This window comes from Pseudochaenichthys georgianus, chromosome 10, assembly GCF_902827115.2.
Source record: "Pseudochaenichthys georgianus chromosome 10, fPseGeo1.2, whole genome shotgun sequence".
NCBI lineage: Eukaryota > Metazoa > Chordata > Actinopteri > Perciformes > Channichthyidae > Pseudochaenichthys > Pseudochaenichthys georgianus.
This window is the reverse complement of record NC_047512.1, coordinates 12,629,189-12,845,683: the sequence shown is the minus strand read 5'-3', so window position 1 is coordinate 12,845,683 and position 216,495 is coordinate 12,629,189. Positions and strand designations below refer to the sequence as shown.

The 216,495-nt window shown below is 42.3% G+C and overlaps 6 protein-coding genes and 1 long non-coding RNA gene across 10 annotated transcripts; 3 read left to right on the top strand and 4 right to left on the bottom strand.

Moving 5' to 3' along the window:
- Positions 1-449: 449 nt before the first annotated feature.
- Positions 450-10,876, bottom strand: LOC117454117 (BEN domain-containing protein 4). The gene is made up of 6 exons (XM_034093216.2): positions 10,246-10,876; positions 6,722-7,285; positions 4,582-4,673; positions 4,385-4,411; positions 3,609-3,849; positions 450-2,087 (listed from the first exon to the last, which is right to left on the bottom strand). Exons 1-6 carry the CDS (start codon positions 10,706-10,708, stop codon positions 1,855-1,857), a joined length of 1,620 nt encoding a protein of 539 aa, XP_033949107.1. The 5' UTR covers positions 10,709-10,876; the 3' UTR covers positions 450-1,854.
- Positions 10,877-12,505: 1,629 nt separating this feature from the next.
- On the top strand, positions 12,506-16,487 carry shisa3 (shisa family member 3). Its single transcript, XM_034093325.1, has 2 exons — positions 12,506-13,100; positions 15,341-16,487. Exons 1-2 carry the CDS (start codon positions 12,830-12,832, stop codon positions 15,904-15,906), a joined length of 837 nt encoding a protein of 278 aa, XP_033949216.1. The 5' UTR covers positions 12,506-12,829; the 3' UTR covers positions 15,907-16,487.
- A 1,251-nt stretch (positions 16,488-17,738) lies between these two features.
- Positions 17,739-142,327, bottom strand: atp8a1 (ATPase phospholipid transporting 8A1). Of its 3 annotated transcripts, XM_034093571.2 has the most exons (37): positions 141,975-142,327; positions 121,763-121,877; positions 113,578-113,677; positions 111,790-111,888; positions 105,584-105,629; positions 105,347-105,387; positions 98,273-98,346; positions 96,932-97,001; positions 96,674-96,801; positions 95,752-95,863; positions 95,242-95,407; positions 92,169-92,296; positions 91,583-91,660; positions 91,377-91,465; positions 87,661-87,705; positions 83,133-83,205; positions 78,189-78,294; positions 76,239-76,321; positions 74,801-74,850; positions 74,471-74,540; positions 73,783-73,867; positions 72,907-73,046; positions 70,661-70,799; positions 67,914-67,978; positions 63,459-63,631; positions 55,834-56,017; positions 52,672-52,782; positions 44,843-44,917; positions 43,414-43,536; positions 38,483-38,561; positions 37,246-37,307; positions 36,925-36,981; positions 36,229-36,336; positions 24,524-24,612; positions 24,086-24,178; positions 22,360-22,451; positions 17,739-20,186 (listed from the first exon to the last, which is right to left on the bottom strand). In XM_034093571.2, the coding sequence occupies exons 1-37, from the start codon at positions 142,021-142,023 to the stop codon at positions 20,089-20,091; spliced, it is 3,495 nt and encodes a 1,164-aa protein (XP_033949462.1). In that variant the 5' UTR covers positions 142,024-142,327; the 3' UTR covers positions 17,739-20,088. The 3 variants fall into 3 exon arrangements, with proteins under 3 accessions (XP_033949462.1, XP_033949464.1, XP_071060706.1); XM_034093573.2 differs by lacking the exon at positions 87,661-87,705; XM_071204605.1 differs by lacking the exons at positions 17,739-20,186; positions 22,360-22,451; positions 24,086-24,178; ... (2 more) ...; positions 36,925-36,981; positions 37,246-37,307 and adding an exon at positions 37,832-38,119.
- Positions 142,328-149,441: 7,114 nt separating this feature from the next.
- On the top strand, positions 149,442-163,059 carry grxcr1a (glutaredoxin and cysteine rich domain containing 1 a). Its single transcript, XM_034093077.2, has 4 exons — positions 149,442-149,828; positions 151,254-151,493; positions 151,592-151,657; positions 162,880-163,059. The coding sequence occupies exons 1-4, from the start codon at positions 149,442-149,444 to the stop codon at positions 163,057-163,059; spliced, it is 873 nt and encodes a 290-aa protein (XP_033948968.1).
- Positions 163,060-165,798: 2,739 nt separating this feature from the next.
- On the bottom strand, positions 165,799-181,091 carry slc30a9 (solute carrier family 30 member 9). 2 transcript variants are annotated; one of them, XM_034093019.2, is made up of 18 exons: positions 180,986-181,091; positions 180,439-180,588; positions 179,071-179,262; positions 178,444-178,491; positions 178,168-178,267; positions 176,823-176,915; positions 176,625-176,707; positions 176,146-176,207; positions 175,499-175,566; positions 174,466-174,624; positions 174,092-174,227; positions 173,965-174,004; positions 173,803-173,874; positions 172,236-172,343; positions 168,547-168,712; positions 168,104-168,233; positions 167,495-167,608; positions 165,799-167,357 (listed from the first exon to the last, which is right to left on the bottom strand). In XM_034093019.2, the coding sequence occupies exons 2-18, from the start codon at positions 180,545-180,547 to the stop codon at positions 167,313-167,315; spliced, it is 1,725 nt and encodes a 574-aa protein (XP_033948910.1). In that variant the 5' UTR covers positions 180,548-180,588; positions 180,986-181,091; the 3' UTR covers positions 165,799-167,312. The 2 variants fall into 2 exon arrangements, with proteins under 2 accessions (XP_033948910.1, XP_033948911.1); XM_034093020.2 differs by having other exon boundaries at positions 176,146-176,204.
- A 1,286-nt stretch (positions 181,092-182,377) lies between these two features.
- Positions 182,378-192,338, bottom strand: gsr (glutathione reductase). The gene is made up of 13 exons (XM_034092118.2): positions 191,950-192,338; positions 191,438-191,606; positions 188,093-188,119; positions 187,890-187,978; positions 186,429-186,498; positions 186,126-186,273; positions 185,980-186,034; positions 185,797-185,896; positions 185,443-185,697; positions 184,138-184,249; positions 183,784-183,915; positions 183,481-183,614; positions 182,378-183,028 (listed from the first exon to the last, which is right to left on the bottom strand). Exons 1-13 carry the CDS (start codon positions 192,009-192,011, stop codon positions 182,879-182,881), a joined length of 1,503 nt encoding a protein of 500 aa, XP_033948009.1. The 5' UTR covers positions 192,012-192,338; the 3' UTR covers positions 182,378-182,878.
- A 973-nt stretch (positions 192,339-193,311) lies between these two features.
- On the top strand, positions 193,312-202,324 carry LOC117453305 (uncharacterized). Its single transcript, XR_011644010.1, has 2 exons — positions 193,312-193,742; positions 197,662-202,324. It is a non-coding gene; the product is annotated as an uncharacterized lncRNA (long non-coding RNA).
- Positions 202,325-216,495: the final 14,171 nt, after the last annotated feature.

Genomic DNA, 216,495 nt, shown 5'->3' with positions numbered 1-216,495 from the left:
ACACACGCACGCACACACACACACACACACACACACACACACACACACACACACACACACACACACACACACACACACACACACACACACACACTGTATTGTATGAGAGAGGTTCCAGGTTGAATTGAGGCAAATATTTGTAATGTTCAGAGTGTGTGTGTTTAATATTCATGAGAATATTTGTCATTGTTCAAATGATAATAAACAAACATATAAAGCATATTTGTCCACTCATATGTTAAGAGTATTAAAAACTTGAAAAATATCCCTCTATAGAACAGATAAAAAATATGCGATTAATTTGCGATTAACTATTTTAATCGACTGACAGCCCAAAAAAAATTCGAGAAAATGCTAGAACAGTAGGTAGACAGATCCCCATTAAAGCAAGTGTTCACCTTCAGTGCTTAGTTCATTTATTATAAATAAAAAACAACAGAAGCTTTTAGATTTGTAAAGATCATACAGATGTTTCACAGTGTTGATAACAGCCACTTTGAGGGAGTAAATACAAACAAACGCTCACATTCAGAACAGCAACACAACGACAGAATCCGACTGCTTCAGGTTTCTGTGGCACTTTTCTACTTGGCTTTTTAAGAGAGACACCTCACACAATACTGTACTTTATATTACACATTTACACAGCACTGTCAACGTGGCAAACTGACCTAATAAATCTGCTACATTCAAAACGTAGAAAACGGTGTCATGGAGTGATTGAGTACCAAATCAAATAAATACAAAGTCAAAGGATATAAATCATAAACTCTGTCCAAATACCACTCACACGTTTGCCACAACAAGACAAGTAAAAGTGCAAATAAGGAATAAGTGCTTTTTTTTTATCAACAGATCATTAAGAAGTGGATACTTTCCGTCATTATGAAGAAGACAGTTACAACTCACATTGTGATTACATGAACACATAAAACATACATATGTTATATATTGGAGGTCTTGAATCAAGTTTAAGGCATTATTAAATGGCAACATTTATTCATCCAATGGTGACAACTGAATGTAAAACAAAATAATGTTATATTTTTAAGACTTTTTCATCAGAATTAATAAAAAAATCTATGACAGAGCAAAGAACATTGGCATAACAAGGAAACAGTCGTATTGTTTTTCCCACTTTTTGCTTGTTTTGGAAATCTGCATTTTTACTGTCAAGGCCTCTTGTAACCTTTGCAGATTCAAGGAAGTATGCACTTAAATTACTAAGACACCTCACATTTTCTTTTGTTTTTTTGCATATCCTGAATCTGATGCAGGAAGTTCAAAACAGATCAGCTTTAACTAAAACTTCTTTCAACCCAAGGAAAGCTGCATTTAACACATAGGAAAGACTTGACAAATCAGAATTGATTCATTAGGAGAAAACCAAATGGGGATTTGAAGTGCTACAGGTAGCAGAACATGACTTTCTCAGAGGCACTCCTGTTGATTGGAGGACAAATATGAAATGGTACTTTCTGTGATGAAGGCGAAGAAGGGTGCAGACTAAGTGCTGAATATAATACGTCTCTAACTCGGGTGACACTAACAGAAATATGTTCCTGATGACCAACTGAACTGCTCAAAACATGAAACCATAGAAAAAGTAGCAAATGGAAGACTCAAATTTAAAAAGTTGAAAACACTTCAGAATTTAAATCTGGCTAAACAAAATAGTATAGTATATAAAAATGGCTACAAACTATTAAAACGGCTTCAGAGGTGGTTATAATCTGTTTGATAAACTGGAATGTTTTCTTGACTGTGTAAAGTGACAGGTTAAGGTCGGTGTTTTGGGATTTGTCGTTGTTCAGCTACATTTCCGGCATTTGTCCTTAAATCTCTCCTCTGACTTCAGTCCGATTGGCCGTTGTGGCAGCCTTTCAGATACAGTTCGTCCTGCGACAGATGTCCCTCGAAGGCGTCCATGTAGAGGCTGCTGGTGGAGCTGCCGCTGCTGCCCAGGAACGTCCCGACCGCCCGGCCCTGCCGCGCGTGGCCCACCGCGTCGCTGAACACTTTGTTGATCTGCTCCTCTGACGGCATCCACCAGTCTGGGTTTGAGGCACAGTGCATCCGGATGAACTCTGGTGAAGAGAGGATCAATAAAGACAGGATTCAAAATATGTTTTGGTTTATTGACAAATCAGAGAAAGCCATGACTTGTACTAGTAAGTGATTTAGGAAAGTTCTCCTATAAACTATTACTGATCCAATAAAAATCCAATGAAAAAGAGGTGTGTCTTTTTTGTCTGTTGTAGTAATACAATGCTGTGTTGATTTCGGGTCACATGACATGGAAGCTATTGAGAATCTTTTTTGGCTTAGGCTTAATATTAATTAAAACATTCATATAAAATAGAGGTTGAACTAAACTACAATACAATTAGATGTGTCCTACTTATCCAGTAAAGTAATAATATCTGGTATGGATGGGAGTCAATGGGTCACATGACATATGACAATTTAATTTAACAAAACTTCCATTGAGAAATTAATCGAAAATATTAGATTGACTAAATTCCAATACAAATATGCGTGTCCTTAAATAAGATAAGATAAGATGGACCTTTATTAATCCCCGTGGGGAAATTCAGTAGTTTAACAGCAACAGGGTAAGGATGAAAAACAGGACAGCACAGATTCACACAGATTAATACAATTAAAGAAAAAAAAACAGTGTTATTATACAATTCTGCATTGATTTGAAGTCATAAGATCACATGGGATGTGAGCTATTGAAAGAAAGTGAAATTATCTTCTATTAAAATATTTATGCAAAATCAATTTATGACAAATCGAAAAGATGGGCCATAAAGGTTGGACTGCATCTACAGTATACTGCGCTTTTCCAGTCTCTACGACGCTTCAAAGCACTTTAGATATACAAGTCAGCATTCACCCATTCACACACATTCATACAGAGGGCCGCCAGGCTGGAGGAAGCTAACATCACACAGGAGCAACCTGGGGTTAAGTATCTTGTCCAAGGATACATCGACAAGTTTACTGGGGCTGGGATTGACCCCACACCTTCCGATCGGTAGAAGACCACACTACCTCACAGCCACTGTCAAATGCATTATCATTTTTTGCATCATTTAGTATGGAGTTATTGAGGGCTCTGTAAATGAAACTCAGTAATTAAGAAGACCTGAGTGACTGTCTGTCAAATATCCAACCCAAAACTAACTTTCCTAACACAGATCCTAAACCAAAACCAAAAACCAAAACCAAATACAATTATAAGATAACCCCTATCTATATCCATGTAAAAAAAAAGACCATGTTTGGCCGACCTTATGCTTGTCATGTGAACAGTTATGAATTGTTACGATCCCTTGAATAATGGACTCACTCGATAGTTACGGCTGCTTTTCAAATGTGAAACATGGGCTGTTAGAGTGAAGTACTCTAACAAGCATGGCACTACATCATTTAAACCACACTCGCATTTTATACGCAGACATTTTCCAGAGCTCCTGGCAGAAGGACAGCTGTAGGAGGTCTACCAATTCCCACAGTTTCAGTCATAATGTATCACTTACATTGAGCAGACTGAAGCATAAAGCAAACACACTTCCACAGATATTGTCCAGGCCCTGTACCTCTGAGGCAGCTGACTTTGACGGGGTTGAGCGGTCGTCTCTCCAGGCCTGGATCTCCTGAGTGGACGGATCGTTTCCTCTTGCCCAAACCGCATGAGAACTTGAGCTCGTCGGTGGTGAAGACGAAGCGAATCAGGTAGCGCAGCAGCCGCCTGCCATCTTTCTTGGAGGAGTTGACAGCTTCGTCCCACTGCTTGTTGGAGATGTACAGAGGGTAGTTCTCCAGCAGCTGCTTACTGCCCTGCAGGGAAGAGGAGGAGGAGAACAGGAGATGAAATGGAGAGAGGGAGTTCAGGTATTTCAACATCTTTAATGCACCATGCTTTAAACCCTAAACTGCTCATAGATATTTACTTACTGTAAAGCTTTTGACTGCAACTTTAAATGGACTTGTAGGTGTTAGATGAAGTACTTCCTGTCGGGTTAACATGCAAAAATAACACAGAAGTACACTGAAATCATTTATGTTCTTAAAAAACTGTGTTTATTAAAAGGGCCCTATTCGATTTTTTTGGGGTTTTCCCTTTCCGGTTTTTGTGCATGTTTTTGGTGCCGGAAATGTCTCCCATGGACTCCTTTGTTTACTTCTGTAACATAGTGACATCACTATGTAACACTCACGCTACTATTGGCTAGCATTCCAACACATTGTAAGAGTGTGAGAAAAATAAAGAGCTTTTTGAACATTAAAGCATGGAGACATGTCACAGAAGAGGAGCAGATTACAAATATCAACCTGAAATTAGCATAATAAGGCTTAAAGAAAGAACACAGACCTCAAAGACTGTTTGCCGTTCTTCTTCCTGCAGAGAAAGAGTTTTCTTTAATTATCACACCACTTAATTGCAAAATGAACACAACAGAATTGTACCACAGATTGATGGATATGAGCTGATATATTTACACCTTAGCAAATGCTACTGATCACACATGCTTTTAATAGCTGTGAATAATGTGCCGTGTGTTTTCTCACCTCTGTGAGCTGCTCCTCTGTCATCGGCGGGACCAGCTGGTTGTGAAACTCAAGAACAGTCTTAAAGTAGTCCAGAGCGTTTTGACAGGGAACTGTGTGAGCAGAAAGGCAAAGGCATTGTTGAAAATCATTGAAGGCAAAGAGACAAACCATCCGATGTATAATTTAACAACAATACTCCGCCAATGTGAAGATAAATTGCGGTGTTTTATTGCAAATTAGGTTAACGTGGCACAAGGGAGCTCAGAATGCTTCAGGGTGAGTAGAATAGTTAATAAAAATAGATGCTATTAAGACTGTTGCCCCAAACTCTAAATGCATTTAGAGTGGGAGAACATGTCACGCTCTGAAACAAATGACACAATCTGTTTGGGTCTAATGATGACATACTGATAACAGGTTTGGTATTGATTAATGCATTAGACTGAATACAAGATTCTGAAATCAGCCAGAAAGAACATTTTTTACTATTTGTAATGAGATATACAGACAGGTGACAGATTAGAAAAAGGTTGAAAAATGAGTAGAGTTGAAAAGTATTAGTGAATTAATAAATCACCTAATCTCCTAAACTCTTTGCCTTAAATGATCAGGTTGATTTGTGTCTTCAGGCACTCAAGTAAGTCGAGTCACAGCAGAGTGCAAGTCAAGACCCTATCAAGTCCTATTTCTCGTGGCTCGAGTCTATGGTGCAGTATTTAGTTAAACAAGCTCCACCTTAAAAATACTTAAATTAAATATAAGTAGATGTTTTTGATAAAACTTCTGCACTTTTATTGAAATGCAAATGCAGTAACTGCAGCAATTGTACAATTTGACTGTAATTTACAGTGTTGTATTACAAGTTTTACTTTACTTAAATACTGTATTAATTCCTATTGTTGGGGAATAATTTGCTTAGGTATTCAACCTTTGACACAGTTCATAATTTTCCCCTCTCACTGTCTCCTTTCCCATGGCATAGTTATACGGCAGTGTTTCTAAAACTTTTTCATACCAAGGACCACTTAACCAATAAAAAAACACTCGCGGACCACCTAACTCCACAAATATCACATCGTTTTTCTAGAACAGATTACAAATCACCTGAAAATGGTACAAACAAGTGGCAACATGTGGGATGAAGGTGTTGCGCTGGGCTATATCCTGCAATCAAAAGAAACTTAACCTCACTCCATTGCGGAGATATTCCTGCGAGAGTGCGGAAAACTTAAATGTATTTATTTATTTCAAATGTTACCAATATACTCACGGACCACTAGGGGGCGTTCACGGACAACCAGTGGTCCGCGTTCCACACTTTGAAAAGCACTGTTCTACGGCCTTGGTTATTGCTGCTATCTATAAGGAAGAGCAGCTTGGCCGCATCGTTGTTGCCAGTCTATGACAGCACAAGCCGCCATGAGGTAGTTTACTGTTCAGGGACGTAGGTTCCCTGGCGCACATTCTTTCCTATGGACGAGAGCTCTAGTTAGATGCAGGGTCCATAATTGTTTAGTCTCACTTATGAAGAATGTTAATTATTACACTGCGAACTAGTTAAAACCTGGAGCTACAGAAAGAGTTCTTCAGAATTGGTTTGCCAACCACTGTGTCAACTCGTGACACACCACCTGTCTAGTCAATTCTCCGGCCGTCAGTGTTTGCCATCAAAGCTCCAGCTCTCCTCGTGTCTGTCTGAGTCCTGTTTCCAATTGCTTCAGATGTTTCCCCCACACATTTCATTTCATTTTTATTTGTCCCGCTCATGGTACGCAAAACCAAATGTACAACAATTGCCATAAAACATGACTCCACCATTGAGCGAAAAGGAGCAGGGAGAAGAATAACATCTGATGCGCCCCTATCACTGCGAGTCCCAACATTTTCAATAAGAGAAAGAGTGAAAATAAGGCACAACGGAGACCCCATGACTGAGTTGGCCTATGGCTTCCAAATCACACAATCTATCTCTGACACTAAGTGAATATCTTAAGGAACAAAGTGTTCATCCCTACGTATAGATTTAAGAAATGTCTGGAAGCTTGTGGTAGAAAAACACTGTAGTTCTATTATGTCACCAATCTCTATCACTGTAACTTTGACCCATCCCAAAGAAAAGACGCAAAACAAAGTAAAACCCTGCCTTTCACTACTGCACCTGGGATGTTATCCAGCTTGTTGCGGAGGTCCTCGTTCTCCTGCTGCAGAGACAGCACCTCCTGCTCCAGCTCCAGGCAGCGCGGACAGCAGTTCTCCTCCTCCTCGTCCTCCTCGGGCAGCGTGGACGAGGGGTGTCCGTACGACTCTGACGGAGTCGGCGAGCCCCAGCCTCCCGGGCCGTGTCCCGCTGACGGACACTGGTCCTCCTCCAGCCCGGCAGCCAGACGCTCCTGCTTCTGCTGCGGCCCTGAGAGCAGGTAGTTCTGGAGGGAGTCTGTGAAGATACGGAGAACCGCAGAGGTCTGTTGTTGGTTCAAATGGCTTTGGTGGCCCTCCTCTTCTGGGCCTGTGGTGGAGGAGCCCTCTTCGGGTTGGGTCTTCCCCAGGGAGGAGCTGTGGAGCCCCTGCACCTCCCCTGCCCCGTCTTCCAGCTTGATGTTGGAGGTGAAGGAAGAGGAGGAGGAGGAGGAGGAGGAGGAAGGCTCCAGGAGACGGCCGTTGTTGAGGAGGCTGAGGACTCGGCTGCACTGATGGGCGAAGGCATCCAAGATGAGACGATTCTCTACAAATGAGAGATACAAAATCCAGAGGTCAACAGTGGTATTTCATCCACGGGTATACTGTGTTCATACGCTGATACATTTCAAGTGTAAGGTTTATTTTAGGATTTGGAAAACAGCAAAATAATCAAAAAAAATTCAAAAACGCTCAGATTATTATAAGGTTTTTGACATCTACAACTGCCTGAAAATCACACAAACTCAATCTCACCATGAAAACCACGTCAAGCTGTCGAAAGCTCCAGAATAACTCATACATCTCTTTTTCTTCCTAAACTTTCCTAACCTTAAATAGAGATTATTCCTTGCACTTAAACAAATTGTGGAAGAAGGACTCAGATGCAAGTTAAAGTTCTGCTTCAGTAAAAGTACCAAAGTATTATCAGATAAATGTACTTAATTTAAAAGTGCTTGTTCTGCAGTAAAATGCCAACATGTGACTGTTGCAATATTTTCCTTCACATAATTCAATTGTTAATACCGAGGCCTCAATGTGTAACATAACCTTACTGTTGTAGCTGGGGATTAATGGCGCAGAAAAGAAGAAGGAAAAAAAGTACTGCTACCAAAATCTGTATTCATTTGGACTGTGATATACTATTTGCTTTTATTATGCAATACTGGATCATTGTATGCCTTTGGGCGCTGAAACTTGATATATTAAACCATCTGGAAGGTTTAAAGAGGTTTGTTTTCTTCAGAGGATCTGCTGACAAATATAAAACATGTGAAGGGGCCAAATTAGATGTTGCTTTATTTAAAGTGGCTGCAGGTTGAAAGGGTTTGGACCCACTGGTTTTATTTCATTTACTGTATTCTACTGTTTAAGCCTATTGTTAATGCAAAATCTAAAAATGAAAAAGTATGTTCTGTTGTCAAAAAACATATGGGGGTAAAGGTCATATTGTGTTCCTCTACAATGTAGTTAAGTAAAACCAGGAATTACGAGACAGAAGAAGTACCTTACAAGTACATTACTTAAAGTGATGTACTGCTGAAACATCTGGAAATCCCAAATAGAAAGCAGCAGATAGACTCAAGGGAACAAAATGAGCGAGTCTGTGTTCAATCCTTCCCTGGATTTTGTCGTTTCTGTCTCCCATGTTTTTCGTTTGCATCGTGTCTTTTTGGTGGCAAATCATCACTTCCACATACAGTAGGCTCCTCTGATCACAGAAATGTCAGCTTCATTATGCTGATTTATTCAGATGTCAATAAACCATAAAGTCACAGTAGCTGCTGTGACCAAAGGCAGCCGTGAAAAAGATAATCAGCGCGGAGCCATTGTCCAGAAAGGAGCCTCGGCGTACAGTTTCCCTGGTAGTCTGGGCACGTCTCAATGAGATGATCTCACACATACCTCCATGTAATGATTATGAGTCCTCTGTCCTCACACAAAAAACACACACACACACAAATATGCACACTAATAAATGAGTTCTGGGCGTCCACTGCTGCGTTTTCACTCGCTCAGACGTGTCTATCAGCCTGGCGCAGATGTGTTGCATCTATTAATATGCGTGCTGTCTCTGTTTACTCGGCGAGATGTATCTGATATCATTCCCCTTCACCCTGCACCCCCCCTCCCCTTTTTCTCTCACCAGTTCTGTGAGCTGAGAGCCTCATAAAATTTCATTAAAAACAACACGCTCGGCAGAGGCAAATTTATGAGCCCCATTTATTTTAATCACAACTCTATGGGAACGGCTTTTCAATGCAATTTGTGTTATTGTGTGCTGAACTGATTGCTGAGTCCAGGGGTCTCTGCTGCCTCTCTCCATGAGAAGGGCATCAAGTTGGTTCTTTTTCCAGCCATGAGAGGGACATTAAGTTTCTCCCATTGTGCAGATAAGAAGCTCTTTGACGTGTCATTATCAGTAAAGCATTAACAGCATGTTCAGATGTGATTGTGGAAAATTAGAGTGGAAAATATGGTTTTGTGTGATTATTTCGTAAGTAACACCAGGACCAAGTGTATAACTGAAAAGTGCAAACAATGGGTCATCATTACTGCGCTTCAGGAATCCAGCTGCACTTTCACATATTTAGCTTGGTGAAAGATATTTTTAGATCAAACCGCTGTTACTTAAAGTGTGCTTTTGGCAGTTCTCGTGCAGGTGAGTGAGTAGTGCAACCTGAGCTTTGAATGAACACTTGATTGTCTCTAAAGCAACAATAACCAGCAGCAAATTGAGCCTCTGCTTCTGGCTGCGATAAAGAGATTAATATCTGATTACAGGATGAGATGTAATGTTTAATTTCATAACTGCCAGGATTGGGTTCATTGCTTTCTTCTTAACGTGAGTTCCCATGGACCCGCCCTCCACACAGGGAACACATTTCTCCCTTTGCCTGCACAACCCTAATGAACCGCAGCTGAGGAGAAAAATTAGCTCAGAACAATGTGTTTCAACAGAGATTGTGAGGGCGTTCTTGCACACACACATACATGACACACACAAGTAAACACACACACACACACACACACACACACACACACACACACACACACACACACACACACACACACACACACACACACACACACACACACACACACACACACACACACACACACACACACACACACACACACACACACCCAATGTAATTTGTGGCACATGCACACTGGAGATTCAATCACGACTGCTCTCATTACAGCAGCAAATCAATCATTGCTGACAGGAAAAATGGGAACAAAAACATGAAGCTCATGTGAACAAAAGAGTTAATATCACATTTGTTTGTATTTCATTTAAGTTGATTGACTCTTGAGGCTTTATGCTCCAATGTTTGGGCAGCAAAACCCCCAAATATACACACAAAAACAGGACAACCTGATGACATGTAGCCTAGCTCAGGAAAAGTGTCAATCCAAATAAATAAAACTAGCTTTGGAGAAGGATCCACACATGAGAAGGAGTCACTCTCATCACTCACTCTGAACAACTTTGAAACCCACCTGAGCTGATACTGTAGGTGCAGTCCGGGGAGAGTCTGGGCTCTGCTCTGCCGCCGCTAGTGCGCCGCTGCTGGGGACCAGGAGAGGCTGCAGCCGCTGCCGAGGTGGATGTCGGGACCCTGCTGCTGGGCCTGTTCTCACAGGGGAAACGATTTGGCGCCTGGTGATGCTGCTGCTGGCTGCTGCTGATAGCCACACTGCTCTGGTGGATCTGCTGCTGACGCTGGTGGTGCTGGTGGTTGTGATGGTGCGGCTGGAAATGATGAGGCTGCTCGGGGTGGAAAGTGAAGTGATGCCCGTCGCCAAACAGAGGCACCTCCACCACAGCGGACCTGTCACCGCGCGACTTGCCCGCCGAGCGCTTACTCTGGAAGGGCTTCAGGCTGCTGTGCGGACCCTGCTGCTGGCGGCACATCTTCGGAGCGCAGGGCCCTTCATCTGCGGGCTGCATCTCTCCCTCCATCCCGGCCAGGTGTCACGGCAGATGGCTCGATGTTGTGGTGTGACGGGCTGGAGGATCAAATCCGTCGCTGTCTGGCTCGGTTTCCCTCATGCACACTGTGGAAGGGTGGGCTCATTTACTGACAAGCAGCCGCTCCAATCCCCAGTCGGGAGCGCAGACACTGAGACTCCTCCAGAGGGAAAGACAGGCGGGACTTGTGCATGCTGCCTCCTTTGTAGCCACCATACACACAGAGAACAACGGGGCGCTATAGCAGTTGTACAATCTGGAAATGAAAAAAAAAACGCAGAATGAAATCCGACAAAATGAAAAGGCAGAGGCCATTTTGCTACTGAGCTCAGAGCATCAATTGAGCAACATGAGAGCAAATGTAAGAAAAGGCCATCCACACACAGACATCATGCAAAAGAGAAAGTGGGCCTACTTAGCTTTATCTGTTTGTGCTTACTCTAGAAAAAAATAGAATAGCTTGTGTACTTCAATCAATAAAACGAAGTAAAACAAACAGTTGAAATAAGAGTTTATACATCCTGGTCCTGAACTCGACAACATGATTTATTATTCGAATAAATATAAATGTATATTTATATTTATTTATTTTTATTTGAATTTTTTAACTAATTTGCAGGACATATTTATTTAATTTTATACATACGTTTTGTTCTTCATGTTTCAAATGCTTTCAGTATAAAAGGCTTGCTGGGGAGCCTGTCAGGGCTAAAAGTTTGCATCACCACACGGGGGCGCCACATCAATAGGTAACAACACGAGGAGAGATTAATAGATGGAGGAATTTGGACCTACTGCTGATCAACACACGATTTCCCCCTCCTTTCAACAGCTCAGACAGGTCGGTAGTTTCTGGATATCAAAACACATGCAAATGCATACTGTGTCTCGACATCAAACTCAACATGAGCTTATAATGAAAGATGTATGCCTGTATGAAAAATGCTCCAAATAAAAATATTTAGGCCTATTGGCTAATAATCTTTAAATGTTGACTTTCATAGACGACCTATTAAACTCCTAATTAACAGTCCATAATGCCGTTGTTGGATGCAGAGTCAAACAACATCCTTTAACCTCTGCTTCCTCTCCTTCAATAAGCCATGCCTCTATTCACATGCATTAAAGTGACTATGTTACTCTTGCTAAACGATCTTAATTTGCCCACAAAAAGTTAGAAATATTAGGGAAAGATTAAGTTTGATTAGTTTGGTTTTATCTTTTTAACAAAATAACACAGAATCCTTAATTTTTACCTTTAGTGTCTGGACATATGTAAAAAGACACCCAACGAATACAACATAATATATGCTAAAAAAGTAGGTTTACAAACGTAGTCTAACAATAGTAGCCTACACAGAAAATACATAATGTCCACAAAGTCATAGCAAACTTTTAGCTAACAGACCAAGTAGCAACATGACTGTATTTAATTGAGCAAAGCGTGTTTTATTTCTTAGTTATACAACTTTCCACTTGTTTCATTAGGATGATGTTGACATGTTCTCCTTTACAATGGTGTAGTTTTTCTTCTAATAGTTGTCTTGCTTTATGTGTAAGTAGTAGTAATAAACTGCTGCACTGTGGGTCTCCTTACATGCAGAATAATGTTATTAAGACCATGCATTGTTATTATTATGTTATTTGGGCACCTTCATGGTAGGTTTAATCGACATAGCTGCGACCACCACCACCACCACCACCACCACGTGAATGCGCACGTCTGGTTAATGGGGGTTACGTGCGCGCCTACACAGCCGAGCAGAGTCACAAAAGCAGCAACTCTGCAGTGAGGTGGGCGCACAAATTCTATACCGACATCAACAAACACTCTCAGCAGCAGCTCGGTGTTGGGCACAGTGCAACTTGGAGCAGATGTTTGGATGAGAACACTTTTGAGTGATGAGATTTTTAAGAAGTGACTTAAACAGAAGACTCAATTAAGGATTTTCTCGCATTGCAATTTGGGAACTTTTGAAGGGCTTTTGTTAGCGGAAAGATGACGGATGTGTGGATCGCCGCGTTTCTCTTTCAGTGACTCCATCTCAATGAAGATTGTGTAACCCGGTGAGCCCAGAGGAGCAGGGACCGTGAACCCAGCGGCTCGCCGGGATGGTGTGCCTGCTGAACTGCCTGCTGCTGGGATATCTGACCTGGAATCTGCGGATATCGGACGCTCAGGGGGAGTACTGTCACGGCTGGCTGGACTCTAATGGGAATTATCATGATGGCTTCCAGTGTCCGGAGGACTTTGACACCATGGACGCCACCGTGTGCTGCGGCTCCTGCTCGCTGCGGTACTGCTGCGCGGCCGCGGACGCACGGGTGGAGCAGGGCGGCTGCACCAACGACCGGGAGGTGGACAACACCGAGTATGCAGCGCGTAAGTTTACTGCATTTAAAGGGAATTACTATAATAACAAGTCTTTCTCAGGTTATTTCAAAAGTGCAGCATTAGAGCAAAACTTCACACATTAAGTTATGAACTCAATTAGGACGGGTGCAAAAACCATAAATACAAATATTTAAGACTGAGGTTAAAATGTAAATACACTTAACCGATTAATGAACATGTTTAGTCTAATTTATGACTCATTTAGTCTGATTGATCTTTCGGAACGTTGGTTTCTACAGAGAGGTCAGAGGTCAGCTGAACTTTAATAAACACAGCATAAAGCAAGACTACAAGTCAGACTACCCTGCTGTCCGATTTAATTATAAGAAATTAAACAGTATGCTTAAGATTTGGTGCATTTACTCAAACCAGACACTCATACATGTGAGTTCTGTGGGAGAAAAAAGGCCAAAAGTTGGAGGCCAAAATACAATGTGAGCTAAATTGCTCCATCAGTTGGAGGAACAACTAAAGTCGATGTGTTTGAACTTATACTTTCCCTAGAATATTGTCCAATTATCAAAACGGGAAGTATTTCCTTATGCCATCTGAGTTCTTTATACGCAACTGGTGTTTTAAAGTTTTCATGTAGTTTTTATTCAAATACTGAGAAGTGTCCAGTTTCCAACACCTCGCTCTCTGAGCTCCTGTGGCTTCATTTGACCTGACCTCACTGCAGATTGCTATCAGAGTAAAAAGTAAACCTGGAGGAGTTTCTGGTGACCCAGCCTGTCAGTCACTCAACAAGTGTTCTTAAAACCAACTCCAGCCCAATCTGAAGCAGACATTTGCATAAAGGTTCATCAAGATTAGTTCAATCGCAATGCAGGAATGTATTGAAAACTTTTTCACACAAGCCGGCTTATTGTGTTGCCCAACACCAAACACACTCACTTTGATTTAGGGTTTTCAAACCAAAGTAATCCCAACGCAATGAGGGAGCCACTCATTCTCTTTGGCTTCTTTGACAGACTCAGTATTACATTAACCCACTGTGAGTTTGGAAATCTTAAATAATCGGTCCCTTTAACCCTCAATGTTTTCTTTACATTTCCCGAACTGATAAGCTGTTGGGCTTTAACTGAATGGACTGTGCTCACAATTTCCTAATTTTTCCTATGAAAATATCAACATTGACTAATTTCCTCCCAAAGTGCAAATGGGCTTCATTAAAAGTAACTTGAGCTGTTGGTGTATTCCAGCAGGAATACTTCGTTTTATAAATAATACTATGAAGGACTTGAAGAAATTAACTATTATAATTATGTTTAGCATTGAAGTTTTCTGTCACTAACAAGGAAAATACTTTAGATTTATATCAAATCAAATCAAGTTTTATTTATATAGCACATTTATAAACGATTTTTGGTCGAGCCAAAGTGCTGTACATATAATAAAAATAGCCTACAGTAGAGAGACTTTACAGCAAATACAACAGCACAGATTGTACAGAATATCAGTATGAGAAAAACGACACCCTCTGTCCTCAGACCCTCACATCGTACAAGGAAAAACTTCCGGAGAAAACCCACAGTTTAAAGGGAACATGGGAGAAACCTCAGGGAGAGCAACAGAGGAGGGATCCCTCTCCCAGGACGGACAGACGTGCAATAGATGCCGTGTGTAAATCCAAGAGATAATACATTTTACAGCATATAGACCGATTGTTAGGAAATGCATGTGTCTGTAAGAAGAAGATGAATCCACGAGGATGTCAGCTACAATCCTGAGGAAGCCATCAGGGAAGCAGCATGGCGAGACCCAAGGCAGGACCGCAGAGACAGGTTCAGCCACGACCCGATTATAAGCAGCACATAACCAGTTACTGTTTTATATTGCCTTATAATGCAGTTGTGCGCAGAGACAAGGGTTTATGTGTTTGTGAAAACTATAACTCCTCCTGTGGGCATCCATAAGTGGAGGCTAAACAGATGATGAACGACAATGAAGAGAAAACGTATGGTTTTTCATACAGCATTTCAGATTTATTTTCTAAGGCCTGTAAATGTTAAAGAGGGGTTTGAAGAAGAAAAAGCGTTAACAAATATGCTTTTTATCTGATTTATTCAGTTTCTTTGTTTGGTGTCTCTATAGCAATGTGAATAGAGAATGATAACAATAACTACATTTGGTGTCTTCTTACAGACACCTTTAATAACCCACAGCTTTCTGTCCCATGGAGGATTCCTCCGAACTGACCCTAACCTGCCTGTTTCCTCCGCCCTCAGAGCCCATCTACGTCCCCTTCCTGATGGTGGGCAGCATCTTCGTGGCCTTCGTGGTGGTGGGCTCTCTGGTGGCGGTCTACTGCTGCACCTGCCTGCGGCCCAAGCAGCCGACCCAGCAGCCAATCCGCTTCTCCCTGCGTAGCTTCCAGGGGGAAACCATCCCCATGATCCTCACCTCCGCCCCCCCCAGCCTCCGCGCCCCCTCCAGACAGTCCAGCACGGCCACCACCAGCTCCAGCTCGGCCGGGGGGGGAAGCTCCATGCGGAGGTATTCTATCGGGGGTCCGGGGCAGCAGCACGGCTGTTTGGTGTCTGCCACCATCTCCTCTAACCCCACTCAGACTCTGCCTCCACCTCCCCCTCCCCCCTACATGTCCCCACCCACATCAGGGGGCATGCAGCACCCACTCCCCTCCACCCTCACCCACACCCAGCTGCAGCTCCACCAGACCTCCATGTCCTCTCACTCGGCCCAGGCCTTCCTCCTGCCGCAGCAGTACTTCTTCCCCCTGCAGCCCGACCCCTTCTCCTCAGCGAAGGGCTTTGCAGACTTCGGACAGAGTTGACAGCTCCCGGCGGGGCAAACAGAGGGATTACAAGATTTCTAGAAGGTTGGATGTGAGCCGGCGAGGACAGACACACTGCAACACAGCTGGTGGTGTTTGGGTGGAAGGCCTGGGCCGGCTAAAAGGACACAGAGGGTCCGACAAGGGGGATGAAGTACGACAAAGCGGCGCGGCCTGAGGCGTTTCCCCCTTCTGCATCACAGGACACATCAGCAGACCGGTTAGAGGCTGGAGTCCCATCTTGTGCACTTTTATCTTATATTGTAAACAGACCTCACTGGCATTACCTTCTATTTTTATAAAGGGCTGGACAGCTTACAACACAGACTAACATCTTGCCAAGTTATCACAAACCTTCCTCATAAAACTGAAACACTTCACAGGCAAGCGGCGCTGAGACTCATTGCTACATGATTTAAAGTAGATGTTGGAAACCAGGGAAGTATTGCTTTTCTTTGACAATCGCTAGGACCTCGACCGGACACACAGAGGACTGTATATTTGGAGGAAAGTTGTACTTTTATACGATTTTGTACAAACATTGTTCCCAGAGCAAGGTTGTCATATTGATTCCCTACTTTACAGCCAATAAAACGTTGTATCTCAATACTTTCTGTGCACTGATACATGTTTGTTAAGTGAGATGTGGCTCTCTGAACGAAGCCTCATCATCGTCACTCAGACAGAAAGGAAACCGGAGCGGCCGGGCAGCTCACTACCTGTCGCTCACTCGTGCGCCAGACTTCACAGCAGGAATGCAGCGCTGAGATCAGTCATTGTCAGTGTTCAATGAGCATGGCATGGTCACAGTGTTAAAAACAACTCGCCCCAGAAATAGAGGTTTAGGTTGCACCAACAGGTATAGCAAAGCCTCCACAAAGAGGGGTCTGTTCTCCGGTTATCTGACTGTGAAATAGACCTGGCAATCAGTGTGCGGTGAAACCTGCACACTGTTCACTTTGAGGATGTTTGAAAGCTACATTCAAGTGCTGCTATCACGTTGCTTTTCTATCTCAAAATACAACTTACTTGAGTGATTCCAGTAATATCTGTTTTAGGTCTTGTTTATACTCGCAGCTGTCATATCGTCTTCATCTTTCACATACCGCTCTCTGCTTATGAAAGGAAGTAATACAAGTCGTGAATCAGTTTTATGACAGTTCCTAAATGTCTTCGCCCAGACTCAAAAAAGGTTCTGGTTATTTTTCCAAGTTAGAGTCCTGATATATTTCTTCAAAAAACAGACCATAACATTCCTCTCATAACTTAATCAATCATAAGTAATGATGGATTTAGATTTTCATGAAATCAAACCAATTTTGATATCATTTTCCCATCTTCTTTTTTAAACAATGGCCAACAAATGTATTTACTCCCTCACTCTATAATAGTTGTTGTTCTGTGGCGGTTTTCCCATTTGCCACGATGGATTAAAAAAAGATGCATTTAATCGAGGCTTAAGATACTGTATGTTGCAACGTGTTGAAACACGCTAAGATTGAACCTGCTGGGAATAACCCCAGGACAGGCAACACAGCCCTTGAATTCACATGCAATGTTTTATTGATTTATTTCAATTCATTCTTGGTGTTTTTATTGTTATTTGAGTCTCTTTGAATTATTCTGGATGCCCGATTCAAAAACAGATCACTTTGTGTTTCAGTGAAAGCTTGACCGACTCCACCAGCATAACAAATATGGACTCTATTGGTATAATGTGTGTCCCGCAGGCAGACTTGTTCTCCCTGCCTTTTCCTGTTTAGCTTTCTCACCGTCCTGTTTGTCGCCACACAAGACATCACAAAGAAGAAGAAGAAGAATATGCAACGATGTTCCTCCATGATTGTAAAGTTTATTTCAGTAGTCCTTCATGGCAGTAAAAGACAACACTTATAAGTTTGCAGTCCCAACATGCAGAACAATCATCGAACGAAATGACGGAAAAAAGAAACAAATATTTAAAAGTAAAGTTAAAAGGTGCATTTCTTTCTCTTTTGTAAAGTGATCAACACTTGAGGGAGAATTAAAGTAGAACAGTTAAACATATCAGAGAACAGTTTGTGTTTTCCATTCATGCAGCCCACGACTTTCACAGACAACAACGTGTGTTTTATGTTTTCTGGAAAAAGAAAGCAACAGTCCACATTCAGCGTTTTGGAAACTTTTGACGACCAATTAAGTTGTAACATTAAAGACCAGCCGATAAAAAATATCATTAACCCTCACTGAAGAGTTTTCCTGCAAAGCAGAGGTACACTGCATGAAGAAAACAAGTTACAAACATTTACACCCAAGAGAAATCATATACTGAAACCAGATACTACCAGATGTCCACTACTGGAAAGGTACATCGAGTGCATTGTGTAACATCTCCTGTCGAAGCGAGCTGAGTAACAGACACTCTCACAGTCCTGGTCGAGAGTTTGACCACACACACAGTCATACCGCACACTAACACACACACTTCCCCATACGGGCCATGCATCAGCACACAGTAGTACACCATAGCTATACCTGGAGTCGTGCAGACGGTCAACTGGAGCAAGCCACACACACACACATTCATTCTCTCACACACACGACAAGAGAAACATCAGTGGACGCCAGAAACTCCCGGTCTCACATAGAGGACACAGACATGCAATGCATACATAGAGGTTATCCACAGTAGAGGTGACACACACACGCATACACACACACACACACACACACTCACATACAGCACATGCACATGCAGGCAATACACTGACACACTCACACACACCATCAGATTTGATCTCCCATAGGGAGAAGAAAGCAATCACACAGACATTAAGTAGTCAATTATAAATAAATCGCGCTGTAACAATATTAATATTAATAATAACAAGACATTTAAGAAAGCTCAGTTTCCTCATTCGATCTTTTCTATCCTGCCAGTTTATCAGAGGATGAAAAACAACTAAAAGTTACAGACAGTTCATTACAAAGCCAGTCGATGCAAAATTCATACATCTCCAATATAAAAATACAAATCCACAAAATAACTATAGAGACAAAGTAGTTTTGATATTGTCGTGAGTTCCTGGCTAATATTTCTCTCTCCCTTAAGCTAATGGCACTTATGTTAGAAGGATAAAATCTCCATTTTAAGGGAAACACTATCACCAGCTCCAACAACACCATCAGAGAGCCTCCCGCTCGTTCACCTGCGCAGGAACAAATCTTAAAGTTTACACACGTGCCACAAGGCACAGTAGTTTTCACATTGTACAAGTGCAATACTGTGGTGGGGAGACAGTGTTTTTGTCTTCAGAAGGAGTGTGTGGAGCACTGGTCTAAGCTAGCTGGCTAAACTATTCTTGGCTATCTATTGGGGAAAGGTTCTACGTAGGCACCGTTGTGATTGTTGAGACAGGAGTGATGTGTGGAATGCAATTATTTGTCGAGAGCAATGCTTCTGCTGTTAAAACGGTGGAAACAGGACTACAGTGAGTTGCAGGAGGCAACTTCTTAACAAAGAAATTAAAAAAAAGGAACAAAATAAAATAAAACCAGGCACGATATCTACATACTTTTTAAAAATGAAACTAAAAAAGAAACAAATGTGTTTTTTTTATAGAAACAAGGATAAAGGCATGAGCAAATGTAAGGCTTTACACAATAGATGCTTCCTTAAGTGCAAAAAGAAAAGTTAAATATTACAATGTCTGCTCTGAAGTGGTCCGTTTAGTGCTGGAATACACTCAGGAGTGTGAGTACATTTGATTTAAAGTTGTCCGAATTCACTAGTACTTGGAAGATTGTATAAATGACTGCTCTTTGGCAATCCTTCACAAGTTTACATCCTCTAAAACCAATGATCGTCCAGTGTTGAGGTGTTTGATTTAATTACATGATTTTAGATGATTTTGAATAGAGAGGAGACGTTCACTCCAAGAAACTGAGCGAGAACAGTGAAGAACTTCAGACCACAGACTGCTAAGAAAGCACAGTGCTCATCATGTCTGCTGGACACACAACTACAGCTGATAGTGAACACAATTAGTCTTGTTCCTTATTTTTTTTTCCCTTATTCAAAGACGCTCTGTCCGTATATTCCTAAAATTCCCTTAGTGCTGGAGGCGACTCGTCTTCCCTCTGTAAATATCGCCATTATAACAGCTGCTGGGGCTCCGGAGAGGCCGAGCGGAGGCCGGCGGCTCACCACTCGTTGGTCCTCTCTTTGGTGGTGTCGTACGCTCTGATGACCTCAGACTGAGACACCACTCCGTTCTCGTCTTGAGAGAAGGCGTAGCCATCTGAAAATGGGACAAAGCAGTTAAAGCTATGGACATCACTGATTAATGTAAGAAAACAAATAAAAAAACACTTTAATAAACGTAAGCACAACAACAAAAAATAACAAACAGACAAAACTTAAAGGAATAGTCGAACATTTTGGGAAATATGTTTATTCGCCTGGTTAGTAAAAAGATTGATATTGCTCTCCTGCCTGGCCGCTCAATATAAAGCTACAGCCAAACGCTAGTTAGCTTAGCTTAATCTGGGGGAAATCAGCTAGTCTAGGCTGGCTATAGGTAATACGCCTACCAGGAAATATAAAGCACAATATTAACATGTTATGTTTCTTTTATTCTGCACAAAATAATGGAAAAACAACAATTTTGTTTCTACTGGGGCCTATGCTATGCTATGCTAAGCTAAGCTAAAGGACTGCATTTGCCGCTGAGTTCAATTGAAGTCACGTGGCTAAGGCTCCATTTTCTCTGATAGAAAATCACCTGGGGATCTTTTAAAAAGGGGATAAAGTATTTGAACACTTATAGTACCATTGTTCTGAAGCTATTATTCGTAAGCTTCAAAGACTGAAAAAAATAATGTTGTTCGATGCAAGATTTTTTTTAACCCGTTTCCAAAGTTGAGGCAGTTTTGAATCTGGTTTTGAGGGAAATAAGTCAACAGAGTTTTATGATACAACATATATCTTTTTTTGTCAGATAAATAGACAATTATGTAATTTAATGCTAAGACTAAACCATAAAAACAACCTTGAAGTGTCTGCGGAGACATGAGCGTTGAATTGATCTTCTTAATCTTAGCAAGACATCGAATAAACACTTTCCCAAAATGTCAAACTATTCCTTAAATGTAAATAATATGATGGAAAAAACATAATCTATAAAGGATTTTTAAAAGGTAATCACAGCTCCCCTAAAAGTTTCATCTGTAGTGTAACAGCAGCTCTGGGATCTACCAACTAAACCTTCCTACAGGCTTCCTTTCTGACCTCTGACCCCTGACTCACCTTCAGGTGTCAAATGACTCGGTCACTACCTGGAGGCCAGCGGGGAAGTTCAAAGGGCCCCGCTGAGACGAGTGCATTGTGGGGGAATAACAGCGCAACATTTGATCATTTCATCGAAATCTCACTCTACTGAACTCAACTCAGGGCACACGAGGCACACGAAGGGAAGGACAGGAAGTGGACAAACAGGAAAAAGGAAGGAGAGAGGTGACTATCAGGGAGCTAGAGGAGGCTCTAAATGGGGCGAGGTTTGAATAATGAAAATTAAAAAGGAATCACACAACAACGGTCTCAGCCCGACCTATGAGACAAAAAAACAAAAAACTGATCAGACAAAGGACAGAGAAAAACTGAAAAACAAACCCATGCTTAAAGAGTATCAATGGAAAGATTTGAATGTAACCTGAGTTTTGCTGCTTATACGAAAACCTGTGATACCTTACAATACAAAATAAGTTTTTCTTACTCTATGCCGAACCTTTAGTTTGCAGTTGTCTGTTAATAAATAATAATTAAACCCCAGCTGAATAATGGCCGGTAAATAATACCAACATTAAAAAAACAGCTGCTGTAATTTGCCTGCGGCTACAATGAGTTTTATTATGAGGAAGGAGTGAACATATCTTATTACCACCCTCCAACTGTTACATTAATCCTGCATGTCTGAATGTGGCTTTAAGATACATTAGTGTTACATGTTGCCTTATCCTAAACAACTATCAAGAAAGTATTGAGATCTTTGATATCCAGTACTTTCCAAACTGTTTGTTTTCATCTCTCAAACTCGCCATTAAAATAAATCAGCTAACAGTTTATTTAAGAAGTGTGTGTTCAAAGGGATCTGCCAGGAAACAGTTTGCACACACAGTCCTAACGTGTGTTGTTACCTGCATCTGGTTAACGCAGAGTATTCATATAGCGAGGAGGGATGAGCAGAGTCTTACTACCACCACAACACAAAGGCTTTAGAGATATAGTATCCATCAGAGGAAGAGTAATGAGGCTCCATCCGTTTCCCTGACGAGGGAACAGATGTTGAAGCAGATAACTAACGTGGATGAACTGTGTATTTTTGTTCTTTATGGTAAGAGTTAACTTCACCTCCATGCTCGTTTAGTAAGAAGAAAGAGACAAAGAAAAAGAAAGGTAAATGTTGTGTAACTCACGGAGCAGGTTCTGCTGCATGGAGTCGGACCGGTACAAACTGACGGTGCTCTTCTTGAAAACGTTCTTCAGGAGCTGGGCCCTCTCCGTCAAACTACACGCACACGCACGCACACACACACACACACACACACACACACACACACACACACACACACACACACACACACACACACACACACACCACACACACACACACACACACACACACACACACACACACACACACACACACACACACACACACACACACACACACACACACACACACAGAAATGGGCAGTGTTAGCAGCATGCTGAGCACCACAGGCAGATTTAATGAGCCATACATCGAGCCTGTCCAGCAACTCCAGAGTGGATGGACCTGCCAACCGCTCTACCTGCTGGTACACACACCATGTGAGGTCGAAACAACTCCTCAGAACAAAGCGTGTGTGTGTGTAGGTGATATATTTGAAACGGCACGTTGGCCAGAAGGCATTCAAGTAACACCAATAAATTGTGTATATGAGTCCTTCATGAGTTTGTGCAAAATATGCAAAATCATCCATGTTTCTGTGGGTTTGTAGCTCCACATGTTTGTTTCTGTAGGTGTGTGTGTGTTAGTGTGTGTGTGTGCCTGCTGGGTCTGGGACAGTGGCCAGACTCGGATCACTTTCAGCGAGCAGGGGATCTCACACTGAACTGCTCCATGCTGATTCCTGCTGCAGGCATCCGGCCCCAGAGAGCAGAGCAGACCCGGTTCAACTAATCGTTTTTAAAAAAGAAATATATGGCTTTAATATAAGAGCTCTAAAATGATACATTCACTATTTGGAAGAATAAACCCGGGGATATCTTCTCGTCTGTCATGATTACTGACATTACCGTCAAACTGCTGCAATTTAGCAGCAATTTGAAGATTTATCTTTTCACAGAGGGATATGGTTCTATGGTATGAGCTCTGAGTATTTTGCGTGATCAGGGAGGTTACGTACTATTCTTCCTCCAAGTTATTCTTGAGAATTTGCCAAAGATGCTTCATATTCTTTGGACTTAAATAATAACGGACAGGGCATCGACTCTGTAGCCGTGAGAGTGTTGGGCCGTATGATGATTTCCACAATGAGAGAGTTTACTTTGTAGCTCTCCCATTTCATGTCTCCACTATGAGGGCATTGTGGGAAATGTTGTTAATCTGTGTTTATGGCAATATATTTGCATCAATATTATACAGTATATTAATTTGTCATGTATTTATTGACATTACGTTTCTTTAGGTAATATCATCCAAAACAATATACATATTACAGTATATATATCAATAACAAAAAATATATTTGTGTTTATAACTCCTCGTTGTGTAGTATGTTGTTTCTGTTTTGCCTATTATGTTCTTGAGAATGTTCCTTGTTCTCATTTCTCTATTGGAAAATACATCTTCATATCAATGAGACTGTCTGATAAAATAAAGATAATTTTAAATACATTTACAAAAAAATATATTGTGAAAGTTCTACTTAAACGTATTTATTTCCAATATATATATTTAAAACAGGAAATAAGGATGACAAACTCATAATTCGGAGAATAAATTACTTAAATTCTACCTTCATGTTGTTGTAATTGTCTTCTACGCTTTATCAAACAGAAATCGTTTTTCGTCCGCATACAGACATAACATTATATCAATACATCTAAAATCTAAAACCCTGGAACAAAGTGTGGTATCGTGATGTGTAACTGTACCTCTTTCCATGCACCACAGCTCCAGGGTCTTTGGACAAAGCTTCAAGCTCCTGCACCTCGTCCACCAGGGTCTTGAAACACACCTTCTTTATCCTGTTTATTAAACAATAGTACAGTCAAATTAATTAATTTGACAGACGGTTCAACAGGATCAAACCTACATAGGCTGACGTACAAATACCCCACTGACTCAAAAAGCTTTCAGAGCATCAGGGAATACAACTTTTAGCTTTGAAAATGGATCCTGACATCTTAAATCTTCTGTGCGCTGATTTCATCCAGACACAGACATTTCCCATGGAGTATTTAGAGAAGCTAGACTTCCAACATTTTAAAGCGGGATTTTTTTTAAAGGGGAGATAGAAGAGATTCTGGAGGAATTCCCGGTAAAGGATGTGTATTGGAGTGATGAGCGAGGAGAGCGCGGAGAACACTCACACTTTGTAGGCCACGTCAAAGACCAGCGAGGTGATTGGGATGAAGACCAGGCCCGTCCAGAAGACCCCCGAACTGAACATCATCTCCGCCTGACACACACACACACACACACACACACACACACACACACACACACACACACACACACACACACACACACACACACACACACACACACACACACACACACACACACACACACACACACACACACACACACACACACACACACACACACACACACACACACACAAAATGCAGAGTTTAACACCTGATCAGATGAAATGAAGAGCTCTTTAGAAGAAGAAACACCTGATCGAGGACAGCTGTTTTTACCCTCTGTAGTGCCACATCATTTAAAACATACATGACAAAGGCAGTCCAAAACAAACAGTTGTGTTGTGGAAATAAGGAGGAGATGGGCCTAAATATCTTGCTCTAGTGGGTTAAGCCTCCTTGACTAAATGCTAGCATGTTTGTGTATGGATCCCCCCTCACTGCTCCAGGGCAGAGGAAGTACCTTCCATAGGAGTGTCTCGTTCACAGGAAAACAGATCAACTGTTTGTTGTGTTGAGAGCTGCTGTCGGTAACAACAGGGGGGTATACTGCGAAGCAGGATTTTCGCTTAGCCGGCTACATTCAGGGAAAACTCCGGCTTTCCGGTCATCCGAAGCTGGTTCTCTTTTTAGCAAGCTAGATCTCCATGGTAATATATGCTAAGCAGCTAACCTGGTCGGGACCAGGTTAGGTTGCAGGCTAAGAGATCAAGTCAGTGAAAGCACCGCCTGCTGACCAATCAGAGCTCAGTGTGCGGAGTTTAAAGCGATCAAGTCATATTACAGGAGAAAGGAAATACAGAAAAACTGCCGTCGCAGGAAAGACGGCCGGCAAAAATCACCGACTGTGTGAACGTGAACATTAATAGAATATCACCTCCATCTTCAGAGCAATCTGACTATTATAACATTAGCGTTAAGAAAGCTTACTTAAATATCGGCCACAACATAAGTAACCGGATCAGAGTACATTAAGTACAGTCCGCGGCATATCACTTCATAATGTATCATATCTCCTTATCTGAGTCAGCTGAGCCGTATCTGGCCGTGCAGCACTCACAGTGTCACATACTGTATGCAGAAGTATTATTTTAAGCAACACATAAGTTGACGAAACACTCGAGACAAATGTAATTGAAGTCAGATCGTGTTTTAGACGGGGCAGTGATATCATAAACCTGTTAATGTACGCATTCAAACACTTTTTCTTTTGCCAGCTGTATTCACCTTGCAGGTGCAGCTCTGTGGCTTTTATCCTGGATAAAGTGTTTAAGTCATGGATGTTTAAAGTTTAACTTCTTCATTTTTGACTAGTATTAAAGTTCACTTTTCATTCAGGAAGTATGACGCTGCGCTGTCAGTACGCTTCTCCATGTTTGTGATTGGTCGAATGCTCCAAATACCACCCCTTTCATGTGAACGCGCACCTAACTAGATAGGACACGGCTGGCTTGAGCGATCCACTTGATAACCAGCGTCGTAGGACAGTTTAGCGAGAGCGCGTATGTTTTGGATTAGGCCAACCGGCTAACTCAAACATATCCAGGTTAGGTTGAACCAGGTTCGTAGCATAGGCCCCAGGAGACTCAGGACTGGGATCTGAGCTGCTTTTAATGATACATGTAATACAAAAGCCATCCACTGTCTGTATGAACTGTAATGATATAAGTTTAAAGGTGCAGGTTATTTTATAATGTTTGTAGAGAATATCCACAGGAAGCCCAAAACGCATCATATCTGAAAAGCATTAGCTAGTTGGCAAAGTATTTTATGGTTGCTTTAAAATAAATACAAAAGCTCCATAGAGGAAAATCAAATGATAGGTAATTGCGATTGCGATGAAAATCAATTCTCAATGGTAGCTTTTCTAAAAAACTAAATGTATAACTAAATGACTCTTTAAATAAGGCTTGTTAAATTATGAACATTAACGTGTTTCTTTGTTGACTACAAACTAATTGTTTGTCACAGAAAAGTAACCTGCAACTATTTAAAAAACCAAGTAAGTAATTTTGTATAATTGCATTGTGTTAATTATCACATTTTAGCATTTTAACACATTCACCTAAGATGGGGAACACCGTAAACATAATGTGTTTAACATCAACATAATTAGCATAGTAGCATGCTAATGTTAGCATTTAGGATCATTATGCATGCGTCGGCTCGACAGTCTTGTTTACTTTATTTTTTACATTTTATAGACCAAACTAATATTTATTAGAATAACTAGCAGTTTAATCAATAATACAAAATATTGTTTGTTGCAGGCCTAAGCCCTTTTAAGTGGAAAATAGTAGATACAAATATGAAAGCTGGATTTTTGTAGATAAAAGTGTCAATAACATTCTTATTTTCTGGAGCAACATATCATTAGAGTCGGTAAAGTTGACCTAACGTTCACACAAAACTCCTCTGAGTAATAAACAATGAGCTTATATTTATATTTTTTAATCAGTATAGAAGAAATGTTCACATTAAGCTCGTGAGCAAAAATAAATCTGCTGTGATCCTCACTGAGACACATGTTTCTTGCTGGAAGGAAAACACATTCAGATGAGATTTATAACAAGTCTGGCATTTTAAGAAACTGCTTCTTCTTCGTACTCCTTCATTTGTAGGAGAAATATGCTTCATTAGTAGCAGCCAGTCGCCTGTGATGATTTAAATTAAAAATCACAAAGCCGTGTCTGTGTCAGGCGGTTGTTTTGGGTGCAGAGCGGAGGGGAGACAGCTGATCGTCTTGCTGGGGTGAAACGATGTTTGCTTTGGCTCGCTGCATTGAAACTATCTGTCATTACATGTCGGAGTGCAAAACTCGCAAACTCCTGCTCCTTGCATTGTAATATGCCACTTGTTTAAACTGCTGGGGCCCCTCGACAGTGTCCTTCCTGTAATGTGACACAGGCAGGGCCCTTAGGATGCACACACACATTCACACACCGATCAGTGTCAAAACTATCAAAGCCCCAGGTTTGCTCAAATTAGCTAATCTGTTGGCCATTACCTGCAAATTGACTTTGATGTCTGACAAAACACTGGGGGAAGAGGAAACCCCAAATGAAAGGTAATCAAAAAGTATTTTTCTCCCTACAGTTTGAGATGGGACTGATGAATAGAGCCTCTCTGTCTCGCCCCGGAGGCCGAAAATGAATGAGATGAGGGAAAATTGCATCGAAGCACGGGATATTTTCATGTCAATTTCCGAAATTACGCAGCCCTGGTGGAAACATTTACTGTTTTTTTTGTCGTGAGGCAGTTTAATTATTTTCGTTTTCATCCAATGTATCATGCATTTTAATGGGAGCGTTTAACTTGTCTTGAGAGTCTTTTGAAAATAAACCAGTGATGTATACTGAGCATATTAAATCAAAGTCAAGAGAGCTTGAAAAATAAACCATCTCAGTCTTTAACAAGTTAAATCTATAAACCATATTCCTATCCCTGTGCATACCTCTGGGCCCAAAACGACGTATATACAGGACTGATACTTTAAACCTCAAGTTTATCACAACATTACATTTGGTACAATAACTTATTATAACTTAACTGTGAAATAGAAATACATTAACATAAGTAACAGCTTTGAAAGAAAAAGTAGACCTAAAAAAGCTGCATAATTCATTGTTAGTACCTCTATTTGACGTCAATGTTTAAATATACAAACAAATCTATCCAATTACAATCAACACATGTTTGTCTCCAGGCATCTGGCCAGGCTCCAGGACTACGGGCCGGGCCAAAACTGTTGGTGGATGCGAGCAATGCTTCATACCAGGGGCCCCCTGGGAGCTGCACGGGGTGAGAGGGGTCCGAGGAGCGGGGCTGTATTTTTAGGACAAACTAATAAACTTGTCTGGCTGGACAGACAGTAGTGTCCGCTGGCATGGAGGGGTGTGTTTTCACAGGCCACTGACCCCCCCATGGCCACACACACACAGAGAGACAGACGGACTAGACACAACACTAGCGGACAGAAAGAATCATATGTGCTTATGTACACACACAAAATGACTTATAAACTGATGTTAGATGTTTGTTTGTTATGGCCGCACATTTCCACTGCAGCGCGGAGCTCGCTTTAAGCGTGTCGTGCCCGGCCTGTTTTTGGTTGCGTTTCCACTTGGCGTAGTACCGGCTAGCGGGTACTATTTCACAGTTTTTCTGGCCCCATAAAATCGAGGTTCTTTCCGGGCCAACAACCAGGTTGAGTCGGGCTGAGTATGCTAAACTAGAGAGAAAATCGCTGGCAAGGGGACTACAACTACAACAAGATGAACATATTTGACCGTGATGTAATTATAATACACGTTTCAAAATGATGCCGAAGTAACAACATACTGATACCAGTTAGTAAAAACCATGAATTAATGCTTTGACAAGTCTGCAGACAGACAGCAGGCGAAAAACCCTTTTAAAATGCGTGTTTTCTGAATAGAGATCGGCTAAGCTAACGTTGTATATGCTCCGACCGTCCACACTCACAACAACGGCCTACAGACATAAATAAACCAGCGACTGTATTCGCCATGACACAGGCAGTCTGTGGTTTGTACTTGTTTAACTTTTGTCTAGTTTCTGAACAGTGCTCCTACAGAACCAGAGTCACTGAAATGCTGGAGACACTGAAATGGTTAACTGTCAGACAGAGGTCAACTTGTATTTTATTAAATGTTGTCAGAAATATTACAGTGACTCACTCACCAGATATATTATCACAAAGGTTTATAGCGCAATATGCACAACATAACTATCAAACACGACATACAATAGAAGGAAGGTTTGTATTACCCAAATCTAAATCAAATATGGGACAGAGAACAGTCATGTACAGAGCCATGATCAGCACTTATTTTTGCACAGCGGAACGTTTCTTACTGGATGAGTTTCAGGCGTAGCGATTATACTGGAGCACCAACTAACGTTCATGACTTCAGCATGGGACTTCAAACAACAACAAACCACGGTGAACAATAGTCAAACATGAACGAACAAGCTGATGAGACCGCTTTGGTCGGCCCCGTGGATGGGAAATGTTGTTTTAAAAAACGGACGGATGGAAGCGTCGATAAGAGCACGGTTGTGTGCAAATTATGCAAAAAAGAATTTGCATATCACCGCAGCACATCAAGCCTAAAGTATCACCTAAATGCAAAGCATGTAGCAGCTAGCGTGGACATTAGCCCGACTCCGAGTGCAAGGAACCACACCCTGACCCAACCCACACTCAACCAGATGACTGGTTTCAGGGCCAGGATAAGTAAGTCCACGTCTGAGAAAATAACCAACTCCCTGGCTCACTGGATTGCACTCGACTGTAGACCACTTGGAGTAAAATCCATGTGAAAATTGCTTCTCACTGTTCTCAGGTCAAATATGTATATTTGATTAAAAATGCGATTAATTTCGATTAATTAATTACAAAGCCTCTAATTAATTAGATTAATTTTTTTAATCGAGTCCCGGCTCTTATTATGTACACTTATTTGTATTTACTTTTGTTTGGCCTTAGGATGGTGATAATTGGATGACCATTTTAGTTTCACTTCATTTCACTGTAAATTGCATGAAATTACGAGCTGTTTTGTTTTGTTTTAATTTTGTTGTATGTTTATGTATGTTTTGAGTGTGTGAGGACCCCAGGAAGAATAGCCAATGCTCATGCTAGTGCTAATGGGGATCCTAATAAAGACATAAAGACATATGAGGAGCTGTGAGCTCTGAGGGCTAACAGCTAACGGCTGATGTTTTTCTGTGGTTCTCATTGAAGATGACGTCACGGCTCCGCCTACACTGCGTTACTATAGTTACTGCCCCAGCTACTAAACTGTAATGGAAACGCAGCAGCATAAAGTGAGCCAGTCCTAACGAGGCCTAGCCATACCGAGCGAGGCCCTGTTGTGGAAATGCGCCATTAGTGTCTCTACTCCTTTCAAAATGGTGGACTTGGACGATGTGGTGGTCAAGAGGTTAGAGAGGTCAGATTATTGGTGGCCTATGGGTTAAAAAGGCATAGCATTCAAGTCTCTTTACCCATTATTCCTGTCTATTTCTACTACCCAACTACCACATTTAAAAAAGGCGAAGCAATGAAGATAATCCCTCTAAATCTGCGTCTCTAGAGACCCTGCCCTCTGCCTTTTTATATTTGACTGTGATTGGGAGGTTTCTGGTCGTCAGCCTCTATAAAGACGTTGTGACCAAGTTCCAGATCATAAAACCGCATCCAAAAAGGAAGCTACTAACTCGGCAGACACAAAGCATGTTCAGTGCTTTGTCTGCCAAAATAAAAAGGGCCAAGAATGCTGTAGCTTCCTCTAGGATGTGGTCTTATTAAAACAATCCACAACTAGCAAATGGTGCTCATGGTACCTTTTTAAAAAAAAAGAGAGAGAGAGAGGTGGATATCTAACCTTTCAACTCCTGGATAAATCTGGTGGGAAATTGGTCAAGCAACTTAATCCCTAACTGCTGAAGGGAAGCTGCCCAGTGGCCAACACACTTAACTGTAAGTATACTGTGGGAAGACCTAAGGTACGAAGGAAAAACATAGATTTAATTGATAGCATTTAATTGAATGATCCTCCTTTAGAAGTATGTGGAAGGATACGAAGACCATACCAAATGTTTATTGTTTTCCTTTTCCACTAACACATGATCAAGGGAAGCTGACACACGTGCTGATCATGTTTAAGAACGCCTGTAGACTCAGCAGTTTAAATGATGTTCCTGCCTGCCATTGTAAACGTAAAGGTAATTCACCCCATCTTTAGTATGCTCTGGTTTCAGCCAGTTAGACTTAAGAAAAAAGTACTTTATAACACTTACGCAGCTGTATTCCTTTGACGCTAATATTCAAACATTAGCTTCCTGAATGCACAGAGCTTCTTTGTACAAACTTTTTTATTAAGTCAACTGAGAGTCTCCGCTGAATCCTGTCTCAGACTTGACTTTGGTCGGCATCTAGTCATGTTGATTCTCCACTTGGCTGAATTCAGCTGGCTTAACCAGACAACACTGTTAACGCTGGCCTCAAGGAGAGGAAGGCCATTGGAGATGAAACCAAACATTTAGCTAAATAGGGCCGCAATTCTTAGACATTTCTGTGAATACTAAGCTTCTTTTTGATCAATAGCAAACACAGCACAGTCTAGCCAGACCAGATGACTGAGGTTGAAAGAAACAAGCATGCTCAGTAAAAGAAAAGAGCATTAAAAGCAGAAATGCGTAAGAAAGCAAATAAAAGGGCAAAAAAGCAGCTTTGCTTGGACAAGGCAAATCCACAAATTCCCCAAATGTCATCAGCAGAGACAAATCAGCCAATAACCACCCCTGAAGAGGTCAATGTGTAAAATAAGCACGGACTTTCTCAGCGGGGTCTTTCAACCACTCCATGCTCTCCGTGTGTCGCCTAACAAAGACAGCAAGACGTCCACTATGAAAACAGAGAAAAAAAGGTTTTACGTACATACCTCTAACTCGACAGCCACAACTACACACATGTGATTTACAGTATTTGTACAGCAGATTAAATCTCACTTATACTGTACACCATGTCCAGTTATTACACCCACCATGTGTTCTGTTGTTTATCAATCATTATCCAGGGGAGGCTGAACAAAAAAAATCCTCCCATAGGACACGCTCATGGGTCTGAAAGAAGAACCAAAAGGATTCCACAAGTACCACGGAGGGACTAAGTCAACAGCAGTGATGAACAGGGGTCAGTAAATCCATCACTGGGTCTTTCACAAGTTTACAAATCTGGAACTTTTTGTTCTCTCGAAGAGGAGTAGTTCTGCCTGCTGAAGGTCAACAATTTCAGAATTCATATCAATTTCTTTAGATCATTCATTTGAAAGACTACATGAAGAGAAAAGTATCCGTCACTAACAGGGTGTTTTAGGAAATATTGGCAGCACATGAATTCATAATTTGTTATCTAACCCAGCCCTTTAAGGTGCACGGCATTCAACTATAATAAAACCTGTTGACAACTAAAGATGTCTTTAGTGAAGCACTTTGATGGATTGCTTGTCTTTAGCTGAGTTTCCAGTTTCTCTTTAAGATGGTTCCAAGCCAGTAACTGCCTGGAGGGTAATAAAACACAAAAAAACAATGGACCAAAACTTGCAAAACACTGCCATGATACTTTATGGAGTGCAACCAGAGCGGTGAAATGATACGAGACATAAATCAGACTTAAATGTGTGGCTTCTTGACAAGAATTACAGAACCTGAGGACTTTATAATTTGGCAACTGACCCCCTACAAGCAGCACATCATGTTACGTGCTGCACATTATAGTAAAGTACGTCTGTGTTCACTATAATTTACTTAACAAATGGACCAAACCAAGCAATTGAAACCTAGATGGATGAAGCTCCAAAATGGTATCAAGTTTTCAATTATAATTCTCTCACCTCTATCATTCCTGACTCTAGGTAAAAGGATAAAAAGACACATCCAGCCAGAAAATAGACTTTCAACCCAGTGGCAGATGGATAAGTGAAGATACATGAGATTTTGATGGATTCCTGTGCTTGTTTATAAATAACTCACTAAGCTTTTTAAACTCAACTATAGCTAAACAAAATAAATCCGAGTATAAACCATTCTTTCAAAATGCCGGTAAACTAATAATGTGATCTGTTTCTCTAGAAATGTTTTCATTCCTGCTCTTAATTCCTCACAGGCTGACATAGATAGCCCCGAGTGTATTCCTGGCACGCTTCACATTAACAAACTTCTTGATAAAAGATTGTTTTATCGGAGAAAGCCTTTCTTATCACCGAGATGTAACTGTAGAAGAACGATGAACAAGAACTTGAGTTTGATTGAAAGCTGCTCCAAACTCACAGCAAAATGTGTGTGAGAAGCAAAGCGAGAGAGGGATAAACTGTACGGCAGGCAGCTGTGTTGATAGAAGAGGCAATTCAGCAGACAGCAGGTCAGTATGACAACGTCTACAAGAGACATCTCCTGAGGTGAAGCTAAGCCGCTTAGCGTGGCAGATTACACGGTTGGAGCAGAATAATCTCACATTTCTTTTGATAACTGTGTCAGACTTTTACGAGGTGCAAGCGGGATGAGCCAGTTCTGGGAGTACCTGTGAAAAGAACAGTGTGATTTTTTTTGTGGAGAGATCCTGCACCTGTCCTGTCAATCGTCAAAAGAATATTTAGCCTGACATTGATGAATGCATTCGCATAAAGCTCGGCACTGCTTAACGTCTCTTGTTAAAGGCGCTGATCTGGGTAGTGATTGAGAGCAGAAACAGGAGGAGAAAGGAGTTCTGGTGTCTGTTATGTTGTTGGCCCTCGGGCAGTTTTTCGATTGGCAGTGGGGGGGGGGAGAAGATGAGCATGAAGAGAACAAAGAGGAAAAAGCTGATACAAAAAATAGAGAGAAGGACTAAGAGCACACATATATTTGAAGATTCAAGAACACATCCAGGAGGCCGTAGTGAAGTATGCGAGGCTGCATCAGGGTTCAGAGTTATCCTGCTCTTCAGAGGCCACAGATGCCTTCTCAGGTTTCGGAGAGATGTGTCCCCGTTTGATGATGTACTGGCATCCCTGAGTTGGGGCAGGGGCGTAGGGTTACCAACTGCCCACAGGACACCATTACTGTCTTCAGTCAAGTGCTGCAGGACATGGATGAAAGCACCAGGCTTCACAAACAGGGGGTAGAGTGAAGCTAATGTACCCACCGCCCCTGTGTGTGTGTGTGTGTGTGTGTGTGTGTGTGTGTGTGTGTGTGTGTGTGTGTGTGTGTGTGTGTGTGTGTGTGTGTGTGTGTGTGTGTGTGTGTGTGTGTTTGCGTGTGTAGTAAGTTCTGTCATTTAAGTGGCCATCCGTCATTGACTTAACATGCTGGAAATTCATACAATCAGATATACAGCAACACCTGCATTGTAAACAAAGAATGTTGTATTCCGTTACCTCTTCTGTCCCAAATCGGCACTGACAGCCCTTTAAAAGGATTCAAACAGCAAGTTTGATAAGAAGTTTAAGACATTTACCTAAGTGTGGACTTCAAATGAATAGTTTGAAATCATAGGAAATACTAACTTGCATGAATAGTGGCTGAATAGTAAATATGAAGCAACAGTCAGCAGCTGGTTAGCTTATCTTAAAGCCTGGACACAGGCTGTGTCCAAAAGTAACAGACCTGCACATTTAAAGCTCATTAATAAACATAGTATACTGTGCCAGTGAGCAGATGGTGTTACCACAGCCTGTTTCCACTCTTTATTCAACGCTCAAGGAACCATCTACTAGCCGTCTACTTGTTTGAAGAGGCAGATAGAAGACTCATATTAACTTCTTAACTCTGTGGATGAACATATTTTCCAAGATGTTGAAGTTCTGAACTTAAATCTGAGTGTTTCTATAGCCAATAAAAATGTACCTGATCATCACATGTTCTTTTGTAAAATGCTGTCTGCATAAGGCTGTACATTGTTGTGGTTTATCATGTCTAATTTAGGTCTTTACATAAACACCTATTTGCATAGTGAATACTGCACTGTTACTTAGTTAGACCTTACTAATCCATGAGTCTTTCATGCAAGATATCCCAGAGACACATCTCTCTCGTGAGCTGCCGTTAGGCATATTCCCAACCATGTTTCAAATCCTTTTCCAATTATGTCTGACATGTGGAGTATCTCATCTAATAGGAGCCAGAAATGGTGAAACGTACTGAACCCCCGAAAGCCCTAACCCTGCAGTGAACTGTTACAATCTACACATTCACTGAATCCCCAAATGCCAGAAGCATTATCTCAAACAGGACACACACACAAACAGAATCCCTAATGGACGGATATTTTTCTTCCTCGGCATGCTGTGTGGTGCCAGCCTTTTTCTTTGAGCAGCCTCCTGCTGTGTTCTTGTTCCCTAATGAAAAGATGCCTCACTCTGCTCCCCAGAATGCACTGGGAAACGTCACCTGTGGTTAATAGGCTCTCATTAACCACCTGTGGAGACCCAGAGAGACGGTCGTCCCATTCACATGTAAATAACAACTCAAACAAGTAAACAGTGTAAAGAAGTAAAGGTGGCTTTTTTAGTTGATCTTTTATTAACATTTCATTAGTTTTTAAGTGCATCTTAAACTCAAATTCTGATCCTGGTGATTGCTGGGAAGATTTTTAAGACATCAGCGTGTGTGTATACCAAATCCTCTATTTGCTTAGCTTCCAGACTGCTTCACTGTTTCAATGTCACCTGCGGATACTCAGAGCCGAGGGAGGGCAGAGAAATGCAAACACTGGGCTAATTGGCCCAATTAAGTCATTATGCAACACAAGCCAGAGGTCTGACAGTTAACACCCATCTGGCTCTCCTTACAAAGACCTGTGTCAAGTTGAACTCAGAAATGTTCCCACCAGCATGTGTCTGCAGCAGAAAATGAAATATGAGGCGCTGCAGGTCAGTCAGTGATAGACGATTATATCAGCAGTTTCTTCAGCACCAGAGGAAGTTGTTGCTGTGTGTGTGTGTGTGTGTGTGTGTGTGTGTGTGTGTGTGTGTGTGTGTGTGTGTGTGTGTGTGTGTGTGTGTGTGTGTGTGTGTGTGTGTGTGTGTGTGTGTGTGTGTGTGTGTGTGTGTGTGTGTGTGTGTAAGCATGTGGGTGCTTACCTCTCCTGACATGTCGGGAGCCAGAGGGATGAGGGGCCACAGGGAGGAGTAGATAATGAAAAACACCACCCACAGGCCGATGCTTCCCCAGATGGCGATGTGACTGAACTGTGGGCGGAGAATCAGAGGACAGTAAGGAAACAGAAATTATTTAAACTGAGTTAATTTACAGATTTGAGCTGTATTAAATGTTTATTCAAAATGATATATGCTTTAAAATGAGTGGCTTTTAGCAACTTGGAACAGTTTTGGCCAGACTGCAATCTTTTTTTATTTCCTCAGTATCCCTTCACAATTTGCACATATTAAATTCACACTCTACTTTGTTACATTTCAATAAATACAAAATAACTACAACTACTTTGCACAATTGTATAATGACTAAAATATTATATATTGGTAGTATAAGTTTGGTCTTGTAAAGTGTATTCTAACTGAATTCTTTATATTATATATTGTGTATTCTATACATATATATATTTTTACTCTTGATAAGTATATATTACAGTGTATTATTGAGCCATGTAACTCATGTGCAGATCCGTCTATCTAAGCATGTTTCTCAGAGTTTACAGTTACAGGCTCAGTGGGAAATGCAAGGATGTAAAAACGTCACAAGTATCAGTGGTCATAAAGTGCAGGAGCTGGAAAGAGTGGGCAGAAGTTTAGAGAGAAAGGATAGAGCCATCAGCCTACCATGGTCCAGGACGAGGTCTCGAGGCCGGCTTTAAGACAAACTGTGATGACCACAAACTGAAAAGACACAAATCACACTGACATTACACCAAGTCCCTCTGCAATACTAAAACCAGTCATGGTAAGTGCATCACACATGCTAGAATGTACATTAAATACTATGTGTTGTACTGTGGAGTAAAAGATGTGGCCGACAAAGTAAAAGGCAGAAGAAAAGGCAGTTACATTGATGTTGATTCACACAAATGGGATGACACTTGACTCAGAGACTAAACCGTTTAACACAGAAACAGCGCCTGTCAAGAAGATTGGTGCACTTACTGTGTAAACCATGTTGCCTAAGAGGAGATAGTCTGGAGTTCTTCCGTTGCCAAACACAGTATCTGTGAAGAAAATCAACAACAGAAGCTTTTAGGGTCAACGCTGTCTCTTTTCAGCTCTTGGGTTTCATGCAGAGTTCCATTAGGTGATCCAAAGAGTAAACAGCCAGGCATGGAGGTTATTACTTTAGTACATCTCAGTGTGAACTCTGGTGTAAAACGCCCCATTAGAGACTTGGATTTAAGGTGGACTTGGGAGTGTGAAGTTAAAACCACAGGCAAATGCTGCTTCCATTACCGCCCTTTGAGAGAGGCTGGAATGTCAATGCTGTCTTTCCCACTAGAAGGAAGGAGTGTATCCGTGAAAATCCATCAGTAAGACTGAGAAGCTAAATTGGTGTGCATTAATCTTGGTCAGAAATAAATGTCTTGGCTAATACGTTGCTGAAATATAAAGAACATGACTGTGTTTCTGACCAAATTGATATTTATTCTGCAATTAAATCTGGTTCCAACCTAAACAGGAACAAATCCCTTAAACAGGGGTTAGAGGAATTTCCTAAATTAATAAAATGAAGATTACCTACACATTAAAATAGCTTCAAACTGTCCACGTGGGTTGAGGCTAAAACTAAAACATCAGCAGTGTACAACGGCCAGTAAAGAAAGAAAGAGAGGCTCCCGTTCCCTTTACTTCCGGCCCGTCACATGTCTTGTGTGCGCTGAGGCTTTGCTGACAGCCTGTCAGTCAGAGTGAAGGAGCTTGGCGCCTTTGTTTGGAGAGCAGGCACAGGCTTGTGTGGTCCTGCGGCCGGCCAAGACTTACCGGCTCAAAGATCCCTATTCTCTCTGCACTCGCACCCTGAAACCTGCATCTGTGCACAAACATGCACAATTGACCTTAAACAGATAAATAAAGTTATCAAGAATGAATTGTACTATCATTGTGCAAAACGACAGATAGCTATTTGGATAAAACACCTGACAATCGATTGACAGTTTGAAAAAATAAATAAGTGCAAATAAGTCCAAAAGCATTTCATCAGCTCATTTGTGTGTATGCGTGAATAAATGCCTGTTAGTGTGTGTAGCTCTTGCCGGAGCACACAGATGTTTGTAATTCATGAGCGGGCAGTTGAAGAGAGAACTAATTAAGACAAAGTATGTGTGTTTGACTATCCTCCCTCTCCATCCAGAGTCCACCGAGGGCCTTGGCGGAGTCTCTGGGAGCTACTTACCATGCTGGAAGGCTTTAAGGGGGATCCAGAAGAGGATGACGGAGTGGAAGAGGCCGTTCAGACAATGGGCCCAGAAGACCTGCAAAAAAAAGAGGGGAGATGGATGGAGGCGAAGGAGGCAGAGGGGAGGAAAGGAGGGGTGGGGGGTTGGAGGCGGCAGGAGTTTCAAAGAAGAGAGAGGGAGACAGAGAGAAAAAAGCATGAGAAAAGGGTGTGGGGAGCTCCAGCCTTCCAAGTGACCCCTGACCCGGGCCCTTTGTGGCAGCCCAGCGCTAGGCTAAGTGGCGGTTTTGTCGGGGCCTCCTCACTGAATGGCCACCCCGCTGACAGACACGTTGTATATCCGCTGTGTGTGTTATGGGGGAGAGAGAGGCTGCTGAGTGTGTGTACGAGCAATGAAAGGCAATAGGACAATGTCAGTGTGCAGGTTTTAACTTATTCTTTCCACAGAATCAAAGAAAAAACGCAGCGAGCATAAGAAACGGCAAAATACACGTCTTCACCTCGACGATAAGAACGTTATGCAACTTTGATATATGTGCTGCTAGTGTGAGGGTCTCCTCTCATTACATTTCATAAGGCTTTGGCTCTTTCATGTAAGGATTTTAACTGGTGTAGAAATAAATGACAGGAGTGTTTAAACAAGCAGAAATCAGTCTAGAAACACACACAGCGAGACTGACAGGCCGGACAGAGATTAAACTGTTTTCATGGTAATTATTAAGGGCCTGGAAAATCGTAGTGTGGACCGCAGTCTGCGTGTGTGTCTGTGTGTGCAAGCATGCAGACTTTGGATGAGTCAATACTCCCACTCCAAAACCACCTTGTTTCAAATGTACTTTATGCAACACCAGAGCCAAACAAAACACAAATGGGCGATGTAGCATGAAACAGCCGTGAAATCTATTCTGCCAAAAACGGCTCCACATGTGTGCCCCCTTTTCGTCCCTGTGCTGACCCAGACGACGCTGTTGCCCCGGAGAGCTGAGAGTTCATCAAACCCAGAGAGTAAACGGATAAAGGAGGATAAATAAAAACTGAAAAAACATTACATTTTAATCTCTGGCCTCTTTTTAATCATCGGTTCTTGGCAGACAAGTGAAAGGCTCACTTTCTTATAAACACTCTTTTCAACAACTTCAGCAAATCTGTCAGTAAAACATAAAACACAGCTTATTTGAGACACGTAAGACACACTGAAAGTCAACATTTCTTGGGATTTTTGCAGGTTTGGGTCATTTTAAAATAACTAATAGAACGGCTTTGGACTTTGGGGTGATTCCAAAATGGTGAAACAAGAGAAAAAAGGAAGGAGAAGGTACAGTGAAGGAGAAGTCTTCTTCCAAACTGTGAGTCTTTGTAATACACCTTGGCCTCTGTGGCTCGACCTACTCACCTTTGCTATCGACCAAACAAAGTCCCATAGCAGCCACCCCCCCCCCCCCCTTCCTCCTCCCAAATCCCCCCCAGGATTACCTCACCCTCCCACTATGTACACAAAACCCACTGAGTGAAGAGTGGCCTAAACCAACCCCCACCACTTTATCTTAATTGTGGATTAAATTATCACTAATGTTACAATCACGTTTATGCCCAATAGCCTACTGTTGACAGGCTCTGCTCTCTCTCTCGTCCTCCTCCTCAACTATCCCATTCCCAAACACTGCAGGGATGCAAACAAAGTAGTTTCCTTTCCTCAATAATGAATGCTAATGAAATCAATAAATGTTCATAATCATGTGTCACAGTGGGATCCTCCCTTTCACCCTGCTCTCTTTCTTTTTGTACATCCCAGAAAGTTACCAGGGGTCCCCTCCGAATGAATGCTCAGTCTGTCCTGTAGATATTCTGACCTTTGTCAGAATAATAATTATAATATAATTAAATAATAATAATAATTGCGGCAAAAAAGCTGGTAATTAATATCGAACCAAATATTTTCAGTGCTGCCCACACCTTGGTAGGCCAGGCTCACTTTATGCTGCATTTCCATTACAGTTTAGTAGCTGGGGCAGTATCTATAGTAACACAGTGTAGGCGGAGCCGTCACGTCATCTTCAATGCAAACCACAAAACCAACATCAGCCGTTAGCTGTTAGCCCTCAGAGCTCACAGCTCCTCATATCTGTTCAGAAACTAGACAAAAGTTAAACAAGTACAAACCACAGACTGTCTGTGTCATGGCGAATACAGTCGCTGGTTTATTTATGTCTGTAGGCCGTTGTTGTGAGTGTGGACGGTCGGAGCATATATAACGTTAGCTTAGCCTGATCGATCCGATCTCCATTCAGAAAACACGTATTTTAAAAGGTTTTTCGCCTGCCGTCTGTCTGCAGACTTGTCAAAGCATTAATTCATGGTTTTTAACTAACCGGTATCAGTATGTTGTTACTTCGACATCATTTTGAAACGTGTATTACAATTAAATCACGGTCAAATATGTTCATTTTGTTGTAGTTGTAGCCTCCTTGCCAGCGATTATCTCTGACCATTCAGCAGTCGAGAGTGTTTACGTCACTAGTTTAGCATATTCAGCCCGGTTGTTGGCCCGGTAAGAACCTCGATTTTGGAGGGCCAGAAAAAAGGTGAAAAAGTATTCCTGAGACGGAACTACCCCATGTGGCAAAGCAAAAAAAAAACGTGCGAGGCCCTGCAGTGGAAAAGCGCCATAAGAAGGGAGCTCAAAGGAAGAAATAAAAGTGTAAAACAAGAAGAAGAATGCAGTATAAGAGGTGATAGTTGCTAGTAAACTGCTGAAATGACTACAACCACTTCAAGAGGGGGTTCGGGTTTATTGGAGTGACTCAAGTGTCAGGTATATGTAATTAAAAGTGAATGGGTGGCATAGTTAAAGACACGCCTTGAGTTTTTAACACCCTCAGTCACTCCCTTCTCCCACCTCAACACAAGCAGCTTTAATTCACAAAGACAGTATCTGTTGTGTACAAAAGAGCCAGGCGTGCAGAAAGACAGGCTTCGAGGGGCCAAATTCCTGCTGGATTTTCTCGCCTCGCCTCGGGCCAGCTGCAAGGAAAATATCTCGGGAAAAGAGTGGACAAGCCAGCAAAAACAACCTGCTGACCTGGCCGAGTCATCATTTACGGGACTTGGAAAATGTGTCTCAAACTAAATTGAGGTTCATTTGCTTCTAACTATCAGACACATTTTTCAGACCCTTATTTGGCACTGAGAAGTAATGAAGTCTTCAACAATATTAATGAAGGGAAAATCAATCCTACTTTAGAATTTAACTAAAAAAGGGGTCGGTTTAATGAGCCGTTGTGAGGACAAATGTCTGTCTGTTTAACTTATACATGAAGATAATGTATCCACAGAAAGACCATAGCTCTTATTTTGTGTAAAGTGTGTCCTTTTTGACACCAAAGGACCTCCATTTTGTCATCTTTCTCTAATTATGAAACACAATCCGGGCCATAACTAAGAGTGGATTTGATTACATTTACTGAACTAATTACCTTGATTGTGTTCATTTGTCATAAGTGAGTTAAAATCTGAAATGTTTTTTTTTTGTAATTCGACTAATTTCCTACAGCCTGATAGCTCACCAGGTGCCCCTTGTTCAAAGGCTACTTACTGCAGGGACCTGAGCTCCAACCCAACCTGTGGGCCTTTCCTGCATTTTGTTGCCCCTCGCCTCCTTTTTTGTCTCTACGGCTGTTCTATAGTAAAAAAAAAGCCCAATAAAGACTTTCAGTCAAGGGTGGTGTGTTTAAATTGCTTCTGTGTTTATAAAAAAAAAATTACTGAAATGTTTTTGTTGTTAATAAACTAAGCTATTAATCAGCTTATCATTGCCGCCGTTTACATTGGGGTCAGGAAACATTCAAATGATTTCTTTTTTTGGATGAATATGAAGGATTTGGCTTTTTGGCAGGTTGAAATGGGCTAGCTGTCTCCTTTTTTAAACTGGTTTGATTAGAAAAACTGTCAGTTTTTAAGCAAGTAAGTTGTCACTGCTCATTAAACTGAAGACGGAAACACATTTCACACATTCAGTGTGGTCCGACATGGGTTAAACTCAATCTGACAGCCTTGCTCTGAGAGCAAAAAATGGCCTTACTTAAACAAATTGCATAATTTTCCACAACAAACGCTGTCACACAATGACAGCACACTCTCTATATTCCCTCCTTTCTTCGATTATTTCTGCTGCATCCCCCAACCCATCTGACCTTCCCTGCTCCTGAACGCCATGGCCAATCCGTATTTAATCCACCTCCATGCTGTGCTAACCAGGTCACCACGCCTGTGGGTCCAGGGCGAAAGAGGAGACATCTTTATTACCAGCGGGGAAAAAGCTAACGGACAGTCCCAGCTACCAGACAGAATAGGTCAAGCCAGGCCAAACCAGGGTCCAACTGGAGACCCACTGACTACAGCTGCCAGGTCACTGGGACCGGAGACACGTCCTCAAAACAACACGACAGGAACCTCTTGTGTCATTCATTTGATCTTAATTGGTCGTAAGAGCTCGCACATTTGACCTTCTCATTTGTGTGGCGGAGCACAAAATGAATTCTCAGATTTAGAATATTGTTACATGATATAGTATTATATTTAATATGAAAATGGAGTGTTTGGTTACACTAGATGAGCTGAATAGAATTACCAAAATGGCTGGTAATGTTGCTCGCAGACTAAAAGCACCAAAGCACGTTAGCAGAAATACAAAATATTAACTGAATACAAGTTCCTTACAAGTGAAGGAACACTGCCAATATTGCACCAGATTTGGAGAAATGTTAGAACTCCATATCAAGTAATGATATTACTTTATATAAATGGAGCAGGTATAAATATAACAAAATACTGCAACAAAAGGACAAAAGTTATAATAATAGTGATGTCATCAAATAATATTTAAAATCCGGTTGTGCACAAATAAAGTACATTTGATAAACAAGTGTTACCTTGGTATTAAAGCCCATTGCATTCTGGGAGGTTTTGTAGAGTTCTGGGTATTTCAGCATGTTTTCTTTCCTGCAGGAACGCTCAAATATTCCCAGAGTGAGAGGAGGCAAAGCAGTGAAGATCTGTCAAAGAAAAGCACACACATGAGAAAAAATTTGTGGTAAAAAGTACAAGGTATTAAAAGAAACATATCTATGTAACCAATAGCTTAAATCGCTTTGAAATTTCATAGCTGCCACCCTCTCCATATGTTACATTTATAGGAGAATTTGCTTCAATTTGTTCTCCACATTCCACATTCTTTATTTTAAATCATTGGAGACCATTGACCTTATAACCCTTAAGGGTTTCTTATTTCGGTTTGTCATGCTTCACGTCTTTTCATATGCAAAACCCAATGAACATCTGTGATACCCTTGACTTAGAAGCAGGTATTTAGGCCTGGCTAAAGTGTAATTTCTTAGTGGTGTTGTAATGTTGTTCTGTATAGCAGCTGCTGAGAGAGGAGTGATGGTATTGTGTAGCTGGGGGCTCAGTGGGTCAGTTGGTGTGAGTTCCCTGAAGCCCCATCTGGAGTGGGAGTCTACAGGCCTCAGTCTGCAGGACCAGCGGGCCACAGGACATGCTCCACTGGCCTCCTTTCTTATTCAGAGCCAGGCGCAGGAAGATCTCCATTGAGAGGTGGATTCAGCCCACTGCCTCCGACAGACTCCCACTGAGGCGGAGGAATTCCCTCAGTTTTGGATAAAGTAACCCTCTTCCCACCCCCCAAATATAGTACTGGATCTAAGCTGATGGTTTATTATGAAATGAATGTGAGAGTCAAAGCTGTGTAAATATTCTTCTCACTTGACAGTTTGTCCCTCCCATAAATTACTTCCATTTGAGACCAATCAGGAATGTGATGAAATTTCACTTCACACGTCTCAGATTTTTTGTTTGTTGATTGAATTGAGTTGATTTTAATAAACAGTTTAAAGTTACATATCAACTCCTTATGGACTTAACGGCATGGTATTACATTTTAGACTTGCAGATGCACATATTTGAGTTCTACTTAATTCATGTCAGATATGAAATATTAGTTCATTAGGAGTGGTCCTATTATAAAGCCCTGTGGGACGCCCTTCATCAGCAGCCCACTCTTTCCTATTCTTTTTATCATTCAAACGTAGCTGGCCTTACTAACGACACACTTTAGAGCAAGCAAATCTGTTGTTCTTTCGTATTCAGTACATAGTTCAGGGCACAGAGGGAATATGGTCTTGACAACTGGTCATAAATAATGGGAAACATATTAAAGATGTTGATGACAAAGTCACGTAATAAAGGGATCAGTTTAAGGCACACAACCACAAATCTGTGTTTTTCCAGAGGGCTTTGGGTTAAAAAAGGACTCATTAGAGAATTAATTTTATTAGCACTTACCACATTGTATAAGCCGATGCACCAGCGTTCAAATAGGATCTGGCCTGAGAAGCCATTGACGAATGCAAACCAGATCTAAGGGAGACAAAATCACATGAAGAAGCAATAAGAACAGATGAACCAATGGTGGAGAAACAGATTCATATAATGACAGCTCTAAAATAGAGTTTATATCAAACACTTCATCATTTTCATTAAAACACAAAGATAACTACGATTGTTTATCTCCCCTTCCCATTACTGTAATATTAATCGGTGAGGCACTTAGTCATGAATTCAATACTGCAGTCTCCACTAGATGCTGTAAACAACACATCTCTGTAGTATTTTGAATTTCAGTAGGCACTATGCTTTCCATTATTGATAGTGATGGTGAGACCAGCTCATTTTAGATACAGACAATCGGCTTTTTCGTTAGATTTCATGTCAATAAAAAAAAAACTGAAAAATGGAAATTATCCTAATTCAAATGCGGGATTGTTTGAAGTGCTGACCTGTGATCAACATGCCATTAGTTTAAGTTAGCCAGGTTTCAAATTCAGATAAAGCAGAGCGGGGCCAAAATAGAGCAAATAAGAAAAATAAGGAGAGTGGGAAAGCCGAGACCTCCAGATGCCACCTCCACGATACAAACTGCCTACTGGATTCATCACAGGATTAACTACAGACATATATCAAGCCCACAATTTTCCTCCTTGATCTACCTGAAGACAAGTGGGTGACAGACGAGGTTAGTTATAGGAGCAGAGTCTGGGCTGTAGGACTCTGAAGGATGGAGACTGTGATATATTGTGTCAGGAGAGTGAGACAGAAGTAATGTAAACCATATGTTGGGTGGAGACGAGTCTTATCACATTGCCTGATTAGTTATACTTATCTGAACAAAACAATGCCTCTGAGATCAGGACACAAGCCAGGTATTGTAAATAAACTATATTTAAAGCAAGTAGAAGTTGGGATACAGTATCTAGTCTATACAAATGGTAATTAGTTTTTAAATGCATTTGTCAGACACATTCTGCACTACTGGTATGCTGACAGTTAATCAAAGTTTGACACTTCGCAGTCCAGAACCAGCATATTACTCACGCCAGATCTGTCAAGGGAACATCAGGGGTGCTGTGTTTTTGCCATGGCCAAGCAAGCATTTCCTCGCTTCATTTAACTTCATTATGAAGGCATGAACTGCTACAAATTTTCAGATTGGGACAAAGCCTATGTGAGGGCCCCACCCGCCCGCTGCCACTCTCTACATGACCAATACCAATCTGCAACTGGCCTATCCTATTTAATCGAGTAAGCATATGCATGAAAACAAATGTCTGTCCCGCTCCCTCCCCCCCACCCTTCATTCCCTTGGTGAGGTTGGGGGGGGGGTGGGTGTCTATAGACGAGGCCTGTGTTTGCCCACAGACCCTGCCCTTCATCTCCCCTCTCTGCCACACCCACCCCTCACAGATCCAAGCCTGCTCTCCATCAGGTGCACTCTACCATGATGTTGTTTCTTTTATGTGAGAGGTCCTGTTTTTAAATTCACGTGGGATGTTCACCCAAAACTGGGACCATGTAGCTCTGTTAACATGAGAATCACGGGATGTACAGTACATCTGTTGGCAGTGCAAGAATAGTTTTAAGGTGTTTTGGGATCTTGGCTTGCAGAAAATACATTCGGATGCCGTTGCTATGGGTAATGTTAAGATGAAGCCTAAGCCATGAGGCAGGTTCAACCATTAGCGTGGCACAAGCAACGGTAACGAGAAGCTAGCGAGTAGGTCAAACTGCTGAATTAATTACAGCTCTGCCCAATGAGGAGCTCTGGGCTGATATATTGTTGTGCTAAGTTAAAAAAAGGCTCCTATTCATTGCATGTGGTAACTGCCTCTGTGTGAGTGTTTTGGCCTGGTCCTTGGGGTCCCAATAGCTTCTGTCTCTTTCTCCCTCTCCCATCTCTTGAGGGACAGATGCATTGATTTGCTCATTAGGGGAAGTACCAGGCAGGATTTTCTTCCCCTTTTCTTCTCCTCATTGAGTGCCACTCAGCAAAGGGGTGTGGCTGGCCTCTCTCCCCGACTGAACATCATGAAAACAGCAATGGAGGGAAGCGGGATTCAGAAAAGGGGGATTGGGCCGCGGCTTGCCGATAAGAAGACTTCGTGCATATTCATAAGCGAATCAAAAATCACTGATTCCATGAGCTGCTTCACAGCTCTGCGGGCTTGTCTGAAAGTGGCAATGGGTTGGAGGGTGGGGGGAGCATGACATTTGTCTTTAACAATGTGAGCCCAGATACTCTTAAGCTTAGTACAGAGAATTGCAAATGGAATTCATACACAAAGCAAGCAAAGAATGTCAAGGGATATAAAGAGGGAGCTGATAGATATGCTGGAAATATGTGGAGCTACAAACACAAGGTGTCTCACAATGCCAGACACGGCCTCTGTGGCTTTATTCAGCATGCAATGGTCGGCAAGCTCAGCAACTCTGAGCCGCACTGAATGAGCCTTCATGTAATTGCCACATAAATGCCACTTGTCCATCAGCCCCCTCTGTCGCACCCTGGCAATGTGTCAATCAGACATGAGTGGCCAGCTGGATCGGTCATTTGAATGAAGTTGCTATGGCATCTTCTGGAAAGGTCTCTTAGCTTAAATGTGACTGAAATTCATTATTTTTTAATTCTGTTTTCACGTTAATTGCGTAATATGTAAAAAAAAAAAAAAAAAGGGGTTATGAATTTGGCTTGAAGCTCTGGGATACATTGTTTAAAAAGAGTAAAGATAACCATGTTTTGCAATTAGGGAAATAAGTAAATCTTTCAAGCGTGATCATGGTTAAAGTATTCTCTAACTGATAAGGAAAAAGGAACACAAACCATAATCAACAGCATGGGGAAATCCAAAAGAAACACTGAGGCAGTTCAAGCTGTCAGCCACTCATCCACCGGAGGGACAACCTTACATTGGGACTCACTATTAAACCTCAGAGGCAGAATAGACCCTGAATGATCATACATTCAGGGTCTATGTCAGGGTCTATAAGTCTGAGACATATAAGAGTCTCAGACTTAGTTCCCGTCTTCAACAAAAGCCGTGGAATCTTTCACCCTCCTACTCCATGTCTCCTTAAAAGAACCAAAGACCCAGTGGAAGGAGAGGGAGACGAAAAGAGGCTTAAACAGACTATCCCAGTCCTGGTATTCAAATTATAACACACACTGTACCAGACAATGGTGCTGTGAACAAAAAAGTAAAAATTCCCGTCGACATCCTTCCTTTTCTACTTGCAGGGCAGCCTGGGAGTCGACGAGAAAAACATGGAAGCACAAAAGTAAACCTATTAGTGCTACAAATGCAGCTTTATACCCATACCCTGAGGTTGCTGGTGTGTTAGATGTCAGGGTCTTACAAAACAGGGACGTTTGAAATATTGAAGCAGCCTTAAAGTGGAGAAAAGTCCTATTATCTACTTCAATCCCCTGAAGGAGCGCAGAGCACGGGGGAAGGGGGGTTATGTTTTCAGAGAGAAACAAAAGGTGTGCTAGAAAGAAGCTCGCTTAACATCAAAACTTGATGTTAAGTTTAAATTGTAGGGAAACACCTGCTTTGAAAAGAGTATTTTGATGTTTTTCAAAGAGAAGCTGTATTTGGAAAAACAAAAAATCAAAGAATAAATATTGCAAAATATTTGAATGTTTTATAAAGGTTGTGGACATTTTGAATAGAACACTGGAAGGCAGTCTTGAATTTATTTAATATAAACATAAGATGTTGTGCCACCTTTTAACGTGGTTAAAAACAGGGCCGAACATCTATGAATTCGACATTCGTGCACAGATGAAATGTCTTACGTAATGTTTTTACTGACAGAAAATTAAATTGGCTGCAAATCAAATTTGATGTTGGATCTGCAAATGTAACCTTATCTGGAAAAGGGTAGCATGATCAAACAGTTGCAGTTCCCATAACTGGAGTTATAACCTGAAAGAGAGCGACTGCCCTGTTTTACTTCAGGTCACAATAAGCCAGACATGCTGGAATGTAAAGAGTAGTCTACTGATTCTCCATGGTATATGAGCTAGAGTGAGATCAGAGGTCAAATGTTACAGAGAGAGGATGAACAAAAGAGAATTTTAAAGTGCTCATATTTCCAAGACAGGTTATTTGGGGCTGATGTATTAAAGGTCCCATGACATGCTTTTCTGGTTATTACCCGTCCCCTTGTGTTTTATGTAGCTTTGTATGCATGTAAACGGGCTGCAGAGTCACAAACCCTCAAAGTACACCCTGTAGCGAGTAAAACTCTAATACAGAAAATACCTGTCTATGCTGCCCCAGAACGCCTCGTTGGGGATTTCTCTTTTTCCATCGTTTACTTCTTGGGTATAGTGACGTATTTCGGGTATAGTGACGTTACGTCCGCGGAGCCGTTACGTTTGGACCAATCCGCGGACTTCCTCACACACACACACACACACACACACACACACACACACACACACACACACACACACACACACACACACACACACACACACACACACACACACACACACACACACACACACACACACACACACACACACACACACACACACACACACACACACACACACACAGCGGGACGTTGCGAGATTCGCTGCTGCGAGGAGCGAGACACTGAGCTGGCTCACTGGTGTGGGGTCGACGAGACAGCGAGACACCGCGGAACTCAGCCTGGGCACACACACAAACTCCCAGCCAGGCCGTGGGTGTGTGTGTGTGTTTCGGGCTGTGTTTCGCTGTCTCGCAGACGGCCACTGGGCTCAGAGGGAGGGGGGGGGGGGGCAGGAGCTCCAACAAGCCGTTTAGGACAGAGAGTGAATACACATACAATACAGAGATGCTGTATGAGAAACCAATGTGAGATTGGAAAATTGCACAATATAAATGTATTTTAGTATACCTCAACAATGGAATTATGATCATTTAAGAACCTATTAATGTGTTATACCAGATAACGGGAAGAATCTCAGCTAACTGACGATAAAAAACATTTTTACCAAAACAAAACACAAGTCTCATAAGAAGCATCTCAATGACTCTTGAGCGAAAATGCGAACGCACTTTGGCACAGAACTCAAGATAAAAGATACCCTTATTACTTATCGTAGCTGCACATACAATATATCCGATTAAAGCTGAGGTTCCACAGATTATTTAGGTATATATATTATCACTGAGTGATCCGAACTCGCGACAGGGGAAGCAAACACATACATCACAACACGTACCTTTACGTAGCTTTTAAGGGAGATCCTCTCACCGTAGCTGTCAATCTGATCAAAAGACGTGTTCAATGGCATTACAACGAGAAAAAACGCGGCTGAATCGGTTAATCCATAGGTTGAAAATGTTTCTGAGTAATACTTTTTTTAAATTTATAATCCATAATTCCATTTTTATGTAAAGATCGGAGAGTAAAAGTTAGTTAGCTAATGGTAGCCACCAGAGTTATCGCAGCTTCCGGTCTTGGCTATGCGGCAGTCTCACACACACACATGACCAAATAAGGAGTATGTGGGAGTTCCCCTCGATTTCATTGGCTCTGACGATTAGAAAGAGATTAGAAAATTGAGCAAGGGGGGCCAGAGATAGGTCAAATCCACCCAAATGACCCTAGAAGGGTTTTTTTTGTGCTAAATCTCTCTAAAAAGGTCAAATTTCACTTGTTTTGCATCAATCTTGATACAGGGTACTTATTATATGTTGTAGTTTGGATTCCTAAAGCCTTTAGTCTACCATCCCATCATTCAAGGGTGGTTTTCACTATAAGTATTTTTTTCTTTTGGACGGACACAATCATTTACATTTTTTACTATGTTCAATCTGAATTTACTTTAAAATAAAAAACATCTATATTGATTCTGACACTTCTACATCCAACTCACAGGTGTAACCTTGCTTTGAGAAAAAAGATTATTAATTTAACCCTTTTAGAATGGAAGATATGGTCATTTGTTCTGGGAATGTCATTTTCGAGCCTGAGACCTGAAAAACAGGCTCGGGGCTTAACAGGTTAAAACCATAAGGGAAACGAAGGGTCAGGGAGCACTTATGAATTGTGCTCAGTTCAGTGAGTAAATCCTTTGCTTTATATGGCTACCGGGCCCCCCGAAGTACATAAGAAAATAGTGTGTGTGTGTGTGTGTGTGTGTGTGTGTGTGTGTGTGTGTGTGTGTGTGTGTGTGTGTGTGTGTGTGTGTGTGTGTGTGTGTGTGTGTGTGTGTGTGTGTGTGTGTGTGTGTGTGTGTGTGTGTGTGCGTATGTGGAGGGGGGGGTTATTTCTTAAAATTAGCAATTATTTTTCTTTTGCTCACTTATAATCTGTTCTTTATTTCTTACCCCATTTCTTTTTGTTTTGTATTGTGTGCAGTTTGGTAAAGCTAAACACAAATATCCCCATTGTGGACAATACACTTTCTATTTAATTAACATGTTATTCTTATAAGCATATGCTTCAAACTTTGCAAGGTGTGTAGATGACATACAGTATAACAGTGTACAGTATGTGAAACCCTGATATATATTGTTGTGGGACGTACACTCAGTAGGGATTTCTTAAGCAGATGCAAAGCCAAGCTGTATCCGTCAGTGAAGTGAACGGCCAGATGATCAAAACATCGGAGTACTCCCTATGATAAAGCTGCTGCTGATAGGAAGCACTTAACCTGTCTGCTCATTCTTGGTTATGGCTCTGAACCGGCAATCAGTGCTGGCTCTGGTATCTGTCAAAGGCCATCAAACCTCCCGCACAGCAACAGAACAATGTTGGGAGCACCATGTGTTTGAACCTCCATAACCATCGGCCATTGATGTACAATATACACAGTGGAGCTGGGTGCCATGAAGAGACATGTATTGCCTGCTCATAATTGTCCGTGTGAAGTATCATCCATGCAGTACGATGTTTCAATTCATTGTCTTAACTTCATGTTAATGACATTCCCTATAGAAATCCCATCGTTCAATGTGAAATCATTGTCTACCAAAACATTGGAAAACCATTCTATGTTAGTTGTAGGCTGGCCCATCATAGTGTTTACTGACTTAAATTCAGTATATTTATATTGTGCATTTGATAGAGACACTCTCTAGATATATATTGTGCACTGTTGATATGTATATATTTAGTGTTGATGTTTATTTTCTATCTTATTTCATTTTTAATTAATGTGCAATGCCTTGTGTACATGTTGCTATGACAAAAGAAACAATTTAATTGGGATTCATAAAGTATATCTAATATTTAATATTAATCAAATCTAAACCGTTTGCAATATTCTAGTAAATATTAACATGTATTTAAAGTGAAACAAACTGTGATTTCCATTTACCCATCTGCATTTTATTTGGTAGCATGTCCATTCAACACAGTACAAAATAATATCCTACTAATAATGTAATCCGAGGGCAGCAATGGACATGGGTAGCACTGCTAGCATGGCTTCATGATTATGAAGGTGAATTCGCTGGATTAATATTCCAAGGATCCAATAACTGGCAAGGTTTTGGGAAAGGCAGACTTCCAGTTACGTAGGTTTAGTTTTCCCCCTTCATTAGTGTGAGTGTGCGTCTTTGAGTGTGTTTGGATATATTCTGTCTTGTGAGTCAAAACTCAAACTATTGGCCCAGGATCTGCACCAACTGGCAGGTAGTGTGAAGGGCCAGTCAACAGAAATACAAACATGGAAACTCTAACAAGAAACCTTTGCCTTTACACCTAATCATGTCACGGGGAAACATCTCAATGCTTTGCATTCAGAGCCTTTGGAGCTGCTGTGCGAGACTTACCTCAATGATGTAGAGGACAATATTCTTGTAGAAGCAGTAGAGGATGCACTTGGCTACACGGTTGTAATTCCAGGCTCCATGGACGAGCAGCAGATTCTTCAAGTATTTGAACTGTGTGGGAGGAAAATGACAAGATAAATTAATAGCAAAAGTCTGAGTAGAGAACACTGTCTGATGGTTTCTCATAATCACAGATCAGTGCTGGAACAGTGAAGCAGAAAGCAGCAGTGTTATGTCCCCCAGCAGCAGAGAGGACTGATGAGGCAGTGCGGCCAAAGACTCTCACTAACACATTCCAGAAATGTCAAGTTAAAGATTGGAAGATCAAGCTTTGAGTTGCTGAAAATGGAGTTCATATGGGGGTATTAGTCTCCTGGGGATCAGCATAATAGTTAAATGGTTTAATAATTGTGGCAACATTTAGGGACTATGGTGAAATTACCATTTTACTGCCATTTCTGGCTGATAAGTGTGATTGCATTGGAGCAGAACCTCGAGGCAAGTGTCTCATCCGTGTTGCCAGCTAATGACTCAAAGGAGGCACGCGATCTACACTGCATCGTCTTTCCATCACACAACATGAGAGGTTCTGTCTCAGGAACCAGAGTAGGAGGTAAGATGAGTCAAATTAAATGTTTGGGAAAACACTATTTCGTTTATTTGAAAGTCTTCTTGTCTTTCAGCAACACCACAGTATCTTCCGGTTAAATGGCAGCACATTGACGACCCCCAGTTGGTCTGACCCCTCGAATGGTCGGTTCAAACATCAGTTACCACAAACCTGCGCTGCTGACGGATGGAGAGCAGAGGGGCTTCAGCCCAAAGCCTCTTCACTCTCCACTTGCTTTAACAGATAACTCCAAGCTTTCAAGTAAAACATCTTTAAAACAATCTGCCTAATAATCTACAGCAGCATAGAGCTCTCCTGAAACTCTCAAGAACATTCATATAAACCATGTATAGGAATAGAAAAACATGTTACACAACTTCAAAGAATTGATTTCAGTTTGAAGTCTGCAAATTAAAGTTATTGTATCGTTACACCAATATATTGAAAACACCATTGTATGTCTGAGGAGGTGTAATTTAATTACATGCTGGTAAACAAGCTAAATGGATTATAGGAGGCCACCTATCTTTGGAAGACATGCACTTTTACATGTCATGCCCATTGAAGAGGGCACTTAAGGCAAACCCGAGTCTCTCGAATGGTAATTGCGTGCTGAAGCACAGAGAGCGTTCTGTGTTTTAGTCAACATTTGGTATCCCATAGTCTCGTGCTATAATAGAAACATGATGTACCGAGTGGCGTGCGGTGGAGAAACCAGGCTCTTGTTGCCTACGGGTATCACATATCTTTGCAGAGTTTCAGACAAACTGGTTATGAGGATAAAAGCATGTATTTGAGCAACATTTTGCTGGGATCTGTTTCTGTGTGGTTGGGTTGGGAGTTGGGTGTCACCAGATGCTTGTTTTACAGGTGTTACTTCTTCACTGTATAAGCTAATGCCCTAGCAGACATTTGACCTATTGTTACCCAGAACAATGTGCCAAGCTATCAGTTACACGTGTTATACTTGAGAAGACAATGACAGACAGAATCTATTGGGAGTATTGGGAGATAGAAATTGGCACTGGTTTCAATTTACTGCTGCAAATTGAGGGCATGCCCCTGCAGCTTAAGTTTAAATTCATGTTTTAAAACTGCAAAAGTCTGAAATCTTATCTTTTGCTATTTTCTATATGATGTTTATACTTGCCTACATACTGAGCATACTTAGCTGCATACTAGGCATCATATAAAGTATTGTGAAGTCAACTTGAAAAATCCTCACAGGAGATCAAGGGGTTAAAAAGTCGGGCTGATTGACAGAGTGGCAGCTGTCTGAAATCAGTCTCTAATTGCTAATCAGCTTCGCTGCACCTTTAAAAGCACCGCACCTGAAAGAAGGGCAGTAATCCAAGCTGGAAAGGGACAAACTAAAGAGCGTGCGTCCGTCCAGCAGCAGCAGCAACGAACCAGCAGAATAAACGTCGAAGAAGCAGCACTGGTGCAGCCATAAAAAGCTGGAGAAGCGGCTGGTGAGAGACGAACTGTGTGTTTAGTTAAGAGTCATACCACTTGCCGTTCGTGGCGCACGTTAGAGCGTGCGTTCTAGTTCAGTGTCATTTGTTTGTTTGATGTCCTCAAGCTAAAGCAACATGAGTGTTGATTTAAAAACGAGTGTTTTGTTTATTGAGAGATGTAGATTGGTAAAAACGGTTTGCATGCTGCTAAGAATTCAGTCTATATTTGCATTTTTAATGAGACTGCATAAGTTAAAAAGTGTTTAAAACATAATTTATAAAAATACATTAAGAAAGTAAGAACAATATTCACAAGTGTTAAAAAGTATATGTAAAGCATGTATTTTTCCATTTATTATTTGATGTGTATTGTATTTACAGTAATTATTTTTTATTTTTCATTTAAGGCAACTTACAACATAAGCTGTACTGCAACGACAAATACCAAAGTAAAGAAAAACTCAAAAGAAACAAAGTTGTGGTCATTGTATGAGTGAAACCCAGTGAAAACCTCCTATGGACTGTACCATCCCTTTGAAGCGGGGAAAACTGCAAATATACCCAAGGGCTTGACAAGTATTGATATCAGACAATGATACTACAGATTATTCAAATATTTCGTTTTGTTATTTTATTCATTTGTATAGTACTGTATCATGTCTGTATCTTTTGTTTCATTTGTATTTTCTTTGGTTTTACACGCTCGAAAAAAATAAATAAACTAAACTAAGCATACTTGAAGCTTTGCTGGCACTGCTTAATTACTTACAAATAAAAGTTTCACAAGTGTATCCAGCACTGTTTAGCTATTTACATATTGAAAATTGTCTTCTGTTAATCTAGTCTGAATACATTTTTGCAGTAATCAAAGAAATGACGAGACATTGAGTGGCATGGTTATCTCTGACCCTCTCTGATCGCCTGAAGCCATCCTATTGGTAGTCAAAGTTACACAAAGCAGTCACATATTTTTTTCATTTTAAATATAAACAATAACTTGTTATGTTCCCATTTGAAATGCATATATCTTCCATCTCCCACTACAAATGAGGAAACAACATAGTTCATATTTGTGTGTTTTCTCACTAAACCCACCTGGGCAATAGAGTAGTCGGAGGAGTTTGCGGCTTGCAGACCCTCGTTGCCTGAGATTCCTACGCCTACATGAGCCGTCTGAATCATTCCAACGTCGTTAGCACCGTCACCGATGGCCAGCGTGATCACCTTCACCTGTTTTTTTACCATCTCCACCACCTCGGACTTCTGAAGAGGAGATACTCTGTAAAAAGAAGAACAGTATTCCACAAAGTTTTAAACAATGGGTATTTTGAATTTTTTTCAGATGGAGCTATTAATGTGGCATTCTTGAGATTGGGGTTTGAAAAAACGTTGTATAATTGTCGGCCGAGGTGTGCATACAGTCATGTCTAACTGTGTGAACACTTTAAGAATAAGCATTTTGTGCGTAATATTTATTTGATCATTACCAACGAGCAGATGCCTGGGTAGCGATGAGAAGCCTGTTTGAATCTGCTGTTCTCATTCATAACACTCCGTTCGATGTCTCACTATGGGATGCGCCTCATCGCGGAGCAAACAGAAGCATCAATCTCATTACGCCAATCCTGATTGGCTGGTGATCTTGACGTCAGCGTCAGGGAATTCACCCCCTATAAGTAGCTTGCGCCACAACGCATGCGTCATTCAAACACCTCTTCTCGCTTCAGAGCACATCTCTACAGTAGCCGGGCAAGCTTCACTGTCCACAGACTGAACCCAAATACCCATGTCGGTCGACGGGCGCTCGCCGGCTACTCCTTCTGCTTCGCAGGAAGACGGTAGTACTAACGCTGTTAGTATTTTAAAAATCGACCTCGTCCTTCTCTTCCCCGAGAAAGTAAGGTAGGTCCGATTTTTCAAGCTAGCAGCACACCTGTTGCTAGCTCGCTCCCTCTCTACCGACACCACGGTAGCGAGGAAGTTTTTCTTTTCTCTTCTCCATGGAGGAGGAAAGGATTAAAAGAGCATACTGTCACACCAGTCAGTATTCTCCGGGAATAAAAGACCAACACCGTCCTTTTTCTCCGGATTAAGGACAAGGTGGTAATACCCTTTTCTCCCGTCCCACCTGTCGAGAGCGGCCCCTCTCCACGCCACGAGGCGACCAAGATGGACGCCCCTCTCACCAGAGGAGTCAGGGACTCGGTGGCTCGACTCTGCGGCTGCGGGTTGAAGATATCGGACACAGACCAGGTCTGTTCGTCCTGCCTCGGGCTGGAACACGCCCGAGGCGCTATCGACAACCCCGGCTCATGCGGACATTGTGTCCGCTTCACCGTTAAGAGCCTCCGCCGACGGTTAGCAAGACAAGCTAGCCTGTCGGAACAGGACCCCCCCATGTCCATGGACCCGCCGGCTGGCAGTCAGGACACGGGGGCGTCCGCCACAGAGAGTGAACCCCTCTCCGTGTCGGTCTGGGGCTCATTATCCGCAATGGCCACAGAACCGGAATCCCGCGCCCTGGCAGGCCGGGAACCGGTGACGACAAGACACGCCGGAACAGATTTACCAAGCTTTACCAAGCTGGGGCTCCCGGTTAGACCTCACCATGGTCTCACCCGCGGAGGATGTCCTCGAGCTGGACTATGAGGAGGACGAAGAGGAGGACGCCCTGGCGTTCCTCCTGTCCGAGTCGGATGAACAAGAAGAGGACACCTTCATGCCATCGGCCCAGGCTGCAAAGCCTGGAGAGAGGGCTGCTCTCCCGGGCGATAGCACACCAGCTTCGCCCGGTCTGAGCATGGACCTGCAGGCCGTGTGCAAACGCGCTGCGGTCAGACTCAACGTCCCGTGGCCTGAAATGGCCAAGGAGACCTCCAGGTCCCGCTACGAGGGGAAACATCTTCCCCAAGCAGCGGGCAAAAAGAGGCAACTCCTTCCGGTCTTCCCTGAAATGTTGGATGAGGTGTCGGTCTCGTGGAGAGACCGGCCCTTCAGCAACAAGGTCCCAATCCAGGGTGCCTCCTCCCTAGACTGTGACAGAATGGAGAGGCTCGGCCTGCTCCGCATACCTCCCATGGAACCGCTGGTAGCGGCCCACCTTCTACCGAAGGTGGGCCCGTCACCGAGCAGGAACCCCACGCTGCCAGCAAAGTCGGACCGCTTTCAGTCCACAATGACTGAAAAGTCCTACAAAGCGGCAGCGCTGTCCGCCAGGGCCCTGAACGTGTCCAGCTCTGCGAGGACCTGTCGGGTAGCCCGGGAGCAGCCACTCTGGACGAGATGGCAGCGGTCACGGACATTTGTCTCCGTGTCCATCGCTGCGCCGTCCAGGCCACCGGCAAAGTAATGGGGATCATGGTGGTGCAGGAAAGAGCGAGATGGTTCAACCTCACCAACCTCCCTGACCGAGAAAAGGAAGATGTGCTGGATATGCCCATCGTTCCCGAGGGAATTTTCGGCTCCGCTCTCGCCTCCATGCAAAGGAGGTGTGAGACGACGAAGAAGAAGGAGGACGAGGCACTCCACCTCTGCCTCCCTCGAAGGGTCCAGCCGCTGCCTTCGCAGCAGCAGTCCTTCACCCAAGCGAACTCTGCTCGGTTTAAAGCACCGGACAAGCAGAGGTCGCAGCCCACCCCGAGTCCCCAGCCCAGGCTGGAGACAAGGGCAAGTTGGCCGAGAAAATCTCCGGTTCCGGCTGCAGCTCAGGCTCAGCCAACCCAGAATTTCGACCAGCAGTCGAGGAAGAAGAAGCGAGCGGCGTGACAGCCCCTCCTTCTCCCCTCCGTGAATGTGTTCCCGCCGCCTCGAGAGATGCCTAAACGCCATCCTCAAGTCCGCACAAACACATGTCACATGTTGATTGATTATTTTGTTATAAAACATTTGCCGCTGACGCATCCAGGCTTCAGGCCGAGGGCGCAGCTCAAAAAAAAATGAAAAGAAAATCAATAAAATCAATAAAACCAATAAACAGCCCGTCAATTGTTCCCCTTCTGAGAGCAGCTACGGCATCTCTCAAAAGGCGGATTACTGACGGGTCTGTGAAGGCACCACTGTCACGCGCACGCGCAGTGCCGGCTGGGGCTTTAAGGGCACCACCGTCACACGCATGCGCAGTGCCGGCTGGAGCCGTAAGCGTGACATCTCAGCTGGCTCTAAGGAGCATACAGCAGGGGATACTCACGACATCTGCCTGGGCTTCTCAAAACAGTTACACACTATCTGTTTTCACAAACCCAGAGAGAGTCAACCCATATTCTGGAGAGGAAAGGGTTTTATCTATAATGCCCGACGAGTAGAGTCAGATTACGCAGACAAATGTCCTCGTAAAGCACCCGCTCAACATGGGTCTCATAATAAAACTAAACCCCGCGCGCCACGGCGTGCGGAGAGTATTGGTTATTATGTAATGCGTAAATCAAATCAAATCAAGTTTATTTATAAAGCACATTTTAAAACAACTTTCGGTCGCGCCAAAGTGCTGTACATGAATAAAAAATATACGGAACATATTGCAATTTGTAGCATTTAAGTTAAAAACAACAAATATAAAGGCAGACACAGTTAAAATACAAAATGAAAAATGTCATGCTCTGCTCACTTTTAAAAGGCCAGAGAGAAAAAGTGTGTTTTTAGAGAGGATTTAAAAGCCCCTAGTGTCTGGGCCGACCTCACAGGTAAGGGCAGAGTGTTCCAGAGCCTGGGACCAGCTGCTGCGAAGGCTCGGTGCCCTCTAGTTTTTAGCCTGGTTTTCGGCACTACCAGCAGCATTTGGTCGGCAGACCTTAGAGCTCTGGCTGGGGTGTATCGCTGGATTAAGTCAGCTATATAAGCCGGAGCCAGCCCGTTTAGGGCCTTAAAAACAAATAAAAGGAGTTTAAAATCTATTCGGAACCGAACTGGAAGCCAGTGAAGTGAGGCCAGAATGGGGGTAATGTGGTCACGCCTTTTGTGGCCAGTCAGGAGACGTGCAGCTGCGTTCTGTACTAGCTGCAGGCGTTTTATGGATGCCTGATCCATGCCCACATACAAAGCGTTGCAGTAGTCCAGTCGCGATGTCACAAAAGCGTTAATTACCCTCTCTAAGTCTTTAAAGGATAAAAACGACTTGGTCTTAGCCAATAGTCGTAATTTAAAAAAGCGTAGTGGCACTACACCCGACTTTTCTAGTACGGGACGCCCCTACGGGTGCTGTTCTTTCACGGAAGGTGGTCACCACGGACGCATGTCAGACAGGCTGATAGGGTATTTACGAAGGTCGCCCGGTGAGAGGTCTCGAGAGCAGAGACGTACGTAAATCACCCGGAGCTTTTAGTGGTGTTCCCCACCCTAAAACGCTTCCTGCCTTCTCTCAGAGGACATCATGTCCTCGTGAGGACAGACAACACGACATCGTGTATGAACCGCCAAGGGAGGTTGCGTTGTCTCCAGTCACACACACTGGCACACAAACTGATCCCTTGGAGCGGCAGACGTCTCCTCTCTCTGAGAGCGACACAGGTACCGGGAGTGATGCACCTCGGGACAGAATTACTGTCCAGAGGTGCACCACTCTATGCAGACTGGACTCCTCATCCAAGGATCGTGAGTCCTCTGTGGGTGCGTTACGGCGGAGCCGCGTTAAATCTGTTCGCAAAAAGAAAAGATGCTCAATGACAGCTGTTCTCTTTAATGCACGATTTAAACGCACCGTTAGGCGGGGACACACTCGTACACGATTGACCTCCGGGTCCTCTGTACGCGTTCCCACCCCTGGCTCTGTTACCCCCAACTCTGGCCAGAGTGAAGGAGCAACGCCACACACTTACTCTGATGTTTCCGCCCTAGCCCGCAACGTACGGGCTGGCGGGGATATATCAGCTGTTGTGCGGGCAGTCATGGCAGCCCCCACCACGCAGGGACAGATTGTCTCAGGCGGGGAGGGCGATCCTTCACCCACGCCCAGAGCGCGGGGCACTATGGGCCTGACCCGTGAGTGGTACAATCTGAATACAGTGGGACTCCCTCAGAAGGTGATAAACACTATTCAGAGTGCGAGAGCTTCCTCCACCAGGTCTCTTTACGACTGTAAGTGGAGGGTGTTTGAGGAGTGGTGCCTTCAAAAAGGACACATCTCTTTTCAATGTCCTGTCGGGGTGATTTTATCATTCCTACAGGACTTGATCGATAAACACAGAGCTTTCTCCACGATCAAGGTGTACCTGGCTGCTGTTGCTGCATGCCATGTGGGCTTTGAGGGAAAGACGGCTAGCCAACATCCTTTGGTTTGCCGTTTTATGAAGGGAGCTCGCAGGCTCCTCCCTGTCTCCAGGTCGCTGGTGCCCTTATGGGACCTGGCAGTGGTTTTAAATGGGCTCAGAATGACCCCATTTGAACCCCTGGAAGGAGCTGACATGAAACATCTGTCACTCAAGACAGTGCTGTTACTGGCCCTGGCATCCGCTAAACGGGTCAGTGATATTCATGCACTCTCTGTACATCCTTCATGCACTCAGTTCGCCCCAGGGCAAACGAGAGTGTTGTTGAAACCCAACCCTGCCTTTACACCAAAGGTGGTTGGTTCGTGTACCCCAATTGACATTGAGGCATTTCCTCCGCCGCTGGTTTCCTCCGGGGAGCAGCAGCAGGATCTATTGTGTCCAGTCCGGGCTTTACACACATATATGGACAGATCAAAGGAGCTTCGTCTTAATGACCAACTCTTCGTGTCCTGGGCTAAACCTCACAAGGGTAAGCCTGTTACTAAGCAACGGCTCTCCCACTGGATCGTGGAGGCGATTGCTTTGGCCTATACGAGTCAGAATTTGCAAGCACCTTCGGGTCTGCGGGCTCACTCGACTCGGGGCCTGGCTACATCCTGGGCTTTGTTCAAGGGTGTTTCCATCCAAGACATCTGTGCAGCGGCGAGCTGGTCCTCACCGCTCACTTTTGTCCGCTTTTACAGGCTGGACGTCTCCGCTCCAAGCGTGGCCCGAGCAGTGCTGGGCACCTTGTTGAGTCGGGACTCTACCTGTTAAATTCTGGTTGATCGGTGATTTTCGAGATAAGCTCGTCTGGCAATACGGGAGCTACAATTTCCCATAGTGAGACATCGAACGGAGTGTTATGAATGAGAACTATAGGTTACTTACGTAACCCCAGTTGCATCGTGGCGCAGGCTACTTATAGGGGGTGATTTCCCTGACGCTGACGTCAAGATCACCAGCCAATCAGGATTGGCGTAATGAGATTGATGCTTCTGTTTGCTCCGCGATGAGGCGCATCCCATAGTGAGACATCTCACTTCATGTTACTCTGATACCTGGGGTTACGTAAGTAACCTATAGTTTTTCTATCCCTATTATCGCCAACATTAAAATAAATGAACTGTTTCTTGAGTTTAGCCCTGTACTTATTTCTTAACATATTACACTCAAGGATCAGTTAGTTCAAGTAATTATTTTTACTTTTTGGACAAAGTCCTCAGTGTAAAAAAAGACTACTTTGTAGTGTCATAGTACAATACAACAACTCCAAAGAAGATGAATACCTTTTCAGAGGTAATGTACAAAAAATAAAGGTGGCATAAAAAGGACAGTTTGGGGAACCGTGCATTACTATTTAAAATAATATGTCTTTATATTTTGGGGGGGATGCATTCCTCCCGTCTGCTGCTGTTTCTCCTTCCTCTAAGAGAGCCTGAAAGACCTTTCCTTCTGGGTCCATTAAGTAGAGCCAATTATAAGGTGATGGTTTGGAAATAATTTATAACTCTTCATTTATGAGGCTTCAACCTTGACTTCGAGTCCTCACTGACTGCAAAGTCTGTATTCTTCCATACAGCTTCCTCTCAGAGCACCAGAGGTTCAGGGGTATTCTCCAGAGATGATGTCGTAAACTGCATGTCTGTCTTAAGCTGTGAAATTGTTAATGTTTATCTTTTCCGTGGTTTAAGAGGCTTCATTCATCCCGTGGTGTCTCTCGGTGCCCACAGAGTGTGCACAAGGCAAAGGCAGGTAGGGGTAGGGGGGGAAGTCAATACAAATGTTGATGCAATGTACGGAGTCATAAGGTTTGCTGTTGTTCTGAAAACGCGGTGCTGATTTCTGGCCTCAGACGCCGTCACGGTTGCTTAAGTACTTAAGTACTTCCTATTATTTATGTGGCCTGGGCAGTTCAACAGTGTACCTGCATAAAGTTGAAAGTTGCCATTTAAATGTATAACCAATACACTTTTTAAACTGCTGCCATAAAATACTAACCGACCAATCGACCTTTGTGGCAAAGACATAATACTTTACAGATTAACCACAAAACTTTAATCTGAATTTAATTCATTTTAAGCAAAAAAGGTACAAAAAATAAAGACTTACTTTCTGCTTCTTATTTGTGAGCAGTTGTCTTCATTTAATACTATAATCAAATCTGTGGGTCTGGGGCTATCGGTCTGAACGTCTGAACATTTTATGACATCGTAAAGTGGAACATTTAAGAATGTTCAATCTCTACATACATGTTTTTTTATGTGCTGCTTGAAAGTGGACACTTGCCAATGACTTCTCCTTGTGAGTAGTGTACAGTACAGTGTGATACTTAAACCCACATTTTGTGTTAAGTTATTTAAGTTTAAGAAACAGATTGGGTACATAAAGTCTTTGTAGCAGGAACATCGTTTTTCATTTTGGTCAGAAGAGTTTATTGTCTCTGGTTCATTTTATTGTTTAAAGAATAAATCTTACCTGCAGCAAATGACAGCTTTACAGGACAGGGCGAGGTCCAGGAAGTACTGTCGCACTCCGAATGTGAGCGCGTATTTCAGAGTCGTCCCGTCAATAATGAGAGCAAAGTCGTTCTCCTTGTAGAGGGCATCTCCCAGGACGCCACAGTGGTGGCTCAGCGTTTCCCTCGTTCTCTGTGTGATGGAAAACAAGTCATAAATATAAGTTTAACTAGTGTAATAAGTCATCATAATTTAAAGCCTTCTGTGTTAGACTTGCAAGAAGAGAAGAGATATATTAAAATATTATACAATTGTTATAATATTGGTCTGGCATCAAGGCTGCATAACAGATTCATAATATTTGTTGAAATTGAGATGATTTCTGGAGTATAAAAACATGTCAAATAAACTTGCAAAACCATTGAATGTTTTTGTTAGTTGTTTTTTATTGACACATGATGACTGTTAATCCAAGATATGAGAAGCCTAGAGAATGAGAATGATTGATACTGAACCACAGTAAAATGCATTGCTGTTATATTGTAGAAGATTTGATCTGCTGTCGTGGGACATGCAACGAATGTATTCCTCTCTAAAGTTCCTCCAATGCTTGTTTCACCTCAGTTACTAGTGGCATTCATCATCAAATAGGAAATATTCACCTCGTTCTCTTTCACATTAGAGTTCAATATATTTCTTGCTAATCGCAAACTGCTGCGGGACAGCTGCTCTAGAAACGTTTGATATTTATTATGTTTCCCATGCTTATTACATCAGACCTTCTCAATGAGGTGATAACACAGACGAGTTCTGAGAATGGATCAGGTTTGCTTATTCAGTATAAACAGCTAAGATGATGAGTGATGGTGAAAAGCCGTAAATATGAGACTGACAAGAGGATTTACTGTCCTGTTGGATGGAGGCATGTGGAGTGGATGGATGCAAGGGTGAGATCATCATTCCATCATTTTCACCACAGATGGTGAAGCCATAACGAAAAAACGATTTCTGTGTGCAACCATTTCCTGAGGGACAAGTGTGTTTCGAATAACCTGAAGATTATTTTCCTGATTATTGCTTATTATTGATTATTGCGAACCGGGATGACTGGAAGCAACGATGGAGGGCTCGTCTGAGGACGACCTAGAGAGATTGCTTGGTCATTAAAATGTCAGAAGGTAAGGAAATATGAAATCTCAGCTCCAAGGTGATGAACATAAATGTCTTGTTTTGTCGGAGCAAAATATTACGATTTTCAGTTTGATAATAAATATAACTAAGAAAAACAGGAAATCTTCATATTTGAGCAGCTGGAGAAAATCCGTCCTTTAAATAAAAATGTACTTTAACAATTAAGAACAAATCCAAAATAGTTGGAGTTTATTTTTCTGTAGATTGACCTATCGGTTATTTGAATAATCGCTGCAGCTCTATGCATGAAATGTTTTTATTTAATATGTTTGAAAAAAGAAGTAACAAATATTTTCAGAAATAACCTGGCTTCATAAGTACAAACATATAACAGAGGCCCCTTCTTGCAATGGAATGCTATCTGTAATGGTTTACAGGTGTACACAGTTAAATGACTCACAATTGGCAGAAACAAACAATGGTACAATGCAGGATATCAAACCTAATATGACATGCAGATGCTCAAACAGCTGTAATCATTAAAGTCGGCCATTAGCATTACTGAAGGAAGAGGGGGGTCCAGCTTGGTGTTGAGGTCAGATATGTCAGAGCAGTCCGATTGTACCACAGGGACCAGGCAACATTGGCTTGGCATAACAAAACTCTGAAACCCCAGCTTAAAGGAAATATTTGGAGACAGGCTTTACGTTACACAAAGCGAGAGAAGCAGAGTGAGAGACACGCACAGAGAGAGATGATGGATTAACAGAGGAGAGAAACTGAGGATACAAGCAGAAAGCAGCTGCGAGGACTTAACCAACCCTGTTGGGGTCTGTAAAACAGCAAGGGACGGAGAGCAGTGTGTGTGTGTGTGTGTGTGTGTGTGTGTGTGTGTGTGTGTGTGTGTGTGTGTGTGTGTGTGTGTGTGTGTGTGTGTGTGTGTGTGTGTGTGTGTGTGTGTGTGTGTGTGTGTGTGTGTGTGTGTGTGTGTGTGTGTGTGTGTGTGTGTGTGTGCACAATTCAAACTCTGATATCTATATTCCATCGCAAAGCAAAAAATGTAAATATCTCCATCTTTACTTTTAAGAGACGTGTGTGTGTGTGTGTGTGTGTGTGTGTGTGTGTGTGTGTGTGTGTGTGTGTGTGTGTGTGTGTGTGTGTGTGTGTGTGTGTGAGCACAATTCAAGCTCTGATATCTATATACCATCGCAAAGCAAAACATGTAAATATCTCCATCTTTACTTTTAAGAGACATCTGTGTGTGTGTGTGTGTGTGTGTGTGTGTGTGTGTGTGTGTGTGTGTGTGTGTGTGTGTGTGTGTGTGTGTGTGTGTGTGTGTGTGTGTGTGTGTGTGTGTGTGTGTGTGTGTGTGGTTGTGTGGTTGTGTGTGTATACCATATGTAGGAAGAAGATCACACTTTGCTCAGAGCACATACTATTAATCACATGCGATAAGCAAAGTTTACCATTTCCTCAAGTAGGATGGCCATCTACTCCCTAAGGAATGTTAGCACTAATGCTACATGTCTCCTCCTAAAGCCTCTTTGTTATGGCTATAATGAGCAGTTTTGCCCATGTGACTAACTAGTGTTTGGCTTTAGATTGGGTTTGTGCTGTCCATTCAGAAATCCACAAGAGCTTCCCATTAAGACTGAGCTCTATTGTTGATATAGACACTTGTGATTTAGCCTACAGGACGTGACACTCATGCTGTGGAATCTGGGCATTTGTATGGATGTAATGTCCTCATTTGTATTAGACTTCTCGAGCCACCCACAAAAGAGACCTTCGACCTCAGTTACAAATGTGTTGACATGTACTTGTTTGTTACTTTGCTCAGCTCACCACAGTAAGTGAGTATTTAGGCTGTAAATCATCATTTTCCAAACCAAAATTCCCCAGCAGCCTGTTTTCATTATTTGTATACAATTAAACACGTACAAAAACATACGAAAATGTAAATAATATGTGACTGTGTTTCATAAAGATTAATAGATAAGCACTCAACAAGCGCCGTTAGCTCTCCACATTATTAAAGAGGCTGACAGGAAGACAGAGCTATTCGAAATGATACAACCGTACCTTTGAGACTAAGTTTCACTCCGGGAATTGCATTTTCGAGTGAGATTTATTACAGCACATGACTTAAACTTTGTGCAGCCTTTGATAAGCATGTATAAACACAACGAAGAGGGAAGACATGCTGCCATGACTCTCTTTCACAGCACAAGAGCACAGAGAATTACAGCCCTGCTTCCTGCTCCTCTGTGGCTCCTCAGTGCTGGAGGAGAGCTTTGGAACAAACTGCCTTGTGTAAGCATCTGTTCAACCACAGGAGAATGAGAGCCGACATTTCAAAGCGCCGGTCCGCATGCCTCGTGAATGCACCGAGCCCACATCTCTACCTAAACTTCATTTATCATGCTTAACGACCGGCTGACAGAGTGAAGGCCGTCCGTCATCGCCCCCCCTGCTGCTTCCCCCTCCTTCAGCCACTTCTTCTCAGCGTTCCCCCCTCTCTTTCTCGACAAACTAAACCCAGTCGAGTTTCTCGTCCATCTGCGGCTCCTCTGCTTCGCTTCCTCCCGCTCGAGGGGCAGAGACTTGCCCTTTTCAATCTCAGAAACAACAGACAAGGCTCTCCTGCCGGGGGGTCAACAGACTTCTCTGCTGGGGGTCTTAAATATGGTAAAAGCAGTTTTGGGATGTGTGTTGGCTGTGAGAGTGGAAGGTTCCCTGTGGTCTCGTCTTTGAGACAGCTTTTTCACAGGGAGTGGGCGATGAGATCAGGGGACTGTTATCCTGAAGCACATCCTTCTGACATAATCATTCAACGCTAAAGATCGCAACTTCCAAACTACTACAAATACAGTAGTCATATATTGTGCTACATTGTACATCAGTCATATCAAATATTCAAAAATACTGTTAGAATCTGATTAAATATGTCAAAATATGAATAACTCTTGAATGAAAGTTGTATTGATTTGAGTCGTGGCCTCTGAAGCACCTTTGTTGTTGAATTAGCAAACACAGATGTGAATTCAAAGAGTTAATAGATATTTCTGGGAATCATTTCTCGAGATGATGGTGTTTTTATTTATAGTCAGCTGTTCTGAAAATGCTGAAAGATGCAGGCATGAGGCAAATGACAATTAGGTTACATTGTTTTAGCATTGAAATGGATCGATTGCACGACTGCCCCCAGAGAAACGGTTTGTGATGAGTGCATAAGAAGAGGCAAAAGTCCTAGTAAAACATTTTGGAAAATAATTGTGAGCTTTGTTTCGCTTGGTTGGTGTGGTTTTTGGTTTTGTCAGCAATACATTGAATAAATACTCACATCAAGAGTGTCTTCGTTGACCACAAGCATGCCCATGTTCTTGGTCAGTAGTCTGCAGGAATGTCCTATAAAGAAAAACAGGAGAGAAGCCAGTTTAGAAAAGTTGAAAGGACCGGAAAGTAAGCACGCAAGTAGGCAGGAAATACTTTAAATGAATTCAATAACTACATCGAATTCTATTACCGGTACTCCTTTGAGGTTGCTAACTTTACTGATCGGGGCCAAAACCCCTTGCACACACACTGATTGAATACATAACAAGACAGACCAATGATCTAAATCAAAGAAATAAAGGACAAAACAGTACGTTGCAAAACGTTTTAAAGGACACCAATTAAAATGTTACAGCTCAAAGCCAGTGTCTCAGGACATGACTAATGAGTTTGGTTTACAAGAGTTTGTCAGTTTCCTGTTTTAATAGGCAGTTACAACTCGGAGTTACCCAGCATGCCTCCCTGGGGAGCGCTCCTTCAGCTCTTGCCCGGGACAGATGCTCTGGGTCAGCAGCAAGGTGGTAGACGGAGCCTCCGATCGGGGAAAACAGAAATGTTTCTCCGACCATGAGTGAAGCCTTCAGTTTAGACCCTTGGCTATGAAAAGGTTGCCATCTGTGGCATAACCACACACATATTTGTGGGCTTCAACACTTTGCTTCTGTCTGGAAGGGGATTTTCGTTTCTCTAAGGCAGTTACCACAAAGCCCATGTTTTAAAATACATGGGTGGCATTTTCTGTGAGTATAACTGAGATAAGATTATGCAGAAAACACAAAAACACACAGTATTCACAGAGGGGGCTTTGCATGAGGAAATGAGAGGGTTGCACGTCCAGAGTCAAAACCAAACAGGGTCAGGGTCTGGCAGATTGTTTTCTTAAGTGCAAACGGGCAAACGTCCAAACATGTGACAATGTGAGGGAAAATGTCTCCCCATCTCAACCCTGCCTCTACTCCCTTTCCCCTCGTCAGTTCCTGCCACAGCCCTTCCGCTTAATGTGTTTACCTTAAGCTCATTTGACTGCCCTTTTTAATTTCACCAGAGAAAGTTGAATTCCGAGCCTTTCTCCATCTCAGCGGAACTAAACACTGCTCCCACAGGACTTGAGGAATGTGTAACAGGGACACTCCGGTCACAGATAACTTCAAAGTTGCCACAGGGGCGACATTAAATTAAAGACAAAAGGTTTAGTAACAGAGGGAAATCTTCATTTTGAGAGGAAGAACCTCAAAGAAGGAATGGTGAAATAGGTGAGAAGGTATATTTGTGTAGGAAATAAGGGGTGTGTCTTTCTGCCAGGGATGATGCATCCTCTTGCCAAATGTAATGTCATTTAAGCATTTCTTTTTGTGCTTTTTCTTTGTGACACCTTCATAAAATTGTGTAGTGTTTCCCGACAAGCCGAGTATGGGCACTTTCCTTTCACCAAATTCTGGTTCTGACCTTTCCTAAGAATTAAGTACATTTAAATCCCACTAACAAGCAACTCGCAGCTTCAGAGCAAACATGGCTCTTTCCCCGGAGCCACTGAGCCGCAGTAGTTGTATATTATTTAATGACAGTTCAGGATTAGGGGCAAACTGAAGCATGAGTCTTTACAGCCTTAAAAACAGCCTTTATTAGTAAAAGTATTAAACTCAACTGCATGTGCGCCAAATATTCTGTGCCAAGAGTGACATTTGGGTGGTTCGGGCCACCTTGAAATGTAGAATAATCTAAATGTGATGGGCCAAATTCACCAGTTAAATGTGGCAAAACGTGCACCATTAACCCTGGCAATGGGGATCGTCTTTCAGTGCGGAAAATAGTAAAAACAAAGTCAATATTGAGCTGAGGTTTTACAGAGCAACTTAGTCAAATGGCGGTCCTGTAAAAATACTTCCAGGGAGCATGTGCTTCTGCATAGCTCCCGCACATCTGGGCACGGTGGGCACAAAGGGCCGATTCAGGCGGGCCACAGTGGTAGGTAGGTAGAGACACAACGGAGGTACTTTTCGTATCTATTTATCTGGACTCTGTGTTCAAATGTCTCAGAGCGGCAACACCATTAAGGAGACTAAACTGGAACTGGTGGACCAGAGTTCCCCTTTCCGATAACATCTGCAGGGCTAAAACCCTCTGGGGGAGCCAGATACACGAGAGCTGCCTCCCTGTGTACATATGCATGTTATTTATTTCATGTCGGTGCAGTAAGCTCATACATCATCTAGCATTCTGCGACAGATGCTTTTGCTAGATATGTGTGACAGAGAAGCATTCAGCTTGTCAGTAGTTTGTCTCGCTGGGTGAAGAATGACACAGGGGGCTGACTGGGCTACCTGTAAGAAGCTGGCATGCAATCTATCACAACACGGATCAGGTTCACCGGGGGGTTTTTCCATTTGGTTCGAGACCAAGTACACAAGCAGTGCATGTCATGATGCAGACTTATTAATGAAAGCAAGTGTGTGCAGACAGTGTTAAATGCACTATACCATTTAATACATGGAAGTCCGTTTATATTTGTCTTTTTCGTTTAGCTTTGAGATTTATTTTTTCTAACAGAAAACCTGCATTGCCAACTGCAGATGGGAGGTTTGAGAGAAGCGGGCATTTCGGAGCCAGGAGACAAATTATTAAACATTTTAGTTTTATTATAGGAAATGTAGCTTCTACTGTTCTTGGCTCTTGACCCGACCTGGTGTCTAAAAGTCCAGATATCATGTCATCTAGTGAGTCTCTCAACTTCACGGCAGTGCGTGTGACTCTCACCAATGTTAATAGCTGTTTCCTGTTTGTCCCCCGTCAGGATCCAGATCTTGATGTCCGCCTTCATCAGAGTCTCGATGGTTTCTGGCACTTTATCCTGGAGCTTGTCTTCGATGGCGGTGGCCCCGAGCAGCTGCAGGTTCTACACCAGAAATGAGCAGAGAAACAAAGTCGATAAAAAAAGCCAGCACATGGTGCAAACGGAGGAAAGGCCTTTAGATCGTCATGTGTCAGAGAAACATGTGCGCCCGGATTGCGTCACTCATTCAGGCATGTTTTCCCCTTCATCAGCTGCTCTCTTGTTTATCACCCAGGAAAACCACCACGGGCTTAAGGGGTGTTGGTTACTGTGCCTGTTTGCATCTGCAGACACGATTTCTCCCTCACAAAAAACACCCACAAAAAACTGTTGGTGTTTTTCCCAGGGACCTCGGTGGCTATGTGGGGCTGGTTGTGGGCTCATATGGGCCAAAGATTTGACGAGACCCAGGAGTGGAGGGGAGACAGGAGCCAGCGGCAGAGGAAAGGCAGGGGAAGCTCTTTAAGTTGTGACCTGAGCCGTGCTGCCTGTACATCTGTAGCTCTGTCCTCCATAATCATTTCTGAACCACTTAGCACGGAAAACATTGCCTGAGGAAGAACACGACTATAGCTGATGAGACCTCATGTGCGTGTTTGATGTGAGTTGTTCTCTTGTTCCTGTGGTTGTTTTTAAAAAGGCTCTCTTTGTGGCTTATGAAGAACTTGGATCAGGATTTCAACCCGAAAACCAGGGTGAGACCATAAGAATCAGTGAATAGCCAAAGGGCGGGAGATTCTCTCTGGCATTGTGTTTTTAGAAAATCAGTTTAACTTTGCTAACTGAGGCTGCAGTGTAGCAATTTGTATCAGATGGCCGCCTGATGGTCTTCCTGGAAAGAGTCTGTCCAGTTCCTGGAAGTTGGCTTAGCTATAGTGCAGAAATAATCTATTTAAGCTTGCTGGGGTGTACGGTTAAACCGTACACCCCAGCAAGTGCACTCCGCTCTGCATCAACTAAACGGCTCGCTGCACCCGCACTGCGAAGGGGACCCAAGTTCCCATTAGCAAAAACACGTGGGTTTGCTATCCTGGCTCCAAAATGGTGGATTGAGCTCCCCATTAAAATCAGGACAGCAGATAGCTTACACACCTTCCGGCGCAGACTGAAAACTCATCTCTTTCGACTCCACTTCGAGCGATAGAATTATTAACAAAGCACTTATATACTAATAAAGGGTTGGCTTATCTAAAGCCAGTTGAGTAGCACTTGAAATGTTTTTGCTCTTTGAAACCTGATGTACTTTATGATTCTGTTTTCTTCAAGTTTGTATTTTGTTGGTCGAACGCACTTATTGTACGTCGCTTTGGATAAAAGCGTCAGCCAAATGTAATGTAATGTAAAAGCTTGAAGAAATCAGAAAGGTTCATGAGAAACGTTTCCTTCAAAGCACATACTGTAATAATATGAGGGTAGGAAATAGTAAATATGATTATTATACCAATTTATATTAGTGACAACCATCAATAATAATAATTCATAATTATATTTAATTGAAGGATTAGGTAATAATAAAGCATAGTTCTCTCAGTGAAAAGTCATGTTTTCTATCACTAACTAGTTCCTATCCAGGCTGAACAAGATGCAGTTCATCACATCCTGACATGTTATTACTCTCATTGGAGCATTTTGTTTATGAGATGATGAAGGAGCGTTTTATCTTTTACATTTCACTGCAACTCCATTGTGCCCCCTTGTGGCGGTACTGTATTTCTAAATATGGAAGGCCATGAACCCTAAACCCTGGCAGCATCAGTGCCACATTAAGCAAATAATGCACATTACATTTTCCTCTCTGAAAGCCTCTATGTTTTCTTCACGATTGATTAGCTCCATTTGTTTCGGGCAGGCAGGAGCGGTCATGAGGAACGTGCCAAGTGGTTGATTAACGACTGTGGCTTCCTGTGTTGACCAGCGCTTCCACAAAGACCCACCTCACAGAAAACAAATTCCACCTGCTGGTGAACCCGATCTTTTAAAACGTTTTCTTCCACTAGTCCACGTGTGATTGCACTGACCCCAATAGCTAGTCGTATCTTTCTTAAGAAGAACTGAAGCCAATCAAAAATGTGTTTTGTATGCAAACCAGAACAAGAAAAAGCGGGATGCCGGGATTAGTTCAGTGAACATAGCAGGAAGCCATGGCATCGGGAACTGACGCCACACAAACCTTCTCGATCAGCTCGTAGCTCTCCTCCAGCTTCAGGGCTCTGTTCTGCAGGGAGGTGCCGGCTCGGTGTAAGATCTCCAGCCACTGCTGATAGGACGACTCACTGACGTCTGCCACCGCAAAGCACAGAGTGCGCAGTCCTGTGAGAGGAAAACAGACTCAATACACCTGGGTAAACGACTTCACATTATAAAACGGAGATTTCTTGACCAGATTGAACTCTACATTTATTTCAGATAGATCTGTGCATTTCAATTGTTGGTGATCTCTAATCTGTACTTTTTAAGCCCCTCTATACAATAAATACTACATTTAAAACTATTTTTAGCATGACCTAACTCAACAGCTAACACAATATATATAAAGAACCAGATTATATTCAGATAAATACATGAAATTCAAATATCTTTGTTCATATCTACATTCTATGCATAAAACAGATATGTGCTTATTCATGAGTCCTTGTTTTTGCCAGAGAGAAAGGAAGTCATATCTTATTCAAGCCTCTCAAAATAACAGTTACTGAAGATCTTCACACTCCGTCCTGAAGGCTATTTTTAGCCGACATCACATATTCCCAATGACATCATTTTGCTGGTGTCTCACAAGGGGGCAGTATGCACACAGAACAAAAAGGAGTGTCTGATGCAGTGTCTTTCAGCTCCACTGCGTACGTCTCACACAGCTTCAACATACTCATGTAGGATTTCAACAGTATGACATAGGAGGATAGGCTCTATGGAAACAACTTCTATTGCCGCAGCTGATGATCCAGTGGTGATAATAAGGGAGAAAAACAGAAGCGTATCCAGTAGATTTGAAGCATCCTATGGTGTTTAACTTTTGGCAGCCAGGGGGCGATGTGCGTCCACTCACCCTCAGTAGCAAACTGTTCCAGGTGCTTCAGTGTGATCTCTTTGTACCTCGAGCTGTCTGCCAGGCGGTCATAGATCACGGTGTCCTGAAGGGGAAACACACACTCATTGGTTATTGACACCCCGAGTGGAAGGAAAGGAACCTCCTGGACTAAAGCACACGTGTGTGCTTCAGCTAGAATCCAGCTCTCTCTGTTCTCAGTTGCCCTTTCATCTCCTCATCAGATTTGCTTGAAAAAGCTTTTAATACTGAAATAATCATGCGCTTAAAAAGCTGTGGGGGAACAGGGGGATGAATCAATACTCGACAAACGTATCTGGATCCTGAAATGGATCAACTATTCTGCTAGGAATGGTTTTTAATAACATTAAAAATCATTTACGAGACTAACTCATAACAGAATATCGAGCAACGTATTACCCTAAAATGTAAATTGCACCAAAAATGATGTTATACTGAATGTATTTGTACAAATGAGGGATAAGGCTGGTCGGGTAGCCGAGCACCTTCCTGTAAATGTTTGTATAATCTTTATTTGGCAGAGATACCCATGTGTGAAATACGATGATCTAGCTTTATGCTTCTGAGCCTTCGACACTAGGGTTGGTGTGAGAGTGTGTGAGTGTGTGTGTGCGCAGTAATGGTGATGGGCTGTCATGCGTTGCCATGGAGAGAGACAGACACTCACAGCTCCTTTGCAGTAGAGGCGGATCTTCCCAGATGGAGTGCGCATGATGACTGACATCCTCTTCCTCGTGCTGTGAGAGAAAAAGGCGAGAAAGGGAGAAGAAGGGTGGGTTCACGAGAGAAAGCAATGGCATCGCATTACAGGGTGTTACAGCCACTATCGCAAATGATCACGTACGGTTTGAGCGAGCAAATGTCTGCTGAATATAGAAATCACACTACGGTCACACTATTAATTAGTAGAAATCATTCGAGCAAAAGGAAGACGATCTTCTTCAAGGATCATACATTTACACCGTTGAAAATAATATAGCTGTTATCAGTGGTTTACCTTGTAAACTCCAGCACATGAAGGAGTTCGTACTTCTCCTCTGTCCCGGGCTGAATCCAAAGAGAAAGACGAGTTAACAAACTGAAAGATAGGCCACTTCTCATCCTCAATCTTCCTACGAGGCAACTCATCTGAAGTTGCGCAAGGCACTCTCCTCAAATCAGCCTTAATTATACCTTAAATGTGTTTTTATCAGCTGCATGCACTGGGCCGATGGAGGCAGAATAACAAGGTCAAAGTAAATTAACTTCCTCAGTGGTAGAGACCGCAAAGTACAAGACGGAGTGATTGAATAGATGCTGAGAGCTTAAGAAGGCCTAATAAAGGTTAAGTTGGACAAACATCTTAGAGACAAGATGTTCTCAGCAGAAGAACAAATCATTTGAAAATGGCCTTTCTGCCTCCGCCTCTTTGAGTGCAATCATCAGGGCAGCCAATTAAGGAAACGGCAGGATGAGTGGCCGGATCTCTGGAAAGGACGCACGCAGCAGCAGCTCAGGATGTAATCAAGTGTAATGTTCAGCATTTTCCATTTTCATTTTCTAAAGACTGTTTTTTTAAATGTATGAACAAAATAAAAACAAATTCCAAGAGAAATATAACTGTCCAGGGACACTACAACTTCATGTTCAATTAGTTTCATGTGCATTGTGGTTTATAAGCATGTATGTAAAACTGCTTCTATGTCACTAATGTTCTGGTTTGAATTCTTACGTGATGTGTTTAAAGACTCCATATTCATTATTTATTTAACTCTCTTTGTTATCTCTGCTATTACTGTGCTGCTGCTGCAACAACTGAATGTCCCTCTGAAAGATCAATACAGCTTTCTCTTATCAGATCTCATGTAGATGGAGCCGCAGACGGTTAGCTTAGCTTAGCATAAAGAGCTAGCCTAGATCTATCATAAGAAAAGGCTCTAAAATGAAAGTAATGTCTGGTTCGATGAACCCTTACAAAAGTGCAAGTGTAAAAACAATTGACTTTTTACTGGGGGTCATCTGTACTACAACTTGGTGAGGTGCAACTTCTACAAGTGTATACATTTATAATAGTCCTTTGATAAATAATCATAAGAAAATGTCAAAACTAAAGCTCTATTGTTAAGCAGGGCACATCCTAATGTTTGTCTCTCCTGTGTTTTATGTCTGAACATTATGCTTATTTCACAGCTTATGAACTGGTAATGACATGTGTGGAAAGGTTTCATCCATCAATGACAGAAAAAAGCTTGAAGTATAAAGCAAGTACATAAATGTCTTTTTACTTGCATTTAGCAAATACCCTTGTCATTAGTGTCACACAGTTATCAGAGTCATATAGTCTCTGTTTGAGGTCATACTACAGGGTCATGATACTCATATTAAAGATGAAGTGGAGCCATCCATCAGTATAATAGCTTGCATGCCTTTCCTTCAACTTGTAGTGCCCAACTTACCATTTGCACAATCACGCTGTCTGGGGTTCGACCAGAAAACACAAAGCCGAGGGTTTGTGCTGCTCTCACCAGTGCTCCTTCATCTTTAAAGCAAAACGAAACCCACAATGTTTCAGATAAACACACACACCTGTCTCAAGATAACCTGGAATTTGAACATTGGAAATAATAACCATGTATACATTTCACAAATATAACTAGAAGTCTCAAAACATGTCCCCAATGAGGGCAGTGACAGAGCTGTGGACCAGCTTGCATGAGGATGCTGCAGGGCGAGAAAAGAGCTTTCTGCTTGTTTTTTACGGTTCACTTAACCACCCTTGTCTTTGCAGCTATTCCCGCTCTACTCCAAACCCCACAGCTCCATAAGACCATGATTGTTTTAAGCAATCAGGCAACAAAAAGTCATCTCTCTTATCAAGAGCAAAATGTTAGATAAAGAGAATCAGCAGTGCTCTGTGTGGTTATTGCAATGCCCTTTTAATCAATCAATATTTGTGCCCACTAATGCACTGATGTAGCCAGAAACATTAGGCAAGGCAAGGCAAGTTTATTTATATAGCACTTTTCAACACAAGGCCATTCAAAGTGCTTTACAAAAAATGAAAGACATTAAGAAAATGGCATTTAAGATCAGTCATTAAAAAGAAAAGCTAATAAAAGAAACATTAAAAGACAAAATACATGGATAAAATTTACAGTGCAGTTTAAGATATGAATAGTTCAATTAAAAGCAGCGACAAAAAGAAAAGTCTTCAGCCTGGATTTAAAAGTAGTAAGAGTTGCAGCGGACCTGCAGATTTCTGGGAGTTTGTTCCAGATATTTGGAGCATAATAACTGAACGCTGCTTCTCCATGTTTAGTTCTGACTCTGGGGACAGAAAGCTGACCAGTCCCTGACGACCTGAGATATCTGGATGGTTCATCATTTAGCAGGAGGTCAGAAATGTATTTTTAGTAAACTTATTTTATTTAGTTGTGTTTGATAATATACTGAAAGGCGTGTCAATCAATGTGGCAATAACATAAGCTTCAGAGGCTGTCTTTTTGATTGTTTCCCATGAGAATACCTTCGTTGTTTACATTTGGATCAAATATCTGAGCCTTAAAGCATACTGACAATTTCAGACTTCATTGGGAAGGTACTAATTTTAAGGAAATGTTCAAAGTGCTGCTAGGGGCAACCACTGTGTCTAAGTGGTGAAGCCATTGTGCAAATGCTTTAACCGGCAGTCATTCTCGTAAAACACGAAAGCACCACTATGTGGAGATGCAGTTGTTATTTCACCTTCTCAAACACCAATGGTTTTGTGGAAAAGAAACACGTTAAAGTGGCAGATGTGTCGTCCCTGCATGTGAGAGAGACTGAGGGATCAAAGTGAGGCTCCAAGAATCAAAGTGACACGCCATGCTTTCTGTAAACAGGATATTTGATGTTCTAATGCAACCCCTGGCTCTCCTGCACTGATGGCTGGAAGACAGGCTTTATGAACTACAGCTACACATAGGCTGTAGTGATTGATCCATTTGCAAAGACAAAGAGGTCACGAGATGGACAATTCAACATATCACAGACACATGGCCATCGATGGAAAGCACCTTGAATCACAATTAGAGAGCGGCAAGCAATTTACACATTACAATGTATGGACATGTAGATTCCCTTTAACTTAGCCACCTCGCAGCAAGACAAGTTAATCATGACATGGAGAACAATCTGCAGTGCAAGTGGTGAGTCTTAGTTTTTTTAAATGCTTTATTAGCAATAGTTGTGCATGATTGTAACTAACAAGCTCTCAGCTTCAAATCTAAAAATGTAATTCTGATTAGCTGCTTCATATCAAAATACCCAGTTTTAGTCATGAACACTTGAAAAGTCTCTGCGAAGTGTGTGCAAATATGAATCGTCAAGCTGCATTCCACTAGCTGTGCTCTGGAGGTGTGATCTACCTGGAGATGCAGCCTGGTAGGTGATGTTTCCATCGATGCGCTCGGGGACTGCAGTGTGACAGATGGCCATCATGGTCATGAACTCCAGGATGACAGCAGCTGTAGGCTACAGAAAGAGAAAGGGCACTTTGACTTTTAATGTTCTTTAACTAAACAACTTAGAGAGATACTGTAGAAAGAGAGAGCACTGATAAACCTGCATAACCTATTGTGTGTGAATGGACTGTAGATGTGTGTAAAAGTCCTAGCATTTGTTGAAACCTTTTAGTGGCATGAGGTTTACTACATCAGGAGGGTTCAGTTCAACCTATGTAGTAGATCAAGTAATCCACAAATCAAACTGTTGAACTTACTTCCAGACTAACATCTCCATGTACTGCTGCAGAGAGCCAAACCACAAGTGCAGGAAATGTAAAGCGAGCTCTTGTTTCAGACCAGAACACAGGCAATGTCATCATTAGTGTTGCACATCAGGCTGGGAAGGCACACTGCGTATCTGTGTGTGGTTTGCAACCACTGACAACATTTAGAAAATATATAAACTAAAAAACTAAAGAGTACCACAAATCCCAAACAGTTTATATTAGCAAGGGAGGTAACAGCAAAACAAATGAGACAAGTGAATAACCTATGAACAACTGTTTGAATCAAACCAATTAGATCACTCCATGCCTATCATGCCAACAGCTCAACTGATCGACTTCAAACCTGTCTCTCTGGTACCAATTCAGTATTTTCATTCAGGAGTAAATAACCTTAAAAACTAAAGATCTGTCTTAATTTCCATTAACTCAAATTGTTCAAAGCCATCTTCCGGTTTGTCAGTTTTTGAAACACATGTGGCTCCACTGTTCACGCACAGACATCTGCTCATGCATGTGCATGCAATATAAACTTGCTTTGGTTAATGAAAAAAAGGCCTAACCTATACACTGAGGGCATTTCACATTAATGAGGGGGAACGTATGACTAACTAGCCCAGGGGAAGGCTCGGACAGGCATCAGCTGAGGCTCCTGTCTGAGGCTGGAGGACCACCAGCTTCTGGCCAGTGAGGCAGATACCAGCTAGCTTCAGGGCTACGCTGGACTTGAACCATACAGCAAACAGTAATCAGGCTGCTGAAGGTTGTTAAACATGTGTTCAATAGCAAGAGAAGCTCATGGTATTAGCTCTCCAACATTATAAACACCAGATGAACCAATGGTGACGTAAAGACTCTACAGCAGATGCAACAAAACAATGCCATGTTATGTATTGTTGACTGCTCATTACTCAAAAACATCTGCTGTTTTCCCCTCTTCTCAAAAAAGATCTGTGTACACACACGCACATGGTATGATTACATTTGCTCTTTCTGTTGGCCATGGCAACTCTGATGAGAGGTCTGTTAATGGGAACAAAGGAGACGATGAATGGAGGGGGAGGGCAAATCAAAGGGCCGGCTGTAAAGGAAAGCACACAGAGTCTATTACAGTCCAGGTGGCTGTGAGAGCCCCTCTGCTTTCTAGCAGCATGCTAATCTGGTCTGGGTTGACAGGTATCCTCTGAAGGACAGTGTGTGTGTGTGTGTGTGTGTGTGTGTGTGTGTGTGTGTGTGTGTGTGTGTGTGTGTGTGTGTGTGTGTGTGTGTGTGTGTGTGTGTGTGTGTGTGTGTGTGTGTGTGTGTGTGTGTGTGTGTGTGTGTGTGTGTGTGTGTGTGTGTGTGTGTGTGTGTGTGTGTGTGTGTGTGTGTGTGTGTGTGTGTGTGTGTGTGTGTGTGTGTGTGTGTGTGTGTGTGTGTGTGTGTGTGTGTGTGTGTGTGTGTGTGTGTGTGTGTGTGTGTGTGTGTGTGTGTGTGTGTGTGGGCTTTATATTTCTATCTTTGCGAGGAGCCATAAGACTGGATAAGATTTTTTTTTTAGTACCACATTTTGGCCAGTCATGACCTCTTCAAGGGACTGTCTGAAGTTTCAGGGGAAGGTTAGAAGTAAATTGTGATTAAAACTATATGTTAACGATTGGGTAGGGCATATAGTTACACATTTTTGGGACTCAACTAGGAGCTAACGGGTAAAACAAGACTCCAGGCAGTCATTGTGCAGAGCTTCGAAATAGTCCAGCCCATAAAACAAAACGTGTTGTGTTTTAGCCTTTGAGAGTGTCAGATTTGCTAATGCTAAGCTAACATAACTGTCTCCTGGCTCCAGCTTCATTAAACGGACACAGATAGGAGTGGAATTGATCAACTTGCAAAAAAATAGTTAACATATTTCCCAAAGGTTAGGATTATGGTGTGAGGAACGCATGAGGGTCCTCGAAAGTATGTAACAGTAACACACACATGATTGCTATCTAGATAACCTCAGCAGAGAGTGCAGAGAGTGCAGGGCACGTTGTGAGCGTTGCTCTTATGGCACAATTAGAAGTGACAGCTAATACGGTGCTGCCAGCCATCACCCCCACTGACTCTTGGGTAATCTGTGTCAGGGTAACAGTGGCAGACACTCATCACTTCAGACGTGGCCAGTGTGGAAAAAGTTGAAGGGTCAAGAGAAAATGAAGCACAGTGCCCGGGTCAGACGAACGAGCGAGTAAACAAACACCCACGGAGCTGCTGGAGCTCTGCGGGCGGAGAACATGTCCAGTGACTCAAGACAACATGAAAAGCACCAGGGGGATGTTTATTTTTGTCGCACTGTTAATTCCCCTCTCCTCTAGTCTTCCATCCCCCTCAACACTGTATCAACAAGACTCCTACGAATAGCCTGCGGTTAGGGCTGCTCAATTAATCGTATTTTAATCGCGATTACGATTATGGCTTGCAACGATTACGAAAACAACGTAATCGAAATATGTTTCGATTTTTCAGTTGAGTTATACTTAAAGTTCAGGGTAATCAACTGTTAAAAACATACTGTTCAAAAAAAAAATGTCTCCAATAAATGGATGTTTTCAAAGCCAATGAATAATCGCATTTAATAATCGCAATTACAATTATTGACCCAAATAATCGAGATTATGATTTTTGCCATAATCGAGCAGCCCTACCTGCGGCAACACAAAAGGGTTGATAATGATAAGGATTAGTAATGTTTAAGTAGGAGGTACGCTGAAGGCCATAAGGGCAAAGTGTGAGAAACTGTGAGAACGTAAGGTGTTAAATGAAATGCATCGGTTTGTGGAGCATCTATGTGGCACACAAGGGAGAGGGAAGCATCGATAGCTTGAAAGTTGTAGATGATGTCATAGTGTTATCGTTTTCAAGTAGAAAGAATAGTGCAACATTGACTTTCTGGAGTCCTGTCATCCCAGGAAAAGACTCTAGGAAGTTACTGCGGCAAACCAGGATGTAACCCGGAAATTATCGTTTTTCGCACTGCGCTCCCCTCCCTGCAGAGCCTACTGTAAACAACAGGAAGTGCATAAGTAGAGCGAGGAGGGTAATAAGGCCCCCCACCACCCTCATGTAGTATGGATGTGCTGTTACATTTCAAACACTGAGAGAATGAGGACGAGATTCTTCCCACAGGCTTTCAGAGCCTTAAACAATGCAATGCAAACTCTCTCGAAGGACAATTCACTCAAGGACCTTCATGTATATATTAGACTGTAGGCAACACGGAATACTTCCATTAATTTATACACTAAAGCCAATTTATCTGTGCTTTTCAGATTACCTTTAATTTAATCCATGACTTTTAACCATGTTTACTATTGTGAATATATTTTGCTCACTTTATTATATTCCCTCTAGTTTATTTTTTCTGTATTTTTGCACACTGTTTAGGAGTTCAATGCAACATTTCACTCTACGTTCTGTATATGTTACCAAAAGAATCTTTAGCCAGATTTCTATTTCCTCCTGTTTTCAGTTGTTATGCTAAGCTAAGCAGCTGCTGGCTGTAGCTTCATATTTATAGCAGCAACACAAGTGAAATGCATCTTATTCTCTGCAATAAAGCGTCCCTGAAAGTCTTATTATTTCTTCATTAGTGGGCCATTATTGAGTGACACATATTACATTTCATATTATATGACAGCATCGGGACAGAAGCCGTTATAGAAGGTGACTCGAAGAAGGAAAAAACGATGATTCACCAAAGTGCTACAATATTCAGACAACCACTATCATCAAATCTTCATCAGCACAATAAATAAATAATAGGAAGAAATGATTACGATGGATTTAGAGAGGCTGCTGTTGCCAAACAGTGGTTGGTTATGCAGTATAATTAGCCGTGTGCACGGGGCTATCAATATGAAACTAAAGCAGATCCCAGACAAACTCAATGTGTGGAGAGATGGCGCTGTCATAACAAAGCACACATCACAGTGGGATTACTCCTTTCCCTGGGCGGTGCTACTGTATGTAATTAGATGTGACATCTTGCCTCCCCCACGCTGTTCTGCAGCTGAGTGACTCAAGCAGCCAATCAATCACAGTGTTCACCCATTTCATTACCACAGGTGGCTTTTACTGCTAAAGCCCTGTGACGGGTTTCTAATGCATGTACCCAGTTCTAATCAAAAGACACAACTGCTATACATTTTATTTTCTCATGTTCTTTTTGAGCAGTCTTCATATTCATACATTCACACTAATGTAATCACTCTGCAGCAGTTCGGTTCCCCACAGTGGATAAGCAAATAAGCAACTCTTTATCCTGTCAGAATAATTAGATGTTTACCTGCCTGTGTTTACAATGCCCTTTAATTAAATAGTAATCTACCCCTCAGTTGGATTTTAATCGAACAGATATTAAAGAGTTAATTTATATGTCCAAACATGTCATTTTGATAGAAGTAAAATGACTTGAAAATTAAGCATGCCATAAAGACAAGTCCACTAAAGTCGACAAGATGTCCTTATACAACCGCACACCATTACAAAATCCTTCTTCGTTGTGTGTTAAACAGAAAGCAGCCATCACACGGGTGGGGGGGGGAACCTTGACATTACTTACGTGATTACTTTGGAGGTTTTCCAGTAAGCTCGGGTCATTAAATCCCTCCTCGTCCGATGAGTTGGTGCTGTGGCTGGAAAGAAGAGACGGGAAAGTCAAAAAGACAGAACACACTGGAATACTTAATAACTCTGACACCCAACTGGAACGTCTTGCTGTGATACAAGATTAGTAAAGCACATGTAATTCATTTGCACTGTTGTCAGGGCACATTCTGACATCAACAATGCTTATGACAACGGTCGTCTTTAAGAAAAGTCCAACTATTTCACGTCTCTTCCAAGTACAATAATAGGCATGACATTAGAGTTCCTTCTTTTGGAACCTCAATAGAATATGGTACTCTTTTCCAACACATTTTAAGCAAATGCTCTATAATGATGTTGTCCTCACTGTGCAGCCTGCCAAACAAGAGCACACAGTATTCTCGCCCACAACGTGAAGATAAAACTGCAACTAACATCTATCGTTATTGTCGATAAGTCTGCTAATTTCTATCTCCAGCTGTATGTGACATATCCAATTGTTAATTTCATCGGGCGAACATGAAACAAAACTATCTTATATGACAAGAAAAGCATCAGCAGCAGGGAATTCCTGAAAAAAATATGGAAGCTATTTACTGCTTAACGAAAATAGTTACTAAATAATATTTGTTAATCATCCCAATATTATCTCAGCTCAAGCTGAGACCACAGCACTGATCTCAAACTGGTGTTGACCAGTACTGTCTGCCAACATTATTGACATTTGATGAGGAAAGTATCAATGCAGACAGAATGCAAATGCAGGTCGCCCTGGGTTTTAGTCACATGATGTACAATGCAGGCAGATGCAGATCATCCTGAAATGGGACATTATTATTTCACGATGAAAAAAGAATCCAGTCATTTGTGTTCCTCTTTAAATATATCATTTGCTTTCCCTTCAGTCATTCCCATGAATAATAAATGGTGTTCCCCTCCTTTACAAATTAAATGCATTGTTTCATTTATAAAGTAGGGGAACAACACAGCAGGCTGAATTTCTGGCAGCTAATAAACACCATATTACTCATTCAGGAATCAAAACTAAATCCTAGTAAATCACTGGAAATAAAGTAGTCTCTCATATTTGTTCCAGAAATGTTATTGGCAAGATGCAAAATAGTTCAATATTTGTCAATCCATTAGGAATAAAGCAAAAGAAAATATGACACAATCTTTCACCAAAAACAGAGTCATGCTGAACTGGAACAAGATTTGGGGTTGCAGACATTTGTCATTGAAAAAATAAAAATATGTTGTTTTCTCCAGTAAATTGTAACGAGCAGCTGGATTAATGATTCTGTGATATAAAGAGTCCTATAGCTCAGGCAGACAGCAGATTTGTACGTGGCACTGGGGCTTGATGGAAATGTTACCGAGGCTGCCATTAGCGACCATAAATCTTTATAATCCCACAGGCAGTGATGTACCTGAACGCGTTCAATGAACGATCGTTCATGAACGCGTTCATATTTTGGGCGAACGTGAACTGAACGTACTGTATTTCCGCTAGATGAACGTAATTGAGAACGCGTTCATTCTCAGCGCTGTATAACGGCGTTCAAAAGTGCGTTCATTCTCAGCACTGTATTATAACGGCGTTCAAAAGTGTGCCAGATTTCATATGCCTTTCAGCCGAAAACCCAGTTAAAACACACCGTAAACAGGCTTCAAAATAATGCGGAAAACCACCCAATCTGGCAACAGCAAGCTGCCTGTGACGCGTACGCGCCTGTCACCCCTGGCTGTCGCACTAAAATATAAATATACTAAATATATCAGACTCCTCACAACAAACAATGTGGAACCGCGGAACCGGCGAGCATTGAATGAATGAATGAATTAGTATGGACGAAGCCGAGAGCAGCTGCAGCAGCACTCGCTCAGAGTGAGACTCTACGGCAGGGGTGGGGAACCTCCGGCCGTATACGGCCCGAGAGACAATGTGGTACGGCCCTCGAGGTAATTTATAAACACGTACGCAAAAAATAAAAAAATGAAAGAAATCTAGACCGCAAAAAAATTAAACAAGCGAGTGCCTGTTTTTCCTGGCCAAGGTCAGGGTCCTTGAACACAACACGAGCCTAACGTGTCATCACGTGGTATATGTCTCCACTGACAGGGTCCAGTTCTGACGGAGAGCACCAGAACGCCACTCCAGCACTTCAGAAATTGCAGTACCGATAAGTCCATACACATGCCGCAGTTTCTGCGTGTCTGTGTCTTTAGTTGAAAGCCCAGTGGCGATCTGCTCATCTGTCATACAGTCAATAACTTTGTTGTTATTAGCATCTGGTTAGCTAGCTATGCTAACGAATATAAGAAGCTTTTTCTCCAACCAGTGAGGTAAAGGCACATCTTTATATGATCATTATAGTTATAAAAAAATAAGAGAATAAAGTAAACAGGTATAAAATACTATATGACAGTTATTAATAAAGAAGAATACAGTTTGAAAGGGTAGTGATTTGTCAAATATCCATAAATTAAAAGAAAATCTGCTTACAGTTGTGTTTGGGTGTTGAGAGATGTGTCCATAGATCTCCTAATGTTGCTCTCAAAGTGCAACACATCTTCCCAGGGGAGCATGCCCCCCGGACCCCTCTAGAGGAGGTTAGGTCCCCCCCCCCACTTAAATCATGTTCACATGGATAGGAAACTAAATACATTTGCACACATCTTGTGTCCATAAATTATCTTTCTGTTTTGGTGGTCACGCCACACCCTGCACGTGCATGCATACGCGAGTCATGGTGAGATATCTGGATGAAGAGGTTGCTTTTTCTTTGCACAGACTGAAATGAATGAGCTGTGATTTTAGTTTTTTTAAGCAGAGGTCAATAACTTGTACGGGCCTCTGAGGATATTGTAAAAATTGAAATGGCCCATTAACATCGTACAGGAGACAAATAATAGTTCGCAGCAACGTATTGAAAAAATAACTATGAACTATAAATTAGTTCATTTTTGAAACCATGAACTTTAGTTCAACATTTTGAATTATGAACTATGAACTGAACTAGTTCATTTTAAAATGTGTGAACTGTGAACTGAACTAGTTCATGTAGAAAGTGAACTTTCCCAACACTGCCCACAGGATACACTGTTCGGATCCCTAAGAGCCAAACAGCCAGTAATACTTCCATCTACTGAACCGCCGAGAGGTTTGAGAGGAAAGAAATAAAGGGAAAACACAGCAACGCCATAAACAACAAGGCTGTAGTCGATTTTGCGTTACACCTTTATGGATCCACTAGAGAAGAGGGAAACGTATCACACTGTATTAATGCTTTATTAGAATATGTCAAGAAGAAATCAGCAATTAAAGTCTGCATTACTTTATGCTCCACGTGCGTATTGTACAAATATACTGAGGGAGGATGTTTTTTCTGTATCACAAACTGTGAAATATATTTTCTGAATAAAGCATGTTACATTCCTGAATGATTATTATCTATCTAAGTAAGATTAAAAGCCTTAAAGAGCCATATACCTTGATATGTGAATAAAGGTGAAAACAGACAGAAAATCTATGGAGTCATTATTATTGTGTCTAGCCTTGAACAGGGAAGGAGGCCCTAAGCTTTCTCCTTCTGCAGCAGGAGCGTCGCTCAGTAAGTCGATTGTCTTGATAACATTTCTTAGGCTAGGAGCTCGATGTGGAGAGCGGTCAGCTATTGGTTATCTGCCAGCACACATAGGTCCTGTCACTATGGGAACAAGGGTGCTGGCTGTTCACAGTAAACAGCCGGGGAATGGTTTCTGATCAAACCTGTTATGCTTTCCTGGAAGAAAGACATTTACAACTAACCTGTGTCGAGATGAAAGTGTTTGCTTGGAATGATTAACGACTGTTTTTTTTGTTTGTTTTGTAACTACCATCAAGCAACAAACCACTAATTCTCCTTTGTCCTATATCCCTAAAGTGTTTTGAGTACAAATAAAGCCTTTAACTCGGCAACCTTTAGTACCAAATAGGCCACAATCCCCCGTGCAGAATGGATGAGACACGCCCATGCTGTTACTGCAGATCTCCACACTGGAGCAGACGCATCTCAGAAAGGACTGTGTGAATGTGTGTGTTTGTACGAGCAAGTGGGAGAATATGTGGGAGTGTAGCTACCACCTCCAAAGTTAGTTTGATGTTAACTGAGAAGGAGAGTGTGCTGCACAGCCTCAGCCTCAACACAACAACCTGCAAAGACTTGTACCTGCTAAATGTGGTGCCGGTTAGGATGCCACAAAATGTAACCACTCAGAATTCAATACTTATGCTCATACCGACAGCATATATATATCTAAATATACTGGTATGGAACATTTGTTCTTTCACATCAACAGATATACACAGTGAATCAAGAGCACATACAACACGTCCAAAGTGTACTCAAAGCACAAAGAGGTACACACATTGAGGTATTGTGTTCCACAAGGCAAGGCAGCACGTATACATCACAGAGGCCAGGAGTGAATACAACTCATTATACACCCATTCATCTTACCAGTCGTCCTCAGCAAAACTACCATCCTCAGCCTCAGGGAAGTGGCTGTTGGAGAAAAGATTTTGCTTGTTGACAAAGACGATTGTTAACATGTGTGAATGAACACACGCCGGGATTGGGTTATGGGTGGTTTATGAGTTGGAGGTGTAATGATGTGGTCAGATGCCAGGACAGGCTGAGGTGTTGTAGTTAGTTTGATATCAATGATAATAGCAGACCCTCTAACCATTTATACATACTCTCATGTCTGTATGCTAGGAACTGGTTAGCTTAGCACAAAGACTAGAAACAGGTGGAAACAGGCTGAGTTTCAAATCGCACGCTTGCATATTATTGAGGCATGACTACTGTAGGTATGACGTATGTAGTGAATCCTGACTGCATAGTATGTGAATTTTATGTATGCAAGAATTTTTGAATGTATACAAGATTAGCAAGAACTTCTGAGTATGAGCTTTCTAAATGATCCAACAGTGGACTGGGAGGCAGACAGTTTTAATAGATTGAAAGAGATCGACTATTTACAAATGGTGACCAGTGACTTGATGATAGAGTTAAGAGGAAAAATGTAATAGAGAAAACATGATTATCATAGAAAATATTTAATGACTTAAGTTTGCCTCAAAATAATACTGGAAAGTATTTAATTGAGTGGAAGAGGTAACTGTGAATTACTAATAAGTTTGTATTCAACGGTAGCTGGAACTGGTAAGGTCTTGATCCATGCAGTCGTGATACAGATGCGCCATGTGGCTCGAGTTCACTTCATTGTGAATGGAGTCCTGGTTATGGCAGACTTGATTATTAATTTAGTAAGCAGTATGAAGTACAAACAGATTGAGTATGTAGTTTGCAGCATGGTTGTATGCAGTATTTTAAAATAAGATTTCAGAAAATAGCCTCACTCTATCCAAGTGTAAAATACTCCTGTAAAAAATGTCAAAACAACAGCCAGAATAAACTAGAGGGAATGAATGAATATTTATAGTAGAATAGTAATCTTCCCTCTTCCCTTCACAGCAGGAGCTGCAGCTGCATGAATGTGAGAATACTGTGTATAATGTCAAGGCCACCAATAACGCTGCTATAAAAAAGGCCATGTTTGAAAGTAAATGTGGTCAGAGTGCACACTGCTCTAAAATGAGGCAACACATTATTGTGACATCTCTGTTCTGGCAGACTAACTGCAGTGCAGCGTTTCGTTAACTGTAAGGAGTGGACGGAGCAGGCGATGTGCTCCGCTGAACATTACGGCTCTCCTTTCCATTCTAACTCGCTTTGATTCATGCTGTGAGCCTGTTCACTGCTGTACCTTCAGCAAGGCAACATTTGGCCTGCACAGTATTAAACATAAGAATCAACTGCATCCAATGAATCCATTTAAATTGGTTTATTTACCAAAACTAAACATATTTGTCTGAGGTTTGTCACTTGAGTACTTTTTTTAAATCAATACACTTTATTAACTAATAACCCTCTTCTGCGAGCCTCTCTAACCTCAACGGTATCTCTACTTGGATTTTAGTCTTCGAGCCAGTGGAATTAATTAAAGTTTACACCCTTGGGGTTTGCTTTCTTAATTACAGCAGCATTTCATTTGTGGTGAGGAACACATGCAGGGGGGGGTCGGGGGGGCTTTGTGCGTGTGTTGGCGTCATATTACAAGTCATGCCACAAAATAAGTGGCACGTGCTTTTGTTTTATATTCATTTTAACTCCAATGATCTTTTTTGGGCAAAACGATCCTACTTTCATTGAAGTAAAGTCATATCATTTGAAATCTGTCCTAAATAAATGTAGAAGCATTGCAGTGCATTCATCCTAGAGGTAGAGCTGTTACTGATGTGAGAATTAAGGGATGAACGAAGCAAGAACTCCCAACTTTCATAAGTGACGCTTTCTTTCCATATTTCACGATTAACCTCAGACAAGCAGACAAGTGCCTGTTGTCAAGTCGAACATCCAAGTGTGCAAACAGAATCAAGCACGCCAAGCTGTTAAATACAACACTCACTGTATGTGTATATCATTAAATATATGTCCGATAAACTGTAAAGCCAAGACCTAATTAAGAACTTACAGAAATAGCGTTGTTTTGGTAACAATGACCCCGCTCACTACAATTATAAATAAGATTATAAATATTATTTTTGGAATAGCACCGTTTCAATTGTAATGGTCTCTAATATACTGATTGGTAATAATATGTCCGGCAGTGGCTCAGTCAGTAGGGGCTTGGATTGGGAGCTGTAGGGTCACCGGTTCAAGTCCCCGACCAGACCTAAAATATGGAGTGTGGACTGCTACTCGGAGAGGTCCCAGTTCACCTCCTGCCCTGCCGTGGTGCCCTTGAGCAAGGCACTGGACAACCCCCTTCCCCCCTCACTCCCATTGCTCCCCGGGCGCTGTGCAATAGCTGCCCACTGCTCCTAGTACTTTTTGAAGACTAAAAATCATAATCAACATCCAACACAAACCTGCAAACATGAACATGCCAACAAACGAATGTGCATATATTCTACGAAGGAAGAGTTAATGAAAGCAACTGAATGTATTACATATAAACTGTGGACAGTTTTTGTATCTTACAGTTCCAACTCCAGTTTGTATTAAACCTAGAGAAGGAAGAGGAAGCCAAACTATAGCACCGTCAAAAGGCTCGCCTCATTAGAACCTGCCTTTTTCTCTGCTGCTATGAAACACTCATCCATATTTATCAGTTACATAAGAGGGAGTCCTCGTTTCAGAGAGTCAAAGGAACACATCTCTACTTGGGTGAAGGAGAGAGAGACTGCTGCCTAACTTCAATCTTTGCTGAAAAGGAGTGTCTGCAGTGCGTTGACCCAATACAATACCCATTAAAAAAGGCATACAAAAAGAAACGTGGAAAGGAAACTCGATACCAAAAATAAGAGCACAGGCTTGGTTCAACAAGAGATGTCGGCAATACGTTTTCACGAACATGATTCCTACTTAAAATGACTTGTATTTGATCCTTGGATTGACAATGAGAAGTTTAGAATAGCAATCGTACCATAATGAGAGCTTTGTCACAGAGAACTCCAGATAAGATTCCCCCATTTGTCCTTCAGCCTGCACTTCATCAATCAAGCTTTTAATTGAATCCTAATGGGATTAATCATGTACTGTCACGCCTGCACTTGCTTTGGTTCTGTGAGGATCTGCTCTCCCACTTGTTTTGCATCCACTGAGACTAATTATCCTAGCACTGAAATAAAATGAGAGCATTTCCATGGAGAAATAATACCTTAAGGTCTGATTTAGTGAAATGTTTAAAAGTAATAGAATATGGTTTTACGTCAGTGGAGCTGAGGGAAAAAATGAATTTGGTTGAATTCTTATTTTTAGGAGATACTGCAAGCGGCTGATCTTGTTTCTCACGTCCGTCAAGAGTTCCAGTTCAGTAGGGAAAATACTGAAACATACAGCCAGTGTTCACAACCACCTCCAACGTGACAAACAATGGACGAAACCCTACGTAGGAGAGAGTAAAGTGCCTTTGCTTCCAAATGTCTGTCCGCCTGTTATTTATAGTTTATGTTGAGAGGAGCACTGATGCAGCTGCTAATGAGAAGGAGAGGGAGGAGAGAGAGACGCCAGCTGCACAGCGATGCACACTTGGCGTTTAATGAAGGTGATGGGAGAGGCAAGGGGGGGGCAGGGAGTAATCAAAAAGCGAAGAAAGGGGAACGTACCCATAGGCCACACCGGCGACGGTGCATTTCTTGAACTGCATCACGTTGCAGGTCAGGGTCCCCGTCTTGTCAGTGAAAATGTATTTCACCTGTATGTGTAAAAAGAGAGAATACAACTTAGTTTATGGGTATTTATTTCCTTCTAAAAAGGTATTTATAGTGAGAATTGGCATAAAGTGAAGTATTATCGGAGCAGCATAGTGTACCTGGCCTAGTTCTTCATTCAGGTTGGAGGTGCGAGCCTGGGCCGGTGTGTTGGTGGGCTCATAAAGCATATCGGTGTCCTTAGAGCAAATCACAAAGACATTGAAATGCACAGTAGCAGGACAGTACATCAAAGCACACATTTTAAAAAACAACAACAGTGCCCACAATCTGTTTTCCCCTGCAGAAAACACTAATGCAAGAACTGCCAAGAAATTCCTTGCTAGGACTTTAATTTAACATTTAATGAATAAAGGAGACTCAGAATAACTTTGTGCAAAAAAAAACCTCAGCAGATACATTTGGTGGGCTGACCTAGTTGCGAAAGATATAAGACCAAAGATATTCTAGGTGCTCACTCAAATGTTTCACATCAGTCAGGTTTCAGAGTGTTCCTGCTTTTCTGCGCTCTTTATAGATTTTTAGACATTTTATGTTTTCATCCAAAAACAGTTGTGCAGGCTGCTTCCAAAAGCGACTGCATGCCTCTATGTTTACATGCATGTTAACATAGACATGCCTGTAAACATGTGAGTGCTTCTATATGAGTTTACTTAAGTTACAATACAGACTATAGCTTTAACTCACCCAGTTGATGAAAAAGGCTTGGACGAACTTGATAACCTCCAGTGTGACCAGGAGACTGATGGGAATCAGGTTGTTGAAGAGGATGATAAAGGTGAGGAAGTTAAGGCCAAAGTTAGCCGCTCCGCCATCTATCAAAGGACGAGTTTTGGACAAAGGGAAGTGATACACGGGAGACTCATCAGTGCTGGTCCATTCATATCAGTTAGTTCAATGAAAAGGCCCAAAGCTACTTCCAGCCAATGATCGACATTATCCCAATCCACAGAATGTTTCGGGCTAACGTCGTGCATTAGCTGGAATTAGCCATTTCTTCCACCCAACCTCATCTTCTTACGACTCGACCGATTAACAGTCCAATTTAATGTCCCGAAGATTCAAAGTAGCGTATAGGGATTGAAGTATTTCTAATGTCATTAGTGTCACAGCAGCAGCCTTGGCATCCAGCATGATCCAGGCAATGAATTCCACAAAGCACTATGCAAAATGACGCTGGTCCCCCCCAATGCCCCACACAATTGGCAATGATCAACATGTAACCCCACTGACATCAAACATGGAAACAGGAGGGATGTGATTTACCTTTCCTCAGCTTGCAGGAGGTGCAAATGTTACTTTCCTCAACCCAAGCCTTGATCTTAGCAATGTGGTTGAGAGGGACAGCCCTTCCCCATGACAGAACGATTGCAAAACAAAAAACTGGATGGCAGAATGGAAGCTACTGCTACTGGTACAACGACACACATAGGAGGGAGTACTTGTTCAGAAGTGGGGAGGAAGACAAACATATTGGATGCTCTCAAGACAAAGGAGGGAGATTCAGTCCATAGCACATTCTCAACCAACAAGGAGTGGAAAAGAGGGGGTGGATTATGCCAGCAAAAAAGTTTGGGTGTTAATGAAGATCACTACGTCACCTCCTGTCGCTAAATTCTAGTAGCCAGCTTGTTATTTGATGTTAGGCAAGATTTGTGAGGTCAGATGAGACAGGGATACTGCGTGGGATCAGTAGAGAGCCATTAAGATAAATAGAAATCAAAGCAAACCAGGACATGCACAAGTCACAAAAGTGCACCTGATGTCGTCTCTTAAATATATGTCACTGTAATGTAAGAGCAAAATGAATATATACGATTTTCTAACCAGCATTACAATACTTTTGTAACTAATTCACAGTAGTTGGACTGTAAATTGTTACGGTTTCATTAACCGGGAAGAATTTGTTGTTCTGTTTGGTGTGACACATGTACATTACAGTGAGAATACCACATCACCTCAACAAAAGAAACGTTACCATGCCGTCGGTTGAGACATCAGCAGTTTAAAACAGAGATAGTCAGCATAAAGTCAATGATATGGTGATAAATGCACAACTACCTAGAAGAAACTGTAGCAGGTGGCACGAATGCATAACAAATGAACATTCATCACTTTTGCCCCTCAATCTGCATAAAGTTTAGTTGTCACTATGTATAGGCTTAATGCCGGGGATGACCTGTGTCAGCACTCAGCAGCGGGTCAAAGTCAAATGAATTACTCACGGGCCGTGCATAATCGCAGGCCTGTGTGACATACTAGCTTGGTGACGCGCAGCGGGCTAACGTTGACTCTTCTGTTCCTGTCTGCTTCCAAATGTTGGTAAGTGAGTGAAATTAGAGCAATTTAGTGATTAAAGTAAATATGATGTTTAAGATTTGACAATCTCCCCACCTCCCTCTTTTGTCACTGGTTGGATAATGTGCACTGGACAGAGTGTCAACAACTCCTTATGGAAGTACAATCAGTCTCAAGATGGAGGCCTGCCTTATGACTTACACTCCCCTCATCAGAGTCTTAGAGGGAGTTTAAGATGTGGGTTTTAATGCCACTGAGGACAATGTTAAAACCCTTTACGAGACCAATAGAAGCCAATGCAACATTTCGTAAAAAGGGACAGTGTAAGTCGTAGTGCAAGCTGAAATTGACCAGGGCACAACCTCTCCTACACAGGCCTATCAGGGTACAGAGTAATGGCCGGAATGTCACGATAAGCACTTTGCACACCAGGTTCAGAGCTTCACCACAACAGACATACTGCAACAGAAACCGAGCAGCCCATGTATTTAGTTTTGTGTAAATAGTATCTTGAAATTGTCTGGAGAATACATGTTAAACTAAACAGGTTTTCACCTCTCCGCCTCACTGCCCCCTCTCCTCTCTGTCTGTCATTAGGAAACTCCACACAAGAAAAGGCAGCGACAGAGGCATTTAGAAAATGTCAGCTCTTGCCCCTTGGGTCGCACCACATGTTGTGTTCGAGCAATAAACACGTATACGCCTCCTGCTAGGAAAAGCTTCCCGAGTACCTCATCTCCCTGGTAGTAAAAGTAAATGTTGCTATTCATTTCTCGGAAGTTAAGGGGGAAAAAAATAAGATGAGGGTCTGAAGCTTGGAAACTGCAAAGTGTTTAACGTGGCACAAAATAATGGAGGAAAAGTGAGACACTGTTTGCATCAGGCACTGGAAATAACTAGACGAAGGTATAAGAGAGCTGGAGGGGAAAAACCTATTGTTGGATCCCTGGTATGTGCTTGTCCGTGGCATGGGCCCATACAAAGTAGGGCAACCATATAGGGGGCGAGGGTAGGGGGCTTCATTTGCTTAGCAAAGGCAGAGCTTCAGTAAGGGGTTAGTAAGGGAGGGTCATTCACGGATGGCCAAGGCTTTTAAATGGTTGTTACCTGGAGCTGTTAAAAAAACGACAACAAAGAAAACAACAAAATCAAACAGAACATTAGAAAGGAACAAAAAAGTACAGCAGCGCAGTGATATTCAACCATTTCTGTTTTCACTCATTCACAACACATCTATGCATGTCACAGCTGTCTTTTCTCAGTTAACAGGGAATTCACTTATTCCCACATTGCCACATATTTCACTTGTAATGCGAAACATAGTTTAACTGAGGCAACATAAAAACGACACAACACATACCAGCATTTAGGAACTTAAAATGACAAAGGAATAAGCTGATATGGACAAGTGAGACAAAATATGTGGAATAAGAGCAGCAGCGTGGGCTGTGGAGACTCTTACAGTTGAGATCCATGTACCAGGCATCGTTGCCGTACTGGTACTTCCAGATGGTCTGGCCGATGGAGCAGAGCAGAGAGATGGCCAGCAGGCAGCCGAACAGCACCAGGATCTGGAAGTTGGTGATACGCTCCACGTTGGACAGCTTCAGAGGAGGCCGAGTGGAATTCTGGGTAATACATGACAATTGAGTTATGTTAAAAGAATATCATAATAACTAAGAAGTAAAACCAATGGTGATGTTCTCATCGGCTTTCAAAACAACGCAAGATAAAGTGCGGTAAGGTGACCACTTTTAACACAGTGATTAGGAACATGACATTTTTGGTGGTGACGCACATGCACTGTAGCGTGTTTTTTAAGTATTTATTTGATTTATTTGCACAAAATAAGTAAGTCCGCACCAAAATGATAAACAATAAATAACATTAAGAATACAGCAGTTCACCAGACTGAGCTTTGTCAGGTTAATTCATCTTTAACCCTAATATGACCCACAATGCTTTACAGTACCTGCATGAGCTTGGTGTCATGTCCGGTGTAGACCACCACACCGTGCACCCACTGAGTGTTCCTCAGCTGGGCTCCTCTCAGTAGGATCTGGTCTGGACCCAGTGGGATTGTACTGCAGTAAAGAAACACAGCATTGTCATTAGTACACAGAGAAATAAGCTCATACAAGTTGGTCTGATGGTAAAGACATTAATAATGACAATTAATGATCTTATTTTGCAAGACAACAAACAACAAGCCTTCCAATGTGACCTTAAATCGATGCGTGCTGACCTTACATACGATCACTGCTTTTACATAAACCTTTCTGATTCCTTACTGATGAATATGCCATTTCTAAAATATTATAAAAATTGTATCACCAAAGAATCTATACTGACAGGGCTTTTACGACACAGATATTACACAACAACAACAACGTGTGTTGTGATGCAGTGAAAGACTTGTTATTGTCCATTATATTTATAGACACAGTCAGCATTAAAATGTGTCACCCAATTAAAATTAAAATGCATTTTGCCATTTTGAGTATAACTCTTAATTATACATTTGAATCTGTGTGTACATGTAATAATTGGAAAAAAGTATTTGAAAAAGATTTCCAATCAATATGAAAACACAGTTCATCAAACCATACACAAAGTGCTCCTGGTAACAATGCCCTTTCAGAAAAGTGTCCCAACTCCTTGAACGGAGCCATCGATAATAAAAGCAGGCATACAGCATATAACCCATTTTCTGTACAATGGAAAATACTCAAAAATAAATATCTCACTACATTTCACTGAGGAAGGTGCTTTTATTTGTTTAGTAGACTAAAGAATCCCTTAAAGCTCATAATGCGGGCTCTGCTCCTGGCTAATGGTTTAGAGTTGGTAAGAGGGGCAGAGAGCCAGGCATGGAGCTCTGCGCCTGGGCCCACCTGTGTCCTTCGAGGCGGAGGTTCCCAACAAACTCGTACAGATGGCGGTTCGGGCTCTCACACTCCATTTTCCCAGAGAGACGCATCAGGCTTTCAATGTCCCGTATGTCTGAGGTCACTCGGAGACCCTGTTGAAGTAATGAGAGCCGTGTTTTCATTTTTAATCAATGTGTGTATCGTTAACTTCTCAGGATATAACACTTCTTCCTCATTGTAGGGGCAGTCACTTGTATGAAAAATAAGAAAATAGACAATCACCTGTCGGATTTTAAGGTTTGTTTCTCCATCCAGGTTAGATGTTTCAATGTAGCACATTCCCTGTGGTTCACTGTAGTGGAGGGAGAGGATATAGACACTTGGAGTAGTAATACAAGATGAGTGCTGCTAGTTATTCAAATATTACAATATATATATCCTCAGCTGTTCAAAATGACAATTGTATATAATATTGTATCAATATAATAAACTCTGATTATTTAACAATCATAACTTCACACTTTCACTTTTAATTTCAGCTGAATTTCAACAGAATATTTATAGAAGACTAGATCACTGCAATCAAAGATGCTGCATGTCAGCCTGAAGGCCACTCAGGTACAAAAAGCGGAAGTTACTCACTTAATGTACACTAAATATAAGATTAAAAAAATGATTAGCTGCTACCCTAGAGGTGAACCGTCTTAAATGCACTGCTAAGGGACAGGAAGAGGAGACAGTGCCAGAGGAAGCATGCCGAGCACAACAAACGGCCTCTGACAGACTCTGGGCACGGGGACAGAGAGGGAGAGCATAACGGTGCTTAAGGTGAGCTGGGCCTCTGGTTAGCTGCTCTCTTTATAGAGTGATTTATTCATACTCAAGGCTGGTCCAAACACAAGCAGGGTGAAAAGGAAAACGAGATCTGGACACTGAAGCCCTACTGCAGTCAATAAGAGGTTTGGAATCAGGCCCTATTACCCATGAAATGAGAGCTTTGTTTCATGTAAATGAGAAGAAGTCTGAAGCCATGGCCAGGAAATGAATTATAAATCTACTTTGAATTGAACATTTGAATTCAAAGACTATTTTCAACTTCATATCTTGTAAAGTGACAACATGCATACTGTCACATGAGAACAACATTACTTTGTTGCATACAGGGTGCCATACAAGCCATGCAAAGGGAAAGAATGTGGAAAATCTGTTCACACTCAATACAAAGGATGTGAAAAAAGGATGTGAAAAAAGGGGCATGAACTCCTGTGTTGTAATACTAGATGTCTCCATTCACTCTGAGCAGCCACACATTAAAAAGGGTCTCCTGTGGTTGGGTCTTTTAAGAATACAACATAATAAAATGGCTGTATAAAGCAACACTATTATGGCTGCCAAACCACGATGTAGAGGAAAAGTAGAAAAAGGGAAGGAACACTCATTGACTGTGGCACTGTGACAATATCTGGTTGTTGCCAGAATGAGAACAGGTTCTTTCTCTCCTCTAGTCTGTCAAATAAACTGTATTCTATAGAGAGAAGCGCTAAGATGTCTGGTCACACTTGGTACACACACTCCCCATCTCTCCCATGACTGCTGTGTGGGGAGTGTTGCTGGTTTTCTGACCTGGACGACAGTAAGACGAGGTCAGCCGGCAGGTGATCCCCGTTTGAAGCTCTGAGTACTTCCCCAACGGCCACCTGATTTGACCAACCACGCACCAGCAGGGGGCGAGAGAGAGGAGGTGGGGCAGTTGTTCGCACAGGAGAGAAGAGGATGAGAAAGGGAAAGAGAGGGATGGAGAGGATGAGAAAGGAAAACACAGACAGAAAACACATAAATGGGAAGAGAGAAAAAGAAGAGCACAACGATCAGTCCTGTGTGATCAGAGGGTTGGTCATCTGTTCTCCTTTTCACAAAACCATTTAGAAAAACATGAAGCTGTTAAGTTATATACAAATATTATACAAATATTACATCATGACAAAAGTAATGATGTGGGAACTTGCAAGTAGGTTTTTGGCGTTGTCCATATTTTTTTAGATATCCTAAGAAATCTACATTTGACATTCTCTTAAAGAGGGATAAAGAATCGGTGTTAGTTTAATAGCAGGACCAAATGTTTTTTTGAAAAGGTGAAGGAGGTAGGCGTGTTGACATGACTGATCAATCCTAATTCAATATCACATTACCAGCCTCCCACCTAGAGAAATGATGGTTGTCACAACAAGATACGAAAGTACAATTAGTGGACTGGAAAGTTTGTGTATAACGACAGGTTCTGATTTTATTTCCAATGCAGGATTGTAGCCAGTTGGCTCGTTGTATGGTCCAACCATCACTTCTTTAGGGAGAGCCGAGAGAGCGAGGGCAAGAGAAGAAGGGGCGGAGTTTCCACAGTGTGGCATTAGAGAACCGCAGTGACGCGTCGTAAAACCCGGAAGTAAACTTATTCCGGTTCCTTCGTGAAAAACCAATGCAAATTCTCCATAGGATTTTGGAAAATAGCTCGAAATAAGGCAGGGTTGCCAACTTTGGGTACCTGGCTGGAGTGAGATTTTGATATCATGGGTTTAATTACACATATGCGCACTAAATGACTGCTATCGTGTCAGCAGCGGGACCTTAGCATATATATAGGATATAGGATATATATACAATATATACAAATACACAAAATTGGACACAGACTATAAAGGGCACAAAGTTTCATTCACTAATGAAAGTCAAACACATGTTTGTTTCCACTGTTTTATTGTGTGCCTGTCGCGATAAGCAATTAATTGACTTATCGTACGATAAATAAAAATGAACTCGATAAATTGCCATTTACATGAGGATGTGACTAGCAGTTCGAAAGGATGTACTTCAATTATTATTATATATTATCATTATGTCAGGGGTCTAAAATGGTCATACAACGGTGCCGACAATATTATTGTTTATCGCAATAATTTCCTGGAAAATGTATCCAACAAAATTAATTATCGTGAGAGGCCTATACATGAAACACACACACACACAAACAAATCTACAGACTTACTCCAAACTGCCAAACATATTAATTAACACACTCTATTTTACATAAGCAGCAGACTTTTACTTTTTTATCATTTCTACTGGATCTTAGATCTGCGCTTGCGCAATACAGGTCGGCAGTTGCCAGAGAGTATTTGTGTTGGGTAATCTGTGGTAGGGCTAACCCATACAGTGGTGGGGTGAAGTCAGTATTTGCAATGTAATTACATACACGCTCCCCCTTGACAATGAAACGCCACGCGTGAGGTTTAGATTATTTCCCTGTCTCAATCCAAATTGAACTGTATGAAATAAAAAGGCACATTTGTCTTGTAGTAAATAAAAAGGGCGACCTGGAGCCAATCCTGCAATTTACCCACAGGTGAAAGAGTTCACATACTGAAAGCCCAACCCCTGTAGGGGGGTCTGGGGGGATTCTCCCCCAGGAGATCTTTTGAAATACTAACATAAAATACACATTCTGGTACTCTCTTGAGAAGAAAGATAAATACATCTATTACTACACGACATATTTAAACAAATGAATGCCATTTTAGTTTGTTGTTACTTTGTTCTGAAAGCTGAACCTGCTGCTCCTCACAGAGAGAAGAGGGAAGAGGCTGTGTGAATTACTTTACATTGTGGATAAGGGTGGATAGCCCCCATTGTTCTGTGTGTCAACATGAAAGACAGCCCACACACCTATCAATCATCAAACCGTGGGGTCTTATTTCATTACGTGTTGATTTCTATCAACACGTAATGTTGTATCGATGTATAAAATGTACTACAGCAAAAGTATTCTCCGTCGGGACTTCCTGCAACAACACCACACCGTTATCTTGATTCTGATTGGCCAGAAGACATTATCAAAGATGTTCTATTGAGAAGATGATCACTACCTGACAAAAGTTTTCAAAACAGTTTCTAGTCTTCGGTATTCTTGTTTTTGGCGTGAGAATAGTTTGGGCAGAGTGAGAGCGTGAGATTGAGGGTGAAAGCGTGTGTCACACGCCAGATGCGTGAGAGTTGGCAACCCTAAAGTCTGTGGTTGACACACATTTAAGAGAGGGATCACGTTTTGTTCTGCCGGATAATCTGCACATGTCTACCCTACTTTTATAATTTTTGAATCATAAATCTAGTCGCCAAAAGCGAAATGCTAACGTTATGCTATAAACTAACTACAAGCCAGTACAGCAGCAGGGTCGCACGACTTCAACGTCACGCCAACTTAAGATCGTTTCAACTGACTTGCACTGAAACTGCACTTTGAACACTTTAAATATATTAACATTTTAAACTGTATACCCCGGTTATCTAGGCCCTTTTTGTTTTTGTTTAATGTATACCACGTGTATCTAGGCCCTTTTTGTTTTGTTTTATGTATACATGTCACACTGTGGGAAACGATATTTCTGGATGTATAACACCATTTTTGACAATAAAGCTGACTTTGACTTTCGCGTGCTTGCATATTTTAACAAAGCTTTTCATTTGAGCCACACTGAATTTAACTAGAAGTCATGGCTGTGTCAATTACCAGTCTGATATCGTTTTACAAAGATGACAAGAGTGTAGATAGAGGAGAGAACCACTACAAGTCAGGACACGTACAACAGTGCAGCCTAGATGAAGGTGTGCTTACCGGTGTTGTCAGGGCTAGCATGAGGGACAAGGTTTATAGTGTCGGTGAGAAGTGATAGCAAGAGTACCGCAAGAGTTAAAATAGTTAATTTATTCACGTTAATTCCCATCAACAAATCCATTTTATGTGTCACATGACATCTTTATTGGCTTTATTGGCAAGGCAAGTTTATTTATATAGCACTTTTCAACACAAGGCCATTCAAAGTGTTTTACAAAAAATGAAAGACATTAAGAAAATGGCATTTAAAATCTGTCATTAAAAAGAAAAGCTAATAAAATAAACATTAAAAGAAAAAATACATGGATAAAAGTTACAGTGCAGTCTAAGATATGAATAGTTCAATTAATTTTTTAGTGTCAGTGAGGACTCGAGCAGCTGCGTTCTGAATCAGCTGCAGCTTTCTAATATATTTTTTAGTGAGACCTGTGAAGACACCATTGCAGTAGTCCAGTCTACTGAAGATAAAAGCATGGACAAGTTTTTCCAAATCCTGCTGTGACATTAGTCTTTTAATCCTAGATATGTTCTTCAGGTGATAGTAGGCTGATTTAGTAACTGTTTTAATGTGACTGTTGAAACTCAGGTCAGAGTCCATGACTACACCTAGATTTCTGGCTTTATCTGTTGTTTTGAACGTTGCAGACTGAAGCTCAGCGCTAACTTTTAAACGTTCTACCTTGGCTCCAAAAACCATTACCTTAGTTTGTTTAATTGGAGAAAGTTCTGACTCATCCAGTCATTGATTTGTTCAATGCACTTACTCAGTGTTTTAACTGGAGAAAGTCTCCTGGTGAAATGGTTATGTAAATGTGTGTGTCATCAGCATAGCTACAGTATGGTAACTTATTTAGTTGTTCTTCATTATCTGAGCCAGTGGTAGCATGTTACACACCAGAAAACACAGAAATATCCATGAAATAAACATACAGTAGGCTATAAACAATTAAAGGGATAATTGGGAAGGCATTACAAATGTAAATATATTTTAAATAATAAAACAATCCCACCACCACAGGTATCACTATCTACAGGAGAATAGGGAATTCTCTCCACAAAATGTGAATGCCCACGTGGAGAATGGAAATGCAGTCATGCGGCTGCATTAGCCATCTTTGCCATCCACAATTTCAGCTGCACTGACACCCCCTGTCAGTGGAAGAAGCCAAAGGCAGCTAAACGTACGCATTCAGTGGAGGAGCTATTTCCTCCAACCAATAATCATTCAACCCGCTGACAAGAGAGCCCACCTCCGAAGATCGTGACTGGCTGAGGGACAGACTCGGGGGCAGGATCTCAGGAATGTCTTGGCTTCTCTCCCCCGAGCCAGAAGAGGAACACTACAGCTTGGAAACACTTGCTGTTCCTGAAATTCTCAAATCTGTTGGGCATCAGGGACCTGAGGCAATTGTGGCAAGCATGGCATTGTCTGAGGAGCAACAGAGGGCAATTCAGGTGGCTACCACTGGTCAGCGAACCAACCCAAACTGGCATTTGTTCAGGAAAGGAAGGTTGATGTATCTCGTGCCCTCATTGGGCGTGCATTGCAGCAGTACTTCAATGACTCGCCAGCAACAGGCGACCACTTTCACCAGTCTGCTGACGTTATGTGCGCGTTCATGTGTGTTGGAGGAGGTGCTCTGTAAGGAAGTCTGAAGGAAGGGGTGGATTCTTTTCGGCTGTGTACTTTCAAATTTTAGTGCACTCGAGCCGGTTTCTGAAACTTACCTACCCCACCTTTAAGCGTCTTTGAGTTGTGAAAAGCGCTATATAAATAAAATGTATTATTATTATTAAGAATTGTGCATGAAAAATCTCAGATGAATGGCAGCAGTGACATAAAAAGCAGCCTGAAATGCTGAATAATGACATAACTGAAGATCAAAGAGAAGAACATCATAATGTGTTTTGTCAAAAAGAAGTGAGTTTGAGTCGGAAGGACCTGTGTATAAAACTCGTCTGAGTTATCATGTCACTCAAATCAAATTTACAATGCAAGTTTATAACAGCAGGGAGTACAAACGTTATGAACAATAATTAAACATCTTGTTTTCTACAGTATAAAAATGTAATGCAGCTGAAAAATAGGGTAACATGAAATCATCATCATCATCATCATCTAATAATGAATGATGATGAAGGTGTTTGTTGAAGACTAAACAGAAGAGAGATCATGTTGGCATCATTCAAGCTGCCCTGAAAGGAACTTAGAGAAGTTTGGGAGAGAAGCTACTTTTACAATATGCATGATGAAGATGTAAAACACATTCATTATTTAAAGCTACCCTTTAGAGAGAAGTTCTGTATATATAAGACGAGGAACATTCACATTCCAGCAAGAAACTCCCTGATCTTCCCCTTGCCTGAACCAAGTCAATGCATCAATACTTTATTTTGGTCGTTACAGAAGCCGTGCGTCATTGCCTCTGGTGCTAAAAAGTTCCATTTAAAACAGTTAATATTCAATAACAATGAATACTCCCTAAACCTCATTCTATTGCATTTATCATGGACTGCAACCTATATCTCATTTGATTTTATTATAGCATGCTGAATGGTGTCTTAAATATGTGATGTAGTGCTCATGTTCTATTTTGTATTCATCTTGATGGATGACATATTTTTGCTTTTATAAAAAAGTGCGATTTCCAGTCAAGCATTGGAGCTCGCAACATGTTTACACCGACACTGCATCTCCTGCTGTTCAGTTAGTTGTCAAGAACAAATCAACAAATGCTTCATGTAATATATTTGTTTTCTTCTGCTGTCTCATATCCTCGACAGCAGAAAGGAAAATGAATCTTATATTTCACTGCTACATGCTGATTGCACCCTCTAATGCAGGGGTGTTCAAGGTGTGGGAAGGTGAGCCTCCCCTCAGAGAACATAAGAACAGCCGCGCCCCCCCTCCCAATTATTATTGCTATTATTATTATTATTATTATTATTGTTGTCGTTGCTATAATGCAGGGGTATTCAATTGCATTTCAAAGAGGTCCAGTAAGAGAACATTTCATTAAATGCTTTGTTTTCGCTGTCTACCTTTCTCTTTTTTCAGCACAAACATTAAACAATAACTTTTTTAAACCTTTTTATCTTCATGTTTTAATTTTTTTTTACATTTTCAACATCGTGGATAAATCCTTATATGCTCCCGGCAACACACTGAACGTCAACTTTGCCTCCCTATTACACTCACCCCTACTTTAGTGGGAACAATGAGTCTGCGTCTTTGATGCGCACAGGCGGATGATGCGGGGATGCAATGTAGACAGGAATAAACGCAGATCATCCTCTGGCTGCAGCCTTGACTGGTACTTGCTTTTGATCAAAGTGTGTGGGGGGGGGGGCCTCGCTGCATGAAAACGGCCCGCTGAACGGACCTCTGTCGCCTGTCATCGCATCTTAAATGATGCCGTTTAAAAACATAAAAAATAAAGGGCGGTGCCGGCCGTCAGCGAACCGAGCTGACGGCCGTTTAACCGGCCGTTCTGTGATTCTCCAGAACACACAGATGGCCAGTCCGCCCCTGGGTGGCGGTGAAGGGAATTAGCACTTTTACAGCCTTTTTGGCGAGGTGGGGGAACTCGGTCTCCACAGACAGCCAAAAGTGACACTTTACTCGTCTTTTTCTCGTTCTTTTTTTATCACCCTGCGCCTCCCCTGAAGCTCTCTGGCGCCCCCCCAGGGAGGCGCGCCTCACACTTTGAATACCGCTGCTCTAATGGGTGAAGCAATATTTCTGTAATGCCTGGTGTTTTTTTCCTTCTGAAATGGTTTCATTATGGGGAGAAAGAGGAAGCTTTTCTTTGTCCTCCAGCAACGCCTCCTAATCACCACGCCCACATGGGAATGAAGGGTTAATTAGCGGCTGTATACTAAAGGGGTCAGGGACGGGTGTTTGCACATGTGTGTGTACAGTATGTGTGAGATGTCTCTAATTGACGACAGCACACTAGATGGAAAATGTGCTCGAGATGAGAAACATGTGGGCTGGTGAAATTGACCATTAGTGACACATTGTGGGTAAATACCTTCTCCCAGTGCACGATCTCCCAGGCACCGTTCCTCAGAACTGTGGTGAGAAGAGAGAGAGAGAGAGAGAGAGAGAGAGAGAGAGAGAGAGAGAGTTACCGCAAGAGACAAAGAGGGCAAGGAAAATGAGAGGCACGGTACAGTGAGAGATCAGATTTATGAAGGATTGAAGGAGTAAACCAATAATACACAGGTTTTTATATTACATATATAAATATAGAAAATATTTTCAATACCTTGACATTCCTTTCTGTTGACAATACCATCAGCATTGTGTCGTTTCTGTAAGGAAAAAAAACACAATTTATCCTCTAATATACATGAAATAAAAAAGCAACAACAAACAAACAAACAAGCTGAAACAACAAGAAAATAATCATAAAAAGACCAATAGCCATGTTAATAAAAGCCTCAACGTATCCACCTTTTATAGAAGACAAGGCCTCTTTAAAGGCTGACACCATATAGCACCAAGTACTACGAAGTGGAAAGAGGAAGTCTAACGAAACGGAACACTTCTCACTGACCGCAGAGTGTATGTGAACACTCTTAGAAGGACTCTACAACCGTCCTTTTCCACAGACCCACATTATGCAGTAAAACATTTGAGTAATGCCGTTGTAATACTCCTACAGTACCATGATAGCATGTCGTGGCCCAGCTAGAACCCCAATCATCTTAAACATGTTCATGCCCTACTCTACCCTTTATAACAAAAAATTGTTTTCACTGTTGCTGTGCAATATTCGATTTATCAGATCTTTCACAGAAACATTCAATAATATGACATTATATACACAGTATATCTCAAAAGGCAACAACATGCTCAACAACAGGTCCCCAAACTGAAAGAGCATTTGCTGGAACCACATGCAAACATATGCGTGTGGGAAATGAAGTGGTCATTGATCATAGCTGTCAACAACAATTTAAATGCAAACATTATGATAAATATATTCAGGCCTTTCAGTCAGTTGCCTGGTGACCATTTTGAGATGTGTATATATAATGAGATGTTTATTAATGTTGTTTGTGATGCAAGAAGGATTGATCAAAACTCTGCACAGCAACAGTCAACAAGAGACACTTCAGCTTACTTCAGGCCAATACGGACAAACATCTTTCACCGCTGGAGATAAAGTTCAAATGGAACATCTACAATTCAACACAATGGAGCGAACTCCAATCCATGCTGATGAAGATCACGTGGTTCGATCAAAAGCCTCAGAATTGCTACTAAAATGGATCATGCGGTCTGATAATTGTTCCATTTAGCTTTACTGGACTACCAAATACATTAAGCTATTAAGTTACAGTTCATTTGAAAGATAATGATGTTGCGGATATGGAACTAATGCGAACAACTTTGGAAGGAGAATTAATGTGCGACTACATTTTAAAGACTGCTTATAATGTGTTTCTGCTGCAATATTTCTTAATGCTCTTAATGTCTCTCATTTCTGTAAAGCATATTGAATTGCCTTGTGTTGAAAGGTGCTACTTTATACAAATACACTAGCCTTGCCTTACATGTCCTTTCTACCACACACTGCATAGAATATGTTCTTGTCATCCATAATTGTCCATCAAGTGGTATATTTGACACTGAAGCAATGTCCACGTAAATACTAACATTACCCTATAGGTGCTGTTTGAGACTTCATCTTAAAACTAATCAGCATTATTTCCCTCGCGTCTCTCTCGTTTGTTGAACGGTCATGCAATCAACTGTGACTCAACAGCTGATTCCAAGGGACAGCTTGTCAACTAGCATCACGCTGAGTAATAATGTGTTGCTGAGTCCTTCTCAAATAAATAATCACTGTTTCACATGTGCTGCTGTACTTGATTAGTGAGGAGAGGACGTATCTACTCATGTCCGCGCTAATAATCTGTTTACTTTGAAGATCCATTCAAATGTAGTCTAATTGTAAGGCAATTTGAGGCTAATGTGGGGAATTTGGCACACTGTACTGTACTTTTCAAGAGGGGAAAAAGTGTTCTTGTTGACTACTACAAAACAGAGCAGCTGAAGTGGGATGCATCAATACAAAGCTGTTACGGCTGGACGGCGACGTATAATATAGCACCCAAATGCAGCAACCCGTTGGTTGAATCAAACTCCTTTATTTATGGAGGGGGGGAAACAGGAAAACAAAGACAGATCTAGACAGGACAAAATAAAACAGACCGATCGTGACACAAAGCTGCTAATGGAGCACTGTGTAATGGTCACACATGCAGAGCACACAGCACACACAGTGAAATGTGTTCTCTGCTTTTAACCCATCCTAGCACCAGGATTCTAGTACTAGGAGCAGTGGGCAGCTATTGCACACCGCCCGGAGAGCAATGGGAGTGCGTGGGGAAGGGGGATGTTCGGTGCCTTCCTCAAGGGCACCACGGCAGGGCAGGAGGTGAACTGGGACCTCTCCAAGTAGCAGTCCACACTCCATATTTTAGGTCTGGTCGGGGACTTGAACCGGCGACCCTACAGCTCCCAGTCCAAGCCCCTGCTGTCTTTAAACAGATTTCTCCAAGGAGCTGTGGACTGTCACAAAAACATCTAATGCTACGTGTGATACTGCTGCAGTAGTAATGAACCTATATAGTTTCCCCACAACTTTGTAATATGTTCAACATTTCAAAATGGCACACTGATTCAGTTTAGTGCAATAATCGGTGTTCTGATCATGAAACACAATATATATATAAACAGTGGCTTGTTCAATGGAGTCGCACACTGAATTAATCATCTAACAAGTGCATGTTTTTATTCCCAATTCACCTTCTCCTGTTCTGTAGCCGATTCATTTATTCATTTCTTTTGATAACTCCCTCTCTTTCTGGGAAGTTGACATCAGTCCTTTCCTTAGAAGTGTTTTTCTTTCCCTACACCAGTAGATGATGTTGTTTCTTTAACACTCCTCTGAACTCCCGCCTAGATTCCTGCATGCAGATGTCTTTGGCGATCCTCTTGTTTCATTACATCATCATATCTGGAATCCTTCCATTTTTACCCAAAAATATGATGCATTTTAAATAGACGTGTACTTTCCTGAACACACTGCTGTTAATGTTTCATTATTTGTGCTTCTCATGATGAATACAAACACAAGAAAACGTATCATTGACACAAGAAAATACATCACTATACTCTATATATAACTTATATATATAGAGTGTTGGGACTAACGCGTTACAAAGTAACGCGTTACTGTAACGCCGTTATTTTTGGCAGTAGCCTAACTAGTAGGCTACTCCAAGTCTAACGCATTACTTTTTAAATTCAGTAACTCAGTTACCGTTATGACATGGTGCGTTACTGCGTTAGTATTTTTATATAGTCAACAGCCAGGCGAACAGAGATGAGAACTGTACTTAAGTGCAGTACTTGAGTAAATGTACTTAAATACTTCCTGTGTCACATGCGGAGACGGGCTGTGGGCGTGTTTGTGTTGTTTACTAACAAGACTATCATGGCGGCGGCGGAGCTCAAGTCTAGTTTCTCCACCTGGAGATATTCTCACTATTTCACTTTTGTCGAGCACAAAGAAAAGAACGTTTTAGTTAAATGTAAGTTGTGTCCTGGCGGGTCAAAGAGCCTATCTACTGCCCAAACCAGTCATTCAAATCTCTTAAAACATCTGCAGAAACAACATGCTGGGACGAAGCTAGTAGCTAAGACCACAGAGACTCAGCCGACGCCACTCCACCTCCACCTGCACCTAAGCAACAGCGGCTGGATTTTAACCAAGGGACTGCCAGCCAGGGAAAAGTCGATAAAGCCATTGCACGGTATGTTGTAGAACCATAGACTGTATATATAAAGTGTAGAACACATGCAGGCTATTGCTACAGTGGAGTCACCCGCTTACAGGGAGCTAGTTAGCATGATAGCATGTCCGGGCGGCACACGGCATATGGGACGGAAAACTTTTTCCAACTACCTGGAGAAAGAATATACAAAAATGTAAAGCCAGCTAATATCGATGCTATCCAGATTGCATATAATGCATGTCAAGTTGATCAACAGATTGTATTATTCTCCAATGCAATAACAGTACTGAAATGAAGGCTATAAGGGCATTAATATAATGGGAGCCCTTTTTTTAAGTAACTAAAACGTTACTTTTCACAGTAACGCATTACTTTTTGGTGTAAGTAATCAGTAAAGTAACTGAGTTACTTTTGAAATGAAGTAACTAGTAATGGTAACTAGTTACTGGTTTTCAGTAACTAGCACAACACTGTGTATATATATATATATATATATATTATTAAATACTCTGAACCCTTAAGCTGCATCTGCTCTCTAGGATTTGTCCACTCTTAAGTCTCCTCTAAAGATATTATATTTCATTTCCTCTCTGTCGTCCATTAACAGACTTCCTTTCAGGCTCCAGTTGAATCAAATGGTTCTTAATATCCCTGCAGCATTCTGTAGTGTCTAATGAATTGTCTGGCTGCATCTGTGGCGTCAGACTTTTACCAGCTGCACTATGCCCAGAAAACAAGTTTGCTAGTAGAGACCTTTATAAAGCTCATTCATCATCCCCTGTCAGCTAATTTCATTCACCCGCACAATATCGCTTCTGGCAATATAGACCGTCCTCTATTCATAAATGTATAGTAGGAGAGAAATGTATTTATATACCTTACTCCACAACTTTTCCTGCCTCTCACATATTCTCTCTCTGCCTCTCTCGCACCTTCTGTCCCAATGGACAAGAAGAAAAGGCAGATGTGCTGTATTTAGATGATGGTGTAATCACAGTGCAGTGGAGGGTGAGTAGCATGTAGAGGTTCTGCGTAAATCCTGCAGTATCAGGCCTTTGTAGACGACTTCAGCTATAGAGGGGGAAATCAGAAAGCACCAAAAAATAAAAAGGGTCGAGCATCTGCAATGTTACCTTGATTAACCTGCTCATATGGCTTACTAATGTGATGCAGTAGTGGAAACTTAACTGCTGTTTTCATTTCAGTTTGACTGGAAACTGAACAGCAGAGGCAGCCAGCAACAAGGTGAGATGTGTGCTGTGCAGCGTGTGTCCACAGTGCATGATTCATGAGGTTAGGGGTCGATGTTGCCCTGTCAGGTCAACTTGTGAGGGACAGCGCTGTACAGGGAACAGACGTGTGCAGGTGACCTTCAGCAATAAAGACGGAGTCATCACCGCTTTGTTCCCATGTTTTTCACAACAGGCCGAGAGAGAAAGTGCTGCGCTGGTCCCTTCAGCACGAGATGCAGGCTAATAGTATAGAGTAACTGCCCGCTGGGACCTGCATGTAGGATCGCATTGCAGGGTCACTGCAATACAGTACGATGCAACGATGCCTCACTTAGTTTGAAAGGGCTTGGGTGGATTACTTGCCAACACAGACACAAACATACTCTAACTTCCCCGAAATGAAGAATTCATACAATGTTACTTAAAGGTGGGGTAGGGTGGGTTTGAGAAACCGGCTCGAGATCGCTAGAATTTGAAAATACACAACCGGAGAAAATCTGCCACTTCCTTATAGAGCCCCTCCTCCAACACACACGAACGCGCACATGACCAATGAGGGCACGAGATAAGTTTGTGCCCCGATGGAAGGCTGACAGGCAGGTAGGCCATCCGGCTAAACGGATTGGTTGTACTTTTTACAGTATTACGGCTTCTACAGATGACGTTTTTTTATGGATTTTTTGTCAAAGCACTTCAGATATTCATTGCTGTCGGGATGTTAAGAGCATTCCATGGAATATAACAAAAAGTGTATCTCGAGCCGGTTTCTGAAACTTACCTACCCCACCTTTAAATCCCTCTATCATGCTTAAATAAAATGCATAACCTATTTATCTTTTAAGCATCTGTTCAATAGTTCCGATATGCTCAAGGGCAGAGAGTTGTATTGTTTTGTTAGTACTAACTGCCTTTGTGCCTGAGCGTTCAGTATGTAGGTTAATTAACTGAATGAGAACTGCGGGTGCAGTTAGCACAGCTGTGACCTCGGAAATGTATGTGTCCGTGTGTACGCATCTCTCTGTGTGATAATGTGTCTATATGTTGGGGAGTTCCCTGCTGTGGTCCTATAACCATCATGCCTCCTCTCTGCTGCAGCACTCAGAGGACAATCTGTACAGCGCGACACAAAGAGAGAGCCCTCACTCTCCATAGAGGGACATACATTCAACTGAGAACTAGTAACCCACTATCCTTATTAAGAAAGGTAATGTAGCGATTTCTGGTCCAAGAAAGCCAGACTATTTAGTGGGCCATTCTTGAACAACTGCGGAACCTCAGGTATGTGTAAGACAACATTACATGTTTTTTATATAATGCCAATCAGCCTAAAGCGGGATCTTTCGACATGGGGAAACGCACACCAAAACTAGTGTCTAAAGATATTAAAAAATATATAAAACTAGTGTCGATTCATATGAGTTTTATCTTACCAGATCCTCAATGAACTCCTTCACCGCAGCCACCACCAGGATGAAGAGCAGCGGCACCAGTGTGGTCCAGCGACCAGTGGGAGACACATCTGGGATTTGCTACATGAAGAAAAAAAAAAAGTGTTCAAAGGAAATAGTGTTCTCTTTCCCTCCTCAACAACATCTTTACCCTGAATTAAATGACAGGTCATACCAGCTTTTTTGGAAGTTTAACATGAATTTAAGATTTAAAATGTATATGCAAACTCCAAATAGGTATATTGAGCACAAACAGCTTTCTCATTACTATTATAATGCCCCTCTTCCCTGTGAATGTTTAATGATTTGGCTATTTTAAGTCCCTCAAAATTAACAGTTAAACATCAGCGTGATTCAAGCCGAGTGAGGGCCACAGGAGATCGTCACTGTTATACAGCCCAACGGGAAGTTGAAGGAGATAGATCTTTTGTCTCCCTCATCTGCATAGATGTTTTATTCAAGGTCGCAGCATCGACAAGGTAGGTAATGAAGATTCACACTGGCTGCTTTCAAAGCAGCTTCTTCAAGGTCACTGGATAGAGCCCTTTCCCATCCTCAAAGCTCTCATTAACAGAGGGTAGTCTGTCAACACGGATATAGGTAAAGACAGACTCTCGGTGCTAAGCAGTGTTCCGTCTCTCCATTTTCTATCTTTTCTGCAAAGCTTTGAAAACACCTGAGACATGGATTTTGGCCGCTTTGAATCATGTAGTAATGATTGGTGGTTAGGGCTTTCAGTGTTCTTAACAGGGATTAATGTTAAAACTACAGTATGCAGGAAAACTACTGCAAACCTCCTCACGGATAGGAAGTCTTTGTTGTGCTGGTATCAAATTCAAAACAGTGCCAAGATCTGTGGCTGCTTTTTGGAGAGTAATCAAATCACGAGCAGAGCCAACGATCAGCCTGACACTGGAGCTCTCTGCCCAAAACGGGGAGGCTTATTTCTTAAGCAAATCTAAAGAGGAAGACTTTCACATCACCCCTGCTTTTCCTTCCTTAGGCTCCACATCAGTTTGACAATATGATCTTGTTGTATTCTTTTTCTACTGCAGTGTATTGGTAATGGTACAGTGAGGGAATAAAATACAGTGCACAGTCATCCACGGACCACGGTACCCCGTTCATTTCAAAGACATGGTATATTCTGTATAGTGTGTTAAGTCCGCGGGCAAAAACAAGTGTATCTTTCAACGTCATAGAAGCACACACAGTATTACATGTATTATTCATCATGAGGATATATAGGACAAGATTTATTGTCATAACATTGAACAGCTACGATGTAATTATGTAATGTATGAAAACTTAGATGGGAGGTTCCTCAACAGTGCAATTGCATAAAGTGCTGTGTGTGTGTGTGTGTGTGTGTGTGTGTGTGTGTGTGAGAAAGCGTGATCTTGTCTGTGTGTTTATCGAATATCTAAATTATTATTATTTATTTATAATCTAATTTATTTGTACATTTATTTTATATTTATTTTGTATAAAGTACATGTATTAGTATATTATTAATTAATATTTTCATTAACTTTTTTATACCTTTTTCTGTGAAATTACTTTAGTTTTTTTATTTATTAGTTCAAAAAAAAATCGAAAACATCTCAATAGATGCATGTTGTTTCCAAAGCCAATAAGCAACTGTTTTGAATGATCTTGATCACAATACTGACCAAAATAATTGTGACATTATTTCATTTTTTGATTGAGCAGGGTATTATCTTTGTATTGAAATCCGTAGCACAGATTCACAGCAACACCTGATCTTACCTGCAACAGTGCAATGAAGAGGAAGAAGGCATTGGCGGCCCTTCTGAACTGCGAGTAGAGGAATCGGGGGAGGAAGGTGAGGACGTTATATTTGGCTGTGCTGAGGACGGCATCAAGCAGCAAACAAGGCCATGGTGGGAGGGAGGAGACAAGAAAAATAAAACAAAATGGTTAGTTATCTTCACCTTTTCACAAAGCATTATTTAGATACATTTATACTCTCCAAATATCAAATATATGCATTATATATATCCATTCACCCATGGTACTTTTGTTGCTGTGTTCATGTGAGAGACTGATGAACAGCAGAGAGCAGTGTGCTCAGTGGTCATAAAGAATGATTCGGAGGGGGGGGCAGGGTGAAAGTGCTCCTGTCGTACATGAGCTATGTGGCCTGTGCTGCAGTGGGCTGGGTGGTGTGTGTTGGCAGTGATGGTGGTGTGTGCCTGAGAGTCAAACCTCCAGCAGTCTGACTTACAGGCAGCTGTGTTAAAGGGCCAGTCACAACCGCCACTTTAGGAGAACATATACGCCATGATGTATGCCAAGCCACTGGCAACACTTTGCTTACTCACGCACACACAAAAGCCGTCACAAACATACAAGTGGAATGTCAGAGAGCACAGCCTCCAACACGCCTAAAGGGGGTTAAGCATATGGAGGTTAAAATAGGGATATCACTGTTTATTCCTGTTAAACTGAGTCTTATTTGACTAGCACTTTTGCAGCATTTGTGGAACGTCCACAAACACAGAACTAAATAAGGACTTGCTTTCCCTGTTATCCTGAGCGCCCAGTACAGCTGAGCCGTCCACTGACAGTGAGCGGGGAGAGCGAGAGAGAGAGCCATTGTTCTGACAGTACAATGTAACACCAGCCTCACATCGGAACAAGGGTCAGCAAAGGGTCAGCTTTGTTTCTTTCAACAGAGTATAATCTTTCTTTCAACTACTCTAGTATTCTTTGTTTAGTTTTGGTGATAACAATAAGAAAACATAATCTTTTAAAAACTACACAGTTTAATAGAGATTACGTTTTATTTGAAAAATGTATATCTGAGTTCATGCGATTACAATTATCCTCTTCAATATGTCCTGAATATAACTTTAAGTTGATCCATTTGATCAAAAAACATCCCACCAAGGGAAATTCAAACCAAATAAATACAGATAAACTGTTAATAAAGTCAAATGTATAGACACATTTTCAGTACATACATTTGAGGTGTTTAGTAACCTGTAAAAAATGTCTTTGTGTTAACACAAGAACAGTTTCAAAGCCGTCTGAGGTTATGATGTTCGTGTCTTATTTTATAGACTCGCAAATAGCTTTGAATCTATTTGAGTGTTTCTACAGGCCTTTTGTGCTTTTGAAAAGTGAGTTTAATACTCAAATCCATGCGGGCAGCAAACCCCAAAAAAACTAAAACAAAATAAATTTGAGCCAAAGAAGAGACAAAAGGTTAGCTGGGTTGCTGGTTATCATGAAGTGTGCGTTTATCAGCTTATCATTGTGGTAAATAATCAACATCCAGTATGAGGAAGATCAGTCTGCCATCATAAGCCGATGCAAAGGTCGGGTGAGATGAACAAATGCCATAAAGTGATGTGTGTTAAACCAAACAAAGATACATAGGTGTGTGACATTATGCCTGTAATTTCTAAAACAACATTTCAGGGAAAGGTTAGGTGCATTTTTTCCTTCAAGTTGACCTACTTGCCCCCACCCCATCTTTATTTCTGATCTCTTGGGTGAAAGTGAGTCCCATTCTATATTAACTCCTGAGGCCTGTACTACGAAGCCGGTTCAACATAACCTGGATATGTTTGAGTTACCCGGTTTACCTAATCCAAAACAAACACGCTCTCACTACGCGGTCCTAGGATGCTGGTTATCAACTCGTTAACTCAAGCCAGCTTTGCCCTATCGAGTTAGGTGCGCGTTCACATGAAAGGGGTGGTATTTGGAGCATTCGACCAATCACAAACATGGACAAGCGTACTGACAGCGCAGCGTCAGCGTCATACTTCCTGAATGAAACCTTGTCTTTTATGCTGCTGCAACAAAAACAATTTCCCAAATTGGGATCAATAAAGTACCATCTTATCTTATCGTATCTTAATACTTCTGCATACAGTCTGTGACACTGTGAGTGTTGCACGGCCAGATGCGGCTCGGCTGACTCGGATAAGGAAATAGGCCTATATGATACATTATGATGTGATATGAATGATAATGGGACACATCGACGTCTGCACTCACAGTGCGGTGGACTGTACTTAATGTTACTCTGATCCGGTTACTTATGATGTGGCAGATATTTAAGTAAGCTTTCTTAACGCTAATGTTATAATAGCTCTGAAGATGGAGGTGATATTCTATTAATGTTCACGTTCACACAGTCGGTGATTTTTGCCGGCCGTCTTTCCTGCGACGGCAGCTTTTCTGTATTTCCTTTCTCCTGTAATATGACTTGATCGCTTTAAACTCCGCACACTGAGCTCTGATTGGTCAGCAGGCGGTGCTTTCACTGAGTTGAGCTCTTAGCCTGCAACCTAACCTGCTCCGGACCAGGTTAGCCGCTCAGCATAAGTTACCATGGAGATCTAGCCCGCTATGAAGTGAACCAGCGTCGTAGGACCGGAAACCCAGAGTTTTCCCTGATGTTAGCTCGCTAAGCGACAATCCGGCTTCGTAGTACAGGCCTCTGTCTGGTCACGGTATCACTTCCCAAACTCATTTAACAATCTGCTTAATGGATGATTATGGGTCTAATATGATATTTCCTGGCCGTGCCCTGAAGATCAAGACAACATGAGAGACGCTCCTTTTTTTAATGCAGTATCTAGCAACATTTCTACCACAGTAGAAAGGTTTGAAATTACAGGAAGTCATTATGAGTCGGTATTTTGGTTTGTCTGACAAGTCAAAACAAGAAGATCGACAGGTCATGAAGTGTTTTGTTTCCTCTTTTGAGCCACACTTCGTCACATCTAACATCTTTTATGAAGAGTTAAACCTTGCAAAAAACAACGCAGATCTTCCCATTGGATTGAAACATGTATGGGTGGATTTAAATGCAAGAAAAAATGAATGTAACACAATTGAACTACTCCATAATTCGACGGGTGAATAGCACTAAAGTCACATGTTACCACACTGAAAGAGAAGCCTGGAGGAGAGCCAATGAGGATGTTCTGCGCCATGACTTGCAAAACTTCAACAAGCAAAAAATATCATGTAGGCCTATTTTGCAGGGTTGCCAACTCTCACGCATCTGGCGTGTGACACACGCTTTCACTCTCAATCTCACGCTGCCCAAACTATTCTCACGCCAAAACAAGAATACCGAAGACTAGAAACGGTTTTGAAAACTTTTGTCACGTAGTGATCGTCTTCTCAATAGAACATCTTTGATAATGTCTTCTGACCAATCAGAATCAAGATAACGGCGTGGTGTTGTTGCAGGAAGTCCCGACGGAGAATACTTTTGCTGTAGTACATCTCTATACATCGATACAACATTACGTGTTGATAGAAATAAACATCTCACTCCAGCCAGGTACCCAAAGTTGGCAACCCTGCTATTTTGACATTATCATAATTCCAAGTGTAGGCCTGTATTGCTGTAAGCATGTGTGAACCTTTATATATACAGTCTATGAGTGGAACACATCAGTCTAACCACACCATTTCTTCCTTTTACTTGTTAAATTACAGAAGCTCTAAAAATAGATAGCTACAAACAAGAGTCAATACTAACGGGTTATGTCACACTTTTCAAATACAGTATACTCCTTTGTGGGTCAATCTCTTCCATCTGAGGCCAGCAGGATATAGCAATGTACAGTAAACCACAAGAGAGATAATCAAATCAGCCGAGGCGTCAGCTAGCCCCTGAAGCTCATGCAGAACAATCACAGTCTATTCAGACAGCTCATTGGCAGACCCTTGTATCATTCAGAATGATGTTTATATATGTTGAATGGATCAAATTGAATACTGAATTTTTATATGGTGTTTGTATGGTCGGACAAGTTGTTGACTTAGCATAAATATTAGACGTTTAGCTTTGCAAATACCGCAGCCTGTGTCACTACCATAGACTGTATATATAAAGGTCACTGGTCACTGTCACTACCCGATACGTCCCCCTACCCGATCGGTGCTGCGCATGTGCGAGATGGTCCGCCATATTGGACAACTCCGGACGGCAACCCAAGAAGGACACTTGACACAGTCGCTTTTGGCAAAGCTGAAAAGTAAAACTCAAGAGAGATGAGTTATTGTTATTACAACGTGACTTATTATTTAACAACTCTTTTTATTGGGTTCTTTTATTTACGGTTAAGTACATTGTCAGAATAAGTGAGAAATAAATTTAACTTCTGTTAGACAGCTATATGCCATACATTTTTGCACACATTCATAGTAAATATGTATTCAGTATGATAGCTGTCTAACAGAAGTTTAAATCCATTTCTCACTTATTCTGACAATGTACTTAAAGGTGGGGTAGGTAAGTTTCAGAAACCGGCTCGAGATACACTTTTTGTTATATTCCATGGAATGCTCTTAACATCCCGATAGCAATGAATATCTGAAGTGCTTTGACAAAAAATCCATAAAAAGATTTCATCTGTAGAAGCCGTAATACTGTAAAAAGTACAACCAATCCGTTTAGCCGGCCCGGCTAAACGGATTGGTTGTACTTTTTACAGTTGGCCTACCTGCCTGTCAGCCTTCCATCGGGGCACAAACTTATCTCGTGCCCTCATTGGTCATGTGCGAGTTCGTGTGTGTTGGAGGAGGGGCTCTATAAGGAAGTGGCAGATTTTCTCCGGTTGTGTATTTTCAAATTCTAGCGATCTCGAGCCGGTTTCTCAAACTTACCTACCCCACCTTTAACCCCAAATAAAAGAACCCAATAAAAAGAGTTGTTAAATAATAGTGAAGTCACGTTGTAATAACAATAACTCATCTCTCTCTCTCGTTTTATTTTTGAGTTTTGCCAAACGCCACTACTGTGTCAATGTTGTCCTACTTGGGTTGCCGTCCGGAGTTGTCCAATATGGCGGACCATCTCACACATGCGCACTGCAGATCGGGCAGTGACAGCCTGCATGAAGCTGAACAACAGGTTGTATCATTATTCTTTACGGATGTGTAATGGCCTTTCAAGATGTGTCTCTATTTGTGTGTATGACAACAGTAGTCCTTCCTCTCACCAGTTAAATGTGATAGTGACACTTTATTCTGTGCAAAACGTTGTATTTAATTTCTCTGAGAAGCTCAAATGTGGTCATAATGATATAAAGTCCACCGAGTTGTTGACAAAGATGTTAAAATACCACTTGGTGAAATGTTGACTAGGTCATGTGATACAGTGACCACGGCAAATTAAGGAACTCTTCTCAGACAACAACACTACACACTTTAGTAAGTCAGTGTGCTTTTTGCGTGTTGGTGTCCATGACTGTCTGTCGTATGCATGCATGTCAGAATTATCTCTTGTTTTCCACGCAAAGCATGCAATATGTGCATGTCATGGACACATGACAGCAAAAGGAGTTTGTACAGCCACTCCTGTTCGCTACAGGATGAGTTGTGGACTTTTCAGCGATTAACAACCTTTACAAAACAAACAGATCTGCCAGTATCTAAATAAACACTCCACATGCATACAAAAGAGAGCTGGCTGCCTTAATGTTGTGGAGCAGGAATCACGTCCGTGTACCTCTAAGTGATGGTGAGCGGTGGCATATTCTGCAGGTATTGATGCAGCAGAGGGAAAATGAGAGCAAGTGAAAGCAGAAAACCTGTGATGGCTGCCTGCTTGTAAGATTAGATTCACCATATGTTGCCGACCCAGCTCCTGTAGGTGTCTCCACAGGTCACTGTGAGGCAGATAGCAGCCAGTTCTCTTGAACAACTGTGATCTTGAAAGCAGTCTAACGCCTGATGGGCTATCAAGGCTTCAGCCACATGTTGGGGCACAATCAGAATGGAAATACTCAAGTTGTCTGCCAGCTGTGTACGTCACTGTTGATACAATACTGCAGCACTAAACAAAGTGAAATCATTTAAAAAGAAAATAACTTGGCTGCATTACAATCAGATCCGAGGGAGAGGATCGTAAAATTGTGGCTTGAAAATGCATTAACATGAAACTGCCATTCAGTTCAGTGTGAGCTCAGAGAACAGCCTCTTGTGTCTAAATAACAGTCACACTTTAATTTAATTTATATAATTATAAAATTGATATTTTATGTAAAGCAAGTATTGGATTGACTGTCAGTGAAGCAGCCATCATACTTGTGATGAATATAATAATGGGAAGTCTGTGACGATGATTTCTCCTTGATCATTGTCTCTGCCTAATGTTGAGGGTGTGTGTGTTAAGTTAACAGCATCAATAAAGGAACTAATGTGATATGTTCCTGTGTTTATCGATGAACACAGACAACAGAACTAATGATCGCATCTGGAAAGATCACACACAACACACGTAGTAAAGGAAGATATTCTGCAATCTTCTTATCTGCTTGTGTCTTTTATTGGTCATGTCAATAAAAGAAGCTGACCTAAGAAATGGCATAACCATTAGCACACTTGCTATCTTCAACTTGTGCTTCATAGAGCAGTGTCTTTGTAAGCACATACACATCTCAAGCTACTCATGCAGCAGGAATGCTAACAGTAATATTCACTGACAGAGGATGACCTGACCTAACAAACCTGACCTTTAATGCTAAAAGCACTGCACTCCTCCAGGAGGACCAACAAGATAAAAAGGGCCAGCCTGTGGAAAATGGACTAAGGCGTCCCTGGTGATACAAATCTTGCAGGTACTTAAATATCATATGGCTGAGGGGGCTGTCATAGTACCCGATGCAGCCCAGCAGCTCCTCACATTAAAAACGACAGCTCTTTCGACTGTTTTAACTCGGGGATTGTATTTAGTCATCTTAATAAGGTTAAATGCAAGTATTTGTTTCCCTTTAAGACATCATTTTCTCAACATATGTTCAAAAGGACCCTTAAAATGAATTCTGAATTTTACAGAAAGCTTCCTTTTGAGACATTTCCCCCAGGCTGACATTTAAGTAGCCGCCACGCAGCAATTCACTCAATTCAACCGTTATGATGTGACTCTAAAGGTTAATGTAGGGTTAAAGGCAAAGTGGCAAGTTATACTGCAGGTCACAATGAAAAGCAGTGATGGCCTCTGGGTTTGCCAGTAGCAACTAGCAAGTTAAAAATAGCACAAACAGACAAATCCATGAGAGAACACAGTTTAAATGTGAGCTATTAAAGGTGGGGTAGGTAAGTTTCAGAAACCGGCTCGAGTGCACTAACATTTGAAAGTACGCAGCCGATTGGTTGTACTTTTTACAGTACTAAGGCTTCCACAGATGACTTTTTTATGCATTTTTTGTCAAAGCACTTCAGATATTCATTGCTATCGGGATGTTAAGAGCATTCCATGGAATATAACAAAGTGTATCTCGAGCAGGTTTCTGAAACTTACATACCCCACCTTTAAGCAGTTACATACAACTTCATTTTGAGTGCTATAGTAAAAGGAAAAGCATCTTTAAATGCACCTAACATAATATCACCGGAAAGGCTGGATGATAAGTGCTAAAGGTCGACCATGTGACTGCTGGGATGCTCGTTTTCATGGCAATTAAAGACAGCGGTTTATACTCATCGGATGCACATTAAACCTCTACAGCATGAAAATGTTTTCTTTATCTCGTGTTAAAAATCTCAATATATTACCGGCATTTTTCATGATTGTATAGCTTCAAGTGTGTTGCTTCCTCAGCTTAGTGAGACGCAATTCACTCAAAATGTGAAGGAATATGGATGTACTTGTGTGGCAGACCACTGTGTACTTCCACTCCTTTGCACCCTTGAGGCTGCACTGATAGTTCTAGGGCCAATCTAAATGTAGACCATGCAAATATTACTACCACACAAGTATTAGGTTCACATGGAATACCACCGTACAGTAGCTGTGGTAATGCTACATGTATACCAAACACAATGGTCAACACTAAAGTTTACAACAGTGTTAGTTATGCTCCCACACACCCTCAATGCAACTACCTTGATCATTCAGATGATGAATATTTCTCTTCATCGTCATTACATTTCCAGTAATACAATAACTCCTTACCTGACTCGATTGTTGCAGAACTTGGCAAACTGCGGCTGGTTGAGGTATATCATCCGGGCATCCGCCTGGTCAGCTAAGGACGTCCTTTCTGCGGTGTCCTCTGTCTTCGCATATCCTGCAGCGTGGGAGAAAGAAAGACATTCTATAAGAAACTAAATCTGCCTTGAGCTTAAACGAAGGTAAGATGAAAAGGTGTTTTGAAGTCTTTGAGTTGGTGCGTGTCGAAAAGTCCCCGAAGGAGTCTTCAGAGTCTGTAAAAGGTAAGTCCCTGATTTCAAAACTTTATAACTATAAAAATCTCAGTTGACCTTGGTTCTTTAGAAAACTGAAATATAGAAGTTGTTGGTGCTGTGATGGATAAAGTTGGTATTGTAAAATGTCTCATTGGGAAACTTTTCAAAAGAGAAAGATTAATTATTTTGATTTGATTGTATTTGTCATGGAGTACACAGTGTATTAGTCATTGAAGTAGTAACTGCAGTCACAATATTTTGACCAGCCATTGGTATTTCTCTACATGATACACTTGCCTTAGATCAGGAGCCATAATCTAATAGCAGTGTAATGCGTAGATTATAATCTTAATGAAGTGAGGGGGTGGCAGTGCTTTAAAAAGTCCTACAGTGGGAATGCCAAATGAGATGCCACTGACAATACATCTCTCATTAACCGCCTCCACAGTTTAACGCCAGCTCAAAGACATAGACTGTTATTACAGGGCTTGACTGTTTAACAGCATGACTCATACAAACCAACATATCTACTGTACAGTCATGATATTCCTCATGCGGTCTGTTTTAAGATACTTGTAGTTTCCTCAACTACTATTTGTATAAAGACCAATCTGTAAAATGTGGTTGTGACAATTTTTCAACAGACATTGCAGCAACTGCCTTTGAACATTTTCCATTTGTAGCCAGAAACATGTTAGAGATGGGCATTTCCTGTCTAGATCGACATCCTGTTAGTAACAGTAGAAGGACTCATCTGTGAGGATCAGTTACAGGAATGTGGTGTCATGTAAAGACTTGTAGCATGAAAGTCTTTGAAACAAATGTGTTGTGCTGTAAGATAGGTTAAGTTCAGACCAAATGCATAAGAACAACCTAGAGAACTGTTTCATTCCTCACTCAGATATTAAGCATTACTGACAAGTCAATAAAATACTTGCTAAATCTGCTAGCTAACTAGCCTAAACTCAGTAACAGAATGTGGGCAACACGTTCTTCTCCACAGCCACGCAACCTCTGAGTCAGACGTCACTTCCCCCTTTTGTATCCTAAGGGTACAGCCACTCCCCCTGAACACCGTTTCCCTGCCAACACTGGGGAGTGGTCGGAACACATACAAATGTGGGCCGGTAGGATTTAGGTAAGCTAAAAAAAAAAAAAGGGAGTGGCCGGAACACTATTCTTTTTTTGGCCCTCCGGCCCACGCACAGCCTACGGGAAAAACGCACGGCCAACCGGGAAAACTCCCGGTATTCCCAATGGCCAGTCCGCCCCTGGTGGATAACACTGCTTAACTCTCCATTTCTGTAAGAGTGAGCACTACCCTTCTCCCACTAGGTTCAACAAAGTGGGATGGAGCCATGTAGGCTAAACCAACACTTCATACGAGGGCTCCACGTGGGTCGCAGAGATGCTTGTTTCTCAGTGATGCAGTTTTTGCTTTTTAAAAAAACACTCACAAATATGTTTATTTTTGTATTGGCAAGCGGCCTTATGGGTCTAAGTCTGCCTCTGTAGGCAAGATCGAAAAGCTCACAGATGGACAGTTAGCATGCAAGCTTTCATGCTGGAGACAGGTGCTGCATCATGAAAAAAGGATGTCTAGGGAGGTTGCATTGGGAATATCTCAAGCCTCTAGCTTGAAGTTGCTTACTGCAGTGCGGGACGGCAAAAAGAAGAATCTTTCTTTTGAAAACAGAGTGACATTTAAAAAAGACAAAAGGACCAATACCCCAAATAAAGCTTTCCTCTTTTGATCATCTCTCAAAATGATGAACACATTTAATAAATACACTTCAGCTATTTGTGAACCAATAAATATCATCGTACGGAGACTTCTGGAAGGAGAAGGAGAAACTTAAGACAGCGAAATGATATCGTGGAAGAGCATTAACATTTTGAAAACATTGTTAAACACTGCGCTCAAAATAGGTGCTAGTAAAGAAAATAAGGCCCAGCTAAATGTTGCCTGGGCCTCGATTATGATTATGTTCAGGGTAACGTTCAGTCTTCGGACTAACTTTTATGAAATTAATGTTGGCACTTTACCAATTTTGAAAGTATAGGTGAATTAGTATACCCATTGGTTGGTCAATAATTGTATGATAATAATTTCATATTCTATAACTCATTGCATTACTGCTTTATTTTATTGCTATTTAACTATATGTTATTACAGTGTCCTTAAAGATTTTTTGTTTTGTATGGAGATTCTTTGTTTTATATTTGCTGTATGTACCATGACATCAAGTCAAATTCCTCGTATGAGAACAAATCGTTTTCATGAAGCTAGAAAAAACAAGAGAGAATACTAGCAGCTTAAAGCTTCTCAGATAGCAGGATTTACTACTTACTACTATTTACTTCTCTTCTTTAAATAAAACAGTAAACTGGGGTTTGGTCTATTGGTCAGACAGTAAAAGACATAAAGGGCTTTGTGAGATTTATTCGTAGCCTTCTGTTGGCATTAACAAACATTTTATAAATCAATTTTATGATGAAAATAATCCTAAGCATTTGTTGAAGTCACAGCAGTTGGTGGTTGATGTTTAACCTGAAATCTTATGCTAAACTGTACCATTTGAAGTTAAAATATCTGACACGACTACAGAGGCAGATTTGACAGGGATAATCTTGTTTGTAAGATGAGAAATTATGGAAAATAGGATTCCCGTGGTTCAAATGACCCGACCATCTGTTTTATTTGATGTATCCATCTTAATGTCCGCTGCATTGCTAAGAGAGCACTACTGTAAAAGTCTTAAGTCAACAGTTTCCCCAAACGCTCAGGTTACATGCATGTGATCCGGCGGCTGCTGCGTGGCCCTCCCTCGCAGTGGTGTTAGGAGTTATGAGGTAAGGGGAGGCATAGCATAGCTTCCACAACTACAGATAAACCCTGGAGTTTAAACATGGAAAGAAGTGACATGAAGGGAAGCTGGCTGACTGTTAGAAACATCAACAACAACAAAACGTAGAGTCATGAGGTCCTGTAACCAGAGACTCATAGCGGATATGGCCCAGTTGCAACCTGCGTGCCTCCCCCTGCCAGCAGTATCTCTTCCTGGTCATGTCGTCAGGAGGAGACAAAAGGCTTACACACTCGCAACTTTCTCTGCTTTTTCCCCCCTCTAGCATTCTCATCTTACTCTGCTTGGCACTCGGTCACTGATGTTACACAAACCCTGAACCTTAAATGACGGGTCTTGTTATTTTAATGGTCCACTTGGCTTCGCAGAGAGGATTACCGGAGGAGCGACTGCCAAACTTTCCTTCTTCGCACCATCATCTCCTGATAGTTTCTCTCCTAAGCATGTGCTCCAGGGCTAAATATAACTGGCCCCCCGTAGTCATCTGGTCACCGGGGGAAACATGGGTTGGCTATCCCAGCGCCGTTATGCAAGACGTCAGATCAGCATAGGTGGTTTATTGGATTAGCGTGGTGACAAAAGAGTACGGGAACGAGGCCGGCGATTAGAGTGCAGCTAGTGCTTAAGTAGGGAAACGTCCTGCTATGATAGCACTTGTCAAGGACCATTATAGGCCGAGTGCCTGGTGTCAATAATATGATGTAGTCAACAAGTGGTTCCTTGAGGTAAATGATAGATCTATTTGTGTATACAGTAGGTCATACAGGGTCGTCGGTAAAAAGAGAGTATAAGCCAGACTTAAGGATGTCGGAAAAGTAACTATTTGCCCAAAATTCCTGAAATCAATTTAACCAAAACATTTCCCAGAAACACGAAAACTTGCTTTGACAGCTGTTTAGTAATAGGACACAGTATAAAGTTACATATTTGATCAGCGACATGGGATCAAAATTCAATCCTGGGATAAGTATAAATCTACTTTGAAGCCAGGTGAGGATTTACAGAAACATTACCTCATACATCTAAGATATGAAGATGTATTAAAAGCACTGCATGGGCCACCATGGCAGTGGCGTAACTATGTGTATGTCCGTGCGTGTGTGAACGCATCAGCGTGCGCTTATGTTTGGGGCGATGGGGGGGGCCCAATATTTCCACCGGGCCAATCACAACCTTGTTACGCCACTGCACTATGGCATTACTTAATATTCCCCAAGAGTTGATCCACTGTCCTTACATCCCCTTGGAGGTCGTGGGGCCCCTTCTTGCAATAGGGTAATAACTTTCCTCCGCCTTAAGGCCTAGCCTATTTAATCCAAAATGATAAGAGAAAATACAGCCAGGAGCTCACCTGGTGACACTGGGAGGACAGGTGGTTAGGAATGAGTAACAGCACTGAGTAAAGGTGAGAGAAAGGACATTGACTCAAAGGCATCCTACCTCACTGGGATGAGACCGGAGGAGGACAGTGCTGCACGACTGTGGCTACATTTAGAATCCCATTTTTACCTCAGCCAAGGAGCATACTTTTCTGTTTGTTTTCTTTTGTTCTAAAGCAGGAAATGAACAGTGCGTTTTTCAGGAAACTTGGTGAAAGGGTGTTGTGTGAGCCGAGGGAAACCGTATAAAATGCTGGAGCATATTTGAATGATGGGACGGATTCATTTATACCTTATGGAATCACACTTACAGTAGCAGCTTCTAAGTTTGTTATGCAGTAGCCTTTTCAAAAGGAACCAAACTGTTTCCTTGCAAATACTATACGACTTCCTTTGTGAAAAACGTTGTCACAGAATACCACCCCCCCTCCCCCAACTATAGAAACATCAATCATTTAGGGCATTTCGACTGCATTGATAATACAAGCTCTCATAACCGCAAGGAAACTACCGAAGTAGGTTAAACCACACCTCTAAACAGTCCCCAACTATACAAATGGGGGACTATTGGGGACATACCATAATACAAGCGGATTGGTATTCTTTCAATAGTCTAATCGATCTAAAAATGAATAGTTGCAGCTCTATATAGGGGGTTTTTTACGGGGTGCCCTGGGGGCCTTGGGGTTAAGGTGAAAGTCATAAATCATAACATCACAGGCTTGAGAGTTGACCTGGACTACATGCAATTCTCTATCTCGTTCTCCTTGTGTAATCATTGTCTGTGTACTGCAGACTGTTTAATGATATCATACAATGACAAATTAAGAAGAGAACATCTCAACTTTGAGTTTGCAGCAGTATTATATGGCCAGTGTTTAGGTGACACTCAAACCTCAATAGTTATCGATTATATGCCAAAGAGCGATCTCAGCTTCCACATCAAATGTAAAGCCAGCAAACAACGTAAGCCAAGAAAGTGAATCTTTGAGAAGCTTGTGTGATCTAGGAATTAGTGTCAACAATGACAAATGGAAACAGTGGGCTGGCACAGTGACTGCAGCATACGGCCTGTGAAATAGCAGGCCAGAGGAGCGTCTGAGCAGCTGTGATGGATGTTGTGTCTGTGTGTTCTGAAAGAGCCTCGCAGCAGGAGCCGCGGTGCCGCACTCGGCCAAGTGCTGCAATGCACCAGTCGCAGGTGGAACTGCTACTGCTTAACTTTGTCCCTTTGCTCTCTCCGTAGAGCAGCGTTGACTTAGGGGGTTGAATCAAAGTCAACTGCAGGCAACACTGTTGGAATAAGTCTGACATACACTTATTATTCATTCTTAACATATTTGATCGATTCATGTAGGACTCAAAAACTATAGGGCAGTTAGTTTACAAATTGTATTTTGTAAAATGTTTAGTTTTTGTACAACTTCAAATTGAAATAATCTTGAACTCAATGAGAATTAAGAAATGCTAAAAACAATTCTTTTTATAAAAAGGTTTTATTTGTGACCTATTGTCTTAGGTTTTCATTTGTTTGTTCAAATGACAGTTGATACAACTTATTTAAATCTTAAAACTGTCAACATTACTACTACTCTTAATCCATTTCAATTGGCCCTTAGAAACAAAATACAGAAATATTCACATTCCTAATGTCACACAATTAGTAACTCTTTCTTTTTCAGGAAGCAGTCTGAATAAATAAATAAATGGGTTATAAAATAGATAACAAAAGACCAAAGTTGTAACAATGTACATATTTGTCCTACACTTCTCTATATTTGTGCTACAGCTACTTTTCTCGCACACTTGATCCAATTAAAAGCTATATTGAACACTATGATTGGATTAGAGGAAAACAGAGCTAAATCTAGAAAGTCGTGAGCTGGGTTTGAAGAGTCTTGGCTTGAGTTAGTAGTCAAGTAAATGCATCTCTATTATTTTACAGTAAGGTAGTGTTACATTGGACGTACAACATATAACAATAGAACTAGTTTGATATTCATGTGCACACTAACTGTAACTGTGGCCTTCACCAAATGTAAAAGTAGCACACAAGGCCAACCCTGACAGGCTAACAGCGCAGTCCAAGAGTCTGGGGGTGAGAGGTGGAGGAGGTTGGCTCATGAAAATAGCCTTTCAACAGCCTCTCCCCCTCTGCACGCATTCATAGGATCTATCCTTAGTTTCTAGCACAATGTGTGGATAATGTACTCGGCCACTTCCACAGATGTCTCAGTGGGAACTGCTCTTAATATTCCCTGGTGGACACTGTGCATTTTCTCAGCACTAATTTCATTAACTGCAGGCGTGTCACGGCTCAAGTACCCTGACATCAATAAAGAGAGTGAGAATGGGAAACTGGGCGGGTACTCACTGCGAGCATGCTTCTTAATCTGTGTTATATTACGCTTCATAACAACACCTTTCATCTATTAATGGAGCCGGCATATTAGCCATACTAGCAGGCTGTTTAAAAACAATGTAAGAGGCATGGAAAGAGAAAAGGGTAACAAGGAGCCAAATAAAGCTCAGCAGTAGAGAGCTCAGCTGTGGAAGGGGAAGCCTCGAGAGGAAGGATCAATGCCATGAAGTGTCGTAATGAGTTTGGATGCAGGCCAGATGTCAAGATTATTGCTTGTGTCAGCCAACAGACAGACGGGTGGAACAATAGTCACAAGGGGGCACGTTTTTCAGAGACGTCGCCCAATGGGGATGAAACTGGGCGCAGCATGCTTTGGCATTGGCCAAGGCATGCCGGTCTTCCCCCGGTCTGTCTTTTTATCCTTGTGTTGTAGGACACTGCAACCATCAGGCATGGAAAACCCTTGCTGTGATACCTGAGAGATTTTTTGATATTACTTAAAAAAGGTATATCAATAAGACTAGAATACTTTTTATTTTAATATATATATATATATATATAATAAATAAAAGCTAACTGTGGTTACCATATAGTTCAATGCAAAAAAACAGACTTGAATTTTGAATGAGGAAAAATTACTTAAAGGGATAGTGGAAATCCGCGAATTTTGGGTTTAACTTATGTATTTTTATTAAAAATAAGAATAATAAACAATTTTTTTTTATTTCATGCGCCTAGTTTCATTTTATTTTCAATTTTACTGCTCCCGACCACGCCCTCTCAATGAAACGAAATACTTCGGGAATCGTCGGGAATCTTCGGGTGATGACGAAAACAAAGGAAGACGGGCACAAACAATGGCGGACATTCAATAGAATTTTCATGTGAATAGCCGACCTTTATTATGGTGAATAGATGTGTTTTGTATGGCTGTAGTGCGACAGCAAATGCAGAGAATGGCGTTTTGACGCATGCGTTTCCAAGAAACCCAGCCATTCGTCGTCAGTGGGTGACATTTGTTCAGATAACACGGGCAAACTTCACGGAGCCGAAGCTGACGAGTACTTCGGCAGTCGTGTGCTCCCGTCATTTTACTGACGATTGTTTCGAGATTCCTGTCTCTAGCTCAAATTGAAAGTGGAATACATAAGAAGTGAGTATTTTATTATGTTTTCTGGCTGATTTAATGCATCATTAGCCTGTACCATTGTGTACAACGCCATTTATTGCCTGTCGATTAGGCGACCGGAGGCCTCGTCATCCGATAATCCGGTACACAGTGTCGAATGTGTACACTACAGTCATCATATAGACATGATAGACTAACAGTACTGTGAGTACAGCCTACACTTGACAGGCAGCCTGGCTAGCCTAGGATTAGGACCCTACTACGTCAAAAGACCGATTGGCTCTAGCTGTATATCATGCTAGTATACAATTCATTTCAATTTATTCATGTAATTAATGCCCATAAGGCTGTTACATATACAATAATAAATGTGACAAGATAATTTATGTGAACCTGACCCTGGTATGTTATGAAATGTACCCTACATGCAGTCATCCCCGGGCATATCCATAGGCCTACAGTACATGCATGCCAACTTTTGCAATATATAATATAGCGCCTAACGTGAGCTATGCTTAGGGACCTACCAGTCAAGATTATTTGTGCGTAGGGGTGCATCATCTGGCGCCTGGTCCTGGTCATCCTCGCCATTGCCCATGCCGTGAACTAACTCCATCACCTCGGGATCGGGCTCGAACAAATAAGGACGTAATGGTCCATCGTCTGGCTCAATATTCTCACCATCGTTGCTTACTGAACCGGATTCAGATTCAGTTCCTAAAACTACATTTTCGTAGGAAAGCCGAGAGGATGTTTCTGACTCGCTATCATCACTGGATACCTCGTACAATCCTTCTTCTTTGTCTGGTATATTTGCCCTTCCACGTTCATTCTGCATAGACGCCATTGTTTGTTATCGTTTCGTCTTCCTCAGTTTTCCTCACTTCCGGTTTGGCTGAATCGATAATTTCGTTTCTAAAAAAGTTTGGGGAAGCTGCAATAAAGTGCTTCTAACATGCGTAAGGCAATTATTATATTTTTTTAATCAGGTGTGATTGTTTTGGTACGTAATTATGCTTGTATATAAGTTAAAACGAAACTATTTGGGGTTCAATTTCCACTATCCCTTTAATATCCCTCTATACTTATTTATGAGGTGTTCATAAATGAAAAAAGGTAGAGTACAATCCCCTCCTCGTCAGATTTATGATACCCCGAGAGGTCATGTATGTTCAGGTCAGGCAGAAGTGCAGGGGGTAAAAATGATTGCTGCCATGACTGTCAACACAAGCAAGAGTAAACGCCTCAATAACAATAATGACATGATACTCAAGCATGTGACCGGTCACAGAATGTCAGGGTTCAATATTAAAAGAACAATACACAGAACTAACCACTACTTTAAGAATACATACCCATCACATGGCAAGTATATTGGCTACCTTTACAGCACTAATCTTCGTTTTTTAAATAAGAGGATCAACTAGGAATCGTTGAGGGAGCAAAGATATACTTAGCAACCATATCTTATTTTTGCAAGTCATGATTGACCTCAAGCTTAAACAACAAATCGTAAAAGAACATTTTACAACTTGTGGTCACCTACTATTTATTTGATTACACTGTGATGAGTCAGTTAGCTCCATGACTAAACCCTGGGATTCTTCAGAAAGGCCCTTGAGTCAACCAATAGGAAAAATAAGGCGTTTTGTTCTTCCAGGAAGAGGTCCAGACGGAGTCCGATCTAACCGTTAAGATCCTGAACAAGCAGGGATGAGCCTGAGAGAGTTGTAAACTGGTCAATAAAGAGTGGATGAGGAGACACGTGACTGGCCACGACTAGGCTCCCACACGATTCATTCAATAATCCCAGGGTGGGAGGGGCCAGGCCGCTCGGGGCTACTGACATTGATCTAACACAAACGAATGGCAGCCAAACCACAAGAACTTTGGGAAGAAAAACTGCATCCAACACTCTGAAATATTTACTTGGCTCCTGTAAAAACACACCACCATGTTACAAGTAATAAAAAAGAGGTAATAAGTCAGGTGAGGTGTAATATGGAGTTCAGCATTGTCAATCTACACATTGTTCACTTTAACTTGAGGCTATCACCATAGTTATTAGGGTCAAATTACTTCCAAATCCCTGGGCTTTGGGATCACTCAACTCACTGAGCCCAGCGTGCCACGTATATATCCGCTCATCACCATCAAAGAAAGATCTGGACATGTTTCATTTATACCAAATAAACGTTTCAGTAGACAGAGCAGCCCCCCACATTTGTAATTCCAAGTATTTGTGAATTGAGGGGGAAGAGATGGGGGGGGGGGGGTATAGATACTGCCTCAAGTTAAGCAACGGTAACATCCATAAGTCGCTTATCAGATCACAATGCTGTAACCAGCACTCATAACAACAACAGGGCAGCTGCAGATTTAATCCCCCTCCCCGTCCCTCTCCGTCTGGCTCCCTATAGGCTCAATCGGGCGACAGTGGGACGGACAGTCCCGGGACAACACGGGCAGCTGGGGCTTGCTGTGACATCACAGGGATGTCCTGGCTTAGCGAGGGATCTGCAGGGACAGAAGCCATTCCACTGTGTGCGACCTTATGAATGATAAAAGGGAAGGGCATATGGCATGAAATTCAAATGGTCTGAAAACAGGAAATATAACTTGTGATTATCACTGATTAACACAATAGTGTTGTGCCTGACCACAAACTACTGTTCCTTGTCAGCATAAAATGTTATAAAATATGACATTAGGTTCTATTAGCAAGAACATCACACAGCATGTCAACCACTTTTTTCATTTAGCTTAAGGCTCCTCCACAGCTGCTGGAACACCCTCAGTATTGCTGGAAGAAAATGTCAGACAACACATGTGTCACATCACTTGATCATTAAGGAATATAATGAACATAAATAATAGTCTATAGGTTTGCTCAGTAGGGCTGTACCTATAAGCTAAATGTTAACATAAGCATTGCAATAAATGAAGGTTGAAGGATTCCCAAAGTTAGTTCCCTGAGAGTAAAGTAACTTTTATCATTTAGAGGCTTACCACACACTATAAATAAACATTTTTGTAGCTGCATTTTGCAGCACAGCTTCTCAGTTATGCAACTAACAAGAACAAAAGACCACATTGGTTTGTTAAAAGGTCTTTCTTTGTGTGTCACTGCTGTAGGGTCAGATACTGTAGATTGAATGTGAACTAAATTGTTGTCTCCTGTCCGACAGTCTAATCAAGACCAAGTCATGAATGATTACATTGGTTGTTTATTTAGACTGCTTATAAAGACATGTGTTTATGTTTACTCTGTGAGGTAAGGATGTAGAAATCAAAGGGGAAGAGTTTAAATAATAAGCATTTAGCTTTCTTACTGCAGATCAGTTTGCCTCGTCATGTCTCCTACAAACAGTCTTTATCTATGATTCCTATCTAACTTTTACAAATCATTTTTTCCTAGGGTAGTTGTTCTGCTGTCAAATATATATAAATTCAATAAGCTTGAAATAGCTTATTTATTTTACATTTTAAAATAGCTGCAATATCTAAAATGCGTGAGGAATAACAATTAATTCACCACAGTGTTTGAGTGATGCTCACTGACCTGAGGTGACATGATAGTAATGTGTAAGCTAAACTGGAAAAACACAGGCACCTCCATCACCCAACACACGTGCACAAAACAGATGCACACACACAGACACAGATGCACACACACACACAGACACACACACACACACACACACTATTTCAGCTCTATCGAGCACATAATAAAATGGCTGCTATCCTTGTATATTATTGATTCAGGTGTCTTCATAAGGTAGCAGTCAGCTAGCCGGCATGATAGCAGACTGTATCTATTAATAACAGGATCAAGTAGCCAGCTTTTACTGCAGCAGCACAGATATTCATGAAGCCGGTAAGAGCATTATTATTTTCTTGTTATAGGAATACTGAGAAGGTGATCAGTAAGTTACTAAACTGTGCAAAAATGGCTATATTTAGGCTATAAAACCTGAGCATTCAATGGTACACTACTCACATCACTTATTATTGTGTTTGACGGTACATTTCATAACCAGTTTTTAAGCATATATATCGTTACACTAGTACGAGCTATAATTTAGAATGTACCTGCTGCTACTATGCCTTTACTTTAGCCATACATCACTAATGTCCACCTATTCACAAACAGACCCTCTCGCGTATTCGCCAACGAGACGAATCTTAATAATTGATTGCTTTAACACAGTAAGTAATGCTGTAAAATATGGAAGTCCTATAATGGTGTGGTTGCAGCACTGTGGCCTAGTCAGTCATACAGTAGAGTGGAAACGGGAACAAGGTTGTAAAATCCCGGCGACTCAGGGGTCAAGGGGTAGCCGGAGCTTTATCTACCCGGCCTTTGATGGTGTTGCTTTACTGTGCAGTGCCTGCCGACACCTCTCCATCTGACCTTGTCCTCCCGCTATGACACGATCACATTGACCGTCTCCTGGCACGTGCAGGCTTCTGCTGCATTCCCCTGCTGTTCATGTGTGTGTGTGCATCACTGAGACAAACACAGCCCGGCCAGAAACGAGACACCAGCAAAAGAAAAACGATGATTGCGGATACAGTTAAAGGCCTCTTTCTCACTGTCTATTTCTGCTTTCATGAATTATTTGACGTTTGGGAGCAGGAGGTGAGAGCGGAGCTACTGTACATCTTATGAGCAGATGGAGGATAGGGAGATTTATATCCCTACGAACATATGTTTGCAACACAGCTTTTCAGTCGCTCGCAAATAAAGTTTGATCTGAGCAACATTACCGGGGATCACCCGCTGACCTGCAGATCAGAGGCGAGAATCAATTCAGAGAAATTGGACATTTATGGACATAAACCTTGACAAATATTAAAGGTCCCATGTCATGCTTTTCCGGTTATTAGCCGTCCCCTTGTGTGTTATGAAGGTTTTTCTGCATGTAAACGCTCTGCAGAGTCACAAACCCTCAAAGTACACCCTGTAGCGAGTAAAACTCTAACACAGAAAAGACCTGTCTGTGCTGCCCCAGAACGCCTCGTTGGAGATTTCTCTTTTACTTCCTGGGTACAGTGACTTGCCCATACCCAAATGGACCAATCCGTGGAACCGTTACGTTACATCCGTGGAGCCGTTACGGTAAGTCCGTAATAGAGATGTCCCGATCACGTGATCGGGGCCGATTTTTTTTATCAAATATATATATTTTTTTTTATTTAATGTTACAAAACAAAAATGACCATGTTCACGTCTTAAAGTCATCCTGAGGCCTTAGTTTTGGTTTAAAATTACACAACATCATGTATGTGTTGCTTTCTTTGGGCTTGTTTTCATAGACCTGGTTGCTTATTTCTCTGAAATCTGGCAACAGAGTGGGCGCAGTGTCTAATAGTAGCAGTAAGCTAACGAGAGGCTACGTTCAGCTGATGACTCGGGAGTCGGGACAGAGAAAATGTCAGGAGTTTGGAAGTATTATAAAATTGAAAGCGAAGGCAGTGTAACAGCCAGATGCAATGTTTGCAAGGCGGAGGTTCCGTGTGGTGTGGCGGTGGGGCCACTCAGGTAATGGCACTGAAACAACCGACACTTTCAGAGACTTTTAAAAGGAAAGAGAAACTGCCCCAGAACAGTGAAAAGGCCAACACAATAACAGCCAAGATAGCGGAATTCATCGTGTTGGATGGCCAGCCGTTATCTGTTACCTTTGTTTTCTCTTAATGCATTGCATAAAGATCGGATCGGGAAAAATCGGTATCGGCAGATTGTCAAAATCAAATGATCGGAATCGGATGAGGAGCAAAAAAAGGTGATCGGGACATCCCTAGTCCGTAATGGACCAATCCACGGACTTCCTCACACACTCACACTAAATCCTTTCTCAGCTGCAGCTCCGCCGATTTCTCCTCCCTGATACGGCGGGACGCGGCGAGGCTGTGAGTCGGTGTGTGAGCACACACACAAACTCCCAGCCAGGCTGCGGGTGTGTGTGTGTGCTCGGGCTGGTTTCGGGCTGGGTTTTGCTGTATCTCGCAGACGGCCACTGGGCTCATTGGGAGGGGGGGGCAGGAGCTCCAACAAGCCGTTTAGGACACAACAACAGAGAGAGAGAATACACATACTATACAGAGATGCCCAGAGAAACCAATGTGATTTTGGAAAATTGCACAATGTAAATCTATTTTAGTATACCTCAACAATGGAATTATGATCAGTAGAAATGGCTAAATGGCTCCTACAGGCCCTTTAAGACATTACAGTAAGGTTGGGAAAGCTATCAGTTTTCCAATGTTCCAGTTACTCTATCCTTAAATATTATTACTACGATAAATTCTTAGTTTTTGTTCATGGCAATAATGTATTGTTTTTTTCTTGTTTATAGAAACAGCAATAAAGATATTTATTCAATGCAATTGTACTTTTCTAGTGCCAACATATTTACATATTTAAGATGTAATAAGACTTTATGCAAAATGTCACATCTTGCTAATATTTATTATTTACTTTTTCTTAGCATCTAGGGATTAACTAAGGGATCTAATATTGTTGTTCACAAGTACAGCAATCCATTTTGAAAGAAAATAAATACTACATTTTATTAATTGATGAATTAAGCAAGCAAAAACTAAATTTGATTGTCACTGTTTGAAAATGCAATTATTCTCTGGATACAGCTTCTCGCATGTGAGGAATTGCTGCTTTTCTGTGCTTTATATTCCTGGAAATGTAATTCCCTTGGTTGGGGACAGATGGTTGGAATTCTAGATGATTGTAAGTTGCAGCCCTTAACGGGGCAATTCATTTTCTTGTTAACCGGAAATCCTTGTGACACTCTCTGCCAAGTGTCTCACTCATTAGCTCTTCAACATCCTAGGTCAATATACCAATACACATGAGCAAACATTAGAATAGGTGCTGTGTTCTCTGCATCCTTTACTGCATGGACACGTGTCGTGCACATGAGCATTTCACATCTCCCCTTCCTCACATCGACCTGCCACATCCACTTTCCTCTGCAACAGAGGAGAATCATTGAGATGAGGGAAATTGGGTCTCTGAAGAAACCCATATTAGAGTGGCTGCAGGTTAGTGATGGAGGCAGGACATTAAGTGGAAATAGAGGAGAGGAGATGTCATGCCGGCACATCGAGACAGTAGAGAGGCCCGAGGGGACTTGATATGACACACCAGTGGCCCCAGACAAGGGATTTAGTGGCGTGTTGGGCTTTTGTGCCACATTATTATCAGCCAGTGATCCACCAGGCACATGGGCAGCTCTCGATCCCTTCAGAAGGGAGCTGTCTATCCCCCTCCAGTCTCCCTCCCCATGCTGTTCCCACTATTCAGACAGACAGAGGCTTATTGAAATGCTACGGGGCGAAATTCTGCTTCACTTACACATGAAAAAAACATTAAGAATGACAGAAAAGGAGAGGTATAATGCTTAAAAGAAGAAGCACACTACTTTGTGTCTTTTAAAACTTGCATGTGGGCAATCAGATGCTAAGGAGCGCCTTATATCCTGTGAATCAGCTGACACAGAAAGACAAGTATTGCGTCTTTTGATAGGTTCATCCTCACAGGACAAGCTTACCTGCCTTAAGTGTCAATTGTGTGAGGGGATTCTGTGTGCCTGCAGATAAGCGTGCAAGCTAAGACGACAAACAAGATGCTTTTTGCCATCAGGCTAGACTTAACTTGTGCAGCAACTGTCGATCAGCTTTACCATCTAGACAGAGGAAGCAGGTATTAAGAGCCTTTACGCCAATCATGGACATTTGTATTGGAAAGATAAACGTCAAAAGGTGGCTGTCGTCGCAGGATCACATGCCGACGTCATCAGTACCCAAAGTGTCCCAGATAAGGTTATTTTGGCAACACATGCAGGCACAGATCGGCATTGAGGTCGGATGTTTCCACAGCACATCAGAGAAGAGTGACAAGGAATGGAGCGGCACGTGGTGGGCAAGACTGGGGAGTGTGCAGCGGGGAGAGCTGACGGACAGGCCGCTGATGGATTAGGTGGTAAGCCTGGCAGAGGGCTGCCCTTTCTAGATGGAAGCCTGCCTGATGCAGTGTGGTGATTAAAAACTAAAACTGAACAGTGGGGAGTGGGCTCAGGCGTTCATAAAAGCAGCCAAAAGATATTTAATAGAACAGAGAATAATATTTCACTATAGAACCATAAGGCTGGAAATACAGGTGTGTGTACAGCAGCAAAGGTGGTAAACCTGGCACTGAACACGACTTGATCGAATCCTACATTCAAGACATATGCTTGCGAAGAAAATATGATAGTCTCTTCACTAAAGCGGGAAGGGTGATAGCGTACGTTTAGTGCCATGGAGCGGAGTGAAAAACAGCAAGTCGTTTGCTTTGTTGCCTAAAAGGTGGTGTGTGGTAGGTGGGGGTTGGGAGTGGCAGCAATAGCTGCTGCATTATTCATGTGTTTGCTCTTGTGACTGCAGCAGCCACATTGGTCAACAGTTTCCTGTGGAATTCATATTAGTATTTAATTATTTAGATCTCTCCCAGTCCCTTCAGTGGCATATCATTATTTCTGGTGTACATGACGACAAATTGCTTTCTAATTACCAGCACTTGGCATTTTAAAACTACAGAAAAAAACCTATAAAACTACAACTAAACAACCGTTTTAACAAGTGTGAAATTAACCCTGCTTACGCAATTTTCGTTTTTTTAAAAGGAATGGTCCACTCATTAGATAATTAATCAAAACTTCAGTATTTAGTGAAACGTTATGTTTAAACCATACCCTGAAGAAATCAGCGATATTCCCCGGTAAATAATGATTTTATAGCTCTTTTTTATCAAAACCTGTATATTCCGTCTGGCCGCCGCCATTTTTGCCATTTTCAGTAGTCACGTGATGGTCGTGACGTCATCCATGCGTTCACTTTGTCAACACACGGAAACATGGCGGAGTATTTGAGTTCGGACTCGTCAGCAGAGGAAGAAGTTTTGACCAATGTGAAGAGATTGGATGGGGGAATTCAGCCATACATATCAGTATGACAATACGACACCCTCTGTCCTTAGACCCTCTGTCCTTAGACCCTCACATCGTACAAGGAAACACTTCCGAAGAAAACCCACAGTTTAAAGGGGAACATGGGAGAAACCTCAGGGAGAGCAACAGAGGAGGGATCCCTCTCCCAGGACGGACAGACGTGCAATAGATGCCGTGTGTAAATTGAAAAGATAATACATTTGCAACATAGGTAGTCCAAATGTTTGGAAATGCATGTGTGTATAATAGGAAGATGATATAAGATACTATATGTATGCATGTAGTACCACCCTTGCTAGCGATTCCCTCTCTAGTTTAGCATACTCAGCTTCGTTGTCCCTGGCCATAGAATCACGATTTTATGGGGCCGGAAAAAACTGGGGGAAAATACACACTAGCCGGTACTACGCTATATGGAAAGGCCACCAAAAACTGTCCTGGCCTGGACGCTAAAGGACGTTAAAACGGGGCTAGCCGCTGCAATGGAAATGCGCTATAACATACCTTATTCTTACTCCGAGCACTACTTCTGCTCCTCCGTCGCTTCACACTTGCAGAGGGCGATTTCTCAACTGGCCGAACTGGTGTCCTGGTCGGTGATGACACCAGAAAGACCGATGGTACTGCATCTCCATTAAGTAATGGTTGTTCCATAAATCCCATGTTATGTTTTATCATACTCTCAGAGTAGTCATCCGGAAATGTGAAATGTTCGCTGCATACATGAGCCTGTGAATCTTTCGGTTCGGGCCGGCCACATTTCGCTGGCCACTGCCTCCAAATGTACTTCTTACGCTTACCTTTTGGCAACAGATGGAACCGAGCATTCCGTGGATTGTTCCTATCAGAATTGTAGCAATATTTCGCGATACAGTGAGGCATATTTGAAGAGAGAAACTACAGTAAATAACATGGAGATCAACGTGTCTTCGAAAACCAAACGCATGGTTTACGTCACGTCCGGAAAATGGCCGCGCCCACAGTGTTGATGTTATTTCGGTATATAATCAGTTTAAAATCACTGATAATGTCATCGGATAAAAAAGAAAAAGACTGGCAGAGACTGGTCTGTTTTATCGGATGATAATTATTTAAAAATGAGTGTCATGAGCATACCATTCCTTTAAAGGAGAAACTCAATTTAACTGTACAGAAATTGGTTTACTGACATACTACTGCTCTATTTTTATCATTTAATTTGTGTAAAACCAGTGCACTATAGTCATCATCATTGATCATTATTAACTATCTGTCCTGCAGTCATAAATCAGAAAGGCAATCTTAGGATCAAGATCTGTCCCATTAAATATTCTACTGTATTCTCCATCATTGGAAGTAATACAAATGGTGACATCAAGGCCAGCTGTTTTTAATATGGATATGCAGGTATGCTCAATACCACAATATGGGCACATAATAATACATTGAAAAAACGTATTTATGAGTTATGCATAATCTGACTTAAAGACAACTCATTGATTGTATGGAGTCAATCAAAAATACCGCCATAAGATCTAGATGATTTAAGAAAAGGAGTACATTTGCGTTTGTACGTCACAAATGATTCAATGATGCCCTTTACATTATGGATGTGGATGAGGTGCCCATTATGCTTTACATATATAAGGGAATCACATGTTGGTCTTTGTTATGTGTTCTTCTGCAGACAGTTCTTCATGGTCACAAATACTGCATTTTTAATTTGAATCCCATGTCTCTTTAAAAAAGGCATTTTCCACAGCCATGACTTTTTGAAAGAAGGACATAGTCTAGTAATACTTCCTGTATGAACACATACTCAACTGTTCCATACAATGCAGTTCAGTTACTGCATTAGACGTGAGTGAGATGGTGCAATTTATCAAGGAAACAACAACTTATCTACAACATAAAATACAAATTAGAGGAAGTTCATTTTAATTCACTTTAAACATCCAGACTGCTTGCTTTAGTAGCCAAATAAAATATACTCCACAGCAATAACTCAGATTGAGATATAAGCCTGGGCCTACATCTATAAATCAAACCCGAGCAATACCAAATCAAACCACAGCTTCACTACATTTAGTGTGAGGAGAAACCCAAACTGCACCATAGATAATAACAAAACGGTATATTATTGATCACTGGAGATCCATTCTGCTGGAGGTCAGAGGTCAGGGTAGGCAACAAACAAGATATGGGAGGAATTTAAAAAGGGAAGAAGCCCTCTAGGACTGTCCATCTGCAGCCAGTAATAAACCTGTATGTGCCAAGCCATGGGTGCTCTTCTCCTGGAGAAACAAAAAGACCTTGCCACCCAAAGCTATTAAGCAACCTTTAGAGCCCTAACATAAACAAATCCCTATCAAATCACTTAGATAATGTGGATGTATCTGTATCCTCCTTCCTTGGCAAACCCCACTGAGATTCAGTGGAAAGTTACTGGTGCATTGAAGAAGTGGGGGTCCCAGCAGAATCACAATGGCTGTATTATTAGTCCCATGCTACTGTAGATGTCTGTGCTGGAGACTTGTTATTGCGCTGTAGGACGTGTGTCTACTGACATGAAGCATTAACATTGCAGTATTCCTGGTTCTACTTGCTGAGATATTAAACTGTTTATTTGTATTTCTGATCTAAAGTATATTACATTGTTATACTGCTGTTTATTATGTGTATGCATCTTTACAGTGTCGATACTGTCAGATGTATATATTTATATTATACTAAGCATAACACTGTACTTTACTACTTGTTTTGCACTTCTGATTAGATGCTAACTGCATTTCGTTGTTTACGTAATGTCACTCTTTGCAATAAGATTAAAGTTGAATCTAATCTAATGTAATCTAATCTGATATTGGTACTTTAGTGGAGGGCAGGACTGGCTGGTGATGGAGTCCCAGTCTGGATGGGTGCACGGTTTGCTGGGTCAGGTGCACCCTACATTCAGTTTCATGTACACTACAGACACCCATTGTATAACTTATCTGGGAAACCCCATGTTAAAGCTGCAGATATGGAAATGACATTAGACTTTTCAAATACATTAAAATATGTTATTTTCCTCAGAAAACTCTCAAGGCGCGGGGTTTCCTTAATTTCCTTGGTTAATCACAGCTAGCAAGTTACTGTCCTCCTATACTTCCAGACAGCTACCGACTAGCCTTCTTTCGGTTTCGAAAAAAATAGCCTGGTTTCCCAAGATTCCCGCAACACACTCAATGGAGTGAAATCGTCTTTACATACCCTCGGCTCGGCTGCGAAGGTCCGACATGGTTCTCCGGACGGGCGGCATCTCTCTCCACGCAGAGCCGGGCGAGGGCACCTGTCAGGCGGCCGCGGCTCGTTCCCTGTGTCTGGCTCCTTTTAACCGTCAAATAATAAATAAAAAAAACGGCTAAAAATGTAAGGAACCTCTCTCATGCGGACAGTACTGCTGCGTGTTACCCGCTAATGAGAGGCACAGGCGAGATATAAACAACATTCATTTCCTGGTGGTGACAGAAGCATGCCCCGGATCCCACGGATTCACGGAACCCCCAGCATCCCGGTTCACACGGAGGATTGTAAGGCCTACAGACCCCTTCGGTATAGCAAGAGTGGACACGGATTTACCATAAACAGACGTGAGGGGGACGGTGCCGCTTCACATTATGGACCGTACCACATTCAACCGCAGCGGGAGGGGGGTGCTTAAACATAATAACTCTCATTTCACTGCGGTTAGTATATAAATCATGAAATCTTATTTAAAGGAGGATACAATAAAGACACACTTCAATATGTTATTAGATGGGCTGAACAAAAATTAAACACCGATCAATTTGACAAATTGGATAACAAAGTATTCTTTAAAGTGGGCGCCTCCCCCCTCTGCAGTAGATGTTGTTCATAGCTTGAAGACACAACAATAGTACCCTGGGTGGAAGTTGGCTTATCACAATTAAGTCTTATTCTCTTTTAAAATATAGTTATTAAGGTATGAATAGTTAGTGCACAGTAAGCAAATAACAAACCCTGAAGAACTAACATGTTTTAATACGATGCTCAAACATTAAAGTAAAGAAACAAATTAGAAAAACAGGTATACTCTATTTTGCCTTACATTGACATGTCTTTGTATTTGGTGATTTCTTATGGCATATATAAAAAAGAAACATAATTGTATTAATAATTTATTATCAGATTTATTAAAAACGTATAATGTTGCATTTCATTAGGATGATATCTCTTAGTTTATAAATACATTGTGAAAATCACTTTATCCCAAATCATAGTTGAAATATAACTTGTAATATGCGAATATATTAGATCTCCAAAAATAAATATATATATGATATTAGGACATTTTGTAGTCTAGTCTTTGTCAATATATTCAAGAATAAACTGGCTGTAAATGGTGAGCTAAAGAAATGTCCAGTAACCACACTGAGCACTGGGCTTTTTTAAGATGTTGTTCGGTTGTATCTACGTGGACATTTGGTTGTAGGCCATGTGGCTGTATACTCCATCATCATTTGCACCTATAACTCTGATAACATTCAAGGATGATTCTGAATGTCTAATATTGCAGAAGTAATACAAACCTTTTATTAAGCACCCATGTTATGTCACCTAATGATTTAAAGATTAGTCCTTTCCTGTAGGAAAAACTAAACTAAAATAGACAGTTAGGATCACAACAATGGAAGCAAGCAGATGTAAGAAGACATTTATGTCATTCACTGTTTTATCATGTGATTATCTTCTCAGCTTAGCAGAAGATCAAATCCACGGGGTCTACTTCTATTTTACAGTTTTCTTTATATCCCTCATCTGCACATCACTCTCCCGTCATAAATCTGCTCTAATGTGGACCCCTCATCATGTTTTCCAAAAATATGACTCGTAAAAAAACATTATGAGTATTATAAGTACAAAGGAGAAAGCAGAAACAATGCATTCTCTGCTGCTGCCAGGCTGTACAGTAAATCAAAGTGTGTTCTCATTCTCACTGCAGTTGAAATGCAAATCACACCAGTGACAGCATTTGTACAGCAGCAGCACCACTGCAGTTGCCTTGGAGAACTGCAGTGTTACAGACACTACAGTCGTCTGCTGCGTATGTGGCTCTGCCTACATAATGCCGACTGTCCTGCTTATGTGCATGCGTTGAGTGATTCCATAGTTATTTCTGCCAAACTCGTTGCATATTTTCAAACCATATGACAGTCTTCGTTAGTAGCTTTAGACCCATCCTTACCTTTAAGAGTAAATGTATTTACTGTTTTAGGGATTAAGAAAACAAGATTATGCTTCTTTATGTCTGAACAGAGATGCTCGAAGGCATATGTGTGTTTTTTGAACAAAGGTATTAGGTTTGTCCATAATATAATAAACATGTTTTTCCTGTTTTTAAATTCCTAAATGGAACTGTAAGTCTTAATAGCCAAATAAAACAAAAGCAGAGGATGTGATTGTGTTACAGGAACTCAACATTCACCACATCCAAAAAAAAGAAATGAACACCTGAACATCCACGCCTCCTCCTGCGCCTGCTAGACACATCTCTCCCAAAGAATTTCTTTCTTTCACCCACTCCTCCTAATTCAACATCAGCTTGCCACCACGGGGATTTGGCTCGGGTAGCTCCCACGGTTGCTAAGCAACAGTGACAAGAAGCCTGCCTCTTCGGCTGGGTGTGTGTGTGTATGCTGGTTTTTGTGTTCACAGCAGATCCAGTCCAAACAATGACTCATTCAACCAACAATTTCCACCTTTGTCAAAATGTGTGTCGATTTCACAAGTGTTTTTATCAGTTTATATATTTGTATCCTTATCAGAGTGAACCACTTTTTAAAAAAAATGATATTGCCTTTGAACACCATTGTTCCCCGTATGTCTAAATAAACATGTTGGGAGCCTGTGATTACAATGCATAAAAGATCAATGACAAATGAAAATGTCAACATGACCTTATAATCAAGTTCATTACAAAAACGTTTGTCTAGGCTCAAAATGAGCTAGGTTATTGATAACAATAAAAACTGCATTTTATCTTTCCCAGTATTATTCCAGATGAGTATATGTTTTTTTTTAAACTCAGCTTTTGGCCTTCAATCAAGCTTAAACAATACAAACTTTAAGAATAGAGTGTCTTGAGTGCAGAGCAGTGCTGATCAATGGGAGTCACTCAAATAAATTACATTTTAAGATTTGTCTTGAGCCATGGCTGCATTGCTTCTAGGTTGGCAAATCCACCCCTTAGGTCCAAATAGAGACATTGCAATACTTTTGTAAGGATTGCCTTAATATTGTGTAAACATCCATTTATTCCACATAATGAATCCCTGATTCTCTGGATGGATTGCCATGATATCTGCATACATTGTAATTAATTTATAGCAAAGAGGAAAAAACAGGGTGTGAGATTTATCTGCACATTTCTTTGTGATTTCATATTTTGAAAAGTCTCACTCGTAACTTTAATAATTTGTAGCTGCTTGATAAAATAGTGATCATGATCCTTGAATCTCCTCTCATCTAAAATGCGTCTCATCCAACCTTTAAATCCTTCTGTTTACCTTCTCTTCATCAAATAATGATGAGTCTGCACTGCAGTGTCTGACCTTCAGAGATAGACAACAAAAGTGTGGTTGAATAACCAGCCGATAAATAATAATTTTTCATAGGTGTCTGTCTGGGAAAAATCTTTGAAACTTTAGAGTATAACACTGTAATTGTGTTTTATAATATGATGCTTTCAGTATAGTAAATGAAGAATGTATCAACTGTCTCTAAATTAAATACAATTATATTCTTCCATAAACAATACAATTATATAAAAGGGTTATTATTTACTGAAGTACAGTCAATACAAAAATGTCGCAATAATAGAATAGACTATAAACAATCCTAAATAAAGGAAATGGAAGGGAATGTTGTAAAAGTTAATTATAAAGGATAAAGAACGTATTCCTTTCCCATGGTACTGAAAATGGCAATTTTAAAATCTCTCCCAAATGTATCCTTGATGCTACAGGGCTTAACAACTTTGAAAATACATTGTTTATCATGGACATTAGATTGACTTGTATTCTCACCACAGCTTTGAAATATCACTTAAGCCAAAACATTAAGATGGACTGAAACCATTTCTTATTTGTAGTGTTGTTAGACTCAAGAATGGCTTTCATATTCTCAAAACGATGAGAAATAGTAGTCACCAAACCTGTCGCTGTAAACAATATGTACTCCAGTTTTTAATAGCTTTTCAGGATACATTTAATCTCCCACTTGGGTTAGATAATTGTGTTATTTGTATCATAAATCATTCCCCCAGCTCTAAAGACTGATCAAACGTATAGCTGGAGGATGCAGCCACCCGGTCTGCAGCTGCATCTTTCATTCCCTGCCTTCAGCTCCAGAGAGAAGGATAGGGCAGCTTGACATTTTGCTGTAATTGAATTGCACTCTGCCCCCTTGTGGACGTTGATCTGCAGTCAGGGAGGCTGAGCTGGTTGATATAGCCAACTAATGAACAAATGGTGTGTCACTGCAGAGTCATTTTACCTAAACCAAATTCACATATGTTGATTAATGTGTGCAGATCTTGTCAAACCTGCTCAAAAAGAAATGTCGTGCTCTATAGGTAAGAGTTGCATTACAATAGTATTCTATATATCATTTTCTCTCAGTCCCTGGCTGTGAAGATCAGATTGTGTCTTATTAAAGCCATATTTAAAAATGTACTGCAAATCAGTCAAATTATAAAGTTAGCATACCAATCATGCTGGCAATATGTGAATACATCTGTTTATTCGATCTGCACAAAATTAAAACCATTCATCACCCTGCTCTGTTTGACTTCTTCTACTCAGTCACAGTTGAGGCAGTGAACAGCAGTGAAATTAAAAAGTGTTAAAAGTATTAATCTTTTCAAATTGCTTTTTTAATAGCAGTCGAGGTGGCTGGTGAGGTTACATTTGCACTACTGGTGAGTAAGGCAGAGAGATAAGCTCTGCAGGTTGAATGTACTATCACCAGCTCAGTGGGCTCTTGTATAAATGTACTAAAGTGAGATAAAATGGCTGCTTGACTCAACGTGGTGTGGGTGTTTTCCACTGAACTCTAGATAAGCATATCCCGTCCTATCTTCATAGGAGACTTAACAACATTGTGAGCATGTTGTTTTCGTTATCCTAATTCATCTTTTCACTGTAGTAGTACTGTATCCATGTGAAGTCTTTTTTATGGAAAAGGTTTTTAAATTCAACAGAAAGTTATAGTGTATGGAAAACGGATGATTGAGAAACTGGTCCTCCATGATATTTGAAATAAAACTAATTAAAATGAAAATGATATGCAAAGACCTTGACTGATTTATTCCAATTATAAGAACAGTATGTTCAACTGGCAGGCAGAGAAACATAAGCAGCTTTATCCAGGCACCGACTGCCAAATTCAAAATGTAGAATCTGTAATCCATCCAGCACTGTGTAATATAATATAATATAAAACTTTATGCAGCATCAGTATTTAGTATCTTTAAGATATAATTTCCCTCAATACGAAGCATTTGACACTAACACTCTCCACTGAAACACAAATTGCTTTGCAGTTCTCGAACATGCATGTTCTAAGAAAGACTTGTATAGAAGACTTATATTTACTCATCTGCTATTTATTTAACTGTCCAGGTTCACTCTTTAAAGCAGATTTGCCGATTTTTAGAAACAACTGTTATTGGTTTTTGGGTCAAATGTAACTAACATCCCACAGAAAAACACAGATATCAATTACATCACCTTTTATCAAGTAAGTCCTATGAAGCAAGTGAAGACCAGGGAGACAAGCCCCAAATCTGTAAGCAGCACAGACAGAAATCTCCTATTGGAATAACAAAATAGTCTTACTTGGGAAGCTTTTTCTTAAAAGGGACCTATTATACAATTGTGTTCATGATATCTTACATAGACAATTAACAGGAGTAATTATTTCTAACATTTTTAAGTTGTCACTTTAGATCAATAAGACTAGGAACCAGAGCCAGACTCGAAATACTACTACATTCTCAGGGTGTAACTAAAGCTTGGTTGGACACATCACACATTTTCCCAGATGGATTTTCTTTAATGATCAGCACGATGTGACATGAAAAAGTGATGATATGCTGTGGGTGTGTGTTTGTGTGTGTGGATCCTACATCAGGGGCCAAACTGCAGCACTCAAACAGAGTGGTGCAGTCACCGCTATAAACTGACGTGTCACATCTCCAGGGAGCTGCTTCATCACCTGTGACAAAAGAAAACTGATCGAGGCGTCTCTGAAGACACGCTGCTGTTTTGTGTCAGTGTGACATATTATATGGTCTGGTTCTCTTTTGCTCTGAGGATGCCAAGGAGAACACCTGCACTCCCTCTCTGGGTGTAACACATTAAGCGGTCAAATAATATCCACTTACATGTGTTTGGAAGATGAAACAGTACATTTTACTTTCCTTTTAATACTTTCCTTAAGATGATGTTCAAACTCTTGGAAACAAAAATTCAAATGAATGAATGAACAAATGAAGAGCCTGTAGAATCTGAAATTAAGAATCCACATTCATTTCTATTGTTAAAGTTACGTCCTCTCTTACTTATACTACCTCATTGTTCTTTCTGTACGTTTAATGATGATCATAGGTCAGCCTATCCTTCCTCTTCTCTTCTCCGTGTCCTATTCAGATGGATGAATCACTTTTTAAAGAAGCCTATAAGTAATATCTAAATGTTTCTTGTAAGTTCAAACAAAACTGCAACCAAGAATGCTAGCTTCTTTGTGAGACATACTGCAGAGGTTCTTTCAGCAAAATGCTCATTTCAGCATGCTTACATACTCACAATGACAATCCTTACATGCTGAGATTTGTATAATGTATGAAGTATAATGTTCACTAAACTCAACTACATGTTAAGAGTTAGCTAAACTGGATAGCTAACACACAAACTGGTTATAGTGCTTGTTTAGCATCTTAGCATGCTATACATTAAGCTAATTAGCACTGTTTGGTCACAACAACACAAATCAGGGTATCAATAAAGTTATTAGGATTAATTGCCTATTGAATTAATGATCATTAAATAGGCCTAGTTTTTGAGATATTTTAGTCTGAACCAAATGAGCAGACCAGATGATATAAATTGTGTGAAAAAGTTGTGTTGAAAGTGGATGTTTTCAGCAGTCTCACAACTAAATCATTATTTATATTTTAAATATTTAATGTTGTAGGAAATAACCAGTGGTGCAGTGAATCATGAAATGAAGCTGTTGTTGCCTCACAGCTTTGGCTGTTATCTTGTCAGTAGAGATATAAATGTGTATTTGTTTGATTAAAGCACACAAGTCAGGCCATTAAAAGTCTTCTGTCAAAGCTTTGGTGAAAACTTTGTAAACTGTGATGAATAATTTAAAGACAACTATCATTTTACTTGAGCTTAGCTTGCGAGGTTGCCATGGAAGAGATGCATGCATTATTTACTGGCAGTGTGAGTCCGACTGTAAGGCAGCTTACAGGCTCCCAGTCATTTTTAGATCTGTTCAAACTCCGAGGATTAAACGTAGTTGTAATCCATGGGGAACAAACTAGAGTGTGTGAGCTAAGTGTCTACCTCCGAATGAGAAGTGAGGAGCTACGCTGCAATGTTGTGGAGGACCAGGTAATGTGGCAGAGAGTTCTCAATGGAGGGGTCGATGCCGATGGCTGGACAGGAGAAGCCACAGAAGCGGGTGAGGTTCCGCGTGGCTTCGGGGAACAGTGGCCGGGTGCTGAAGGAGATATTCAAGGATGAGGGCCCTTCAGACTCCCTGGACTCAGACTGCACCAGCAGCTCTGACGCAGATCGGGCCAGCACCCCGTCTACAAGTGGAGACGTACACCTGTATGGATACCTGGGCTCCGAGCTGGCCGACAGCGAGTACGAGCCTGATGAACTGCTCAGGTATGCAGGGGCCACAAAGGATTGGATGTTCACCACCAAGAGGGTCAACATACTCAGTACAAATGGGACTGTAAGAGGGGTCAAGCACAAAGTCTGCGCGGGTCAGACGCTGTTTGAAAACCTTCCCAATGCCAACAGTGTGAGTACATCTTAAAGAGCCTAGTTTTGTTTTATCTTATTACTCCGCCAATTGAGGCCATGATTCTAGTTTGATTTGTTTGTTTGTCAACAGGAATACAGAAAAACTACTGGCCACATTTTCATGGTAGCCCATTACATTTTGGAGTAGATCCAAATCATGGGGCAGATAAATAACACACATTCTTTACACTGGTTACCATTGTGAGATGGGGCATTCACCTTTTATAGAGCTCTGCATTCTCCAAGTGCCCTTTCATTTGTTTAATACAATCTGTATAACACCAGTTCCCATCAGTGTCATCCCTCGCCTTAAGTCTAGTTACAGGTAGGAGCAGTATGACTGGGAGAATAGCTCACAATAGAAGACAAGGTCACAGAGTAATTAAAGATTAATGATGCATTTCGGTAAGTGTTTCAAGAGAAACTAATCAGGTTAATGAATTCTCTGCACTTTCTAGTAACCCAGCGGGAAGAAGTGTTTGTTATTCTGAGGTCACTCTTTGGCTCGTGTCCAGATGCAAATGGTGATGGTGAGAGTCATATTGAAAAAGCCACGTTTTTTAACAAACACCATTATCGTCAATTCAATAGAGCTGGTCATCACAGAGAGTTTATTTTTAGGAGAAGTTTAAATGCTTCTAACAGTCATTTCTTATATTAAAGGAACATTCAGGTGTTTGACAGGTTGCATTGTCCTGAGCAATACACCTGCCATGACAGAGAGGCATCCCCTAACAATGCGTGGGTATACTGTATGCGTCATATGGGTGAAAATAACTCACATTCAACAGTGACTCATGTTCACCTGCAGCTTTCCTGTCAGCGGTATAAGTTGAAAGAGGTCCCTGCTAACTTTTTTTTACATCCATCAATGAACATTTTAATTTTATATATATTTATTTGATATAATAATGTTTTTAGTAGTGAGTTGAAATGCTGTGCAGACTTATAGCCTACAATTCAAATAAATACATGACTTTAAATGAGAAAGACCCATCATTTTGATGGGCCACCTGCTCTAACTTCAGCTATGTGCAAGTCTCTAAATTGATTTGTTTGAATATAAATATATTGATGGTCTGATTCCTAAAAGCTATTGAAATATTGCATAACTTGTAGTATAGTTAGAACATGCGGTATAACTGTCTAATATGGCACATTTCATAAGATTGTGATAGTAATAATGGAAGTGATAACCTCCAAACACACAGCGCCCAAACACCTAGGAAGGGATTTCGTTACCAAATATGGTTGAATCCTTGCTTTACCTTGACATCTGTATGTCATTTGAAAGCAAAAAGACATTCAATACCTACAAATGTAGCTTTTAAAGACCCCTGTGGTTAAATTGATCCTTATGGATAACAACAACAACAAAAAACTGAATTCTGTTACTAAATTCAGGATTGTTACTTTTTCTTAGGTGGAGTTATCTCTTGAGTTTGGGCGGATAGTGATCTACACTACCAGTTTCCGTGTGGTGAGGACAACCTTTGAGCGCTGCGAGCTGGTCCGGAAGATCTTCCAGAACCACAGGGTGAGGTTTGTGGAGAAGAACATCGCCCTGGACTTCGAGTACGGGAAGGAGCTGGAAGAGCGGTGCAGACGTGTGGGAGAGCCTCCTTCATTACCAGTTGTGTTCATCGACGGACACTACCTTGGGGTCAGGTCTTATTCTCAGTCCTTTTGTAAAGATATCTGACGTCAATATCTTTCACATCCACACATTGAGTTGATTAAATATTCAATTGTGCTTCTCAGGGTGCTGAAAAAATACTAGGCATGAACGAATCAGGAGAGCTTCAGGATCTTCTGACAAAAATTGAGGTTGGTTATTACAGTGTTTGCATTGTAATAAATGACATGAATAATTCATTATAGTAAAATAGATTATATTCTTGTGAATCGAGTTGAGTCACAGAGGGATTTGACTCACACTGCTTGATTAATTATTTGTGTCATGTTATGTATAGCACGTCATATTAAAACAAGGTAATTACAGTCATAATAAATGATGCTTTGTGTTTGCCAATAGTTACTGAAATGAACACAATGCAAACGGCAGCAGTCATTTCCCTATCACTAGCTGTGCTGTAAATAAAACATGAACAAACAGCAATGTAAAAGATGCATGCCCATCAATAAATTACCATCAATAATGGAGGGTGTGTTATTGATTTAGTCTCAACACATTTGTTCAAACACAACACATTGCTCGGTGGTACAAAACGATGTGTAAACTATTTCTGCGTCTCCCTCAGCTGGAGCAACTTCTGTCTCACAAACACTGGCCTTCTCTCAGGCCTTGCTTCTAATTTGGACCCAATGAAAGTCTTCATAAGTGAATACGAAGCAGTGCTATGACATTTAAGTCATGCATCTCAGTCACTGCAGGCAATTTAAAAAATAAGCTGCGAAAGGTCATGCATGAACTAATCAGTCCAGAACTGCCCTGCAACATGGCTTTATTGTGTGCCAGTATCTGTTATACTCCTGGGGTGATAACAACATCTTAACATTTTGAAAATGAAGTTGTGTATAGCTACACCTTTTGGGTAAATACACCATCTTGTTGAGAATTAGAGGAGAAGGTTAATATGGCTCATATGAAGCTAATTGTGAAGCAGAATTGTCTGTATTTGTTAAAAAGATGTAACTGGCAACAACAACAACAACAACAACAACAACAACAACTGTGCAGCCATTTACAGACGGTTTTTGACACTGCTGTTCTATTTCGTATATGGCTTCGCCCTCTAAGGCTATCGCTATTGGGTTATCCCTCTGCGCTCCCGCGCAGCACTGAAACACTTGTAGTCCACGCCCACCCGCCAGGTGGGCCCCACCCTCGGGCCTCCTTCCGGTATAAATAGGAAGGTGGCCCGGCAATCTGCTCCCTCTTTTCTTCAGCAACCAGCAGTACTGAAGCATGAGAAAGAATCATGAGCAGCAATGATCGTATCCGCATGTGTCCTTCGTGCAATACAGGATATGAGCTATGATTTGCACCCGATATGCGCATCCTGCCTGATGCTGATTTTAATGACTGATTGAACCACAGCAATATTGTTTTAGAGTTTTTATATGTTTAACTGCTATGCCTGTCATCTTTGCTCTATGTGTTTGTGTTGTCTCCTGTGTTCTGTAGTGCCCGGAGTCTGTCTTTTTATTTGTTTCCCTCCCAAACCCCATCCCCTCAGGAAGCCTTTGCCTCCAGTCAGGTCATCATTGTAAATAAGAATTTGTTCTTAATTGATTTTCCTGGATAAATAAAGGTTCTACTACTACTACTCCTACTAATGACGGAAACTATAATTTACATTTGTTTTACTATGTTCAATCTGAATTTACTTTAAAATAAAAACATCTATATTGATTATGACTTTTCTACATCAAACTCACAGGTTTACCATTGCTTTGAGAACAAAGATATTAATGTACCCCTTTTAGAAGTGAAGATATAGTCATTTGTTCTGGGCATTTTCTAGCCTGAGACCTGAAAAACAGGCTTGGGGCTTAACTGTTAACAGCTTGTTGTTACCAAACCTGAATCCTGGGGGGTATACTACGAAGCAGGATTTTCGCTTAGCCGGCTAAATTCAGGGAAAACTCCGGCTTTCCGGTCCTATGAAGCTGGTTCTCTTTTTAGCAGGCTAGATCTCCATGGTAACTTATGCTTAGTGGCTAACCTGGTCGGGACCAGGTTAGGTTGCAGGCTAAGAGCTCAACTCAGTGAAAGCACTGCCTGCTGACCAATCAGAGCTCAGTGTGCGGAGTTTAAAGCGATCAAGTCAAATTACAGGAGAAAGGAAATACAGAAAAGCTGCCGTTGCAGGAAAGACGGCCGGCAAAAATCACCGACTGTGTGAACGTGAACATTAATAGAATATCACCTCCCATCTTCAGAGCAATCTGACTATTATAACATTAGCAGTAAGAAATCTTACTTAAATATCTGCCACAACATAAGTAACCGGATCAGAGTAACATACAGTCCGCGGCATATCACTTCATAATCATATATTTCCTTATCTGAGTCAACTGAGCCGTATCTGGCCGTGCAACACTCACAGTGTCACATACTGTATGCAGAAGTATTATTTTAAGCAACATATTAAGTTAACGAAACACTCGAGACAAATGTAATTAAAGTCAGATCCACTCGTGTCTTAGACGGGGCAGTAATATCATCAGTGGCGTTTCTATATGTACAAAAGTGGTGGGGCACAACAAACTCAGATGTCTAAATATAAGCTTCTGCAGAGAGGTTCATGGCTGGTGAGGCACTGACTCTTCAGGTTTACAAATATTATATTTTGACCTAAATCAAAATATAATATTATTTTCAAAAGCTTTTTTTGTCTGATGCTTCAATTAATTTTAAACAGACAGTTCAACAGAAGGATACCCAAAACATGTAATTTTATCATTTACATATTGAATTGTTCTCTCTTAGTAAGATCCCATTTTCAATAAAATTGCATAAATTAAATAAAATTACAGTCTTACATGAAGATGAAGTCCATTTGCCTGTCCTTCTGGACAAAAATCTCTATTACTTTTTTGTAAAAGTCCTCCTTATCTTCTTGTAGTTTCAAAAGTCTATCATAAATCTAATCTAATCAATAGATTTATGATTCGAAAATTATAAAAGTAGGGTAGACATGTGGATATTAACCGGCTGAACAAAGCGTGCATTTATCTAACAGGTTTGTTTCCCACAGATCTTATTTTGAGCTATTTTCTAAAATCCTATGGAGAAATCTCATTGCTTTTAGGTCGAGGGAAGCCATGCGCAGCTTACTTCCGGGTTTTAGGACGCCTCACTGCAGCTCTCTCGTCTCCTCTTCACACACCACACTTTTCGCGGCACACGTACTTACAGCCAATCAGCTCTGAATTATGTGAGATGACGTATGGTGGGGATGGCAGCTCTATGCCCCTCTGGTCATTATTTTTTTGCCACACACATTAAATAGGACAATACTCTGAGCATGCGCAGTGTAGTTTTTACAGTCACCATTGACTTAAACAGGGAGAGGGAGGGGCAGGATCAGGTTTTGTCCCACATGGCTCTAAACAGCTCAATAGGCACACACTGACAGTGTGTGCCTATTGAGCAGTGTGACACTGTAGACACTAATTAGAAGAACACAGACTAAAACAGCAATGTACAGACAAATCAGATGATTAAACATGATCTTAAAATATATTTTTTTATTTATTTTTTGCATTTTTTTGTAATCATTATTTTTAATACTTTCTGCTGACACTAGATGGGGCTGTGCCCCTAATGACCAGTCGCCACTGGATATCATAAACCTTTTAATGTACGCATTCAAACTTTTTCGGTTACCAGCTGTATTCACCTTGCAGGTGCATCTCCTCTGTGGCTTTGATCCTGGATAAAGTGTGTAAGTCATGGATGTTTAAAGTTTAACTTCTTCATATGTCTAATATTAGAGTTGACTTTTCATTCAGGAAGTATGACGCTGGGCTGTCAGTACGCTTCTCCATGTTTGTGATTGGTCGAATGCTCCAAATACCACCCCTTTCATGTGAACGCGCACCTAACTAGATAGGACACGGCTGGCTTGAGCGATCCACTTGATAACCTGCGTCGTAGTACCATTTAGTGAGAGCGCGTATGTTTTGGATTAGGCCAACCGGCTAACTCAAACATATCCAGGTTAGGTTGAACCAGCTTCGTAGTACAGGCCCCTGGGGTGATAACGATAGTTACGGCTGTAACTACGGTTCTATGAGTCCCGGATGACCGCCAGGGGCGGTGCTTTAGCACTGGATATGTCCATCGCGCGCATGCGCAGCTCGAGTACCAATAACAACAAAGTCACCTGTGACCCACGTGACACCGGCTATATCAGCCGGTATTGTCAGAGGATCTGTTCCCCGAATCTTCTCGCGAGCACACAATAATTCTGAGTGACAGGGAACTCTGTCGGTCATCCGGGACTCATAGAACCGTAGTTACAGCCGTAACTATCGTTCTATTTCGTCCCTACTGACCGCCAGAGGCGGTGCTTTAGCACTGGATGACTTATACCAACAATGTCATGAAGAATCCAAGCCCTTGCTCACCACTGGAAGCAGCGGAGCTCGGCAAAAGGACCACGCCCAAAGAATCGGGAGTGGCGACATTGACCTGATGACAACTGGAGAATGTGCCAGAAGACGCCAACGACGCCGCGGCGCAGATGGTCTCCAGGGGCACCCCTCTCAGGGCAGCCCAATATGTTGAGATTCCCCTTGTAGAATGGCATCTCAGCCTGATGGCAGGGGGCGGCCACTGGCCCCGTAAGCCTGTGAGATGGTATCGACAACCCAGTGGGGCAGCCACTGGTTAGAGGGCCTAACCTCCTTTAGTGCCGCCAGGGCAAACTCAAGAGTTGCTCCTCCTGCCGTATACAGGCAGTAGCCTTGATATACGCCCTTTGGGCACCCCCAGGGCACAGCAACTTCGATGTGCTGTACTCCTGAATGTCAAAGCGTGCCAGCTGGGCAGGCTGATTGAAGTGAGTTTGTGGAAGGACCCCGGCGGGAATGCCACATTTGCCCAAAGGGCAACGCCTGAGAGTCTCACCTCGGGCATGTATTGTTTATGGAGAGGACATGCAACTCCCCGACTCACTTCCCTGAGGCTATGGCAAGCAGAAATGCTGCCTTCGTGGGCAGCCACCTAAGCCCCACCTGGGCCAGGGGCTCGAAGGGAGGAGATGATAGGGCATCCGGCAGCAAGGGCAGGTCCCAAGCCGGAGCCCTCGGGGTGCAAGGGGGACGCTGCTGTAAAGCCCCTCTCATAAAGAGGGACACCGACCTGTGGCACCCCACCGTGGCGCCGTCGACCCGAACATGTCGGGCAGAATCGCAGCCATATAAATTCAGAGTGGAGTGAGAACGTCCACTTTCCACACGAGAAAGTTTGCCGAGTAGAACCCCCTGGCTAAGCAGAGGGTCTTACTGGGTTGATTGCCGGATCGCTGACGACTGTCAATTAGACCCAGCCGAAGGCTAGGGGCCGGAGCTGCAGTCCGTACCCCTGGGTTAAGGTGAAAACCACCCAAGGGACGGAAGTACAGACTGCACAGAAACTGAGCTGCTGCTGGGAAAGCAGCCTCCGACCACCCCCGGGATTTCAGAGCCCAGCCCTCCGGACCCTGGAGCCTCTTGGGGGGTTCCGGTAAGGCTCTGGGGCACGAGGCCGCCTGGAAGGCGGGCGACATGGGGCACGAAAGTCATTGGGAGGCGGTTGAGTGGGCCGCTAAGACCTCTGCAGACCACCCCTGTAATCCGGCGGCTGAGTGCGGCTGCTAGAGCGGCCCCTGGGCCTGCTGGGAGTGGGCACAGGTCTGCGAGGACCCGAGTGCTGCTGCCTGGTCTGCCTAGCTTGGGCGGCACGCTCCAGTGCCTCCAGGGCAGCCGATCTAAACAGCTCTAAACAGCTCACCCCCCAACCGAAGGAGGGGGGGGGGGGGGCTAGGGGCTAGCAGCCCCTACACCGGGCCCAGGCTGAAGAGGCGACTTCATCATGCCCCTATCGGCAGCCAGCCGATCCACTTTAGAGGACAGCCTGTTTCTAGTCCTTCTATTGGGGGGAGCACACATAGCCATCGCTCCCTCAAGTCACCGGGAACGGCCGAATTGATCTGGAGGAGGACGTGACAAGGAGAGGTGTCTGTTGGCTGCTGCCAGACGTTCCACCTCAGTGATTCGAGCCACTCTGAGCACCCGAGGCATGCAGCTACAGCTCATGCAGGCGTTTACCGTGAGAACCTCCCTCAGATGCTCGAATTTCGTCCCCACTGACCGCCAGAAGCGGCCGAGGCAGGAGGGGCAGCGGTCGTGGCCGTCCTCGGGCTCAAGAGAAGCCATACAGGCGCTACATGAAATAACCCTGTAGGTAGCCAGATGCAGCGTAGCCGGGAGCGGGTGCGGGAACCCAGCCTTCACCAGCTACCAGCTTAATGGAAAGAGTAGAGCGTTGCTGCTACTCGCCGAACAGAAAGAGGGATGTAATTACACCCACGTTACCGGCAGAGGGAGCGGGAGCGAGAGCACTGCCTTCACCTGGCTGGATTAATAAACACGGCAGTTCAGCGTCTACCAGGCGCGGGGGCGAGAACACTGCCGGCTGAGTTAGAGACGAATGCCAGATGCAGCATAACCGGGAGCGGGTGCGGGAACGCAGCCTTCACCCGCTACCTGCTTAACGGAAAAACAGGGCAGTTCCGCGTCTACCAGGAGCGGGGGCGAGAACGCTACCTTCACTGGTTGAGTTAGAGACGAATGCCAGATGCAGCATAACCGGGAGCGTGTGCGGGAACACAGCCTTCACCAGCTACCTGCTTAACAGAAAGAGTAGAGCCGCGCCGCTACTCGGCCCAACAGAAATAGGGATGTAATTACACCCACGTTACCGGCAGAGGGAGCGGGAGCGAGATCACTGCCTTCACCAAGCTGGATTAGTAAATAAGGCAGTTTACCAAGAGCGGGGGCGAGAACACTGCCTTCACTGGCTGAGCTAGAGGCGAGTGCCAGATGCAGCGTAACCGGGAGCGGGTGCGGGAACACAGCTTTCACCAGCTACCTGCTTAACGGAAACCAGGCAGTTTAGCGTCTACCAGGAGCGGGGGCGAGAACACTGCCTTCACTGGTTAAATTAAGACGAATGCCAGATGCAGCGTAACCGGGAGCGGGTGCGGGAACACAGCCTTCACCAGCTACCTGCTTAACGGAATAAACAAGGCAGTTTAGCGTCTACCAGGAGCGGGGGCGAGAACACTGCCTTCACTGGTCGAGTTAGAGACGAATGCCAGATGCAGCGTAACCGGGTGCGGGAACACAGCCTTCACCAGCTACTTGCTTAACAGAACAACAAGGCAGTTTGGCGTCTACCAGGAGCGGGGGCGAGAACTGCCTTCACTGGTTGAGTTAGAGACGAATGCCAGATGCAGTGTAACCGGGAGCGGGTGCGGGAACACAGCCTTCACCGGCTACCTGCTTAACGGAAAAACGAGGCCGTTTGGCGTCTACCAGGAGTGGGGGCGAGAACTGCCTTCACTGGTTAAGTTAGAGTCGAACGCCAGATGCAGTGTAACCGGGAGCGGGTGCGGGAACACAGCCTTCACCAGCTACCTGCTGAACGGGAAGAGTAGAGCGGTGCTACTACTCGCCGAACAGAAAAAGGGATGTAGCTACATCCGCATTACCGGTAGAGGGAGCGGGAGTGAGAGCACTGCCTTCACTTAGCTGGGTAAAATAAAGAAGCTTAACAGTATACGCAAGACGTTAGCCGAGCGGCTGCTGCTAACGATCAAGCGAGATCAAGTCAAATAACACATGTTTAAGACCAGATAACTAGCTTTTAAAGAATAGAATAGCACAGAGCCGTAGTTACAGCAGTAACCATGGCCAGGGCTCACACGGCATCTAACCGTAGTTACAGTAGTAACTATGGCCAGTACTTACACAGCATAGAGCCGTAGTTACAGTAGTAACTCTGGCCAGTACTTGCACGGCTTGGAACCGTAGTTACAGTAGTAACTATGGCCAGTACTTACATGGTTCAGAACCGTAGTTACAGTAGTAACTATGGCCAGTACTTACACAGCATAGAGCTGTAGTTACGGTATTGCCTATGGCCAGTACGTGCACGGCTTGGAACCGTAGTTACAATTAAGATGAACTTTTATTAATCCCTCATGGGGAAATTATTTCTCTGCATTTGACCCATCCTAGTGTTAGGAGCAGTGTGCTGCCATTTTGAACGGCGCCCGGGGAGCAATGTGGTTACAGTAGTAACTATGGCCAGTACTTACGGCTTAACCCCGTAGTTACAGTATTAACTATGGCCAGTACTTACGGCTCAGAACCTTAGTTACAATAGTAACTGTGGCCGGTGCCTAAAAGTGTCAGCCAACGGCTGCCCACTAGACAATATAATATTGGGAGGATTAAATCCTCCTTAATGGCCATACATGCAGAGCACACGGCACACACAGTGAAGATTGTTCTCTGCATATCGTCCTAGTGCTAGGAGTCTAGTACTAGGAGCAGTAAATACAACGATATAGCGCTACTGCAACCATACCATGCGTCTACCGGGAGCAGCAGCGAGAGCACTGCCCTCACCGGCTGAGTTAAATAATGAAGCTTAACCGTACATGCAAGGTGTTAGCCAAGCGGCTGCTGCTAACAATCAAGCAACCAAGTTAGAACACAATGTTAAGACCAGATAATTAGCTTCTAAGAAAGAGAACAGCCCGCATAGAACCGTGCCTGGTTAGAGTAGTAACCGCACATGCCGAGCACACAGCACCCGCCGTGAAGATGTTCTCTGCATATCATCCTAGTGCTAGGAGTCTAGTACTAGGAGCAGTAATAGAACGATCTAGCGCTACTGCAATCAAACCCTATGCTACAGGGAGCGGGAGCACTGCCCTGAGTTAATAGTTAAGCTCAACAGCAAGGTGTTAGCCAAGCGGCTGCTGCTAACAATCAAGCGACCAAGTCAGAACACAAATGTCAAGACCAGATAATAGCTTCTAAGAAAATAGAAAGTACTTACCTTACTTTCTGCATCTAAACGAAAAACGGGTTTAAAGTATGACCCTCTGGGCTTCCATACTAAATTGAATGAGGGACGCAGCCAAAGCTGGGACTCAAATGCTAATGATAGCTCGGGCACAACGCCACAAGCAGAACTTTCAAAAGAGCATAAGGGCAACTTTATGGGAGAGGAAGCGGGAACACTGTCGTCACCAGAAAGTCTAAGCCACAAACAATAAGACGGTAATCAGGACAACTTGGCTGGGAGAGGGTGTGGAAACACAGCCATCAACAGCAACAAGCTGACACCAACCTGTCTGTCGAGGCTCTGCACAGCCGGCCGCAGCTCCTGGAGGACGCGTCTAACGACCCGTAGCTCCGACTGTCAGTCACGAAGCTCCCCGCGGCCAGCTGTTTGCAGAGAAATCCCTCAGATCAAACGCTCAAACCTGAACGCTGTAGGCTACAAAAACGTAGCCACGGTACCCTCGCGCAGCGAGAAGATGAAAGGAACAGATCCTCTGACAATACCGGCTGATATAGCCGGTGTCACGTGGGTCACAGGTGACTTTGTTGTTATTGGTACTCGAGCTGCGCATGCGCGCGATGGACATATCCAGTGCTAAAGCACCGCCTCTGGCGGTCAGTAGGGAAGAAATAGAACAACATCTTAACATTTTGAAAATGAGTAGCTACACCTTTTGGGTAAATACACCATCTTGTTGAGAATTAGAGGAGAAGGTTAATATGGCTCATATGAAGCTAATTTTGAAGCAGAATTGTCTGTATTTGTTAAAAAGATGTAACTGGCAGCAACAACAACAACAACAACAACAACAACAACAACAACAACAACAACAACAACTGTGCAGCCATTTACAGACGGTTTTTGACACTGCTGTTCTTCTTTTCACTATTTTGGAGATATCTTCCACTCAGAATTACTGAGGATGACACAGTTATTCTGACTTGGTCACTCCTAGTTATGGTCTAAAATGATAAGGTTATTACAGGACATGTGCCAGACTATTTCTTGGTTCGGGGTAGTGACTTTCTGGAGTGCGTGCGTGCGCTGCAAGAGATAGTCTGGCACAGTACATCCAGTTAAACCACAACTTGTCATTTAAACATATAACATATAACGTGTTTATGCATTAGCTTTAGAGATGTTATCTGATTTGTTTAACTCTGCATAGAGCCAGACCAGCTGTTTCCTCATTTCTATTCTTTATGAGTATTATAGCAGTATTATCCCACACTGTAAAATGTTTGACTGTAAAATTACAGTAAATTACTGGCTACTAGTTGCATGGATTTCACGGTAATTGACTCACAGTCAATTATCGTGAAATCCATCAAACATTTGACAGAATATTTCACAGTAAATTACTGTAGATATTTTACAGTAAATTAGAATAAAAGTACAACTAAATACTGTGACTTTACAGTTGCCATGCCCATGGAATTACTGTGATATAGCAGTACAGAGCTGTGATATTATGGTACCTTGCTGTACATAAATTACAGTAATTACCTCTATTTTCACACTATTACTGTAGAAGTAATGCAACACAGTAGCCAGTAATTTACTGTAAATATAAAAATGTAAATAATACAATAATATATTGTAAATCTGACTGTTCACTGGGATTTTACCATAACTACACAATTCAATCAGCTCAATCAACAAAGAAAATGCCCATTTTAACTTTGTATTACTCCATTGAAGTGCAAAGTACATTTCACAGTGTCTTGGACATGTTGTTACGGCCTCAACCTCTACTCCACGTAGTGGCTGGTGCTGAGACCCGCAACATGAAAGAATACACGCAATAACCGGTACTTGGTAACGAGCATTTATTGATAATCAGCCGTTTGCTCACACAGCAAAACGGGAAACAAAAAGAGGTCTGGAGGACTGGCCAAAAGGAACAAACAGAAGGAGGGATCCAGAGCTTCCCCCCCCCTAACCAGAAATCAAATATAAACCCTATGGGAAACAAAATAAAGCCACGAAAACTGGACTATGTCCTCCAGGCTAAACATAAGAGAGAGGTATTCGAAGGAGAGTGTCTCCTGGCGTTAGGACAGGCGAGACATCCTTCTCCTCCAGCTTCTCTTTATATATACATGGCTGAGTGGAATTTGGAACACCTGGGCAGAGGCGGAGCCAGGGGCAGACCAGGTGCACCTGCAGCAGGGAGACAGAAAGAAAACAAGGAGGGGAGCACGTAACACATGTCTACACAGACATCCACTCGAAGTCAACCATTTTTCTGAAGAATGTGCTGACATGGGGGTTTACATTTCCATGCCTACAGTATTATATTGTGAACATTACAGGTAAAGACTGTAAAGTGGTAAAACAGTAATTTATTGTAAAATATTACAGCTAAATATTGTGAAATCATGGTAATATTTTACAGTGCAGTTTAAAGGTTTGAAATTGTTATTTGTACTAAATGTATTCTATGTTTTTCTAGAGGGTTCAGCAGCCCCAGACGTGCCAGACCTGCGGGGGCTTCGCCTTCATCCCGTGCCCAATGTGCCATGGCAGTAAGATGTCCGTGTTTCGTAACTGCTTCACGGATTCCTTCAAAGCCCTCAAGTGCACTTCCTGCAACGAGAACGGCCTGCAGCCCTGCGAGAGCTGCAGCCACTGAGGATGTTAAGTGCCTGAACCAAAATCCTGACCCCTCTCTCTGGGAATTTCACTGGACTGTAAAACACAGGCAGTGAAATGAAACACATCAGGACCCTTCCTCCAAGGCCATTGATTGTAAAGAAAAAAATATTTGTAATAAAATCTGTGAAATCATGGATCTGGTGTTGTTTGTATGGCACATCTCTAAAATGCACATCAAGCTATTTTTTTGAATTGTCTTCCTTGTCCTTGAAATGTGTCCTTAGGAGTCTGTATGTCTGTCCACCAAGGAGCCATGAACTAGTTTCACCTTCGGTAAGCTTCTTATTGAATTAGTGAGGAGGCTCCTTCTTTAACAATGCTCCCATTACTGATCCCACATCAGACAGAGCTGAGGATAGAGGAGACACAGGACAGAGAGGGAAAGTAAAAAGGCTCAACTTGCAGCCAGTAGAGGGCATGAAACTGAAACCTCAAAGTGGAGCACCAACCCTTATTCAATCTGTATATTAAACTTTAAAAATCTAATATAATCATAGGTGTATCAAATAAATAGGAAACTAGTCGTTTATAGTAAGATATACACAGTGGAATTCAAATAAATCAAGAGAATCCAACATATTTCAGTCTTTTTAATTGTACATTATATATTTCATGCTGGTGTTACATTAGAGCTCAGTCGATTAGACATTCAGATAACAATGTAGATCAGCAAATACTTACTGATAATTGATAAGTTGTTTATTGTAATATTTAAGCAGAAATGCCTGGACAGCCTTTAAAGAATTAGGATTTGCTGATTTCCTTTGTCTGTTTTTGAAGTCTCTTCGAGGCAACTGAATATCTCCATCTGTTGGTTGTGCAAAAACAAGACCTTTGAAAATGTCAAAAATCTGGCTTCATGAATTTGTAATACACCAAACAATGCATCGATAATGAAACAATTAATCAGTTTCGGTCCCATAGTCTAACAAAATATGACTCGAGAGTCTAAAGTCTTTGTTTGGTTCAGCAAACAGAATATTTTTTTCATGGATGGTGAGAAAAGAACCAAGCAAAAGGAAAACCTTCATTGACAGCAGTGTTTTGAAATACATTTCGAATTTCCAAAAAAGGAGAAGGGGGATGCTTAGCTTTGTCTCCAATGCAATGGTAAAACTCGAGGCAACAACGTTTTAATCTAGGAGCAGCACAATGCAATGTGACTGATTGGTTCAATAATGAATTGGCTGCAAAGGGATTTAGGTTTGCATTGAATAATTCAACCCAAGGAGAACTCAATGTGCTCCAGTTTTCTCCAACCGTAAACAAAGCAATGCATTTCCTTTTTACACGACATTAGCATGAAAATGGTAAAACAAGTGACTCTTTAGTCAACATTTCTCACATGCAATCCTCGCCGTTTAGTGTTTTTAACGGATGATGTCATTTGGTGGCTGCCATCCAAAGGGTCAGAGAAACGCAGCTCAGCTCTCTATGCTGTCATAGCCCTGTACAATGCTGCTTGAACATGATCAGACAAGGCAGCACTGTAAAGAGGCTAAAAGCGTAGAGTAGTGTGGTGAAAACGATGATCATCCGCCGCAATGAAGACCTTTCCCCCTGCCATCTCACACTGGTCGCTCTGGATGCTCCTGCACCTGTGAATGAAACAGCAACAAAACCGATTATTCAAGTAAAAAATTAAAAAAGGAAACAGAAACGGTGCGTAAAAAAAAGCGTGATGATGTTTTTTTCTCAATGGGTAATGGGAGATGGACACTGCTGCACAACATCTCGTTTCTTTAATTCAATTCCGCACCGAAGAGTAATGGGGTTTGGGATTTTGTAACCGCAGGCTTGTGGTGATGGAGGGGAGGTTGCATGCACATATGAGACCCCAACTGTGCGGGTTTACTGCGCCCCCTCCTGTGGGCTGCTGGAGACGAACACAACGGGGAGGAAAAAAACAAAACAGGATGCATCGATGATTATTATAAAAACAGCTACATTTAAAAAAAAATTCGCAACAATATAAGGCAGTGAAAAGTGACTATGTGATGCGCAGAAGGATTGAGGATGTGTTTGGTGATCTCCAGGCGCATGTTTCCCTTATATTAATGAGCCTAATCAGCCTGCTTTTTTTATTTAAATCAACGTGCACAAGCGATGCTTTCTTTATCTGAGGTGGGGAGACATGAAAGGAAACGAGATGGGCACTGGCACAACTGACTTGGGAATGGTATGACGAGACATGACACTGATATGCGCGCAACACCCAAAATGTTAAGACAACATTCAATGGTGTAAAAACCTGCATTGGTGTTTGTCCGCATTGTCTCCTCTCTCCAGGATCGGTGAAAAAAATAATTCAGTCGAGTAGTCTATAGCGTGGGTCCAGCCGCGATGCTGTGCGTAATGTTTTGAACGGTCGGTCAATGCGCAGACTGGTTTTTATTGACGTCAGCGTACAGGCTAGAGCCCCCCCCTCTCTCTCTCTCTCCTCCCTACAACTGCAGCATCTAATGGACTTGGGTTTACATTCCAGTCAACCATCTGAGCTCTAAACAGGAAATATAATCCAATCAAAAAAACAAAATTCAACACAATGTACCTTTTGGCTGTTCCAGAAGATTCTCAATGCATCCAAAGAGCATTTATTGGGGATCAAATCTAGGTATGGTCTCCTACAAGACATCCAACATCTTGATTAATTGTGTCCTAAATCTCATACTACAGTACACACACATGAAGCAGTAAATGAAATCTGACCACTTGACAGAAAAGGAAAGCAAAATAATTTAATAAATTATTACAAATTTATTCCAACTCCTTCAGCAACATGTTACAACCGACGGGAAAATATGATTACACTATTAACACCTTCAAAAATATATATCCACCGTCCCAGCAGAGCTCTCCCGGCCCGACCTCCTGAAAGAAAGTTGAAGCAGGAAGGCGACCGGCTGAAGTAAATGCAGAATGAAAAGCCAAAAGCAAAGTCACTGTATGATGCACACACAATATTCAGCAGTAACACCAAGTAGGAGATAGTTCACTTGATCGTTTAATACAAACTGTACCGGGGTGTCATTATGCATTATTAAAAACATGTTTGAGATGGGGCTGGTCCAATCATTTTTCAATATGGATATCTTATTTACACTTGTGCATCCCTCCATCACTTCATCTTTGGATCAGCAGCAACAGCCACCTGGTGATCAGCTGCTGACCCCATGAGAACATCAACGCTAAGGAGCTGGCAGAGAGTAATGAAGTGAAAGAGAGAGATGCCACTGCCTGTCATTTCATTTCTTGGCTTGGAACTATGATCACACATTCAAGTTGACCTTATATAAAGACCAAGATGTCCAATAAATGGATAATTAATGTATTTGTTAGTTAGATTCTCAAATTGTCTTCATAATATCGCAGGAATATATTGACTTCAAGTGATTTCTATTTGTTTGCTTAAGCTTAATAAGTACTACTGTATTTAACCTTAACTCACTAGCTTATAATAAAATGAAAAGTCTTAATCACGCCTTTTTATTTGTATTTTCCTCGCTGTAATAGCATAGATAAAATCTATTAATCGCAAACTCTCTTCATTGTTTTCACTTCTGTCATTTTTTCACATTAAAAGAAAAAACCTATCTAATATTGTCTAGCAGGTAAATACATCGTTTGAATATGTATCGCTCGGGTTTCCTCTTGACTGAAGGAAACAGTCACTAAGCGCTTTGAGCACGAGGAAAAGCGCTTTATAAACGTAATGTATTGTTATCATTACTGTGGCTCAAGCATCACAATATAATGAAGTTCAAGTCTAGTACATCATACTGATCCTGTCCGTTGTTTTGTTTTTTGGTGTGTTTTCAACCAAATCCAAACACATTCACACAGGAATGTGAGTTCAAACAACCAGAAGACTAAACTGTAAGAGATGGACGTGAACTACAACAGAGATTTACATATCTCTTTAAATTCAAGGAGAACAATAACAGTTCTTAGTCCTCAGCCAGAAACACTCGCACTCGAATGTGAAGGTGCATCTCTGGCAGGATGAGTTCTCGGCTAATCGAAGTTCAAGCATCACAAGAAAGCAAATAAATGTCCCAATCACTGTCCTCGGGTATGGTTACGGTCTGTTCTACAGTAAGACTTGATGAGTTGTGCAGAGACGGAGGTTTGTTCTTGGTGGTCAGGATTGGAGGCAGATAGCGGGACCCTCCTTCACCCTCTGCTCTTCTTGTTACAGCATGATGTTCCTCAGCAGACACCCAACAGGTATTATAGAATCTCCAAATCTACATGACGGACCTCCGGGTTACGTTGCTGCAGAGGAACAAAACCAGGTTACATAAACATATGTGTCTGCTGTGCAGATACATTTCAATGATGAATACAAGGAATACCATGCTGAAATGCTGAAATGCTGCAAATAGGAGTTTTTATTGTTATCATTTCAGTACCTTGAGTTCTTTCTCCAAGCGGTCCACCTCGGCTCCCAGGGTGTCGATGATGTTCTCCCCGTGTTTCAGCATGAAGCTCTCCAGCTCCTCGGGGGTCTTCACCAGCTGAATCTCCTGCAGACAGAAAAAAAAAATAGAGAAAAATGTAAGCTTTAAAGATGAATAATTAAATCTGGCAAATTATTTCATGAGTCAAGTTCAGGTTTGACAAGATTCCTTTTCCCAATAAAAAAAAAAAAAAGATGTTCCGTCAGAACGGCTTCAACCAGACCGAAGAGGGTCATTTAGGATTTCCCCATTCAGTTTGTGGGCACACATTTGTTCAAAGTCACCGTCTGAGCTGCATTGTAAGGGCTGTTTTGGGAAAACTCTCGGAGGTACAATTGTAGGTAGGAAAGCAAAAACATTTTGTTCACTCTGTAACGACTCATTTTATGTTGGCATCAAAGACGTGTTTATTGCCTACGATTAATAGTAGGCAATAAAAAGTAATAAAAAGGTAGAAGTCAACCTTGGAAGTTAAAAAAGTTAAAGAAAGGAAAGCTGTTTTATACAACATGTGTATTTCAAAGGAAGGAGGTATACAAATATAAATAATAAACAACTTGCATTGAGGATCAGGTCAATGTCTTGTTTTTCCAGATAAGAACGTGTCACCACTCGACCATCAAAGTCAACTTCAGCCTTGAAGCGGACTTTGCTCAGCCCCAGATCAGTGGCCTTCACATCGTGGATCGCCCTGTTCGTAAGAAAATAATCATTTAGGAATCATTCAGGTGATGTGGGTAGGTAAACTATCATTCTTTAACATGGTCACATTGTTACTGAATACTTTTAGTGGATTAGAAAATCCTATCCTACAGACTTAAGACCACACTGTTTCATTTCTCAAAGTGAATGCAATGCATGCTGGGACAGGAGTATTAACCAGAATCCCTTTCCCCTGCTCAGCTGGCCCTGAAGACGGTTGCATGTAAACACCAGTAAATCTATTTTAAGCCCGACTGTGTCCATGGACATCAGTGTGAGCCCCGCAGTGTCCACTCACTGACCTCACTGCAGGGTCGTTCTCCAGGAACTCGGTGAGCTTCTGCACGCGGTCGGGCTGGATGGAGCGGCCCAGCAGAGCCTCTGTGTTCGTGTAGATGAGGAAGGCTGAGACGCCGCCCAGCAGGGTGCCCACCCCCAGAGACCCCAAACTGTCGTAGTAAGGGTTACCTGCAGAGGACAGGGGAAAGGACGCAGATAGAAAAGAGTGAAATACATCTGGATCATTGCCACATTGACAGGAGACCAAAGTAAGGAAACATGAGAGAAATCAACCCAGTAATAAACCCAAAGTAATAGTAGTCTAAAAAGAAGCAATAAAATAACAACTCTGGAACCTTGTGTTCCTGGTAGGGTCTCCCATGGCAAATTGGTCTCAGGCAAGGGGCCAGACTAAGATTGGTTCAAAAGACCTCATGAAAGGAAAAACAAGAAGTGAGGATACCCGGCCCGGAGGAAGCCCGGGGTCCCCTTCTGGAGCCAGGCCCAGAAGGAGGACTCGTCGGCGAGCGTCTGGTGGCCGGGCTTGCCACGGAACCCGGCCGGGCCCAGCCCGAAAAGGCAACGTGGGCAACACCTCCGCTTCTCTGTCCCACGGGCCCACCACCTACGGGAAACATCGATGGGGTCGGGTGCGCTGCCAGACGGGTGGCAGTGAAAGCGGAGGGTCTCGACGGACCAGACCCGGGCGGCAGAAGCTGGCTTTGGGGACGTGGAACGTCACCTCTCTGGGGGGGAAGGAGCCGGAGCTTGTGCGGGAGGTGGAGCGGTACCAGTTGGATCTGGTTGGGCTCACCTCTACGCACAGCGTCGGCTCTGGAACCTTACTTCTGGATAGGGGTTGGACTCTATTCTTCTCCGGAGTTGCTCAAGGTGTGAGGCGCCGGGCGGGTGTGGGGATACTCACAAGTCCCCGGTTAGGTGCTTCGTTGTTGGAGTTTACCCCAGTGGACGAGAGGGTTGCCTCCCTACGCCTGCGGGTTATGGGGGGGAAAACACTGACTGTTGTGTGTGCTTATGCACCCAACAGCAGTTCAGAGTATTCGGCCTTCTTGGAGACCCTGGAAAGAGTCCTGTATGGGGCTCCTGAAGGGGACTCCTTAGTCTTGCTGGGAGACTTCAACGCACATGTGGGCAATGATGGAGACACTTGGAGGGGCGTGATTGGGAGGAACGGCCCCCCTGTCCGAACCGGAGTGGTGGTTTGTTACTGGACTTCTGTGCTAGTCATGGATTGGCCATAACAAACACCATGTTCGAACATAAGGATGCTCATAAGTGTACGTGGTACCAGAGCACCCTAGGCAGAAGGTCCATGATCGATTTCGTTATCGTATCATCGGACCTGAGGCCGTATGTTTTGGACACTCGGGTAAAGAGAGGGGCGGAGTTGTCAACTGATCACCATCTGGTGGTGAGTTGGGTCGAGTGGCGGGGGAAGCCTCTGGATAGACCTGGTAAGCCCAAACGTGTAGTTCGGGTGAACTGGGAACGTCTGGAGGAGGCCCAAGTTCAGGAGGCCTTCAACTCACACCTCCGGCGGAGCTTTTCGGGCATTCCTGTGGAGGTTGGGGACATTGAACCAGAGTGGTCGGTGTTCAAAGCCTCTATTGCCGAAGCCGCGGTGGGGAGCTGTGGTCTCAAGGTCTTAGGTGCCTCAAGGGGCGGTAACCCTCGAACCTCCTGGTGGACACCGGTGGTCAGGGAAGCCGTCCGACTGAAGAAGGAGGCCTTCAGGGATTTGTTATCCCGGGGGACTCCCGAAGCAGTTGCAAGGTACCGACAGGCCCGAAGGGCAGCAGCCTCATCCGTGGCCGAGGCAAAGCAGCGGGTGTGGGAGAAGTTCGGAGAAGACATGGAGAAGGACTTTCGGGCGGCACCAAAGTTGTTCTGGAAAACTGTCCGACACCTCAGGAGGGGGAAGCAGGGAACCATCCAAGCTGTGTACAGTAAGGATGGGACGTTGTTGACCTCAACTGATGGAGTGTTGGGACGTTGGAAGGAACACTTTGAGGAACTCCTGAACCCGACAACTCCGCCCTCTATGTTAGAGGCAGAGCTGGAGTATGACGGGGGATCAACGCCAATCTCCCGGGGGGAGGTCACTGAGGTCGTCAAACAACTCCACAGTGGCAAAGCCCCGGGGGTGGATGAGATCCGCCCGGAAATGCTGAAGGCTCTGGGTGTTGAGGGACTGTCATGGTTGACACGTCTCATCAACGTTGCGTGGAAGTCGGAAACGGTACCGAAGGAGTGGCAGACCGGGGTGGTGGTCCCCCTTTTCAAAAAGGGGGATCAGAGGGTGTGTGCCAATTACAGAGGCATCACACTACTCAGCCTCCCCGGGAAAGTTTACTCCAAGGTACTCGAAAGGAGGGTCAGGCCGATTGTCGAACCTCAGATTGAGGAGGAACAATGCGGATTCCGTCCTGGTCGTGGAACGACGGATCAGCTTTTTACTCTCGCAAGGATCCTGGAGGGGGCCTGGGAGTACGCTTATCCGGTCTGTGTTTTGTAGACTTGGAGAAGGCGTATGACCGGGTTCCCAGGGAGTTACTGTGGGAGGTGCTGCGGGAGTATGGGGTGAGGGGGTCTCTACTCAGGGCCATCCAATCTCTGTACTCCCAAAGCGAGAGCTGTGTCCGGGTCCTCGGCAGTAAGTCGGACCCATTTCCGGTGAGGGTTGGCCTCCGCCAGGGCTGCGCTTTGTCACCAATCCTGTTTGTAATATACATGGATCGGATTTCGAGGCGTAGTCGTGGGGGGGGGGGGGTCTGCAGTTCGGTGGACTAAGGATTGCACCACTGCTTTTTGCAGATGATGTGGTTCTGATGGCTTCATCGGTCTGCGACCTTCAGCACTCACTGGATCGGTTCGCAACCGAGTGTGAAGCGGCTGGGATGAGGATCAGCACCTCCAAATCTGAGGCCATGGTTCTCAGCAGGAAACCGATGGACTGTCCACTCCAAGTAGGGAATGAGTCCTTACCCCAAGTGAAGGAGTTCAAGTATCTCGGGGTCTTGTTCTCGAGTGAGGGATCAATGGAGCGTGAGATGGGCCGGAGAATCGGAGCAGCGGGAGCGGTATTGCAGTCGCTTTACCGCACCGTTGTGACGAAAAGGGAGCTGAGCCGGAAGGCAAAGCTCTCTGTCTACCGGGCCATTTTCGTTCCTACCCTCACCTATGGTCATGAAGGATGGGTCATGACCGGAAGAACGAGATCGCGGATACAAGCGGCCGAGATGGGTTTCCTACGCCGGGTGGCTGGTGTCTCCCTTAGAGATAAGGTGAGAAGTTCGGTCATCAGGGAGGGACTCGGAGTTGAGCCGCTCCTCCTTCGCGTCGAAAGAAGCCAGTTGAGGTGGTTCGGGCACCTAGTTAGGATGCCACCTGGGCGCCTCCCTAGGGAGGTGTTCCAGGCACGTCCAGCTGGGAAGAGACCAAGGGGTAGACCTAGGACCAGGTGGAGGGATTATATCTCTTCGCTGGCCTGGGAGCGCCTTGGGATCCCCCAGTCAGAGCTGGTTGATGTCGCCAGGGAAAAGAAAGTTTGGGGCTCTCTGCTGGAACTGCTACCCCCGCGACCCGACCACGGATAAGCGGGAGAAGATGGATGGATGGATGGATGGAAAATAACAACTCATTACATTGCATGACTTGGGATTATATATTTACAATATATTTGTGTCTGTACCTGTGAGGGAGGTGAGCCCCATGCAGCTGGCAGCCATGATGACTCCTAACACAGCAGCAGCGTCCTCCAGCAGCACCACGTTAGTGCTGGGGTCTCGACTCTGCATGACTGCACACACAAAGAAAACACGGTAAACATCAACCAAATCCTGAACATCCAGATATGTCCATTAAGAGACTGGCGTTGATTGACATGATATGTTAAAAGTGTGTTTCTTGGTTTCGTTTGTAGCATTATCGCCGATATGATTTGAGTCAGACTTTTCTTCAGGAACTCTGCCTGAATGACTCTGTCTCTACGAAGGGACACAACAAGACCTGTTGACACCTGGGACCTTCTTTTTCTCCCTCTGTGTGTTGGTTTCATTCTTCTATCTGTGTGAGTGGAGCGCTTCACTTTTGCTTTGGTTTGTTTGTGTAGCCTGTTCTCATAATGGTGGAGAGGAAGTCTTGTGTCTCACTCCCCCTCCTCCCTGAGGGTTTCTGTCCTTTTTCCTCTGTAAACATTATGAGGAACTTCCGTATTTGAAGCAGTGTTTCCCAAACATCGATTCATTTGTAAATTGTAAATGAGATTTTTGGGAGAACAAACCCCACAGATCCTCAACTCCGGTGTGTCTCATTAACAACGCAGCACAGAGCAACAAGAACGTTGTCTACAGTAGCCATGAACTCGCATGTATTTTCTTATTTGAGGGGGGGGTGGATGCATGGGCCACCCGAATAGGTTAAGGGCAGCGTTTCCGCCAGGGGGGAATCTTGCCGTCATTTGACGTCCAAAAAAAAAAATTCGAGAGAAGATCGAGAGTTTTTATAGCTTGAAATGAGGAAAAGGAAAAAGGACAAGGACATCCCTCCGTTGGAGGGGCAAAGAGTCTGGTGGGATTCTTTTCGCCGCCAGCAAAGCGTGTTCCTGTGTCGGAAAGTGTACTGCCAGCGAGCCTTCATGGGGGGTGCTAGTGGAGCACGCGCCGGAGCCTCCGTGGTACACTGTGGTAAAATGAAGAGCCGTTTAGGGGCCGAAAGAGCCGGCTCTTCTTAGTGAGCTCACTAAAAAGAACCGGAATTCCCATCACTAATACGTAAAGAGATAGTATCTATAAAGGGACGGCTCAATTGACACAACGTGACGTCACACCTCCCGCTCTCGGGGTGGACGCCCTCTCAGCCCTGGTATGGCGGAAACACTGGTTAAGGGGCCTTAGGCTTTTCTTGCCGGGGGGGTGGGGGGGGGGTGCGGTGCCCTCACAAATAGATTCAAATTCTGTGGGAAACACTGTGAAGCATGGGTGTAAGCCGCGTTTAGTCTTGTATGCTGTGCATATCGTAAAGCCTGTTAAAGGTTGGTGTGATATTGGGCTATATAGTTTGAATCGACTTGACTTGGCTATTTGCCTCAACCTCACATCTGACCGGATCAAATCAACACCTTGAGTTTCATTTGAACACTTTTGTGTCATATGCTTTCAGTTGGAAATCATCCTCATGGGGAAATGCTGTCTGATCAATAATGTGAAAATGGAATCAGATGCAACAATTACTAAGATAAATATTTCAGTATGACATACCATATTCATGAAAAGATACTCCATGTATCCGGGCACTCCTTTTTATCTCATTGATGGCGACTAGTAACGTGGCTGGAAGGAGAAAATACAAAGAGATGTTTCAGTACAAAATGCAGTGTTTTTGATGTCAAATTGTCATCAAAGATGTAGAAGGTTAGATACCTCCTTCAGACACCAGCGAGCCGGCCAAAATACAGTAGGCCTGTAACACAGAAATGCAACGTCTTGGGTCATTATCATCCTTTATTTATCGTGTATTACAGACTGAGTCAAAACAACAGACACTCACCCATAACAAAGACTCCATGGGCTGTGGGTGCAGCAGGCCCATGATGCCATGGTACCAGGAGAGGCCCGCTCCCATCATAAAGATGCCCACCCCGCTGATCAGGGAGGCAATGTAGCGCATGTTGGAGAAGCCATACCTGGAAAATACGAAGGGTCAACAAAAAGCAAGTCTGGTTCTTCAATAACATTTAGTCCAATACTATTTTGACAAGGTGACACACCAACGACGTTCTGCAAGGATGCTGTTTGCAAAGGATTCAAAGGATTCTTCTGCAAACTTCTAATCTGTAGACTTAGACCTATATTTTTACTCTTTGGTGACTGTTTTTCTTGGGACGTGCTTTTCGTTACAGTATAGTAAGGTGCGGTGCTTACGGGTGCCCGGCATCAGGGTTGCGGACCGACTGGCTGATCCCCAGGGCGAGCAGAGCCTGGTTGCAGGTGTCGGCCAGAGAGTGGATGGCCTCTGAGAACATGCTGGCTGATCCAGTGTAGACCCAAGCCAGGAGCTTAAAGATGAAGTTCAACCCATTGCTGCAGAGAGAGACAAAGAGTAGATGAAGCACACAGAGGGCAATGAAACCTTCATCATCTAGCACAGCACTAGTTCTGACTAAAGCTGTCTACAGATGTATTAGCTAGCTTAGATATCCGTTACTAAACCATTTTAGCTTACATCAGAGCTCACAGCATGTACACACAAACTGGACCTCTGCTCGACGCAGCACTTGACTCACTGAGTCCCGTGCTTCCTTGTGCATAAGTGAAGGAAACGTGCTGCTGTTCATGTGACTGCACATGTCCTCTAACACAATCATCCTAATTCAATAGGCAGAGGAATCTCATGTGAGACAAGGACCCGTGCAGGTCCTGATACAAGATCTCACTTTCTTCTAAATCTTTATTGAGTTTGAAAACTGTACAGTCGAGGATCTTTATGTGCATTAGAGATATAAAGTGAACGTAGGGCTGTGCGATTATGGCAAAAATCATAATCACGATTATTTTTGGTCAATAATTGATATCACAATGAATAAAAAACAATTATCCATTTACTTTGAAAACATCCAAAAAATGTGAACAGTATGTTTTTAACAGTTGATTACCCTGAACTTTAAGTATAATTCAACTGAAAAACCAATAAAACATTTAGTTTTTTAAAATAACGTTTTTTTTAAAAATCGTTTTATTTTGATTACGTTGTTTTCGTAATCGTTGCAAGCTAAAATCGTAATCGAGATTAAAATACGATTAATTGAACGTATGTTTCTTCCACATGTAGTCAACCATTTTGTGCAGTTTCCCAAAAGTTAGCATTTGATAGTCAGTTCCTCTCTAATCCAATATCCCCACTTTGTGTATAAAGTAACCTAGTTAGTCAGAAACAAGGGCGAGTATTTAGACTTACATGCAAATAGCCACCATGACCACCTTTCCTGGTCCTTCGAGGAAAGTTGCCCTCGGGCCCGATCGAGGCTTTATCGAACAAAGGAAAAGCAAAGATACATAGCAACCATCATTAATATAAGGCAAGGCAAGTTTATTTATACAGCACCTTTCAGCACACGGCAACCCAAGGTGCTTTACAAAATAAAATAAAAGACATTTAAGAATAAATACAGTGGAAGCACATTATAAAATGGCATTTAAAAAGCAAAGATAATAAAATAAAAACAACAGGTATAAAATACATGGATAAAAGCCATACTGCAGTTTGAATTTGAACAACTCATCCAAATGCAGCGTCAAAAAGATACGTTTTTAATCTCGATTTAAAAGTATTAACAGTTGCAGCTGACCTGCAGGAACTAAATGCTGCTTCTCCATGTTTAGCTTTATAAGTAGTTTATATACAATGTAATATACACATATTGGGAAAATCTAGCTCTGCCAAATTCTATATTGATATATAGATGCAGTGACCTTGGTTACAGATACAAAGGTCACACAAATACAACACCACTAATATCCACATCACTGTCTCTTTTACATATAAAACGTGCTGTGGAGAAGTGATCCTATTATCAAAAGAAATGGCAGGAAAAAAGCACTCACCTTAGTGTTTCCCCAAAAGTCTTTGTATTCCTTCAACAGCTGTTGATTCCGAAAAATATCTGCTTATCAGTGAATAAGAGAAACAGATAAACCAATATGTCCAACAGTTCATGGAATAAAATATTAATAACAGTATTGAAACAATCAGGTTATACAAATATTAAGCACATAACCCCCTGAATAACTGAACTGTGATTGCATTGTTTCACTTGGGTTTTGATTTGGAGCGAGATATTACACTTGGTAATTTGTAAAAACGTTGGCTATTATATTAAGTTACATTTATAGTTAACTCAGGCGAACTATTTACCCCTTGTTTGTAGTCTTTGTGCTAAGCTAAGCTAACCTGCTGTATAGAAAAGGTTTCGCTCTTCTCATCAAACATGTTGCCATAAAGACATTTTTGAACTTTTGCTTACAACATCATTAATACATTTTCAAAAAGACGCACATGATGCCAGGAAAAACCAAACACTTACTCTCTTGGTACTCTCTCTCCACTTCTTTCCTGACATTTTTCTCTCGAGCTAGAGCTTCATGGCTTCCCCACACCTCCAGAGCTCTAACAGTCACAGAGAGAAATAAACACATCAACAAAAGTTATAGAGAAAATTGGTGGACTGTATAAGTTATCTGGTGTTTATATTCTATATATTTCAGAAGTGCATAGAACTAACTTGGCCTCCACGTCCGAGCGCAGAAACACAGTGAACGCCTCGGTGTCGTCGTGGGGGCTGCGTCTCCTGATCTTCCGGAGCTGTTCCAGATCACTGTCAACATAAAAGGGGGAGAAAAAGATTTAGAAAGACCCGAGTTAAATGATGCTAGGCAGTTTTAAATGAGCTAACCACAACAGCATGCTTACTTATTAAAGGTCCCATGTCATGGCCATTTCTACTGATCATAATTCCATTGTTGAGGTCTACTAGAATACATGTATATTGTGCAATTTTACAAACTCACATTAGTTTCTCATACAGCATCTCTGTAAAGTATGTGTATTCACTCTCTGTCCTAAACGGCTTGTTGGAGCTCCTGCCCCTCCCCTCCCTGTGAGCCCAGTGGCCGTCTGCGAGACAGCGAGACACAGCGAAACACAGCCCGAAACACAGCCCGAAACACACGCACACACGCAGCCTGGCTGGGAGTGTGTGCCCAGGCTGAGTTCCGCGGTGTTTCGCCGACCCCACACCAGTGAGCCAGTTCAGAGCGTCTCGCTCCTCGCAGCAGCGAGCCTCGCAACGTCCCGCAGAGTGTGTGTGTGTGTGTGTGAGGAAGTCCGTAACGGCTTGGACCAATCTGCGGTGCCGTTACGTTACGTCACTATACCCAAATACGTCACTATACTCAAGAAGTAAACAATGGAAAAAGAGAAATCTCCAACGAGGCGTTCTGGGGCAGCATAGACAGGTATTTTCTGTGTTAGAGTTTTACTCGCTACAGGGTGTGCTTTGAGGGTTTGTGACTCTGCAGACCGTTTACATGCAGAAAAAGCTACATAACACACAAGGGGACGGGTAATAACCAGAAAAGCATGTAATGGGACCTTTAACTATTAACAAAGGAATGTGTGTTGTGGTCTGCCAGTATCTCAGCGAGTACTGAACATGGTTAAACTGAACAGAAGAGCATTTATTACTAGTGCTGAAACAAATCATTTTTTTCCTTTAAATCGAGAACCTTCAGATTTTTCGTGGGATTAAGCGATCAAAAACGAGCATTGCAACTTTGTACAGACAAAATGTGGTGTCTTTACATCTTCTTTTGTTTGACAGAAAGAAAGAAAAAAACATAAACTGTACGACAATCAATGATAAAGAAAGGCAGCAACTAATCTAATGTCAGGGGCTGGAATCAGAGAGCATTTGTTTTGACCTTGTATTCTGTCAAACATCTCATGGATCAATTGACAAACTCTTTTAGCCCTTTTCAACTCTGATCATTCAAAATGTGTCATGGCGACAGTTCAGTATTGCTTTGTATTCTACATAAATGAAATTGAGTTTGAGGAACAGGAGGTACCTTGGTTTGAGGCAGAACTCATTCATGGCTCTGACTGCTGTGATGAAGTTGTTTATTGTGTACTTGGCTCCATATTCCCTTTTCTTCAGGACTGCCCGAACTGCATGTGACAACAGAGGGAAAAAATGAAGAGTTTAATCCGCATTCATTAGCCTTTAATCTTGACCAAGCCACATAACCGTGCACACATTACAAAGATAGTACAAATAAAAGCTAAATACAGTGTAAGTCAGCAGGTCTGTGTAATGTCAAACATGCACAGATGTTGTTCCTTACCTTTCACCTGAATTGTCTCAGTTTTCGTCAGCCCCTGAGGTGTTGGCGCTGTGAGAGAAAATGTTTTAATGTAACCAAAGACGTTAACCAGTGAGAAATTATTATAGGCAACAACATTAACAAAACGTCTACGTACTTTGGTTGACAGGGCACACTAAAATCTACTTTTGAGAACTTTAAAAAGAGGATAGGGATGCTGGGATATTGGTACCAGCAGATAAAAAAGGCATTTTAATGTTATTATTGGCCAGAAATAAAATAAAACATCCAATATTACCCAAAAATAAATATGGCATGTTTTACGTGTAACATAAGTTAAACTGTTTTCTAATTTTCCCAGGGTAAATTCAGTATGTTATGTCTGCCAGTGGGAGATCTCAATGACAGTGGGTATAACATGTTAGTTCTATTACAAGATGAGGTTAACCTTTCCTCCAATGAGGTTTGGATAAATATCCGAGTGTATCAGTATCAAACCAAATGAGTTAGAAGTACTGAGTTTTGTGCATTCCTAGAAAGTATTAAAAACTAGTGTACATAATGCAATGACGCACAAAATGCCAACAATTGACAGTCTTTAAACATCTAAACACTGCTGTACTATCGTGGAACATTGAAGTTATTCACCTGTTGGAACTGGGATGGAAGCAGCAGACAGGATCTGTTCTGCTGACGGAGCATCGCCTGATGCAGGTTTTGGGGGATCATCTTTACTGGAGCCAGAGGTAGAGTAGTACTGCACCTTGCCCAGCCCTAGAGAAGCAACACGGCAGTCTGGAAGGCTGAACCACATGCTGTGTACGCCTGCGCTCTGCCAACCTGCAAACAGATTGTATGACAACAGTTTGTTTTCTTGCACTGCAAAGAAAGCGTAGTAAGAGCCATAATGTACGTAATGCTTCAGCTATCCTCTAATATCACTCTGATACAGTCCAGACGCAATATCAATCGTATGTTATTTCTAAAGCTTTCCATTTAATAAGGGTGTAAAAAATAATCCATCAATCTGTATTAATTCAAGGACCAACTGTCCAATATCATGGATGCATACATAACATCACTACATAGGATTTTAAAGATATATCTTTATTTATAAATACCTATAACAAGTATGTGTCCGCCCCTAGTGCACCTAAAAAACATTTGCACTTAAACATGGTTAAAGTGGCTCTTTCTAGTGAACAATAGGACGTCTACGTTTACTCCTAAAATTATGAGATTCTTCCAATGTCTGTAAAAGCCTAGTTATACAATTGTGAAGTCATATTGTAGTTGCTTTTGTGAGTAGATACAAATGTTACTGTGTTGATTGGCATATCATATCTTCCCATATAAATACCAGTCCCATGAATAGTCTCAAAACAACATTATGGCAGACTTTCGGATATAATATCGTTGACTAATTTACGGAAGCTTGTGATTTACACCCTACTGTTAGAGCTTCCCAACTACATCACACCGATCATTAATATCTCCGTACTACAGTACAAGGTCCAGCAACTGCTTAACCTCTTATTTGATATCCCAATACCGACTGTTAAAATCTGGTGCAATAAATTTGTAATGTGTACACTTTTTTGGTAATTCTACTGTGCAATCATCATCATTTAAATGTGCAAAACATAATTGTAATACATCTCAAACCTTAATGTTCACTTAGCTATTTAAATGCTGCTACTGATTTGTAGACATGGATTGGAAGAGTACTTATCAGTTAGCTACTGTTTCTTATTGTCAGTCTTCTCTACCCGTTATGTCCCCGCTGTGCAAATAATAAATGGTTCTGATTATGTACGCACTTATGTTGGAAGTGCTGGTTTCAGGTACTGTGCACTTTTTACATTTAGACAACCTTGGAGATGTAAAGCTTAATCTTCTGACGATTGCTTATGTCTTCTTGTAAATTATATGACTTGTTCTCAGGTCTCTCTTGAAAGAAAGTAGACATTAATCTCCCAATTAAATAGATAGATATAAAAGTACAAGTGTCCTCACCGTGGCACAGCTGGGGAAGCCTCGGGGAGCGTTGTGACAGGGGCGCCCTGTTCTGCATGGACACCCTGCAGAAGGCATGCCATGGTCGGTGGGCCAGGCTGGGGAACATCCTCGCTGTAGCGGGGGTCGGTTCCGAAAGGCTGGAACTTGCTGTGCAGAGAAGCGGATAGCCCGGTCAACGTTAGGTTAGCATGTCAACTTAACCCAGTTCAGACAGATTAACAACATGGAGACATGTCAACACCTCAAGCAGTACCGTTAGCAAACTATTAACACAGCTAGCATTTGTTTCTGTTGGTCAGTAATAGTACATTTGCTCATCAAATATTGTGTATGCCGGCCGGCTAGCACGAACGCAGTTGCAGCGCCACCAACCCCGGCGGCTACAGAGCCAAATACTTGGCTAACCTAACCAGCTAGCATGCTAAGCTAGCATCGTTAGCCAACATAAGTAACAAGTGCCGTGTAACATTTTAATTACTCAGAAACAACTGACACCTAATAGCAAGTATTGTAGGCTGAGGTCATTCAAATGTATAGCCAATACCTTAATATTGCGAAGTTTGTTCTGCATAATCTGTATCCATTTTGAGAATGTATGGTCAAATTGATGATACGCCGCTATGGACGTATGGTAAGTGCTACAAACACACACACGTGACCTGTGACGACACAAGTCCCGTTGTCTTCTCGTGAGAGTGTAATCCGTTTAAGTGTTATCTTTACAAGTATCGCGATATTCTGTAAACTGCTGTACAAACAAGGTCATCCGATGTTCATGTCCCTAGTCACCCCTTATCATTTAGAAATAGGCCTATATTTAATTAAAACCATAAATTAAATGTATCCTTTAACAATTTTACTTTTTTTCTCACTTATGCTACATATACGAAAAACAAAAGAGCAACTGTTTGTGATATTATTAAAAATGTAGAAATCCTTGAATGATTGGCTGAGCTTCACATCCAAATATAATTGTTTTCCCCTTCTGTAATACATAAACAGAAGTCAAAAGTGCCCATGCTAGGATACTTTATAAACATTAGGGTAGTCCTTCAAATTAAAAGCCGGAAAGACTAAGCTCCAACCCCTATAATTAATTATATTAGTCAAGAAAACTCTCCTGGTGAATTTTTTCCTCAATCTGACAACATTTACCCCTCCCTCATCAACCTTGAAGTGTAGCCTCAGCTGCAGCACCGTAGCTGCTGGTGTGGCAGCCCAGGTCAACGAGGGAGGGACATTTTGTCAGATTTGTCAGTGAAGAAATTCACCAGGAGAGTTTTCTTGACTGATATAATGAATTATGGGGGTTGGAGCTTAGAATTTCCGACTTTTAATTTTAAGAACCACCCTACGTGAGGCTAAACTCCAAGGTTGATGAGCGAGGGGTAAATGTTGTTGGAATTTGAATAAAATTCACCAGGAGAGTTTTCTTGACTATCATAACGAATTCCGGTGGTTGGAGCTTAAAATAAATGCATTCGGAAATGTACATGGCACTAAGGACCACCCTAATAAACATATGTATGCAGGAAATTTATTCTAGCCCATTACTCAGCATTTTTTTTTAATTATAAGTCTAACATTGTAATGGCTTTTTCTTGATTTCTAAACTTTCTTTTTTTTTGTTCAACATGAACTAGTTTGTTAGTAGTTAGGTAATTGATATACAATTGCACACTACATTTAAAACCATCAACTAACACAGATGTTATCCTGTCTTTTTTTAGTGGTTAAATAGTAATATCGACTTGAGGTATGAGCAAAAATAAAGCTTCCCGTGTCCAAATATGAGATGTACTTTGTCATCGCACAACCCATGTCAATTGGAAACCTAAACAGGGAAGGGCACTAGTAGGGAAGGGTGTTGGCAACACAGCATTGAAAGGATAAAACAAGTCTTAGTCACAGAATGAAGAGAAAGGAATCTCAACAGTTAAGAAAAAAAACTTGTATTTATTCAGTCTTTGATTAGAACAGTACAGTAGATACATTGTGACCTCACATTGGTAGTAGGTATGTGCCTTAAGGAGCAGCAGTGTTGCAATATTCATCGGACAAATGACTTGACAAATCAAACACATACACTAGGAGAGAGGTATTTTGTAGTTTGTTTTCCAATACAATCACTTGACAACAATACCTGCAGATCCATCACTTCCATATCACGATGATCAAAATGGAATCTAGAGTATTCAATCAAAAATCAAGACCCACAGTACAGTTTAAGAAGGCCATAATCCATTCATGTCAAAATGAGAAGATAAAACACTGCGCACAAATAAGGTCACTTAAATGAGTGAAAAAGGAAGTAGAACGTTTTAGAAAGAAAGTCGTCAAGCTGATGCAAGAGTGGTACAGAGGAGCGACCCCGTCCTGGTATGATTGTCTGGGTTGCTGGTCGTATAGGGAAGCAAGGATGGAGATTGTGTTTGCACTAACGCATTGTGACAAACTCCTCAGATGAGGTGGGGTGAATTGCGATAGTCTTGTCAAAGTCTGCTTTGGTAGCGCCCATCTTGATGGCCACAGAGAATCCCTGCAGCATCTCATCACAGCCCAGCCCCTGCATGTGCAGACCCACCACCTGGGGAGAAGACACAAGTCAGTCTTTGCAATTGTTTGTGTTTACGTACAACACTAAAAAATAAAGACACATTAAGACATAAGGGAATTATGAAACACCAAACTCACTGCTGAGTGGCATCTACTGTTGATACATACCTTTTAATTCCCAATTCAAAACAATATCCTTTTCCTAAACCTCCCTCATGTACTCATTATGTAGTTTGTTTGGCTTACTTCCTACATTTACCAGAATGCCTTTTGAAAACCTACAGAGACTGGGTGTGAGCCTTTTGACGTCAGCTGTAGATTATACAGCATAAAAAAGGTGGATACAAAAATTGTGGTTTGAACCGATTAAGAGCAGTAGGGATAATCCTGTCAAAGAAAAGGCTAGACACACCCCATGCTAAACATTTTGATGCATTCATTGATCATGTTTTTATTCGCTTTAAATAACTTAATGAGTCCTACCTTCTCCTCCTTGCCCTCACACACCAGCTTCATGATGCACAGACTCTTCCTGCTCGTGATGGCGTGATACATCGGAGTGAAAGAAGTCTTGTAGACCTTTATGTTCTCCTTTCCTCGAAGTTTAATAGCTTCCTCTGTGAAAAACAAAAATAAGCATTATAATTATTGCCCTACTTAGTAAAGCTTTGATTAATTTATAGTACATAAACTTCATCTTAAATAACTTACAGGATGACAGTAAAACTGGACATACAGGCAATTTAATAATGTGAAACTTATTTTGATCATGAAATTACTGCTCACCTTCTGTGAGGCCCATCGTTCCGATGGGTGGGTGACTGAACACCACTGTCGGGATAGTCGAGTAGTCCAACTTTGAGTCCTTCTTGCCCTCAAATAGTCTATGTGCCAGCTTTCTGCCAGCAGCAATGGCAACTGATCCAACATAAAACATAAAGTCAAACGATTGCATAATGTGAATGCACCCATAGACAATTTTGCAAAAGTAAAATGGCTTTTGGGCATCACAAAAAACAAATATCAAGATATTCAGCCCATCAGCCTTTAAACACCCATACCGACCACGCTCGAATGAAAACTTGACTGTGTAGCTCTAATAAACATTACGTTATTTGAGTTATCAGGTCAGCTTCATACCAGGTGTGAGAAGAGCTTTCCCACAAACGTCCCCTACAGCGTAGATCCCTGGTCTGTTGGTGTTCTGAAACTCATCCACAACGATATGGCCTCTTTCATCTGTCTCCAACCCCTGCAGAGAGAAAACACTGTTCTATAATTATCAGAAATTATGATCATGTTTTTTACCAATCCATATATTTGAAAGCTTTATTCCTTCATGTAAATGAGGAATAAAGGTTATTCAACTTGAAAACATTTTAAAAATACATTGTTTACGCCTTAACGGTCTTGTCATGTTCAATAGCAAAGAGAAATGTCTTATTGTTGTGGCCTTCCGCCTTTTCTATGTGAATCTAAGCATAGACAAGTGAAATCTAGGTGAAGTTTAATTTTAGAATGAGTTTCCATCTTATATAAAAGCTCTTATTCCCTTTTCGGTCATTTATTTTCTCTTTCATACCATCACAAGTTGCTGAGCTGCAGACAGTGTAGATTTTTAACATAAACTTTTGTTTTTTTGTTGACAGGAAGAAAAAACAATGACTCACCCTACTGTGGAAACTTGGAGCATTATACGTAAATCAGGAAAGAGCAGAGGAAGCATAATACTCACACGAGAAAAAACTAGAAATGCCTCTGCAAACAGGGCAACAACTAAGACAACGACACGTCACATAACTTTTCCTCCATATTTTCTTTAGTTAAATTATGTCTAATAACACATTAGTGATTCCTCACGTGTTAGACAATAAGAATCCAGAATTTATCCAGAATATGTGGTAATATTTATGTTCAAACTTGTAATAAAATGTCTCTTCAATAGAAAACCTATTAGCCCACTTCCATACATTACTGTAGTACTTGATAGAAGGAAGGCTTAACCACCCCCTTAATCTGTAATTAACATGCCTATTAACCCTGAGCTAAAAAGGATTCACCTCTAACAAACAACATAATAAAGAGTGTTGTCTAATCTGGTTCCTGGATTATCCCTAATTGTTGATTAAAGGTGATCCCATTCCAGGTCTAATTTGGGCTCTTTTTATGTAACCTCATCATAAACCTTCTATCAATAGTGTGCAATTGGATTTAGATATCTAAGATTTAGATATCGTAAAAAGAGCAAATAATTCAAAACTAAGTAGTACTCCGTGTATATGTTTTGAACTCTTCACAATGGCAAAATGAAATGCCTCAATAATGCGAAAAATATAATAAATTACTTTGTCTATTAAACATCTCCTTTTTTTCCCCACTCATTAATTGTTGATTGTAATTCGCTCGGTTCACAGTTCACTGTAAACATTATAAAACGACTGTTACCATCAGGTCGATGTTCAGCCCGTTGGTGTTGGGCTGCCTGCCGATGGCCCACAGAAGGCAGTCCACTTCCTGGATGGTGCTGATCTTCTCCTCGTTGTTCCTCTTCTCTGGGTCTTTGGTGACGATCGTCACTTCCAGTCCCTGCTCTGTTTTGCGCACAGACTTCACTTGAGAGTTTTTCCACAAATCTATACCAGAGTTTTGCAGTTCTTTGGTGCAGTTTGCGCTTATAAAGCTGTCGAAGTTCCTCAAAACCTACAAACAGAAATTGAGATGTGTTTGGGTTACTTAATAACTTCATAACTATGAATAACATTATTTCATATTTAGTTGTGATTCTATGTGTGTTCTTACTCCGGTCTGTCGAATAACGAGGGATGTTTTGGACCCCAGGGTGGAAAGGATGCCTGCCATCTCCACTGCAATATAGCCTGCACCCACAATGACACTGCGCCTGTCAGGGAAACAAAACGTGTTATTATAGGCACCCATTTTACACATTGTTTAAAAACCAAAGAGATAATAAAAAAAGCTCACTTTGGCAGAGTTTTAAGATCAAAAAAGCCATCACTGGTAATGCCCAGACTCCCCCCTGAAATGATCAGTAAACACATGTTCAAGAGTACAATCCACAAAGATGATTACCTTTTCCTGAGTACAAATCCAAGTACAGCATGTCTTACCTGGAACTTCATCATCAGTCATCACGATAGGCTGCCCTCCGGTGGCGATGAGGATGTGAGGCGCTGTGTATTTTCTTCCATTCACCTCCACCGTCGGCTCAGGGTCATTTGTAAACCTGGCATGACCTTGAATGTTTTGGATTTTACCCTGGAGTAGAGCATATGTCATTATTGTTCTAACTGTAATTATGTCTAACAATTATTTGGGGGAAATAAATTAAACTGCCAAAAATACTAAATATATAAATAGGGAAGAAAACAGAAACACGAAAATAATAATGATAATATAAATACTGAACTTACTTTGTCAAGATTGTTGCGATAAATGCGATTTAGGTGACTAATATAAGCATCCCTTTTGGTTTTTAGAGCTCTGCAAACACAGGAAATTATCAAAGATAAGATGTTTGTTTGTTTTTCAACCCATATTTACTCACTTCCCTTAAAATCATACATTTATAATTAGAACAGACACAAACACTGGCAGTTAACAATTCTAGAAAAGTATATTCAGTGGTCAGATCAGATGAAATACTTAAAGAATAAAACATTTAGTGTTGAACGTTGTCCATACTTTCCTTTGTAATTTTAAACAGAAAACTGCGAACCAGAATTTCCTGCTTTTTCCAGGAATTTTATCCGGCAACCATCAGTTAGAGCATTTCCTGCATTAACAGGTGTACACTTCTAAGTATAAGTACTTCTTTATACTATTATATTTATTGTCATGTTGATGCTGGGAGGGACTACACAAACTGAAATTATAATCATATTATCTTGTTCAGCAGTATGATAATCGTTTTTGCATTGAATTTACATTTTATGAAAATAACCGTCTATTGATCCTGCACCTGCAGCGTACAAAGGATGGACAAAGCAAACAAAATACAATATTACACAACACAAAGTAAAGTCGCCTCTATTTGACCGTTTTGAAAAAGTTCAAATTTGACATGATTACTTTAAGCACACATTTCAATATTTGTATAGGTGATGTAGTATAAAAGCCATTTTAATTTAAAGCTTTAATAAAGTGTAATCCTATCGAAATGTTACTTGAACAAAGTGGTATCCTGGAAGTGTTTTAAATCCTTATGTATGATAAGAACATTTGGTCTGTGCTCACAGGGGTAAGATGAAGGGTGTTACAACTGCAGAAAGAGAGGGAGGAAGGAAGTTAACAAGTTGTATGGGGGCTTTTATGGCATCCTGTATAGGAGGCATCTGATCAGTGTTTAGGGTGACCACCTGGACCCAAATGTCATTGTGTGAGCTGTAAATTATCTTTCCTATAAGAGATTCTGTCTCACAGACATCAGGACGCACTCAGGAGGAGTCGTCATGTGTGCATACATTCCAAAAAGGACTTTATATGAATATTGTGTTTCTTTGCATATTTGCCTTACTCATCACTTTCTCTAGACAGCAGCTGATTTGAAATTGCGACAAAAATGTGTAATTTCATATTTCATTTTTTTTCCATTTTTTATCCACAACTGTCTGGTAGACATTATCTCACAACCTCCAGTTTGAGAACCACTGCCTGAATGAGGCTTACTGAGGTTTATCATTAACTCCCACCTTGACTTAACTGTGTTGTTAGCAAATATAGAGAAGTGGGCTAAAGTGAAGCAACACAAGACGGAGAAGTTGTGCAATGAAATGGACACCTCTCTGTTCCAGGAACAACAGTGACAGGTTTCCTAAGAGCTCATTGTTGTTACACAAAGCGAAAACTGACACCAACAGGTACTGGAAACTTACTCCCAACTGAAATGGACATTTCCAACTTCAAAGCCGTAGTCACTGTGATCATGGAGATACTCAGCATGAACGGCTGCATTCCACATGACCTGTGAAGACAGGTCAAGGCACTACATAAGACATCTAGTGAATAAGGAGTCAAAATGATCATGTTTCTAAGGTGAACTCAGCACATAACAACAACATTGAAAAGAAAGGAGTACCTTCTTGGGGACACAGCCAACATTGACCTGAAAAACATTCAAGCAGTGTAAATTAGTTCAATGTAAACTAGAGGAAATAACTTCCTACTTTTAAAAAGATAAACACTGCACCGGAGCTCTATTTGCACAGTATGTTGCAATAGGTGTTTTATTTCAAGGAAAACTTTAATGCAGGCTACTCCCCAGAGTTAAAACTTCCCTAAGTAACTTTTTCAGCTATAAAATAACACAGTTTAACAATATTATCATGATACAATATCACTGGAAGTCAATAAATATGAAATAAATATAAACTTTATTGCTACAAACGGCTATAAAGGAGGCTACTCCTAATTTTGATTGGGCTGGATTTATTAATCCCTTGTTATACGGTTTTTATATAGAAATACAATTATGTAACATATGTTTTTTTTACCCAGTTATTAGCAAAATTGGGAATTTAATCTGACTAACTAGTTTTGCCTTTATGCAATCAGGAAGTGGTTTTAGTGGTTGTGAAACATCATACTGCAGTGATATATTTTTCTCATTAGCTATATCTGTTGGGTAAACTAAAAAGATAAAGGAGTGGATGAACAAAATACGTAATATTAGGGATTGGACAATATAGGATTTTAATAACAGATCACAATAACCTAATGGTTGTCAATTTCCATTTTGGAGATAACCATGAATATCCTTATATTAATTACTTTAAAAAACCTATCTATCTTCCTGTCATGGTAAACAAAAAATGATTAAATATTAAAAAAACTAAATACAAAAAGTAATTGATATGTTATGACCTTATGTGACCTTATGAACACCTAATTTAAGGTTATTAATTTTTAACTAACAAGGATATTTACAAAAATGAATTAGTTATATTGGATCCAATATGTTTTAGTGCCAAAGAGACATCATAACTTGCAATTCCTTTGACCAGGATAATACTGTCATATCATTTTCACATATTCCAATGTCTATACTATTAAATGCTTTCCAATAAAAAGGTTTTCCAAAAATAACAACTAGTGTATTTGAATCATCTTCCTCACATTGAACCCCTTGCGCACAAAGAATCCATTAGTCTATTTAATGAAGTAACCTATGAGGGGTGACCAGGGTCAACCCAATTTAATTTAACTGTTAAGACCAGTGTTGGGTGTAACGCGTTACAAAAGTAACGCAGTTACAGTAATATATTACTTTTTGCTGTAACGAAGTAATGTAACGCATTACTAATGAAATGTGGGTAATATATTACCCGTTACAATGCTCAGTAACGCAGTTACAACACATTTTAACCCGAAATTAAATGGTGTTTTGTTTTTTAACAATGTACTAACATAGCGAGACATTCCGACACCAGACACATTGTGCGGGTAGATTAGTAAACCTGGTGTTTACCCTTCAGGCTTCGCGCCGGGATCTTCGGGGCAGTTGAATGTTATGCACCCTCTATTCCACAAAGAGAACGGAGCGAAAAATACTAACAACAAATTGTGTCAGCTGCGCGTGACCTGCTCCGCTGCGTGCATCATTTCCAAAGTGCTTCCACAGCAGTGACACACATCTGTGGATAATCATTTATACGAAAATGGTTAAAGCAACCATCACTAAACGCCAGCAACACTGCATCTACTGCAGACCGTAGCAACAGGTCAGATGGGGACATCACGTGACCCTCCGTTGTGGACACTAGCTTACTCCCGCCTGACTCGCCGCCCTCAACCCCGGAGCAGCACTCTTCGTTGCCCGAAACTACGCCGCCCCTCTGCGGCCCGCAGGTGCCAGCCAGGATACCACGGCAAAACAGAGCCTGCCCAGGTAGATCTAAACAAGTACCCGCCTGTACAGTGGGGTTAGGTGGTCATTTTGCAGCTCGTGGTATACAAATAGACAAGGGCTAGAATATGTGAAAATAGTGCCATATTCTGCCATGCCTGTAGAAATGTTGGGTAAAAAAATAATGCATACAATAGCACAGATGCCTTCACCACGAATGGCTACAAAAAGATCTCATATCCCAAGCTTATCAACAAGCTAATGTTGCAGCTGAAATGATCTCCAGGTCACAAAGTCAACCTCACATGATGATGTGATACCAGTTTTCAAGGACAGTAAATGTTCTCTTCCCAGAGTATATGATGGGACCAAGGTGATGTTTAGTAGGCTACATGGTTTTAATAATACTTTTGCTTTTCAATGTTTGCCATTTCAAACCATGAGCTGGTTTAAATAATATTTGCCTTGATTTACAATATGTTCTCATTTGTTTTATCAGTACAGTTTTGAAGCTTTTGTGCTTTTCTTTGCCACAGTCCACTTTGGACTATATGAGATATTTCAGGATTGCACTTTTAACTCACTTGAAATGTTCTCACTTGGTTTCAAAACATAACAAATGCCATAATCTGTTCATTGGGACCATCAATGCTATTTTTCATTGCTGTTGCCGGCCACTATTGCTCATGTAAACCTACTACTGCTGCGCCCCCTGTAATCTCAGATTCAACCCGAGTCATTTTGTTCTGGAACCGGGCCTGCACACGGCCATATGCTAAACACACTACAGAGCCCATTCCGTGTCCTGTTATTATTCACTTCCTCTCCGCCTTCTTCTGGTGATTTATCTGACGTCCAGCGCTCCGTCTTTTAACCTCTTTTCCTTTCTCTTTCTTGATCCTCCTTAGCAACCTTCATTAGAGTCCTTGACAGTGGTCTGTACTACTGTATTAACAACGTGTCACATGTTAAGAATTTACAATCAGAATTGAGTATTCAACTAACCCGTGTAATACAAGTTGTTAGTAGCCTCAATGGCCTACACAGTTGTTATGCTATACCACATTGCCCTTCATTGGATGTATAATGAGCTGCACTAAACTACATTTTAGCATTTCAAATACCTAGCCATTCTTTTGCGGTTATTTTGGTGAAAGTAACTAGAAAAGTAACTAAAGTAGTGTAACTCATTACATTTCAGAGACAGTAATTTTGTAATGTAACTTATTACTTTCAAAAGAGAGTAATAAGTAATATGTAATATATTACATTTTGGAAGTAACTTGCCCAACACACACAAAACACTTCCACAAAAGGAGTCGGGAGGCTTCGCAGTGAACCTGGCCACCAGCGTGTGTGTGTGTGTGTGTGTGTGTGTGTGTGTGTGTGTGTGTGTGTGTGTGTGTGTGTGTGTGTGTGTGTGTGTGTGTGTGTGTGTGTGTGTGTGTGTGTGTGTGTGTGTGTGTGTGTGTGTGTGTGTGTGTGTGTGTGTGTGTGTGTGTGTGTGTGAAAGCTGCAGTGTGACAGCACAGACAGTGACTCTAGTCGGGATGAATAACAGTGTTGTTTTTTACTCACGCAGGTACCTCCGAGTTTGTGGCTCTCGATCACGGCGGCGGAAGCTCCGAGCTCCGATGCCCTGCGAGCCCCGGCCAGACCTCCGGACCCGCCGCCTATCACCAGGAGGTCGAACCGGGTCGTCCCCGCAGTGTCTGAGGCCATGCTGCGGCGGATGTTTACTCCTTGTCTACGAAGAAAAGACGAGAAATGTTGCTTTTTGGGGACAGAGCAGCCGCAAGCTTGCATACACCGGGTTAGCTGGATTAAAATAACCAGCCATAACCAGGAAACTGGCGCCAGTGTGCTCCAACAGGGGAATGGGTGGGTCAATGCCTCTGCTGTGTCATTATGAGTTGCAACAATGGTGTGCATAGTCATGGTGATAATCACATGCGCACGTATAGAAAAGCAGAAGAAATCTGCAACAAGAATTAGGTAAATTTACTAAATGTAGTCAAGAAAGCACCATGACGTAGTTTGTGATTGAATATTACAGTGAGTATTTAATTTAGATATACTGCATGACTCACCTCCGTAATGTCATGTGCACTGAAACGTTGGGAACCAGTCTGCATATTCTTCTACACAGCATGTTTTTATCGATTTTTAGGGCATTTCTTAGAGAAGTCTCCACAACGTGTGGTTGTTTATGTGTCAGCCGGTGAAAGCCTGTGAGGGGACTTCATAACAAACGCTACAAACTACTTCCTGTGTCACTGGGGGGGTGAACTCAAAAATACTCGACGACACGAACTCCCGTCGGTCTCATGTTGCCCATTCAGTAGCCTAAAATCTAACGTTTAAAACAAATATTTCATGTTTCTGAAGTTGTCATAATTTAGGGTGTGTATAACGAAGCTGCCAATAAAAAAAATGCGTGTTTGTCCAGTAGCAGATTTAGAAACGTGTGAATAATCCTAGGATATAAAGGGGGTTTGCGTATTTTTATAGCACCTACGCTGCACCCTGCCTGCCAGCTGTGAAGGAAAACTAAATAAAAATGTTAACTTCCGGTCAAAAATATTCAAAAATAAGACCTGCTGTAGAGAAGCCAAAAGCACATTTCCCGGGAGTATAGGCAATATTAAGAGAACACGATAAGATAAAATAAGCTTTTTAATGTCATCCATTTATATATAGTGCAGTACATTACATACATTGTGATTTTTATTGTAAATCCTGCACAACATGTTGCACATTTCTGCTCCATGCTACCTCTTTTTCAAATCAGCATAACTCTCCACTTGAAAATAGTATATTGTCATATTTTACTGCACTCAGTTTCCCGCATAATTATATATATTGTTTTTTTACGTATTCTTCTTTCTTTGTCTCTCTATGCACTACTTATACCAAAGCAAATTCCTTGTATGTGTACTTGGTTACTACTTGGACAATACAACAGATTCTGATTCCGATTAAGGAAATACATGTTTTGTTTTTTTAAGGTAGCCTATATAAAACGATGACTCAGTTTGAGGGGAAAATAAGGAAATGTTTGAAAGAATTGCTGTTTAATAATTTCAAAAATACATAGCCCGCAGACCAGAGCCATTCTATCTATATGGCGCTGCCGCAGACGTATAGGTTCCACCCCTATGGTTCCACCACTGCAGACCGAAAACAAACACAACATGTAGGCTGCACATTGTTAAACACGTTTTTCTTTGGTGAGATTACTGCCCATTTATTATTATTTTTTGTTTAACAGTTTTTATTGAGATTTCAAAATCAAAAGAAATATACATTCATTCCATCCCTCCCAACCCTCCCCACCCGTCCCCTTAATTCCAGATATTGGGGTCCTGCTGCTGCTGCTGCCACAAACTATTGCTCTAGTCATCCTGGTTTAGGGGGATCTGTAAACTATCGTAATAATTTAGGAAGGGGGTCCAAATCTTTGTAAACTTCTGCACAGAGCCTTTTAGAGTGTACCGGATTTTCTCAAGTTTAAGGAAATGCATAGTGTCTCTTATCCATCGAGTAAAATTGGGAGGTGCTTGATTCTTCCAGGACAGGAGAATTAGGCGCCTGGCAATCAAGGAGGTAAATGCTATGACTGCCTGAGTTTTACCTTTAAGGTAGCCGGTTTCAGGGGTGAGGCCAAATAAAGCACACACAGGCCCATTTATTATTTGTATTCCATGCTCTTACTTTGAAGGAGAGATGAACCCGTTTCCGGTTTTGAGTTAGCTTAGCTGAGACCCCAAGCTAAAGCACAGCGACTTGGTTGGTCGCGTTTTCAGGCGTTAATATCAAACCCACAGGAATTATTTATCCATTTAAAAACATCTAACAGATGAAAACCAAACACTCCTATAAGGTACGTATGTACGATTTGACTCTGTAGATAAAATAAACAGTACATATTCGGCCCGTCGTCTTTGTTAGCCCCCCTTGTTGTGGGCCTTTTTAGTGTTGAAATTAAAACAGGAATAAGCAATTTAGACAACAGCATTTAATTCAGTGAACCGCTTTTGTGTTTTTCTTGCTTTCCGTTACCTGAAGATCAAATAGCTGCAGGCTGTAAAAACAGGAGCTGTGTGTGAGGGGGGAGGGTCTGCATAGGCCTTGTGTGAATGTCTGCATTGGTAGGTGCATCAACTATTATTTTTCTCACAGGTGGGAGACATCTCACTATCAGACAGTGGCGATGCCAGAGATGTTCTTTTGGGGGAGCTTGACGTTTCACAGAGGGTGCTCAAACATTTAGGGATGTCCCTTAAAGGTGGGGTAGGTACATTTGAGAAACCGGCTCGAGATACACTTTTTGTTATATTCCATTGAATGCTCTTAACATCCCGATAGCAATGAATATCTTAAGTGCTTTGACAAAAAATCCATAAAGAAATGTTCATCTGTGGAAGCACGACCAATAATTTTAGCCGGCCCGGCTAAAATAACAGAATGGCCTACCTGCCGGTGTTCCGGATTAACTGGTTCCCCGATCAACTGGTTTACATAGGTGGGGGGCGTGGCCTTCGACTGAAATACACATTTCGATCGCTTCTTCTGTCGTTTACATAAATCTTTTGGTATATTTGGCTCGGTAGGAAGACTTTGATGCACATTCAGTACCAGTGTGTGAGGTTGTGGTTACGATGGAGATATCCGGACGCGAACAGCGGGGACTACAAAAAGAAAAACGAGTTGACTGGGGATGTCTGTTCAAAACGTTGCAAGCTCCAATAAATCATTTAAACCAGCTATTGTTGCCAGACTTATTACTGAATATCGTTCTTAATGTGATACCAAGTCCATCTGAGACATGTGTACACCTTCAGACAGCCTCCAAGTGAAGCACACGTTGTTTACTCACAGTTTGAAAGCAGCGTGGAGAAGTCTTCAGCTGTGGTAATCCGCTCGAATAAATCCTTAAAACAAGCTATTGTTGCCCGGTTTATCACTGAATATCGTTCCTAATGTGATACCAAGTTCACCTGAGACCTGTGTACACCTTCAGACAGCCTCCAAGTGAAGCACACGTTGTTTACTCAGAGTTTGAAAGCAGTGTGGAGAAGTCTTCAGCTGTGAACTGTAAACTGTGATTCTCTCAGGTAAACATCCGCCCAGGGAAAAATGGGACCCGCCCAGGTTAAACTGTGTTACGACTTCTGTGGCTATCTACCAGCGATCATGTTTAATATGAAAGACTACACACACATGTATCCCTTATAAAAACAGTATTCTGCAGCACTCATCCAAATAAGATGTGACTGTTAACTCGTTTTGCAAAGATAGCAGCAGAAATGTCATTGCTGCATGTTGATGCTGATGGGTCATTAATGTTGGTCTCGGCAAACAATATTAGGAATCCTCTATTCAAACATAATATTCAGTGTGCATCGACATGAAAATAACAAAAAAGTTCATGCTGGACTCAAACCCGAGTCCCAACAGCAAAAGTCACTCGGGCCATGAGCGTTACTGGTGCGCCACGAATCTACACAAAGTATTACACCACCACACTTTAATGTCTTGGATGAACCTTGTTAAAAAGTTCCAGAAAGATGCAACCTGACCATCATTTATAATGTGAGCGAATGTATCTACACTTATAATATACATATTATAGTAGGCATTTGGATAAAAGTGTCAGGTAAATGGAATGTCATGTAATGTAATTGACGTGAGTGTTTTGAACACACTTATTTAATGTATGATTCTCCATAAGGTGCCATGTTGAGTTGTGGCGCACTCATAACGCGCAGGACTTGCGTGATTTTTGCTGTTGGGACTCGGGTTTGAGTCCAGCATGAACTTTTTTGTTATTTTCATGTCGATGCACACTGAATATTATGTTTGAATAGAAGATTCCTAATATTGTTTGCCGAGACCAACATTAATGATCCATCAGCATCAACATGCAGCAATGACATTTCTGCTGCTATCTTTGCAAAATGAGTTAACACTACAGTCACATCTTATTTGGATGAGTGCTGCAGAATACTGTTTATATAAAGGGATAAATGTGTGTGTAGTCTTTCATATTAAACATGATCGCTGGTAGATAGCCACAGAAGTCGTAACACAGTTTAACCTGGGCGGGTCCCATTTTTCCCTGGGCGGATGTTTACCTGAGAGAATCACAGTTTACAGTTCACAGCTGAAGACTTCTCCACACTGCTTTCAAACTGTGAGTAAACAACGTGTGCTTCACTTGGAGGCTGTCTGAAGGTGTACACAGGTCTCAGATGGACTTGGTATCACATTAGGAACGATATTCAGTAATAAGTCTGGCAACAATAGCTGGTTTAAATGATTTATTGGAGCTTGCAACGTTTTGAACAGACATCCCCAGTCAACTCGTTTTTCTTTTTGTAGTCCCCGCTGTTCGCGTCCGGATATCTCCATCGTAACCACAACCTCACACACTGGTACTGAATGTGCATCAAAGTCTTCCTACCGAGCCAAATATACCAAAAGATTTATGTAAACGACAGAAGAAGCGATCGAAATGTGTATTTCAGTCGAAGGCCACACACCCCACCTCTGTAAACCAGTTGATCGGGGAACCAGTTCATCCGGAACACCGGTCAGCCTTCCATCTGTGCACACACATTTATCTTGTGCCCTCATTGGTCATGTGTGTGTTGGTGGAGGGGAAGGAAGGAAGGAAGTAGCACTTCTGGCTGTGTATTTTCAAATTCTAGCGCACTTGAGCTGGTTTCTCCAAAATTACCTATGCCACCTTTAATCTACTGGGCGCTACAGTTGTATTTTCTACTGCTACACTCCCCACGCGCACATACACAGTATACTTGTTACAATGAAGGCTCGATAATTAGCTCACGGCATATAGGTGTAAGCAGGGGTAACGTTCTATTTTTATAAGTGGGGGGTGGACCTAACATCCTCTAGGGGGCATGCTACCCCGGGAAGATTTAAAACATTTTAATATTGAAGGTAAATGCATCAATCTGGTGCACTTTGAGAGCAAAATTAAGAGATCTTTCTCAACACCCATATGAAACCGAACTGTAAACAGATATACTTTTTCTTTATGGATATTTTACAAATCACTCCCCTTTTAAAGTGTATTCTTGTTTTACTGTCATATAGTATTTCATAACTGTTTTTCCTTTATTCTCTTATTTTTTTATAACTATATTGATCATATGAAAGTGTGGCTCGGAAATAATTGTTTACATAAATCGTGACCAAACCGTTTGAGACCCACTGAGATAACTTAGACTAAAGTTAACTATCTAAACACTCAGAGAGTCCTTTGGCTCACCTGAGTCTCTCAGTCTGACAGGAGAGGACTTTCCCTTCACCTTGTTGTAGAAACAGCTCCTTCTATCCGTTAGTGCAGCTAGCTAAACAGATGCTAACAACATGGTCCCTGGCACGGTGTGCTCGCTCTCTCGCTCGCTTAATCACACTAAATGCGCGCCTGCCGCGCACACACACACACACACACACACACACACACACACACACACACACACACACACACACACACACACACACACACACACACACACACACACAGAGCTTGAATGAAACACAGAGACCCAGAAGTACTTGTTCTGTACTGTGGCATATTATTTTCGAATCAATCATTTTTCAAATTATGAATTTCACACGTGAAAATAAAAAAGACATACATTCCTTGGGGGTGCTTGGGGGGTGCTATGGCTATCCTAGGGGGAGCTTCAGCACCCCCTAGCACCCCCCTGGCGCCGCCTATGCTATCAGTTCCAGATTGCTTCTTCTCTGACTCCTCTGTTTGATTGCAGAATTGATGGCTGCCAGATGACCTGCTCAACATGATTCCTGTCACCTATCACAGCATGCTGTCGTCTGCAAACAGCGGACACCCCAACCCTCTCTTAGATCGTGTTTTGAACTCTTCAAACGTGAAGTGTTGTCAGAAATGTGGATTTTCTAGTACAGATGCTGCAGAGCTCAAGAAGCATGTGATGGAGCACAAGGGGACAAGATTTTACTGTTTTTACTGCAACAAAGTCTCATTCAGTGAGGCAGAGTTAAATGCTCACCTGAAGGAACACAATTCAAAGTATCCGTTCAACTGCCCTCACTGTGGACAGGGCTACATGAGGAGGCTGTGCCTTGTGAATCACATTGAGCGTGTACATAGTAAAGTCATGGGTCAAGGACCTGCTAAGACTGGCATGATTACAAATCCACATGTTCCAGCCTCCAGTGCTTTATCAAGTGTTTCCACTGCGGATCCATCATTGCTTCGACCAACTGTTCGGGTGAAAGTACCTGCGCTGAGCTCATCTGTAGCCAGGCTGGCTAAAGATGAACAAAGAGGCAAAACACTGGACACTAATGTATCACATGCTACTAATGGTAGTGCAGAACTTTTGTCCCCTTTGAACGGACTCTTTCAGCACAGCAGAGCTTTGACGGTTTCTCTTCCCGAGGAAATTACGATCCCTAATGGCTGTATGGTGGAACTTGTTGAGGTGAAAACTGTCAACGGGACAAAGGAGCTAAAGCTGAGGATCGTCTCTCAACAGGGAAACGAGTCTGTGATAAAAGACACAAGGACCACAGTTTCGCAAAACGCAGCACTAGGACAGCCATTCTTATCAAACCACACAAACACAGTTAAGTCTATGAATATGGGGATGTGCACTATTAACAGGAAACAGTGTGAAACAAAATCTGTGAATTTGGAGCATCCTGCAATTGTCCCAGTAAATTTGTCCAAAAACCTCCCGAATCAAGTCAGTAAAGGCAAAGTTGGATTAAAAAGAACATTGCCGGAAATAATCAATCTGGAATATCATGAAGTTGTTCCAAACAAGGTTCCCAACATTCTTGTGAATCCTGTAAGAGAAGGAAACTGTGGGATCAGAGTTGCTCAGAGAGATCTGGGGAACCACGCAAATCTGCACTCTGTTATCTCCAACAGGGCTGTCAACAGGTCGACTGGTGCCCTGCATCGAGAAAACAAGGGAGCACATGTTTCTCAGAGAGCGGTGGATGATAGAAGGAATTTAATTGATCATTCCAAAGGTGTTCTACCCGTGAAGGAAAGTGATGTAAAAGTAATTCCTAGTGATGTGTCCCGGCATGTAAAACTTGAACCCGGGGAGATAAGGGAAGAGGACTACACTAACTTGAAAACAAAGAATGGGGCAGTTGGTTTTAACCAGCAAAAATCTGCCTCCCCTTCCTTGAATGTTCTCTCAGCTGGCCAAGTGAGACCTCCAGTCATGTTAGTTTATAAGGATAATGTTGCAAATTCCTCCTTTTCAATACCCAGGACACCAATAGACTCCCCCTCAGGCAAAACACCGGCCCTTTGTAATCGCACAAATTCAAAGGTCTCATCTTGGGTCCAGGAAGTGAGATCCAATGAGAGATTGGCAGAAGGAGATCTGCCAGAGTCTGAGGGTTTTCCCGTCATATCTTCTGTGTTTTCATTAAGTCAACAATCAGAGGACGGCCAAGGCTCCTTTCAACCGCTGGTCATGGCTCTGCGTGGTTTAGTGATGGATAAAAGCAACAGTTCTGTTTGTACAATTCTAAATAACATCAACACAACGAACAGCACAGAGCAGGTGATGGAGGCAGAAAAATCGAAACTCTTCAGTCGGATGTCGACTATAGATGGATCCATTATCCGTCACCTTTTATTGACTGACCGGAAAATCGATACTATAAAAGTGGAGGGGCAGGATAAAGGCATTCAACATCCTTCTTCACTGACCCACAACAACTTCCTTGTCAAAGAGGAACAAAATAATACTACGCTAACGGAGAAAAGTAAATGCAATCACACTCCTGAGTCAAAATCGTGCGTAAAAGATGAGAAATCCAAAGTTGACGCACAGGTAAATGCACATGCCACTACAACGCCTCCACAGGAAGTGGCACAAAGTGAGCATGACATGTCAAAGTTTCTGACTGTCTCTCTGAAAAGGGTGCAAGTAGGCGTGTGGAAAAAAAACAAGAAGGGACTAAAACCTAGAATATCCAAATATAGGACTCCGGTACCTGGGTCCAGTCTAACTGACAGTACAGTTATTTATCCGATGCCGCTGAAGGGAGACCAGCTGGTGAAGCGCCCGGGCCCCAACCAGCCCGTGGTGGTGCTCAATCACCCCAAACCCCGGACCAACCGTCAGGGAGCGAGGACAGACAGGTTGGAAACAGGAGCCTCGGAGGGCGCTCCAAAGTGCAACATCTTAAAAATGAGGCTGAGCAAAGTGATGGGGCAGAAGTATGAGGTAATGGGCTGCACTGTTGGAGTCTTTCAGTGAAATTATCAGATAATATCACTGGACATTTATCTGAAAACATTTGTTTTCAAATACTTAAAAAATGACACTATATGGACATTTGTTCTCTCTAAGGCAGCATTAGATTAGAAGGAATGGACTTCTGATTATCATGGAACCTTGTGTGTAACATTTATGTTGTTTATCTAGGCATGGGATGAGAAATACTAAGTGCAATGGATGAAACACCATACTCTGTAGTAGATTGCCATTAGAAATACACAGATGTTTAAGTACTGTTTCAGAAGTTTGATAAACCAGTAGAGTCAGAGTCGAGGCACAAATAATGCATGCTGTTTGCTTAAAAAATTAAAAGGAAAATACTGTATTCATTTATTTTTTTGCATCACTTGTGTTTTTTTGCATCTGGCCACTCTAAGACACAAACTGAATTTGGTGCATCTGAGATGATCAAATTGTGTGGGAACCCAATCAGAATATAGGCAAAGTCATTATCATAATATGCACACCATTTTAATGATGGAAAAATCTGTGGTGAATATCAAGTCGGACTACAACTAATAAGTATTTTCACTGTCGATTAAATAGTGAAAATAAGTATGTTGCTCAGTGTTCACCGAAGCTCAAGATGATCATCAAATGTCTTTTTTCTCTCCAAAACTCAAAGATATTAAGTATTATAGAGGATCAAAGAAACCAGAAAATGTTTCCATTCAAGTAATTGAATTAAACAAATTTCTTTGGAACCGTTAAAATGTTTGTCAGAAAAATGTAATAGTTAGCAATAGATTGATCTTTTCAGATTTAAAATATGATAACGTGTTTGATTTGTGCAAAAATGTAATGTAAATTGTCAATTCAACAGCCTTTTTTGTACTAAACTTTTTCGCACAAAACAACACACAAAACAACACAGGAAAACAATGAATTAACAGTACTTTATTTTGACAGTGAGCACTTGCAAGCCTACATAGGTTTTAATAGTCAGCTGTGTCTCTTTCTCTGCATTTGTTGTTACATGTTAAATAGACACTATGGGAACGCAGACAATGTCATATGTGCAGCAATCAGTATCAGTCCGTGGTGCATTCAGGCACTCTTTGCAAACTCTTACATTTGGGAAATCCTGCATTACTATTTCCCAGACCAACAGTCACTGGTACCTTCATCAAATGGACTGGACCAATGAAATGACAACGCAAGGTGTAAATAATGGAAGCTGGGTTTGTTCTCAGTTTGGACGTGTTGTGAACCCACGGGGGGGTGTCAGAAAAAAAGAGGGTTGCCAGCTTTTTTTTTGTGTTTGCATGTGTTTTGTGAAGTGAATTGTCACAGTTGTACTTATTATTCTTGTAATGTGACCCAGTTTCTTAGCAGTATTTACGACTTTGCAGGCCGTTCTCATTGATAAACTCTATTTTCTTATTTGCCAGTTTCATGACATTTCAATGTGGAATGTATCGCAGATATTTGAGATTTATTTGAGTGTTATGAAATCTTGTGCCATACAGTTTCCTGTCTTTAATGTACTTCAATGTAAAGCCTCTGTAGCTCCTTAAATAGTGCTGCATAATGGATCTGATAAAAGCACCTCAGTTTACTACTGTAACAGAAAACCACGTGCGTGTGTTTTTAATTATGTAAATACTAAGTGACTATGGTGATCCTGGGAACCTGTTTAAAGTTGTCTTTTTTTAGTAACCATTGAAAGGTCACAAACTCTCTCTTTACAGACGGTTTAAAACAGCATTACAACAGCAGCGTGTTGTGTTTAAAATCTAACCATGATGTATTAAGTGATAGACCTACGATTACATGTATAGGATTGTGTTGCCCAGTTTATATTGTGTAAATATGTTTTAATCACCATATTTTTATCGTGTAAATACCTATACATATAAAATGTGATAAATGGTGTTCATACTCTTTAGGAGATGGTAACCATTCCACAGCCTCGTCTACATTGTGCTTTACTTGTCTAACGCTGCAGTGTCTAAAGCTGCTGTGCTGTATTGTTTATTGTATTATTATTTAAATGTATCACAATTATTTCTGAATGTTTTTCTTTGCCTTTATTCACTTCTCAATGTATTACATTCTCAATGTGCATTATCGTGTCTCATGCTTTTATAAATAACAATTGTGTAACTACATTTTTCTATTAAAACATGATAAAAGATTGCATAGCCTCCCCGTTTGTTGAACAGAATTGCATTACATCAAGGGCTCATGATCAGTACCTTTACATAGGGCCCTTCTCACTTCTCTTATTTTTCATTTCCTCGCTCCTCGGTCTCGGTCTCACCGGAAGTTGATTTGTCTGCGCCATCTTGAGTAGCGTCCCAATGGCCTTATTTTTGCCGGAGGACCGAGGAGCGATAATAGAGGAGCTATAATCGAGGAACCACCAGACCATCCTCCGATGAAATCCTCAGACACTCGCCCCGCCCCCTTACTGTGTATCGCTCACTGATTGGACGATGCAGCGCATGCACTGATCTGATGCTTCTTGACATGAGAGCAGTTTCCCAGCGGAGTGAAGAAAATACATGAAATGTATGGGAGTCACTCCTCAGTTTATACCAGGGGCGGACTGGCCATTTGGGAATACCGGGAGTTTCCCCGGTGGGCCGTTGCTGTGTGTGGGCCGGAGGGCCAAAAAAAAAATAATCCTTTTTTTTTTGCCTAAATCCTACCGGCCCACATTTGTAAGTGTTCCGGCCCGCCAGGGTTGGGTTGTAACGGAATACATGTAACGGTGTTACGTAATCAGAATACAAAAATCAAGTAACTGTATTCAGCTCGCGTTACATTTGAAAAACGAGTAATCTGATTACAGTTACTTTCGTAAACCTGAAGTGAATACATTTTGGATTACTTATTGGAATTATTGGTGGAAAGATTTCCTCACAACATTTAATATTCATTACTAAAGGGACAGCCGAATCATCACAGCGCACAAAACCTATTACCGCCGCAGATGGACCAAAAAGGGGAGCGTTTGAAAAAAATGTGCGGGTCCGCTCAGTGAAACAATAACAACGTAACATGGAGGAACAAAAGTCTGCGTTTAAATCGTGGAGGTGTGTGTGGTTAAAACACATCAGCCACACCGCTCTTTAGCCTTTCTAATGATTCTGAAGGTAAACACAGTGAAAGGCGGTGCGTGTAAGGCACTGCAGAGATTTCATGAAGTGAAGGAGGTTTTCCTTCTAAAAAACAGCTGCGGGCAGCAGATACTGTATGAGTCACAGACATGAATACATAGATCAAGGCAGACTGGTGCACACACTCTCCTGTTTTGCCAATCCGGTCCTTAAACAAATATAGCTCTACACCCCTGGCCGAAATGTCCTTAAAATGAAGTTCGAGTTCGACATTTTAATTAATGTCCTGCCAACACTGGCAGGACAGAAGGCGACACGCCCTTTCTAAGCCATGTCCTCACATCCCAAGCTGCATCCCCAAAAAGTTTATTATGTTGTTACAACAGGTTTCAGGGGGAGTGGCTGTACGGCTGTACCCATAGGATAGAAAAGGGGGAGGTGATGTCTGACTCAGAGGTCGTGCGGCTGTGGAGAAGAACGTGTTGCCAGTTTAGGCTAGTTAGCTAGCAGGTTTATTGTTTTGGGTGCAGTCACTTTTGCCTCCACTTGCTGTTCAAATAAATGTTGAAAGTAAATGTTGATCTGTATACAGTTCTGTTTTATATGGGTGTTGAAGAAGAAGAAGAAGAAGAAGAAGAAGAAGAAGAAGAAGAAGAAGAAGAAGAAGAAGAAGAAGAAGAAGAAGAAGAAGAAGAATGTAATGGTCACACATGCAGAGCACACACAGTGAAATGTGTTCTCTGTTTTTAGTGAGGGGGGAAGGGGGATGTCCGGTGCCTTGCTCAAGGGCACTACGGCAGGAGGTGAACTGGGACCTCTCCAAGTAGAAGTCCACACTCCAAATAGGTCTGGTCGGGGACTTGAACCGGCGACCCTACGGCTCACAGTCCAAGCCCCTACTGACTGCCATAGATTTAGTCCCTAATTTTGCTCTCAAAGTGCACCAGGTTGATGCATTTAACTTCAACATTTAAAAAAAAATCTTCCCGGGGGAACTTGCCCCCGGACCCCCCTAGAGGAGGTGAGGTCCACCACCTGCCCACACCCCCTGTTAAATTGTCTCACCCACATTGAGGATGCTTCCTATGCCCATGTTTTATTCCATGTGTCAAGTCAGCCAAATTGGGTCCAAATGTTATTGCATCAATGACCTGTTAACATTAAAATCACTAAATATATGCCGTAACTATTTTGCTCTAGGCAACTCAAGGGCTCAGGTAATGTGATTACTATATGAATAATTGTCCAAAATAACATAAAATGCATAGGGTTTTTTGTTAAGTAACATACTTTCGTCGCCGGCCGGCCGATACATGCCGCGCATTAAGTGGGCCTGTCTGTCAATTAATCCCCGGGCCACTTTTTCCCCCCAGTCCGCCCCTGGTTTATACTGTGTTTTGTTTCAATTAGTGTATCATTTAGTTACAAATATGTGATATATCTGAACAACAAAGTGGTCAAAAATCATTTTATTCATTTTTTTGAAACATTTTCATGATCGCTTTTTTCGTTTTACATTTTCATTTATTGTTATTTCCATTCAGTCAGTCAGTCAGTCAGTCAGGGTTAGGGTTAGTCAGTCAATGTTCTACATATCCAAACAAACAAACAAAGTGTGCAATCCAATGAATGTTAATCTAACTGGGTTTTGATAGATAGGCCTATCTCTTTTTCTTCTCTCAATTATTTTATTTCTATTGTGCACTCTAATCAATATTAATCCAACTAATGTTCGTTATACATTTTAAGAATGGCGTTTATCTTTTTTGAGAATGAGTTCTTATTTAATTTAATTTATTTGGGTCTACAACAGATGATACAAATGTTTGTGTCAGTAAATGTGTACTAACAGAGGCGGGGGTGTGTGTGATGATGACGGGGACAGAGCTGCTGTCAGACGATCAGCTGTGCAGCGTCATCACAAACGGACATCGCTTCACGTGACGTTCCGGAGGAAAGGACGTCCCATTGCTCTTAAAACTCATTTCCCTGCTTCTCGTGGTTTCCTTGCGTCTCTTCATGCTTATCTGGTGGGAGGGACTAGTCACAGGGAAACGACGCGAGTGAGGAACGCAAGGAATCCATTTAACCGAAGTGAAAAGGGCCCATAGTAGATCTCTAACGCACTCAGAGAGGCCCAATCCCAAACCACTCCCTCGACCCTACCCCTCCGTGACGGAGTGAACTCCGTCTGTAGCCACACTCGCAGCTGAATGAAGTTCCCTCCATTAAGGGTATAAAGCTTTGGGACAAACTCCCCTCTCTCCGGCAGAAACAGGAAATGCCGTAACTGTATGTAACAACGGTTTCAAATCAGCATCTCTTTGACAAAAAATGTAAATTAAAACTCCAAACATCTTTCATTGTGTTTTTGTAAAGCTCTTTTAGTTTTAAACCTGATGTTTATAATCTTCTTAGTTTTTGCAGCAGTCTGTAAATATACACAACTTTATAATAAAATGCACACATTTACCTTTTTCTAGACTAAACACAGACGATCCTAAATTAAAACATATGAGGTTATCATGAGGTTGTTAACATTGCAGTTTATCAGTGGATGTTTGCTGCAACTACAAATACTTGTTAACAGCTTGTTTCCTGACGGACACACACAGCGTCGACTCCGGTCAGGTAGAGACCGGTCTCAAGTCAGCACCGCTCCACACTCGTTGTATTGGTTCGTTGGTTTGGAACAGCCCTCAATAAAGAACCGCAGTGACGCGTCGTAAAACCCAGAAGTAAGTTAGCATTTTTAGCACTTCCGGTTCCTTCGTCAAAAAGCAATGCATTTTCTCCATAGGGTTTTGGAAAATAGCTCGAAATAAGGTCTGTGGTTGACACAAATTTAAGAGATAATTCACGTTTTGTTCTACGACATTAAATACATCAGCAGTGACCCCACTGGTGATTTTTGAAGAGTTTACGTGTCTGAAAAATGGTTGTTACCGAGTGGCTGAATAGGACTACTGTAGTGCCAGGAAAAGGGAGTCGGAGGCGGTGTATTAAGAACAGAGTTCCAATCTTTATTATCCAGTAATCATAGAGAGGTTAACACATCAACTGCTCTGCTTGACGAGCTAGGAATGGGTGCTAACGCTACAGGTGTTCCCACTAAAGGGTCCGTGTGGCAACACAATAAGAGAGGTGAATTATGTCCAATAACGTGTCACCACAGTATACAGTTTAAAATGTTAATATATTTAAAGTGTTCAAAGTGCAGTTTCAGTGCAAGTCAGTTGAAACGATCTTAAGTTGGCGTGACGTTGAAGTCGTGCGACCCTGCTGCTGTACTGGCTTGTAGTTCGTTTATAGCATAACGTTAGCATTTCGCTTTTGGCGACTAGATTTATGATTCAAAAATTATAAAAGTAGGGTAGACATGTGGAGATTATCACACACGCGTCGGACCCTCCGCGTGAACGCGCAAACGGAGGGGTAGGGTGTAGGAGGCGGTTTGGGAATGGGCCAGACTCGCAGCCTCTCTTTTACATGTAGAAGTCCTGCAGTAAATATGTACAAAAGTATTAACATCAAACTTTACTGAAAGTATCAGAAGTAAAAGTTGTCATTATGTAGACTAGAGAATAGTCCACTGAATTATTGATGCGTTAATAATATATGTGTAGGAGCCATATGGTAAAATGTATATTTGAATATTATTATCATTGTTGTTAGTGCTAGTATATAATTGATTGGAACCAGCCGTGTGAAATTAACGGCATAGACGACCGCATCTGTTCGTGATTACGAGACGTTATAGCCGACGTCAGCTGCTGGTGATTGGTGTGTGAGAAGGAGAAAGAAGCACCAAGCAACATAGTTTTTTGAACTGAGAGAATATGTGTTTGTATTTGATACCTTTTTGTGTAAGTAAAAAACAAACTATCCTGAGACGTATTTTGTCCGAGTCAAGCTTATTTGCTATCTGTGAGCCGAATTTTGGATTACTGGAACTATATTTGTCAAAAAACTACGCTCTGGAGAAGCCGAGCTATGAAGGAGGGATTCCAGTGACAGCGTCGCATGAAAGGAGAAGATAAAGACTGCTCTTCCACACACGGAGATCGGCGCATTAAGTGGGACATCCGAGGAACAAAAGACGGTGAAGTGGCCTGTTATGTTAATGTTTGAAGACGGATGGGAGATCGCTACACAGAAGAGGGATACTGAATGGATCAGCTGATTTCAACTACCAGCTGATTACCTTTGCTTTTCGTTTGTAAAAGACATTTAAATAAGTTGTTCTTTAAGAAAGACAGTGCAACAAAGACATTTTCTATAAAAACGAAGCGTTTACTGTTGTCCTTGACGGGTATGAAGACCAGCAGGATGGTATGAACAGCTACCTCAAATGCAGCCAACGTCATGGCAAGTCAGAGACATCTGGCACCGGATCCAGAACTGCTCCAAAACCAGCTAAATATGGTGAGAAACTTGCCTCAGCACACCTGCTAAAAGGAACTGTCATGCCACGCCCAACAGAGTCAAGCAGGTGGATGGACACGCAGGATGGAGCTTCTGATGCAGCACACGGACCGGGCCCCAGGGAAGGTCACCGTAGAGGAGAGGAGAGGGACAGCTATGATGTGATGCAGCGTCAAAGTCAGATTACAGAGATGCTGGTAAGGCAGCATAACCTGTCTTATCTTCCTAAACGAGACTTGCCTGTGTTCAAGGGAGACCCGCTCACCTACAAGTCCTTTATAAGAGCCTTCAACCATGTCATCGACAGCAAGGCAGAGTAGCAGCGATAAATTGTACTACTTGGAACAGTTCACCGGAGGGGAACCTCAAGAGCTCGTCCGCAGTTGTGAGCACATGGCACCACAGAGAGGCTACAAAGAAGCCAGGGCTCTACTCCAGAAACATTATGGCGATGAACTTAAAATTGCTACCGCCTATATGGATAAAGCTCTAAAGTGGCCACAGATCAAATCTGAAGACGGAAAAGCTCTGAATGCCTATGCCCTTTTCCTGATTACGTGCCGTAATGCCATGGAGGACATAGAGTATATGGACAAAATGAACAATCCAACTAACATGAGAGTTGTTGCCTCAAAGCTCCCATACAAGGTGAAAGAAAGATGGAGGAGTGCTGCTTTCGAGGTTCAAGAGAAAAAGGGACGAAGAGCAAGGTTTACAGACCTAGTGACATATATATACAGACAATCACAAATGGCTAACGACCCCCTTTTTGAAGCATGCATGATACTAGGACAACTGCGGAGGGAAAGTAAAAGCTACGGCCACGGACTCTAAAGCTTGGAAGTCAGGCTGGCAAAGGGGAAGCAGTTTTGCCACAGCTGTCGCTCCAATGAGTGAAGAGAAAACACCACCCTCAAACTTAAAGTACAGCTCCTCAGCTACAAATCCTGTCAATGCCTTTCAAAAACCCTGTTTGTTCTGCCATAGAGACCACACACTCGATTCCTGCAGAAGCATCAAAGAGCAACAACCGAAAGACAGGATTGAGTTTATGAAAGCTAAAGGCCTCTGTTTTGGATGTCTTACACAGGGACACCTTAGCAGAAACTGCAATAAAAGGATGACCTGTCAAGTCTGCTCCCTAAGACACCCAGGAATTCTGCATGTTGAGAAGGACAGTGCTACATTTAGAAAGCCAGAAGAGAACATCTCAAATGGTCTCGTGTCACTGATGCAGGTAACATGTGGATACACTGGGGCCGGAGAATGTGTACTTGCTATAGTACCGGTAAAAGTCAAGTCCAATAAAAGTGAGAAAGTTGTGGAGACGTATGCCTTCATGGATCCAGGAAGTACGGCGACTTTCTGCACTGAATCACTGAAGACACAGCTGAACGTTCGAGGGAAGAAAACTACGATCCTACTCAGAACTATGGGTCAGGAGAAGCCAGCCCAAAGTTGTATCTTGTCGGACCTGGAAGTGTGTGGACTTGAAGAAAGGAAGTACATTGAACTCCCTAAGGTTTTTACATGTAAAGATATACCGGTCAAGAAAGAAAACATCCCCCTGCAGGAAGACCTAAAGAAGTGGCCATATCTGAAAGAGGTGAAAATCCCGAAGATAATAGGAGAAGTCACCATGCTTATAGGAACCAACACCCCTAAAGCTTTGGAGCCATGGCAGGTGATAAACAGCATCGGAGACGGGCCCTATGCAGTTAAGACTTGTTAAGATCTCAGGCACTTAGGATGTTGGACCCAATTGCAGACAGGGAGACAGAGGTAAAGTATTGTAAGATACTTTATTTTTCCATGACTGGCAAAAATGAACAAAAAAAGGTAACCACCAAAACTCTAGTCGAGATGACAAAAAAAAGAGAACAAAAAATGAATGCGCTCACGCAGTGAGGAATCAAAAACGTTTCATGAGTACCAGGAGCATAGACCTTACCATGACAATAGACAAGACGAACTGACACTGAACACTGGGAGACAGGGGAATTTAAACACAGGGTAACTAGACACAGGTGGGAACAATCAGGGGCGGGGCTGACACTGATGAGCACAGGAGACACACAAGGAGTGACAGGTGAAAACACTCAGGAACTTAGACACACCAGGGAAACTAACGACAGACATGAAAACACAGGGAAAAGAGACCAGACAATATACAGGGAGGAAAACATGACAAGGAGAACGGAAAAACACCCACACCTAGACATAGAAACGTGACATGACATAATAATCCTGACAGAACCCCCTCCTCAAGGGACGGATACTAGACGTCCCTAAACAAAACAAAACAAAAATCCAAAACGTCCAGCAGGGTGGGTGGAGGGGGTCCGGAGGACGGGCCTTGACTGACAGCCCAGGGCACGGCAGAGGACCAGGAAGGGGTCTCGGGTGGACGGCCCGGGGGTAAGGCACAGACCATGGATGGGGTCTCGGGCGGACGGCACGGGGGCAAGGCAGAGTTCAAAAAGGGGAACTCGGGCGGACGGCCCGGGGGCAAGGCAGAGTTGTGGAGGAGTGGGTCTCGGGCGGACGGCCCGGGAGCAAGGCAGAGTTCAAAAAGGGGGTCTCGGGCGGACGGCCCGGGGGCAAGGCAGAGTTCGAGGATGGGCGAAGACCACAGCTCTCAGGGGACCGGGCAGGAGCCGGTGTTGACCGGACAGGAACCGGAGCCGGTGGGACAGGTGTCGGCAAGATCCCCCACGGAAGAGGACAAGGAGTTGGCAGCACCCCCAGCAAAACAGGTGATGTTGAGGCCTCCAACGAAACAGGACACAGGGCCGGCAGGACCCCCGGCAGAAGAGTAGTCGGTGGGACCCCCAACGGCACAGGACACAGGGCCGGCAGGACCCCCGGCAGAAGAGTAGTTGGTGGGACCCCCAACGGTACAGGACATAGGGTTGGCAGGACCCCCGGCAGAAGAGTAGTCGGCGGGACCTCCAACGGCACAGGACACAGGGTTGGCAGGACTCCCGGCAGAAGAGTAGTCGGCGGGGCCTCCAACGGGACAGGACACAGGGTTGGCAGGACCCCCGGCAGGAGAGTAGTCGGCGGGGCCTCCAACGGCACAGGACACAGGGTGGGCAGGACCCCCGGCAGGAGAGTAGTCGGCGGGGCCTCCAACGGCACAGGACTTAGGGTTGGCAGGACCCCCGGCAGGAGAGTAGTCGGCAGGGCCTCCAACGGCACAGTACATAGGGTTGGCAGGACCCCCGGCAGAAGAGTAGTCGGCGGGGCCTCCAACAGCACAGGACATAGAGTTGGCAGGACCCCCAGCGGAACCTCCAACGACACGTGAGTAGGGACTTGAGAGGGAACTCGAGAGGAAACTTGAGAGTTGACTTGAGAGGAATCTTGAGAGGGAACTTGATCGGAGACTCGAGAGGTGACTTGAGAGGGGGCTCGAGAGGGGACTGGAGAGGGAACTCGATAGGGAACTCGAGAGGAAACTCGAGAGGAGACTCGAGAGGGAACTTGAGAGGGGACTCGGGTAGGAACTTGAGAGGGGACTCGGGTAGGAACTTGAGAGGGGACTCGGGTAGGAACTTGAGAGGGGACTCGGGTAGGAACTTGAGAGGGGACTTGAAAGGGGACTGGAGAGGAGACTCGAGAGGGAACTCGAGAGGAGACTCGAGAGGGAACTGGAGAGGGGCCTTGAGAGGGGCCTCGAAAGAGGACCTGTAAGGGGACTTGAGAAGAGACTCGAGATGGGACCTGAGAAGTGTCTTGAGAGGGGACTTGAGGATTGTTTTGAGAGGGGACTCGTGAGGGGATTTGAGAGGGGACTCGAGAAGAGACTCGAGAAGAGACCTGAGAGGGAACTCGAGAGGAGACTCAAGTAGAGACTCGAAAGGGGACCTGAGAGGAAACTTGAGAGGGGACTTGGGTAGGAACTTGAGAGGGGACTTGAGAGGGAACTCGAGAGGGGACTCGAGAGGGGACTTGACATGGGTCTTGAGAAGGAACTTGTGTCAGTCGGTACGCCGACAGGACACGGGGAGCTGGCGTCGGCTGGAGAGCCAGCAGGAGACGAGGTGCTGGAGTCGGCCGGTACGCCGACAAGACTCGGGGAGCTGGCATCGGCTGGGGAGCCAGCAGGAGACGAGGTGCTGGAGTCGGCCGGTACGCCGACAGGACTCGGGGAACTGGCGTCGGCTGGGGAGCCAGTCCTGGAGCCGAAACTGGAGTTGGGACCATGGCTACTGGGGCCGGTACTGAAGCCAGAACCATGGCTGCTGGGGCCGGATCTGTAGCAGGGACCATGGCTGCATGGGCCGGTTCTGGAGCCGGAACCATGGCTGTGGGGACCGGTTCAGGAGTCGGAACCATTGCTGCTGGGCAAGGAACCGGAACACGGATCCATGGCTGTGTGGGATGGTACTGGAGCACAGTACCATGGCTATGTGGGATGGTACTGGAGCACGGAACCATGGCTGCTGGGTCCGGCACTGGAACCATGGCTGTTGGGGGCGGAGCGGAAGCCTGGACCCTGGCTGTGTAAGCCAGGTAATGGAGTACGGACGCAAAGCTTCGTGGGCCGGTACTGGAGCATGGAGGCATGGCTGCTAGCTTGGCTTTGCGACTCCTTCTCTTAGCAGCCGCCTGAAGGCTCCGTGGACCTCCATAAGCCAGACGAGTTCCAGCATACGACTCCTGGACAGGAGCAGGACCTGGGGCAGAAGCATGGGTTGACTTCAGATGGATCCCACCGAGGCATATGGTGCCAGGTTGGGAATTGGGAGACAGGGAGCTAGCATGCCTGGGGCTAGCAGACTGGGAATCCCACACCGGGATCATGGCTGTTGGAGCACGGGCTGGAATCCTGGCCCTGCGTCTCCTAGAGGCTCTTTGGAGACTCCGTGGACCTCCAACAGGACCGTAGTCGGATCCGAGGAAAGGGTTAGATGCGTCGGACCAGTCCTCAGGACAACTTGTGAAAAGCTGTAACCACTCCGGCAACGAACTCCTTAACCAAGGCATTTCGGCCACCTCCATTCGTGCCCTCTCGAGAATAGCCTCTTTGTCCTTTCTAGAAGAAGTTCCTTTCCACTCGGCATGAGAACATTGAAGGGAAAAGTCTAGATCGAACAGATCTAACTCAAAATCTTCCATATCCGCTGGGTCCATATTCTGGTCAGTTCGTTCTGTTAAGATCTCAGGCACTTAGGATGTTGGACCCAATTGCAGACAGGGAGACAGAGGTAAAGTATTGTAAGATACTTTATTTTTCCATGACTGGCAAAAATGAACAAAAAAAGGTAACCACCAAAACTCTAGTCGAGATGACAAAAAAAAGAGAACAAAAAATGAATGCGCTCACGCAGTGAGGAATCCAAAACTTTTCATGAGTACGAGGAGCATAGACCTTACCATGACAATAGACAAGACGAACTGACACTGAACACTGGGAGACAGGGGAATTTAAACACAGGGTAACTAGACACAGGTGGGAACAATCAGGGGCGGGGCTGACACTGATGAGCACAGGAGACACACAAGGAGTGACAGGTGAAAACACTCAGGAACTTAGACACACCAGGGAAACTAACGACAGACATGAAAACACAGGGAAAAGAGACCAGACAATATACAGGGAGGAAAACACGCGTGTGGTACATACCTCATCACGGTCTCTACCACCCAAAGAAAAACAAGATAAGAGTAGTGTTCGACTGCACCTCCACATATCAAGGAACCTCACTTAACGATCAGCTGCTACAAGGACCTGACCTCACAAACTCCCTTGTTGGTGTCCTTTTGAGGTTCAGAGAAGAGCCTATTGCTTTGATGGCCGACATTGAGGCGATGTTCTACCAGGTCAAAGTCCCTTACCAAGATGCTGATCTTCTGCGTTTCCTATGGTGGCAGGATGGTGATCTGGACAAACCGATGGAAGACTACAGAATGACAGTGCATCTGTTTGGTGCTACCTCGTCTCCCAGCTGTGCATCGTATGCACTAAGAAGAACAGCACAGGATGGAGGAAGCAAAACAACACCCGAGGTGGTGGAAACGGTTCTCAGAAACTTTTATGTGGATGACTGTTTAAAGTCTGTGGATTCAGAAGATCATGCTGTTGCTTTGGCCAGGGACCTCAGAAATCTGTGCGCCAATGGAGGTTTCAGGCTTACAAAGTGGGTCAGCAACAGTAGGGCCGTCTTGTCGTCCATCCCTAAAGAAGACAGAACAACGGAAGTCAAAGATCTTGACCTGAACCATAAGCAGCTTCCTATGGAAAGAGCCCTTGGTACTCAGTGGTGCACTGAATCAGACACCTTCAGGTTCAAAGTGCAACCACAGGACAAACCAGCTACAAGACGAGGAATCCTGTCCATCGTTAGCTCCATCTACGACCCCCTTGGGTTCCTGGCCCCATTGGTACTGCCAGCGAAGCTCCTTCTGAGAGACCTTTGCAGGGAAAAGAGAGGTTGGGATGAGAAGATAGACAGTGGGCAGGCCCAGAAATGGATGAAGTGGTTGGCCGACCTTGAGCAGCTGTCAACGTTTTATGTGCAGAGATGCGTCAAACCGGCAGAGGTTGAACCCATGAAGATGGCACAGCTCCACCACTTTTCCGATGCCAGCATGGATGCATATGGAACAGCTACCTACACCGTGCAGACAAACAATCAAGGCAAAAGAAAGGTTTCCTTGCTGATCGGAAAGTCCAGAGTCGCCCCACTGAAACACATCACCATTCCGAGAATGGAGTTGACAGCAGCAGTCGTCGCCGTCAAGGTCGACAAGATGCTAAGAAGAGAACTTCAGGTTAAACTGGAGCAATCTATCTTCTGGACAGACAGTACTACTGTACTGAAATATATTGAGAACGAAACATCTCGCTTCAAAACTTTTGTCGCAAACAGGATCTCAATCATTCGTGAGGCTACTACACCAAGCCAATGGAGATATGTGAACACCTCTGTGAACCCTGCGGATCAAGCTTCAAGAGGTCTGAAAGTTGAGTTTTATCCAAAGTAAGAACAGGATACAAGGCCCACGTTTCCTGTGGAAAAATGAAAGTGAGTGGCCAGAAAGACCAGATCTGTCAAGCAACGTACTGGAAGATGACGATGAGGTAAAGAAGGCACCTGCAGTCTGTCTTACAATAATAGACGAAGGAGTTGCCACAGTGAACAAGCTCATTGATCATTATTCAAAATGGTGTAAACTGAAGAGAGCAGTGGGATGGTTTCTCCGGATTAAAGATCTGCTGCTGCAACTCAGTGGAAAAAGGAAAGAGTTCCAAGCCGCCTGTATTAAGTCAGAAGACAACCCTGCAAATCAAGAAACCTTTCTTAAGCAGCAGATGAAGAAATGCAGAGCCACACTAAACAAAAATCTGCTCACCGTGGAACATTTGGAGTTAACTGAAAAAGCGCTTGTTCGCTTCAGCCAAAGGCAGGCATATCTGGAGGAGATCAAAGCTTTGGAGAAAGGACAGACACATGTTAAGATGAGTAGTCCACTCAGCAGATTGGATCCTGTTCTGGAAGACGGCGTACTTAGAGTAGGTGGACGGCTTAACAATTCTGCTATGCCAGAGGAGGCTAAGCGCCCCCTCATCCTCTCTAAGAACCAACGTGTCGCTACTCTCCTTTTGCAACACATCCACAGAGAAGTTGGACATGGAGGCAGGAATCATACACTCTCAAAGTTAAGGCAGAAGTACTGGATTCCAAAGGCTAACGCAGCAGTAAGAAGGATCATAACTGATTGTACAGTGTGCAGGAGACTACATGCCAAGGCTGGACAGCAGAAAATGGCCGACCTGCCCAAAGATCGTGTATTGCCAGATGAACCGCCCTTTACCAACGTCGGAGTAGACTACTTCGGACCCTTTGAAATTAAGCGGGGACGCAGCCTGGTATGGCGTGATCTTCACTTGTCTGGCAATCAGAGCAGTGCACATCGAGGTGGCTTACTCCCTTGATACCGATTCTTGCATCAATGCTTTGCGCCGCTTTATCAGCAGAAGAGGACAGGTGGCGATGATACGATCTGATAACGGCACCAATTTTGTTGGAGCAGAAAGAGAGCTACGTGAAGCCATTGAAGAGCTGAATCGGTCCAAAATACACAATGCAATGTTACAAAAAGGAGTCAAGTGGATCTTCAATCCCCCAGGTGCTTCCCACCACGGAGGAGTGTGGGAAAGACAAATACGCACTGTTAGGAAAATTCTTAGTTCAGTGCTCGGACAGCAAGCAATGGATGATGAGGACCTTCAGACCGTGCTATGTGAGGTGGAGTCCATTATCAATGATCGCCCCATCACAAAGATTTCAGATGACCCCAATGACCTTGAGGCACTCACACCAAACCACTTGTTGTTACTCAAGTCTAAATCAAGCGTGCCCCCAGGGGTGTTCAGGAAAGAGGATGTGTATTCACGACGCAGATGGAAACAATCACAATATCTGGCTGACCTGTTCTGGTCAAGATGGACATGGGAATACCTACCTCTCCTACAAGAGCGCCAGAAGTGGACCACACCAAGGAGAAACTTTCAGCCAGGAGACATCATCTTAATTGTGGATGACTCAGCCCCTCGTAATTCGTGGGTGATGGGAAGAGTCCTTAAGACTATGTCAGACGCCAAAGGCGCTGTACGCAGCGTCAGCGTGAAGACCAAGACCAGTGTCTTAGTGAGACCGATCACGAAGCTCTGTCTGCTTCTCGAAGCAGTGTGATGGCCACCCCCAAGAAAACAAAAACGGACTTCCATTAAAAGAATATAAGTTCTTACAGTTGCTTAATTATGTTTAGATTATATGGCCCTAATTAAGTGTATTTTAGTAATTGGTAT

Excerpts from the sequence above, each read along its gene's own strand:
- LOC117454117 (XM_034093216.2), bottom strand. The coding sequence starts at position 10,708 with ATGGAGGGAGAGATGCAGCCCGCAGATGAAGGGCCCTGCGCTCCGAAG. Across the intron at positions 4,674-6,721 it reads CAAGCTGGATAACATCCCAG|TTCCCTGTCAAAACGCTCTG; the intron begins GTGCAGTAGTGA and ends CTGCTCACACAG. Across the intron at positions 2,088-3,608 it reads CAAAGTCAGCTGCCTCAGAG|AGTTCATCCGGATGCACTGT; the intron begins GTACAGGGCCTG and ends TCTCTTCACCAG.
- shisa3 (XM_034093325.1), top strand. The coding sequence starts at position 12,830 with ATGGTGTGCCTGCTGAACTGCCTGCTGCTGGGATATCTGACCTGGAAT. Across the intron at positions 13,101-15,340 it reads CAACACCGAGTATGCAGCGC|AGCCCATCTACGTCCCCTTC; the intron begins GTAAGTTTACTG and ends CTCCGCCCTCAG.
- atp8a1 (XM_034093571.2), bottom strand. The coding sequence starts at position 142,023 with ATGCCGCCCGTCCGGAGAACCATGTCGGACCTTCGCAGCCGAGCCGAG. Across the intron at positions 96,802-96,931 it reads CAAACCTTAAAATCCGACAG|GGTCTCCGAGTGACCTCAGA; the intron begins GTGATTGTCTAT and ends TTACTTCAACAG. Across the intron at positions 92,297-95,241 it reads CTGGTACATGGATCTCAACT|ATGGCGGAGCGGCTAACTTT; the intron begins GTAAGAGTCTCC and ends GTCCTTTGATAG.
- grxcr1a (XM_034093077.2), top strand. The coding sequence starts at position 149,442 with ATGCCGATGGCTGGACAGGAGAAGCCACAGAAGCGGGTGAGGTTCCGC. Across the intron at positions 149,829-151,253 it reads ACCTTCCCAATGCCAACAGT|GTGGAGTTATCTCTTGAGTT; the intron begins GTGAGTACATCT and ends ACTTTTTCTTAG. Across the intron at positions 151,494-151,591 it reads TCGACGGACACTACCTTGGG|GGTGCTGAAAAAATACTAGG; the intron begins GTCAGGTCTTAT and ends TGTGCTTCTCAG.
- slc30a9 (XM_034093019.2), bottom strand. The coding sequence starts at position 180,547 with ATGTTCCCCAGCCTGGCCCACCGACCATGGCATGCCTTCTGCAGGGTG. Across the intron at positions 178,268-178,443 it reads TGAGACAATTCAGGTGAAAG|TTCGGGCAGTCCTGAAGAAA; the intron begins GTAAGGAACAAC and ends TGTCACATGCAG. Across the intron at positions 176,708-176,822 it reads CGCTCGGACGTGGAGGCCAA|AGCTCTGGAGGTGTGGGGAA; the intron begins GTTAGTTCTATG and ends TGTGACTGTTAG.
- gsr (XM_034092118.2), bottom strand. The coding sequence starts at position 192,011 with ATGCTGTGTAGAAGAATATGCAGACTGGTTCCCAACGTTTCAGTGCAC. Across the intron at positions 186,499-187,889 it reads AATGTCCATTTCAGTTGGGA|AGCTCTAAAAACCAAAAGGG; the intron begins GTAAGTTTCCAG and ends CTGTGTTTGCAG. Across the intron at positions 184,250-185,442 it reads GGCTGAACATCGACCTGATG|GGGTTGGAGACAGATGAAAG; the intron begins GTAACAGTCGTT and ends TTCTCTCTGCAG.